The sequence below is a fragment of the Biomphalaria glabrata genome, chromosome 1 (genome assembly GCF_947242115.1).
Source record: "Biomphalaria glabrata chromosome 1, xgBioGlab47.1, whole genome shotgun sequence".
NCBI lineage: Eukaryota > Metazoa > Mollusca > Gastropoda > Planorbidae > Biomphalaria > Biomphalaria glabrata.
The window spans coordinates 32,748,280-32,981,023 of NC_074711.1; the positions used below are offsets into that span (position 1 = coordinate 32,748,280).

Genomic DNA, 232,744 nt, shown 5'->3' on the forward strand with positions numbered 1-232,744 from the left:
TTCATTTCGTATTTCTAAATTCTTAACTTAGAACACAAATATACGATATCAAACAAAAATAGTGCAAATAGAGTAAAAAGAAAGTTTAAGTTTGAGTAAAAACAACAACTTCATATGCGTTGTACATGGGCCTGCTGTTTAGGATGTAGGACAACAAAAGTATCATTTACTAGAAGAGTGGGTACATACGAAATGTTTGAGAGGCTCTATAAAGTATCCACTAAGGCTCGTGATGTCTGGCAGTATGTGCTCCACACTGAGCGAGTCTTAGTGGAGGCTAGACACGATGAAGCATAAGGAGACACTGTCTCATAGCCATCGGTGCTTTGTCTGGTTCCAACCAAATTTTGAGTCCTCTTGTGGTCACACCCACAGTAACGCATAACTTTCATATTCTCCAGCTAGAAGAGCTGGTCCTCAGCGTCACTCTACCTGTATTAAAACTTTCAAGCACTGTGTCGCGGAGGGGCCATTTTGAATAATAAATTATTATTCTTTCATTGGTTGAATATTTGCATCACAAGGTCATGGTGACATTTTAATGACGAAAATTCCATAGCATACAAGGAGTGGTTGGGAAATTCCACGCATGCGAAAGGAGATTGGATGGTTGCAAACACAAAGCGGAAAGACTGAGATCGTAATGGGTATTTAAAGGGAAGCTTTTATAGTTTGGAGATCTGGAGAGAAGTTAGTCAATGTGTTTCAATGAAATCGTATTGTACATTTATATTACACTTTGTTACAAGACAAGCGCAGTAATGTTTGCATTCTTAGTTGTTTTTTTTTTTTACATCTTTAACCAAAAATTGTAATGGAATAGAACTTTGATATGAATGTTTATTAATATAACGATATTTCATTTCTCTTCTAATTACCATTTTCAGAACATCTCTACATGTGATTTTAGAATCTGATTTAAAAAAATAGTGTATTAGTGTATAAATTGTTTTGTATTTATTTTTAAAACAGGTTTGTCGTATTTAATGTTTAAAACATAAGGGCTGGCTTCGAAAAGTAGCCAATACAGCTATTTTCTTTGCCATGCTAAGTATGTTAAAATCTGATTTTAAATAGAGTTGTTTTTTTATTTTAAAATAAAACAACACAAACTGACGGAAGAAGTGACAAACGAACGAACAGACACACTACCTTTAACCAATAGCAGATTTCCCATTTTGAAAGTTGTTTAAACTCGGAAATACAATCACTCATATGGAACTTACAAAAAAACAACTGAACAATAAATTAACAATTAAAACATTTTTACTTTCCAACTGGCGTGTTTTTAAAGAACTGATGCTCAACCTGGGCTTCCTAACGAGGAATGGGGGCAGAATGTAAGGGACACTCCCTATGTATTTGCCACCCCCCCCCCCAAAACACACACGCACCAACCACTTGTTTTGATTTCTAATGTTTTGTTTATCTTTGTTTCGTTTGATGAAGAGTATCATACAACAGACGAGCAATGAAGGTACGAGTCAAACAAATCATCATTATAATAATAATACTGAGTGTACAGCGTAACCTCATACCCTCTTATATCTGACGTAGTTTTGTTCTTTTTATCCACATAATAAGTCGATCTTCACTGGCCGCTATTTTAACGAGAATAAAAGTGTACCCAAGACGTGCCTCGACAGAACGAATGACTTGATCTAAAGAACATGTTTAGATATCAGAAACAAAAGACTGTTTCAGTCTTGAAAATAATGACGTGTTTGAACACTTCGGAGTCAAAACAATCAGTCAGAATTGAAATTACACAAAAATAAGTTTGTTTGCTCTCGAAAGTGGAAAAGCCCCAATGCTACACTACGTTATAGTATTTTAAAACTGGTGGTGAATTCAACAAGAAATAGTTTTTGTAGCTTTGAGTGCAAATTCAATGTGTGCAAATTAAATGTCACTATTAATAATAAATGCATTATTTAAACGAGCTCCACAAAGATTAAGACTTTTTTGTCTGTTTTTACGATACCTTTATTCTAGTCACATCTTCATGGATGAATCAGGACACGAATCTTAAAAATGGCTCTGACGATTTTTCTATTAATTTAACTGTGATTGTGACTTAAGGTTTCAATGTTGTTGTTGTTGTTGTTGTTGTTGTTGACACTATCCCATACACCAACGTTAAAGAAGACAGGGGGGGGAATTAGCCTTTTCTACCCTCGGGGCGAATTTTGTGTAATTTCCAGTTCGTAATAGATAGTCTTGAATAGTTTCTCTCTTCTACTTGTAGTTAAGTGTACTGCGTTCTTCGTAGTTTATTCGGTGAATCTATGAAAACACTTTTAAGTTTGTACGTCTACACCTTCCATTACTAAGAGGTTACAAATGTTATAGCAATACAAAAAAATATTTAACATGAAGCTGGCAATATTAACTTTTCGAAAATAAGTCGGTGATTGTCTCAGTTTTTTTTTAGAAGATCCCACATTTTTCTAATGTAATTTCGGGGTAGATTCAGCTGTTGGAAGTTCTGAGAGATTCTTCAATACCTAGGATGGGTGGCAAGTAACGTTGTTTCTAATTACTTGGATATCCCTCATTTCTTTATTAGGAGTTTCTATTTGTGTTTTCTAAAGGTAGTACCTTGGAAATGTCAAGTGGCTCCTTACATTGTTTATTGACTAAAAGTAACTGGCCTTAGTTTCGGTATATCCGCTGAAGAAATTAGTTCTGTCAGTAAGTAGGTAGTGGGAAGACATTAAAGATACAAAGAGTTCAAATCTTGAGCCAATTAGCTGGGAGCGCCCACACTCATTTGGAGGGAATGCACAGGGAGAGTTGAGCAGTTGAAACTTCTGTGGAGATATTTACAGCTCTAAAGCTCTTAAGCTCCTAAACATTCTTTTTACTAACATCGTTTTCATTAGTTGAGAAAGGTCGACTAGATAGCACTAGATAGCACTTAGAGAGAGAGGGACTGTGAGTACAGTTGTTTCTGATAAGTTCTTTTTTCTTTGTTATCGAACTTGTAATTTACAAAAAAGCTTCAAATTTTTTTTAACAAATTTGTTTCCTGTAAAAGTATCTATTTTTTTTCTTTAATTTTTTTTTAGTAAGAATATATTGAAGTAATTTTGTTTTCCACAGACATGGTTTTCGAGTTACGATAAAAAGAAATCTGCACTCAGAGACACGGAAAAATATAGTCAATTCATGGGAAGTAAAATAAATATATTTTGAATATGCCGAGGTTCGAACCCCTGAGCTCTCATGGAGAACGAATACATTAAGAGCAAGTCCCTAATCTAATCAACATAAAGATCAGTCGTAGATGTTAAGTAACCTTTGAAACTGGTGTGCTAACGGGTAAATGTCCAAAATTGGCGTAAAATTAGAACTATTAACAGACATGCGCTAGACCACTTCAGTGACACACACACACACACACACACACAGGTACACAATACGCAGAGAGAGAAAGAGAAAGAGTTTAAATGAAGTTATTAGAACTTGTGACATTCCAATAATATTTCATTAATTTGAACTCCACGAGACTTGTACCTTAAAACAATGGTGCTCTGTACTTAGCCCCAATCGCTAAATCAGGAAATATAGAAATCAATTGATTAACTGAACATCTGGATAGTCTTTATTTTTTTTTTAATATTTAATTATACAGACAACAGTTGTCAAATGTCACAGCGTCATGTGAAAGCGTTTCTCTCCTCATTACCTTCAAACGCTATCAGCTAAAGATACTCCTCAGACTTTGAGGCTTATCAAAGATTATCTTACAACTTTACAGATTTAGATTCTTAATCGAGACTGACTCTTGGGCATCAGCCAACAAGTGAAGTGCGCATCATCATTATTAACGAGAAGCAAACATGGAAGATCTGTAGCTCTAGAACACATGCTAGACTGCTAGAATCACCACGCCCCGACAACAAAACTTCCAGAGCAAGACAACGATATACAGCATGTTTTATCTAACTCCAACATTCTTCATTTCTTCTTCCACACTGTTTCCTTATCTTGCAATTTAATTTCAATTCCAGGAATTCATTCGTCGAATTGCATGTTTAGTGAGTCATCTTCTTTTAACAAATAAATAACTTCAAATCAATATCTTCTAGAACAGCTTTGATATAGTTTATTGAAACATTTAGCTCAAGATTTTCTTATTACAAAAACGTTCTTGCAAAACTCAACCCCCCCCCCCACCTCTCTACGTTTCAGCACAATTTAAAGTCAATCTAAAATAAAGTGAATCTCTTAGTGTGGGCTATAGTTTAGAGGCGTGTCGTTATTCTCTGTATTCTGTTAGATACGGAGCACCTGTGAATGCCAGTCTTGTATCACTGCTAATCTAGAAGCTGAAACTTTTGCTCTTTAAACATGCAGACATTCCTTCCAGACATGCACACAAACACACATGGATACACACACATACACTTTTAGTGAAAAGAATAAAAAAATCTTTGTAATTGGCCATTACGCCTAGCTGTTTGCTGTTCTGTCGTGGTATCTGTAATTACCCAAAACCCAGAGAAAAACCAGATAGCAAATAAAAACAAATAAAGGAAAATAAAGGTCTCGATCTAGAACCAAATAGAAGTTGTCGATCCTTATTCAGATTGAAGCACTCACTACATCTGTTATTACTCTTACCTCTCAATTGAGAAACTTAGATTGTAGTTTAAATTAGATAGTGTTCAAAGAAAAAAAGTCATAACAAGATCTATGTAATAATTACCATTATGTCAGCAGGTCATGTTCCAAGGAAATGTAAAGGTCTTTCGACTGATGCTTAGACATTGTGTTTTACCTTCAAGTATTTATCTCTCATTTGAATTTCGTCAATTAAATGTTACAACAAAGTTAACAGAGCCAGATTTCCACACTATAGCACACCTAGGTACTGTCAGGTTCCAGTCCTTTACGCTGGACCAGATTTACCGTAGGCAACACATGCTATAACTTAGGGCAACCAATTAATATTTTGCATTGACTTATAATATCTGGACTTATAAAGGGTCTCAAAAAGGCCCCAAATCTTAAATAGCTTAGGACTTTTTAAAGTGTAAATACGGCACTGACTTCACGTTCAAGAATCGTTGAGATATTTCCAACCCTTCACTCTCAGGAAAAGGGCGTCGAGACGTTTTGCAAATAGAAATAGTTTCAATGTGCTAATAGACTTTTGTTTTGCTTTTATTATGTACAGAATACTTGGGAGCGATAGACTGATGTGTGTATGTGTAGAGGACTGAGATAGACTGATGTGTGTGTGTAGAGGACTGAGATAGACTGATGTGTGTGTGTAGAGGACTGAGATATGCAGCCCGTGCTTTTATTGCATGACTCAACCTTCTCGTGAGGTGTGCTATGTACTTGGCCACTAGTAATGCATTTATTAGTTAGCAAATTAATTATATCAAAACTGTTTTAAAATGAGTGGCGAATATTTTGTATTTTACCAAGGCCTGTAGAATGGAAATATTGTGTCCGGTATTCAGAGTAAAACAAAGAAGTATATCTATTAATTCCTTTGAAAACCAAAAGATTCTCATATCAGTATAAGTTAAATTAAAATTTGTGTAGAGAATTCGGTTGTCGCTTAAAAGTTCGAAACTAACGATAGATAGCTATGCAAACAGTTTTTATAAGCACTTCGCTGGTACAGTAGCTAGTGTATCGACTTGAAAAGGCTTGAGCCCTTGAGTTTGAATTCAAGCCGTACAATGTTTTTAATGTATTTAAGAAGCGATCATGTTTATAACCACTTGGATACTTCCTTCTCCCCCCCCCCCCCCATCCCCCCTCCTTTCCCAACAGGTCCAGACAAGCGATAGGATCATAGCTAAAAGCATGAAATCGTGCTCAACCAAATTGATTGGTAAAAATATGTTTAATCTCACGCTTAATATAAGCTTTTTTTTTTAAGTATTCGTTTTAAAGTGTTTTTTTTACTGCTGTACCGACTAGCTTTCTCTCTAAACAGAGACTTTCGACAACTTAGCGAATAATTGTTCCCTGCTATAGTAAAATAATGAAATGAACATATTAATGAAACCAACAGTGAATAGTCTGAGGCCAGGATTCATTAACTAAATGTTAACTTAATAAATGTTGACAGATAGAACTAAAGAAGTGCTTTCTATTTATTTTTTTAAGGCAAAAATAGACCCCCAAAGTAAAATGTTTCTTCTAACATCTGCACGAGACCAAATAGTCCTAGAGCAGTGTTGAGGTGGTTGTTAGATCTAGTTGAATGTAGTGCAGAAGGTGTTGATTATTTGTACATCTAATGTTATACGCGAGTTCTTAATAAGAACCTCCAACAGAACACAAACAGCATATAATAAAGTAATCCAGCTTTTAAATAAAACAAAAAAGTTTATGACGAAATAAAGGCACAGTCTACGTCCTATCTACAAGCTGGTCTCCTTCCTCCTCGTTCGTCTGTTCATCGTTTCTAACCTATTTCCGTTCTAACTTTTAAATGTCTAGTCGCTTCACTAAGGAAATACCCAATTAAACCCAAATTTAACCCAACTTCTACGCGTCTTACTATTGCGCCATTACAATAGCTATACTTCTTTTATTAGTCTTAGATGAACTGAGGTTATCACTATTACAGCGGCCTGGAGGTGGTTGTCTCTATTTGACTCAAATTGACTTAAAAAAAACAAAGTTCCAACTCTGTCCATCGTTTCTCCCCCCCTCCTTTCTTGCCTCCAGACACACACATGGCTTGCTATTCTGGAGGAACGTCTGAACGACATGTCTTTAGCTAGTTTCACACCTGCCACCAATTTTATACATTCATTTTGTAGTTAGTAAATCCAAAAAAAACCTTGGACATTAAATAGAAAACATTCAAAAAAACAAACAAAAAAAAACTGAACCACTTAAGTTCCACATGAGGTGTCTCTGAAACATACTGAATGTTAAATAGCAAGAAAAAATTATTGATACTGAAGTCCTTCGAAGAACGGGCCTGCAAAGCATCCACACAATCCTGATGCAGTCCCAGCTGTGATAGACAGGCTTAGGACTTAAGCTTCTATATCATTACACCGTCAGAGATCTAAAAAAAAGGGAAATAAAAAAATACCACTACTAACCAAAGAGTTGTATTACAATTTTCTTTTGTATCTTCTTTTTAAAATACACAACTTTCTTGACATATTGTTCACGCACAAGGAAAGGAAAAATCGCACTCATTTTTGTACAGAATTTTTCTTTCTGGTTATTTATATCTTTCATTCACAATTTTGAGAACCGTATCAGCGCCCTGGGGCGTCATTGGAAAATTACTCAGTCCAGAAGTCGTCAGTGTTTACTAAACATCGCAGGCTGGGGGCTTGTAGGAACCGAAAGCTAGGGAAAGAATGAAGAAACGCTAAGTAGTTAAACAGAATAAATCATGATGGTATTCAAGCTGATACACCGGTGGTTCTTACATTGTTCAATAGACGGCTCAAATATAATTATATTATTTCACAAGGGCCTGTTTGTCTATGTTAAATAAATAATTTTTGTAAGCTGGTCAAAGTTTAAATAAAAGTGAAAAAAATGTTTTTTCTTGTACACAAACCTTACAGTTCAGTTGAAATTCACAGCACACAGTTATTGAACCACTGGAAGAGAGTAAATATTTAAAAACGATATCTCTAGCTACACTGCGTACTGTGTACCAAGCGTGCTCAGAAATTTGTGCCCAGTTTGCTGAAAGCTTCAAAAGAAGAAACAAATAACTCACAAGTCTACATTTAGCTCAATAAATGATCCTATTGGCTTTGGAACACCGAGGGAAATCTCTGAATGGCACAGAGAGTAAAAGATTAAAAACAATGAAATATTGACCAAGAAAACAACAATGAGACATCAGAAAGAATCAGCTCAAAGAGTTCTGCCCCATTACTTAATCAGCTGCATATAATTTTTATTAGTATCTTTTTTTTTTTTTTTGTTATGGAATAGACTTCTACGATGACTTTCTTTCCATTTTGTACAAGGCTGTAAGCTGTAGATCGTTAGCTTTACAAACGAAAATTCCACAATGAAAACAAACGGTCATTAAAAATTCTCAGGCTGTTTGACGAATGGTCGTATAGATGAACCAGGAGACGACTAAAGAACAACGTGATACAGCAGCGGTTCTCAACCTTTTTTAGTGCCGCGATCCCTAATACGATTTCCCACTCGGTAGCGACCCCATCCGTAATTTGGTTTTCGTTGATTAGCCTAGGTAAATGGACATTTGCTAATGTTATAAAAATTGTTTTCGTAACGTCTATATCTGATCTATGGCGTATGTATTTTCATCGAGGCACAATGTATTTGATCCTTGCAGTGAAAAATTTAATTATTTAAGTGACAAAGATGTTTACCAGGTCGGTTATTTTCTGTATTTTTGCTTTCTGATTACAAAACAAAAACAAAACAAGAACAAACTTCTTCACACAGATAAAAAACAAACTTTTTAGAACTTTCCCTCTTGACAACCTTGTCACATCATTGGGAACTAGAAGAACACGTTGAACACATTAAACGCATTACAAAGAAGTCACTATCAATGAAAAAAAAAAGCATGTCTATCTTTAAACTATGATGGTACACCCGCCAACTTGAAGTGCCATCCACTAACAAAACATCTGTCTTCCTAAATATGTCACCATCCTTTTATATGTTGTTTCGTAGGTTTGTAATGAATGACTATCTGAGTGATGTCCCTTTGTTTTGTTATCAGAAATGAAAATGTATACCAACTATGGTTCATATATCCTTGTGAAAATCGATCAAAACAAAATTCCGATTATAAATACACCAAAAACCCAAATTTCCGATGGTCTTAGATGACCCCCTGACAAATGGTCATTCGATCCCAAAGGAATCGCGATCTACAGGTTGAGAACCCCTGTGATACAATAAAATACCTATCATATCCAAGATTTAGAAAGGTATGTAGTCACGTCTTATCTTCAGACTTATTGGCATCAAAGGAAGTGTTAATTCTCTCTCGTAGTGAATCTCCAGCCAATAGGTTCTCATTGAGCTTGTATCTTTCCGCGACCACTTATCGTTATCTGCATAGTGTTCAGTTATGGGATGCCTTGACACACTAATCAATGCATAAGTGCAATATCCTCGCCTAGCCTCCTGGGCAAAGGGAACATGAATGACACTGTAGCAATAACGCCCTACTCAAGGCGACATCTCATTGATCAGCGCCCACGGCGATTCTCCCTCATGAGGTGACATTGTTAATTAAAATCGTTTAAATACTCATTGCATTCGGCGCCGATCACTGCACTTGTGTACTAATAATAGATTCAGTTGCTACTTATTTCAAGGGACATAATGCCTTTATTTAAATTTAAAAAAAAACGACCAAAACAACAGCAAATAAGAAACTGTTAAGTCAACTATATATATAATTAAATGAAAGCGTACATAAAAATCATACATCTAATCATATAGGAATTTCTGGAGTTTTCTACAGTACTATTGTTACTGCGATTTTTGAAAATAATAAACTTTAACTACAGCCTTACGTCAGTATTAGTATACTATTTTGTACAATAAATTTCTTCAATCTTTAAATTATCTACTGTAAGGAGAGCGTTTCGAACCTAATTAATCTAATAATTCTTATTGGTATATATAGTGTAAACTGTACTTGTTGTGGCGTACTGCTTATCTCGACTGCAAGTGACACCATGACTGTGACTCTCTCACAGAAGCGATTAGGTTAGGTACAAAATATTATTGGCCATTTTGCTTTGAAAGAGACGAGTATAATTGTTTGAGACAAAAACCTACAGAACAGAGACACAGTTTTAGAAAGCACTCATGGTAGCTCGCACACATGCATCATTTTTTTAGCGGCCCCCGTAAGGGGAAAAAGCCGCTATTAGGTTTGTGCAAAATGTCCGTCTGTCCGTCTGTCCGTCTGTCACACTCAGATCTCGAAAACTAGAAGAGATATGAAAAATATTATTTCATCATTAAATGCGGCTTGAAAAGTTTAGGTGCAACGGCTACTTTTGGTTTTCTAAAAGCAAACCGTTTAATTTATAAAATTAATTATGCAAGCGATTTTTTCATAAAAATACACCAATTCTAAAACAATTACGTAAATGTAAGGGAGGCAATGTTACAATATGCTAACAAAGATGGACAATTTTTGTGTATTTTCAGTATCACAAAGTCAAATATATTTTAAAAATGTACAGGAAATATTTACAACAAATATAAATAATAGTTAAAGATGTTTTTTCTGGTCAACTAGCTGCTAAAATTAAAAGAAAACATTTCTGTTTGTTAATAAAGGCTAATAATGCACTTTGTATGTAAATACATTTTTTTTAATGGACTTTTTATGCAGCGATTTTCGTGCAGTAGCGTAACGTCGCAACATGATCAGGAGCTAAACCAATTCCTTAAACTTTTTTAAAAAATCAGATTTTATTTATTTTTTGTTTAATGCCCCTATCCGAATAAAAGAATATTATTTTTGTGCGTTTTGTCTGTTGGTCGGTCTGCCGTCATGATTAGATTAAAAAAAATAGAACTCTAAAAGCTATTGAAAATCTGATTTACCCTTTAATGTTCCTCCCGTAACATCTCAATAGTTTTAAGTATCTAAAAATTGATTGTTCCGGATTTTTTTTTTTTTTTTTGCAAAACTAATCAACCCCAACAAATGTTTGTTTGCTCTTCTAACTGATATTACATTCAATTTCCATTCTTAAACGTTGCAAAAACACATTATCAATAATATTTTGTTCCGTTTTTTTTATGTAAATAGAATATTAATGCTAAATCAAAATCTCTATACTGACTTATATTTCATTAAGTGTAAAAATGTTCCGGATATTGTTTTATAAAACATGAATTATGCCTAATGATTGTTTGAAATCGCATAATTTACTAATATTACACTTATATTATTTGACAATGCGTCACTATAATTTGGTTATCAATATCAAATTGTTCCGTATTTTCATCTTTAAACAAATTTTTAAAATATCGACAATATGTTGTTCAGGGCTTTAAAAAAAAGTAATTTACTAGAATTGATTACTGAAAATTACTTTTTAGACATTTAATTTTCTTGCTGAAACATAACATAGAAGTTTTGTAATCGATAAAGAATGTTCCGGATTTTGTTTCTTACAAATCGTCGCCAGAAATTTCCGAATTTATTTGAAAATCTACTAACGCCATATAATTGTTTGAACTCCTCTCTTCTAATTAACAAACAAATAATCTTCTCATTTACGAAATAATGTTTTTTCGGATTTTTATGAAAAATATTTTAACTCACTACTCTCTTACAGTACATTTAACTTTCTACCTAAAACATTAAAAAATCTAATTATCGTTAATATTATGTTCCGATTTTTAAGGAAAACAGAATCCAAACACCAAAGTAAGGTATGAAAATCTCTCCACATGGCTGTAGTACATCTAATTTTTATACGAGACCATCCAAAAATTTAATTAACGGTATTACATTTATCTGAAATTCTCTTTTTCTTTTACTATTTATAAAAACATCCGGAACAATCTATTAATCTTTTCAATTGTGTTCATACCTAAAAATTATTGCGATGTTTTGAAACGTAAAATAAAGGTTAATCAATTTTTAATAACTTTTAGTTGTTGTTTTTTTTTTATATCAAGATGACGGACAGACCGACTGACAGACAAAACGCAAAAACAATGCGGCTTTGATCCTTTTTAAATAAATTCTATTAGAACTCAGTGCACCAATGTCTATGAACCCTCATTAAATATCTCGTGTAAATAAAGACATTTTTTTTTTATGGTACCGGTACTAGCCTATTGTGAGGTAATGGACTTTTTTTTCTTTGACGTCATATGAATGGACTCTTTAAATGTAATGTTAAAAGAACGCACTCGGTGCACCAATGTCTATGAACACTCGATAAATGGCTCGTAATGATGAAGGCGATTTTTATTCTAGCTAGGCCGTGTGACGTAGTGTTTTTTTTCCTTTGACGTCATATGGAATGAATTCTTTAAAAGAAATGCTAAAAGAACGCACTCGGTGCACCAATGTCTATGAACACTCGATAAATGGCTCGTAATGATAAAGGCGCTTTTTATTCTAGCTAGGCCGTGTGACGTAGTATTTTTTTTCCTCTGACGTTATATGGAATTAATTCTTCAAATTAAATGAAAAAAGAACTCGGTATAGTAATGTTTATTAAGCCTCGTTATGTAACTCGCGTTTTAAAAAGGAATATCTTGATTTAGATCTAATCTAGATTTTTTAAACTAGATCTAGATTTTTATTACAGTAGGCTATATCTAGATCTGGATTTATATTCTAATTAAAATTATTTTAGAGTCTAGATCTAGAATTTCTAGACCTAGTTTAGACTAAAATAGACTAGATTAAGATGTAGAATTTCAATTTCTAAACTTAAATTGTAAAAAAAAAGTGTAGATTTTCATTTCCAAACGTTTTGATCAATATTGCAATGTTTTAATATACTAAAACTAATCTAAAATTTTTTATTTAATTTAAATTTAAATTTACGGCAAATGAATCTTTGAAACATTATTACTTTTGACCATCAAAATTAAATTACCTCTTGAATATTATTTGCGAATATGCAGATCCGACAGGGATCCGACTTCGACGGGGGCCGCCTCTGAGTTTGTGTAACACAAACTCTCTTTGTATTCTTGTTTTCTTTGCATAGCTGCGAGCCGAAATAATTTTCAATCCATTCGACAAACAAAGCAACATAGGTACATCGGTACATATTTTTGACAAATTTATTGTTTTACCAGTACTATGCCCTTTAGTACTCTAACCTGTAGTACTATGCACTTTATTACTCTAACCTGTAGTACTATACCCTGTAGTACTCTACCTTTCAGTACTCTACCCTTCAGTACTCTACCCTGCAGTACTTTATCCTGTAGTACTATGCACTTTATTACTCTAACCTGTAGTACTATACCCTGTAGTACTCTACCCTTCAGTACTCTACCCTGCAGTACTTTATCCTCTAGTACTATGCACTTTATTACTCTAACCTGTAGTACTATACCCTGTAGTACTCTACCCTTCAGTACTCTACCCTGCAGTACTTTACCCTCTAGTACTATGCACTTTATTACTCTAACCTGTAGTACTATACCCAGTAGTACTCTACCCTTCAGTACTCTACCCTTCAGTACTCTACCCTGCAGTACTCCTTCCTACACAATAAAGATACGTCCTAGAAATGACAACCTCCTGGGAACACTTCGATTACAAATCATCTATCATAATAATTCTAACACTTCAAATGATTATGAACATCTAGTCAGTTTAGATAGTGTGCATGTTCACTTAGCTTCATGCTATTTGGCACAATTACTTCTACATCCCAAGAGCTGGTTGTGAACGAATTGACAAAGAAAGGTGTTGATTACATCAACACTTATGTATTTCGGTGCAGGATGTCTTACTCTCGGAGACATGACCTTAAAAGTGTTTATGGGGACAAAATATTCCAAACGTTATGTGTCAGAGTAAGTGCATGAAGTGAAAATATCTTATAAAGCACTGGCTACTTTATTTTTAATGGAATCCTGAAGAAAAAAAACATGTATAAATAAAAGAAATGTTCGGTAGTCACGTGACTAGTCAGACGCTCCACGGCAGACAAAAACGGCTACACGAGCAGTGCTTTATCAATGTATGGAGACATGGACAGAGCATATGGACAGGTCAACCTCTGTTTCTGTTCTTGATTCTTCTAAATTTACACCGATTTGTACTTTAGCTGGACCGCACGAGCAAGCTGTCGGTGCTTTAAGATGAGACCAAACACACAAACACACACTCCCACAGGCTCTCACACACATTTAGACAGATCAACTTTACGTGTTAAAGATGTAAAAAAAAACAAAAATAAACAGCGCTACTGCTGTGTGTGCGTGACTTAATTACCGTTTGAACGTAGTTCACATGTATTGCCAACTGAACTTAGGAGCTAAAACAAAAAAAAGCCAAATGTAACGCTTTTTAGCTTTGCAGTACTAATTTTTAAAATAACTATAAATTACTTTGTATGCTGTACTTTTAGTGCTAGACTGTAGCACTAGCGGCTCCAGAACTTTGGAGTGGGGGGGGGGCGATTATTTTCCAAACCCTAACGTCCAGTAAACCCTAACGCTACGCATAAACGGGCACACACACACACACATACGCGCGCGCACACACACACACACACACACACACATACATACATACATACATATATTTTATTATTTCATTATATTTAATTACTGCATTGTGTATTTCTCACTGTCGTAAGTAGAAAACATGAACATGGCTAATGTATATGTATTGCATTAATCTATTAATGCTACGTTGTCAATTGATCGTTGATGCAACCATGTATATATTTGTACATCTTATTTTATTTCCTTTATCTCGGCTGACCGCCTTGATAATTTTACTAGCGCACTAATACAGCGTCTAGAAAAGAGATATGAGTTATCTCCCAAGTATTGAATTATCTCCCCTGTAGTCATTTTACTTTTACGAGAGTTTCGCCCCTTGAACGGACACCCTCTCCATTCAAGCGCGCTCCATTGTTCTCGGCTGACGGTCGTATGTAAACAAACCGTCATGGTCGCTGACCATCGCCCATTCCCCCCCCCCCTTTTCTCTCTTCCAACTTGTGTTGTTTATTTGAGATTATTATTTCCCCTTATATGTACATTTTTATATTATTATTTTATGTACATTTTCTATTGCTACTATCAGCCATCTGTTTTCCAAATCCCATTTGTCATCATCTCCTCATTGTACTCAAATGCAATGTTACCAATCTTACGAATGCACATCAGTCGAGGGCATCAATAAGATGAATGTGAGACATGTCCTAACTTGTCTTTATTTATCCGCAGCCTCCCTCAGGTGTCTGCCTATTTATTTGGCATTGTCTGCCTAGTCAATTGCCTATTTGATTTTGAGAATCATCTTCTGCCTTCGTGGATCTACTCAACTCTACTACTTGGCGCTATCGGATCTACTTTGCCCGCCTATTCGGCAGCCAACCTGTCAACTTATTAGGTGCGACGTCCCTATAGACCCAGATTTGTGCGAGACGTCATAGCTACGCCAAACCCTCTGCAACTCACTGGAATATCTTGCTAACTACGCTGCCCACGGCAGATCCGCTCTGCCCGCAGTACACTTGAGCCCACGGTAGCCGGCCACCCGCCCTACTGTGCCCACTACAGATATCAGAACTTTGGATTGAGACTTCACAAGAACTATATCACCGGCGTCCCTCTACCCGCTAGAGCGCCATCTCCAGCTGCAGAACCTCAAGCCAGGATCACAGCCAGCTGCGACATCAACAGGACAACCAGCTAAGTTCAGAAGACAAAGTGACATACTCTCTAATTAAGTGCAAGAGTGATGATTAAATACAGTATCAATTAGAGATAGATGCAAACCCTCCCCCTTTTTATTCTTTTGTGTAAATATTTATCTAAATAAATATTCTTCATTTTTACCTTTGTATCTTTCTTTCATTGCTTGTCTCGTTGCGTGCCTGCTCCCGATTTATATGCTGACGGGTTGGTGTGTGATCATATAAAAAATAATCATCCCCTAGACTTTTGAACGCGCCAAACACACCTCACACTCCCTAACCTGTCATAATATATATATATATATAATATAATATAATATAATATATATAATATATATATGAGAATAAAAAAAGCAGCATTTATCAACCTTCGGCGAAAAACAAAACAACTGGGGCAGCGCTATAAGGTTCTCTTGTGGAAGCCCCGTCGCCAAAAGCGTTTTCTTGCTTTTTTCACTTCAAAAACGTATTCTCCTGACATCTACAGCTCATCAATCATCAATGGAGTTCGACGCCATAAGCGTTTTCTTGCATTCTTCTTTGCAGAAACGGATTCTCCTGACAAGTACAGCTCATTATTCATCAATGGAGTTCGGGGCGAAGCCCCGATGCCCAAAGCATTTTCTTGCATTCTTCACTGCAGAAACGCATTCTCCTGACCTAAAGCTCATTATTCATACTATTAAAAAAGGACCTTTCGAATAATGCTGTACTTGAAAAATATTCTAATATGAATTTATAGGCCCATAATCCATTGAAAATAAAACCGATTTGTTGCTTGAAAAGATAGGATACCCCGCGTATTTAGATTTTTCCTTTGAGGATCGCCGCCGAAAAAAAACTTATTCGATAAATAGTATTCAACAGGACTCTAGTATAAATTGTGAGTTATAATCCCAAATTTAATTAGCTAGAAAAATATCAGATTTAGTAAAGGCGACTATGGAGATATATTTTGAGTTTAGAACTCATCTCAATCATGAATCTTATCCTGAAATATTTCGTTTGAATTCTAACTTTTCCAATGCAAAGTCTTTCTTAAAATAATTATGATAAATTCATGTGAAATTACAAAAACTCTGGAAATGGGAGGGGCGGTAGAGTGAAAACTATTAATCCTCGCTCCTTTAATAATTTCTGCTAAAGATTGCATTTGGCATTAAAGAATAGGGGTGGGGCGACTCGATATAAGAATTTAATTTATAGTATATATAAATTATATTAGTGACAGATTTGTTAAATTTTGTAATTTCTTAACTATAATACAAAAAGAAAAATTATTGATTTGTCCGATGGGGAAAATGCTATTGCATGTATCGCCCCTCCCACCTTGTATAACCCTTTTTCATTTAAATTTACTAATGATACAATTTGAGATTAGAGTGTGGTACGGCATAATATACAATGGGTCACATATCAATACGTAGTTTATATTATATAGATATTCAACTAATTTGATTCACAAACTATGATTCTCCATAAAAATAGGACCGCCCCCCCCCCCACTCAGAGGGCAAGAGTGGGAAGGGCAGTACATGCAATCGCCCCCCCCCCCCTCACCCCACCGAATCGGCCAAAATTCCAGAAATAATATAAAATTTATATATTAATTCAACTAATTTTGTTCACAAACTATGATTTCTCCATAAAAACGGACCGCCCCCCTACTCAAAGGGTTTAGGTGGGAAGGGCAGTAGAGGTACTCTTCCCCCCCTCCCCCCCCACCAATCGGCAAACAGGGAACGACATAAGAAAAGGGTCGCTTAAAATATCAATAACAAGTTTTAATGATATAGATATTTAATTGATTTTGTTAGCAAGCTGTGATTTCTACAAGTAAATGTGACCGCCCCCCCCCCAGTCGAAAGTGTAGGTGGGGCGGGATTGATACCGTCGCCCCCTCCCGACCCCACCAAATCAGCCAACATACTAGAGGGGGGGGGGCGAAATAATCTAAAAATAGGTTGAAATATAAATAATTAGTATATATTTTTTAAAATAAGGAATAAATTCGTATACAAATTGTGTAAATCCTATACTAAAGTTCGTCCGCCCCCCCCCCCCCCCTGGATCCGCCAGTAGACTGTAGATAGAATCAGCATAACTCAATCACATGGTATATTTTATATATATATATATATATATATTTGTGTTTTGTTGCTACAATGTTGTTGTTTTCTTTTTGTTGTTCTTACTGTTGTTGATGTTAAAAACAATTAACACAGCTTTAATTAAATTATTGTAAAGAAATAGATGCCTCGTTCATCAGCTGCCCTATACATCGTTTAGTCTAAAAGGGGAATTTACTCAACTGTTTCCATCAAGTTTAATTTGTGTCTTTATGTGTGTGTGTGTGTGTGTGTGTTTGCTTTTACATGTAGCATTACGCCAGAAAAAGCTTCTTCCTTAAAGCAGTCATATGCACATCATTTATAGACAGATTCAAGAAAGTCCTGAATGAAGAAATATACGAAAAGAGAAAAAAAGAATAATAGTAGAAACAAAGAAAACAAGGTAGAGTGAGAGTATGAAAGAGTGAGAGAGATAGACAGACGGACATACAGACAGCGATTACATAAGAGTGTGACAAATCGAGATAGTGTGACACAGTGAAAGGAGATGGTGAGAGAGACAGACAGACAGACAGACCGAGATGAAGAGTAGACAGAGTGAGTTGGTGAGACTCATAGAGATAGAGAGAGTGACACAGCAAGAAATGCGAGGGGGAAAGAGTAAGAGAGAGTGAGAGAGAGAGAAAGAGTGTGACAGAGAAATAAATTGACAGAGGAAACAACAAAGAGAAATAAGCGGTAGGGAAAGAGAGAACAGAAGAGAAAGTCCATGAAGGAATTGAGAGGCAGAGTGAGAAAGAGAGAGAGAGATGTAGAGAAAGAATTGGGGGGGGGGGAGTAATGAAAATTCTGTTTTCCTTTCTGAAAGTCTAATTGTAATAAACGCATTTAAGAAACATGTTATTTTAACTTTTGCCTTGATCTAATCAACATCAATAGAGCAGACCACACATTTTTGTACTTTATAAACCAAGTTTGATATTAAATCGATAGATAGAATTGAACGTGATTATGAGTTCTTACAGCATTGTTCCCATTATGGACAATTAATTACCACACAATTGAGAGTTCCGGCTAGGTTCGGTTACTTTATGCTGTATACATCATTGAACTACTTTTTTTTCACGATATTAATGAGCCCACACGCTCTATGAACAAAGAGTACTAATTACTTCGTTGTTTGTTTGTCTTTGTTTGTGGACCTTAAAATTACCTTCCAAAACTGTTCATTGTTTCGCCTACTGACCTCCCCTGTCGTAACTGTTCTTTGAACGTGGGCAGCCTATTTCCTGAGATAATTACCAATCTTAATTGCCATCAACATGCGCCATTTGCAGCCAATTGCTGCGACCGCCATGCCTGTGCTATGCAGGTGAAAACATCGAGCTAGTGACGCTACTAAACATTGAGTAAGTTAAACAAAGTCACGTTCGGCTTGGTGTTGACCCGACAAGCGCCGCTTAGGGTTACACTGTTTATCGTCTGCGAAATGTTTTGTCACAATTTTACAAAGCTTAAGTTTTAAATCAACTCACTCTATCTGTCTTTCTTTCTGTCTGTCTGGTAAAAAGTTTGTACACGTGATTTCTCCCACACCCTATCTCAGATCAAGCTGAAATTTTGCACAATTATTTCTTTAAAAAAAAAAGCAAGAATCAATTAAAAAAAAAAAAAAACAATTAGTTAACTATTAAATATAAGCTGTATATATAACTGTGGGCTATTAGTCATAATTTGTTTTTTTGTTTTTTTCGGAATTGATTTGCATACCATATGCTGCTGAAGTCTTTTCTGTGCGCATCAGCAAGTCACGAAGTATTCTTTGGTCCCTTCCAGACTATCTATGATTCTATGTCGTCCGCAAGTCACAAAGAATATTAGTGACTCTTCGTCCTCCAATACAGTTTGTGCAGGCTTAAAATGGAGTTTGGCATTAAAGAAACCGTGGAGTGCGGCCTAGATCTTGGAGCTTAAGAAGAAGCTGTGCTAAAGACGGACTGTTATTATGTTTTTTGTGTGGTCTTGTAAATAAACACCTTTTCATTGCAGGGTTGCATCCCTTAGAGTTACTATAATCTGACGCAATAGTTGGAATGATAACGTAATTTTGTTTTATAGACTCGAATTATGTTATTGGTAACAAGCCAAGAAATACAAATAAATAAAACATTTATTTCAAACCGACTGTGGTAATATTCATTTTGAGAATACAGGATTGCCTAAATATAATGATAGATTTAGATTCTTTTTTCCCCAGAGCAAACTGTTATAATTACTGTATCGCATTGTTTATTTTATTAAATTAATTGTCTACTCTGGGATCACTTCTATGAAAAACAACTCTCTATTTAAGTCTGTCTGGCGCCAGACTTAATCCAAAGTACTCAATGCACAATATATTAAGCATAACTTTAAAACAAAAAAGAGAGAGCAGGGGTAAAACTGGCCGATTATCTCCCTTAGCATAATACTCATTCGATACATTATCATGTCTATTGCATTACCATTTTATTACGTAGTGCATTGATAAGTTAAAATGGATGAAGTTCATCATTGTTTAGGAGTTTAAAGATGGGCTCTTTAAATATATAGTCTAGTATTATTTTTAGGTAAAATTTCAAAAACAATTATTTTGTTGACAAATTGTAATTTGCTATAATGCGTCGCAACATGTTTTGTGTTAATTTTTTACAAAATTATTATGAAAATATTTGATTTCATTTAGATATTCGGTTGTCACCCTTTATTTACTTTGTACACGTTGAGAAAACAATATCTACATTTAATTTTTAAAGGGAAGGAAAGGGTAGGAGGGGAGAGAGAGATATAAGACGTCACTAAATAGTTTTTGTCTGGGTCTACTTCTTCTACTGATTGATATAGATCGCATACACTCTGAGTTAAATATTCACTTTAAACAGCGCTAGCTTCAAACTCTCTATACTTGTGATATACCAAAGTTTACTGTTCTGAAAACATATTCATCAAATGTAAGTATTCTTTTTAGCGCACATTTCTGAAAGTCTCAACAGAATTTCCAGATGGTTAGGAACTCCTTGATAAGCCAATGGGTTGCTCTCTGGATCACAGTGTTGGAATTACTTCCCATGTCTGTTGAGCCATTTTATTTTGAGTTACCTTGAGCCGAGATGACAGATGGGAAAGCATTCTTTTGGCAACGTGAATTAATCACTAATCAATTACTACACTATCCTGAGAGCCATTTATAGATTTGGTTGAAGGTTAAAAATTACCAAGATCTAATTGAATTATACCAAGTTTATTGAAGAAAACTTGCAACAAAAGGATGAAATATTTTTATTGGCGACATTTCTTTTATTACATTATTACTACCAGAACTGGCTTTGTGGTAAAACGCTTGACCCGGATTCGAATCCTGCTGAAAACGGTAAAGCGGTAGAGTGCTTGGCTACCAAACCTATGGTCCCGGGTTCGAATCCCGTTGAAGACTGAGATTTTTTATTTTTAGATCTTTGGGTGCCTCTGAGTCCACACAGCTCTAATATGGGTACCTGACATTAGTTGGGTAAAAATAAAAGCGGTTGGTCGTTGTGCTGGCCACTTGACACCCTCGTTAACCTTAGGCCACATTGATTCTTTTGGAGGTGGGCAAACCATTTAAAATATTTGTCAAAATATAACGAGGAAAATATCAAGCTTAAAAAAAAAGGCTAAAGCTCTTTAATACATTTATAAGAGAGAGAGAAAGAAAGAGAGAGAGAGAGAGACCTTGTAAATATTTCACAGAAAGAGGTTCACTAGTACTAGCTGAGAGACCACTATATTTATCCAGGTAAAAAAAAGTCCTAAAGTCAATCGCTTGAACATTAACGAATCTCCTGGAGTTCGTTCAACAACTTCCGAGCTATTACTTCAGGGAGACTCCCATGAACAAACATCTGCCGATGCCATCAAAAAAAAAAGTGTATCGTGGCAGACCGCTGGTAGCAAACAGACTAAAATAGTCCAAACAACACTTAAAGAAATGAGCCATTGATAACAAAAACGTTCTGATAAGGATCAGTTCTGCCCCCACGACTTGGAGTTTAGAACACTATTCAAAGAAGGCACTGGATTATACAAGATGCTATGAAACAAAATGCTCGGGAAACAAATATTTCATTGTGACATGGGGAAGCCAGGAGTTTTTGCTGACAATTAAAAAAAAGTGATAGTGGCTAAATATTGGAACATATTTTTCACAATTGATATACATTTTAAAAATATTTCTGCTAAACATAATTTAATTTTTAAATGAAATTCTACAAATAGTCCAAAACGTTACATCATACTTTATATCAAAAGCAGATGTGAAACCTTACTTTCAGCTGTATATTAGCTGCATGTATTTAAACACTGCTTTGATTTTTAACAATGTTTTAATCGAATCTATTCAAATAGTAGCTAGCATCGTAATATCAGGATGCCAACCCATAGTCACTGTTTAACAAATGACGACATTCTTCAGGCATAAAATATGATTGAAATCTCACATGCAGTTAATGTAAATTTTGTAGAATTGGAAAGTAAATTAGTGGTTATTTAGATTTCTGAAGATGATGATGTAATTTCAGATGTTAATGTAATAGAAACTCAAACCAAGATGAAAGAAATGTTACAATGAATCAGTTGATTGATATAGACTTCAATAGTTTAACAATATATTAAATATTTCACTAACTTTCCATGAATTGCGCAAAAAATAAATCATTCAGAGCATAAGGAAAAGTACGCTAGTTGTTAAAATAATGGTATTGGTGCTTCCTGCTGGGGATGAATTAGTCACGTAATAGCAAGACATTGTATGTCTTTTGTTGTCAACTATTTTCAAATAATTCTATAGAAGTGAAATATAAATGAGTAACTTAATTTAATTAGTGGTGGAAATAAAGTCTGAAATTTGAATATCAAAAGACGTCTCAAGAATAGTCACCAGGATTGGAAAATCGGAAAACAAGGGCATCTGGCTACAGATACAATTGACAAGGAAGTCGTTGCTATGATCGAAGGATAAATTGCACAGATTGTTTCTATGAAATCAGAATATTTGATATTTCGTGACCATAGTATCGACGAGTTTTATTGAATATAGAATTTCCATAAGATAAAGGAAATAAAACCCATAACTGAAAGTGTATCTATAATGTTGAAAAGTTTATAAATGTTTTAGAAAACCACTTAAAACATATACTTATAAGAGACAGAATTACTTTAAGCACCTTTGTATTTTGTTTGACAGCACACCTGCCATACACTGATCAGATTTTAAGGGAGAAAATCTACTTCATATCTTAAAATGTCTAGGTAGCAGTGAGTTTGAATGTTGGATATGACGAGCTCAGGAATACAAAAAAAATGTGAAGCTTTAATGTCTGGAGCCATGGAGGTGTACAGGACTATTTAATAAGCAACAGAAAAGCTATTAAATAGATGTGTTTAACAATCACTTAATGTATGCGGTTAAAATTATTTTTCAGAAAATGTTTCTTGCCTAAAATTGTTGGTACATTGGAAGTCATTTTTTTTCATTCTAAAATTATAGCCTTTAGAGATGTAGCTTAAGATCTATTTCCAGATGTCTTTTATTTTACCTATCTTTGCTTTATTTTTTTTATTTTTTTTTGTGGGGAAGGTGTACTAGAAGATCAAAGATGCATAAGATAGTCCTACCTTTAAACTATCGACAAAGTGGTGGCTAATTCAGCTTTTTCTTTACCAAAAGCATAACACGTAGGAACAGACGACACTTTCACAACGGGCAAATTTATTAAAAATGAAATCTTTAAAGACATTACATTTAAGAGCTTATTACGTTTTCTAATTTTAAAATCCAGAAAAGAAAAAAAATGTAATTGAGTTTAGGTTGTTGCAAAATTCAACTATAGATATAATGTAACAACTATAACAACTATATTTTAAAATCTAATTGACACTCATTTTATAGTTGTTCAACAATCAATTAATGTAGTTAATAATAAAGTATGTGTATACGGCTCAACAAACAAACAAAACCCACCAAATATTTTTTGAGGGGGGATCGGGAGGGGGGGGGTGACACCCTGAGTTGACCGCACCGGGTGACACCCACCCTAGTGACGCCACTGGTATGCATGTATGTGTGTGTGTACATAATTAATCTGTATTACATTCTGACCCTTCATCCTTTAGAAAAACGTTTATTGTACCCTAGAATAGGTTCATCCTAGAGTTAGTAGAAAAATTGTAGACTCCCCGCCCTTGCCGGCAAGGAAGTCAGGGGGAGCGCTACGAGCTCCCCCAGTGGGTTTCGGGGCGGAGCCGCCGCCAAGCACTATTTCCGGTATTGAAAGCTAACAAAATGCATATTCTGAGATATCTACAATGCATTAAACTGCTATTAAATAGTTTTATTTCAAAAACCTAATCTGCTATTCTTACTGACTTAGATCCTCCCGCGCCGTTCGGTGCATTGGGCTGCAAGCTGCTTCCACAAAAATCTGTCACTGGCAATGTCTGAAGCCTCTTCCCACCTGCTCTGAGGACCTCCATGAAGGTGTGACGCCAAGTTGTACAAGGATGTCGCTGTTTTCGCTTTCCTCGTAATGGCCTCCATGTCATCGGAACTCTTATTATGCGTAATTCATTTTGTTGGAGGACTTGTCCCGCAAACCCCATGCGACGCTCTGTCACAACCTTACTAAGGGGTCGTCTCCCAGATCGGCATAGGATTTCCTTGATTGTGACCCGATCTCTATAACTGACCCCTAAAATCTGTCTTAGCCATCTTTGTAGAGCACATTTAGTCTTTTTCAATTTCGGCAGATGAATATTTACTGCACTTTATTAATGGACTTCTGCCACTGGTAGAAATTTGTACCCTCTCTTGTCTACGCTCTTGAAATTAGTTGAGCTTTAGATTTTATATCGAAAAGGAAAGTTTTATCGTTAAATTCATCTGTTAGGAGGCTTAAAACGTAAAAAATCTCTGGATTTTTTTAACAAATTCAAAACCCGTTAGCTACGCTCATAGAATTTGGCGACTGTAGTTTGCTTTAGAATAATATTGAAGAGAGGGGTTTTCAAACTCAAAACTCTCTGTATGGGGATTTTAAACTTTGAACTTTAAAAAAAGTTCTCTGGAGGAAGGGGTTTTAAACTCAAAACTTAGCTACGCTCATAGAATTTTAGTGTGTAATTTGCTTTTTTTATATTGAAGAGGTATTTTTCAGCATTAAACCCCGCTGAAGGAAAAAGGTGGTGAGGGGGGGGGGGGTTAAACTCAAAACTCCCTTTGGCTATGCTCATAGCAATTTTAGTGTGTAATTTGCTTTTTTTTATTTATTGAAGGTGTACTTTTTGGCTTCAAACCCATCTGAAAGGGGTTTTAAACTCAAAACTCTTTTGCCTACTCTCATAGAATTGTGTGTGTGTCATTGGCTATTTTTTAGTGAAGAAGTATTTTTTAGCTGCAAACCCGCTGGAGAGGGATATTAAACACAAAAAAACTCTTTACTACAATCATAGAATCTGCTGACTGATGTATGTATAGTCTTATATTGAAGAGGGGGTTTTATCGTTAATTTCGGTGGGGGTTTTAAATTCAAAATCTCCCTTAGCTATGTTCTTGGAATATGGGGTTTTGTCGTTTGCATTATTATTTTTTTCAAAGAAGAGGGGGATTAAACTGGGGCAAGTGATGGTTTGGTATTAAAATCTTACATAAAATAAACAAAGTCAAAGCGAAAAATCAGTTAGTAAATTCCGATCCCCCCTGATCTAAGCTTTGGGAAATAAAACACTTCCTTGACTTGACTTTAGACACCGGAGACACCAACTATTGAGAGTGTCTCCGTCAGGGAGGAAAATATCCAATAACAAGTACTATTGCATGTTGTATTTAAAACATTTCTTGACCATGTAAAGTTGTAATTAATACATTCATAAGCCATAAAAAGTTTAAATTCATACATACATTAACAGCTTCACGTTTTAATTGAAACATCGTATGGCAGACATTCATCAGCAAAGCCAAAACTATTTGATGTTATCTTTGGAAGAATCTAGAAGGTAGCTAGACCTAGGTGACTAGCACAGACGGCTTCATGCTTTCTCTTACGAGTGAACTCTATATGAATCTAGTGATGCATCACCAACTGTTGCCTGGGGTCATGGTTGGGAGCGTTACGTGTTGACTTAATAATATTGATGCCGCTTCAGTGATGACAGAACATTTGAAATAGGTCAAACGAAATGAAATGAAAATATTTATCAATTGTTGGTGACATAAATTAATGTTATTACAGTATCAAGTATATATATATACATGGGCGTAGCCAGGATTTTTTTCGGGGGGGGGGGGTTTGGGGTTGGATTTTTTCTCCCCCCCCCCCCCCCCCGCGAAATTTTTTTTTATAGTATGTATGTGTGTGTGTGTACATGATCTTTATTACATTCTGACCCTTCATTCTTTCGGAAGACGTTTGTTATGCCCTAGAATGTTTCTTCCTGGAGTTAGTGAAAAAATTGTAGACTCCCCGCCATTACCAGCAAGGGTTTTGGGGAGCACTTGGAGCTCCCCCAGCGCGGGCGAAGCCCCGCCGCCAAGCACTATTTCTGGTATTGAAAGCCAACAAAATGAATATTCGGAGGTATCTACAGTAAATTTTCCTGCCATTAAAAAGTTTTATTTCAAAAACCTAAAATGCATTCTTACTGCCTTACTGGCGCCAAGTTGTACTAGGATGTCATCGCAACCCTTAGTATGCGTAATTCATCTTGTCAGAGAACATGTCCCGAAAACCTCATGCGACGCTCTTTCACAACCTTACTAAGGTGTCGACTCCCAAATTCGGCATAGGATTTCCTTGATTTAGACCCGATCTCTATATTTGACTCCTAAAATATGTCTTAGCCTTCTTTGTTGAGCCACATTTAAATTTCGCAGTTGACTATTCACTGCACTTTATTAACGAGCCCGCCACTGGTACAAATGTGTAACCTCTCTTGACTACTCTCTTGGAATAAGGTGACTGTAGTTAGCTTTAGAATTTATATCGAAAAGGGAAGTTTTATCGTTATAATTATCTGTTGTGGATTTTAAACTAAAAAATCTCTGGAGTTGTTTTTTTTTTTAAATTCAAAACCCCATTGAGCTACGGTCATAGAATTTGGTAACTGTAGTTGAATTGCTTGAGAATAATATTGATGGAGGTTTTCCCACCTCAAACCTTTCTGTAGGGGGATTTTAAACTCAAAACCATTTTAAGAACAGCCATCTGTTGGAGAGGGGTTTAAACTCAAAACCCCCAATTGGCTTGGCTACGCTCAAATAATTTTAGTGTGTAATTTGCTTTTTTTTTATATTAAAGAGGTATTTTTTTAGCATCAAACCCCGCTGAAAGGGGGTTTAAACTCAAAACTCCTTTTTGGCAACTCCAATAGCATTTTGAGTGCGTAATTTGCTTTTTTTTTATATTGAAGAGGTATTTTTTAGCTTCAAACCCTAATGATGAAAAGGGGGGGGGGTAAACTCAAAACCCTTTGGCTACGCTAATAGAATTTTGAGTGTAATTTGCTTTTTTTTATATTGAATAGAGGGTTATAAAATCAAAGTCTTCCTTCACTGTGCTCTTGGAATTTGGGGATTGTCGTTAGTTTTTTTAATTGTTTTTTTGTTTCGTTTTTTATAACAGAGGGATTTAACTGCAAAAACCCCTGGTAAGGGGGTTTTAAACTCAAAATTCGCTGGTAGGGGTTTTAAACTCAAAACCCCCTGATAGGGGATTTTAAATTCAATACCCCCTGGTAGGGGGTTTTAAAATCAAAACCCCCAGGTAGGGGTTTTAAACTCAAAACCCACTGATAGGGGTTTTAAACTCAAACCCCCCTGGTAGGGGGTTTTAAACTTAAAACCCCTTGGCTGCGCTGGGGGGCAAGTGATGGTATAGTATTAAAATGTCACCCAAAATAAACAAAATCAAAGCAAATAATCAATTACTGAATTCCGACCCCCCCCCCAACAGGGGATTTCATTTCCGGGAGGGGGTGCTCAACCCCCCCCCCTCTGGCTACGCCCATGTATATATATAATTATATATATATATATATATATATATATATATATATATATATATATATATATATATATATATATATATATATATATATATATATATATATATAAGGCTTGTCTTCGAGTCCAAAGATTAGTGAGTAGTGCAGTATTTCCCGTGTCTGTACAGCCCCAGCTGTGACCTACATATTTTGCCACATCCAGGGCAAGCATAACCATTGTCCTCAGGTGGTCGATTAAAATTTAATTTTCTTTTCGTCGTCTGCGTTTGTCCTTGGCAGCAGACTTTCTTTTGGTCTCAAATGTGTATCCCGCGGATTTGGTGAGTGACCTCCATCTGTTTCGTTCTGAGGCCGCATGCAACCCGGTGCACAACTTTTGTGAGTAAGATATTCATAGATAACTTCAATAAGAACAGAACAAAAATGGCTGCTGTCATCTTCTAAAGAATAATTGCTACGTCGAATTTACAAGCATCCGTTCAGTGACCAGGGCAGGATGTGCATCACAAAATAATCATCCTATGTCCTGTTGTTCCTTGAGTCTGGAATTTCATGTTGGACACGTTCTTTATTAAAACCATTGCTCTTTTAGCCGACATGCTGAAGCGATCAACAGTCCACACCGGAGAGCTGAGTTTTGAATCTAGATTCTAGACGAAGGAAGTTTTTAGGCAGTTTTGCAGTCTTGAATTCCGTAATAAAGAGCCTGAAATTGAAAGTAACAAAATTATTTATTTCGCATATTTTTGTTTGTTTTGAAAGTAGCGTTCAATGTAGAGAATAGCACTTAAAAGTTTACGTATCGTGACAATAGGTTACACGTTAGTTAGTTCCATCCCAAACAGGATTACATTTACATTTAGTTTTAGTGCAACTTTAACTCTCATTTACAAGGCATGTCATTTCCATATGTTCTTTCAGAATGGAAGTTTCTTACACCCTAGCCCAGGCATCACTCGGGACAGCTTCGGATGGCGGCGAACAGGGTTGAAACTCGGGACAGCTTCGGATGGCGGCGAACAGGGTTGAAACTCGGGACAGCTTCGGATGGCGGCGAACAGGGTTGAAACTCGGGACAGCTTCGGATGGCGGCGAACAGGGTTGAAACTCGGGACAGCTTCGGATGGCGGCGAACAGGGTTGAAACTCGGGACAGCTTCGGATGGTGGCGAACAAGGTTGAAACTCGGGACAGCTTCGGATGGCGGCGAACAAGGTTGAAACTCGGGACAGCTTCGGATGGTGGCGAACAAGGTTGAAACTCGGGACAGCTTCGGATGGCGGCGAACAGGGTTGAAACTCGGGACAGCTTCGGATGGTGGCGAACAAGGTTGAAACTCGGGACAGCTTCGGATGGTGGCGAACAGGGTTGAAACTCGGGACAGCTTCGGATGGCGGCGAACAAGGTTGAAACTCGGGACAGCTTCGGATGGCGGCGAACAGGGTTGAAACTCGGGACAGCTTCGGATGGTGGCGAACAGGGTTGAAACTCGGGACAGCTTCGGATGGTGGCGAACAAGGTTGAAACTCGGGACAGCTTCGGATGGTGGCGAACAGGGTTGAAACTCGGGACAGCTTCGGATGGCGGCGAACAGGGTTGAAACTCGGAACGATCGAGACGACAGTTCAGAGCACGTACCACATGCACGGCAGCCTTTTCAAACCTGTTCAAAAGTGTTAGACACTGAAAATGAAAAGTTTAGATTGATCGAACATAATTGTACATAAAGATTATCTTCAATAGTATCCCAAAAGCATAAATACGAAAGAACAGTGATTCTCAAACTGACCTAAGAACCGGTAACTCTTACTAAGAATACCTACATATTTTAAAAAAATGTGTTTTATTAAGAAAGCAAAATAGTACAAAAATAAAGCAATAAAAATAGAATACAATTTGATGTCGCATTATTTTTTTATTTAAAGAATAACTTTTCATATTGTGACGACACTTAAAAAAGGTTGAGATTAAATCCATGTCAAACTTTGAAATACATTAACATAAGGGATTTGATCTTTATCTTGCACGAATACATTTCTAAAAATAAACATTCCTGCTATATTTAGAAGCAATATTTTGTTTTTTAAAGATGATACTATCTTAGGTGTAAAATATGTGTATGTTTTTTTTTCCTCGGTATGAAATCTAATATCTCAATGGCCAAACAAATCAACATTTCAGTTGATGAATAGCCAGCAGGGAAAGGGAGGGGGGGGGGGTCTAATGATCGAGAATTTGGTCTACAACATCCAGCTCAGAAAATAGAAAATGAAGAAGGCGGGGGGGGGGGTATTATAAATGTGTTTTCATAATCTCACCTTTCTATTTTTAGATGAGTAGTTAAAACCCAAAGGCCGGCGGCTACTATAGCCTCGCTTTATAAAAAAGGCAGGTTGGTATTTTTAAGACGTGTAGGAGTCTAGTTTATATCTGTTGAAGCTGGCATGAGCCATGACCTTTTTGGGACAATGAATTTTTATTCAAAAGATTTGAAGTCGAAAGCAACGTAATGTTATTGCGATAGAGTTATATGGCTACTTTTTAGAAAAAAGCATCCTGATTTAAACAAACCATAAAGAATAAGATAAAGATAGTTTGCGTTTTTAAGCAACTTCGTAGTCGGCCCCCGTGTGTCCGCTGATTGGCAAGTAATACATTTCAAGTGGTAGATTTTACTATGAATATTTCACTTGTGACCTTTTGTAATAGTTATTGTAAATAAGACGAACTTAGAGTAACTTTGAGTTAACATTAAGTCATGGACATGTATAGCTCCTCCTTCGTGGTCCAAACTGAGCTCATTTCCAATGGACTCGAAGATGACTGTAAAGTCCAATCCTCGCTTTAAAAAGCCGGCCGCATACGTGGCATGGGTAGATTTGGTTAGTTGCAAATGGACCTGCTTCTCTCAGCTTTTTGTTGGTTCGGCGTTCTTTCACCCTGGTCACTCTTCTAGCGTCAAATCTCGAGACTCCGAGACTGACAGCTTCACGCCATGAGGAGCGATCAAGAGCTAGTGCTTCACAGCTTGAAAGTCGATATCGCATTCCTTGAAGGAGCTCTTGAGAGTGTCTTTATAACGCTTGTATTGACCTCCCTGGGAGCGCTTTCCTGCACACAGTCATAGACAATGTCATATGTGAATATCAGAAAATAGAAAACTACAAACTTTCAAAAACCACATTCCTAACATCATCCATACAAGTTGCTCAATTCAAGCATAATGGCCTTCCATCCTTCACTTCCTCGAGCTCCTGCTTGTCACATCGCATGTCTCCGTGTACAAAAAGAGATGAACAAACTGCTGTCAAATAAATGCTAGCACAACTATTCAATAACATGATCTATAGGGCTCCTTCTGTCTCGGAAGACCCTGGATGCGCCCAGGTGACTTACTGGTTTCGGTTTTCTTTTGACACCGGGCAGAATCTGGTGGGGCTAAACAAGCCAATTCATGAGCGACAAAGTTTTACACAGTTCGTGCATGTGAATACACCTGTTTTAGGGCAGCTTTCTTTCTCATTCTTTTGTCCATGACCCTTTATTCCTTTTGCTCTTGGCAAGCTTTGTACCAGTACTCACAGTCTGCATTCATGCTGTCCAATCTGGCGAGTTTTCCTACCACATACTTTCATTGATGCCTGCAGTCCTCTGATCGCGATTTGACACATCTACGTAAGTTAGGCTTGAGTATCCCTTGGGTCTTACTCCCTTGACCAGGTCGACATAGAGGATCTTCTTTTAAAATTCTTTCATCCGGCAAGCGGGTGACGTGACCGAGCCAACGTAATCTTTACGATTGGAGACACGACCCCTTCAGGAAATACACATTATGCGTCTCAGGCAGCGCAAGTGGAAACTGTTTATTTAGTGCTCTAGGTGCATGTATGTTGGCTAGCTCTCGCTACCATAAAGTAGAGTGCTCACTATGCAGGAGTTTTACACTAGCATTTTGGTTGCTGTAGTCCCTTAAGTATTTTCTCAGACACGATTAGAGAGTTTTTGTCATTGCTGCAGAAGCCTTTCCGTTTTTTTTAAAGACCACAATGTCTTAATTTAGTTTGCTGGCAATAGTTGATTCCCGGCTAAATCAATTCCTGAACCAGGGTGTGGTTATCGATCACATGTATTTCTGAGAAGTCTTGTGTCAGAACTTCAGTCCAGTTGAGACTCATTGTAAGGATTAACTCTTGACATAACCAATCATCTACTAGCCTTTGTAGTCTTTCTTTCGATTGGGAGGTGAGTTTGTATCGTTGGCGAACAGCAGTTCCCTAATGATGTATTCTGTTGAATATGCCTTTTTTTCGATTCAGTCGAACCAGGTGAAAAAAAAACATTCTATGATCTACTGCGTATAAAACACCTTCTTCGAGGGATTCAAAAGGCGCTGGCGATTACAACCGAAAAGAAGATGCCGAAGAATGTTGGGGTCGGTTCATAGGTTTCTTGTTGTTGTAGGTGCTAATTCTTTGATAGTGCTGAGAAATGTCAGATTTTACAAGAAGTTACTGTGACGTGCAGGAGATTCTATAGATGCATATCTCTAGATCTAAATACTATCTTAGAGATTCAATAAATGAAGATCCTTTTTAATTCAAATACAGAACTTTAATTCAATTATTAGGAATTATGTACAGAATTAAAACTGTATCAGATAATAACTTTGTCTTAAAGTTCAATAATAAAAATATTCAAATTATGAAACTGAACAGTGTCCATGTATGTTTTCATAATAAAAAACATGAACCGTTGTTGTAAACAATGTGCTTAATAATAATAATAAATTTTGCTCTGCCCATAAGCTACCAGCAGAGGAACAACAAGGTTGCATTGATGAGTCGATGGGCTGTAAATTACAGCTAACTATAGATGGTATTATATTGCACCAAGCTAATAGAAGAAAGAGAAATGTACACATGTGTTACATCGACTACAAAAAAGCTTTCGATTCAGTCCCGCATGATTGGCTATTAAAAACCCTGCATATTCATAGAATCAACCCAAGAATATAACAACTATTAAAAGTCTGTATGAAAAATTGAAAGATAAATCAGCACCTTAATCGTGATAACTAGGTTCTGAGAAGAGGTATATACCAGGGTGACTCACTATCTCCACTCTGGTTCTGCCTAGCGATTAATCCTCTATCTACATTACTCCAAGACACTACAAACGGTTTTAGGGTTGACACTAAATGTACAAAATGTGTGTCCCACTTATTATACATAGATGATCTAAAGCTATATGCAGAAACCGAGCAAAAGTTACACACCTTAATCCGATATAACTATAAGAAACCAAAATGTACATTCACATCAGACACACCCATAATTTACATGTGACAAAGTTTATATCAGATTGTTCCTATTTAATGATTTGATTGCCAGGGGAACAAAAGAGTGTTTGTGTCTGTTTGTCTTTGCTATCGGTGTCTTGTATCTCTTTTATGATGGTAAAATCACAAAATCCTGACAAAAAGGGTGATTCTTTATTTCTAGGATCTTGTTAGCTTTTTTTTAATAGATGTTTGTCTCAAACAGCTGCCCAAATGGGGCTTGTTTTTTGCCAATGATTTTACCAGCAGCATTTTGGATTCTATAAAGTTTATTTTAATTTTTAATGCTCAGATTGCCATCTGATATGTGCTTAGATATGTACATGGAATGAGCATCGCTTTTTTTGTTATTGTTATATCTATGTAGGTCTTTTATTTCCTCTAATCAATGGACAATAAACTGAATCTGATGATCGGGTAATCTATAGTTTTTATTTTCCATTCAACTTTATAGATGACGTGGCCTCGGTGAAAGAACGTCTTCTGCTTTAGTCGACTGAGAAACACTTCTATGTACGCATGACTGCTTTACAATTCTTATTCTGTTCTAATCAAACAAATGTTGAAAGATGATGTTAAATAATTAAAAAAAAATCTTTAAAAAGTCGTCTAGTAGAGTCAGTTAAATGTTGTTACCTCCCCTCTCCCTTTTATTTTAAGCATTAGTCTGATTAAAGTGACTGGAGAAATAGTGTATCCATCCATTTCTTCAAACTGAGGGGGGCGGCACATAATGTCGTCTGAACAACGATCTGACAAACAGCAACATACCAACATTGACATGGGGACATCATTTATACCTGGCTCGACCTTGCCCTTGTTGCCCAACGCTATCAATGGAAAAAAAAATACTTTTTCAAGTGTGTATGTTTTTTTTATCGCTGGTGAAGTTGTTCAGTTTATGCATGGATTGATGACCACCACGTTAAAGACGAATACATTACACGCTTTTTCTCCAGCATTCTATACTATAAAGCAGAAAGTAAAGCGTATGTATTTTACGCACAGAAATCAAAGCCGTTTGACCAATCTTTATAAAACTTGGCATAAATGTTCCTTGGGTACTAACTGGAACCGTGACGTATGTATAGTAGCCCTAAAACAAAATTAAGACCCTCAAAAAAAAAAGTGGCCCAACTCTATGAAAGTATTACTATTTCATGGATCTAGGCCATGTTTACATGAGAGAAGATCGAAAGGATCTAGATCTAGACTTAATTTTAAAGAACTGCACTTTGCACAGATAGTTTTTTTTTTTTACTTTGACACAGAAAATGTAACATATAGTCTATTGTTTTCGTTATTTAATAAAATTAACCTTCAAATAGGTGTTTCATTGCGTTTTTACATAAATTCCTTCCTTATATCTGCGCATTTAGAAGTCCTGAAGTACTTTAGAATCTCATTTATTTAACAAATCGGGTAAACCCGTTTTAATTGTACTTTATATTTCATTCATCTCGCGCTCCTTTCGTTTTTAATAGGTATGGATGTATCGGCTTAACGGGTAAACCCATTTTCGCAAAACTGCTTTTATTTCCGTGGTCATCGGTAACCATTAAAAGTATAGATTATGCTGGAAGCGCATTTTGACATTTCTATCAATAGTACTAGTAACGTTAGACACCATAAACGCTAAATAATCTTGGTTTTTTTTTGTATGATAAAAACGTAATTATCTCGACATAGAATGTCAGAGAACAGAGAGGGAAAACATTGTAAACCAAAGGCAGGCGACCCAAATACGATGGATTGATGATTTATAGGCAGATCTACAGCAGCTAGGGATTCGGCCATAGAAAAGAAAGGCTAAGGAGAGATCTGAGTGGATGGCTGTGCTGAGGCAGACCAGAGCGCACTGGGATGGATAACATACTATGGGGGGTGGGGTCTTCGCAAGAACCTAAGACGAGGACAAAAAAAAAGACAAAAAAAAAAAGAAGACGAACAATGGTGGCGCCCGGATAGAAACTGTCCTAAGTGGGAACAATTATGCCAAATGGATAACAGAACAAGACTCCCGTGGCTGTGCCTAAGGGGTGCGAGTTTATTCCCATTGCACTGTTTAGGGTTGTAAAAGAACTCCCACAACCTTGTCAACAATCTAGGCGCCGTTCCTCAAGGGTCCGTTTCATAAATGGCATGGCAGGCACGGTTAGCCCGGTATAGAATAGGAAAATTTCAGTGGTTCCTGTGACGAGATGTTAATTAGTTAATATATGGCTTGTTTGTTTAGGTCTAGGGGAAATTTGATTAATTTTATCCCGCTCACATATAAGATTTTGTACAGGCACACCGCAACTAACAGTAAGAACAGACCAATATTATAAGTTCATAAATAAAAATAATTTAATGAATGAAAGTTTACAAAGGAAAGTGATCAAATAAAATCATAATTAAGAAAATAAAGAAGGTACTAATATCTAACATAACTGTTCATCATGGATTGCTAATTATTGAGTGATTGGAGGAGAAGAATGTTCCTATGTCTGCTACTTATTTTTCTTAGCTGCTAGCTCCTGGGTCGTCTTCTGGCGGTCGTAGGACTGGCACTCAGAAGGATGAGTCATCCGGCTCTGTCTTAGGACGTCGGCTCGGGATATTCTCTATGCTGTAGGCAGGCTGGCTCTAGGGTGAGGCCGCTACCTGTTTAGCAATAGAGATGGTTGGTGCTGCAGACTAAGTTGTAGTGGGACGATCTCTCAGCTGTGATCTCTAGCTCGTAGAGAGCCGTGCTAACTCAACACCAGTTTATCTTCTGCTGCGAAGGTTGCTCTAATCTGTTGGCATTAGGCAATAACTATTGGGCAGTGGACAGTTTGGGCCGGGTACTGGGCAGATGATACTGGGCAGTATAGGGCACTGTGGACACTGGGCAATATGTTAAGGCCAAGAACAGAAGGCAATGCCTTCTTGCTAACAGGTATGTAATGGGGGGGGGGGTATCTGGTGTGGTCTGCCTCGGTTACAGCTTTCTATGGAGATCTGGTAGTTGTAGCAATCGTGTGTAGTAACCAGGGGTAGCAATCAGGGGTAGCAATCAGGGGTAGCAATCAGGCCGTTTGTCCCTAATGAAACCTCACAACTAAACTTCCCAACAGAGGAGACTGTATGAATCCTAGCGGGCCTAACTTAGAATGTTTGGGTCTCTCTCTATATATAGATGGGACTTTTCGTTTAACGGGTGGGGAAGAAAGCTAGCTGATTTTCTCACATGTATCGATGTACCGGAGATGTCAGGCGTCAGGTCAGATTTATGGTCAATATTCGTTGCCTACCGTGAGAGTAAAGTCTTAAGCGAATATGTATCTGTCCAGCCCGAGTGCAATGCTATTCTTAGAGCGATGCGTATCCTGCGGGGGGGGGGGGGATAGGTGTGAAAAGTTATTAGGCCGCGGAGCGACTTGTTGTGTGCTGGTCACCTGTCCAGCGGTCAATAACTAAAAGTTAGCCCTGGAGAGGCTAGTTAATGTTTTACGTTGAGATTCGTCCCGTGAGAAACGTGCGAGGGGGGGATAAATCCTACAAGAAATTAGTTGTGGGTGGACAAGAAAATAATTGTTTTATGTTAAAATTAAAGTTTCTCACGGTTTGCTGGGAAAAACTCAAATGAACTTTTGCATGCAAGTTTCGTATCGTCACAGTTCCCGATGTACACGGCCTTCGGCCGCGTCTCTAGCCCGCGAGTCCGGGGTGACAGTGTCACTGGAAATGACAGCGTCAACATAGACACTCGTAAGACCTCTCTGCCAGACAGAACACACGGTTCAATCAGGCCGGTGAGAGGGAGCTCTTGTTCGATTTTGCTAACCTAGAGTTTCAAGAGCCTTTGGCTCAGCTCTACCTGACAGTTTCAAATTGGTACATGGAGGATTAGGCGATTTTTTTTTGGGCCACATTTAACCTTCATCTTCACCTTCTTGAACCCGGGCCCAAAAGAACCTCTTTACGCCACTGGCTTTAAGTTGTTCTTACAAAAATCTATGAATGTACGCTGTACAACATGTAACAACATGTACAACATGTACAACATGTAACAACATGTAACAACATGTACAACATGTAACAACATGTACAACATGTAACAACATGTAACAACAATACATCTCAATAGATGATACAAAAGCCGAACATCCATAAGTCAGACCTGTTTCTTTTTGTTTTCATCTGTGTAACATAGCGACAAAATAATTGATTTGTTTTCACACCAAATCCAAAAACACATAGTGTGTGTACACACATATACACACACACACATAAACACACAAATATGTATATGAATATTTTCTCAAAAAATTTTTACCTGCCGTGGCTGCCATCAAAAGTGTGAAATTGATAAAAACGCTGACACAGTCAATCTGACAATCGTTGTTTTTTTTTTCCCCTAACAATATTTACACAAAATTCATAGGCATGAAGTCGAATTTAAATTACACATCTGCTGCTTCTAAATGAATATGCAAGAAGAAAAAACAACAACTCACTCTTTGGCTTCCTTCATCTTTTGATGGGCAGGCTACAAACTGTTTAGACAGGAAACTATTTCAATCGAGGTTTTAATGATTGAACGCTAGACAAAAATACATCTCGATGTTTACAAACACGAGACTCTGTTGTAGTTCTTGTTGTCATCACCAGACATCAGTAGGCCCAGTATGCCTAAGTCAGAAATTCTATAGAGCAAAGTCTACAACATATTCTGATGAAAAACAAAAAAAATTTAAAAAAAATGATTCATTAATTTGTAATTTTCTTTATTGATACACAAGATATAAATTTAGCATTTTTGCCCCCCTCCAGTTGTGGGAGGGGCATTTTACATACAGTACAGTCTCCGCCATGATCCAAGGAACATTTATGCCGCGTTTTATCAAGATTGGTCAAAAGGTTTTTGATTTCTATGAGGGACATACATACTTACATACACCTTACATTCTGCTTTATATATTAGATATATCGTTATAGACTATGAATAATTAATTTTTATATTCAGACTCTTTATTGTTCATTTTCAATATAATCTTCCGTCCAGAAGACAAGCCTGTATTTTAAAATAATATTTTCAAATTCTGCCGCAAGAAGTTGTTAGGTGTTTGTCATAAATACTTATAAATTTCATTTATTGTCCACTTCTTCAAGGTCTTTAGTAGCTCGCCAATATCCTCGGTTTCTGAAATAAAACTAGCTCTGGTTACCATGACTACTCGTCTTGCAATAACAGTTAGAGCACTAGAAGACAATACGTAGAACTATCAGGAGACTCAACCAGAGAGACCTTGATAAAAGGAGATAACCTCCAAGCAGGCGCCGCCTTCATTATAGTGCCCTCACCTATTCTCTCCATCCTTTGCCGTGTCCTCTCTCTCTCTCTCTCTCTTTTCCTCTTTCTTTCTCTGTCTCCTCTTTCCCTACTCCTCCATCTCTCTCTCTCTCTCTCCCTCTCTCACACACACTCTCTCTCTCTCTACGTCGAAGTGCCAATGAAGTGTTGGAAGAACAACTCCATGTGGTATAACTGAGGTGTCGAGATGAAAGACTCAGTAGCTATGTCTGCAGTACTAAATGACATTATGAAATCAGACAATTTCATTTCCAGGCTCTTTACGCGGAGAGAAAGACTTGAAAAAAAAACACTGCACGAGACTTTGAATGAGGGGAGGGGGCTATTATATAATATACAAAGATAGTACCCTAATTTAAATTAGATCACTTCATTGATTTGACTTCACACTGTTTCTGGGCTACTTGGATTAAAAAAAATACTTTTAACAAAACCAAATAAATTATATAATGGAAAGCAGAGCACAATCACTCCCAAATCTTAATAGTGCAAGGTTTTTCCCTTTTTCTGTATAAAGCTAAATTAATTACAACTTATTAATTACAACTTATTGATTAAGTGATTTATGCGTTGTCTTCAACAGTGAATAATAACTTCTTCCGAAAAATGAGAATAACAAAAAAAAAATTGAAATTTTACCCGGACAGACTATACAGGTGTGTATTGGCGTTGTAAAAAGAGTATTCTTAGATACCAAACAATACGAGGACGATTGTGGCAACATAGTGTTGTTGCATATTATATATTAGTTAAAACTGTTAACACCAATAAATTTACTTATTTTATAATGGTTAATATGCATTTGAATAATTATGTAATGATCCGCACAATGACAATACAACTAGGCTTTAAAAAATATTTATATTATAGTTTTTTTGAGTAATTGAGATTTTGAAATGTGTAACTTCTCAATAAAATGTACTGAATAATAAATTATTGCTACTGCAACCTTATGAGGCATAATTCGAGGCTAATTGGTCAACCATTTTACAGTGGCTTGTTGGGGAAAAGGTAAATGAATAATGGAATATCTCACCACTGAATTATCTTTACCCAAAATGTAGCTCTGACCGTCTGAAGATATGGCATTGTGTAGTGGATAAAAAGTTTCAAATTAATTACACGACCTCTGACTTGGATTGCAGTGCGGTCTTATACTCTAGCCCATAGGAACTAACGTGAAAACAGCTTTGAATTGCTTGATTTTGGAGGTCTCTGTGTAGAGAAAGTAATTAGAATACATATTTCCTGAAAGAAATCCATTTGATACAAATGCGACGTTAAAGTCCTTTGTAAACTCTAGATTCGGATGCCGTATCCTCTTCCTGTCTAATGCTTATATATTTTCTGATGGGAAACAAGAACATCTAAACTGTAGTCACATTTGGTATGCTAGTCTAGATAGATATTCTTCTGTCTTATATATTGTTTCTTATAGTTATAATGTTTTTTGTTTGGTGTAATGCACAAATTGTAAGACTAATTTCCATACGGACAATAAAGATTATTATTATTATTATTATTATTATTATAAATTAATTTCTTATTTCACTTTTCAAATTTCCTTTTCTTTTCCTGTAACTGATAGCCCTTAGATTATTGGAAAGTTAATTCTGTCCAGTGGAATACTACGAGCTAATACTACGAAGCGAGAGGGATGTTCTCCGAACAATGTTAGCTATGACAGGTAATGTCATCGGCTGAGCAATGGATAGCCAAGAATCATCTTCAGTAGATACAATACGAGGACGTGTGAGTGACAATGGCTTTCGCAAGTGTCTACAACATGTCGCAATGGCATGCCACTCAGACAACTGTTGGCTGTCTCAAACGGTCCTGTTCGTGACTCGCTGATGGAAAAGAAAGACAAACCATGTTGAAATGGAGGCCGTAGTGTTGCTCCCCAGAGAGGAACTCAGGGAATCTAGGCGTGCCAATGGTGTAGACTTGAGTTCACTTTGTTTACGGCAATCTTTTTTTTTTGTTTTTGTTAAAATCTTCCAATCACAATCATATAAAACAACTGGACACATTGCTCTAAGACATTCTTTCATATCTGTAAATAATAGAAACTTTAGGGATTTATATTTCCTTTTTAAATGTCGATGTCTAGATCTAAATAGAGATACGTAAACACACACACTGGCACAATTTTAAATTTTTTTTTTCTAAAGACCATGAGAGATTTCTGAACACATACAAGAACAGAACAAAAAATGTTGATTATTTTTGTTTAAAATTTGTTACCGTGTGGAGCTAAAATCATATACAGGCAAAAACCAAAAGGCAGGCGACCCAAAGGCAGACCCCGAATGCGATGGATTTATGATGTGGAGGCAGATCTGCAACAGTTTGGGGTCAGGGCGTGGAGACGAAGGGCCCAGGAGACATCTGAATGGAAGGATGTGTTGAAGCAGGCCAGAGCCCTCCATGGGCTGTAGCGCCACTGGGATGGATGGATGGATGGAATAATTAACTAATAGGCCACCAAGTGAATTAATCTCCCTGAAAAAATTAAACAAAGTGTTTCGCCAAATACTCAGAATGTGCCAAGTGTTCCGTTAAGGAAAACTGTTTGGGGAAACACTGATCTACACCACCACATTTAAAACACAAAATCACTAACACGCTAGAATACAGAGAGATATTGTCTCCATGCACTCAACCCCCCCCCCCCTTTTTTTTTTCACAGGACACACACACACACATACACACACACACACAGAGGACGCACAGTGCAAATCCTTTACCAGCTCTTAATCCGAAGACAACAGGAAAAGATAATTCAGTGTGATCCCCATCTCTCTCCTGCATGTACTTAATGCCCTGTTGACTATTTCCAAGGTAAGAATGATGGAATGTAACCTCATTTGTATTTTGTTTTCTCTCAAGAATGGGACTCATTGTAGCTGGGGTTTTTTTTTTTCGTCATTAAGGAAATGTCGCTTTCAATTTTGTTATAACTAATGGGTCAATGTATCGACTTAACCGACTTCTTGCTCAGATATAAAGGACAATTGATCCAGTTCACATAGCCTTCTTTTGTGTTCATGTCAACTGGTCTAAGGGAATCATTCTAATAGACGTTTTTGTTTCAACAGACAATGCTGAGAGGGTCTTGTTGACTTTCAAATGCTGAGGACAGAGGGTCTAGTTTACTTTAAATGTTTAAAATAAATAATCAAGCTTACTTCAAATGTTTTAAGAAAAGATTCGAGTTTACTGCAGGTGTATAGAAGAAAAAGGTTTATCTTACTTATGATGTTAAGAGCAAAGGGTCTAGCTCACTGGCGTAGCAACCATAGCACGAAGGGGGTTCGTTGCGCTCGGTCCTACTGTGACAGGTGGGGAAATGTGATGTGTGTTTGGCGCGTTTAATGTCTAGGGGATGATTATTTTTAAAGCTATCACACACCAACCTATCAGCATATGAATCGGGAGCAGACACGCAACGAGACAAGCAATGAAAGATAGATACAAAAGTTAAAAATTAAGAATATTTATTTACATAAATATACATATAAGAATAAAAAGGGGGAGGGTTTGCAGCTATCTCTAAATAATATTAGATTTAATCATCACTCTTGCACCTAATAAGAGAGTATGTCACTTTGTCCTCTGACTTAGCTGGTTTTCCTGTTGATGTCGCAGCTGGCTGTGTCCTGGCTTGAGGTTCTGCAGCTGGAGGTGGCGCTCTAGCGGATAGAGGGACGCCGGTGATTCAGTTCTTGTGGAGTTCCAATCCAAAGTTCTGCTATCTGTAGTGGGCACAGTAGGGCGGGTGGCCGGCTACCGTGGGCACAAGGTTACTGCGGGCAGAGCTGATCTGCCGTGGGCAGCGTAGTTGACAGGATATGTCCAGTGAGTTGCAGAGGGTTGGCGTAGCTATGACGTCTCACACAGATCTGGGTCTATAGGGACGTCGCACCTAACAAGTTGACAGGTGGGCTGTCGAATAGGCGGGCAAGGCCGATAGCGCCAAGTAGTAGAGTTGAGTAGATCTCAGTAGGCAAGTGCAGTGCTGAATAGCACTAAGCACATAAATAGGCAGGTAAATAGGCAGACACCTGAGGGAGGCTGCGGATAAATAAAGACAAGTTAGGACATGTCTCTCATGCATCTTATCGATGCCCTCGACTGAGGTGCATTCGTCAGATTGGTAAAATTGCTTTAAAGCACAAAAGGGGAGATGATGACAAATGGGATTTGGAAAATAGATGGCAGATAGCAGCAATATAAAAATGTACATAAAAGGGAAAGTAATAATATAAAATGTACATAGAAGGGGAAATAATAATCTCAAATAAACAACACAGGTGGATAGAGGAAGAAGGGGGGGGGTGAAATGGGCGGTGGTCAGCGACCCAGACGGTTTGTTTACATATGACCGTGGGTCGAAATCAATGGAGGGGCGCTTGAATGGAGAGGGTGTCTCATTAGAGCAGTGTTTCTCAAACTGTGTGCCGCGGCACACTGGTGTGCCGCCGAAGATTTGCAGGTGTGCCGCGGGAGTTTTCAAAACACCACACGAGCAGCGTTACACAGGTCTGCCTACTATTAAATTGTATTTTACCTTGCGATGACATCTCCTCTTACAAAGACCAGTAATAGTAGTGGTATGACGGAATGTGGTGTTAGCTTTTCAGGTCATGGAATTGTCCACTATACATATATTATTATAATGACTAAAAGTTGGCCGCCTTAGCAGACACACAGCAGTTCTTGAATTGGTAACGATAATAAAAAGCGATGAGTTTCATGTAAATTGTTTAGGTGTATGCTAATAATAACAAATTATCAATAAGCCTTATTCATTGTTAGCCATGGGGAAATAAGTTAGCAAGAATGAAACTGCGAAAGCGTTCAATGAAAAGCAAGGAACCAAACGAAGGTACAAAGAAGATTACATCGGATATTAATTTCATATCTTCGGGACCTGAAGATGCTCCATTGCCATTCTGTCTGATATGCAGTACAACTCTGTCAAATGAGGCGCTTGTTCCAAGCCAATTCAAGAGACACTTGGAAACAAAATATCCAGCTGTAAAAGCGCAACTGAAGAAATACTTTGAAAACATCAACACTCAACAAAATAAACAAGCTAAGAAACTAAAAACTACCTAAAGCTGCCAGAAAAGGGATTGGTTGCAAGTTATAAGGTTTCTCAGTTATTAGCAAAACGCAAGAAAGGACACACAGAGGCTGAATCAGTCATTGCACCAGCTTTAGCAATAGCTGTTGAAACTATCGTAGGACCCACTGCCGCCGAAAAAGTTAAAAAAGTTCCTTTGCCAAATGAGACTATCTCGCGCAGAAATCACCTCCAAAATTCTGGACACTTTGACACACTTGCAGTCAGCATTGCAGCATTACCCCCCCAACAGTTGGAAGTAATGAATATGGATGGTTCAGCTCTCCATTTGGAAACAATGAAGCTACAAATCTGACAACTGAAGAAGCAGAGCAGCTCATTGATTTAAAAAACGATGCAGTTCTTAAGTCAAATTTTGCCGAGAAAAGCCTGGATGTGTTTTGGATTTCAATCAACAAGTTATATCCTGCAATCAGTTTAAAAGCAATCAAAATAATTCTTCCATTTGCATCTTCATGGTTTTGAGAGACTTCTTACAATAGACGATGAAATGCGAGTTTGTTTGTAGACTTTGGAGCCTCGATTAGATCGCATTTGCTCTAAAAAAAAAACAGGCACACCTTTCACATTAAATGTAATACTTAAAAACGGGTAAAATCTTTTTTTTTTCTTTTTAAAACAACTGTTGCTCTTCGTGGTGTGCCGCGAAATTTTTGCAGTTTTTTTTACTGTGCCGCCAGACAAAAAAGTTTGAGAAACACTGCATTAGAGTAAAATGAGCAAAGGGGAGACAATTCATAACTCTTTTCTAGACGCAGTATTAGTGCTAGTAAAATTATCACGGTTGTCAGCCGAGATAAAGAAAATAAAATAAGGTGTACAAATATATACATGGTTGCATCAACGATCAATTGAGCAACGTAGCATTAATAGATTAATGCAATTCATAAATACATACATAGGACATGTCTATGTTCTCTACTTACGCCAGTGAGAAATACACAATGCACTAATTAAATATAAGTGAAATAATAAAATACACATGATAATATCCAATGGAAATAGCACAAAGTAATTAAGATGGAACATGTGATTAAGTTCGGCTTACCACCAGGTATTCCTCTAGGAGAAAGAATGTATGAAGTAGTCCAGACTCGATAGCTCAACGACAATGAGAAATAAGAGGGTCTGATTTGATTTGGATCTACTTTATATAGGCCTGGAAAAGGCGGGCGGAAACAGGAAATGTCCTAGGCTAAAAATTATCTTACACGTGGGTGAAGTCCGACAAGAGTCGCACCTTGGAGTATCACGCGATGTGTTGACCCGAGTAATCTCTTAGATCAAAGAGAGACTTAGGAGAAGGGGGGGGGGAGTGACTTGCATTCCACACAAGGTGGTGTCCACTGCGGCTGTCAGACATCCTGCCGATAAGATCAAAGAGTCTGTGCGTATCTTTGCCCCGGTCAAGGGAAGATAAATCGAAAGACGTGGCCTAGCTATCTCCAATGTGGTCAACTAAGTCTAGCCTGGAGAGGAAAAGGTGGTGCGGGTGGAGAATTTAGGGGTAGGAAGGGGAAATAATTAAAATAAAATAAATAAATAATGAAAAATAATAATTAATGCTGTGATAAATTTGAGTGACTCTGACAGCGAGTTTTTGACTTGTCACACCTACGACCAATAGTAATCCTAACGATAAAGGGGAAACGTGTGCTGATTGTAAAAACGTCATGTTTCAAATTCTTACACAATTACTTGAAACCATTTTTAAAACCTATATTTACTGTTCTAAATTATCTGTTTGTTATACTAACTTTCGAATGACACACTACGCACATGTAACCTACGTTAGTGTCCTGTATGCTGATGGCAATGTATTCTCTTCAGTACAAAAATAAAAGCCCGCAGGAGGGCCCCAAAAGAGGCCTAAGGCCCAAAAATTCCTATGATGACAAAGCTAAAATTGAATAGCGCAAATGCTGAGGTTTCCTTAAGAAAAAAAGAGATTGAGAGAACAAAAAGGGGTAACTAATGTGATTTTAATGTAAGTTATCTAAGCACATATCTAAACATTTGCTTTCAAATATTTATTTTAAATTTGTTTCGTAAATAGTGTATATTAGTCAAGGTGATCCTATTTTTTGAATAAATGCGATAAGGGGTCGTTCGTAAATGACGTCACGCAAAAAAAAAGACCTTTTTTGGCCCCTCTCCCTTCCTTGTCACAAAGTATCACAAATTCTCAGACCCCCCTCCCCCCTCTGCGTCAAGTCACAAAATAAAAAAAAAATATTTATTTCAAATTATTTATTTCTCATCAATTGTCACAGCTGAAGAATGACCTGAGGTCAACAATTCTCAAAGATAGATTTAAACACTTGTTAATTCTTGCTATTGAGCGTGATCTATGAACCAAACAGAATTCTTTTGATATACTGTATGACTTCACAACACGCAAGACTCGTGTAGTAATTCTGTGCGTAGTAAAGAATGAATAAAATGCAAAGACGAATATATTTTCTAATGCACTTCTAATTTTAATTTCTATTTTCACTTATTATCCGCTTCCCTACCCAAACTCGGCCCCGCGAAATCTGTTTCGAATGGTGCCCCACAATAGTTAAGTACGGCCCTGCTATTTACTGACGGGTGAATACTACTTGTTCTCCCCCCTCCTCCTTTTTTTTTTCGCCTCTAAAATTACGTGAGGTAACTCTAGTCCACCGACTTGCAGAAATAAAAGAGTGATCTTTCCATTACTTGGTGTCCAAACTCTTGAGCCACGAAGAGAATTATTTATATAGATATCCCATTGTTATATCAACCGAGGAATAATGACACTCGACCTCATAGATACCTTCAAGGCCCCTTAACATTTCTAACAAGATTCACGTTGCCTGTCGGAGGGCGGTACTGCTGTAGATCTGCCATATCACCAGAAAACTCCTCAGTGGACACTGATAAAGGGACTACATAAACGTTTTTTCTCTTTAACGAAACTCGACTCTGGCAGTCCCAGAGAATGAATACTCGTTCATTTCTAACATAGTAATAATAATAATAAATATTTAATCAATGTAAAAGTACTCTATTAGTTAAAACCATTTATGTTTTTTTTTTTTTGTTTATTTGTTATTTCTTTCCTTAATTGGCCTCCGTAAGTCGTAGAACGACTATGGTTCATCTCGAGCACTTTTTTATATGGCTGTGGAGACTTATTTTGGAGAGAAACTGGCGTCTGCCGTCCACATATATTGCAGGTCACGGTGGCTTTCGCTTTGGTGGTAGAGGAGCTGGCCATTTTCCGTGTGGCACGCTATTCTTGAAGAGCCTAGGCCCATGTTTTCTCGCTGTCCATAGTTTTCTTGGTCTCTTTCCAACTAGTGAGGTCTAGGACTACGTCCTCTCAATGGTCCGTATTAAAGTTCACTGATTTTTAATCCCGTTGTATCACATCCACGTAAAGGAGGTGGGGACGACCAGTTTTTCATGTGCCAGACGCAAGTTGCTCGTACAGAAGGATTTTCGGAATACGATTGTCCTCCATTTGTCGAACATTTTGTAATTTCTTAACTATAATACAAAAGAAAAAGTATTGGTTTGTCCGATGGGGGGAAGGCGATTGCATGTATTGCCCCTCCCACCTTGTACAACCCTTTTCATTGTATATTTACTAATCATAGAATTAGAGATTAAAGTGTGGTGCGACATAATATATAAATAGGTTCACATATCAATACGTAGTTTATATTATATAGATATTCAACTAATTTTGTTCACAAACTATTATTTCTCCATAAAAATAGAACCGCCCCTCCCACTCAGAGGGCTAGAGTGGGGAGTGCAGTACATGAAATCGCCCCCCCCCCTCCCTTACCCCACCGAATCGGCCAAGGTATCAGAAGGGGAGCGACATAATATAAAATGTATATATTATTTCAACTAATTATGTTCACAAACTATGATTTCTCCATAAAAGTAGGACCCCCCCCTACTTAAAGGGTTTAGGTGGGAAGGGCAGTAGAGGTATTCGACCCCCCCCCCCCACCCAATCGGCCAACATGGTAACGACATAGCATAACGATCGGTTAAAATATCAATTAATTTATTCTGTTAGCAAGCTGTGATTTCTACAAATAAATTGGAGCGACCCCCCTCTAGAAACTTTATTGGGGGGGGGGGGGTATTGATGCCATCGACCCCTCCCGACCCCACCAAATCAGCCAAAATATTAGAGAGGGGGGGGAATAATCTAAAAATAGATTGAAATACAAATAATTAGTATATATTATTAGCATACGTAATAAATTCGTATACAAATTGTGTGCATTCTATACTAAAATTCGTTGGTCGGCAACCCCCTCCCCCCCTGGATCCGCCACTGCAAAGAGGGTTGGGACCGGGACACATCCTTGTTTGACTCCGCTATTTATACTGAAACTTTCGGAGCAGGCGCCGTTGAACTGCACAGTACCCATCATATTTTGGTGGAAAGAGACAATACTATTTAGCATATTCATCTTCAATGTTACGTTACACGTTAACCAGTTTAGATACATGAATTAAAGTTATAAATTGATAGTAATCACAATTCCGATGTATTTGGCCAGTAATACAGGTATAGTCCTTTTGAATGTTTAAAAAAATATTATATACAACTTACCCACATATACTATTTTTATCATTTCAGTCTGTGGTGATTCTAACAGAACTCCAGGACCTCTCGGTGTCAACTGATGAGGATTAGCTTTCCCGGGACTTCATTGGGGAAAAAATTATCGCCAGACCAGACAATTTGTAAAGAATAACCAATGATAGATTATATATAGGGTTATGAGCTCATTGAAATGCTGCTTGGCCTCAGACTTGGGTTGACGACAAGTTAACATCAGCAAATCGTACCAGTCTGCCCTATTGTGGAGTTCCACAACCTTTCGTCCAGGAACATTGTTGATTATCTCAGCTTTAAATGTGGACATAAAACAGATGATTCAGGCTGATCTGTCAGCTGGTGAACGATCCGAGGAAATCATTGACTATAGAAAAAAAAAAAAAGAATGTTATGAATTTTGCTGTAGTATGCGATTAGCCTCTAAAGTTTGAGTACCCTTATGTTAATTTTTCAAGTGAGTATATCTTTATAGTTTCATTTTCAAATGTGTGTGTGTGTGTACTATTTCTTTGAAGGCGGTAGTCGCGTCCTACTTCTTTTTGTTGATTCATTTCCTGTCCCCCCCCCCTTTGTTATTGTCATTCATTGGTCCTAAAATGTCTCTTCCGACTTTCTTTATTTAAAAAAGGACTTAGAGGGTGGCCTTATCCACCCCAAGGGTACTCCTCTCTTAAAATTGGCTGGCAAAAATGCCATAAAATCCTCCGTTGGGAGTCTGTTGAGAGGAAGAAAGAACCAAAATTGCCCTACATTGAGGTTTTGTCTTAAATTATGAAAAAGGAAATCATTGACATTATTGCAACCCTTGCAGAGCAAGACTCCAAAGTGGAGGTGACAAAATAAGTGTTTCTGATAAGTGGGTGTCCTTCGACAAAAACAAAAAAAAATATACACCCATCCCAAATTACATCCAGCTAGGGTATGAAGGGAAGCCCAGAGCTTCCTAACGTTACAGTCACCATACCAGGTTGTAAACAACAATGCTTGCATTGTGGAATGGATCAGCATTGGTCAAATCAGTGCCCCACTGTAAAGGTATCCCTGGCTCTAGCCGGCCTCCTCACCCAAGGAGAGGGCCGGTCCTCCAAGTTATGCTCAGTTGGTCAACGGAGATAGTTCCAGTGAGAAATAGATTGAAAAATGGTTGCAGCATGGTTACACGATGGGAAGTAAAACAAAGGAGACTCCAAAGGTTTGACATAGACAAACACTAAAATGGTAATGGATGTCGCCGCTACATCGAATGTGGCTGATTCGGTCACTACATCGGATATTGTTGATGTGGCTAGATGCAACTGTCGATGATGAGGTTGAGACCTAGTGTGGCGAAGGATTGAAACTACATAAGAGGTTCCACTCTAGAGAACATGCGAGGTCCGCCCCTGAGTCTCCAACAAAATCTAAAAGAAAGAGATGCTTATATGTCTCCTCCTGTGAGAATCCTTTCGCGAGCCCACGTGTTACAAGAGAAATGTCAAGCCCTGCTAAACACAGTCTTCATGTTAGTTCATTGGACATCTCTGAGACTCCACCTACGCTGGTAATAGATGAAAGGGGCATTCCCACAATAACAAATCAATGATATAGTTTTAATTTACTTTTACATTCAGTCATGACAGACTTTACAATTTTATCACTTAATATAAGTCAGTCTTAGGAACAAGCAAAAATATATTGTCCAGTTAACAATAAAATATAAGGTAGACTTCACATTCATTCTGCAAATGTCAAACAAATATCGACACACAGTATAAATCTATAAATCAAGCAAATACACATTAGACATAGGACTCAAAGAAGGCATGCTTAGCTTAGGTAACGCGTGTAGAGGGTTAGCCTTTTTTTCAAGTCTCAGGCTTAAAGTGCATGCATTTAGTGACATCAGGAGAAGAATATGGATCAGTAGAAACAGAAATCAAAACCTTTACACTTGCAAACATCTACACAACAGCAAAAGCGCAGAAAATCATGATTTTTTTTTTAAAACTTGAGCAATAAACCATACAATAACTATAGAGGGGTACGCTGATCATAGGAGGGGACTTCAACTACATTGAATTTGCATTAGATAAACAAACTACTTTGGCAGTAGGCCCTCCCCCATAAGACCTTTCCGAATCATACGCTGCACGTGTACGCAATGTGTCTACAACAGAGAAACAATAGACAACAGAAGTGCTATTGTAAAATGGGAAAAGTATTTTAGTTTTTTTTTGTTAAGGGCAGAGAAAAGAGGCCGTGAGCCCAGTGATGCCTATGATGAAAAGTACAAATACTGAGGTTTGATCTAAACAAGATTTAAGGGATACATTCATTTATTTTGTTTCTAATTGTTGTCACATTGCAGGTTGTAGGTATTGAAATCACAGTTGGATTCAATGTTCTATTTATGGTTGAAAGACCAGCCTACAGTTGAAGATTAATTTTTCATTGGCGATCCCAAGTTAAAGATTATCGTTTGACAGAATGGTGCTGGACAGAATGGTGCTGGACAGCTTCTTGAGTGATCGGCAAACTGCTTGCGGAAGTCTGCAGATAACAAACTATAACAATGGACGACATTTCCTAATGGTGAATTTCACAGAACTGGGCTCGTGATGTCAACTGACCTTCTCCTTTCATTCAAGAACTTTTTGTCAGCTATTAAGTAGTTATTTTAGAGCATTCAATCAGAACTCACAGGTCATTTTATCCCATGAAACTGTGTTAATGGTAGCGACATTATACAGGGATACATACACTCTACAGAAAGTGTTTAGTCTACTTTGAAGCTGACTCCTAGTTATAATATTTGATAATGGTTTTTTACATTTCATAAACCACTTTTTGTTTTCATTACACATCATTACAGAGTATATGGCATTAGTAAGATTAACAGCTTACCATTGTATTCTATGATTAGCAAGCACTAACACAGCCACAAATAATAATTGACCCATAAAGATCGGGTCCTTGTAATCGGATTTGAGCTTGAAGCCCTTAATTCCATTTCTTTACTTTTACTCGAGAATATAACAATCTACTTATCAGTGGTTTTTTTTTTACATTTGTAATGTATGCATTTATGTGGCTTTCTCATTTAATGGTGCAAGGGCATGTTTTGACTATATAAAGGGGTCCCCAGGTCTAAAAAAAAATTGAGAACCACTTTCACTATACAAGTTACTGTGAAAAGAAGTAAGGTACCTAAATATTTGATTAATAGCTCTTCGTATAAACAATCGCACCCAAATAATGCAACATTGAAACATTCCTAGACTATTGACTTTGAATGAACTACTAGCTCTAGGCGTGTTGTAAGGTATCACGTGTATAATGTATGCATGTCATAATGTCCGCCACATAATTTACTTAGACATAATGGCGTTAGAAACCTTCGCCAAATAATTGTTTACAGCAAGATCTTTTTTTTTTCTCTCTCTTTGGCATTGGAGAGGTGGTGGGAACAGAATGAGTCATCAATAGATCACTACCTGCCATTGCCCAATGCATTTTTTTTCTCTGTTTCCTGTGATCTCCAAGAGTAGCAGACGCTTAACTAAAAGCAACATTTTAGCACTCAGCGTACTAGCACTCAGGCTTGCATAGTGAAGGACCAATTCGTCTTTAACAACTTTGTCCAATTCGCTTGACTTACGGTGAAATTAGTTCCATACTTTTGAACCTTGTTTAGGTCTCTTCTCCTTTTTTTTTAAAAGGATCGTTGATAGACAACGAAAACAAAAGTTTCAATTTGAAGAAAAAACTTATTGGCTGAAAATTGCAACTTTTTTTTTAATGGACACCAGAATAATGATTTTCCTAAAATTACATTTAATAATTTTAGGGTCCAAAGTCAGGGGAAGATAAGTTCATGAAGTTTTGGTGTTTATGGTCTAAGAAGAATATAATCGTTAGGTAGCCAGCACAATATCAACTGCCTCTGTCGTTCTAGGTTTCTGGCCGGGTTGGTACTAGAGTTGGAAGACTTAACTGATTGGATGGCCAATGCTATATTTTAGCACCTTTTTAAGTAAATAACGTGTCATAAAGTTAAGAAGGTGCTAGCCACAAGAGACTTAGCTAACAAACAATTTATTCATATTAATGTCCACCTTTACAAATTGTCCTCTCTCCTCTTACTTTCTCCCTCTCCTTTCCTCTCTTTCTCTCTCCCCCTCTCTCTCTCTCTCTCTCTTTTATCTCCACTTTTCTCTCTCATCATTGTCTCTCTTTTCTATCACTCTCTGCTTTTTTTTTTTAAATTTTGCTATAAAACTTTTAGTATTTCAAGTGCCAAAATGAATCTACATTATTCCTAGAGGATAGTTCTAATACATTAGGTAAACTACCAAGAGAATGTTTTCCAGGTTGTAGTCACAGCAATAGAAGTTAATGGTAGCGACATCAGAATGTTTTCCAGGTAGTAGTCACAGCAATAGAAGTTAATGGTAGCGACATCAGAATGTTTTCCAGGTAGTAGTCACAGCAATAGAAGTTAATGGTAGCGACATCAGAATGTTTTCCAGGTAGTAGTCACAGCAATAGAAGTTAATGGTAGCGACATCAGAATGTTTGAGAAGAATTGTTTTAAGTTGAGAAATCCATCTCTACCTTTAGCTAAAGCAGTTAACACAATCTCTTATAGGTGAACTTTTTTACAAAATGGCCTTATATCCTATCAACACTCTTCAAATATTAGTATTGCCTCACAAAGCTAATACTCCGCATTGACAAAAGTCACTAAAAAAATCAATACACCAGTATTAATGTACGTCCCCTAATGTACAAACACATATTGATAACAAGCACTTTGAATATAATCTAATTTATGTTTATCAAAACCAATCTAAAAATATCTCCGTTGGTTTCTTACTTCCGCGGTGTTTATAGAAAGTCCCAAGACGACAATCACACGACTTAATCATTTGAAGTCACTCTGATGATAAGCCTGTGTTTTTAATAAGTTGAATTTATGCACCTCCCACCTATCAAACTCAAAAGTTATTCTTAATCGCCACAGATCTTTGCTAAAGATAAGACTTGCTAACAAGTTAAAAATAGTCAAGATCTAACGTGTAAAATTGCTGCTCCTTTGCTGTCCCCTGTAAATGTTTGCAGTTGAATGGTTAGCGTAATGTTCTGGCTGCTGAGTCACGCCATATCTACAAAACACAGATTTCAATTAATATGCAACAACAAAAAAAAAATAAAACCTACATTCTTTTTATGTCAGTAAGTGTATTTACATTCACGTGATAGGCAAACAATAAATGTTCAAATATATATATACATGGTCTATTATTGATTATGTGTTTCACTGAGTGAATAAGCCTCCCATGTGGACACAGCATATACTGAGACAGAGACAAACATTAATACACAAGGATGGGGAATTATAATATTTGTGTAGTTCGATGATGATTTGTAGTATAAAGACATACATTTCAATTGTTTGATCGTAACTTATACTCCAAAGAGAGATAAAAATTTATTAAGTATTTAATCTTGACTTCAACTATGATAATAATAGTATATAATATACTTTTATATAATATAATATATCATATAAAAATCATTTTGTAGTTAAAATGACACAATTTATGACTATAGCCCTTGCTTTGTCTCCGATAAATGTGAACTATAAAACTAAGAAGCTACAAAGCAGTTGAGTTAGGTTTTGTTATCACTGCAACTAGATTGGATTGGGGGGGGGGGAAATTGAAAGGAATTTGACATTAAAACTTGAGATTAGATAATCTTCACATGTTTATAGTGTTTAGGATTGCGCTTGAGTATCTAGGTTCTAAGTCCACGTACAAATCTAATAATTGAGTAGTATGACTGACTGGGGGATCGGGGATTCGTTTTAACACTGCTTTAATGAACCACAACTCTAGTTTGCTTTCAAATACACCCAATCGCACTGTGCACTAGAGATGGAACGCAATTTAAACCAAAAAAAAAAGCAAAACACTATTTCTTAGAGAAACATTCTCAAATGTATTGGTGGTGATTAGTTCAGTTCTTACTTCTTCACCTGGTGTCTGCTGAACCAATGTGGCACCAGAAGTAACTCTGTTGGAGCACTACAAGTGATTGATCAGTAGGTCCGCATGAGGCGCGTCAACGTATCGATCTTTTTATGAACTTTTATATTAATAATTTGTTCTCTATAAATAATAAGAGAAAAAGCAACAACTCATAAATTAATTTTTTTTGCAATGGATTCTATTTTAGCCTTAACGAGTTTTTTTATTTTCCATTACTCAAAACAAAATGTGTTTTCTCTCGTTTTGTAACACTTCAAAGTGTGGTGTTTTTTTTAGACATTTTCAAGCTAATTTCTTCATCTGTAATCTTTTCTGTTATACAAGAGGGATTTTTTCCCTTTTGTACAAATAATATTAAAGTTTTAGGTCCCTGTAGATACAACTTGTAGGTCACTGTAAGTCCATATATTTGAAAAGTACCAATTTTCTCTCGGTATGGAAGTAGGCTTATTAACATAGTCGCTAATCACTAACCATATTGATACCAACTGACAGGGGTGATAACAGGCGGAGTCGAGGTGTGGAAGAGGCCCTCATCTTAGCTCCCCTAGACAAAATAAAGCTTTCATGATTGCGGTTGTGACTCAAGGAAAACAATGAGAACCGCTGATTTCTAAAGTGTAAAGTCTACAAAACAGCAAAAGGAAATGTCCCAGAACATTCTTTGAGTCATTCTGTTTGCTTAAATGTGGTCCCTATTAAAGAGTCTCGGGGATATATTCTTGGAAAGTTGCGCCAGTCCTTGTGGCTGTATGATCTAAACAATATACAAACTTGTATTGAAAGTCCAACAATAAGTAGATCTTTAGTCTTCTGTCAACTCTGAGCAGGCTTTTGTAGTCTGCGATTAACTTTCACAAATAAATACACCAAATGTTGTGTGAGAGACTTAAACCATTTCCCACACTCACACAAAAACACACATACACATTTTTTCTCTCTCACTGTTCGCTCCCAACCCACCCCTTCGAGCGTTCCCTCCTTCCATTCACTACCTTAAACATGTGGGCCAGGCCAGGAGGTCACAGGTTGTTCTGGCTAAGAGTGTTCGCTAGCTAGTCAAATAGCGGTGAGGGCGGACGGCACCCTGAACAAAACTTGAACCCCACATCTCCGCTGTCTGTTCTTCCCTACACCAATCATCTTCACCTAGTGTTTTGTTTTTTCTTTTGTTGTTGTTGTTTTTTCTCTCTCCATCAGTGTTAAAAGTTGAGATCTAATTTTAAAAAATATATATATTCTTTTTACTGTAAGTTTTATGTGTATGCTACTTTCACTTTGTTGATGTCGGCTTGGAGTGGATACCGTTGCTATGCACATTCCTACGGGTACAGAAATAATCACACATTGTGGTTGTAAAAGATATCTTTTCTCTTTCACGTAAAAGTGAATACAGAAATTAAATGCGTGTGGGCACGTCGTGGAGAGAGACATGTACACGCCTACCTCAAGCTGAGGGGAAATAACTACAACAGATCTTAGGACAAATTTATCTCCCGTGCTTCACACTCGAAGTGAGGTTAAAAATAAAAATACGCTTTTCGACATTTGAACCAAACGTAAGGACGAGTTCAGGACATCGTTTTGTCGAGCGTACAATCGTACAATAAGTAGCCAAACTTAAACACCTCCACAGTGTATAATAGCCTGCTCCCTCTCTCTGTTTCTCGACAGGGGTGAGAACAAATAAATTGCGAGAGAGCTAGAAGACTACGATTCACGGTAAAAATGTCAGGAGTTCACGACGTCATTTCTGTAGAGTCTCTTCTGTCAGGATGACTAGATCTACCATTGTTGAGTTGGTGGTTTGGACCAAAGACTGAAACATGTTCTAGTTTTGTTTTCAGGCAGGACTGGATTTATTTATTCATGGATACATAAAGGATTATCTTTCTACTTAACTATCACGGTAAGATGAAAACCTTACATTATTTAGATAACTTATACGCCGGTGTTTTAAAGCCAACACTCAATACCCTCGTCTGGAAGGTATCCTTTTGAATATAGATATATATTTATTACTTCAATTAGCAGGGCCAGCCAGGGGCCGATTTGACCGATTGCTCCAAATTGGGCCATGCGCCTGGCAGGGTCCATGCAATTTACATTTAGCACATTACTATCAGGCTTTGAAAGATTTAGGACTTAAAAGGTTAACATATTTGATTGACGTAACTTTAATGAACCCACTGGTGACTATGGCATTTGAAATTGCTTCCTAGGCATGTTGTATAAAAAATGTTACTAAAATGATCTAAAATCTAAATAATAGTAACATTTGTTTGTTTGTTTTTTTAATTTAAGAGGGGCCTCGCAAACATCTATTAAATTGAGCCCCGCAATTAGTAATGCCGGCCCTGTATATTAGATCTAGTTTAGTGTCTTGAACAGCTTACAATGAGCGTTTTACAGAAGACTATTGTAGATTAAGAATCTATTCAAGCTTTATAAATTTCTGAACTCTACTTTCTAAGACTTCTCTGCTCCATTTCAACAGTTCTATCTCCTCTAGCAATTCTAGCTTCATCGTCTATAAGTACTCTACTAACTAAATGTACTTTACTAGCTTCATCGCCTATAAGTACTCTACTAACTAGATGTACTTTACTAGCTTCATCGCCTATAAGTACTCTACTAACTAAATGTACTCTTACTTCCTAATACTAGCTTTTCACCTAATCTAATACTTTTAAGCCTAAAACTGCTCTAGTGCTATATATCTATATATGAAACGCAAAACTGATCGTCATAGATCTAATGATAAAAGTATAATTTCTTACATCAAGTTTCACAGGTAAATTCATGCATATACTAAAAAAAAGCTGACAATAATCACCAGATCAAGATCTAATTCAAATCATTAAATGAGCCACCTTGACTTGTCATCAGCACTTACCAGTGAGTCATGGCTGGCGAAAATTGGTTCAAACTTAAGCCAATCGGACGTAATTCCCTTGCGTTAGCCACAACCGTTTAGTTCATTAGGATAGGCTCATGTGCGTTTAAGGGCCATCTAGTTCTACATGTATTCTCGAGATAGGTAAATGTTTTGAAATTGCGTAACAGTAAAATAATATCTAGGTTACGAAACTTTATAGAGAGAAAAAAATACTCAGAAAAGTTCAATGTATTTTGACATTTTCAAGGAAACATTAACCGTGCGTTGTATGAGAATAAATGTGGTATACTTTTTCAACGGTCACTCGTTTCCATTCGCGCGAGTATCCGAGGGGAAGAGGAGTAAGAAATGGTTCATCATCATCAAACTCCATTTGAGTGAGGGCCTGAGAGGCTTAAATCATCTCTTGCAAAAGCCCTGGACAGAAACCCTGCTGTCTTGCATAGTGCGTACGCGTCACCATACAGGTCGAGAATTTTTGGTTTCCCAGACCTGTCGAGGCGGAGATCAGCAAGTCTGGGACAGTCAAACAGAATATGAGGCACGGTTTCCTCTTCTTCCCCGCAGCTGGGGCACCGTGAATCGAAATTTGGCCATAGCCATGAGAAATATGTGCTATAATAGCATTAGATAAGGAAGCTTTAGAAAAAAATGACAGCCCTACTTATCTTGGAGTCACCTATGACCCGAGACTAACCTGGAAAAACCAAATAGATAAAACACAGAGTAAAGGCATCCAGAGACTATCCCTCTTGAAAAAATTAGCTGGCACAGATTGGGGAGCAAATCACAACATCCTGAAAAAGACCTATACCAGTTATGTAAGACCTGTACTAGAATATGGTGCCACAGCATGGGGCTCAGCAGCCCAAACCAACCTTAGAAAAATAGACAAGGTTCAAAATATTGGTCTAAGGATAATGACAGGAGCAATCAAAACAACACCCATAAGAGCTATGGAGGAAACCGCTGCCCTGATCTCTCTGGATGAAAGAAGAGAAATAAAAATCCTTTCCCAATTCACAAAATTGGAAACCTTGGAGAGGCACCCACTCAGAACAAAAATCCACAAAACTGGCACAAAAAACCGTCTCAAAAGGACCAATTTCATACAGGAATCTCTAAACCTAAAAAAGAAACACCAACTTGAAAAAATTACTCTGGAATCCTCGATACACTATAATGAATCTCCACCCTGGGACGAAAGCCCTCTTCCTACTATAAGGGACCATATTGAAAACATAAAAAGAAAATCTGATTACAGACCAACAGAGCTCAAGGAAATAGTGAACTGTTTTCTACATACCAATTACCCTAGCAATCAGTGGATCAGAGTTTACACGGATGGCTCATCCCATAAAGCCACCACAAATGGAGGAGCTGGAATACTTATCGAATGGCCAGATGGAGGAAAACTAGAAAAAATCCTTTGCAACTGGAGAGCTCTCTGACAGTCACAGAGCAGAAAGGGAAGCACTAGCACTAGCTGCTACCATGCTAGCAAATCATCCAAGTTCCCCTCACAGTCAGATTGTCTTTCTAACAGACGCAAAAACAACCCTCCAAAGCCTGCAAAACTCTGATTCCCCTTATATTAAAAACCTCAGAACAGCACTCACAAAGCTCAACCACAACAGCAAAAAAACTGTCATTCAATGGATACCAGCTCACATACAACTAGCAGGAAATGAGAAGGCTGACACACTCGCCAAGAGTGGGAGAACAAACTCACAAGTAAACTCTGCTCTCTATCCAGAAGAAATGAAGAAATTAATTGTAGATAAAATAAATGAGAAATGGACGAGCTCCCATCCAAATCACAAGAAAGATGATGCTTACTATAAGCTATCCCGACAAGACCAACGTCTAATCTTTCGACTCAGGACCGGACACAACAGAATGCGACAACACATGTTCCGGAAGCTCAAAATTGGAACCAGTGAAATCTGCCCATGTGGAGTATCACCAGAAAATGCCGACCACGTCCTCCAAAACTGCTCTCTCTACCAAGAGGCCCGTATAAGACATTGGCCCCAAATCACCCCAATAGAAAGAAAACTATATGGAGAGCTCCCTGATTTGGAAACCACTGCGCAGTTCATCTCATGTATTGGTCTAGTCATATGAACACTCCAACATAACAATGAGAACGATGAAGAAGAAGAAGAAGAAGCTTGCTCAGTCTTGGACAGCCTCCACCACGGGGAAGTGCGATCAGGGCGCCTCATGCGTTCCCAGACTCCACGGGCTTTTTGGGACTTGTCCCAGCACTCAAACCACTTTTCCATTTCTGTTTTAAGAAATGGTTAGGTTTTTCTACAAATATGTAAACAATTTACTCATAAAGTCTGCTCAATTCACCAACAGAAACAATAAGATCACAGAAGTCCGCCGGCATCTAAATGAGTAACGTCACAATTTATTTATATCTTTTACTAATCTATAAAAACAATCTAATCAAAGACAATAAACTCACTTTGGGATTGTCCTATCTAGTAAACGTTTCCTTACGGATAATAAAGATTATTATTATTATTATTATTATTATTAACAGAATTATAACAAGTGTTACTCTAAACTTTATTGCGCATTTAAATTTTAGGCAAAGCCTACATCTTTCATAATAAGGCTGATTGATCTTTTGACTTCCACTCGAATAGTACATGTAAATCTTTAAAGATTCGATCAAAGACCATTTTTTTTAAAGAATCTCCGATATCTTTGGGAAACGATATTCGCTGTTCATATTAGTACATGATACAAGCTCTCAATCGGTGAGGATACGTATCAGTGTTATGACATGATTAGGATTTAGTTATTTGTTTCGGGAATAAGGGGAAAGTTTTAATTAGCGACAAGTGACGTGACAGATCTTTAAAAAATAAGAACGCTCTAAGTGACGCAAAAGGAGGACGCTTCTTGTAGAGTAGAAGACTTGAGTACGACATAACCGACATCGGACGATTCCCTTCTTGAGTATTAAATATCTTTATAGAACAACATATCAGCGTCGACTACATATTTGATTGTTTCGGCCTTTCGCCGGTGTTATTGAAGTAGTTGAGTTCAGCGTTACTTCCAGTCAGATCTACACTAGACAGATTGCCAAGAATCAACACCGCGCGGAGGCCTTAACAATCAGATAAAGTCAACAAGACTTGTTGTAAACACTAGCTGTAACTTACACTTAAACACTTGTTGAAACTTACACTTAAACACTTGCTGTAACTTACACTTAAACACTTGTTGTAACTTTCACTTAAACACTGGTTGTAACTTACACTTAAACACTTGTTGTAGGTTACACTTAAACACTTGTAACTTTCACTTATACACGTGTTGTAGCTTACACTTAAACACTTGTTGTAACTTACACTTAAACACGTGTTGTAACTTACACTTAAACAGGTGTTGTAACTTACACTTAAACACTTGTTGTAACTTAAACTTAAACACTTGTAACTTTCACTTATACACATGTTGTAACTTACACTTAAACACTTGTTGTAACTTACACTTAAACACTTGTTGTAACTTACACTTAAACACTTGTTGTAGCTTACACTTAAACACTTGTTGTAATTTACACTTAAACACTTGTTGTAACTTACACTTAAACACTTGTTGTAAATTACACTTAAACACTTGTTGTAGCTTACACTTAAACACTTGTTGTAACTTACACTTAAACACTTGTTGTAGCTTACACTTAAACACTTGTTGTAACTTACACTTAAACACGTGTTGTAACTTACACTTAAACGCTTGTTGTAACTTACACTTAAACACGTGTTGTAACTTACACTTAAACTCGTGTTGTAACTTACACTTACTTTAAACCCATCCCTGTTCAGAACTACGTGGCATTACATAAAATATTCATTGTCAATGAACCTTGACGAAAGTTGGGGGTCAGGACTTCAAGTACTTACATGTTACTGAAATGATTTGTGTCAGACGGTAATAAGTTCTAAATCTATATTTATGACATTGGATTTCTGTGAGTAGTGGAGTTAAGTTAAATAGTATGTATCTATGTTATAAAGAAAAGATGGCTGATTGGTAAGGTGATTGGCTTCTTTAATTAGGGGGTGAATCTCTGGGTTGTTGAATTTTTGGGATGTTAGGACGCCCCTAAGTCTAGATGAATCGTTATGGAAAGCCAGAGAATTTGACCTGCGACGTCGCCACCTGTGTTTAGACCAATAGTTCGTTGTCACGTCACAGTCCGTGACGTGGGACCTGTGACGTGGCGACAAGCTATTCGTCTTTACTGCCCACAGATTGCTATGTCACAGGTCAGTGTTGAGGCCTTCTTTAAAAATTGGTCTCACCTTAGTCTATTTAACTTTAATGGGTACCTGACGTTAGTTGGAAGTATAGACGGGTAGTGGTTATGCTAGCCACATGACACCCTCGTTCACCGTCAACCAAAGATACCGGTTACATTATTATAAAGCGAAAGATTTCAAAAGGGTATTTTACGTTGTTTGTTTGTTTTTTTACTTTTTTTTTTAAAGTTACCAAATTAGAAAATTGCCATTGTTTATGGACAATAGATTAAATGATTTATAAACGTTTAATAAACATACATACACCGCTCGCAAAAAACACCTAACACACACCTAACACACATGGCAAGGATACACACACCGCACTTGCACGTAGCACATACGCGCACACACATCAAACGTACACACCTTCGTAACGACATACTCACAATTAGACACATCTAGACAGACGGGGAATGTATTAAAAACATAATGACACCCATTGAATCTGAAGTAACATACAGCCTGCAGTGATTCATACGTTTTGCTTTCGTGTTGATGTTGGGGGGGGGGGGAGTGGCTACAGAAGACAGTACAGAGGTAACTGCAATGCAGTGATAAAAGTTGGTTTACCCCATGGAGAAACGGATTGGCTGTAAGACGAATGGGGGTAATTGCGGTTAAATGGATGACAGGGTAATGCATTTAATAAGACTTAGTTATAATAGTGTAGTTTCTATTGGTATGTTTCTGGACCGGGGGGGGGGGGGGTACACACGATATAGAATTAATTATAATGTTATTGCTTAGTGTTTGAATAAATATATACAGTGTAATAAATGCATGCCCAGTGTTACAGTAGTAACAGAACATTGGATAATTTGGGTTGATGTAATGTAGGTGTTTATAGTAAGGTCATTTCTTCTATATTTTCATAGTACATATCATCTATCTAAATATATGATTCAATTATATAGATAGACAGAGATAAAGCGTTTTGCTTCCGAACCAAGGTCCCAGGTTCGAATCCTGGTGAAGACTGCTGAAGATTTTTAATCTCGGGATCTTTGGGCGCCTCAGCTCTAATGGGTACCTAGCATTAGTTGGGGAAAGTAAAAGCGGTTGGTCGTTGTGCTGGTCACATGACATCCTCGTTAACCGTTGACCACAGTAACTGATGACCTTTTCATGGTATGCCCTATAGACCGCAAGGTCTGAATAGGGAACTTTACTTGCTTTTGTTATCTTCTCTTATTTGAAATAAAATCGAAACAAAGTTGTCCTCCTTGATTTTAAATCGAACTATAGTTCTATATTTTTAAAAAAGGTTTGTCATGTTTTTAAAGTAACAGTCACTTATGTAGTTATTTTATTATAAACATAGGTGCCATCTAATTTACGGGGAGGGCGTATGCGACACTACATAGCCCCCCTACGCCAACCCATCCCTTAATTATTTGGAGGGAGTGAAAATAAAGACGCGAATGTTTGTGCTATGAAGTATCAAGTCTTCAGAAGTTTGACTAGTTCTCATTTTAGTATCTGTTTGAAGGCCAAAGAATTTCAGAGTCAAGAACTTGACCAGGCTTGTTAAAAAAGTATGGAAAATAGAATAGCATCCTTAAATGCCTCTCAAGGCTCACTGATTCTATGTGTATCTGGTTGAGATTGTCTGTCTCCGCAACATATTTAACCTGATCCTGCTGTGTGTGTGTTTTGTGTTCAAACATCTGCCAGTTTGTTGGCTTTTCATATCTCGGTGTTGTGCTGCGTTTCCATCGTAGACCAGTGTCTTGCCCAGTGGTTTTGTTATTGATGTTTCATAGTGCTGAAATATAAGACTATGTAGAAGTTTAAAGGCACTTTTGTTTCTCACTTAGTCGAAAAAGCTGAAAAAAAAAAAGAATTAAGATAAAGGATTTTGTTTTTAGATATACATCATATTTTTGAATAACCAAAAGATATTGTTTGCAACAATAAGCCTTATTTTTCTCGGCATATTTTAGTTGCATGATACGGTAGTATTAATATCTATGTTACTTCTAATTCATGACGGTCCCCGATACTGATACAGCTTTCATGTTTGTGACGTTTAGATCTTTTTAAAAAATTATCAAAATAAAAAAAAATCATTTTATTTTTTTTTTTTAATTTAAGCATCTTCTTGTTCCTAGCGTTAATTTTTAAGGTATCAAACTTGAACTTCATTGCTGTCATCGATATTATCGTCATTATCGTCATTATCAAAGTCCATGTAAAATGTGTGTACATGTTGCGGATGTTCCTTCAGAGATATTTTCTTCTAGTCCAAAACCCCAGCAGGACGACGGGGGATGGCAGCTGGCAGGGTATGAACCTTGGACCATCGAGAAGTCACAATGACAGACCAGCTCGCAGCTCCTGTGAATGAGAAGAGGCTGACATCCTCTCTACCAAAAGCCCTGTTTCAAAACAAGTTAAGAGCATGTGGCTTCCTGTATAATTCTAAACAGAATTTGGCAAATCTGGGATAGTCCTACAGAAAATGACACAATTTTCTCTTACTCCTGTATAGGTGGCGCAGGTGTTTTAGGGAAGCACTTAGCTCTGGCTGACATGAACTTGGCATGCTCGACACGTGTAATGACTGTGTCAGCCGGAGTTTAGAGCCAATGCTAAAATTTTTACTCTCACGTAGTACCTAATAAGATCAAGCCGACTCCAACTCGGAGGAGGCAAAAAAATGATGTTATCAAAAAGCTCCCACTTCTAACGAGAAGTCAGTTATGTCGTTACACGACTTCTAACAATAAAACACACCATTATTGAACAGTTTTATCAAATACACACCATTATTGAACAGTTTTATCAAATACACACCATTATTGAACAGTTTTATCAAATACACACCATTATTGAACAGTTTTATCAAATACACACCATTATTGAACAGTTTTATCAAATACACACCATTATTGAACAGTTTTATCAAATACACACCATTATTGAACAGTTTTATCAAATACACACCATTATTGAACAGTTTTATCAAATACACACCATTATTGAACAGTTTTATAAACAGAAAGTTATTGAAAACTTGACGTAGGGCAAAATATTTCATTAATAGTAGCTAATACAGCTTCATATTTGAAGCATTTCTTTCTGAAGTTTAAAAATCCGATGTCAACGCATTTTCTATTATTAATTTAATTTATATTATTTTCTTATCTCCTAGTTATACAATTTCGTTTTACTGATTTCAATATATCAATAAATGTTCCTACATAGTCCTAAATATTTCAATATATTTCCACTTATTTCTATATATTCCTTAATACTCCAATATATATCTATATATTATTACATAATTTGTATATATTCCTAAATATCTATATATATTCCTATCCTAACTAGCCCTAGATATATCAATATAGTTGTTTATATTTACCTATATTTTCCTACAAATCATTATGACATACAGAAGACTACATTTCATCTGTATCAAATGCTGTTAAATATGTAGGTCACAAGATGGGTCTTCAAGTCGCAAACCAATTGTAATTGTTCATAATTGTGTGACCCAAAGATTTGTCTCTAGTTTAAAAATAATTGTGTGACCCAAAGATTTGTCTCTAGTTTAAAAATAATTGTGTGACCCAAAGATTTGTCTCTAGTTTAAAAATAATTGTGTGACCCAAAGATTTGTCTCTAGTTTAAAAATAATTGTGTGACCCAAAGATTTGTCTCTAGTTTAAAAATAATTGTGTGACCCAAAGATTTGTCTCTAGTTTAAAAATAATTGTGTGACCCAAAGATTTGTCTCCAGTTTAAAAATAATTGTGTGACCCAAAGATTTGTCTCTAGTTTAAAAATAATTGTGTGACCCAAAGATTTGTCTCTAGTTTAAAAATAATTGTGTGACCCAAAGATTTGTCTCTAGTTTAAAAATAATTGTGTTTTGTAGAATACATTGAGTTTGTATTAGCACTAAGCGTCCACCACGAGAATCCCTTAGACACACATACAACTATAGGCCAACCATCATCCGACATCAATTGTATTAAATAGAAGCTAAAAATATCTCACATAATTCCAGCTAAAGCCGGAGCCAAAATTAGCCAATCGCAAGAGACGTTTTAACCCGTTGATAATATCTGAGCACTTTGGGTAGTACAAGTGAAATGATTGCACACTCTCACGAGAACAAGCAACCAAACACACAAATAAACATCAATCCTTTGAGTTCGAGTTGGCCAACTTCACGTTGCCTAGCAACACACCGACACCTACGTCTATATAAACAGTCTAGACATATGGTATACATTGTTCTTTAAGGCTATAAAACTCTTAAATATATTCTTTTCACCAAATGATTTATAGTTTGATTTTGTTTGGCATCCATATATTATCAACAAGATTTCGTTATTCAATATTCAGAATCATGTTAATTTTTCAAAATTACTTTAGATGGTCGCTTAAATTATACTTAATAGCGTAATACATTTGGCCAGGGCACTGCACTATCAATGAGTTAAGTTATTGGTGGGGGGGGGGGGGAGGGAGAGAGCGAGAGTGACGGAAGGAAAAAAAAAGATTTGTTGACATATTGCTATTACATTGTTCACCTTGACATTTAAACTGGTCATGCATGGAATGGGTTTAAACTTCAAAAGCAAAATTTAATGTAGTAGTTTCAAACGGCACACACACACACACACACAAGTTTGTTGAAAATTGTATGTTTGCTAAAAGGGACAAAAGTTTGAACCATAAAAAAAATCGTGTCAATAATTAGTGCTATAGAATCACTCAGCTAGACTTTGAAGTATTAGCTAAGAGTGCTCTCTTTTTCCCCCCCACAAATTATATATGTTTATGTCTGTGTGTGTGTGTGTGTGTGTGCATTACAATGGAATTTGATGGTGAATACATTGTAATATTTTTACAAAGCTTAGATCAACTCACTTATTACAATCTCGTTCGTGTCTGTCTGGTACAAAGTGTGTACACGTAATTTATCCCACTTCCCAGTCTCGGATCAAGTTGAAACTTTGCACACAGTTGTTCATAACAACACATGAAACAATTTAAAAACTTGACACAATTATATGATCAAGTAGTCGTCATTCATTAATTTTGTTTTGATATAAAATATATAGAAACAAAAATCGGAAAGCTAAAAGGAGATACGCCCTCTGTTAGAGAATTAAATAAAATATTTGGATTCTGCAAGTAGAGGTCATGAAAAGATTGAACACACACACACACTCTCAACACACTCTCGACACACTCTCAACACACTCTCGACACACTCTATAACCTAATTTCAATGATAGATTTACAAAAGTAGACATCACTTTAAAGTTTTCAACTTGTTGATCGACTCTCTTATTGTCATACCTTGAAGTATTTCCCTCTCTGAAGTAAACTTCTTCCACAGGCAAGAAAAGAACCAGAGAGTTCCTTACTTTTTAAAATTCCTTTGGCTATTTTTAGAACTATTGGAAAGTTACTGTTGTTTTTCGACATATAAACACGTTGTTTATTGTTTATAAAACTAAAGCAACATTGACGCGTACACCACGTGACAATATATCTAATTCTGATAATTAAAGGACAGGCCAAAATGTAAAAATACATTTCTAATCTCTAGACTGCCTATGGAGTACGTGGATCTTAGTATCTTAAGCATTCGTTCATGCCTTGAAACTGTTGCGGCTCATTGTCTGCACCAAGGAAGATACAAAGTCTTTTTACCTATTATTCAACGCTGGATGGCTACCAAGCAGTACGGTGTTAGCATTCAGGGGTTGTCATCATGATTATCCTTAGATCAAATCCTGCCCGCCGCCAACTCCTGCAAGTAGTTTGATGTAAGCGAATGAAGGAGATGATATATTGGAGAAACAGGAATGCTGATGGCTTGTCGGCTTTTTATCAAAAGTTTTTCTTATATTTTTACGAGCTTGTTGATTACTTAATACTATGCAGAATGTCGCGATTAAATGACTAAATTCTATAGTGTACGCTGATCTTTATGATTACATTATGAAATTCTGGTCAAAGTCCTTTGTTAACTGTCATTGCATTACACATGTTCTAAGTAAAGTTACGTTCGTCTCAGAAAAAAAAATCATAATTAATCTTATTGATATTTAGTTTCCTGGAGTGGGGCCTAGTGATGGAGGTGATACCAGTGACTTGGCAGAATTCATTGGTTAGCATGCATGACTAGATGCATGACGCGTAGGACGTAATCATCTTCTTTTTTGAAGTAACCTCTGTATTATAGAAGTTAAGATAAGAGCTTACTGCATGTCTGCACCTGGGGACACTTACACTTGTTACGCTGCTGCGTCCCTAGATTAAATGTGTCTGAAAGGAAATCTTTTAGTCTGGTGGTTTTATAAAATTGAATACCTGACTAAACAGCACATCAACATTCTTATTGATGGATCTACACTTGACCCCCGGGGCAGGACAGGCAAGAAGTGGCAAGGCTTTCACACACAGTAGAACTGTTTGATTATTTCTTGTTGTGTATTCTTACACTTGAGCCATGAAGTAGTTCGCGCTTATTGTGTGCTATTGTACTGACATCAAATGTAAAATGGATGTCCTCGTTCATTATGTGAATGTTAGTCCAACTGTTAGATTTAATGGTGCAGCTTATGTCTGTGGTGCTGCTGATGTTACCATTACGTCCAGTGGGGACCCCCAAATGATTGTTCGAAATTTTTTTCAATTTAATTATTAAATATTACGCCATTATCTCTTGTCATCATGTCGAATGTCAAAATGCAGAGGTCAAGCCCCAGGGCCTCCAAATGAAGACAAATTGCTAGCTACGCCGCTGATTACGTCTTACTTTTCTAAACTGATTTCATAATCTCTTGTACAACTCTCTTCCACTGGCTAAAATGTTTGTCATTGTCAAACTGAAAGAAGGTAAAAGTTGAAAAAATAGCCTACATTTTGTTTAGTTAACAACTTGATATTTCAAACATTGGTAATAATGACCTTTTTACTTGATCAGTTTTCTATTATAGATTAGACTTAATACAAAGTCATCAGACTGACAGGAAAAGATAAATGGAGGTGATGAGTTGTGGTGGGGAAACAATTGAAAGAGCGAGAAAGAGAGAGAGAGATAAGGAATAATAGATGGAGGGAAACTAATTACTGAGTCACGGGGTAAAAGCGAAAAAGAAAGAGAGTGAGAAAGAGAAAGAGAGAGAGAGAGAGAGAGAAAGAGAGCGAAAGAAAGAGAGAGAGGTAGAAAGAGAGATAAAGAGAGTGAGAAGAGAGAAAGAGAGAGAGATAAAGAGAGTGAAAAAGAGAAAGAGAGAGAAAGAGAGTGAGAAGAGAGAGAGATAAAGAGAGTGAGAGATAAAGAGAGTGAGAGATAAAGAGAGTGAGAAAGAGAGAGTGAGAAAGAGAGAGAGACAGAGAAAGAGAGTGAGAAAAAGAAAGAGAGAGATAAAGAGAGTGAGAAAGAGAGAGTGAGAAAGAGAGAGAGAGTGAGAGAGAAAGAGAGTAATAAAGAGATAAAGAGAGTGAGAAAAAGAGAGAGAGGGATAAAGAGAGTGAGAAAAAGAAAGAGAGAGATAAAGAGAGTGAGAAAGAGGGAGAAACATATATAAAGAGAGTGAGAAAGAGGAAGAGAGAGATAAAGAGATTGAGAAAGAGAGAAAGAAAGAGAGAGAGAGAGAGAAATAGAAATAGAATGCCTGTTAAAGAAACGAGGGGAAAGACAATTGAAGCTGTGTATTGAAATTGACAGAGAGTAATGGAGAAAGGCGGTCAACAGATCTTGTGTGTTGCCCCAACGATTCAACAGACTAACCAAACGATAGGTGAAGGTGGGTGAAGGTGATTGAAATGTTCACATTTTATCTAACACTAGACATATATTTCCCGCGGCCCGCTGTTTTTTTTTTTTGCGTGTAACTGTCACAGAGTCACTGAGAGTGGTTTGTAAACAATTCAACGAAAAAATAATGTTATAAGTAAAGCGAATGCGTAAATGTAAAAATAGTATGAATTGTGCTGTCAAAATAGCTAATCGACTTAAATCCATTTTTTCAAATAAAAACATTTGCTTGTAGGCCTACATATACATAAATTGTAAATGAATAGACCTAATTTTGTATGTTCACGTGTGAAAGAATAAAGTAGATCTTGATTTAGACATAGATCTAGATCTAGAGTAATCTAGAGTTAAATATTGGCTTGGATAGAGTTCATTTGGCACGTGCGCATGCGTGACCTTTTTAATTAGATGTACGCAAATGAATGAAACTATTAGAATATATCTTAACACGGCTTCGCAGCTTTAGCGAACGAATGCATGAAAAGGGCTTTAGAAAAACAAATTTGAATGTTAATTTGATTAAAATATGAAATGAATGAACCATAATTAGTATGTTCATGTGTTAAAGTATAAAACTATTTTTGCGAAGAGAAGTTCTTATCATCTTAAAGTTGAATTAGAGTTTTAGACCTAGGAATAGAAAGATGTATTACGGTATTGTCTAATGAAAGAATGCTCATCAGGAATTCTACATTCGCAGATATAAGGAACGAATTTATGTAAAAAAAATGCTTTTGAAACACAAATTTGAAGGTTTAATTTATGAAATAATGAAATCAATGGACTATATTTTGTATTTTCATGTGTAAAAGTAAAAAACTATCTGCGCAAAGTGCAGTTCTTAAAATTAGATCTAGATCTAGATCCTTTTGATCTTTCCTCATGTAAACATGGCTAGATCGATGAAGCTATAATGCTTTCAAAGAGTTGGTTAACTTTTTTTTTTGAGGGTCTTAAGTTTGTTCTAGGGCTACAATGCATACACTACGGTCTAAGTTAGTACCCAAGGAACATTTCTGCCAAGTTTTATCAAGATTGGTCAAATGGTTTTGATTTCTATGCGGTGACATACATACATACATACGCCTTACTTTTTGCTTTATATATTAGATTACGCATCTATAAATTGACTTTCGAAGAATCAAGAGCTTATTGGAAATTGTTTATGATTACTAGAACTCTTTATTTCTTAAACACCAACACTCGACCAAAGAGAGCAGACACAAGACAAAGAGAAGGTCATTGAGTGACCAGACACAGAGACGTTTGGATCCTTGTCACGTTCACTGGTCGAACAAACAAAATAGAGCAGCATCTCTTTTCATGCAGCTTTTTAATCTTAGACCTCTGAATTAATTACATTTCCTATTCCCATTCGTGCATTAGTACAGGAGACAAGCTATTCAAGAAACTGATTGGATCTCAAGTTTTAACTATTACCTTTTTTTTTCTTTACCTGACCTTTACCTGCTTGTATTCTTATAGAATGACCAAAAAAAAAGGAACTAAATGCATGGGCTTCACTATGTTTATAGCCGGCCCTGAAGAGGATGACACCGAACAGAGGTTTTCCATGTGATGACTTATATGTTTTCTTACTTGATGGATTGACGCATCACCTCTATATTTTTATGATCAGTGTCACAGTATTGATTGAACTCGTGCACCTAGTGTTATTCTTGCAGTTCTTCATTATCACATTAGAACTTAGTAATCAATACTGTGATGTTTTAATAGTTTGGTCAGATTAGACTTTGGGTGGGTGGGGGGGGGGGAAGGATTCGGCTTGGACTGTTTAATAGTTAGATAGCCAGGGATTCAAGTATATGAGGGTACAATTTTGATATTTTGTTTTTAAGAGATGCTGAGTAGAAGACACAAACCTTATTATGAAGCTTAGATCAAAACACTCTGGTCTGTCGGGTAAAAAAATGTCTAGACGTTATTTCTCCTAAACCCATTCTAGGAATAAAAACCAACTAATGAATTAATGGGTGGTCATTAATTACTTTATTTGAAACCAAGAAGAGAAATTGATCCTTAAGTATTCACAGATATGGCTAAATTTGTAGGGTTTTGTCTCCTTAGGTAATTGTTCACGCTATTTCGTCTCCACCGGATCAAGTGGATGTTTTATAGAATTCTTGACTGTACCATCAAAACATGGATTGATAAAAAAAAATTAACCATTGAGTCAATCAATTATTGGTATTTCATTATTTTGTCTGATGTTGAATAAGGGAAATAACTTACACATAATCGAGAGATATACTTGTAAGGGAGAGCTCTTCCCCTTAGATATACTTTGTTTTTTAAAAAAGGATTTTTTATTTTTATTTCGCTTTTGAACAAGCAATTAGAATGAATCTTGTGAACACACATTGTCATACAAGCCAGATTGTGACTGTATTCGTTGATCTTCTGTTTCAGCCTTCTAAAAATAGACATAATGTTATTCTAAGGGTTAGCGTGCCCTTACTTCTTTTTACAAATGTTATATCAACTCAGTCCGTCTGTCTGTCTGGGTGGATTCTTTTAACTTTTTGTTTTCTCCAATTTCCCATTCTCTCATCAAATTGAACGTGTGCACCAAATAGCCATTGTCAACGACAAGAAACGAATCAATAACAAAATTAACTAATTGGTTGAATCAGTTAGTCGTCTTCTCTTAAATTTGTTTTATATAGAAAAAGGTTATATAAAACTTGCAGTATTTGGCAGCGACTGAATGGTGGTCTCTCTTCACTCCATATAAGCTATGTTTGCTTGTTTACCTCATGCTATGCACACTTGATTTCGGAACTCCACTCAAGTTGTGGTGACACGGGGAAATGCTACATACACCAGATGCTGTCATTAATTTGATTTCACATCAAACAAGATTTAATTGGTATTGATTCGTGTTATTTAAAAGTAGTTCACTCTGACCAGGACTCTAATATGTTGCTATCGCTTGGTCTACAGTAGAGAATCTCGCAGTGTTCACACTGGCTGTATTCAGACAGGAGGCAAGCAGGGCCTCACGCCTTGGATGCAAGTGATCGTATGCAAGCTTGCTTTAAATGAATAATGTATAAGGAGGGAGGAGTCATTGTGGTTGGTGATAGTTCGTAATTCAAAGCATTTAATATTCCTGATTAAAATATCGAAAACAGAGGAGCCTAGGATTGACTTATCGAGGGCCACCTCTGCGTTTGACAGTTACCCGGGAAATAAATGATTGAACTTTTTATTGCTCTGACACACGAAGTCATTTAAGTAATTGTCTGTTTTGTTTTATACATTTCGGACATTCCTTCAGAAATGAACATTCGTATCTTGCAGCCGACAGACTTGGACAGGGCTCCATCATCACTTCAGAGCGTAACAGACGACAAGGCAGCCATCTCGACCACCCAGGCATCTTGACCAGGCAGCCATCTTGAGCAGGCAGCCATCATGACCAGACAGCTATCTCGACCATGTAGCAATCTTGACCAGGCAGCCATCTCGACCATGCAGCTATAAATGTACAGTTCTTCCCCTACTATAAGCTGTTTTTTTTTTAAATTATTATGTTGTTTTTTTTGTTGTTTTTTTTTGCGAATAGATTTTCTAAACAAGTTACATCCCAACGTTCGCTACCAATGTATTGAAACAGACTAGTCCGTTGTTCTATATTTAGCAACAAGTAGTCTAGTCTGATGTCTCCTGATCCAACTGTTTGCTTTGATCCAGAACCTTGGCTTCTAAAAGATTTTCAATAAAACTTTTAAAATAATGTTGTCTCTAACGCCACGCCTTCTCCTTCTCACATTCTGCAATCATATTTATTCATTTATAAAATTGATTTATATTTTAATTAGCTTTCAAACTGCTCAAAGTCAACATAACGGACTTGGAGTGAATCTCTAGTGTTGTAAAGCTGAAATGAATCATTATAATGTAAAATGGAAAAATATAGTGTTGTTGTTTTTTAAAAATACTTGGATCGATTGATATTGGTCTTGCGGCATCATCGATTAAAAATATAATCCCTATTTTTAATTATTAAAAAAACCCATATGTTGACGTATATCAAAGATGGCTGGTCCCGTGTGACGTATTATCTAACCTGATCGCCTGTCTACCTCTCGGCATTTTTCAATTATCTTTTGAAAGTCTCATCTCGAGGAGCAGCACGTGATACTTTGTTCCAACCATTGGTGATGAACGCTACGGAGTCTGAGGTGGAGAGTCGGGGGGGGGGGGGGGCACAGTATTATTCAATCTCACAAAACAAACAACTAAAATTTAATTACACACGTGCAGCGCATACCTTACACCAAAAAGGGGCGCTTCGCCCCCAGGCCAGGTGTATATTGCTTACCAAGACGCCAAACATTATTCGCATAAGGAAGACCTTCAGATACCAGAGCTTGATATAGGTAGTCAGGTAAAGGGCCCTACACTCTACAAACAAATAAATGACAAGTAAAATATATTGACAATTACTATTTAAAAGAAAGAGCAAAGCCTATATAGAGTGAAATTGCATCAATTATTTTGAATCAATCATGTCATTGATTTTCAATAGATCCAGATAAATAATAATAAATTTGTGCGCTTGGAAATATATTCTCTTATTATTTTTGTTTAACACAACTTTGATGCTTCTAGAGCAGGCTCGGTGCGCTTTGGCACCATCACCTATGTGGACAAGAGGGGTGGGGTTGGAGGGCTATCTGGTTGAAGGTTTCCCTGCTGCCTTTTAAAATTAATTCCAACATATACTTCCTGCTATGGCTAAATGCAAACTCGAGCCTAAACGATGTATAAGTGTTATATTTTTATAGTCTATTATTGGTTTTAAAAATTAGCTTATCTCCCATAACCTTAGTAGGCCCTATTATATTTGTATAGAAAAAAAAAATTACGACTGATTGATTAACTAATTTACTAAAATTTTTGATTGATCATGTGTTGTCATCGACAATGAATAATTGCACAAAGTTTCAACTTGATCCGAGAATGAGAAGTGGGAGAATGAGCGTGTCCAAACTTCCACCCAGACAGACAGACAGACAGAGTGAGCTGATATAAGCTTTGTAAAAAACAAGCGACTCTGCTTTCATCACTTTGCCATCAATAATGTGCGACTTCTCTTTGAAACATGCGGATACCGAATTGTCGGGTAATTTATAACCTGTTCACCCACATATATGCCGATAAGAAGCTAACTGCTGTAATTGATAAGAAAAATAATCGAAATATTTTGATTTATATGTAGAGTGAAACAAAGGTGAGCCTACGCCCTAGTAGCCCTAAACAGTTGCCTAACTTGCCGTTCGATATATGGCTTTAACTTAGAGCCGCGAGAAATCCTAACCCATTCGTTGAACATTTATAGGCAATACTTATAACCAGGGAGCATAGGCAGTGACAGAAGAACGCGGTGTGAATGGACACACACACAACAAGCACAATATTAAAAATTCTTTAAAAAAAAAAAAAGCTATAAGGGGTGGAACTCCGCACTTACTTTATCTCTCAATAATATCAACATTTTTCCCTCATTCAGCATCAAACAAAATAATTAATTGTCTTATTGGTTAATTTTTAATTGAATCATGTTTCGTTAGGTTGCTAATAATTGTTTAAAGTTTCAGCTTGATCCGATAATGGGTTTGGTAGAAATAGCATATACAATTATCTAAGAGGACCAAACCCTACACATTTAGCCATATCTGTGAACACTAAAGAATTGATTTCCCTTTGTATCCAATAAAACAATTTAGGACTGCAGTTTGTACGAGAATATAATTAAAGTGTGCCATTCCAAAAAATAGTCAAAATAGTCATAGTCGGAACCAAAGTAGTAAACAAACGTCCAGTAGGGCATCTTTTATAAACATTAGGAATTAGTTCTAAAATATATTTTATTCTTGCTTGATAATATATTTTTTTTTAAAAATCCACACTATAAAATACATGCAGTGATCATAATTTCCTTTATATGTCTCTATCGCTATCATTTTTTGTGCTCTCTCTCTCTCTCTCTCTCTCTCTCTTATATGTTTGTAGTAGTTTTTTCTCCCTGTCAAAACACGCCCCTGTAATCAAGTCAAGACTGATACAAAGTAATAGACACGGAGAGGCAGAAGAATTGTACAAATTATTTGAGTCCAACATAGTGAAGACCGAAGAAACAGGAACATTAATGCAAGCTTTTTCAAATATTTTGAGGAAAAAAATGCATTTATTCTAAAGATATATATTCGATTTTTTTTTTGGCTAGATGTTCAGTAATTAAATGTAATTAAACATAAACGTATACAATTCGTTTTTTAGTATTGTTCTGAAATCGAGTAGAAATCTTCATCACAAATTTTAACACATTTCTTGAAATATTTTTTTTTAAACATTTTTTTATGCAATAATACTTTTTATTGTTTTCATATAAATCCATCATTCAGAAAGTCGAATAGCAAAAACATAACATACTAGTAATAGATTTATCCAGATAAAGTTTAAGTTGAATACTTTCACATATATCAGCAAAGGAAATCTGCTGATTGATGCTGATAGAAACATAGCCAGTTCATACTAAACAAAAGAGACAAGGTAATGGTATGCTATAAAGAGTACGCTACAACAATCGTGGTCACTTCATGCTATGCTCTTACAGGAAGACAAATGTTTCATTACCTAGTCATTGTCTCTGGGTTTCAGCATTTAAGAAAGAGTACTGTGTTTTATGTGACCACGGAGACCCAGTTGTGGCCTGCACATTTTGTCACACGTAACTTAGACAAAGTCGTCGTCCACCTGGGGTCTAAGACAGGAGCAAGTGTGTAAGAAATTCTGTCTAAAAATGGGGGTGGGGGTACAGCTGTAATTCATTGATGTCAATTAACAACTTGGGTTTAAATCCTGGTCTGCACACATTTCTCCTCCCAAACTTACACTAACACACACACACTCACAAAAGAACGAAAGACCTTGACATTGCGCGGTTGTATAAGGATGACCTTGACACCCCGGTCAAATTGAGTGATGATATAAGGTCACATGCATGCCCTTGAATCACTAAGCATATTGTGCAAGGTTTACGGTCATACTCGTGTCCTTGAGAGACGTTGTATTGTGCAAAGCAGGGGGGACATGTGAGCTCCCCTCTCTGGCTGGGGATCTGCAGAAGTTGTCGATGTGTCCAAGTCAGGTGTGAGCGTGCAGGTCACTAGGTCAGGGTGACATGCCGGTAAGGTGACATTTATGTGCTTTACAGGCACGCCTTACTCCACCCCCGCTCTTTACTCGCAGTGATCTCTTTATCTTGTCATCTCCCTCTCTCTCTCTCTCTCTCGCTCGCTCTCTCTCTCTCTCTCTTAATAGATTGCATAGGAGTTAAGATACATTGTCAATACGTCACCAGGTTGGAGTAAAGATTACAAATGTCCCCGTTTCTTAGAATTGAATAGATTCTTACTGTCTTGCCCAATTCTTTAGGTTTCTATAGATATTTCTTTGTCTATAAAAACACTTAATTTAAACCACTCAAGTCTTTGCCCTAAGATTGTTTCTATACTCATGCATAAAATATTTTTTTCTGTGATGATGGGAAACAATTGAAAGTACGCAATTTTAGTGTATTGAAATGTAAATTATTCTTTAAGCCATTTAGCATTTTTAACATTAAAACAAATCTATCTATCTTTCTATCTATATATACTATACATACATGCAGAGGCCCTGGCTGATTGACTAACCGATTCATTCACCAACTAATGCTCTCGCTTGGGCTGGACGAATTTTGATATAAGCTAATATAGTACACGAATATTGTCCTTTGTAGTACGAACTCTATCACCATTGATCGAATGCTTCCAATCATGATACTAAACCGAATCCAACGCCTTCAAGTCTATAGATAATTGAACTATATTCTCCTATTTCCTATATCTGTCTGAGATACAAACTTGATATTACTGCTCCAGATCCTTGTTAGGGTAGTAGATCTATAGTGTTTTATATTAGATCTATAGTGTTTTATATTAGATCTATATTGTTTTACATTTGATCTATATTGTTTTATATTAGATCTATATTGTTTTATATTAGATCTATATTGTTTTACATTTGATCTATATTGTTTTATATTAGATCTATATTGTTTTATATTAGATCTATATTGTTTTTTATTAGATCTATATTGTTTTACATTAGATCTATATTGTTTTACATTAGATCTATATTGTTTTACATTAGATCTATATTGTTTTACATTAGATCTATATTGTTTTACATTAGATCTGTATTGTTTTATATTAGATCTATATTGTTTTATATTAGATCTATATTGTTTTACATTAGATCTATATTGTTTTACATTAGATCTATATTGTTTTACATTAGATCTATATTGTTTTACATTAGATCTATATTGTTTTACATTAGATCTATATTGTTTTATATTAGATCTATATTGTTTTACATTTGATCTATAGGCCTATTGTTTTATATTAGATCTATATTGTTTTATATTAGATCTATATTGTTTTACATTAGATCTATATTGTTTTATATTAGATCTATATTGTTTTACATTAGATCTATATTGTTTTACATTAGATCTATATTGTTTTACATTAGATCTATATTGTTTTACATTAGATCTATATTGTTTTATATTAGATCTATATTGTTTTACATTAGATCTATATTGTTTTACATTAGATCTATATTGTTTTACATTAGATCTATATTGTTTTATAAACACGCAGCGTTGTAAAAGGCAGACACACGTTTGTAGTCGTTGTTTCGTTATGAATATTATCAGTGAAATGCTCAATGTAAACGATTGATGCCAACCACCTTAACAATACGCCAGTGACACCACTGCTAAGATTTTTGTGTAGCCTCTTCCTATTTCACCTATTTTTGATATGCTTATGCTTAGTGCAAGTGACGTACTTTTGCTGCTATGTAGGCCATGACAGGTGTGCTCGCAATCATGGAGAGGTCATGGTTGGCTAATAAGAGAGCGCTTGACATTGGGAGATGACCTTTCTGGTGCATAGAGAGAGAGAGAGCGTCAAAACAGAGTCGCATATCTTGTACGAGTGTCCCCAGCTCTGAGAGTTAAGGGGGGACGTGTTTGAGCAGTCATTCGACATGTATGGTAGCTACGAGGCATTACGCCGAACGGACCAGTCTCTTTCCAGAGCACTATGGGAGGATTAGTCCTTCCTGCTTTGTTTTTTTCAATAGGAGTTCATCTCAGGTGCATACTTTTGAGTGGTCGACACACTTATCCAGGATTGGACTCCCGCTGTCGCCAGCAACGTGCACAAGATTTGGACATAGATCACGTGATACTACCACGAGTCTTGCTGATTGGATACGTTGATTTTAAAACGGTAACATACAATTTTTCATAGGAGAAAGCGACACAACTGAACAAATCTAATACAAGAACTGAACGAATCTAATACAAGAACTGAACGAATCTAATACAAGAACTGAACGAATCTAATACAAGAACTGAACGAATCTAATACAAAAATCTAGGCAGGGACTTCTTTTTAGTGATTCCCCTTTTCGAAAGTAAATTCAGAGATGTCATATTTGCATTTAATATTTTCGTTTCTAAATTCTAAATACCCCCCTCCCCTCCCACCCACCGAAACAAAAAGTCCGTAAGAGATTAAATTTTTACTTGGCAGAGGATAATATACTCACCTAATTTTGTCTGCTACAGTGTTCACTATGGCGTTGTCTGGTCAGCTTTTCAATCAATCTTTGGAACAGGAGGATTCAATACTTTAGTCATTACTTTAAATCACAAGTAAACATTCGTGCCTTCCATGTACAATCGGTCAAAGTTGGTCAAAGTTGGTCAAGTCTTGTTTATGGAAAGCGCTGGAAACACAATTTCTTGTCATTTCGAAAGTGTCTACCTGAAACTACCTGGTCCAAAGTGAGGATTTGCTCTTGGTAAATGTGCTACACATTTGTACACCATTTCTGTAAACTTTGTATAATGTCAGTGAGCCAAGCAACAGCCAAAAAAAAATTAAAAAAGAATCAAACTGTTATACTTTTCAAATCATATTTTAATATATAAGGAAAGAATATGTACCCGTGTTGTAGTGGTTACAGTGTCTACCAATGTACAAACCAATGTTGCTTTGTGTTGTTGACAATGCACCTATTTTTTATACCTCCATATCCAACTTCCGTTGTGTTAGAAAAGTGTATTACTTTGACATTCAGTATACCTAGAAAAGTGTATTACTTTGACATTCAGTATACCTAGAAAAGTGTATTACTTTGACATTCAGTATACCTAGAAAAGTGTATTACTTTGACATTCAGTATAACTAGAAAAGTGTATTACTTTGACATTCAGTATACCTAGAAAAGTGTATTACTTTGACATTCAGTATACCTAGAAAAGTGTATTACTTTGACATTCAGTATACCTAGAAAAGTGTATTACTTTGACATTCAGTATACCTAGAAAAAGTGTATTACTTTGACATTCAGTAAACCTAGAAAAGTGTATTACTTTGACATTCAGTATACCTAGGTACGTACACAGTGTAGGGACAGCGGCACGATTGGTAGACACAATCAAAAGTGATTCATGGTACCAACTTAGGTCTCGAGACATTCTCTGTTGTATTATTACCTTCCAGGCTAACTCCACATACTTCTTTCTCTCTGTCTTTCTGTCTTTCTCTTTTCCTCTAACCTCCTTCCTATCCCAAATGTTCAAGGTTTTCAGCAGGGTTCTATTTACACCACAAGATAAAAAGAAAAATAGAAAAGGGGGGGGGGGGGATGAGAAGGGGTTCTTTTTGAAATCTTGAAACCTGAAACTCTTGAAATTCCAACTTCTACCCCCACAATACCCAGCCCTCTCAGCCCCCTAGAAATACATTTTTTTTGTGTTCAGATTAACTTTGCAGATCTCACTACCATTGCCGGCAAATAAAACTAAAGCGCACGCTCAGAGCGACCTCCCCCCCCCCCCCCCCCCCGCCCAGCTCAGATCCACCTATAGAAAGATGTAAGTACAAGAAACAATTCCACTCTGAACCTTTTTCTCTTTATCACCCCGCCCCCCCCCCCCACACACACACTTGATCTCTTTTTTTTTTGGCCTAGTTACACATTTTTTGTTTTCTTTTTCTCTGCTCAATCAAATTGAGGAAATAATGTCTCTTGAATAAGTCTCTTGAATAAGTCTCTTGAATAAGTCTCTTGAATAAGTCTCTTGAATAAGTCTCTTATTGCTTTGTCAAAGTCAGGAATCAGGAGTGGGATATGTTTCATACATACATTGTTTTGTTGTTTACTAAAGAAGTTTGAATACATTTATACATAGGCCTGCATACATTAACTAGAAACATAATACATAGTGTAGAATGATTATTGACAGTATACACTCAATAATCATTCTAATTATTTTGAATTTTTCATCGCATATCTTTATTTCAGGCTACTGTAAACACTGACTATTTGTGTTTTGTTTACCATAGTTACAGACTGTCGAACCAAATTAATACTTTCATAAAAGCCAAGACAGCTTCCAGCATGGTGGATTGATTCTGTGCATTGACACACACTAACAAGAAATTATATAAATAAATAAATAAATATAGAAAGGGTAAGAGAGAGAGAGAGCGCGAAAGTGAAAAAAAAAGATAGATAGATAGATAGATAGATAGATAGATAGATAGATAGATAGATAGATAGACAGACAGACAGACAGACAGATAGATAGATAGATATATAGATAGATAGATAGATAGATAGATAGATAGATAGATAGATTACAATAACTACTTCGCAAATTTTCATCTAAAACAAAGTGTGCTTACGATGTGATCCCTGCTCTTAGTGACGGGAGCTCTGTTTATACATGTGTAGGAATCGGTTTTGGAGGGAGGGGGAGATCTGCGTTATACTTTCCTTTGTTAATGTCTCCCTTTACAAAGACACAATAAGCAGCTCTGTTGTTACTTTGTGTCTGTATTAGCTCCACCTAACAAACGTGTGTGTTGTGTTCTTGGCGTCTAAAACAAAACGCGAGTAGCAATGTCTTCCTACAAATGACCTTATTCTTTACCACGCATGCCCTCGAGAATAGCTTGAACATCCGCACATTATACCACATGAAAATGTTTGAATATTTCCTTGTTCCGGATATATATCATAGCTTGGTCTGGGCTGACTGGACAGTACACCTTTTTTTTTAACCTATGTCTTACACTTGTTATTTTAGCGTCATGAAGTTAAAGTGGCTCTCCACTCTCCAGATGAGAGAAGAAAAAGTTATTTTATATTTTTAGGTGAAAGAAAGGTTTGTGTTTTTATTGGAGGTGGGGCGCTTCATATTTGAAGTGAGAGAAATGGAATATTTGAAATAAGAGTTCAATAAAGGTTCTCTCTATATTTGATGCGAGAGAAATGGACTCGTCATATCTAAATAAGAATAGAATAAAGGGGCGCTTCATTTTTAAGTTGATCGAATAGGGCTGATTATATTTAAGTTGACAGTGAGCTCCTTATATTTTAGCTAAGAGAAAGGGTCTCTCTATATATGAAATAAGAGAAAGGGTCTCTATACTTGAGCTAAGAGAAAGGGTCTCTCTATATCTGAGATAAGAGAAAGGGGCTCTCTATATTAGAGATAAGAAAAAGGGGCTCTCTATATTAGAGATAATAAAAAGGGGCTCTCTATATCTGAGATAAGAGAAGAAGGCTCTCTATATATTTGAGATAAGAGAAAGGGGTTCTCTATAATAGAGATAAGAGAAAGGGGCTCTCTATATTTGAGCTAAGAGAAAGGGGCTCTCTATATTTAAGAGAGGAATGTTTCTCCCGTGTGAAGTGAGAGAAAAGGGCTTTCCTTAATTAAGCTGAAAGGGGCTCTCCATGTAACAGATGAGAGAAACTGCTCGTGTTGATCTATCTGCTGTCTGTAAATAGTTTCAGAGTATTTAGCAATGATAGATATATTGTCAGGGTACTATATATATTAGGGGTGCACCGGATAGTACTTTTTGATATCCGGCCGGAGCCGGATATGACCGGATAGTAAAATTTGATATTCGGCCGGGGCCGGAGCCGGAGCCGAATACCTAAGTGTCTTGTAAATAGCTTGTATTGTTGAGCATTTTACGAAACTGTTAAATAACATACCTATATTTGTTGGTATTATTTTTTTTCCTTTTATATACTTTATTGTTTTAAACTCTGTTACTGATTGATTTATTCAAGCTTAACAGTATTTATAAACAAAAATTAATCTGTGTAGCATGTACGAGGCCACCTACCATAAAGGCTGTGTGTTGGAGGGTCAATGTAAAATATGTTAGTATATATTTAACTAGTTACTAATGTAAATCTCTCATCTGGCTTGTATGGTGGTTGGATGTATGTGTTCAAGAATTTCTGACCAACAACTGGTCATCAGACTTGTAATTTTAAGTCCAAAGACTGCTTCTGGTTCTGGTTTCAAGGGCTTAATACTGATAGCTGTTAGTTAATAGTTGGAATCTGAAGCGTAGTAGGTCATATATTTATTAATCCATTTGCGGCAAACGATATTTTATTAACAGCAGGAACATCTATTATACGTACTTATAGCCTGAGCCTTGATGTTGCGAAGCATAGATTTAATTGTAGTCTGTAGGCCTATTATATAGGCCTATATATTATATATATATATATATATATATATATATATATATATATATATATATATATATATATATATGGTTTCAAAGGTTGTCATGGCCAGGGGTGTCAATGGGGTTAAGCTCCCATTGTCTATAAAATACTCCTAATGGCATGCGTCTCAAATAGCCTCTGACAACTAAGTCCAGCACCTGGCCTGCTCGTGTGGCTTAGATATTAAGCCCGGCGAAACTGCTCTTACTAACAGGTGAAGGGGTGAAGGCGGATACCTGGCGCCACAAAACCGGGAGCTTCGGGCAGATGGAGCTCGTCAGCCTAGTAAGGCAGTTCATCTAGGAGAGGGGTACTCTGACTTCAAACCCCCGCTGCCTTGCGGTACTGAGGCTTCAGGAGACAACCTCGAGGAGAAATCAGGAGTGAAGCCCCTTAGGCGTTGGGAGTATCAGCTGCGAAATTCCCTCCGGCAGCTTCTGCAACTGAGTTGGTGCCAAATGTAATGCGATGCGTTCCTTTGGATCACATCAGCAAGGTCGAGAGAGGGATCATGACGCATGGGCCACCCATGACCCCTTTATCCAAGGCCCAGGAATGCGCCCCGGAGAGGAAACTCTGGTGCTGCTGCAAAGCGGCTAAAACAACACGGGAGACAACAGTTACGGGTTATAAGTCCAACTTGATTGGCGTAATGTATGGACGCCACGGGTTGTCTCTGACGGTGGGAGAGGTCTTCGCGCCTCACTGATCAGCTACCGCCCGCCTCAACCTGGGCAGCCCCCAGTCAGTTAGGTGCTGATCCGCCACAGCCTGCCTGCTCTAATGGGTGCTTAGAGCTTAGTTTAAAACGACAAGTAGGCTGGAAACTTGCACCAAGCAACAAAAGAAGAAAAATTAAACTGAAAAAGAAAATCCCTGTCATGCGACTGGCCACTTGGAATGTCAGGACAATGTGTCCTGGTCTCACTGATGATCTAAGGCAGATCGACGATGCAAGGAAGACAGCAGTTATAAACAACGAGCTAAAAAGGCTACATATCGACATTGCAGCCCTGCAAGAAACCCGACTGGCCGAAAACGGCATGCTCCGCGAGACTGACTACACTTTCTTTTGGAAAGGGAAAGCACAGGATGAGACTCGAATACATGGTGTGGGCTTTGCTGTCAAGAACAGTCTTCTTCCCATGATAGTCCCTCCAGTTGGTGGCTCGGAACGGCTACTAAGCATAAGTATGATGACAGCATCTGGAAAAGTCACTCTAATTAGTGCCTATGCCCCCACACTAAGCTCGCTTCAGGAGGACAAAGACAAGTTCTATGAAGACCTCAAAGAAGCCATTGCAAACATTCCTCAAAAAGAACATTTGATCCTTCTAGGTGACTTCAATGCCAGAGTAGGATCAGATCACACTACCTGGCCAGACTGTCTTGGGCTTTTTGGAATCGGAAAGATGAATGAGAACGGACAAAGACTGCTTGAATTCTGCACATACCATAAGCTCTGCATTACCAACACATACTTCAGAACAAAACCACAGCACTGTGTCTCATGGAGGCACCCTAGGTCTGGGCACTGGCACCAGCTGGATATGATACTGACACGAAAAAAGGACATTGGAAATATACTGCTGACACGTAGCTACCAAAGCGCGGATTGTGATACTGATCATACTTTAGTGTCCTGCCGGACAAGACTGCTGCCAACTAAGATCCACACATCACAGGGAAAAAGAAAATCACGCCTGAATACTACTAGCACAAAAAATCCTGATCTTTGCACCGAATTTGAGAACAAATTAGAGGAAGCTTTTAAAAACTTCTCTGTGACTGAGGTAGAAAAAAGCTGGACGTTTATGCGTGATACAATCTACCAAACATCATCACTGGTCTTTGGAAACAAAACCAAGAAAAGCGAAGACTGGTTTGAAGCTAGTCTACCAGAAATGGAAACTGCCACTACGAACAAGAGAGCAGCCATGCTAATCTACAAGAAGGATCCCACCCCAAGCAACTTAAAAAGGCTCAGAGCTGCACGTAACAATGCCCAAAGAGTAGCGAGACAATGTGCTAACAAATACTGGCAGGAGCTATGCGAAGATATTCAATCTTGTGCTGACTGTGGTAACATAAGAGGACTATATGAGGGCATGAGAAAAGCCTTTGGACCTCACACCAGCAAGTGTGCTCCGCTCAAGTCAAAAGATGGCTCAATCATCAGCGATCGTGCGCTGCAAATGGAACGATGGGTTGAACACTATGCAGAACTCTACCAGATTGAAAACGCCATCTCACCAAATGCTGTTTCCAACTTCCCATCACTTCCAGTTTTGACGGAATTAGACGAAACGCCCTCAGTAAAGGAGCTGAGCATTGCCATTGACATGCTTGCACATGGGAAAACACCCGGAGGAGATGGCATTCCTGCTGAAGTAATTCAGGCTGGAAAACATGCCCTAATCAAACCACTCCATGAACTGCTAAGCTTGTGCTGGGAACAAGGAATGGTCCCCCAGGAATTGAAAGACTCCAACATTGTTACAATTTATAAAAATAAAGGCGACCGCTCTGATTGTAACAATTACAGAGGCATCTCACTGCTTAGCATAGTCGGAAAGGCTTTTGCTAGAGTATTACTAAAGCGATTACAGATCCTGGCAGATCGTGTTTATCCAGAGTCGCAGTGTGGCTTTAGGGCAGGTAGATCTACAACAGATATGATTTTCTCTCTTCGGCAGCTACAGGAGAAGAGCAGAGAACAAAAGCAGCCCCTCTTCATAGCATTTATTGATTTGACCAAGGCCTTTGACCTTGTTAGCAGAAGCGGTCTGTTTGCTGTACTAGAGAGAATCGGCTGCCCAAATAAGTTAAGAAAACTAGTGTCAGCTTTTCACGAAAATATGCAGGGCACCGTTCAGTTTGAAAGTTCTTCCTCCAGGCCATTCTCCATTAAGAGCGGTGTCAAACAAGGATGTGTACTGGCCCCTACACTATTTGGCATCTTCTTCTCAGTCGTACTATCCAGTGCTTTCAAATCCCTGGAAGACGGAATATACATCCATAGCAGATCCGATGGAAGGCTCTTTAACCTGGCACGTCTTAAAGCCAAAACGAAAAGGCGTCGTATCTTGATAAGGGAGCTGCTGTTTGCCGATGACGCGGCACTCGTATCTCACTCACAAGGAGGTCTACAGAAGCTAGTGAACGCCTTAGCAGCTGCTTGTCAAGAGTTTAGCCTTACTATAAGTCTCTCCAAGACCGAAATCCTGGCACAAGACGTCGCAGAAATACCTATAATACAAATTGGGAACCACACCCTTTCAGTGGTGCAGGAATTTACCTACTTGGGTTCAACAATTGTCAGTAACCTAGACTTAGACATCGAGCTGACAAAAAGGATAGGAAAAGCTACCACAGCATTGGCAAAACTCTCCAAGCGCGTCTGGGAAAATGGTAAATTGACCACAGCGACCAAAATCCTAGTCTACAACGCCTGTGTTGTGAGCACTCTCCTTTATGGCAATGAGAGCTGGTCAACATACATGTACCAAGAGCACAGATTGAATAGTTTCCACTTGCGCTGCCTGAGACGCATAATGGGCATCTCTTGGAGGGACCATGTCTCCAATCAGGAAGTTTTAAGATTGGCCAATATGAACAGCATGTATGCTCTCCTGACACAAAGAAGATTACGCTGGCTCGGACATGTCACCCGCATGCCAGATGGCAGAATCCCGAAAGATATCTTATATGCTGAGCTTGCGGAAGGAGTCAGACCCAAGGGCCGCCCAAGACTAACATATAGAGATGTCTGCAAGCGAGACATGAGAGCCTCAGGCATCAGCGAAAGTATGTGGGAAAACATAGCCAAAGACCGGAGTGCATGGAGACAGACTGTGCGTGCTGGGACAACCCTTGCTGAGAACAAAAGAATTGAAGCGGCTTTAATCAAGAGGGATAAAAAGAAAGCTGCCCTGTCTGCTAGCCCTAAATCAGAGGCATACACATGTACGAATTGTGGCAAAGTCTGCCGTTCTAGAATTGGCTTGATTAGCCACACCAGATTCTGCCCCGTCTCAAGATTAAGCCAAAACCAGTGACTCATTTGGGCGCATCCATTGCCTTTCGAGACAAAAGGAGCCATATATATATATATATATATGCAAAAGGGAGTGGGAATACAGTTACTAAAACTAACTTTTTAAAATGTTATTATACAATCGAACATTTTATTTTATTTTAAATGAAAATGAATTAGCTACAAAAGTGTATTCTAATGTTGGTCAAACCAAAGTTAACAAGGATTTTCATTTTATGTTCTTGTTTGATTTATAATAATATTATAATATTATATATATAAGTATTTTTTCTAGTTTTTGAGATCTAAATGGAACAGATGGACCTACAGACAGACTACGTAAAAACATTTACTCCTTGCGAGATCCGCAAAAAATTGGATGATGCATTTCCATACTATTTCATCCCTGAGTGTGTGACTTTGTTTCTTTCAGTCAGAGTGGAGTTGTCCACCTTGTCTTCCCTTGTCTAGGGCAGCCATTACCAAGAGATCATGCTCTAACTTAATAAGAAGTTTGTTATGTAATTTGTTTAAAATCTATACTATAAAGTAGAATGTGAGGTGTATGTATGTTACTTATAGACATTAAAACCGCTTGACCAATCTTGATAAAACTTGGCAGGAATGTTTCTTGGGTACCAACTTAGACCTTAGTGTATGTATTGTAGCCCTAAAACAAACTTAAGACCCTAAAAAAAAAATTTGTCCGACTCTATTAAAGCTATAGTATTTTATGGATCTAGGTCATGTCTACAATGTTGACATGAGAAAAGATCGAAAGGATTTAGACCTAGATCTAATTTTAAGAAATACACTTTGCGCAGATAGTTTTTTACTTTGACACATGAAAATACAAAAGAAGATCCATTGATTTCATTATATAATAAAATTAACCTTCAATTTTGTGTTTCAAAAGCATTTTTTACATTAATTAGCTCCTTATATATGTAACTACAGATTTCCTGACGAACATTCTTTCATTAGACAATACCGTAATGAATCGCGTACTAAAAATTAATTCGTTTAATTGTTTACTTTATAATCCCATCCCTAGATCTAAAGCTCTAATTCAACTCTAAGATGATAAAACTTCTCTTCGCACAGATAGTTTTATACTTTAACACATGAACATACTAATTATAGTCCATTCATTTCATATTTTGATCAAATAAACATTCAAATTTGGTTTTCTAAAGCATTTTTAAGAGACCACATTCGTTTACGAAAGCTGCGAAGCCGAGTTGAGATAGGCCTAGATCTATATTCATTCATGAATCGCGTACTAAAAATTATTTCGTTTAATTGTTCACTTTATAATCCCATTCATTTAACAAAGCTATCGCTCTTTTCGTTTTTAATAGATATGAATGTATCGGCTTCGGGTAAACCCATTTTCGCAAACCTAATTTTATTTTCGTAGCGAAAGAGAAAAAACTTGAAAGGATCATTAGCTAAGTTTAACATACATCTAAATCCAATCCACTAGATTAGTAAACACAGACTTAGACCCACAGGCCGCGGGTAATGTCAGGCTAGTAATCTATAAAATTCATCTGAGTGTAAGGAAGGTCGTGAATATATGTTTGTGTTTTGCACCAGTTTCTTGTAGAAATATAGATCTGCGCAGAAGTATGTTATCTGCTTGCTGAACTGTTTTGTTGATTTTGGCTACAATGAAGTAAAGCTAAAATGCAACCTAACGTTGGCAGACGGTCTGTTTATATATATATATATATATATATATATATATATATATATATATATATATATATTTATATATGCATTTAGAAAATATATTCAAAAAACAAATTTACTTTTGAAGCCAAGATGAAAACATTCCATCACAAGTTGGTAATGCATGACTATTCTCTTTTAGAGTGGTAGCAGAGTGGTAAAGCGCATGGCTTCCGAACCGAAGGTTTCCGGGTTCGAATCCTGGCGAATATTGGTATTTTTAATTTCGGGATCTTAAGGGCGCCTTTGAATCCACTCAGCTCTAATGGATACCTGTACAAATACTCCTTCTTCCCTAGTGCTATTAGAGCATGGAATGGGTTGCCTGAGCTAGCCAGGAAAACCAGTGACTTGGCAGAATTTAAGTCATTGGTTAATATGCATGACTAAATGCATGACGCGTAGGACGTAATCATCTTCTTTTTTGAAGTAACGTCTGTATTATATAAGATAAGATAAGATACCTGACATTAGTTTAGGAAAGTGGAGGCGGATGGTCGTTTTGCTGGCCACATCACGTCTCGTTAACGGTGGGCCACAGAAGACCTTTACACCATCTGTTCTATAGATCGCTATTAGATATATACACCAAGAAGGAATTATTTTAAAAGTCGAAGTAAGATAATCACTTTTAAAGTGAAAAACAGTAATGGAGTTTCAAAATGATTTATGGGCCTTTTGAAAGATTTCTTTCTAGGTAGTCTGGACTATCATTTATCCTTATCATTTATCTAATGTCAATTCACTTTCCCCCTCTACCTGTCAAAATGTTATGTAGACTAGTGAAGTAGGGTCTAAGTCTTAGCAAGTCAGATCCCTTTCACCCACCCACCCCCATACGATGTATTGTATTTTAGAAAGCTAACACCGGAAGCTTGTGGTTGGTGTTTTTGCAATTATGATGGTGCTGGAACGGGGTGGTAGTGCTGCAGCTTATGTTTAAGTGAATAATCAATCCTCTCTAGAAGATTTGACGATATTGTTTGGGTTAGGTGTCCCTCCCACAAAGTGTTAACCCTAAGTTAGGTGTCCCTCCCACAAAGTGTTAACCCTAAGTTTTGACTTCTCACATTTCCATATAGAAACGTAAAATGATTTCTCGCTAATCCTTTAAACTAAATGTTTGATTGTTGAAATAGGAACCAAACTCACAGAGACAAAAAGATAAGACAACGTGTAGGCCTAGCTAAAATTTAGTTTTCATTTCTATAGACACAAAAGAGTACACAATCACAGTAGTCATTCTTATAAATTTACTTTCAATGGAAAATCAATAGACGCACTCGATTACTTCATATGCATTGTACTGTAACTCAGATTTTTATACTTAAAAAAAAAGGCTATTCTAAGGAGAAGAACTCCATTTTACAGCGCCATATCTCAATATTGTAATATTTATTTCCCTTTTCGATTTTAAACAAAAGGAGTCAATCACCACTATTTAATTAACTAACTAGTTCTGTCTTTCGCGATTTAAACTCGGCCTCTTAGTAGTGTCTTGCCACACCACATTTAAAACGGATTCATGATGTATATTGGAGCTTGGTGATCATATGAATGCTGCAATTGCATGGACAATGATAACCGTGCTGAGATTAAGATTCTAAAAACTTCTCATTTAGGGTCCGTTTTTAGAAGTTAAGAATGAATAGAGACAAATGGGCGCTAAAGTTAACAAAGACTCTCCATAAAGATAGGGAATATCTTAATTCTGTTGGCTCCTGGAACGAACCTTTGCAAAAAAAAAAACAAGGTTACAAAGACAGTTTGTGTGGAAACACAAACTTAAAATCGGCCCCCGAAGTGGTCCACCCAGGCAGGCTTCAATATTTTCAGAAAGAACATCCAAATGAAATTATATCAAAGACAAATGATAGATAAGAATGGAGAAAGAAGGTTGACAGATCTTGTGTAGTGCCCCAACGGTGCAGCAGATCGAAGTATAGGTGCAAGTGAATGCAAAGTTAGATGTGAACCTGGCCTAACTAGTTCCCCTTTCAGACCTTGTGGTTTATAGGGCAGATGATGTAAAGTTCATCTGTTTTTGTGGCCTACGGTTAACGAGCGTGTCATGTAGCCAGCACAACGACCAACCGCCTTTACTTTTCCCCAACTAATGTCAGGTACCCATTAGAGCTGGGTAGACTCAGAGGCGCCCAAGGATTCCGAAGTTGAATATCCCAGTCTTCACCAGGATTCGAACCCGGGACCCTCGGTTCTGAAGACAAGTGCTTTACCACTCAGCTACCGCGCCTCTCCAGGCCTAACTGAAGTCTTATAAATAATTTAATTGTTTTGAAAAGGCTCAATCTCTTATTCGAATCCTAAAAAAAAAAAAAAAAAAAAAAATCCGCAAAAAAAAAAAATATGTTAAAGAAAATAAAGTTTATAAGATTACTATTCATTTAAGTAAGGTCTAACTTATAATGCATACTAATTAGCTTTTTCTCTTTGAAAAACTGCTTGCATAACTGATTTTAAAAATTAGATTTTTCGCTTTCAGGAAAAAAAATATTATGATGTCGGATTTTCAATATCTTTTCTAGTTTACGAGATCTAAACGGGACGGACGGTCAGACGGACAGACGGACAGACATTTCACACAAAACTAATAGCGTCTTTTCCCCTTTCGGGGGCCGCTAAAATCATCTTTAAACTTTTTCATATTATTTTATTACCTCTAAATATATAATACATAAAATACATAAGTCATCATTATTAAAAGTCAATGTTGTTTGTGCTATATATCAAGAGGACGAACTGGTCCAGTCGTAGGCTAACGACCTAAAACATAACAGTTCCAATTTGGACATAGAAGAAACAGCTTTAAATCGATGGACTTAGAAAGAGCCATTATTCACGCTACACATACACACATCTCTCTTTTTTCTTCTTTTCTCTCTCTCTCTCTCTCTCACACACACACACACACATCAACACACACACACACACTCACTCTGCTACGGTCGTGGTATTGGTTATAGAGACATTTTTATCGCAGCCCTTCTCCGCAAATTGATACTCACTGACAGCATCTGATAAAAACGCAATCTCCAGCAATCCACTGCACTCCAGGAAATCTGTTTCACAATATCTCCATGCTCCTGGTGACAGTCGATTATCAAGTGGCCTGCCTGTCATCGCCTGAGAAGAATTGCTCAGGACTGCTGTAGGGACAGAGCTATTTCCACCCCAAGGCTTGAACAATGGGTTACTTAACAATATCTTTTATGACAGTACCTCTCACATCGTCACACGCAGTCACACACATGGCCGGATTTTAGAACACGGAGGCCCTGGACAGGTTTTTTTTTTTTTGGAGACCCCTAGTCTCTAATAGTATATATATATATATATATATATATATATATATATATATATATATATATATATATATATATATATATATATATATTATACACGTTTATCTACAACCTATCATGTGTGTTATAAAGCAACAAATAGATAGACTTGTACGTTTAATCTATATTTCTTTTTGTCTTCTCTTTCTCTTCCCTCTCACTTTTGTTCTTCTCTCTCTATTCTCTCTCATCTCTCTCTCTTTTTGTCCTCTCTATTCTCTCTCTCTCTATCTATCTATCTATCTATATGTCTGTCTGTCTGTCTGTCTGTCTGTCTGTCTATCTAAGTACTCTATTTTTTCTATCAGTCTCTCTCTCTCTCTCTCCCCCTCTCTCTCTTTCTGTCACTATACATGTATATGTACTAATAAATCTGTTTTCCAGCCTTGGAAATTGACTAATAAAATAGAGTTACATGGAGTCTAACGTTCTTTTCCTGTACATATGTGTTTGGGTGTAAAGTGTTGGTGCGATTAGAGTTGGCAGCTCCACGATCAAAGTTCCAGTCTTGCTTGTTCAGTTGTCGTTGCCAGTAATTGTGCTCTGCACTTTTCGTTCAGTGTTCAAGCTCAAACATTGGACAACTTGGTCATTAAGTGCACTAATGTGTGTCTGAAAATAAAACGACATTCCAGGTTAATCAAACTCTTTGACCTTTATGAGCTCAGGTGTGTATGTGTAGTTTTGTAGTTCATTTTTTTTTATTAGCGCGTATTTATCACAGCAAAATGATACACACAATACAGATTGCGGGGCTCTATGCGAAACGGATTGCGCGGGGCCTAGTCTGGGTAGGGATAAGGATAATAAGTGAAAATTAAGTTTTTTTGTTAGAAAATAAATTTGTCTTTGCATTTAATTCATACTTTACTAAGTGCAAAATCACGATCAAATTAACTTTACGAGCAATTTACAATAGACGGTAGATTTCCAACATAAAGCCGATAAACTTTCAGATCTGCCTGTTCAATTTACTATCGACTAGCAAAATATCGCTTTTCATTTTTTTTAAGAGATCGAGATAGATTTAGATCTATAGTTAAAACCCATTGACTATTACAGTCAATTAAGTATTGGAACTTACTGTTTTGGTTAAAATTCGACCCATTATTTTTATTAAATGAAAGCTGACAATAACGATGTTTTTAATCGCGAGTAGGATTGAACGTTTTCCATATTGAATGACACCCCAAGATTACAATTTTGTCTATGTTTCAGAAAATGTTTTGAGTTTTCAGGATATTTTAATAATTTCAGGAGATTTTCATGACTTTTTTCGGATAGTTTGCAATATCAGGAGATTTCCAGGAGGTCTTGGAAAATCAGGAGACCGCGGAAACCCTGTTATTAGTAAAAATGATTTAATTTAATAATTTACAACTAGAGTTAGCGCGGGGCCTATGAAAGTGCGGGACCCACTGCGGCTGTATAGGTTGCAGTGCCCTAAGGTCAGCCCTGCAAGACACACACATATACTCAAGACACATATCGACAGATCTACCTAACACTCACACATTAAGCAGACACACTTAAGATTCACGCAGACAAGACACATAAAGACAAGACACATATAAACACGCTCGCGCACACGCAAAACACTCACACAAGACGCATACAAGACACACATGACACACACAATATGCCCATACTTCATGCAGAGGGCCGGAAGATGGTATCAAATTGCATTTCTTTTGCCCCTGTGCTTGTCAGGACTTGGTCTCTGCTTTCATGGGACTGGCTTATCTTAGGGAAACCAAAAAAAAACCAACAAATCAACTACAGGATCTAGCCACCCACCCCTTCTCATACCCTTTCCCTATCGGTGTTTGTAGTTAGGTCTAGACATCGTGTGGAATCTAGAGGGCTTGAGATTGAAACTCTATCGGCACTTTATACTTTGTTATTAGAAGAGTTCACTGACCATCTGTCCTGAGTGGAACTGAGCCCACTGTTGTTATCAAGTGTTTTGAATAGGAAAAGGGGCAGGGGAAAGAACTTTCACGTCCTCTCACTCAAGAACTACAACTCTCTTAACAAAGTCCCAGTCTTATTGACATAGCTCTGTCAGTATTAACTAGCTATGCAAGTCTGTAGCGTATCGCTCATAATATATGAATTTCCATAATAATGTAAAGGCCTATGTGATAAAAACAAATCTCACAGTGTTATACACTAAGTTATACAAGATGATACCAATGTATGGAGTCAATCATTTCATTGTCAGTGTCCAGAGATTGAATGGAACGAAAATAGAAAGAAACATTTTGCTGTCGCGGCTTTCAGTTTTCATAATGAACATATAAACATATACAGCATATAAACAATAAACATATACAGCATATAAACATATACAGCATATAAACATATACAGCATATAAACATATACAGCATATAAACAATAAACATATACAGCATGTAAACATATACAGCATATAAACATATACACAAATTTGATAGCAAAGTGAAGAAAAAAAAATCAAAGGAGGAAGACATTTAAACGTTGATAAAACATCGTCAGGATTGTTGATGTTGATTTTTGTACCTTTTGATATTGTCCTCCCATCTGTATTTATATAGCTCCCACTCCTGATACACTGCGTGTATGTAGTGTCTAATGAAATGAATGATAAAAGAAATACATCTAGCTAAAGTTTGGCAAATATTTTTTAATTTCTATTAAATTAATTTCCGAGAAAACACAAAACTAAACATGCATTTCTAGAGGTTCTGTTCTAATCTAATTAGAAATTATATTTTTAAAGTAAAAGAATTAATTCAGATAGTTTCAACATATCAAAATCACTACATTATCAACAGATTTAAATTACCCCCCCCCCCCTTAGAGTCACTTTTAAACATGTCATCATTACTTACAGTTGAACACCACTTGCGTTTTAACATCTTCAGAACATAGTTCTCTTACAACTTCACAGATAAATTCGCTGGATATGTTTTATGTTGATATTTGAAATGTGAAAATAGGTTGTGCTATTCTTTCTACATGATTTGTTTAATGATCATTGTGTGGTGTTTAGCTGGTAGTCTATACGTTGTATTTGACCTGCAGGTTAAAAGATATCTGAAGGGTTCTTCTTTAGACATTACACACATTTAGGGCTACCATAAAAAAAGACCAACCACCAAATGTTTTTTTTTACGTGAAATGTGTCAAAAATAATCATGTCGCAGATGAAATTTGTTAGTCACACTAAATACTGTACTAATCATTTATATGGTATAAGTGACGGGTACATTTTAGAAGCTTATATGCGTGCGTCTTTTTTAAAATGACATTCTATTGTGGCAGCTGAACAAACGACAGAGGATTTAGGTTTTGTAGTTGTTGGTTTTTTTCTACTAGCCCTGAACCTAACTTAATTTTTTTTATAAAGGTTTTTAAGTTGTAAAGATAAAAATTTCTATTTTAGGAAGTAATTAGCCATGTTTCATCCTCGTCAAACTCCAAGTGAGGGCTTGATAGGTTCAAATCCTTTTACCAAAAGCACTGAACAAAAACCCTGTGGCTGTGTGCAATGCAACAATGACAGACTACAGGTACATTATAGTCATTGCGTCATCCTGTAACACCGTAGGAACAACATACCTAATATTCGTAGGAACAACATACCTAATATTCGTAGGAACAACATACCTAATATTCGTAGGAACAACATACCTAATATTCGTAGGAACAACATTACCTAATATTCGTAGGAACAACATTACCTAATATTCGTAGGAACAACATACCTAATTCAAACAAGTTATGAGTCATGTATCTAGACAAATGCTAGTATTACATTAATGCACTCCCGGTGACTTTGCTATCAACTAATGTCTGTTATAATTCATACAGTAATTAATCAAGATAACAGTAAACTAATCACTCGTGAGCCCCACTAATGGCGATGGAAAGTTGATCGATAATAGCTACCCTATCTAAAGTTTGTTAAAAAACAACAACTAAAGAACGCGCACCCACGCAGCCAAACGCAGACATGTGCCTACACGATTACAAAGAATTATTTTATTTTTTGAAAGAATAAAGGTATTCTCCCAGACAGTACAATGATAATGGAGTTCCTGGTTGATAACATTCCCAATCAATTGATTGATACGCTACGTCCACGGAGATAACTTGACTAGATGGCATGACAGTGTCACATTTTAACCAAACACTGGCCTGATTGACATACTGTCACTTTGTCCACAGATAAACGGTGCAGGACAAGTAGGCGATCTATGGCAGTACGAACCCAAATATTATTAGCAGAGCGAGTTGTTGAAAGGCTGGCTGAACACCAACCTACTTTCAAAGCTTTTGTCCAAAATGAAAAAAAAAAACTTATAGAGAAAATATGGTCAAAGTTTTTTTCTATTGCAAATAAATTAATTGCTATAAGAGAACTCTTATACTGGATACATTATTTGTAGGACCATACACTATCATTGATACTGTCACATAAAACCTTTGTGTTTATATATGTGACCACATAACACACTCCATTAGTAGTCTTTGGATTATACAATAACTTGATGGCCATTGATGCTATGTACTACGTCAAAATGGTCGAAGCGTGAGATTTTTGGTGCCATCTGGGTAGTATTTCATTCCTCTGGTGCACGGCCTTCAGACCCTGTGAACCTTGTGAACCCTGTGGACCCTGTGAACCCTGTGGTCCAATTTCCTACTCTGTTGAAGATCAATAGAATAGTTCCGCTTCTACAAAACTTTGCGACGCTGACTTATTGAATACATATGCTGAAGACTCATTCATATGTGATGGAGTGCGATAATTGGACAAGGTGTTCACTCTTCTGTCTCTTCATTTCTGCATTTTGATAATTTCGTTTAAAAAGAATTTCTTACTTAACAGTTCGATAACTCTGTTTGTAACAAGCACCCCTCTCCTACAAGTGTTTCACTTCTATAAAACGTAATCATTTTTTTTTACAACCCCCTCAACAATATTTGAACAAGAAAAAACGTTCGCTAGTACTATGCCTAACTTTTAGGGTCTTACTTAATATAACTTTTCTGGGCTGACACCTTTGTGACCTCCACAGTCACCAATAACCCCTTTGATCTGACAAAGTAACAAATTTATTGCCGCTGATCTATATCCCCAATCAAGCGCCCACCCCCACCCCCAGCCAGGTCCCTTCACCTGCATTGTGTAGGTAAGAACCTTTGCCTGGCTGCTGGCGGGACACAGTAAGATTAAAAAATAATGACTCAGTGACCCTACCTCCCTTGTTCACTGTACACATGGGCCTGAATCTAGACTAGACCTAGATCTATACCTAATGTGCTTATTGTAGAGAGAAACAAAAAAAAAAAGAAAGAAGACATTATACCGTTCTGTACGAAAACAAAAGGGCGAGAAGCGGTTTCTGTTTTTATTAGCTTCTGGAGCTCAGAGTTAAGGATCATGTTTCCCTAGCCGAATGTTTACTGTTTGGGGTCTTTCAATGTTGCCATTTGCTGTAATAAATGTGAGGGGAAAGTTGCAGACGGCAAGTATACGAAATACTAGACGAGAGTTTGTCAAATCACAGCGGGGTTTTATGGCCTTAAGATAGACTCCTCGAACAGAAGTGTTTCTTCAGAGAACAATGCCTCCTTTATGCCCTTGGAACAGTTTGAGTTCTGACTTCGAGCGATATAAATGTATATTGAAAGGAACATTGTAGGTAAGTGGCAGAGAACTGGGTTCTTTGAGAAAAGTCTTGCTAAGAATATAAGGAATGACATTTGGAGGATTGGGAGTGGGGTGGAGTTGATGACATACTGAACTGCATCGAGCTGGGTGACCTAGACATGACATCTGCAGTGTACATGTCTTTAATGCCCTAGACAGCCGTAAGTCACAGAGAAGATAATTCTAACCTGCTTGGGATCAGACTCAGATCTAGAAGAAATATTGATTCCACACTTACTATTATGTGTACTAACTTCGAGATAAGCTGTTTAGTCAACTTTAAATTAGAACGTGACATTAACTTGTTAGCTATCTATTTCCTATTACCTAGCCACTTGTTATCTATTCCCTATTACCTAGCCACTTGTTAGCTATCTATTTCCTATTACCTAGCCACTTGTTATCTATTCCCTATTACCTAGCCACTTGTTAACTATCTATTCCCTATTACCTAGCCACTTGTTAGCTATCTATTTCCTATTACCTAGCCACTTGTTAGCTATCTATTCCCTATTACCTAGCCACTTGTTAGCTATCTATTCCCTATTACCTAGCCACTTGTAAACTATCTATTCCCTATTACCTAGCCACTTGTAAACTATCTATTTCCTATTACCTAGCCACTTGTTAGCTATCTATTCCCTATTACCTAGCCACTTGTTAGTTATCTATTCCCTATTACCTAGCCACTTGTAAACTATCTATTTCCTATTACCTAGCCACTTGTTAGCTATCTATTTCCTATTACCTAGCCACTTGTTAGCTATCTATTTCCTATTACCTAGCCACTTGTTAGCTATCTATTTCCTATTACCTAGCCACTTGTTAGCTATCTATTTCCTATTACCTAGCCACTTGTTAGTTATCTATTCCCTATTACCTAGCCACTTGTTAGCTATCTATTTCCTATTACCTAGCCACTTGTTATCTATTCCCTATTACCTAGCCACTTGTTAGCTATCTATTTCCTATTACCTAGCCACTTGTTATCTATTCCCTATTACCTAGCCACTTGTTAACTATCTATTCCCTATTACCTAGCCACTTGTTAGCTATCTATTTCCTATTACCTAGCCACTTGTTAGCTATCTATTCCCTATTACCTAGCCACTTGTTAGCTATCTATTCCCTATTACCTAGCCACTTGTTAGCTATCTATTCCCTATTACCTAGCCACTTGTAAGCTATCTATTTCCTATTACCTAGCCACTTGTTAGCTATCTATTTCCTATTACCTAGCCACTTGTAAACTATCTATTTCCTATTACCTAGCCACTTGTTAGCTATCTATTCCCTATTACCTAGCCACTTGTTAGCTATCTATTCCCTATTACCTAGCCACTTGTTAGCTATCTATTCCCTATTACCTAGCCACTTGTAAGCTATCTATTTCCTATTACCTAGCCACTTGTTAGCTATCTATTTCCTATTACCTAGCCACTTGTAAACTATCTATTTCCTATTACCTAGCCACTTGTTAGCTATCTATTCCCTATTACCTAGCCACTTGTTAGTTATCTATTCCCTATTACCTAGCCACTTGTTAGCTATCTATTCCCTATTACCTAGCCACTTGTAAACTATCTATTCCCTATTACCTAGCCACTTGTAAACTATCTATTTCCTATTACCTAGCCACTTGTTAGCTATCTATTCCCTATTACCTAGCCACTTGTTAGTTATCTATTCCCTATTACCTAGCCACTTGTAAACTATCTATTTCCTATTACCTAGCCACTTGTTAGCTATCTATTTCCTATTACCTAGCCACTTGTTAGCTATCTATTTCCTATTACCTAGCCACTTGTTAGCTATCTATTTCCTATTACCTAGCCACTTGTTAGCTATCTATTTCCTATTACCTAGCCACTTGTTAGTTATCTATTCCCTATTACCTAGCCACTTGTTAGCTATCTATTTCCTATTACCTAGCCACTTGTTAGCTATCTATTCCCTATTACCTAGCCACTTGTTAGCTATCTATTCCCTATTACCTAGCCACTTGTAAACTATCTATTCCCTATTACCTAGCCACTTGTTAGCTATCTATTCCCTATTACCTAGCCACTTGTTAGCTATCTATTTCCTATTACCTAGCCACTTGTTAGCTATCTATTCCCTATTACCTAGCCACTTGTAAGCTATCTATTCCCTATTACCTAGCCACTTGTAAGCTATCTATTCCCTATTACCTAGCCACTTGTAAGCTATCTATTCCCTATTACCTAGCCACTTGTTAGCTATCTATTCCCTATTACCTAGCCACTTGTTAGCTATCTATTTCCTATTACCTAGCCACTTGTAAACTATCTATTCCCTATTACCTAGCCACTTGTTAGCTATCTATTTCCTATTACCTAGCCACTTGTAAACTATCTATTCCCTATTACCTAGCCACTTGTTAGCTATCTATTCCGTATTACCTAGCCACTTGTTAACTATCTATTCCCTATTACCTAGCCACTTGTTAGCTATCTATTCCCTATTACCTAGCCACTTGTAAACTATCTATTCCCTATTACCTAGCCACTTGTTAGCTATCTATTCCCTATTACCTAGCCACTTGTTAGCTATCTATTCCCTATTACCTAGCCACTTGTTAACTATCTATTTCCTATTACCTAGCCACTTGTTAGTTATCTATTCCCTATTACCTAGCCACTTGTTAGCTATCTATTCCCTATTACCTAGCCACTTGTTAGCTATCTATTCCCTATTACCTAGCCACTTGTTAGCTATCTATTCCCTATTACCTAGCCACTTGTTAGCTATCTATTTCCTATTACCTAGCCACTTGTAAACTATCTATTTCCTATTACCTAGCCACTTGTTAGCTATCTATTTCCTATTACCTAGCCACTTGTAAACTATCTATTCCCTATTACCTAGCCACTTGTTAGCTATCTATTCCCTATTACCTAGCCACTTGTTAGCTATCTATTCCCTATTACCTAGCCACTTGTAAACTATCTATTCCCTATTACCTAGCCACTTGTTAGCTATCTATTCCCTATTACCTAGCCACTTGTAAACTATCTATTTCCTATTACCTAGCCACTTGTAAACTATCTATTCCCTATTACCTAGCCACTTGTTAGCTATCTATTCCCTATTACCTAGCCACTTGTAAACTATCTATTTCCTATTACCTAGCCACTTGTTAGCTATCTATTCCCTATTACCTAGCCACTTGTTAGCTATCTATTCCCTATTACCTAGCCACTTGTAAACTATCTATTTCCTATTACCTAGCCACTTGTTAGCTATCTATTTCCTATTACCTAGCCACTTGTTAGCTATCTATTCCCTATTACCTAGCCACTTGTTAACTATCTATTTCCTATTACCTAGCCACTTGTTAGCTATCTATTCCCTATTACCTAGCCACTTGTTAGCTATCTATTCCCTATTACCTAGCCACTTGTAAACTATCTATTTCCTATTACCTAGCCACTTGTTAGCTATCTATTCCCTATTACCTAGCCACTTGTTAACTATCTATTTCCTATTACCTAGCCACTTGTTAGCTATCTATTCCCTATTACCTAGCCACTTGTTAGCTATCTATTCCCTATTACCTAGCCACTTGTAAACTATCTATTCCCTATTACCTAGCCACTTGTTAGCTATCTATTCCCTATTACCTAGCCACTTGTTAGTTATCTATTTCCTATTACCTAGCCACTTGTTAGCTATCTATTCCCTATTACCTAGCCACTTGTTAGCTATCTATTCCCTATTACCTAGCCACTTGTTAGCTATCTATTCCCTATTACCTAGCCACTTGTTAGCTATCTATTCCCTATTACCTAGCCACTTGTTAGCTATCTATTCCCTATTACCTAGCCACTTGTTAGCTATCTATTCCCTATTACCTAGCCACTTGTTAGCTATCTATTCCCTATTACCTAGCCACTTGTTAGCTATCTATTTCCTATTACCTAGCCACTTGTTAGCTATCTATTCCCTATTACCTAGCCACTTGTTAGCTATCTATTCCCTATTACCTAGCCACTTGTTAGCTATCTATTCCCTATTACCTAGCCACTTGTTAGCTATTCACTATTACCTAGCCAATTGTTAGCTATTCCCTATTACCTAGCCAATTGTTAGCTATCTGCCATGTATTACCTAGATTGTCTTCAACATATATTGGGAACATTTGTTGTTGATTTTATTTTTGTGTGCTTAATTAAATATGATCGGGTGATCTAAATGACAACGATTTTGCTCGTACAAACAAACGCTCAGGTCTTAAATCGCCTTGACGTCAAATAAACGCTTGATGTGTCGAGAATTGGATGCGCTACGAAAAATACTATTAAATCCTTCATTCTACACTTTCCACAGAAAGAGCATTCTTCTAAAATGTCATCTTTCTGCGAAGCTTCCTTTGGTTGGATTGAAGCATCCCGACCGCCTCATCCTCTCCACTGACCAAGATTTATCCAGTTTGAGTTTTCTTGGATTCCCATGTTGTTGTTTTTTATGTGCTGGTTGACACATTAAGAGTTTTGAGTTCACGTGGATCCTCATGTTATTTTTTTGCTAAGTAAAGTTCCCCTTTCAGACCTTGCGATCTATAGAGTGGATGATGTTAAGATCATCTGTTTCTCGGCCAACGGTAAACGAGAAGAGTGTCGTTTGACCAGCACATAGACCAGTTGCCTTTACTTTCCCAACTAAAGTCACCCATTAGAGTTGAATGGACTATCGAAATTCAAAATCCCAGTCTTCACCGAGATTTAGACCCAGAATCCCAGGTTCTGAAGCCAAGTGCTTAACTCAGCCACCGCGATAGTTGCTACATTAAGACTGATCCTGCTCTTTGGCTGGTGCTTCTTGCATTACTTTAAGTTTGGAGGTGTCGGAGTATTAATCTCTAGCTATTGTCTCGCATTGATGCTTCTTTATTTCATTCAATAGGACTGCCAACTTACATTACTAAATTATTAGTATTTCAACACTATCACAGTAAAAGTACATCAGAATATCTAATTACTGTAGTTAGACAAATAAATGTTTCAAGCTTAAAACTAACTATTAGAATTGCAATATAAACATTAATGAGGGCACTAATTAAACCGCCTACATTGTTTATTATTATTAAGAGAGAAAAGTAAAGTTTATTATAATACATTTTTTACGAAGTACCGACTTTCAAATAATACAGATGATGCTAAAATAATAAAGATAATGTGAAAATAATAAAGATAATGTCTAAATTTCAAAAGTCAATGAAGATTTAATATTTAGTTGAAGCATAACATAATGAAAAAAAAAATTAAACAGCAACTTATTCTTTCAAAACAGCATCTCCATTCATTGAGTTTATCGAATTGTGGACAATAGATCTCATCACTTCTGTCTACAGTTACACTGACCCGCTCTTGTCGCCCTGAACACCTGCTGCTTGTCACTGACTACTCACAGTGGTCGTCACTCTTGTGTACTCACGAAACGCACACGTATAAAGGCCATGTTTTAATCCATTATTGTCGCCTACAGCCCACAAACTAATACGGAGTCCCCGTGTTGTGATTTATTTAAAGTCCCAAACATCTGCAACCTGGCGACATGTTGTGACAATTGAAATGTCTGTACCTATAGTGGCCCATGCTGTCGAACGCCTGGGTCTTCTCGTATTAGCGCGTGTGAGCTAACAAAATGAGATGTCTAACTCTTTAAGTGTAGCTAGTGAAAAAGACATCTGGAGAGCTCTCACGGGACATACATTTGAGACCCAAAGAAAGCCTTTGCCGAAAAGAAGCGCAGGCGGACGAAAAGAGAACTTAAAGAACAGACTCCTGGCAGACAACGGTTTTGTCTGCATCAGCTGTGGCAATATAAGCATAGAGAATAGGGTCTCGTGAAGCTCTTCACTCATCTTTAATCCTTGTACAAAATGCCGCAATATTGACTCGTGTCATCTTCTCGCATCTGTCCAGTCCTTGATTTTCTCATTAGGGCTGTATAGTCTGGAATAATAGTGAGCTTACTGAATTTTTTTCTTTACATTCTTAAACCAATTAACTTCTCTCTCTCTCTCTCTCTCTCTCTCTCTCTCTCTCTCTCTCTGGTAGCCTTACATAAATATGCTGACGTCTTGAGCTCCTTTCAATGTAAATGCTCGAAAACAAATGTTGCTTAGATATATTTGAGTAGATCGGTACTAAACCCTAGACCCACCTCTTTCTGGATCATGAGATTATCTTCTAGCCACATATATCACAGACCCTGTGGGATAAGAGACACAAAAACAAAAGGTGAAACAAAGCTCTCTGCAAATAAACAAAGAGAAGGCGAGGCTGACAGGGGTTAACGCGATCTGCTAAACAATGTTTGGGTTACACTGCCAAGTATCTATGTTCGATTGGAGAGAAGGGATGGGGGCTTTAAACACCAGGTGAATGTTTATCTTGTTAGAAGCAAGGTGTTTGTTCTAAACAATAAATTTAGTAACAAAAGATCATTTTTACTTTTTTAAAAAATTTTAGAAAATCCTTTTTTTTTTTATATAAATTTTAATGGCGAAAAGCAATTTATAATAATAAAATAAATATTTAACATTTTCGGTATATATTTTGCTTTCGAAGAAAAATTTATTTTAATAATGAATCCAACAAAATAAATTGTCTAGACTAGTTTAGAAGTCCTAAATATTGGACTTTTTTTTACTCAGTCTGGATTATAACAGTTCAATGTAACATTTCCCTTCTTTTTGTGTGTGTGTGTTATAAACCTTATATTAAGTATCAACTCACGCTGTTTGTCTAGCCAAAAGTTATTTCTCCTGAACCCAATCTCGGATCAAGCTGAAATTCTGCACAATTATTTCTTTAACCTGACAACACAAGAAGCAATAAACAAATTTACCAATTTGTTAATTACCTATTAGTTATAAATTACTTTGTCTGGTATCTCAAACAAGGAAAAGAAATAGTACTTGATGAAAAGGCGGTATACGCTGAAATTAGTAACCTTTATATTAGGCTACCGTCTCGGGCTTAGTGAACACAAACATGAAATAGAAACAAGAGATAAATGTACAATACAATATACAATAGACTCTTCGCTGGCAGAGTGGTTACCGCGTTGGCTTGAGAAGCCTGAGAAGGCTTTAGCCCATAAAGTGAATTCAGGTCGTGTCCCCTCTTTTTATTTTTATAAATGCTTTATTATTGTAAGTTGAGATCTTTTACAAATGTCATTACACGACTGACTAATTGATACAGGTACGCTTAAAAATTTTTTTTTTATTTTCTGTTTTCTTGTTCAGAACAACAAAAGTTAACTGTCCAAAACAAAACAAAAAACAAAACAAAACAAAACAATGCATAAATCAACTAGAGATTATGAACTAGATGGAAGCTACTTTGTCCGTATCAGTTCATTAATATCAAACCAATTTTACAAGACCAAATAGAGGCTACATCAAGTTAATTCTTATCGATTCACTTTAAAACACAGAATATAAACAAACTTGAGAGTATTACATAAATCAGTTTAAATTAATTAATCGTGGTTTAGATTATTTTAATTTCTGTTCTAAAATCCTGACTTCATGACAAAGAAACCAGAGATTTTGTTTCGTGTAATCTTCGGTTCTCAATAACTTATCAACAGGACATTAAACGTGATTGCGTCGTCCCAATCTGATTTTAATCACATTCCAACCGCATGTATTAGTAGGGATTAAATCTGAGATCCCCATTGGCTTACACAAAATGGGTTTTCCCGATTGAAACGATGTCCTCCTAAACGTAAAGTGGGACATCAACGAAGACTGAAAGAAACACCAAATTTACCGTTTTAGTTCTGTGTGTGTGTGTGTGTGTGGTGCGTGTACGTGTGAAGTATTACAAATACTACCAAGAAGCATATCCTGCGGACTTTGTAAGTTGTGTCAATAACTGAGCACCCGATTTAGAGCTCTTCCTGAAACGTTCTGTACACAATCACTAATGCAGTCTCCTTGTAATTAAAAAGTCAATTCACAAAAAGTCCTAAGCCAAAATGTATTTATATGTGTGTGTGTGTGGGGGGGTTGGGGGGGGGGGAACGTTCCCATTTCTTGCCTGTGCAAGTCGTGGACAAAGCGACAGACTTTGAAGTATGACTCGCCTGTCTGTCGCTGGAATAAAGATGTGGAATTTCAACTTCAGTTTTACCTGGCTAATGAGGCGGGGAACAGCAGGCTCTGCTAACTGAAGCTATTAAATGTCAATATTTGAGAGGCAGTTTAAAGAAAACACTTACAGACACACACATACTCAAATAAAGTTCCATTTTGTGATCAACTTAACAATGTTACATTTTTAAAGCCAGAGAATAGCATTGTGTAACCTTACCGTTTAAAAAGAAAAGAAAAAGCTTTTGAGAACTCATTCAAACTGTATATAATTTTAACTTCTCATTAAGGTGTAAAAAAATTTTATTTAAGCTTATTGTTTGAACAGACTTTTATTTGAACCTAGAAACATTTTAGCAGCATATATTTGGAACATTTAGATTTTGTTTTTCATTATTTAAGTTTTCCTTGAGCAGAACCCAGGTGTACCCAGGTGTACCTTATGTTCTCCACCTCTCTAAGTGTTCACTACCTGACGGTGGGTTTATGTGGATCACTCAAACACTATTTTAGTTTGTTCTTATGTAAATAAATCGTATGAAATAATTGTAAGTCCTCATTTAGCACGTCATGATTTTGTAGAGATGACATGTATAAATTCAAAGCAACATGACGTAAACTCAACTAGTTTGGCAGCACACCAGACGTCACTCAGAATGATCAAACAAATTAGAATGCTGGAAAACATTTGGACATCAACCATTTTTTTTTAAGATCTACTTAATTTTTATTCTCTTTTTTTTCTCTACATTTTTCTAGTGCATGCTGTCTTTTTTATTCAGAACTCAGTTCACTAAGTTTATCATGATTTAGTTCATTAGTTCTTGAGTTTATTATACTGTTATTCACGTACTGCATCGGGTTGTGTTAACAATGCTATATCTGTAATTAAACGTATTTAATAATTTACTCATGTTATCTATTTTTGATTATGTATGTGAAAGGGTGTGCCTCTGCTTAGGTAATATAGTAAATCACTGGTGCTTATTAAAGAGTTCAAGATCAACTGTGGATGGTCCTCGAGGTCTGTGCACAGTTGTACTTAGTTCTGGCATAAATTATACAGTTTATTTATTTTTTTTTGGTATTTACCTTGTTCTTTAAATTAAATTTAATTCATGTATACACAGAAATCTCTCTCTCTTTCTTTCTCTCTCTCTCTCTCTCTCTGTCATTGGGCCTCTCAGTCTCTTAATCTCCTTATGTCCAATTCAATCACTAATACTGTCTGTTCGAGGTGCAATCCAAATGTCAACAGTACAGGGTAATATAAAGCACCAGTCGTCGTCTGCATCCGATCTAGACACTCTTTGAAATGCACTCCCCGCAGTCTCCACAACTCTTCACGTCCTCTCATCTCCCCCCGCCCCCGCCCACACACGCACCTCCAATGTCTTCCACTTCTACTCCCTAGAGCATGTCATTAAACCTATAAATAGATCGCCTGGCTAAAAAATAGGTCGCTATTAAATTGAACAGTCAATAAGGAAAGTCAGTCTACCTTGGGTTACCGCCCATAGCCAACATTTTTTTTCCCTTTAGGGCTCATTGGAAACAGCTGGTGACTACCAAACTCTTCTCTCCCCTTGTTGTGACCGCCAACCTTAAACACCTGGGAAACACCTGAACGCTCGTGCAGCATCTTCCTGTGACAGGAACATTCATTCCTTGATGGTGGCGAAGGTGTACATAAATAAATAATCCTGTAGTGAATGGGGCTCTTTCTGGCAAAGGGTCATTCAACCCTAAGCCTCCATCCATCAACATAACATCATCATCATCCTCAGTGTTTAGTGTTTCTAGAAGATGTTAAGCAATGTGGTCACGTCAAAGGTAAATAAATAGCCCTGTGGTGTTCTAGTTTGTCAGTGGCGGAGCACGAGGCCAGGTCTCTAGAGGCAGAAGACTAAGATGACTCCGGCATTGATAGAACGATTTTAAATTAGAGTTTTGTTTTGGTACAGAAGTTGATGTATTCATTATGCTTCTTTTAACTCTTCTTAGATTTTGTTCTCTATATTAAGATAATTGTTTTTAATGAATGCGTGATAAATAATGCCGCTTCGTCTTGGCATACTGACTAAGCAGGGATTCCCACATCTAGGTATTACTCAAGATGATGGGGAAAAACAATGTCGCCCAATTTTTTAAGGTATTAAAGAGAACATCATATATATAGATCTAGAACTTTTTACGAGACTTTGACATCTTAAAAAGGAGTACCTACTATTCATGTATTAGAGTAATTAGACCCTGGTGTTAGTTCATACGATACTTTAAAATCTGGACAATGTTGGATAAATCGTTTAGTATTCCAATAGTCGTGAGCGACTCGAACAACTTGAGCAACTCTGGCAGAGGCAGTGCTATTTAAATGACAGTAGGTACAAATAGTGGACAACCAGGTGTATAAAATTATACTAAAGTTAAATAGATTATTAAATAAACAGACAGACAGACAGACAGACAGACAGATAGATAGATAGATAGATAGATAGATAGATAGATAGATAGATAGATAGATAGATAGATAGATAGATAGATAGATAGATAGATAGATAGATATTTTGTTTAGTTTTTCAAATTGAAGATATTTAGGTTTAAAAAACTTCTGAATCTCAACTATTTTAAGAATATTGATTACAATAATTTCTTCACTGGCCTGTGCACGCTACCCATTCCACGCTTAACTGGCGTTTTGGAAAAAGAGAATTATGAATGATTGTGTGAATAATGCATGCTTGTTTTCCTTGTCATTTGGACTAACAAACACGCGTGAATCTGTTTCCCTGGTCTTTCAAGGTGTTTACATTGATAATATTAAACCATCCAATAAGAAAACAAACATCAAAGTGAACAGGTAAACGTGAATGCTGAGTGTACTCTGCTTGCGGATTAGATTTGAGAACTTAACGCGCAATTCATCACTAGATAGCAATGACTAAGTCCACACTGCTTTACTACAGAACATAGACTTGAATACAGAATGGGCCACAGGTCACTAAACACTGTTGTCATCTCAAGAGTCAAATGCCAACCGTCAAATAATAACAAACACAAAAACTCCTACAGCTGTGTATCATTAAATCTCGTGTTCAAAGTTCGTCAACTATGATAGAAACCAAGTCTATTGAAAGTAACAATGTAGTTCCAGATTTAAAAAAAATGATAGATATTATAAAAAAAAAAATTTGCGATATTTCATGATGTCCGCTATATTTCATTTTGACTTCGACATGATTTCTCATTATCATATAAATATGGGTATTCGCTCGGCGCTGCAATATTTGCCAAAATGAAATGTACTCAAAGATGGTCATATTAAGGATGAAAGATAATGATTGTGTGTCTATTACTTTGTATAAATCCTAATGGCGTGTACATCACTGAACATAATTCGGCTATGATTGTTTTTATGGTTTTGTATTTTATTCATATTATTTGAACTTGTCTCATGCTCTGGGTCATATCTCAATTTGGAAGTTATATTAGTTATATTAGTTCTTGTTAACTAGGTTCCAACAATCAGTCTTATTCTTTCCCTCATGCACTGAAGAGTGGATGACTATCAAATAGACTTATAATTCTGCAATGAACTGTTTGTATTTTAGTGATTTTTGTTTCATCAGATGAATGCAATCTTTAAGCTCATTGTATCGCTGTGCATGTGTGTTCGGGGCATTGCTAAGTGGCGCATCCTTTGAAATGAGCGAGTCAGGAAGTAATGAACTCCATGACTGTGTAACTCCTGGGTGTACACCTGTCTGGAAGCGTCGACTCTCGGAACAGATTGTCTTACCTGTATTTTTTCTACTTCCTTATCTACAAGAAGTCGATTAATTGACATCAACATATCGGCCATCTTGATTGTAGCTTTTTTTTTCAGGCCAAACTTTTCACATTCCGCCTTTCAATTAATTTCTCTCTACTCCCACGTTTCTCTCTCTCTCTCTCTCTCTCTTCTCTCACCTTTCTATCTTTGACTCATCTTCCTTATCTCTTTCTTTCTCATCTGCCTGTTCTCTCATTTCTCTCTCTCTCATTTTTGTTTTCTACGAATCTCCCTTTCATCACTTTTTTCTGAATTTCTTCACACTTGTGTCTCTTGACTTTCTCTGTCTCTCTGACTCTCTGTCTCTCTGACTCTCTCTGTCTCTCTTGACTTTCTCTGTCTCTCTGACTCTCTCTGTCTCTCTGACTCTCTCTGTCTCTCTTGACTTTCTCTGACTCTCTCTGTCTCTCTGACTCTCTCTGTCTCTCTTGACTTTCTCTGTCTCTCTGACTCTCTCTGTCTCTCTTGACTTTCTCTGTCTCTCTTGACTTTCTCTGTCTCTCTGACTCTCTCTGACTCTCTCTGTCTCTCTTGACTGTCTCTGTCTCTCTTGACTTTCTCTGTCTCTCTGACTCTCTCTGTCTCTCTGACTCTCTCTGTCTCTCTTGACTTTCTCTGTCTCTCTGACTCTCTCTGTCTCTCTTGACTTTCTCTGTCTCTCTGACTCTTTCTGTCTCTCTTGACTTTCTCTGTCTCACTTGACTTTCTCTGTCTCTCTGACTCTCTCTCTGACTCTCTCTCTGACTCTCTCTGTCTCTCTTGACTTTCTCTGTCTCTCTTGACTTTCTCTGTCTCTCTGACTCTCTCTGTCTCTCTGACTCTCCCTGCCTGTCTCTCTCTGTCTCTCTCTCTGTCTCTCTCTGTCTCTCTCTATGTCTCTCTCTGTCTCTCTCTTTTTCTATCTCTCTCTCTGTCACTCTCTCTCTCTCTCTTTACATTTTTCTCTCGCTCTTTTCTTTCTTACTCTCGCACATTTCTCCAATCACTTTCATTTTTTCTCCCTCTATCTCTTTCATCTCTCTATCTCATCATTTCTCTTTCTCTCTTCCAATTAGAATGTTTGTAATTTAAAACATAAGACCAGATAAAAAAAGTAAAACATAAAGAATGCTATAAACAACAACAACAACAACAACAACAACAACAACAACAACAACAACAACAACAACAACAACAACAAAGCTTTTATTGAGTGAAATTGCATCAATCGTTTTGAGTCAATCATGTCATGTTGAATAGATCAAAACTAACAATACAATTTGTGGAGTACAACTTTCATGCTTTCTCAACTCAATGCGATAGGGTCTAAATGACTTTTGTAGACCACTATTGGGGGGGGGGGGAGGTAAAGGGGTCTGGGAGAAGGTTTCGGTGCTGCATTGTTAAAAGTCATTTTTTAAAGTTGCTCAAGTCTGAATTAGTTCTCGAGCCTCTGTGAGGGAAGGCCAAGCTATTTAAGTAACTAAACAAAAATAGAAGGTTTTATAGACTATTGCTAGTTTAAATTTTTAGAGAACAAAACCTAAACTCTACACACGACTTATCTCTCCTAAGCTTAGTACATTTTTTATATTGAGAAATCAATTAATTACGGCTGATTGATGAACTAATTTGTTAATTTTCTTATTGATTCCTGTGTTGTCATAGACAATGAATAGTTCTGAGAAGTTTCAACTTGAAACGAGACTGGGAAATGGCAGAAATAATTTGTAAAAAATTCCACCCACCCAGACAGACAGACAGACTGATGGAGTGAGTTAATGTAAGCTTTGAAACAAGAAACTTTTCAATACTAAAACTGACACAGGATTGGCTTCTAAGAACATTCTACATGCTCTGCTTCATGTTTACCGTTTCTTATGGCATAGTTAATGAAACAGGTTCCAATCACTAAACACTTAGACATACAATTTAGATTAATTGATACTAGTTAAATAATTTAATTACCTTTACTTTAATGTTATAAGACGTTTCCTGTGCAGCTTTGGCAATTAACATATCTATTACCTGTATGAAGAACTTAACAATATCCAGGCTTCTTTTGACCTTGGCTTTATCGTCAGACTTTTGGAAAGTCAAACGCTGACCTTTGCGAAAGGCGCAATTTTTTTTTTCAATTTTTTAAATATGCACAATTACATAATCTAACATTGCAAACAGGGACTTTAGAGGACAAGAAAATATAAAATAAAAAAAAAATATTTTAAAAAAGCTTATGTTAAGTATGGTTGTCTCAATTCCTTTGGATCAGCCATGTCATTACAGTTGCAATAGCTGTAGACTAGCAATAAAAAAGCATTTATAAAAAGAAAAAGAGAGAACATCCTATTATTCATGTTTTGTTGACTAAGACTCAGACGACGACCCATTAAGGGGACTAATTCAGCTTATACCACCGCATCAGTCAAGTACAAATTCTTTCCCTTGTTTGAGATATCAAACAAAAATTATTATTTACCAATAGTTAGTAAACTAATTGGCTAATTTTTTTTATATTGATTCTTGTGTCGACAGGTTGAAAAACAATTGTGCAAAATTTCAGCTTGATCCGAGATTGGGTTCTGTAGAAATAACGTGTACAAACATTTTACCAGACAGACAGACAAAGTGAGTTGATATTAGCTTTGTACAAAATGTTTATAGTTTGTCCTTATTTAATGCTGACATGGTAATTTTATGTTCTAACTTAGTCTATGGGAGTATGTCTACTTGTCTATCATGTCCCCCGCCCCCAGCCCATCATGCAGTAACACATGTGCTTGACTCATGGGCGTAGCCAGGATTTTTTTTCGGGGGGGGTTTTGGGGGGGGGTGGATTTTTTTTTACACCCCCCCCCCGAATTTTTTTTTATATGTATTTATGTGTGTGTGTGTGTACATAATCTTTATTGCATTCTGACCCTTCATTCTTTCGGAAGACGTTTATTGTGCCCTAGAATAGGTTCTTCCATGAGTTAGTGGAAAAATTGTAGATTCCCTGTCAATACTAGCAAGGGGGTCTGGGCGAGCGCTAGGAGCTCACCCAGCGCGGGGCGAAGCCCCGCCGCCAAGCACTATTTCTTGTCTTGAAAGCCCACAAAATGCTTGTTCTGAGGTATCTACAGTGCATTTTCCTGCTATTAAAAAGTTTTATTTCAAAAACCTAATGTACTATTCTTACTGACTTAGACCCTCCTGCGCCTTTCGGAGCATTTGCCGTCAAGCCGTTTCCATAAAAATCTGTCCCTGGTAATGTCTGAAGCCTCTTCCCACCTGCCATGAGGACATCAATGAATAAGTGGCGTCAAGTTGTACTAGGATATCATTACAACTCTTCTTATGCGTAATTCATTTTGTCGGAGAACATGTCACGCAAAACCTCATGCGTCGCTCTCTCACAATCTTACTAAAGGGTCGACTCCCAGTTCGGCATAGGATTTCCTTGATTTAAACCCGATCTCAATAACTGACTCCTAAAATCTGTCTTAGCCATCTTTGTTGAGCCACATTTAGTGTTTTTCAATTTCGGCAGATGACTATTCACTGCAGTTTATTAAGGGAGCCCTGCCACTGGTAAAAATGTGTAACCTCTCTTGAATACGCTCTTAGAATTATGTGACTGTAGTTTGCTTTAGATTTTATATCGAAAAGAGAAGTTTTATCGTCAAAATCATCTGTTGGGGGTTTTCCAACTCAAAATGCTCTGTAGGGGGATCTTAAACTCAAAACCATCTGGAGGGGTTTTAAACGAACTCAATCTGTAGAAGAGGGGTTTAAACTCAAAACCCCCGATTGGATTGGCTACGCTCAAATAATTTTAGTGTGTAATTTGCTTTTATTTTTTATATTGAAGAGCTATTTTTTAGCATTAAACCCCTCTGAAGGGGGTTTAAACTCAAATTCTTTTGGCAACGCTCATAGCATTTTGAGTTCGTAATTTGCTTTTTTCTTACACTGAAGATGTATTTTTTAGCCTCAAACCCCCCTAGCGGGGGGTTTAAACTCAAAACCCCTTTGTTTGCGCTCATAGATTTTAGAGTTAGTAATTTGCTTTTATTTATATTGAATAGGTACTTTTTAGCTTCAAACTCCACTGGAGGGGAGTTTAAACTTAAAACCCCTTTGACTGCACTCATAACATTTTGAGTGTATAATTTGCTTTGTTTTTATTATTAAAGAGTTATTTTTTACCTACAAACCCCGCTGAAGTGGGGTTTAAACTCAAAACTATGTCAAAACCCATTTAGCTACGCTCATAACATTTTGAGTGCCTAATTAGTTTTTTTTTATATTGAAGAGGGGGTTTATCGTAAATTTTGGAGGGGGTTTTAAAATCAAAATCTCCCTTAACTGTGCTCTTGGAATTAGGGGATTTTCGTTTGCATTTTTTTTTTTGTTTTATAGAAGAGGGGGAGTTAGCTGCAAAAAAACCAAGTAAGCGGTTTAAAACTCAAAACCCCTAGTAGGGGGTTTTAAACTCAAAACTTCTGTTAGGGGTTTTTAAACTCGAACCCCCCTGGTAGGGGGTTTTAAAATCAAAACCCCATTGGTTGTGCTGGGGCAAGTGATGGTTTAGTATTAAAATCTCACCTTAAATAAGCAAAATCAAAGCAAAAAATCATTCACTAAATTCCGATACCCCCCCAAGGGGGGGATTTCATTTCGGGGGGGGGTTTGAACCCCAAAACCCCCCCCCCCTGGCTACGCCCATGGCTTGACTGGTTGATCTAGTCCTTTCATTCGTGACACGGCTCTGATCCCCATATTAGATCTGAATTGACAGAGAGATTGACACACAGGTGTGTTAAGACACAGGCTAGGCCTTCCAGTATTTGACAATCCATTTTTAGCCCGAGGGTATCGTTTTGAATACCAGTTGAAACACATTCGGGTAATAAGCATCGAACTCAGTGGTTCTCAAATTGTGAGCCAAGATGTTGTCAGGTGTATAAAAGTAAAGCAAAGTTCCCCTTTCAGAACCTTTCTCTAGGGCAGATGATGTTTAGGTCATTTGTTTCTTTGCCCACGTTTAACAAGCAGGGTGTCATGTGGCAAACACAACGACCAACCGCCTTTACTTTTCCCTCACATAAGTCAGGTACCCAATAAGTACCCCGACCTTTAGTGCCATTTAAAAGAAAAGTTACAAACCAAAGAGCTTGAAACATTTAATTATTCAGAGTTTTTAAAAAAAGGAAAAAAACAACAACTTTATACTCTCTACTCTGTACACTGGTTACAAAAACAACTTTATACTCTCTACTCTGTACACTGGTTACAAAAACAACAACTTTATACTCTCTACTCTGTACACTGGTTACAAAAACAACAACTTTATACTCTCTACTCTGTACACTGGTTACAAAAACAACAACTTTATACTCTCTACTCTGTACACTGGTTACAAAAACAACAACTTTATACTCTCTACTCTGTACACTGGTTACAAAAACAACAACTTTATACTCTCTACTCTGTACACTGGTTACAAAAACAACTTTATACTCTCTACTCTGTACACTGGTTACAAAAACAACTTTATACTCTCTACTCTGTACACTGGTTACAAAAACAACAACTTTATACTCTCTACTCTGTACACTGGTTACAAAAACAACAACTTTATACTCTCTACTCTGTACACTGGTTACAAAAACAACAACTTTATACTCTCTACTCTGTACACTGGTTACAAAAACAACAACTTTATACTCTCTACTCTGTACACTGGTTACAAAAACAACTTTATACTCTCTACTCTGTACACTGGTTACAAAAACAACTTTATACTCTCTACTCTGTACACTGGTTACACCAGATTGCTATACGAATTTCTAGCCTTTCCGCCATATCTGAAAATCTTTGATGAAATACTTTTTGCACTTCTACGAAAAGTTTCCATAGTGTTCCCTACATTTCTTTCTTTTTATGATTTGGATTTTTGAAAGTGGTCACAAAACTTATTTATTTCTGATTTCAAAAAGAATTAAGTATGTAGTTTACACCTCAACTCTGACAGAGTTTTATAGTCGTTGTTCTTGTAAGTATTCAAATGTTAGCGAATACTCTAATAGTTTTTTGTTTTTTTTTTTGCTCATGAAGTGCTATTAGATTAATGCTCCTGATACTTAAGTAAAACAAAAACTAATTGCTACACACACTTACACTAATAAGTTATCAACATTCACTTCATTTAGGTGACCTTGCTTTCTTGAATACATTAATTGAAACGAGATTCCAAGGTCATTAGATACGTACCCGTTACTTGGTCGTTTTTGTTAGTAAACTCTATTTCTTTCTATGAAAGCTGAAGTACTTCAATCAGCGTCTCTCAAACTGTGGGGCGCCCCCTCCCGTGTAAAAGGGAGGGGGGGGGCGAAGAATGTAATTTAATTTGTTTTAAAAAGTGGGGGTGGGGTATTATTTATATTTTTGTTGTAATTGTCACGGTCTGTTTTGTTTTGAGAGTTAAAATGTTGGTTGACTTGAGCTTACTATGGTGTTGTGTTGATCAGACAATGCTATTTAATACTTCTTTTATTGAAGATTCAGCTCTCTATTTATTCAAACACTCAAAGAATAACCCGTAAGCCGGAGATTCAAGTAATGAAGATCCTTTAATTCAAAATTTAAAAACCTTAATTCAGGAACTAGGAATCATTCAAAAAATATATATGTTCGCTTTACGAACGCTTTTTCAGAACTAGGGATAAGTAGGCCTACATAACCTACCCGGACAGGGTTCAAACCTAAGTCAACCGAGACGACAATCCAAAGCGCAAACCACACGACTAGGCAGCCGATCCCAAAGTCAATAGAACTGTAAGAAGAGCATAAATACTTTTATGGTTTAGATACAGAGAAAGTTATTGAGCTAGAGATTCGTTGAGTGGTATGTATATAAGCGAATATTAGGATAGAAGAGGTCAGTAGATGATTTCTGAGGTCTCTACATGAATGAAATGGTCACTACATAATTAATGAAATCACTACATGACTGATGTCACTATATGATGACGATTGGCTTGTGCACCGATAGTCCTGGGTTCGAATCTCAGCTGGTTTTTTTTTTAAATTCGGGAGTTGTTGTTTTTTAACATGCACATTATATTCTGATCCTTTTCAAATATTTAATACTTTGTATTAAGTCCCTCATCTATGCGTTCTTACTCTTATTTGTTAATGAACCATATCTGTCTTCTTAATTAGTTTTACCTCACTATCAAGTGAACCGTATCTGTCTTCTTAATTAATTTACCTCACTATCAAGTGAACCATATCTGTCTTCTTAATTAATTTACCTCACTATCAAGTGAACCATATCTGTGTAACTAATAAATTAAAGTCTTAATTAATCAGATGTCACAAACTGTTAACTGTACTTAGTTAACTTCCCACCCAGTTAGTCACCTGTCTACCAAGTCAGCTACTTTTCCACCAAGTTAGCCATCCGTGTACCAAGTTAGTCACCTGCCCACCAATTAGTCACCAATCCACCAATCAGTCACATAGCCACCAAGTTATTCACCTCTCTCTTAAGTTAGTTACCTGTCTATCAAGTTAGTTACCTGTTCACTGAGCTAATCAGCCATGAACCACGTTAGAAAGCTATCAACTAATCAGTAACCTGTCCACCAATTAGTGACTTGTTCACCATGTTTGTCACCCGTCTATCAAACTATTCACCTGTCATCGATAGAATAAGTCTACCAACTTAGTCACCTGTCCACAAAGTTAATCCCCTGTCTACCAAGTTAGTCAACTGTCATGAAAAGAAACAATCTACCAAGTTAATCCCCTGTCTACCAAGTTAGTCACCTGTATACCAAGTTAGTCCCCTATCTACCAAGCTAGTCACCTGTCATGGATAGATAGTCTTGTACAAGCAAAGACTCAGTCCAATCAACATCATCTGATTTCAACCCAAACAGTTTTTTTCGAAGTAATCCACTTTTAAATACATTGTCTCCCTTTGACTAACCTAAGAGGCATACAAACACACTTGTTGAAATAGAAACTAGTGTTCATTATTGCTTTTTGAAACCCACTGACAATGTGCGCTTGCATTGTGGGTTCTACTCAATACACGCCATGCCAGTATTGAAAAACATTGGATCTTATATTTGCTATAAATAATATTTACTAATTTGAATGGCAAATAATTTGTCAGGCTTTTTTCTTCTACCTCTCTGTCCCTCTGTTGCACTGGGAAAAGAAGCACAAGGAAGAAACCAAAGCGTGCTTACTCAGAAGAAAATGGCGAAGAGACTACCCCCCCCCCCTTTTTTTTCCCCAACCGAAGCACACACTTACACAAGAATGAGAATTTTTACCTAAATGGTTGAGTTCATGAACTATTCGATATAAAAGTGTCTGGGTTTCTGGGTATCATCAAACACCGTTATCATAATCAGGGCCGATAATATAGGCACTATTAGATAGAGTGATCGTTTTAAGAAGTGCGTAATTTGTTCAGATTGAATTGATTCTTGTATTAAAGGGGGATAAGAAGGAGACGGTAAGGGAGGCAATTGTGTCTCAGAACTCGTGTGCATTGAGTGGCCAGAGTAAAGTGTTTTAAAAGACATGCCAGACAAGATAGGAAGGTGGGGGATAGGCAGGGGCTTAGAGATTTGAAACTAATATGGATTATGCTAGAAACAATGAGAGCTCAGAGGCAGGAGTGTGTGTTTGGGATTCCTGCACGTGTGAGAGAATACGGGAATGGGACCTTCACAAATTCTTGTTGCAAACTTATCGACAATATCGACACATGGCCTCACACAACATAAAGCAGCGCTATGGCACCCCTGTAATAATGCAGTGGGTACTGAGTCACATAGATATGACTGGCAACACTATTGCACTTGGCCCACCAGGAAGGGCAAATTCCACCAACTGAACAGGCTGTACGTTTTCACCATGCCCTAGCTATAATTTAAAAAAAAACAGAAATGGTAAGTGGTTTGAGTGCTGGGACAAGTCCCAAAAAGCCCATGGAGTCTGGGAGCGCATGAGGCGTCCTGACCGCACTTCCCCGTGGTGGAGGCTGTCCTGAGCAAGCTATTATAGCACAGTGCAGGACAGGCCACTGTCGTGTTGGCTCATATTTCTCACGGCTATGGCCAAATTTCGATTCACGGTGCCCCCGCTGCGGGAAAGAAGAGGAAACCGTGTCTCATATTCTGTTTGACTGCCCCAGACTTGCTGGTCTCTGCCTCGACAGGTCTGGGAAACTAAAAACTCTCGACCTGTATTGTGACATGTATGCACTACGTAAGGCAGCAGGGTTTCTGTCCAGGGCTTTTGGAAGAGAAGATTTAAGCTTCTCGAGTCCTCACTCCAATGGAGTTTGATGATGATGATGATGGTTGCAAACTTGTCTTAAAACGATTGATGCGTTTAAAACAATTAAAATATATAAATACTTATGCTACATGTGTAATATATGCGAACTTGATAGTTAAGTTTTTAAGATTTGGTCATTTTATGACAATACCAAGTCTTGTATTGAGATATAGACGTTTATTTAGAAGACTAAGACTAAGACTGCTTTTTTTATCCTTACGGAAATTGTTGTGACTACAAGGACTCTTTTCTCATAGAAATACTACACTCGCCAGCAATTAACTTTTTAATTGAAAACAAAACTTTAATTACTTTCTTTTTACGACATTCTCTTCATTTCCTCAATGTCCCACCTTCTCTTTGTTCTGTTCAATTTCAAGTAACAATTTCAAATTCTGTTCTTTTTGTTTAAATTTCTAACTCCTAGTCCTGATAATTATGTTTAGTTTCAATTATTTATCCTATTTGTTATGTTTTCTTTTAGTAAATATTCATCTTTACCACTATATCCTATTCGTGGACTAACCTGTCCTCTTTCTTATGTTCAATTCAAACTAGGCTACTTTCATTGGTGGGGAAAGAAACACAGATAAACCTTAAACTTATATTTCACTAACCATCAAACAGTGATACGTCAATCTTTTTACAGTCTTTATTTCAACAAATAACCCTGTCAGTGTAAGTCTTGTTATAATCACATGACACAAGTTTTTGCTTGAACAGAAATACTGTCATTGCTGTACTTTGACAAAGCTTATATTAAATCACTCGGTCTGTTTTTTTTTCTGGTGGAATCGTTTACACATTATTATTTCCACTTCCCATTCTCAGATCAAGTTGAAACTTTGCACAATTAGTCTATGACAAAATATGATGCAATAAAATAGCAACCTATTAGTTAATAAATTAGTAATAGTTAATTATTTTTAATTTTATTGAAATATACTAAGCTCAGTGGAGATAAACCATGTGTAGAGAGAATCAGGTCGTTTGCTAAAAATTTTAAGCATTAGACTTTTTAAGACTATAAAACCCCCTTTTTAAATAAGTATTTCAATAGCTCAGTGGTTAACGCGTCGGCCTTCCACCATGGAGGCTCGAGACCTCGAATTCAAATTCAAAATCGAGCAAAAGAAAAAGCTTTTAATAGCTTTTGAAAAGCACCACGAAAACCTTTTCTCAGAAACCCATCCCCACCCCCAACTGGTCCACACAATTGATTGGAAGATAGCACTTTGAACATTGTAGAAGTAGGAAAGTGGCGCTCAACAAAAGCGATTAATAAAATATTTCCGATCGCACAAATTTATTATTGTTCGTCTAGGTCTATTAAAAATTAATTAAGATGATTGGTTCAAAATGATTAATTCTATTTTTCGCTATAATTGCTTTGTTGTTATTGTTTGTTTTGTTTTTGTTATGTTTTTTTAGTATTTTTTTATGATTTACTTTTTTAAAACATTTTGTCTTATTTTTTAAATTAGAAAGATTTCTTTTAAAAAATGTTAATGTCATATAGTGAGGAGAACAGTTCATGCAGGTATAACGTGGTTCTCATTGTCTTGTACTACCATCTTGGTCACGTGTTCTGTATAGTACGTCATTTGGGGCACGTATGGACAAACATGGGATAGGAGCTTGAAGGTGCACAAGTCATTTGTCAAGTTCAGTGATCCAGAAAGAAAAAAGATCTAAGGCTCCGTGCCTTTAGGTGGTTAGTCTGCCCAGAGTTCACGTGTGCTTAACAAACGAAATGAGAAAGAGAGGCAGATATGAGTCTTGTGTGAATCAGATTAGAAGTCTTGAAAGGTGTCAGTGATGTCCTAGAAACAAACAAAAATGAAACGTAGCGAAAAAGTTTCATTAGTTGTGGAGAGAAAGAGACATGTTGAGACATTAAGAAACATTCAGAGAAAGAGACATGTTGAGACATTAAGAAACATTCAGAGAAAGAGACATGTTGAGACATTAAGAAACATTCAGAGGAAGAGAGAGGGTGAGAAACAGAGCTAGAGAGAAGAGAGATACATAGATTTAATATTTTCTTAAAAGTTGAACGACCTGGATTTGAACTTGATGGCGCTAGCCTACTCAAGCCAACGCACAAACCGCTGAACCAGAGAAGTGCTTATGAAAATAGAAGGTTTCATAGTTTGTTTCAAACTTGAAAGCAAAGTATAATGGGGACTAATTCTACTTGTACCACTACATCAGTTAAGTAAAATTTCTTTCCCTTGTTCGATACCAAACAAATTAATTAATTACCGATAGTTAATTTAGTTAATAGTTAATTGTTTTTTTATTTTTAATTGATTCTTGTCTGTGAGGTAAAAGAAAGAATTGTACAAAATTTCAGCTTGATCCGAGATTGGGTGTGGGAGAAATAACGTGTACAGACTTTTTACCAGACAGAGTGAGTTGATATAAGCTTTGTAAAAATACTTTTTAAAAAAGGAAAAAAAAAAGCATAAGGGGAATAGCTCCACATTTACAACAATATGTCTCATTATGTAAGAATTATTTCCTTTTATCCATATCAAACAAAATTAATTAATTACCATTATTTAATTAAATCTTTGGTTCATTTTTTGCTTGATTCATGTGTAGTCTTCGACAATAAATATTTGTGCAAAGTTTCCACTTGACCCGAGAATCGGAAGTGGGAGAACTAACGTGTTCAAACTATTTATTAGACGAGACAGAGTGAGTTCATATAAACTTTGAAATATTTTCACCCTGCAGGAGTTTATGTGCGAAATTTCAGCTCAACGGAAAAATGAAAAGTTATCCACATAAATGTTTAAATATTTTCCATTTTATGAGAAGGAAAGTTTGTGTTAATAAACGGAAAGAAAAAAAAAGAGTGTACGGAGTCAGTTCATTGTTAAATGTTGTCTCCTACTCCCGGGTTGATCACAGAATGAACAAAAAGATTCAGAAAATTCTTATTACAGTATAAACAAATTTAACATTATTCTCCAACAGGTCGGAACTGGCCCCTGGGCCGTAGCGTAGGCTTCACTGGCTTAACTAAATAAATGTCTCCATTTTTTAACAAGTCTCTACGTTTGATCAATGTTAGATCAGTGTCTACATAAGATCTGCTTTAAGAAGCAAGTTTTCTTTATGTTGAGACATAGATTGCCGATGGAAGGGTCGCATAATTTATGTACATTTCATATGGTACTTAGAACCTCTGAGAAAACTGACTTCGTCAATGATTTGTTCACACTAAAGTACAATTAGATAACTCAAGATAAGCATAAGAGCTAGAATTCATAATTATTGAAGATGTTCATGAAATGGTGGCAAATCTAATATTAACTCGCTTTTTTTTTTTGGCGTATACGGTGTTCAGAATATCAAAGCATTATTTTGCTATTTTTAAAACCAGACAATAATTTAGTAAATTATTTTTTCATCTTTACAGTACTAGAATGTATTAAAGTCCAACAGTAAACATCAGATGACATTGAATTACTTTTAGTACGACCATCTCCACTAGATGTTAAAATGGTAAAACAATGTAGACAACAGAAGTTCCCTTTAGGAGTGGTAAATAATGTAGACAACAGAAGTTCCCTATAGGAGTGGTAAAATAATGTAGACAACAGAAGTTCCCTTTAGGAGTGGTAAAATAATGTAGACAACAGAAGTTCCCTATAGGAGTGGTAAAATAATGTAGACAACAGAAGTTCCCTTTAGGAGTGGTAAAATAATGTAGACAACAGAAGTTCCCTATAGGAGTGGTAAACAATGTAGACAACAGATGTTCCCTATAGGAGTGGTAAAATAATGTAGACAACAGATGTTCCCTATAGGAGTGGTAAAATAATGTAGACAACAGAAGTTCCCTATAGGAGTGGTAAAATAATGTAGACAACAGAAGTTTCCTATAGGAGTGGTAAAATAATGTAGACAACAGAAGTTCCCTATAGGAGTGGTAAACAATGTAGACAACAGAAGTTCTCTATAGGAGTGGTAAAATAATGTAGACAACAGAAGTTCCCTATAGGAGTGGTAAAATAATGTAGACAACAGAAGTTCCCTATAGGAGTGGTAAACAATGTAGACAACAGAAGTTCCCTATAGGAGTGGTAAACAATGTAGACAACAGAAGTTCTCTATAGGAGTGGTAAAATAATGTCGACAACAGAAGTTCCCTATAGGAGTGGTAAAATAATGTAGACAACAGAAGTTCCCTATAGGAGTGGTAAAATAATGTAGACAACAGAAGTTCCCTATAGGAGTGGTAAAATAATGTAGACAACAGAAGTTCCCTATAGGAGTGGTAAAATAATGTAGACAACAGAAGTTCCCTATAGGAGTGGTAAACAATGTAGACAACAGAAGTTCCCTATAGGAGTGGTAAAATAATGTAGACAACAGAAGTTCCCTATAGGAGTGGTAAACAATGTAGACAACAGAAGTTCCCTATAGGAGTGGTACACAATGTAGACAACAAAAGTTCCCTATAGGAGTGGTACACAATGTAGACAACAAAAGTTCCCTATAGGAGTGGTAAAAAAATGTAGACAACAGAAGTTCCATATAGGAGTGGTAAACAATGTAGACAACAGAAGTTCCCTATAGGAGTGGTAAACAATGTAGACAACAGAAGTTCCCTATAGGAGTGGTAAACAATGTAGACAACAGAAGTTCCCTATAGGAGTGGTAAACAATGTAGACAACAGAAGTTCCCTATAGGAGTGGTAAAAAATGTAGACAACAGAAGTTCCCTATAGGAGTGGTAAACAATGTAGACAACAGAAGTTCCCTTTAGGAGTGGTAAAATAATGTAGACAACAGAAGTTCCCTATAGGAGTGGTAAAATAATGTAGACAACAGAAGTTCCCTTTAGGAGTGGTAAAATAATGTAGACAACAGAAGTTCCCTATAGGAGTGGTAAACAATGTAGACAACAGAAGTTCCCTATAGATTTCTCCAAATATTCTGGAAACCAAAATGAAAGAACGATGATATGCGATAAGTAATCGATGGGAAAGAACAATAGTGAGTGTTGGTGTAATAGCTTTGTGTGAGGGAGTGTTGATCTAATAGCTTTGTGTGAGGGAGTGTTGGTGTAACAATAGTGAGTGTTGGTGTAATAGCTTTGTGTGAGTGCGTGCGTGAGTGTGTGTGTAAGTCAACTTTTGAAAATCCAGCCTCACCAACTACAGGAAATGAGAATGGTAAATTGTTGTTTAGAAAACCTTTAACTCCACACAAAACAGGCAAAAATGTTGCATTGTAACATAAAAAGATTGATATTCTATAACATTTTGTTATAATTGTTTGCGAACTACACGATAGGCTGTATTTGTCTCCTGCAGTGGAATAAGATTTTTTTTTACCCCAAATCTGAGCGTCTAGTTTCCTTTAGTTTTTGTTATGTAGATTTTGAAATAAAAAATTGTTATGCGTTTTTGTGTGTGCGGCCTGTACATTTCAAATGCAGATGAAGCGGAGAACGGAAGAGACCTAGAAAATTAAAATGTTTAAAGTCAACAGTTTGTTTTTTTGTTGTTGTTAAAATAAACTGTAGTTTTTGTGTGTTTTTTTTTTTGGCGTTAACAATGAAAAGATTTTTATTTTATTAATTTCTACAGATTTGTTTTTTTTTAAATATATTTATAGGCAAATATTTTTATCTCAGACATAACTTTGGAGTTTAGATGGTCAGTGAATTGTTCTTATGTATTGAAATAATTTTATTTCTTCTGCGTATTAATTTTTTGTTTGTTTGTATATTTTTCTTGCTAAAAAAACATTTTTTATAAATTAATATATAAAATATATTTTTCATTAAAAGTTGTATCCAAACATTTTGTATTCCAATATGCTTCCTGTACGCCTTCTCATTACAATAGTATTCAAATGAAGAAAACAAAAATAGAGAGAGTAGATCCAACGAGAAATGGACCAGCTCTCAGGCCAATAACAAGAAACATCCAAAATACAAAAAAAAAATACTTAAAAAGAAAAGACAAACTCGTATTAAGTGTAAGTTTTAATCAGTCATGTAATTAAATTTGTAATAGATCTAGACCAACAATAATAAATATGTGCTATTAGAAATATTTTTTTTACCAATTTGTTTTTTTGTTAAGCGCAATTTCATGCTTTTAGCTTTCTAGATACACTGTGATTATAATTATCATTATTATTATTATCTCTTGTCTGGACCAGTTGGAAAAGGGTAGGAGGGAGACAGAAGGAAGTATCTGGGTGATTGCTTTTTAAAATGTATTTATGTAAAAAAAAAAAAAAAGTGAGAGACCTGAATTTGAACTCGTGGGCCAAATCCTTCTCTATGTTCTCAAGCCAACACGGTAACCACTCTACTAGCGAAGAGCGTATGGACGAGAAAGATTGTAAAGTTATCTATTGTTTCTATTTCATGTGTGTGTTCACTATGCCTGAGGCGATGACCTATGATGGGTACTAATTCAGCTGATACAACCTCTTCAGTTATGTACAATTTCTCGATATAGTAGCAAGCCCTGCAGGACATGGTCAGCATTCTCTGGTGATGCTCCACAAGGGCAGGTTTCGCTTGTCCTGACTTTTAGTTTGCGGAACATATGTTTTCTCATTCTGGTGTGTCCAGTTCTGAATAAAAAAAAAATTATGCGTTGGTCATATTAGATAGCTTATAGTAGGCGTCCTTTTCTTGTAATATAGGTTCATTCCCAGAATAAAGCTGTTGTTTTTTCTTTTCTTTTTTTGCTTTCTCTGGCACTAAAATGTCCATGGGTGGATTGGCTAATTCAACGTACGGCTCTCCTCCTTTGTTCAGCATTAGGACAGTCACGTGGTCTTTATGAATTCTGTGGTCAACTTTCTTACACATAGTTAGCTCAGTCTGAAACATAGTTTTCCAGGTATCTGGATTGACGTCTACATTCACCCATCCCTACCCTTCTCAGATGTAGCAAATCAGATTCTACTCGTTTCATTTTATTCTTGTGCGTCTTTGTCTCTTGGACAATTCTGATCTTTGGTGAAATTTGCTTTATGATTTCCTGATTGAAACAAACCTCCAATGTACTATATTGATTGAAACAATGGTACAAAATACTTAAGGATGTTGTTATTGAAACAAAGGGTGGGGCAAGGGGTGTAAAGAATTAGAAAATCCCCCCGGACCCCCACTTGAGGGGAGGGGGTCCCAATTGAGTGTTCGAAATTGTTTTTTACATTAAATATTAAATATAACGCAAAATTCAGGGGCCCCCCCAAAGAGTTCAAGCCCCCCTCCCGGGCCCCAAAATGACGGCAAATTACTATCTGCGCCACTCATATAACATCTTAATGTTGGAAGGTAATTGAGAAAGACCAAACTAATAAACAGATGCCTGTAACATTTTTTTTTTAAACTATAAAATTAAAAAATATTTCAAAAACATATTTCCTGATGAAATGTAACATAACACAACAGTTTGTTTTATTGTATATAAGAGCTATACTATATACCTCGGTATTACGAAACAAAATATACAGCATTTGAAGTTTAAAGATAAATATTGAAAGGTAAAAAAAAACATCAAAAAGAATGTTTCCTGTCCTATCAACCTGTAGAAATGACTTATTGGCCTTTCAAATTGGCGTAAAGGTTTGCGTTGAAGAGTTTTTGCTAGCAGTTTTGGAGATGTTATCTATTCAACTTAGTTTGTGAGCAATAATACAACACTGTGTTCTAAAATACACCCAAACCACGCCTAAGACATCTCCTACTGTAATAAATACTTTCGCCTATTTATGGAACTTCAATTGGGTAATGTTATGTTAAAAGAAAACAACGAGACAATTAAGCTCACTATGGTGTCGCAAACCAAATGTTGACCTCTTGGGCGGCCCGCAACTTCCAAGTGACGCCATTTTGTGTTGCTTTTTGTAGTACTAATAATTAGAGTTTCGCATCGGGGTATATTTTGTTGTAGTGGGAGTTTTAAAAAAATATGCTTGTGACTTGTAGCATTGATCTGATGAAGTAAACCTTTCTAGTTTAATAGGTTTATTTGTTATAAATTAGAAAAGAACTAATTGGCGTAGGAAAAACTTAAAGAACAGATTTAACAAAGAAAAAGAAATTTAATGCAAAAAAAAAAAAAATGCTCCGTCATGTTATGTATTATATTGTCGTATGCTACGCGCTCTGGTCTGTCGTCTCGATGGTCCTGGGTTCGGGCCCTTACCGCCGCCATCCCTCGTCAGCCTGCGGGAGGTTTTAGCTGGAATGTAATAATCTTCAACTCCTTGTTTTCCTTTAAACATTTTGTTGTTGTTTTTTTTCTGATTATCTATGTTATAAATATATATATTGTTACGAATCTCACTATCCAGGCTCTCTGCAAACTGCACCTTACACCACCAACTTAAAGAACTTGACAACTCAGGGCTCCAAAGTAACGTAACACTTTAATAGTTGAATAAATAACAGCCAATACTGTACAATTGGCAACACGTACACTGTACAAATATCTCTCTGATAACACCGTTCCGCCGTATCAACTCTTGCACTGGCCTCCCCGTCTCGTTCCGGGCTTGCACTGGGTTCAACAGTTCAGGACTGACTTCACACACTAGGCTCGTTGTGTCGGACTCGATCGCAGACCAAGATCAAGACGCCAGTCGTCTCAACTGTACTTGACAGTACTCCGCACTGAACCGTCGTAATGCTCCGTACAGAACCACACCTTTGAACTGTGCTGTAGTGAACCTTCTGTCGTGAACCCCTTTTCTGAACCTTGCTGTATTGAGCCCCTTTTCTCCACCGTCTTGACTGCGACACCTCCGCTCTTATATAGGGTCCCTACTGGCCTTCTCGAACCGGACAGAACGCCGCTCGACTACACTCACACCACTACCCCTCTCTGTGCCACCACCAGGTTTATAACAATATATATATATATATATATATATATATATATATATATATATATATATATATATACATATATATATATATATAATGTGACATACTAAATATAAAGTGTCCAAGTGATGTCAAAATAATAACACATTACACATCAACTGTACCATTTTGTAGTTTTTAATCAAAACTGTTATATTTCGCCCTAGTGAGTGGTTGGTATGATGACACCTTTGTAACACATGGCGTAAAGGGGGAGCGAACCTGAGGTTCTCGAAATTTAGCTGAGGGAAATAGAGACGTCTTTCCGTTTTCCAGAGAGTAAAAGAGACGCCTCCCTGTCTCCAGAGATAAAAGAGAGACGTCTCACTGTCTCCAGAGAGAGAGAGACGCCTCCCTGTCTCCAGAGAGAAAGAGAAAAGCCTCCCTGTCTCTTGAGATAAAAGAGAGACGTCTCACTGTCTCCAGAGAGAGACGCCTCCCTGTGTCCAGAGAGAAAGAGAGACGCCTTCCTGTTTCCAGAGAGAAAGAGAGACGCCTTCCTGTTTCCAGGGAGAAAGAGAGACGTCTCTCCCATTCTGCTGAAAGGAAAAGAAACACCTTTTCACTCTACAAAGAACAGTCTAAGAGGGAGAAGCTCGACAGTAAAGATGTCCACGAAGCAATTGGCAAGATATTGAAAGAAGTCGTTCCATGGTAGAGCAAGACTTTGTGTGACTGCAGTGTTTGTCACCTGTTCTTAAGTTAATAAGCTGTGAGGTGACGACGAAGTTGGCTGAGGTGCGAATGCATGACAATGGAGGAACGTGTGGTGGATGTGGACTTCTCTTTGTGTGCTTGTTGCCTGATCATCTCATCCTTCTCCAACGTAAATAACCATCCTCATCCATCTTACATCCTTACATCCGTTAATTAGGTTTTGTCCTAGAGTCACAACAGTTACATTTTCAAGTCATAGAAGTAAACGTGTGATCCACCGAGATCAATCGTCATAGAGGACACCTTGTGGTCCACCAAGATCAATCGTCATAGAGAACACCTTGTGATCCACCAAGATCAATCAACATAGAGGACACCTTGTGATCCACCGAGATCAATCGTCATAGAGGACACCTTGTGATCCACCGAGATCAATCGTCATAGAGGACACCTTGTGATCCATCGAGATCAATCGTCATAGAGGACACCTTGTGATCCACAGAGATCAATCAACATAGAGGACACCTTGTGATCCACCGAGATCAATCAACATAGAGGACACCTTGTGACCCACCGAGATCAATCAACATAGAGGACACCTTGTGATCCATCGAGATCAATCGTCATAGAGGACACCTTGTGATCCACAGAGATCAATCGTCATAGAGGACACCTTGTGATCCACCGAGATCAATCGTCATAGAGGACACCTTGTGATCCATCGAGATCAATCGTCATAGAGGACACCTTGTGATCCACCAAGATCAATCAACATAGAGGACACCTTGTGATCAACCGAGATCAATCGTCATAGAGGACACCTTGTGATCCACCGAGATCAATCGTCATAGAGGACACCTTGTGATCCATCGAGATCAATCGTCATAGAGGACACCTTGTGATCCACAGAGATCAATCAACATAGGGGACACCTTGTGATCCACCGAGATCAATCAACATAGAGGACACCTTGTGATCCACCGAGATCAATCGTCATAGAGGACACCTTGTGATCCATTGAGATCAATCGTCATAGAGGACACCTTGTGATCCACCGAGATCAATCGTCATAGAGGACACCTTGTGATCCACCGAGATCAATCAACATAGAGGACACCTTGTGATCCACCGAGATCAATCGTCATAGAGGACACCTTGTGATCCACCGAGATCAATCGTCATAGAGGACACCTTGTGATCCATCGAGATCAATCGTCATAGAGGACACCTTGTGATCCACAGAGATCAATTAACATAGATGACACCTTGTGATCCACCGAGATCAATCAACATAGAGGACACCTTGTGACCCACCGAGATCAATCAACATAGAGGACACCTTGTGATCCATCGAGATCAATCGTCATAGAGGACACCTTGTGATCCACAGAGATCAATCAACATAGAGGACACCTTGTGATCCACCGAGATCAATCAACATAGAGGACACCTTGTGATCCACCAAGATCAATCGACATAGAAGACACCTTGTGACCCACCGAGATCAATCGACATAGAGGACACCTTGTGATCCACCGAGATCAATCGACATAGAGGACACCTTGTGATCCACCGAGATCAATCGACATAGTGGACACCTTGTGATCCACCAAGATCAATCGACATAGAGGACACCTTGTGATCCACCAAGATCAATCGACATAGAGGACACCTTGTGATCCACCAAGATCAATCGACATAGAGGACACCTTGTGATCCACCGAGATCAATCAACATAGAAGGCCTGAACACTGATCTGAAACGTCACAACCTGTTGTCGGTGAAGACCAATAGCTCGTTGCCACGTCAGTACGTCACAACCTGTTGTCGGTGAAGACCAATAGCTCGTTGCCACGTCAGTACGTCACAACCTGTTGTCGGTGAAGACCAATAGCTCGTTGCCACGTCAGTACGTCACAACCTGTTGTCGGTGAAGACCAATAGCTCGTTGCCACGTCAGTACGTCACGACCTGTTGTCGGTGAAGACCAATAGCTCGTTGCCACGTCAGTACGTCACAGATCAGCATTGATGCTTTATATAACAAATGGTCTCAGATCAACCTTATTTCATACATGCTTTTCCAAATTCCAACTTTCGTATGTTAAAGTCGGCACCATGTTTGTTCTTTAAATATTTTTTTTAGTGTTCGAAAACGAACTTAAATGTATTTTTGAGATCCGATTTATTCTCCAACTTGTTTAGCTAGCATATAGAACGAAGAAATGTATTTCTATTTTCTTTCTATCTTCCTGAAGTTTGCGATATTTATACATAAAAATTGTCGTGCGATGGATGGATGGATGGATGGATAGATAGATAGATAGATAGATAGATAGATAGATAGATAGATAGATAGATAGATAGATAGAGATAGATAGAGATAGATAGATAGATAGAGATTAGATAGATAGATAGATAGATAGATAGATAGATAGATAGATAGATAGATAGAGATAGATAGATAGAGATAGATAGATAGAGATTAGATAGATAGATAGATAGATAGATAGATAGATAGATAGATAGATAGATAGATATTCCGTGTTTCTTGGCACTACAGAATGTAGAAACATGAAAGCAATATATCTTCATCATATCAACACAATTCGGAAAAAAAAAAACGAAAAGATTTTATTTTGAAGAGTCAAGAAGAAAAAGAAATGAAGACATTTAAATTTGGCTAATTAGAGTTGGCACGAACTGGGTTCAGGTGAAGTTTGGAGTTCTTCTCCCAATTGAAAAGTTATATTTTCTTCCTCAAATTAGAATCAGCGTTGATATTGAACTTCTTCGCTCGTTCTCTAACTTACACACACACATACACAAAGGGGGGGGGGGAATGAGGGTACAAAATACTGGTTACCAAATGTTTTCAATCGGGCAATACTTAGTCTGCATCTTTTTAGAAAGGCGCTAACACGGCTCTAGATAAACTGCTGGGACTTGTTGACATAGGCTTTGTTTACCCAGTTGGATTGTTTCCTGGGTCGGACTTCGGATTGTCGTCACGAGTTCGAACCCTGCCCTCTGCTATCTCCTACTGTCCTGCAAGAGGTTTAGGTTTGGACGTAGCAATCTTTAAGGTTTAGGCTTGGACGTAGTAATCTTCAAGTTTTGGGTTTGGACGTAGTAATCTTCAAAGTTTGAGCCGGGACGTAGTATTCTTTAAGGTTTGAGCTTGGACGTAGTAATCTTCTAGTTTTGGGCTTGGACGTAGTAATCTTCAAAGTTTGAACTTGGACGTAGTAATCTTCAAGGTTTGGGTTTGGACGTAGTAATCTTCAAGGTTTGGGTTTGGACGTAGTAATCTTTTAGGTTTGAACTTGGACGTAGTAATCTTCAAGGTTTGGGTTTGGACGTAGTAATCTTCAAGGTTTGGGTTTGGACGTAGTAATCTTTTAGGTTTACTGGGACGTAGTAATCTTCAAGGTTTGAGCCGGGGCGTAGTAATCTTTAAGGTTTAAGCTGGGACGTAGTAATCTTCAAGTTTTGAGCTGGGACGTAGTAATCTTCAAGGTTTGAGCTGGGACGTAGTAATCTTCAAGGTTTGAACTTGGACGTAGTAATCTTTAAGGTTTGAGCTTGGACGTAGTAATCTTCAAAGCTTGAGCTTGGACGTAAAAATCTTCAAGGTTTGAGCTTGGACGTAGTAATCTTCAAAGTTTGAGCTTGGACGTAGTAATCTTCAAGATTTGAGTTTGGACGTAGTAATCTTCAAAGTTTGAGCTTGGACGTAGTAATCTTTAAGGTTTAGGCTTGGACGTAGTACAAGGTTTGAACTTGGACGTAGTAATCTTTAAGTTTTGAGCTTGGACGTAGTAATCTTTAAGGTTAAGGCTTGGACGTAGTAATCTTTAAGGGTTAAGCTTGGACGTAGTAATCTTTAAGATTTAGGCTTGGACGTAGTAATCTTTAAGATTTAGGCTTGGACGTAGTAATCTTTAAGGTTTAGGCTTGGACGTAGTAATCTTTAAGGTTTGAGCTTGGACTTAGTAATCTTGAAGGTTTGAGCGTGGACGTAGTAATCTTTAAGGTTTTAGCTTGTACGTAGTAATCTTTAATGTTTGAGCTTGGACGTAGTAATCTTCAAAGTTTTGAGCTTTGACGTAGTAATCTTTAAGTTTTGAGCTTGGACGTAGTAATCTTCAAGGTTTAAGCTTGGACGTAGTTATCTTCAAGGTTTGAACTTGGACGTAGTAATCTTCAAGGTTTGAGCTTGGACGTAGTAATCTTCAAGGTTTGAGCTTGGACGTAGTAATCTTTAAGGTTTGAGCTTGGACGTAGTAATCTTTAATGTTTGAGCTTGGACGTAGTAATCTTTAAGGTTTAAGCTTGGACGTAGTAATCTTCAAGGTTTAGGTTTGGACGTAGTAATCTTCAGAACTGAAAGAACGTCTGTAAGTTGCAGTGTAAAGACCTACTATCAAAGTTACATTTCATTGGATATTTTCACGTTAAACTAAATCTTAAGGATTCTAAATTGAACTTTATTATAACTATAATTTTAATACTATTTCAATACGTAGCAATTGATCTTCGTATCAAATCTCATTTAGTAGTTTTTCTAAAATAGGTTTTAATTCATAGACTTCCTCGGTATTGAAATTATTTTGCGCAGCAAACAGTAGTGCTTGGGAAAATTAGAATAACAAGCATATCATAAAAAATACTTTTAAAAAAAAGCTTATACGATATCCACCATCAACACTAAATCTGTGCGATATGAAATATTTGTACCAATTGTTTATATTTAGCTCGTATTTTCTGCTTTTAGTTTTCTCAATCTGTATGATCCAGTCACTTATCTGGACCAGTTGGGGAAATAGGAAGTGTAAAGGGAGGGGAGGGGGGAGAGAAAAAGCAAGAGGAATATCTGGGTCACTTTTACATTATCATTTTTAAAGCCATTTAAAAAAAAAAAAAAAAAAACACCTGAATTCGAACTCATTGTTCACGTCTTCTCAAGCCGACATACTAGCCATTCTGCTAGTGTGGTGCTTATGAATGTAAAAGATTGTATGGATATGTATAGTTTCTTTAAAACTTTAAAGCGGCGACCAACAAAGGGGACTAATTCAGCTTATACTATCACTGCAGTGATGTACAATTACTTTCCTTTTTCAGAGATACCAAACAAAATAATTATTTACCAATAGTTTAATTAATTGTTGTTGTTTTGTTGTTGTTGTTGTTTCTTGTGTTGTCTAGTAAAAGAAATAATTGTGCAAAATTTAAGCTTGATTAGGTGTCGGAGAAATAACGTGTACCAGCTTTTAAATATACAGACAGACAGACAGACAGACTGAGTGGATTGATACAGGCTACATAAAAGTGTAAAAAAAGTTATCATAACATTTGAACAAACATGTTTGTTACCAACACTTCCTTTATTCTCTACACCGGAGACACTATACAGCTTCCTATTTAGAGCTTGTTTGTCTGCCATGTAGGAATATCTCCGATACTTGTTCCCCTTGCGTAACAGATGAAGTTTTCAGGGGAAATAATTAGGAGAACATAACTATCATAATTACTGCTTTGATTTCAAAACTATGAACTACCACAAACAAAACAATAATTGCCTTAAATAGTAGCAATGTGTGACTGTTGGACAAACCTATGCACACATAGATGTATCCCAGCGTGAGAATCTGAGACTCGCTGCTGCATGTCTTTAACCAACTTCGCTTTAAAAGCCTGTTTTGTTATTGCACTACCAATATATCAGTTATCACCTATTGTAGGATGTAGATAATAGTAACGGAATTGGAGTTTGATAGTATTAGATTTCTGATTATAATTCATTGAAGCCGTGTAAGTCTATGGCGTAATACCTGAAGAGTTTGAATGTAGGAAGGTTTTGAGAAATTGATCAGGGCAGAAAAAAAAAGGAATAATGGCAAAAAAAAATGTTATAAATTAATTGAGTTGGTGTAAACATTGTAGAACTGGTAGATACTATTGGGGGAGGGGAGGAAGGGCAGCGCGTTCTGGATCAGAGAATATCACTTAGAGTGGTGGGGGGGGGGGTGGAGGAGCAGGAACACGGGAAATAGCTGTCATGTCGATGTGAGGACATCTTGAGCCAAACAGAAGGAAACACACACACACACACAATGAAATGTGGGGGGGGGGGGGTGAATAAGAGGATTGAAACGTATAAAGAAAATGGGTGTGTGTGTGGGGGGGGGGGGGGAGCTGAAGATTAGCACAATACTTACATCCTGGCTGAGATGGGTCTGGACACCACCCATTATGTCAGGTCACGTCACATAATCGCCTGTTCGCCGTCACTGTGTTTAAGTCGCCGGTTCCATTACTAGATAATCATGACCTTTGCCTCGAAGTGTATGGAAGTGAGTGTAATAGATGTGTGTGTGTGTGTGTAGTGTGTTCTCAATGAAATAGACATTGGATAGCATTAGTATCCTCGAAGATAATAGTGACATAGATAACACCACATAATAGTGAGATAGATAACACCACATAATAGTGAGATAGATAACACCACATAATAGTGAGATAGATAACACCACATAATAGTGAGATAGATAACACCACATAATAGTGAGATAGATAACACCACATAATAGTGAGATAGATAACACCAAACATAATAGTGAGATAGATAACACCACGTAATAGTGAGATAGATAACACCACGTAATAGTGAGATAGATAACACCACATAATAGTGAGATAGATAACACCACATAATAGTGAGATAGATAACACCACATAATAGTGAGATAGATAACACCAAACATAATAGTGAGATAGATAACACCACATAATAGTGAGATAGATAACACCACGTAATAGTGAGATAGATAACACCACATAATAGTGAGATAGATAACACCACATAATAGTGAGATAGATAACACCACATAATAGTGAGATAGATAACACCACGTAATAGTGAGATAGATAACACCAAACATAATAGTGAGATAGATAACACCAAACATAATAGTGAGATAGATAACACCAAACATAATAGTGAGATAGATAACACCAAACATAATAGTGAGATAGATAACACCAAACATAATAGTGAGATAGATAACACCAAACATAAAAGTGAGATAGATAACACCACGTAATAGTGAGATAGATAACACCAAACATAATAGTGAGATAGATAACACCACATAATAGTGAGATAGATAACACCACATAATAGTGAGATAGATAACACCAAACATAATAGTGAGATAGATAACACAACGTAATAGTGAGATAGATAACACCACATAATAGTGAGATAGATAACACCACGTAATAGTGAGATAGATAACACCACATAATAGTGAGATAGATAACACCACATAATAGTGAGATAGATAACACCACATAATAGTGAGATAGATAACACCACATAATAGTGAGATAGATAACACCACGTAATAGTGAGATAGATAACACCAAACATAATAGTGAGATAGATAACACCAAACATAATAGTGAGATAGATAACACCAAACATAATAGTGAGATAGATAACACCAAACATAATAGTGAGATAGATAACACCAAACATAATAGTGAGATAGATAACACCAAACATAATAGTGAGATAGATAACACCAAACATAATAGTGAGATAGATAACACCAAACATAATAGTGAGATAGATAACACCAAACATAATAGTGAGATAGATAACACCACATAATAGTGAGATAGATAACACCAAACATAATAGTGAGATAGATAACACCAAACATAATAGTGAGATGGATAACACCAAACATAATAGTGAGATAGATAACACCACATAATAGTGAGATAGATAACACCAAACATAATAGTGAGATAGATAACACCACGTAATAGTGAGATAGATAACTCCACGTAATAGTGAGATAGATAACCACAAACATAATAGTGAGATAGATAACACCACATAATAGTGAGATAGATAACACCAAACATAATAGTGAGATAGATAACACCACGTAATAGTGAGATAGATAACACCAAACATAATAGTGAGATAGATAACACCAAACATAATAGTGAGATAGATAACACCACATAATAGTTAATAATGCAACAGCCTGAAGAACGTAGGCTCTAGAGTGACATATGAAGCAAAAGACCGACTCTTTTTACACCTAACTCTCCACAGACTCTACACTACATTTGCAATGTATGTTCACATGAAATCACATCCTACTTTGTTGGGTTCTTCTGTGAAATGTATTGATAAACTCAACAACACTATAAATATATATCTGTCTGAATTCAGATAGGATACATTATTTTAAAAGAAAAGGGCGTTTTTTTAAAAAATATTTAGCATATTGTGTGGTCCATCCCGCTTAGAAAGATGCCTGATGTAAGTCTACCGGGCACATACCATCCTCATTAATAGTTGTCCATAAAAATAGTGGAGAAATATGCAACTATCCAGACAGAAAACAAACGTAATAAATTCGTGGTTTAAAAATACCAGTTTATTAACATTGTCTTTTGTAATGGATAATTCCTCGTCTAACGCAGGGGTCGGCAACCTGCGGCTCGCGAGCCACATGCGGCTCTTTGGATATTAAGCTGCGGCTCTTAAGTTCCATACTCAAATCTTAATTATTTTATCGAAAAAAAATTGAATCGCTTAACTAAGATTAGGTAGCGATTCTATATCTCAGCCAATTGTACTTGCTTTTTACCGCACCCCTCCCCTTGTCTTCAAATGTAACATATTTGCAGTATGAAGAACTCAACTTTCTTCTGCCTTATCACTTGATATAGATGAGTCTTGCGACATAAAAGACACGGTACAAGTTGCTCATTTTGTCAGGTGTATGTCTTCCCAAGGATTGCTACCATTCTCGTGACAAACTAGAGGGAACGATAGAGCGAATGCCGTGCAAAAATATGTTGAAGACAATAAGATCGATTTAATAAAGTCGTTTCAATAACAACTGATGGAGCCAGAATTATGACAGCAAAAAATAAAAAAGAGAATCACAAATTGTATACGTTTCACATCCTACTCCACCAAGAAGTGCTTGTCAATAGCACTCTACCATCGTCAGTTGAAAGAATTCTGAAACGAAATGGAGACTCTGACCTCTTTATTCATAATAAAGTGCAATGGCGTTGTATGGGTATGGTGTTAAAACTTCCAGATTTGTCCTTGAATGAAATAAATACATTCCTAAATGTTAAAGGTATTAATAACCCTGCATTAGAGAACGACAAATGGTTGCAATTATGTTAAAATTATAGACCAATATATCATCAAAAATAAATGAGATTAATCGAACACTACAAGAAAATGGAAACCCAGCCTATGCTTGGTAGTAAAGCGTTTGGATTCCGAACTGGGGTCCCAAATAAAAATCCTGGTGAAGAATTGGATTTTTTTTATCTCTGAATATTTTTGGGCGCTTCTAAATCCACCCAGCTCTAATAGGTACCTGACGTTAGTTGGGGAAAGTAAAGACGGTTGGTCGTTGTGCTGGCCACATGACACCCTTGTTAACCGTGGGCCACAGAAAGAGATGACCTTTACATTATCTGCCCTCAGATAGCAAGGTCTGAAAGAGGAACTTTACTTATTCAGAGCGGTAAATGACTTCTAAAGCAATATCGCGATAAAACCAGTGCAACTGTTGACAGGAGTTTCTTCAGCACAGTTTTAAAGAAAAAATTACAGATGACTTTGCTGAGAGATTTGAGCATTTCAAAACCAACAAAACCATTCTATCATTCATAGTAAATCCCCCAACACAAATAGTAACGAAATCCACATTGAGCCATTTGGATTTGATACTGGACTTTAAAAAGTAAAGCTTTGTGGAAGAGTTGGCGATCCAGAAATGCATGTACGTAGCGCAACAAAAAGTGGACAGCTTTCAAAGGAATGTCACGAGATGAGGCACTTGTACTCGACGCATGAAATTGTTTTCCAGACTGCTAGAGTGAATTGAAATGGTTGGCTATTGGAGTGATAGCTATTTTGGGATCGACTTACTCATGCGATCAAGCGTTCTCTTGTATAAATATAATTAAAAGTAAAGTAAGAAGCCAACTAATAAATGAAAATTTAGAGCCGTGTTTGAAACTAAAAACAAAAAGTTATGACCCAAATGTATCCAAACTTTCCAAAACCATAGCCATCGCTCCCATTGAATTTGTTTGCTCAATTATGTTGTTATTGAAGTTAAAGTTAGTGTTGTATGTAAATGTTTAATTCTTTTAGTTTAGCCTATTTACTTACAAAAAAAGCAATTATCTAATAATGCCATTCATTTATTATGTAATTTGTTGTGAAAAACACTAGTCATATATAAATAAATAGATATTTTTCCTTATGAATAAATAAATTTGTTTTTATTTATCAAAGACCTTTATTTATGCGAGTACTATTTATAGTTGGCAAGAAAAAACCTTGTGGCTCTTTAAAAACTTTGAAATTGTGTAAATTCGAATTTTTTGGCTCTTCCGCCTCAAAAGGTTGCCGACCCCTGGTCTAACGGAAAGACAGAACTGAGCTACTAGCTTACACTCTGTCGCCATGCATGACTTCATGCAGCTCACGTTTCTTCTTGTAGTTTATTTCTGACTTGATCATTCCATTTTGTTTTATTTCTGACTTGATCATTCCATTTTGTTTTATTTCTGACTTGATCATTCCATTTTGTTTTATTTCTGACTTGATCATTCCATTTTGTTTTATTTCTGACTTGATCATTCCATTTTGTTTTATTTCTGACTTGATCATTCCATTTTGTTTTATTTCTGACTTGATCATTCCATTTTGTTTTATTTCTGACTTGATCATTCCATTTTGTTTTATTTCTGACTTGATCATTCCATTTTGTTTTATTTCTGGCTTGATCATTCCATTTTGTTTTATTTCTGGAAGAACAAAAAATGGTTTACTTTGACTTAGATCCCAATCGATTCGTCGCATTGAATGGCAATAAAGTGTAAGTACAAAATAAAAGTTAACAAAAGTAGGGGTAGAAATGACAATGGCCCTCGGTTACTACTTACAGTTATTTAAATTACTGGTACAAGTTTGTTATTGGCACTGTGATAAGGCTTTGTTTTTAACTAGACATAAGTCCCATTCCCTAAAAGCTAGGGCATTGCGAAATCGTATGCATTTAATCAAAAAGCATATTCCTCATACACAAGAAGATCACTGCCAGGTATTAATCTTTGTCAGGTATTAATTCACGTTGAGTATGCGTCAGTTATTAGTTTTATCACGATAGGGCTCAATTTACCTAGGCCTCCTCCCCCCTCCGCCCCCCCCCCCCCAACCAAAGCAGATGACCTTTCACTCACCCACACCACTAATATACTGAACAACCTTGGTGAGGCTAACAGATGAAGACTTGATCATGTAATATGAATATTTAGAATGAGGTCTATACAATACAACAGTAGGCTACACAGATGTAGTTAATGAATGCTTCTACATGTTGCAATGTAAACCTAAGTGGCAATAATATTCAATGATACATCTTAGCTCATATATACTACAGGTGCTCAGCATTCTTCGGTTACTGGACCTCTGAAAAGGTCCAAACTGTTGTTTATCACGCTAGACAGGCACATCTGTAGATCACTTCCATTGCAATACTATAGCCCACACCGGATTGCTGGTATAACACCAGAGTGGCTCAGTAATGAACTAGTGTGACCTGGCCTCTTAAAAGTCCTTGTATTCGCTATTCTGAGAACCGATATCGACGTGGCGACTACTAAAACTTAAGATACGTAGATATACTGTCAACGCACCCTAAAAGGGGTTGCTGCCTGGTCGTGCTCACAGGACTGCCATTCAACGTCTGGATTGTCCAGGATTCATAAACTACTCGCTGCCAACACCCGACGTCTTGCAGTTAGAGGGTTTTGGACTAAGAGGTAGATTATCTTCAACTCTGATGGAGCATCCGAGACATGCAAAGCATTGTACAAAAAACAATTGAAAATCCCCAGCCATCGCAAGCCCAAGTGATCGCGTAGTCTTATGTTGATATACCTGTGTACTCTTGATTGTGTGTGTGTTCGTTCTTGATTGTGTGTGTGCGTACACATGCAGGTGTACGATTCCAATGGACTCAGTAAGATTGATTATGTTTCAAGCGCGTGATTGAGCGAAGGAATTAGAGTAGGATCATGTTTTAGATTGTTTTACTTCCGTCTAACCATTGACTGACTAGTTGAATGTGTGTGTAAGTGGCAGGAAGGTGACAGGATATCATTAAGTCTGATTGTAATAATATCAAAGCCATTTTTAGGCGTTATTTAACTACAGCAACAATATCGAACTCATGAATTCACCAATAAGTAAAGTCAATCTCAGAATAACGTTGCTGTTTTTAGCGGCCCCCGAAAGGGGAAAAAAGATATTAGTTTTGTGTGAAATGTCTGTCCGTCTGTCCCGTTTAGATCTCGTAAACTAGAAAAGATAGTGAAAATCCGACATCACAATATTTTAGACCATTCAAAGTTCTGATGTAACGGCTACTTTTTTCTTTTCTGAAAGCGAAAATTCTAATTTTTTAAATCACTTATGCAAGCAGTTTTTTCATAGAAATACACCACTTTTAAAACTACTAACTATTAAACACTCATACACTTATGACTCTTTATTAGGGGAGACTTCTTACTACCATATGTTTGACATTTATGAAAACAGTTGTAGTTTTTTTGTCAAAATTTTTTTAAAAATATTTTTATTCTTAAGTTTTGTAAGTTGTGTTATACAAAGTACTATATTTACACACAAACAAATGTTTATTTTTATTTTTTAAGAGAAATAATCTATTTAGTATGCATTATAGTGAGACATAATTTAAAACAATTAATAATGTTATAAATTGCATTTTTCTTCCCCGTTGTCGTATGTCCGGAAGCAAAGGTAAATACTATATTCTTCAGTACTCGTATAAGAGATTGAGCCTTTACAAAACAATTAGATCAATCTAAGACATCAGTTGGGCCAGATTCACATCTAACTTTACACTTTCACACATTCTTTGATCTGCTTGACCTCTGGGGCACTACATAAGATCTGTCAACCTTCCTTCTACATTCTTATCTGTCATTTGTCTTTGATATAATTTCATTCGGATTTTCCTTCTGAAAATAGTGAAGCCTGCCTGGGTGAACCACTTCGGGGGGCCGATTTTGAGTTTGTGTTTCCACACAAACTGTCTTTGTAAATTTTTTTTCTTCAAATTGTGTACATTTTTTTCTTTAAATATTCAATAAAGACTTCTTGTTTGGGTTATGTATTAGTGGAGGGTCTTATTGGTAAGCCAGGTTGTTTTTGACATACCTTCTTGAATTATCTTTAACAGGGGAAAGCTTTATCATCACAGAGTGTAAACTGAAAACAATTTCATTACAAGATTTATACAAAGATCAGGCTCCATTTCAATTTGAAATAAATGATTCAAAGCTCAGAAATACAATATTAGATCTAAATTAACATCAATGTTATTATTCTACTTGAAAGGGAATCAACCCGGCGTCACAGTCTTCGAAAATAGTCTCTAGTAAAATAGTACTATAGTAAATAGTCAAACCGAAAAGACAATGATATATCAGCAAAAAGCTTTTCTCAAGCAAACCACGCATTCTTTCTTGTCCTCAGGAAAGACTTTTAGAGACCTCTGTAGATTACATCGTGAGTTATTGTTCCTGATATCACGTGATTAAATATGGTGAGAAAGTAGAGCAACAAAACAGTTCATAGCTTCCGGCTGCCATCTTTCTTCTATTTTTTCTTTTATTACAAGGGAAGTAACCTAGACTTTTCACAGGGAAAAATATTGTTTCCTCACTTTTCTACCACCCTGCAAATTGACGTATTAAGTCGAATTATTTATGGTTAATATTGCTTTTTTTTGTTGGGGTGTGGGGAGGAAAAGGAGTGCTTAATGGTATGACATTTTTATTGTTCTCGTTGATTTTTTTAAACATTTAACTTTTTAAAAGAGATAGCTCAGTTCTGCTCACTACTAGAAGTTCTGGGAATCAATACCGACATTGATGCAAGGCAGTAATTTTTCCTCTCCGCAATTTACACTATAATTCATTTCTTTGGTTGTTATCAGGTTTGGGTGCGTTTATCCCAAGCTGCTTTATTCTTTCTGCCCTTGTTTCACCTTTGGTAAATACTGAACTATCTCACCATAATTTTCTTTTACAAGACATCACCTCAGTAAATATAATAGTCACTAAATTGCAGTCTTATCCAAACCTATCCCAGACTACCCCTGGTTCAGCCAGTAGCTGATACCCACAGCCAAGGGTAAGATAATCCTGGGAGATCTGTTCAAAATAGATCGACAAGATCAGCGCGTGAAGACAGATACGGCGCGTCTCTCAGGGGAGATTATTAGTCCCACACAAAAGCATTCTCCCCCCTAGTTGATGACACTAGCTAGTGATCTTCAACTAATGGTAACATTCCGCACGCCTCGGCCGGGCGCTAACTGTATTTTCAACTGGTCAGTCATAGACCCACTCTGGACTTGGTCATCTGTGGAATGGAGCCACTTGGACCACATTTGAGCAATATATTAATATATTATGACAGTCAGGCGCTTAAGCAAGCATAGTCTCTGCCGGATGAAAGGGAGATAGTGACTTCTCTTTTAATACCCATTTCATTTCTAGTCTATTACCTCCCCTGGGTGTCTCAACTTTCACAATCACATTTGATGGGGCTGGGTGGGAACAAAGATTTGAGTTCGCTGTACGCTAAACTGTGTCGAATAGTTTTAAATGGGTTTTTAATGGACACAGAATTACCACATATGATAATATGATCTTGCTTGTGAGGCTGTTGGTTATGCTAGTGTGATTGTTACATAGGCGGAGCAAAAGGGTGTATCATAATGATCATATCACGGGCACCACACCAGAGGGAAGTCACACGCAAAAGGTCGCCAAAAGGTTTTGACGATAAACACGATTTTTTTTCCGTGTTTTGTAAATTAAATATATTTTCGATTAATAAACATTTTCACATAATTACATATCTTTTCTTGATTTGTCCTATAAAATTACCCACAGAAATTACCGGTGTGCAATTTTAAATGCTACAAGAGACCTTCACTCTGAATAATAAAATGCGTTATGATTATCACACAGAGTTCATGTGCATTAAAACATTTCCAATTTAAAATATCCACATTCTCAATGGATTAGTTTCTAAATTATTATTCAGTAAAACTGTATGAGTTACAACAGTTATTACGGCTTCATGAAAATAACTAAATAAACTAAATAAAAACGACAATATTTAATATTACTGCTAGATCTAGATTTACACATTTATATTGTATGCATATTAGAATAATGTAAGTACTTTTTAGAGCTCCCCGAAAGGGGAATAGCCGATATTATCTTTTGGGTGATCTTTCTGTCCGTCAGTCCGCCCGTCCGTCCGTCCGTTCGGTTTAGATCTCGTAAACTATAAAATATATTGAAAATCCGACATCATGATATTTTAAACCTTACACAGTTCTGATGCATCGGCAGGGTTTTTTTTTTTTTTTTTGTTTGTTTTTTTTTCTGAAAGCGAAAAAAATTAATTTTAAAATCAAGTATGCAAGAAGTTTATTCATAAATTTACAACACATTTCAATGGAAAAAAACAAGGGAGGTAATATTTTTTTAAAAGGTCAAATACTTGTTCATTACTAACTCAATCTTCATTCATAGATTCGCACATTGGTACAGAAAACAGGCATATAAGGTGACAATGAGAAGCGTGGTCGAGAGGTCAGGTACGCTTGAACTTGGCTTGGCTTGGCTACCTATTAAGCGGGCTCGAGGTTGTACACCCGACTCGAGCAGAGTTGTGTTTACTGAGCGCCTAAAGGCAGCATAGGCAACCTACTCCCAGATGTTCCCAATTCCCACTGGTCCACAAATGAGATTGGACCATAGCGCTCTGAGCATGCTATAAGCATGAAAGTAGCGCTATATAAAAGCCATAATTTAATTTATATGATTATTTCTGTGCTTTTGGCGTATTGTTTTTAGAAACCTACCACAACACTTTGTATGTTACGTAAAAGTTCAATGATGGGGATTTGCTTCGTTACTGCAATTATTTTAATCTCTGACCTACCGGTTCCCTTGGCGTTCGTGACTTTTAAAATTGTTAAGCTACTCAAGTACTTTCCCAATAGGCTGATACATGATTTATTACGAGGTACTTATGTGGTCTGCTAAAGTGTGACAGATACATTTGACATGTCACATTTTAAAGCAGACTTAGAGTGTAAATGTTTATGGGAAGAACAGTGTGAGAATTGCAGGTCCTTTTGTCTGACTTGTAGGTGGGGGCTTTTTAATGTACATGTCAGATGTTAGCGATGTTTCCAAGTCGGAGGTCCATTGTTCGAGTCCTTGTTTTAGCGTATGTTTCACTGTATTTTCTTCATCTCTTTTCACTAACCACTCTGACTCCGTGCTGCTGTTAAATTTTGCATGTTCATCTTCAGTCATTACTTGCTTCAAGCTCAATGTCTGTTTGATTAGTTAAATTTATTTATAGTGTTATACATTATTTGAGATCGCTATATCTGCTAATTTGTTGCGTCTTATTTTAAATTGATATGTTGTAAAATTATGTAAATACCTTTTTTTTCCATTACAGATGAACAACACAACCTTAACAGACTACCCTGCTACTCAAATCATAGACCAGTACGTCACGCCGGTCATTGTGATTATTGGTCTCCCTGGAAACATCTTATCCCTGATTATCTGGATGCAAAAGCGCATGAGACACTCTTCTGGATACTACCTTGCTGCCTTGGCCCTGGACGATCTGATCTTCCTGCTTCTGTCCATTGTATTTGAAATCCACAACACATGGCATATCAAAATACTGGACGTCCCGGTTTTATGTGAGGCCTTCCCCGTCGTATTTCTTCCGACTCAATATCTGTCTCCGTTCTTTGTGCTGGCGTTCACCACGGAGCGTTACATATCCATCTGTCACCCTTTCAAAAGGGAAAAGTACTGCACAATAAAGCGCGCGAAGATCGTCATCATCAGCCTTATCGTTTTCGTGCTGTGCCTCTGCTCGCCCATGGGCTACTTCTTCACGATGGCAGAGGATTGTACTCTAAGGGAAACTGTGCTCGACGGCTACCCAAAGTCTGTTTACAACATTTACACCCTCACGATGGATTTATTCTGTTTCTTCTTGGTTCCAATGACTGTCTTGGTCATGAACATCCTCGTGATTGTCGAACTTCGGCGCCTGACGCGGATGGAGTCTGCACAGCTGCACGGCTCGCCGCAGAGAACCGCTGCAACAACTGTGACACTGCTGGCTGTTTCTTTCTACCAGATTTTTACGACTCTTCCCGTTTCCATTGTCTACACTCTGTACATGGAGTTCGTTGTAGAAGAGGGTGAAACTGACCCAATTATCTTGAAGAGACACTATACGTACAATTTGGTCATGGCTATCATAAAAGAGTACGGCATCACGCATTACGCCTTCAACTTCCTCATCTACATCATCACGGGGAAGATGTTTAGACAGGAGTTGAGGCGGCTCCTCCTCAGGCCGTTTAGCAAACTCGGCCTGACCTTGACACGAGACTATACCAGCCTGACAGGGAGCACCAGGGTCGCGAACGAATCCAGTAGAAAGTGGGTCTCCACCAATGGCAACCACAAGGAGCCGAAGAGTGTTGCTGATGAGACTTTGCTTTAGCGTGACCTCCTTAGGGTTCTGAACTCAATTTACAACATAGTATTTGAACATGAAATGTGCCAAATAGTCCTCCAACGTCAGCCATTGGTCTAATTCTTATTCTTTCTTTCTTGTTGCTTGTACTTTTTGTTTTTGTTCAGTGATACGACAGAAAGTTCTAATATGCAAAACCCGGAACCGCCTACAAGTTTGAACACTGATGCTTTCCAGAGAGGAACAATAATCTTTTTGTTTTTGTCGCCTTATGTATTACATTCATTCATTGTGATGGGTGACACAATCGTAGGAACTGTTTTATCGTTGTAAACAGACTATGTGTAATAACTTATCCAGACAGCGATAACTACTGTTTTAATTCTCAAAAAAAATATTGATTACTAGTTAATGGTAATTTAAGAATTCTCGGTTAAAAATTCAAATCCAATAGATCCCTTCCCTAAATCATCACGTCTTTTTTTTTTGTTCTAAAACACCTGCTCTCATTCCATTTTGGTTTATCTGGTGGCATTACATGTTACTAAATAGTGTCATGCACTATGTCAAATTGACTTGTATATCAAAAAGTATAACTTAACCATCGACCAATTCCTCACTGAGACAGTGGTGATTTGAAGTCACACTTTTTTTTGTTTTACTTGCTCGCCCTCCCCCCCCCCCCCCCCCGAAATAAAACTTCGCACAGTTCAAATTAACCATTTGATGTGCCAGCACCCACTCCACACAATTAGACATCTTACAGCAACGTAAAACAAAATATTATTAACATATAAAAACTTCATCCAGTTTTTGATACTGTCCTAAGCCCAGGGGCGTAGCTAGGAATTGTCCATCGTTTGGGGTCCCTCTAGTTGCTTAATATTAGATTTTCAATGTAAAAAACACTCATTTGGGGGCCCCACTCAAGTGGGGGCCCGGGGGGATTTTCAAATTATCCCCCCTTCTCTCCCCACCCTAGCTACGCCACTGCCTAAGCCTTTTTAATCGTTTGTTTTTTTGTGTAATCTTTTCTAATTTTTTCCAATTTGGTCAATCAAAATTTATAGTTTCAAGTCAAATACTCAAGCCAATAGTTCAAATCAATAACCAATCAAGGCGCATTATTTCTAAAGTGCGATGACATCAATAAAAACTAGTTACTATTATTTGAGTTGTTAGATCGTACTGCAATATTTTAATGGGCACTTGAACTCTAGAACTTTATTGGTTCAAAGTTATTTGAACTCACGTTGATACTATAATTACTGGATTAGTTTGTCAGTTAAACGACTCATCATAGAGTTAAGCTTCTTCCTAACTTTAATATGGGACTTAGTACATAATTTGAGTAATTTGAGTGTCTACGGTATATATTAGTGCACAAAAATGTTGAACAAAACTATTCCAATAGAAAGGTTGTCATTCGTATATAACTTAAGGGTCATACCACTTCCTGCTCTCTTGAATGTCCATGAATGTTATGTGGACCAAAGTGCCCTGAGCTTGCTAAAAATAAGATGATAGTATTTCCATTTGAACTATCGTTTTCATCTTGATCATGATTGCAGTGTATACGGGGGATCTATATTGGGGGTCTATATTGGGGATCTTCGTTTGTTGGTGTAACCTAGTTTGAGTTGAATCAATGGACCCCACAAATGAGTTGAATCAATGGACCCCATAGATGAGTTGAATCAATGGACCCCACAGATGAGTTGAATCAATGGACCCCACAGATGAGTTGAATTAATGGACCCCACAGTTGAATTGAATCAATGGACCCCAAAGTTGAGTTAATCAATGGACCCACAATGATTTCATGCCTACAGACTGTAGCTATTGAAAGTTAAACTCTGCAGTGGGTTTGACCAGTGAGAAGTCGCCCTGGGCAAGTACCCATTAATTGTAGCCAACATTGTTATATGTATGTTTTTCTTTCTTTGTAAACACATGTACGTTTAAATAGTAATTTGGTTCCTACATTGGCTTTACATAGAAGAGCTTTTATATCATATTTTATAGCTTTATTTTTAATCTAAGTTGGGGGGGGGGCTTGCAAAAGAAGACGTTTCAGTTCATCTTCCGGTGAAAAGTAGGAGTTTGCGTTTTGGGAATTTAGGACACACTGACACACCCCTGAGTCCACTCAATCTGCTCTAAAGTCGGTTGGTGTTGTGCTAGTAACAGGATGCCCTCGTTAACCCTTGGTAACAGAAACAGATGAGCTTTACATTATCTGCCCCTATAGATCGCAAGATTTGAAAAGGGTACCTTGAAATTTTTAAAATTATTTTTTGGTTACTAGAGACATCTAACAAAGGATACCTAAATAATATATATATATATATAAGTTGTTATAGTGTATACAAACAGAAGACATTGGCTTTGTCTGCGTGGTACAGTTTACTTTGTCCTAGTTAAAGTGTTCCCACAAACAATGCTCTGATGGGGGGGGGGGGGGGGGGGGGGGGAATGTGTATTTTGGTATGTATTTGACTCAGGGTAGGGGTGAATTCAATCCCTCAACCTTCTCACACGCAAACACACAGTCTCTTGCCATACACTCACCCCAATACAAAGTAACTTGCATCTATAATATGAAGTGCATGCTGGTGTGTACACGATAGACATTTGGATGAGTTTGTGTAATATATAGTTATGTCAGTGTAGTTGAATAGCTCACTAAAAGTTGTATAATTAACTGAACATAACAAGAAGATTGATTTGTAAGTCTAAGCAATACGTTTTTTTTTGTGCGCGTGTGTGCCGTCCATTATCATTAATTGACTTAAGATGTTTTGCTTCAAACTGATTGATAATAAAATTGCATTTTCTTTTTAAATTGTGTATTATAAGGATTATAATTTAATATATTACGTAAAAGCTAGACTTATTTCTCTTTTTCTATATTTATCTCCCTATTAAGAACCGCTATTGCCAACTATCAAATACATTTGTGTGATATTATTTTGAAACATTTCACTGAGTATCTATGTTTCTCAAATATAAATGTGTGTAAAATTTTAAATATTTTTCCCCTCTAACTTTAATATTAGCTTTACAGAATATGCAGAGAGAAGTCAACCAAAAATCCCAATAAGAAAGTTGTTTGTTCATTAAAATGTTAACCCTCGTCTAAGTTTCAGTACATAGGAAATATCCATCCAATGTAGTCTTCCTCTTCCTCTACTCACATGTCTCCATCCAAAGAAAAAGAATTTTGGCATTTAGGTTTTTTTTAACGTTCTATCTGGACTAGTTCATCGCTTTGCAGCTGCCTTCTTGCCTTCTCCAATGCATCATGAAATGGAAGCGAAGTTGCTTGAAATTCTGTCTCAGTGCCCCGTTGGCGTGCTCATTTTGTACAGTTTTGATTCAATGATTCTCTTCATTTGTCTACACTTGACTCGTGTCAGTCAATTCTACAGCTGTGTCTATCTTCTGTAGAAGTGTCTTTCTAATATGTCAATCGTCAGTCTAATCAACCTCGCCTACGTTACAGTAGTGTCTGTCTTCTGTGGAAGTCTATGTCTAAAATATAAAGTGTCTGTCTAATCAACAACGTCGCCTACGTTACAGTAGTGTCTGTCTTATGTAGAAGTCTATGTCTAAAATATAAAGTGTCTGTCTAATATGTAAAGTGCCGGTCTAATCAACAACCATGCCTAGTTACAGTAGTGTCTGTCCTCTGTACATGACCACCAGGACAGTGATGACAATGTCTGTGATGTACCGTAATGCATTTTACTTTCAATGTTTCACTCATAACAATCGCCACTCATATTTCGGATTATCATCTACTCAATGTAAATATACTAAATAAAAAACAATATTTGTACTATACGTGTACATATGTGTACATACGAAACTAAATAACTATTTATGCTGTACACTTCAATGTCTAGTTAACTAACACTGCAGATGTGCGCAAAAGTTACACTAACCCAAGGACGAGAGTAGGCTCATGGTTTTTTAAACTCAAGGCTTCTGTTCTTGCTTACATGAGCATCACATATCTAGTCTATGTGACAGTAGTGCAGGTAAAACACTAACTAAATGACATGTGCAAACATAGATGGATCTGTATGCATGATGTAAACTAAATGACATGTGCAAACATAGATGGATCTATATGCATGATGTAAACAACCAATCAGCTGATAACACGTTGACCTATTCATATCTTATTTAACATTATTGTCTGATGATGCTACATTGTTGTTGAAAACAAATTAGTAATAATTAAAAAAATATTTGTAAAATAAAATCTATTTTGGTTGTTTGTTTTTTTTAACATTTGTCTTAGTAGTGTTGTTATTTATTGAAATTATTGAAGCGTGACCAAGCTTACAAAAGTTGTTTTCTTAAATAAAAGAAAGCATATTTATTTCTTGTAAACTTCAAGTAGCAGGTTGAGTCAAAGTGTAACAAGGTGACAAGGACTTTGGAAACGTGAAGAGAGAAATATGGGAAGAGAGAAACGTCAACGAAATGGTGTCATGGTCAAACTACGGACACGTTCGACTGGAGATCCTGAGGACTACATTGACCAGGAATGGATGAAGATCTTGAGGACTACATTGACCAGGAATGGGTGAAGATCCTGAGGACTACATTGACCAGGAATGGGTGAAGATCCTGAGGACTACATTGACCAGAAATGGGTGAAGATCCTGAGGACTACATCGACCAGAAATGGGTGAAGATCCTGAGGACTACATCGACCAGGAATGGGTGAAGATCCTGAGGACTACATCGACCAGAAATGGGTGAAGATCCTGAGGACTACATTGACCAGAAATGGGTGAAGATCCTGAGGACTACATCGACCAGGAATGGGTGAAGATCCTGAGGACTACATTGACCAGAAATGGGTGAAGATCCTGAGGACTACATCGACCAGGAATGGGTGAAGATCCTGAGGACCACATCGACCAGAAATGGGTGAAGATCCTGAGGACTACATCGACCAGGAATGGGTGAAGATCCTGGGGACGAGATAGAATAGAAAGGGTCGCAGGGATTCGGAATGAAGTTTGTAGTCAGAATCAAGAGCCTAGGCACGTGAAGTGTGGCATACCTTAAGTGCACATATAATGTTATTAGTTTTGGGAAAAAAAAACAGGTCAATTAAGTTTCTTGACTAACAGATTCCTTGTTTCTTCAGAACAGTTTCCATTTGGATCAACTTTCTAACAAGTTTGAATGGACGAGTGGGGATTACTGAAGGTCTAAGACATAGAAATTTTTATTATAAATCTTACAAGAACATAAAATGAAAATCCTTGTTAACTTTGGTTTGACCAACATTAGAATACACTTTTGTAGCCAATTCATTTTCATTTAAAATAAAATAAAATGTTAGATTGTATAATAACATTTAAAAAAGTTAGTTTTAGTAACTGTATTCCCCACTCCCTTTTGCAGATTTTTGTTCTTCCCGGAAAATTCCTTTTTATATTTACCAAAATAATTCGCATTGAAAGTGAATATTTTTTTTTAATCAATCAGGAACATACTGCTATTGAACTCTGGTTAGATTAATATTAAAATATGCGTTCTGAGTTTGGGACCCACAACTCAAGAAAACATAATGAAACTAAAACAGACGCAAAATAGTTCCTTGTGATATGTAACAAACGAATATTCATATTTCACTAAAAGAGACACTTCAGAACAGAAAACTATAAAGTGAAGTAGCAATTAATACATAAAACACTAAACGTTAATTTACAAATGCAAACACTACCTAATAAAATAATTCAGAAAGACTCAGATATAAAGGCACTTTTCTTATTCCATATTTATTTTTATTTATTTTTATTTCATAAAAGTGCTCTTCCTTTCTTAGTGCTGTTAGAGCATGGAACGGATATCCTGTAATGTATAAGATAAGAAGACAAGATACGGTAAGTTAAAAAGTCACTATTTTACTTTTAAACAGGAGATTTTTGGCAGTCAAAAAGTGTGCCAAAGACTTAAGTCTAGCAAGAATAGACTGAGACAAACTAATAGTAATTGTAATGAGTTGATAACACAGCGGCCATGTTTTGTGGTCTTAAACTTGCTACACACACACACACACACACACATTGACTCATTTAGTACGAATGTCCACAATATTGTGGCTTATAAGACAAACACCTTCTAATTTCAAAATGATTTCTTAGTGTTTTTTTATCAACCAACACGGCAACACGAACATGTCCAAAAGACACACAGACACACAGGTGAACCAGTGATCTTATTTTGCTCAAGAAACCTCCAGGCTAGTTAGCCACCTCCATTTACTGCACAGACCCAATAATGCATAATATAGTAGCTGAATTAAGCTGAAACCAGTGCTATCTCAAAACATGAGAACTGTATACTGTCACAAGAGCAGGTAGTAATTAAAATGTCCAACTGGCCCAGATGGGAAAGTGTTTAATGAATTCCTTGCCTCTTCCTTCCTCAGGCACTCATAATGGACTGTATGGAAATGTAATCTTTCATTTTGTAACGGGTAAATTGATAACAGACTGTTTACACAGAGCAGACGAGAAAGCAGACGATCATGGAGTTCCTTACAAGATAGTGAGTGAGTGTATCATCATTACAATATGTCATGGGAAACTCCATACTGCAGATACAGCCAGGTTCCGGTAATTTCTTATGGCAAACTTTGGCCATGACCTAAATATACTGAACTTGTGTTGGGACAGAACGTACAGATAAAACAAAATGACACACATATGAATAATTTTCCTCTTCTATTGTAAAATAGTGTTTCTATTTGTAGGAGACTTTATGGGTTACCAGGCAAAACTAAAACAAACGGACCTCTATCCCGACAGGCTACTATGGAGATAGTCTCTCCCCAATTCATGAAATTACAGACTTTCCATTGACCAAGCACTTTCATTAAATGAGATTTGTTAACACTATGTCAGGGGTGGGCAGCCTTTTTCTTTTGAGGGCCGCATTAAAAAGAAATTAGAAATAGGGGCCGCAATTATATAATACGTATTTCCAACTTAGAAAATATATAAGGATAGTGTATTAAACATGTAGGCCTACATCTTTTTTTTTACACTACCAATTGAGGAATTACAACAAGATTTAGCGATTTCTAAAATTAATTTTACAAATATTTTCAAAATTTTGTAATTGCCTTTTTACATGACAACAATACATCACAATCTGATAGTATTGTTGTACTTAATGTAACTAGCTAACTAGTTGTTATCCTTATGACTGCTGTCAAATTACAGTCTGTCAGCATCGAGTTGTTCTTACATTTGTTTGTTTTCAAACAAAAAAAAAAGTTCACGATTTATGTAGACCCAAAGAATGTGAAATTTAGCCTTAAGTGTTTTTTCTGGCACCCATAAAGCTCCCTTGGAAGATCGTAATTTGCTTGGAGGTATTTCATCTGGAGCTGAATCAGCTTCTGTACTAAATGGTGAAGTGAGGATATTGAAAACTGGTATCAGGATCTTGATGTCTTAAAATTCTTGTACTTTTCAACCATTTTACTTGAAACCTTTCAGCAAAGGAAAATGATTAACCCTGTTTTCACTTGCCTGGAGAAATGGAAAAGTTTTGTTTGGAAAAATACATATGTGCAAGCAACTCACTGCAACATTTGCCACTAAAAACACGAAGTCTGTCTTGACTCTTCTTTAGAAATAGTTGTAACAAATTCAAAGTCTATGTGCCTCAAGGAGCATACCAATGTCTTCCTTGAGATCCCATATTCTTCTTAATACCTTGCAAATGCCAAGCCAGTGGACACTGCTGTGGTACCGAACATCGTAATGTTTTGTTTCCACATCTTCAAGTACTTCTCGGAACTGCCTGTGGTTAAGACCCCTAGCTCTGATAAGTTTGATCGCTGAGATAATTGGGTCAATAAAGTGTTTCATATTCAATGCAGTTTTGTGCAAACTTTCCCGTGCCGAGTTTATAGTTGGGATATTGTTGTTTAATTTATATTTAAAAAAACTGTTTTACCCAGCCAAAGCACGGGCTCCACCAGTTCTTACACTTGCCCTCCTGTTTCAAGCCAACCCAACACCTTTAACACAGTTCTTCATTTGCATTGAATAAATACTGGCCTGAGTTTATGTCTTTGACTAAATATTTGAATACATTGCAAACAAGCATATCTTCATTTGCTTTAAACTTTTTAGAATGACATGCAGAGACAATGTTTCTTTAGTCTCTTCATCATAAGAGATAAGAAAAATTTAAAATGATTTATTTTTCCCCTGTATTATCTGTTTATTCTGTGGGCACACCTGAATTCTGTAGGTGTTCGCGGGCCGCTTAAAACACTCTGGTGGGCCGCATGTGGCCCGCGAACCGTAATTTGCCCACCCCTGCACTATCTACTTTGTGTTTTCTAAAATAAACGCATATGAAAATTAGAAACATTCTGGACAAAAATATTCATGACATGTAGGCCCAACTTTTAACACTAATATGCTAAACACCATTTGAAAATATTCTTGTAATTGTAAATTCTTGTAAATCCCTAACCCTAACCCAAACCCTAACCTTTCCAATAAACTCCACTTTGATTTAACGACTTTTACGCTTAAGATAAGGGACATAACCATCGTTATTTCTATGTGTAGCTAGATTTATTTATTATGTCCCTTGTCATAGCTATTATTTTCTGCAATGGATTTTGTATAATAATGGTATAATTGTAAAATGTACGAATGTACTTAGGGGATTTTCATAATTATGTAAATCACAGTAATCTTTTAAGACAGTATTTCTCAAACTTTTATTCATGACGCCACCCTAGACACAAAAAAATGTGTTTACCCCAATTTTTCCAGTCAGTAAGGAGGTTAAGCGTTTAGCTACATCTAATTGGCAGTAATACGTTTTGCAGTGGTTTAGAGTAGTGTTTCTCAAACTCTGGTCAGAGAACTCCTAGGGGTCCATGAGACAACCGTAGGGGATCCGCAGAAAGATGAAAATTGTATACAATTTTTAAAAAACTTCTTCGCTAACATTCGGATAATTTGAGGACTAATCAACTCGCCCCCTCGCTACTGTTGAATGTGTCTAGTGCGAGTCTTCTATGACCACGTTATGGTTGGAGCAGAATGTCAATACAACAAATGATTGTTAACAGTCTTGTGATAGAATTGGTTTTGTCCATGAGTATTAAATTTACTTGTTTTACAAACCAATCATCATCGGCCTTTAAATTTCTCTGTTTTCTCACGACATTCAAGGAATAAGGCCAATCTTTGTTTTTAAGTTTCCAACCGAGTCCACGATATATTGACTCTAGTGCACATTTAATGATTAGCTATGAAGTTATACAGTGGTGATTCGTGTTAGTTTGATATTGTTTTGCTCTCTCAGCTAACCTTTAGATCAAGGATAAATATTTGAAGCCTAAGCAGACGTCTGAAGAAGGGCAAGAAATGTAAAGATTGTAAAGGAAATGGTGGCGAGGAACTGAGACCTGATGTCGTACACATTCTGCTCCAGAATATGCTCCAGAATATGCTCCAGAATATGCTCCAGAATATGCTCCAGAATATGCTCCAGAATATGCTCCAGAATATGCTCCAGAATATGCTCCAGAATATGCTCCAGAATATGCTCCAGAATATGCTCCAGAATATGCTCCAGAATATGCTCCAGAATATGCTCCAGAATATGCTCCAGAATATGCTCCAGAATATGCTCCAGAATATGCTCCAGAATATGCTCCAGAATATGCTCCAGAATATGCTCCAGAATATGCTCCAGAATATGCTCCAGAATATGCTCCAGAATATGCTCCAGAATATGCTCCAGAATATGCTCCAGAATATGCTCCAGAATATGCTCCAGAATATGCTCCAGAATATGCTCCAGAATATGCTCCAGAATATGCTCCAGAATATGCTCCAGAATATGCTCCAGAATATGCTCCAGAATATGCTCCAGAATATGCTCCAGAATATGCTCCAGAATATGCTCCAGAATATGCTCCAGAATATGCTCCAGAATATGCTCCAGAATATGCTCCAGAATATGCTCCAGAATATGCTCCAGAATATGCTCCAGAATATGCTCCAGAATATGCTCCAGAATATGCTCCAGAATATGCTCCAGAATATGCTCCAGAATATGCTCCAGAATATGCTCCAGAATATGCTCCAGAATATGCTCCAGAATATGCTCCAGAATATGCTCCAGAATATGCTCCAGAATATGCTCCAGAATATGCTCCAGAATATGCTCCAGAATATGCTCCAGAATATGCTCCAGAATATGCTCCAGAATATGCTCCAGAATATGCTCCAGAATATGCTCCAGAATATGCTCCAGAATATGCTCCAGAATATGCTCCAGAATATGCTCCAGAATATGCTCCAGAATATGCTCCAGAATATGCTCCAGAATATGCTCCAGAATATGCTCCAGAATATGCTCCAGAATATGCTCCAGAATATGCTCCAGAATATGCTCCAGAATATGCTCCAGAATATGCTCCAGAATATGCTCCAGAATATGCTCCAGAATATGCTCCAGAATATGCTCCAGAATATGCTCCAGAATATGCTCCAGAATATGCTCCAGAATATGCTCCAGAATATGCTCCAGAATATGCTCCAGAATATGCTCCAGAATATGCTCCAGAATATGCTCCAGAATATGCTCCAGAATATGCTCCAGAATATGCTCCAGAATATGCTCCAGAATATGCTCCAGAATATGCTCCAGAATATGCTCCAGAATATGCTCCAGAATATGCTCCAGAATATGCTCCAGAATATGCTCCAGAATATGCTCCAGAATATGCTCCAGAATATTAGCCATTCTGGTTGCTACCGTACAAAAGCAAGAGTGATCAGCCACAATGTGTCTCATTGGTTGGAATGTGTTATCGAACGAAACGTTAAAACCTGCTAAACTAAAACTACATCTAGTAACTAATTATATGGGCATCAGTTACATGCAAATCAGCAGAAAATTATTAGCCATGCGACAACAGTGAATGAAAAAGCCCCTAGGCCTCACATATTAAGACATTGCAAATAGAAGTCGTGAGAAATTGTAAGGTTCCCACATGCGAATAGTATCACTAGGGCTGGGACCTAATAAAATGTCGTCTAGTCAATACAAATTGTTTTAATTTTAGCAACATTGGTACTAGTGTACTACCTATTTCATTAATATTGAATCATAGATTTATAGCTACAATACATATGTAACAATTATGGTTGTACTTTTGTTGTTTTTTTGTCCCTAAAGAAATACATAATACTACTGCGCCGCTCTTATGAGTATGGTAGGACACAATAACACAGCGCGCCTCACAATTTGAGAAACTGATTTAAGCTATAAAATAAGGTTGCGAAGAAAAAGAAGGGAAGGCGATCTGGAGACTTAGGTATACAATAAAGTCTAAACAGAAAATGTAAGAGAATAGTGTTCTTTCTAAAATAGAAACCTTATACATTCGTACGTATTCAGCGCAACGGATAAACCGAAAATATGGACATTTAAAGGTTTGAATCCAATAATGAAATCTCTTAGGGCACAAAGGGGATAATTATACTGAAAATCAAATAGCCAATGTGACCCTGGCTTTGATAGCGCAAATGTAACTGGACTTCCACTGCTCTAAAGTGACCAATGGTTTACTTACCGTATACTCTTCTCTCCATCTGCTAGATCTAGCTATTTATTTGGAAAGTTGATTTTCTCGTTATCGCTTTCACATTAGAAAATATACAAGTGTACATCCTGACTAGAGTCCCATGAGACGGGCTACTCCCTATAAAGATAAGGCCACAATGTTTCTATTACTGTGTCTCCTTGACATCTTTAGACGCGGTACAAAGTTTATACACAAATGTTATTCCTTACATATAAAACTAGATGAGTCAGTGATGTTAGCACGTGCAGATGTAGTACTTTTATGAATTATACTTCAAGGGATCGTATAACAGAATGCTTGCATCGTACAACCAAAAGCTTAAACTGTGACAAGTAACAAATAAGTTTGTTTTTTTAAATGGCTACTCTCCCTTTATGAAGCTGATGACTCTCTGTATGGGCGACTACTTTACTCTTAGTAACTAAAAAAACAAATGTTGGTTAAGCGCATGTCTAAATCTACTCAGAGTCAATACAATCCTACTGCTAAGCCTGTAGATCCAGACTTACAAGACGGTGCGCACAATGTTTCTAAACGTCTCTTTCATGATTGAATTCTTCAATGAACACATGCAGAGATAGCGCGGTCACGTGTGTTCAAGATACGATTGTTTACACATCCAGAACAAAATCTATTTTAAGCATTATTATATTTTAAAAAATCATATTGATCAAATCAGAGTTTTCCCTGTGTGACCAATTAGTAATAGTTGTCCCAAAGACATACATAAACTATAAAATTCCTAGAAAAATCGTTATATACATTTTTGAAAACAGTGTCCGCCCAGGTTTATTTTTATTTTTGTTTCTAGCGACGTAGAATTTGCAAGCTGAATAGAGGCATTGTAAAAAGAATATATTAATCTTGTAAATTTTTCTTCATGTGTTTAACTGGAACAGCTTATAGAGACTTAGTCGTAGCTAGAGGTCAATATTTGAAAGGTTTACTAATATAGTTATGTAACAAGGTTACAAATACAGTTTGTGTGGAAAGGAAACGCAAACTCAAAATCGGCCCTTGAAGTGGTCCATGCCGCTGAGTATTGTTGATTCGACAACCTATGGCATGAGAAGACTAGTTAGTATTTGTTGTATTAAATTATGTTCCACTCATATGCTTTCTAAATAGATTTTTTTCTCTTTAACAATTAAAATAGAATTTTTTTTTTTTTTTTTTTTTGTAAATGTAGTAGTTAGTATGACAGAACTTAAATAAATTAGCAATACAGTTATAATTTAAAATATTTTTTAATAAAAAATCTAAATATAAATGTGTTAAAATATGTTAAAATATGGTAACTAGTTACTAAATAGCCTCCCTTGTTTGTTACTATTAATAGTGAATCGTTGTAAAAATGGTGTATTTTTATGAAAAAAATTCCTTGCATAGCTCATTTTAAAAATTAAATTTTTCGTTTTCATAAAAGAAAAAAGTAGCCGTTGCATCAGAACTTTAAATGGTCCAAAATATCACGAATTTGGATTATCAATTTTTTTTTCTAGTTTGTGAGACGGGACGGACGGACGGACAGACCACACAAAATTAATAGCGTCTATTCCCCTTTCAGGGGCCGCTAAAAATAGCAATATTCATAAATATCACAAGGTAATCCGGAACAAGCCAGCTCAGCTTTCTAATTTTCTTGAAACATGAATTTTTTTTCCTGTCATCTAAGAAGCGCAGACTTGTTACTTCCCTTCAAGACTTAGCGATGCTGCAAACGCACCGAAATTCACCCAGTGTGTATTAATTTCCTATTTCCGTGAGCTTTTCAGTAAAAACGACTAATTGTATGGACACGAACAAACTTAAACTACTGTATTTTAAACATAAACTAACGATTTATAAACTAGTCATGTCGCTATTTTGTTTCATCTCCTTGACTATTTGTTCCATACAATGTAAGCTATAGAACAGTTTGACTCTAATTTACTAGATTTATTTCGGACACACGGTACAAGTTGTTACTACACTGATCAATGCTCTGTAATGTAAAGAAGAAGAAGAAGATAGGCAAACCTTTTTTACTTCATTGTTTAGTCCATTGGTTTAATCTATATATTGAGTTTACAAATATATTTCTAAACTCTAGCTCTAAATAATTGTCTTAGTTTATTCATTTCTTTATGATTCTTTATAGTTTAATTTTGGAAATAATTCTATTGTAATGTCAATATTTTTAAATAAGCTAACCATTATTTTCTACAAGTTTTTTTTAACTAACTAATTAATTGTAATACTGTAACGTAAACAAAATGATGAACAATTCTCAAGACTGACTAGTCTGGCTGGCGCCTTAAAACCCTTTTAAGCTCAGACGGAGAAATCGGCATCTCTGGTTCTGTCCGGTCTGGGTAGACTATAAGGGCGCCATACCCAGATCTATCGGGGTCCCTTATTACCGACCCATAGGTATAACAGAAAATGGCATCTGATGGATAGGACTTTGGTGTAGCTGATGCAAAGTTTTGGAGTATGGCAGGTGTTAATCGCCTCTTGGTGTCTCCCTCTTGCCCTATAAGGGACATGTTTATTTGTGGGGCCGACTTCTCCTCCACGGAGGGTAAGTACTAATTATTCTAACTGGGATTCTGTCAGTGGAGCCCAGCTGATTTTGACAAATTGGCCGCAATGTGGAGGAACGATCGCATTTTTATGCGGTTCCTCTCTCTCCACTGTCGCACTAATATTGAGGTGGGTAGCCTAGAGTCGCCCCTTTTATAGCGCTCATAGGCTGTAAGTACCACCCTCTCCCTCCTTAAATGTAAAGGTGCAATGTTTGTTAAGATTTTAGCAGCGTTTGTTGGGCTTGTCCAAAAGGTGCCACAAATGAACCTTAGTGCCTGTGCTTGTACTCGGTCAGTTTTACTAGCATATACTTGAGCTGTACTCAATGTGTGATCTGACTGCCCCTAAGTACAATGTGCGTAGCATGTAAGCTTTGGCACCCCACTTTGTGCTGGCCAGCTTTCTTAGTAACGCTAACTTCTCCGAGGCTTTTCTTTCAACTTCCTGGACGTGCTGGAGCATTGACAACTTTCTATCCAGGGTCACCCCTAGATATTTTGGCGTGTTTTCACGTTGGAGTCGCAGCCCACCGAGTTGAAGCTCGAATAGAGCCTTAAGAATGTCGATCCATAGGCTGAACAGGGACCAGATCGTTTTGGCAACGTTTATCTGAATCTGTCATTTGTCGCAATACAGGAGATGGTTTGGAGGTCTGCTTGTAATGCCGCCTGTATTTGGTCGGCTTTCTTGCCGGTTGACCAGAGGACAATGTCATCCGCATAAAGCAGTTTCTTTGACCGCAGTAAGGTGCGTTTCTTAAATTTCTTAAGTTTAAAGAAGCATCGAGACAATTTCAAGTCACATCATTGCCAGAGTCCACCGACTATAGGCGAGCTGTTAATGGGTATGAATTAACTGAACAATTAAAAGCAACAAAGCAAGATGAGACGGTAATCATTGAATTCAGAAAAAAAGGATGAGGCCGACATCGTGAAAAGAAGAAAATACTTTAATACCGCAGGTTCTAGAGACTAAAGGACAGCACACAAGCATGTCCTCAAAAATTCATACTGAAGAAGCTGAACCACCAGACAGTGTAAACAATACAGAAAGCAGGATAATAAACTCTAGACTGAACGACATTGGAGATTGGCCTGATGTCATCACAGATAATATTCGCATACACCTTCTCACTCAAGGATCTGAAACAGTTCAGCGTATGGACAGTCAATTCAGAGAGGAGCATAGACATCAAGAATCAGCAAAAGGAAAGCCTAGAAAGCTTTCAAAGGCTTGGTTTTTTCCGGCAAATGTCAAACGGTGAGAAAGTTCTTAGAAAGTGGATGTGTTATTCGCCAAAAAAAAAAAGAATTATTTTGCTTCCCCTGCATGCTCTTCTCAACAAGATCAAGTACCAAATCTTCATTTAAATCCAAAGATGGATTCAATGAGTGATGGAGGTTATCCCCGAAAATAGAAAAACATGAGACCAGCAGAGCTCACATTCAGTCATCGCTTGCTTGGAGGGAACTTGAAGTTTGCCTGAGAGTAGGGAACAATATTGACAACAAGGCCCTAGATTTGATTATACAAGAGACGAAAACCTGGAGAGTTAGTAAAATTACTATCAAAGTACGATCCACTCTTGAGGGAGCATGTGCTTCGAACTAAGCTTTGTTCCAGACTGAATATATACATGTCTCCACAAATACAAAATGAATTTATTACAATATTGGGGGATCACGCTAAATAACAAATCATACAGCAAGTAAAACAAGCCAAATATTTCTCTATTATTTTTGACAGTACACCTGACATCTCAAAGCTGGATAAAATTTCCCAAATTTTACGGTATGTTGTCATGGAGAATGACGGGGTGCAGGTTCGTGAGTCTTTTGTTGACTTCATCAACACAAAGGACACGCATGCTACTGGAATCGCTGAGATGATTCTAGAGAAATTGCGTTTGGGTGGCTTAGACATAATGGACTGCAGGGGTCAAGGCTATGATAATGCTGAGGTCATGAAAGGTCATTAAGGTCATGAAAGAATTAACAATATTTGATTAATGAATAGGCCTACATATTATTTTGAAAAAAAGTAAGGTTTTGCAATGGTATTAATTAGTTAGTTTGTTTTTTTTTTTTTGTTTTTTTTTTGAGGGGGGGCATCAAGATGAGGTACCGCACCAGGCATCATATACTCTAGCTACGCCACTGATGTAGACAATACAAGAATCAATTTAAAAAAAAACAAAAAAAACAAGTCAATTAATTCTTTGTTATTAATTGTTTTGTTTGATATCAAATAAGAGAAATAATTTCCTCATTCTTAAATGATATAGCATTATAGTTGTACGTGCAGATTTCTTCCTACTAGATAAATAATGGTTGTTGTTTTTTTTAAAAGGATTTTTTAAAATATTTTTGTTTGTCTGGTAGAGTTAGCCAACATGAGCTAACTGGGGACATTGAAGCAATCCTTCTAGTCACGTGTCGTATAGTCAAAGAGTCTCAGAATCTCAGAGAGGTCCGTATTACAAATAGGTGTCGGCAAATCGATAAAATCGAAAGTTAAACAAATATTTTTACAAATAAGTCGACTAATGGGCTTGACACTGTTTTATTTCTTTGAACTTTGACCTGTAGGTCTCAAACGTTTCTCCGGAAATAAAAAAATTATAACGTTCAGACCTATAACTCCATCAGTTTAGGAAGAGATGTCCATCAGTTTAGGAAGAGATGTCCATCAGTTCAGGAAGAGATGTCCATCAGTTCAGGAAGAGATGTCCATCAGTTCAGGAAGAGATGTCCATCAGTTCAGGAAGAGATGTCCATCAGTTCAGGAAGAGATGTCCATCAGTTCAGGAAGAGATATCCATCAGTTCAGGAAGAGATATCCATCAGTTCAGGAAGAGATGGCTGTAGATCAAAATGATAGAATTGAATGTATTATATATTTGTAAAATACTATTGACTGACGCATTCATCGATCATGAGATCTCTTAAACTGCCGTACGTATCCGAATCACATTTCGAACACATGTTCCTTTTACTTCCTACTCAATACGAACGTTTTTTTACATATTCGCAACCTGACGACCGCTATTCGCAAAAAAACGCCCAGCTGTATCAAACCTTTGTATGTATTTCTTTATTTATTTGGTATTTCCCTAAAAGGCGCAGTCGATATAGAAAGTAGAAATAGAAATATCTCACAAATGTCGTATTTCAAAGTCATTCTTTACTTTCTCTCAAAGTCGACTTATTTTGTAATCTGCCTTACGTCATTTCCGCTTCCTTTGAGACGCAGACTCAATAAAACAAAACCCAATCCTAATAGCATGAATAAGATAGAACTAGAGTCTTTTTCTTAAATAAATAAAACCAAAGCTATTTCTTTTTAATTTAGAGAACAAGATACCCCAAAAAAATGTAGGAAATGGAACTGGAATGTGGCTTTCAATTGAGTCTTTCGAAAGATGCATTTTTTCACAATACCAGAAACTGCTTGCATTAAGAATAAGTAAAACTAACCAGAAAAAAATAAGGAGAAGGGGGGAGCACGGTCGAAATATAGATTGAATTGAGAAGCCAAAGACAAAAGTCATAGACTAATTTGTTTGGTTTTGTCCGGGAGGATGGGGAGCGGATAAGTGAAAGTGCTATTCTAACTAAAGGGCCAAAACTAGGAGTGTGTGTATGTGTCGGTGGAGAGTATAGGAATCGCGTGTTTCCAAATCAAGTCCAAAGTCGATGTCGAAAACAATTACGAAGCGCAGGTTTAAAAAAAAACAACAAAATGCGGTTCTAGAGTACGAGAGAGAGGGAGAGAGAGAGAGGAGAGGGGAATAGAGAGAGAGAGAGAAAGAGAGAAACGTAAACTTGTGACAGATACACTAATTCACGGACTAAAAAGTATGTAAGGTTGATCGTTAGAAAGTGGTCCTTTTATTATAAATCAAAAAAAAAAAAAGAAGAAAAAAGGGCGTATTACTGCCATAATTATCAATATATAGCCTGGGAGCAAATCAACGGGTGTAGCCGGTGTGTACTGCTAGTGATATAGAAGTCTATATATAGTTTGTAAAAAAAAAATTTCTTCTGCCTGGACATGTACAGATCTAAGTAAAAGCACTATGATAAATTGTAAGTACGTCAAGCATAATATTCGAACGTAAGAGTCCAAAGATCGCTATAGATCGGATGTCTTTTCTCTTTAGAACATTTCAAAACACTATTCACTTAATAATATGTCAGGTTTTTTTTCAAATGTTTCAGTTTCAATGTGGTTTTAAAAAAATGCTATCAATGTAAGGGCTTTAGTCTGTACGGTGTAAGGATTGGAGACTTTTAACCTTTCAAAGACTTTTTTGCTGATCAATGTAATTAAAAGCCTCAGACATCTCTTGCTGGAAATAAAAACACCAGATCAATCAGACTAAAGAACAGCTCAAAGGCTTACATTTCTGACTCGTGGGCAGTGGGTCTCAAAATGTGTGGAACAGAACGTAGACTAAAAGCAACATGAAAACCACTTAGAGGTTCCGGAGAAAGTTGCTTATGTATTTTTCACGTCACCGTTTGTTTTACTTTTTCTTCATCTTCATCTATTCCTTGTCTGTTGAACCGTTGGGGCACCACGCAGGATCTGTTGACCACCTTTCTCCATTGATCTCTGTCTTTGTCTATCCAATTCTATTCAAGACAAAAGACAGTGAGGAATATTTAGTGTTACTATTATTATTATTATTATTATTATTATATCATTATTCATTCATTCATCTTCCCTGCAGTTCTAAAATTGTTTGTTTACTTGCAGCGAATTCATTTATTCTTTGAAAGGATCTCCATGAAAAAGATGTTTGGAATCCCTGTTTCATAAGATGCAGACACCGCCACCAGGTAGCCTCTTGCTCGCCACAGGCGTGACGTAACACACAGTCAGATAACTTTTTTTTTTTTCAGTGTTACCTTACTCCTTCCTCTCCCTCTCCCTAACACACATACACCCAACACCCCGCCTGTGAGCGCCCTGCCGCGCCTACATGATCTACCCATACTTCTAAACATACAGGGAGTCACACATTGAGATTACGATGAGGGGGAAAAAGGTAACGCGTCGTTAGAATGTCTGTGATAGTACACATATTGACCCCTAAATACACAACTGCTGAGATCTGTGTTCATTTGCACAAGGTAAGTGCTTTCATCGTCCAGCTCATTTCCTGCATGCACCTCGAGGAAACATCAACCAATTACCATGTGTAGGTTAAAGATACATTTATAATCCAAGTAAACAATTGTACTCGTTCGTTATTCAATAAATCATATCGTATTTTTTAGTCCGAGGCGTATCAATGATTGGGGTTGCCCTTCATTGACAAAAGTTTACAAATGTAATTTTGTCTTAAGCTGATTTTTTTTTGTGTCAAATCTATATTTAACTCAAGGGAGATAAGGGCTTCCTTAAAGTTTATACAACTAGTCTAAAACGAATCGGTTTGTATTGAAAATTTTGTTCTTACGCTTGAAATAAGAGGAAGATGGTGGACTTCCTTAATGTATGTTATTTACGTGTGAGTGTCAGTGAGAGTGTATCTGTGGAGGAGAGAGAAAGAGAGAGAGTGAGAATTTGAATGCTTTCCACTTTGCCTACTCTATATATAATGAACACCTTGATAAAAGTCCATTGTATCATTATAGCGTCCATACTACACTCATGATTGGCTTTTTCAACAAGGAACTATTTCTCGTAACAGACACAAGTGGACTGGTATATCTTCAGCTCAAAAATTAAGAACATCATATTCTAAAACTTCTCCACAACCAATCTCCCAAATAAGTTAAAACATGAGCCTGCACCCGAACAGGGGATAGACATTTCTAATACAAATGGTACTTTTGTACTATTTATGTTTGCATTTGTCAAGAGATTTTGGTAGATCTTTGATCAGTTAGATTTGGGAAAAAAAGAGGAGGGGGAGCCCTTGCATACACTATAAAGGCAAAAGGGACCGAACCATTGACTGGTTTCACAGAGATGGTTTATATCTTATTCTAGCAGTCACTGGCCATGTCTACACGCGACATATTTCAATTTTAAAACAGTAAAGCGAGAGGACAAGCGAATCTCTGTATCAGCTTTTTAAATTTACAATTGAATATGTCCTGTTATATGTACCTGTAACGTTCATTCCCCAATTATCACATTTTTATTTGTGTAACGTACACTTAGGCTCAACGCTGTTCTTCCTAAATAATGATTTGTACATTTCTGCCGCTAAAAATGCAGGAAATCGTATGGTTTACGTGGCTCACACTTGGCCTCCACTGTGGAAGTTGACAGTGCTCTCCTATATCTCCTTCTACAAAGTGGCATCTTGCTAGTCCCATTCAGTTCATATGAATAGATGTAATATTGTTGATTCCATTCCAAAGTTAGGGGTTGATAACTCAATGTTTGAGTATAACTGACCCACAGGAGCTTTCCACGAGTTTGTGTGCAACACAATCATTTTGTTGCTTTATCAAATTGTTTATTTTGGTGTTATTGTTTTATAATACTTTTTTATAAGAATCGACTTGATAATTGTTGCAATGAAAATAGATAGTGCGTCTTGGTATCTCAAGAATTTAAATCCAATTACCCAAAATTCGACGTTATTCTTCATTCGCAATAAAAGATTTAAATTGTCTAAGTGGAAATCATGAAAGGATTAAACACACTATTAATACACAATGTAACTAAATTTCAATAATAAATTTACAAAAGTACACTTGAAAAGAAGCAACTTTTTTACTAAAGACCTAGACACAAGATCGTCTGCTCTCTCTCTCTCTCTCTCTCTCTCTTTCTCTCTGTTTTCAAACCGAAAGTTCTCGTTGCTGAAATTATATTTTTTACAGGCTTACTGTTCTATGTAGAAACTTGAATATTCGAGAAGAAAATGTTCAAATAAACTTCCTGTTTACACTTCTCTTCAAACCTTGATGCGCACACCACGTGACTGTGAAGTGACAATAAGATTTCATCTTTTTATTATGCTTGAAAATATATGATCATTTATATGCATTGCATACAGTACGGCACAGAGAAACCTACGTGTATTTCTTCAACTCTCATTATGTCTAGGAAAGCTTACATGACTTTAATTCAAATTATGAAGTGAGTGTCTAATTGAAGTGTTTCATTGACCCTATTTATGGACAATCTTTACCCATCTGACCATTTCCATAAATCGGAAAAAAAAACAGCAATCACCTGGAGCCATCTTTGGCGCCTTCTTCTCCCCCAGCACACACATACAGATCAAGTGTTTCAAATTCCACTGTTTCCTTCACGTGAGAAGTCTGGGCATGTGTTCTCTGGCATCCGGTCCGTTTCCAAGATGATTGGTTCATTGTAAGTGTGACCTATTTCTTCAAGCATCCGGGACATTACTTCAAAAGATTACCTGAAAGCGTTTGATTGTAGCAAAATTAAAAATAGAAGAAGAAATGTCTTTCACATTTACTCATTCACTATGTTTCATTTGGACGTCCTAGATAGAGATACGCCTAGACGTATGTGAAACTGAAATGATGGTCGATTTTCATTGGGTCGTTAAGAGAAGATGATAGGATTTGATCGACAGACGTTCAAAAATGTAGACAGGCAGAGTCGTCACTTACCAAGTGAAACAAAAATACAATTCTAGCAATCCACTAACGTGACCTTTCCAATCTCTGAGAGTCAGACGAACTACTAGACAATAATATTTTTAAATGAAAATACTCAGATAGCAACCACTTAACGATGGCCTCATTATTCTATCTATTTTTTTTTTTGTTTTTGTTTGTTTGTTTTTGTGTAGTTCCTACTGTTAGTTCACACTTAATACATAGTCAAAGCCAAAGTCAAAAAGTCACATTTTCAAATCAAAAAGTCAAAACCACAAGTCAAGTAATTTGAATCGTGTTGTACAAAGCTTCTATCAACTCACTCTGTCTGTCTGTCTGTCTGGTAACAAGTTTGTACACATTATTTCTCCCACACCCAATCTCGGATCAGGCTGAAATTTTGCACAATTATTTCTTTACCTGACAACACAAGAATCAATAACCGATTTGTTAATTAGCTATTGGTAATTAACTATTTCATTGTTATCTCGAACAAGGGAAAGAAATTGTACTTGACTGAAATGGTCGTATAAGCTGAATTAGTTCACTTTATAGGTCGCCGTTCTAAATTGAAACAAACAATGTATAACAATATAATCTGTTCTAGTCAAAAGTACCTCACTAGCAGAGTGGTTAGCATGTCTTCCCACGTTTGCACGTGTTTAAATTCAGAAATGCTTTTAAAAATTAATTACGGTAAAATCCACCCACATATTCCTTTCTTTCTTAACCCCCGCCCCCCCCCCCACACACACACCATTTTCCCAACTGGAGCAGATAAGTGATAGGATCATAGTGTATTGAGAAAGCTCATAGCATGAAATAGCAACAAAAAAAAAGCAATTAATACAAAATATTATTAATCGCACAGAGGTATTGTTGTTGGTCTAGATCTATTACTATATAACTTGAACATAAATTAGAAATTAATATTTTTTTAAAAATCATATTACTGAACATGGCCCATGCATTACAAAGTTGAATGGTTTGCTAATTTTTAAAAAAATGAATCCATGTCACTTCGAACTGATTTTGTTCCTAAATGTAAACCCGATGGACCGGGTGAGCTGCTCTTTGATTGCGTTTTGTTGCTGTACCACTACGTGCACGAGAGTCCAAGTTTTCGAAAACTCCCAGCAATCAACGCGATTTGTTTCCAGTGCTCGTGCTCCTCACGTTTTGTAATCACGTTGCTAGGCAACCCAAAATAAAACAGCACTCTTCTGCAGTTCCAGGAGGGTTATTTTTTATCTGTACCATTATCTGAAAACACATAAATTTACGCTGAATGTCGGAGACGAAGAGCAAAATGAAAAAAAAAATACGTTGAACTTATTCCATTGATGAAATCTTCAGTCAGGAGAAATACTTGTTGGAGACGTCAGTGTGGATAAATGTAAAAGTAAATTTCCCCTTTCAGACCGTGCCATCTAGAGGGCAGATGTTGTTAAGGTCATCCTTTTCTTTGGCCAACCGTTAATGAGCAGGGTGTCATGTGGATGACACAACGACCAACCGCCTTTACTTTCTCCAAATTAGATCCATTGTACCCATTACAGTTATCGTATAAAATACAGACGTTGCTTCAAAAAAGATTTTTTTGAAAGCCCCCAGCAATCAATGCCTAAAAATGTCAAAATTCAAAATCCCAATTTAATTATATGTTTTATTTGGTTAGACAAGACACACCAACCCTAAATAGCTTTATGCGCAACGTAAAAAGCCTAAAAACACGCTAACAGTTTAGGATTTTGCAATCTCCCATAGAAACAAGGGGCGTAGATAAGAATTTACCATCATTTGGGGACCCGGGAGACTTGACCTCTATGTGTGGCCCTGCATTTTGCGTAATATTTAATAATTAATGTAAACAACACTTGTTTGGGCCCCCCCCCCTCAAGTGAGGTCTGGGGGAATTTTCAAATTCTTCCCCCACCTCCCTCCTACCCTAGCTACGCCACTGATAGAAACGTTTGTTCTAATGTCAAAAAGTAGGTTATACCATGAACTTCAATAAGGAGGAAATAAAAATAAAGAAATATACCAAAGTGACCCCCCACACTGTAATACCTCAATTACTGCAGAAACGGCAATGTTTGTGAACACGTAGCTATGTTTACATGTGAAGATGGAGGCCAAACCTCAAAGAGATTGTTTGACCCAATCCGACAGGACGTCCAATGTCCTATGAATGGTAACTGGCAAGCCCTTCAGTGCAAAGTGACCAATAGGAACATGGAACTAGTGGCCTAAATTCCGTGGACACCAGTTGGGAAGAGGCTGCAAAAGGCGCCTATGATCGATCAGTGTGGAGAGAGCTTGTCGACCCTGAGCCGAACGACTCGGGAGAACCTAAGTCTCACTATGCACTTTCAGAATATAAACTAGTTAAGAAAATTGGAAACATGTTTTAACATGACTTCAGATAGAGTTTGTGTTATCATACAAAGTCCGAGATAATATGTCAGAAGAACGATTTTAATCATCTTTTGACATTCCGTTTTTATTGAAAAAAAATTGTAGATCCTAAAACCTATTACTGATTATGAAAATCCTGCTTAAAATAAATTATGTATTTATTAAAAGGAAAATTCAACTTTTGAATGCGTTGTAATTTTTTTTAAATCTTAAAGTGAGAGGTGACTTATAGAGAGACAAATAAATGTTTTTTATCATACGAGGACCGCTAAATAAATAAGATAATTCGAGACTTTCTTTTTTCCTATGTCCGTGATGGAGCGCACACCATTTTGTTGTTACATACAATTAAATTGTGGTTCATAAATATTCGTCGCTTTCAATTTTTTCGTTTAACAATGTCTATAAATCATTATTTCAATTGCTCTTCCAAATTCTACTCTTACATTTTTTGTCGACCTTTATTCTACTTTCGGTCTTTCAAGTACGAGCATTATAGGTTTGGTTCTACTAGACCAACACCACTGTTACCAACAGATTTATTTATTATTGTACTTTTACTTTCGGTGAAAAGGCTTGTAGAGTTTACTTCATTTTGGTTTGCAAACGGCCTGTTGGTTCATTAAAAACATTTACAAAGAAATGGTTAGTCTAGAGCTGTAAGCCTGTGACATCACCGAAAAGACAGCAGTGTCAACTTGTTTCCCTCTGACGTCATTCGAAACACTTCCATTCATAAAAAGATGTGCAGCCAAAAGTAACGTAACGATGAGGAAGCATTTTTAAACGAATCGTTTTATGTTAAAGAGAAAAAAAGCCGTTGCATTAGTACGTTGTAATATATTAAATTCGCCAATATATTAAATTCATGCTCTAGTGAATCATTTACATGTAAATCATTTTGTTCTATTTCTGTGATCTAAAAAGGACGGGCGAACAAACGGAATACGTACGGACAGACAGATGACATAAAAATTAATACAGACCTTTCTTCTTTCGGGGCATCTAAAAATCAGTAGGAAACGCCAGAAAGACTCAGTTGTTTTGTTTTTCACTGACAATAATAATATATAATATATAAGTATGTTTGTGGTCTACTTTATAGCACCCCCCTATGACGAAAGGGACAAGTGATGTTGATGATGATGATAATGAGTAGCTCCACTTTTTCTCGAGTTTATAGTAGTCAGTAAAATGCTTGGATATATTGATCTAGATACGTTTCAAAATAAAAATGTCTTCTGACCTTCTTTCGGACTAGTTACCCAACTGTAGTACTTTTAACCCTGCAGGGTGCTCTAGTAACTTTCAAATGCTATGTTATTGTTACCGAATAGTCTCCCCTTAACCGAGATTTTCCTCGCCTTTTCCATTCTATAGTTATACATGTACTTGTCACTTTTTTTGTTTCTAACTTTTCTCTGACATTTGATTGTAGGTCAAACCGATAGCGCAACCTGGGCCAACATTTTGTGTCTGTTCTATGGAGTAGCAGATTGTTGGCAGAAGGAAGTCTCATTCGGACCCAGAAAGCGGTAAGAGGCATTCCTGGAAACATCTTGCTTTTTATTGTGTCGTCTGCTTACGATGAGCTCACCACATGCGCGCACAAACATCTACCATCACACGCGGGCACTGTGGCAATCATTCATGACAAATCATAAGCGCATTCATAAACAAGGGCAGAGATAATCCTTCACTTGGACAGAGTTTGTGTGTAGAAAAGAGACAGAGAGAAAGAGAGGGATCGAGAGAGTCTAGGTCAATAGCATAGATTTGTGCGATTAGAAATAGTTTTACCAATTGTCTTTGCTTAACTTTTAGCTTTCTCAATGCGCTATGATTGTATCACTTCTCTAGGACCAGTTGTGAAAGGGGGAGAGAAGAAGATATAACTTCTTAATGAAAGTTTACAATAGTTACATGATCATTTGTTAATGCATAAAAAAAAATGTTCATAGAAACATAACACTATAAATAGATTCAACCTACACCACCACATCTGTCAAATACGATTTATTTCCGTTGTTTAAGATTCCATATAAAAATAAATTACCAACAGTTAACCGTTAAAACGCGTGTGGTAGTTTAGCCTCTAAACATCATAATTGTAATTCCATCTTGTATGCACTCATTGTAAAACTGCTCAGCACTTTAAGGGTTAATTATCTAATTGTTATTTTTTTTTTTAATTTATACTTGTGTTGTCAGGTAAAATTTATAATTGTGAAAATTTTCAGCTTAATCCGAGATTGGGCGTTGGAGAAATAAAGTGGACACACAAACCGGTATGTAAGATGGTTTCGCTTTAAGGTGCTTGGATCATCACCTGGTCAAAATAAAATGGTAATTAAGTAAGACACAACCGACGTGGTGACATTGTTCCCGTGGTTCGGTATTGTAGCGAGGCCAACTCTAGAGGAGCGTTGGCCGAGTGGTTAAGCGCTTGGCTTCCAAACCTGGGGTCTCATGATCTGTAGATGTCCATTTTTATAGCTTTTACCAAGCTTGATAGAATATTTTAAAAAATACGGCATTGTTTTTGGTCTGAAGATAAAGCAAGAGTGCAGTATACACGAGGCTACGCAGAGCCAGAGCTGACTTAGGTGTAAAGTGAAGGCATAGGTTTGAGTCAATTAGTAGACTAGATAATACCTGTACCTTTTATTTTAGGACGCAACTCCTGTTTACTACAAATTCTAGGTATATTTAGTATATTTGTTTTGGGGGGAGATACAAAACTTTCATGAGTAAATTTTAGTTAATCACTATTGCTAGGACAATGACAAAGCAGTGCAAATCTCTGTGAGCAGTTAGATCAGTAGGTCAACTCACGTGTATTTTGCCCCCCCCCCCCAAGTCAGGTGTAAGAACCTGTAGCAGCAGTTTGCGGTTTGATTATGTAGGTCAGAAGACCGGTGATGTCATTCAAATAACCCGCGCTGCTATCTGTAAATCCCAATGATGCTGCAGGGAAATGTTCGAGTGTTGCAGGAAGTCTAGATACAAGTATGACAATGATGTGGTGTAAATAACTCATCTTAAACAGGAATCAAACCATGGGATGATTTTAAACAATGGCTTTGTTCAGTTTCAGCTCACATTCAAAGAACAGTGTGTGTCCGTTACTATAAAGTCAATAACATACTTTATTCGTGTAGATACTTCTGTATCATGTTATGTTTTTGTTCTCAATGGTCTACGTTCTGTGCTATTGTTTCTGGTTTACGTTTTGAAGCTGTACTATTGTTCCTGGTCTGCGTTTTGTAGCTGTGCTATTGTTCCTGGTCTACGTTTTAAAGCTGTGCTATTGTTTCTGGTTTACGTTTTGTAGTTGTGCTATTGTTCCTGATCTACGTTTTGTAGTTGTGCTATTGTTCCTGGTCTACGTTTTGAAGCTGTGCTATTGTTCCTGGTCTGCGTTTTGTAGCTGTGCTATTGTTCCTGGTCTACGTTTTGAAGCTGTGCTATTGTTCCTGGTCTACGTTTTGAAGCTGTGCTATTGTTTCTGGTTTACGTTTTGTAGTTGTGCTATTGTTCCTGATCTACGTTTTGTAGTTGTGCTATTGTTTCTGGTTTACGTTTTGAAGCTGTGCTATTGTTCCTGGTCTGCGTTTTGTAGCTGTGCTATTGTTCCTGGTCTACGTTTTGAAGCTGTGCTATTGTTTCTGGTTTACGTTTTGTAGTTGTGCTATTGTTCCTGATCTACGTTTTGTAGTTGTGCTATTGTTCCTGGTCTACGTTTTGAAGCTGTGCTATTGTTCCTGGTCTGCGTTTTGTAGCTGTGCTATTGTTCCTGGTCTACGTTTTGAAGCTGTGCTATTGTTCCTGGTCTACGTTTTGAAGCTGTGCTATTGTTTCTGGTTTACGTTTTGTAGTTGTGCTATTGTTCCTGATCTACGTTTTGTAGTTGTGCTATTGTTTCTGGTTTACGTTTTGAAGCTGTGCTATTGTTCCTGGTCTGCGTTTTGTAGCTGTGCTATTGTTCCTGGTCTACGTTTTGAAGCTGTGCTATTGTTTCTGGTTTACGTTTTGTAGTTGTGCTATTGTTCCTGATCTACGTTTTTGTATTTGTAGTTGTGCTATTGTTTCTGGTTTACGTTTTGAAGCTGTGCTATTGTTTCTGGTTTACGTTTTGTAGTTGTGCTATTGTTTCTGGTTTACGTTTTGAAGCTGTGCTATTGTTCCTGGTCTACGTTTTGTAGTTGTGCTATTGTTTCTGGTTTACGTTTTGAAGCTGTGCTATTGTTCCTGGTCTACGTTTTGTAGCTGTGCTATTGTTCCTGGTCTACGTTTTGTAGCTGTGCTATTATTCCTGGTCTACGTTTTGTAGTTGTGCTATTGTTCCTGATCTACGTTTTGTAGTTGTGCTATTGTTCCTGGTCTACGTTTTGTAGTTGTGCTATTGTTTCTGGTTTACGTTTTGAAGCTGTGCTATTGTTCCTGGTCTACGGTTTGTAGCTGTGCTATTGTTCCTGGTTTACGTTTTGTAGCTGTGCTATTGTTCCTGGTCTACGTTTTGTAGCTGTGCTAGTGTTCCTGGTCTACGTTTTGTAGCTGTGCTATTGTTCCTGGTCTACGTTTTGTAGCTGTGCTATTGTTCCTGCTTTACTTAACAATCTTTTCTTATTGCTTCTTTTATTTATTTTTTAGTAGGTTAAAATTGTTGGTTTTTTTTTTTTTCAATAAAGGATTCAGCTTCACAGGACCGCCGCGAGGGTAGTGGCTGCCTGCGGGCGAAATTAAAAAATGCCACACCCTCCCCTACTTTTTTTCTGTTTAGAATCGAAATTAACGTAATGTAATTTTTTTTTCGGATACAGTGTTGCCTACATATTTTTAAGCCATGTAAAAAGTTGTTCCTGGAGATAGAACTGAAGATGCGGCAGGTTTCAGCTCAAGTCACCAAGGGGCATGATTCCGGGGCGGGTCCTGGCGCTGAGCTTATTGTGGTGCTTTCAGCTTCAAAAACTCTATTGGCGGCTACAACGCCTTTTTTCTCGTAATAAGATGAGAGAATATTTTTAAAAGACCAATATTAATGTGTTTTCTTTTAGAGCGGACTTTTCATCCTAGTAAAAATAACAGTTGAGGGTCATATTAAGTCTAATAATAATGAGTCAGTCCTGGTCAACAGTATTATGCGAGGACATTCTAAGTAAATATAACACACGGATGTCTGTAATGGGCGTGATCTTTTTATGATCATCTTCGTGTAAAGTAAGACGTCTTTGTCGCGGACCTTTATTTCACACAAAAATCGTCACTATAATGAAGTGCAATAGTCGGAAGAAATTTGAGCATTCTGAGATAAGAAAACCCAGACGAATCACACTAGCGGAGACGTTTAGACATGTTTTCTTTAAAAAGTTTTTACCCACATTGTTGCATACGCCTCTAGAAAAAAAACGGTTTACATTTGACAAGGTCTTATTAGAAGATGAAACGACGTCTCTTACTGTCACAGATTACATTATAGAATTGTTTGTACATTTCACTTTTGAAAGTAATATAAGCCCTCGACATGAGTCTCGGGATTTAATCCTCAAATTTAGACACTTGACATTCAAGTCAGGATTTACCCAAGGGACGTAATTAGTATGTTTAAAATCTATTGGTTGATTTGAATTTAAACAAAGACATTTTTGAAAAGAGTTAGCGCCAGAGAATTGGCGGTAGTAAGAAGGTAAAGGGGGTCGAATAAATAATGTCCTTGTAGACAGTCACGTTTCTAAGAGCTCTGTTTGAAAAGCCTTTGTAATATGTTTCATGCTCATTGATTTGTAATTTGTACATAAACTGTACTTACGTTATATTTAAATAAAGTTCCAGAGTTTTGTTTTATCAAAGAATCGTTAATTTGTGAGTCTAGATCGTCAGTTTTGTTAACTATTGAATTCAAGTAAAATCCCCGGCATGACAACACATCATACCACCAAAATGTTGTCACATCTGGCACTCTCCGACTAATAAAAGTTCACGGACAACTTTTAACGAAATTTATTCAAGATCTAGGACCAATTTCTAAACTCTTCAAAGGAACTTCATTCTTATTTAACGGAGGACAGAATTTCTGTGTTTAACAGGTCAGTTGGTTATCGATAATTCTTTTATAAAGATTTTCGTTAGAGTTACGTCTAACTCACGAAATCTATTATTAAAAGACCAGTAAATCAAATAACTGGCAGTATAAAAAAGACCAGTAAATCAAATAACTGGCATTATAAAAAAGACCAGTAAAGCAAATAACTGGCGTTATAAAGAAGACCAGATTTAACTAACTGTTAAACCAGTAAAAAGTACATCGGCTCAATAGATCTATATATCAATCATACGACTCCAGTAACTACAAGTCTACTGTCAAGAATTTATTAGCAAATTGAGGCTTCAAGAACTTTGTCACTAGATCTATATTATTATTATATCTGAGATAAAGCCAAAATCCAGATATCGAACATTTTGCTCCAATACAAGAAACTAACAAAAAAATTAAATATGGCTTCCAGTGCTAGAACACAACGATTCTTCGAATTAATAGAATTTGCCAAAGAAAAGCAAATTTCAAAGCCAGACCAGTGGGCAGAGAAACAAGAAGAAAAAGAATATCAAGAGCAAGAATCTGAAAAACAAAGGCAAGAATCTGAAAAACGCATGCAATTAGAAGAAAAAAAATTGCAAGACGCCGAAAAACAAAGGCAAGAATCTGAAAAACAAAGGCAAGAATCTGAAAAACAAAGGCAAGAATCTGAAAAACAAAGGCAAGACGCCGAAAAGCAAAGGCAAGACGCCGAAAAGCAAAGACAACACGAAAAAGAAAAAATGGAATTCGAAAGGCAAAATAAAGAAAATAAAGAAAGCATTCCAATTCAAGGTCACTCAAGTATGTTTGACAAATACAGATTAATGAACAAAATATCGGCTTTCAACGAAAACATTGACAATATGGACTCGTATCTCATAAGATTTGAAGAAATAGCTACAACATCCGGTCTACCTGAAGCACATTGGTCGAGCTCACTCCTCACCCTTTTGACTGGCAAAGCTGTCAACATTTGCTCACAACTGTCCATCAATGAACGCAGCACTTACTCTGATATCAAGGAAGCTCTACTGCGCCAATACGGAGCAACTTCAGCCAACTATAGAAAGAAATTCTATAATGAAAGGCCACAGCAAAATGATGATCCTCAAATTTTTGTAGCTAATATGTCAATGTGGTTTGATAGATGGGTATCAATGGCAAAAATAGAAGAAAGTTACCAAGCTCTTCGTCAACATATTATTATCGACAACATCACCCATGCTCACTCAGAAGATATTCAATCCTACATTATAGAGAGAAATCCTACTGATATCCAGACATTAACCAAGATCATCAGACAATATAGAGCAGCCTATCCAAACAAGTCAGTCAAACCATCTGTTGAAGAAAATTTTGTCTGCTTTGCTCAAGACAAAAATGCAAGATATAAGTCAGATGACAAAGTCAAATGCAACAAATGTCATAAACTAGGGCATTTCACATCTCAATGCCGCAACAGAACCACAGAATGTTCATTTTGCCATAAAAAGGGTCACCAAACTCATGAATGTTGGAAAAAACAGGCAGTCTCCAAAAATCAAAATTTTGATAGACCCACATCACCAACTCAAAGATACAGCAATAGAGAGCAATACAATCTCAACAAAGCACCTGGAAACAATAAACCAGATAACAACAAACCTCGCTACAGAAGTCATTCACAGGACTCCAGACCACAATATATGCCAAACAGAAGCTCATATAACAGAAGCTATTACAATGAGCACTCAACTATGACAGTCATTGCAAAGTCCAATGGTCTCAAATTTTATCCAGGCTTTGTAGGAGACAAGAAGGTGGAAGTTCTTCGTGACACCGGAAGCACGTCCACATTAGTACATGAACGCTTCGTACACGCAAACCGTTTCACAGGCAACCACGTCCAAGCCACTGCATTCAACGGAACTGTCAGCAAGTTACCTGAAGCCATCATTTATGTTACTACACCATTCTTCAGTGGTCAAACAAAAGCATTAGTAACACCCAATCTACCAGTGGACCTAATCATTGGAAACATAGAAGGAGTTAAAGAATGCACTCCTCAAGAACTTACTGAATGGACAAATGCCATACAGCAAGGTCAAAAATGTTTGGCAGTAATGACAAGATCCATGTCCAGACAACAAGAACATTTGGCACCTGAACAAGTTAGCCAAAATAATCACATGGCTACCTCAGTTACTCAAGTTATGCAGAATGCAACAGAACCAGTTACTAGTCCAGTAGCCAGCAACAATCAAGAACATTCAACATGGACACCCCCAGTTACATCAAGCCCATCCCTACCGGTCATAAGTCCACCTCCAATTCCCGAATGTCCATTGTTGAACTTTGAAGAACAAGACGACATGCCCAGAGTCTCTAACAATGATACAAGAACTCTAACTGGTCAAACTGAAGTCCATCAAGACAAGTCATATTTCACACATGATGACTTCAAAGAAGAACAGAAACGAGATACAACATTGCGAATACTTTATCAGAAAGCTCAAGCAAACAAACAGCTGAATTTACCAAATAAACCATATTTTCAAGATGGCCTCCTGGTGAAGAATGCCATGAACAAAGACAATACCATTCAGCAAATAATAGTGCCACAGAAATACAGGAAAGAAATACTGGCAACAGGACATAACATTCCACACGCCAGCCATATGGGTGTAGTCAAAACTAAAGCCAGAATCCTCAAAGAATTTTATTGGCCAAGTATCATTAAAGACGTCAAGAAATACGTGAAGTCATGTCATATTTGCCAAGTCAAAGGACCTAAGAACAACAAATCACAGGCACCTATTCAAGATATGGAATTGACAGACAAGCCATTCCAAAAAGTCTCAGTTGATTTGATTGGTCCTATGCCAGTAGCTTCAACAAGAAACCATCGATATGTCCTGACATTGATTGACACATGTACAAGATGGACAGAAGCAGTACCTCTAGTCAACATTACAGCGCTTGACATCACCAGAGCTTTGTCAGAGATATTTTCCAGAATTGGTTTCCCAGAAGTTATCCTCTCTGACAGAGGCACACAGTTCACAGCTGACATTACCAAAGACTTCATGAACATGTACCACATCAAGATGAAGTTCACAACGCCCTATCATCCCCAAAGCAACGGGCTTTGCGAACGATTCAACGGTACTTTGAAGAGGTGCATTTCGAAAATAGCACACGACAATCCGCAGAATTGGGACTTATTGCTACCAGCAGCTCTGTTTGCATACAGAGAAAGTCCTCAAGAAACCACAGGATTCTCACCTTTCGAGATGGTTTATGGCGCCAACCCTCGAGGACCGATGGCAATCCTCAAAGAAGCTATTATTCGCCAAAACTCAATCTCATCAGAAACCAAGACAGCGTTTCAACATGTGCAAGATACCAGAAACATAATCATATCTGCATGTGAAAAAGCAAATGAAGCCACAGCCATAGCAAACTCCAATACCAGAATGAGAGTCAATAGAAACAGAACACTGAAACAATTTGAACCAGGAGATCAAGTATGTTTGCTACTACCAGACAAAAGCAACAGACTATTCATCAAATGGCAAGGTCCATTCTCCATACTCAGAAAGATAACAGATGTTGACTATGAGGTAGACATACGCAACAAAAAGAAAATCTATCACGTCAACATGTTACAAAAATATAACACAATAACAGAAGGTACCACAAGCCCAGAACAAAATGAAAGAGCCATATCATGTCTTGCAGTCATACCAGAAGAAGATGAAAACGACACGTCCGAATTTGACGACATCAATATGCCACAAACAACTACCAAACAAACTGAATTTTGGCAAGACATCAAACTCAATTCAATGACACCGCAAAAGCAGAAAGAACTGACTACCATTCTCAAAGAAAATTCAGACATATTTACAGATGTTCCAGGCAAAACGTCAATTGCGGAACACAATATAATACTTACTGATTCCAAGCCTACAAAAGCAAGACCTTACCCATTACCAGTACACTACAGAGACTTTCTTAAACAAGAAATTAACCAACTATTAGAGCAAGGAATCATTGAACATTCCAACTCTCCATATGCTGCACCAATAGTTCTTGTCAAACGGAAGCAAACGACAACTCCAAGAATGTGTGTCGACTTCAGACAGTTAAATAAAATAACCCAACTTGACTCATATCCTATGCCAAATCCTGAAGATCTTATGACCAAATTTTCAGAGGCAAAGTTCTTCACCAAAATAGACCTATCCAGAGGTTATTACCAAATACCAGTCAGACAAGAATGCAAACAGTTTACGGCATTCCCCACAGCTTATGGACTATTCCATTTCAACTTCATGCCATTTGGTCTAGTCAACGCCAGCAGCACCTTCAATAGAGCCATTCACAGCATACTAGGCAATCGCTCTGACACAGTGTCATATATAGATGACATTTGCATATTCCATAAGACATGGAACGAACATATCAAAGGACTACAAGAAGTTTTCAACATACTGAAACAACATGGTTTTACCATAAAGCCTAGTAAGGTAGAACTAGCCATGTCAGAAATATCCTTCCTGGGTTATAAAGTCAGCTACAATTCGCTGAAACCTCAAGAGGACATTATTCAACGCATACTAGACATCAAAGTCCCCACCAGTAAAAAGCAAGTGAGAAGTATTTTGGGTCTGTGTAATTTCTACAGACATTTCATACCAGGTTACACAGCACTCATAGCTCCATTGATTGAACTCACTAAGAAAGGACAACCAACGAAGATTCCATGGTCTACAAAGCTACATACCACTATCGAGAACATTAAAGCTGAATTCTCAAGAGACACTATTCTCAAACTCCCGAATCCAGAGAAGCAATTTTACCTAGCCACAGATGCTTCATCTTCAGCTATAGGTGCATGCCTAATGCAGAAATACCAAGACACTTCACAGAAATGCCAAGAGACTTTACACCCAGTATTTTTCATCAGCAGGAAGTTGTCACCAGCTGAAACCAGATACTCAACCATCGAACGGGAATGTCTAGCCATTGTATGGGCCATAGCCAAGTTCTCCAAATATCTACTAGGTGCTCATTTCACACTCCTAACTGACCATGCACCACTAGCATTTCTGAACTCAAAGAAGTTAGCGAACAGTCGGTTAACTCGTTGGAGTCTACAACTCACAGACTACCAATTTGAGGTCAAGACGATTCCTGGACGTGAGAATGTCTTCGCTGACACACTTTCCAGATGTATTTAATTCTTAACATAATTGTAGATATTTTTTCTTCCACAGGTGTAGTATATCACTTTTGTATTGTCATATTTCAATTTCATCATGAAGCTTCATAACCTATTCAATTCAAGATTTAATTTATCCAAGTATTATGCTTTGTACAACTTTTGATATTGTTCATGACAAGCATTGTCTCATTTTCATAACCACTTGAATAGTGAAACAGGTGTCCAAAGTCATCAATAATTTTATTCACTGCATTTACATTTTTTTTTATCTCCAAGTTGACTTTATTTTGTCATATGTTACCTCAACCATTTTCTATAATTTCATGTATGGTATTTTGTGTATATTTAAATATTTTAATACATATGAGCATTTCTATTACCATACAAATGCTAAATGGAGGGGGGGGTAATATGTCACAGATTACATTATAGAATTGTTTGTACATTTCACTTTTGAAAGTAATATAAGCCCTCGACATGAGTCTCCGGATTTAATCCTCAAATTTAGACACTTGACATTCAAGTCAGGATTTACCCAAGGGACGTAATTAGTATGTTTAAAATCTATTGGTTGATTTGAATTTAAACAAAGACATTTTTGAAAAGAGTTAGCGCCAGAGAATTGGCGGTAGTAAGAAGGTAAAGGGGGTCGAATAAATAATGTCCTTGTAGACAGTCACGTTTCTAAGAGCTCTGTTTGAAAAGCCTTTGTAATATGTTTCATGCTCATTGATTTGTAATTTGTACATAAACTGTACTTACGTTATATTTAAATAAAGTTCCAGAGTTTTGTTTTATCAAAGAATCGTTAATTTGTGAGTCTAGATCGTCAGTTTTGTTAACTATTGAATTCAAGTAAAATCCCCGGCATGACAACACATCATACCACCAAAATGTTGTCACACTTACTTAAGATATTTTAATTTTTAAACATGGGTAATAATGTAATTTTACTAATATATTAATAACTACAATGAAAATAAAACATTTTTTTCGCCGCCCCCACCCCATGTTTTTGGCCAGTCGTTGGATTGTAGCGCCAAACAACTAGTAGCTTAATGGAGATGCACATCTATAATCACACAAAACGTTTCTACGTTGAACTAACGGCCATTTTATTTACATAAAAGTGAAAATGATTTTAACATTGACTTTTTAATGACTAGATCTACTTACAGGGCGGTGTATTCGACTAAACAACAATATTTATATGTAGTAAGTAGACACTAAGAAGAAAAAGAAACAAATGTGTTAATTGATCTGCTTCTGTCAGCGTCATTCAAAATAAATATTAAAAACAATCCGCGAAAATTCAAGGCCAGAAAGGAGTAGGCGCCTATAGAAAAACCCGTTGGGAATCTTTCGAGAGCCGCTCTATTTTGTTATTTTCATAAACTTTCCAAAATTAACTTCTATGTACGAATATCTTTTTTTTTAGTTTTTAAAGGATAATGGAATAATTAGAATTTATATAAAATCTTTAAATATTTAAGTAATTGTTTTTATTAAACTAAAATTTAAAAAAAATAAAGGTAACCTTGGAATAATGATTTGGCCGCCCTCTTAAGTCGGCCTCTTGCGTGTAATGCACACATTGCACAATAGGTAGCGGCGGCCCTGCACCTTCACCTTTCCTTTAGTCTGTTGGGGCACCACGCAAGATTTGTCGACCGTCTTTCACCATTGCTCTTTATCTTTTGCCTTGGATAGAACCTATTTCAATGGCAGGCCCGTCTATTTTTTTGTATGTTGTCTTCTTACCGCTTTTTCTGTCTACCTCTTCTTCTTTTTCCTGGTACTGTTCCATGAAGGAAGGTCTTTGCGAGCTCCTTAAAGTTTAAGTTCGCTTTTTTTTTTTACAATAGTTTGGATTGAAATTAACAAAAAAACATACATGACACGAGCTACTTCAAGCTATATCTCTGTATAAAATCAGAGCCAATCACTAAACACAACTCTTAAGTCAACTTTATACAGTGCTGATGCAATCATTTAAAACAGCGTTTCTCAACCGATGGAGCTCGCCCTTAGGCGTAGACCGACGAGCTGACTTTAGGAGGTAGCGAGAAGACGTTCTTTTTTTTCTTTTTTTTGTATTGTGAAAAAATATGTTGTACTCGCTTTGTAGTCAAGATTCCATATTTGATTATTCCTTCAGAAAATGACTTTTTTTTTTTTACCGATATTACCGACGTTTAAAAATTGTATATGAAATGACGAGATGTCTTATAACATTACAGTTATATCTTTTGTTCCGTTTTTTTAGAGAGACTTCTGCAACAAGATGATTCAAGACGTTCTCCTGCAGAAGACAATGCGATTCTAACCGACTTTCTAGCCTCAAAATAGTCGACTCCCTCGAGAGCTGCGTATCATTCTATTGGAGACATCCTTTTTGTGATAAATAAAAGGCCCGCATCAAGTCCGTTACAGACGTAGTGTGCCTCGAATGTCTCTCTCACGTTATCTCTCCCCCCTTCCCCACCCCAACAACCTTCGAGCTGATAAAATTCTTGACAAGCAAGCAAAACAAAAAATAATTGTAAAAAATACTTTTAAAAAAAAACAAAGTTTATATTATCTGTAGTTGTATCAATGAGTTTGGATCAGTCATTAATTAAATTTATAATAGATCCAGACTAACGCTAATAAATCTGTGCGATTACAAATAATTTTACCAATTGTTTTTTTTAGTTTAGTGTAATTTCATGCTTTTAGCTTTCTCAATACGCTATGATCCTATCACTTGTCTCAATACGCTAAGATCCTATCACTTGTTTCAATACGCTATGATCCTCAATACGCTATGATCCTATCACTTGTCTCAATACGCTATGATCTTATCACTTGTCTCAATACGCTATGATCCTATTACTTGTCTCAATACTCTATGATCCTATCACTTGTCTCAATGCACTATGATCCTATCACTTGTCTCAATACGCTATGATCCTATCACTTGTCTCAATACGCTATGATCCTATCACTTGTCTCACTACGCTATGATCCTATCACTTGTCTGGACGAGTTGGAATAAGGTGTGGGGGGGGGGGGGGGAGAAAGTAGGGGGTATCTGGGTGATCGCTTTTTAAATGTATTTATGAAAAAAAGTGAGCGACCTGAATTCGAGAGCCAAGGCCTCCTCAAGCCAATACGGTAAAATGTCTTTCCCTTGTTGGAGATACAAGACAAAATAATTAATTAACAATAGTTAACTAATATTTTTTAAATCATTATTGCTTCTTGTGTTGTCAGGTAAAAGAAATAACTGCAAATTTCAATTTGATTCGAGATTAGGTGTGGGAGAAATAATGTGCACATACTTTGTACCAGACAGACAAAGTGAGTTGATTTAAGCTTTGTACTACAAGGTTGAGAAGCACAGCTTTTAAGATGTCATGCAGATTCTAGCTCTAGATACAAGACAGGAACACGGGCAATTTGGATCACTTCAGTGATGCATCAAGGTCTAGTCTAAAAATAGATTTTTGATAACGTATAGTGGGACAACTCAAGTGGCTTATACAGCATATAAGGTCACTCACTATTTATTGAAGTAGTCGCTTACGCAAGGGCGGTAAACCGTTGAGCACTAGGCGGAGTAACTCGTTTTTATTTTAATTACCTCTTGAACTCTCTCTGGTTAAATTTTCAAACATCTTTCTCTGTCTCTCGGTCTATGTCTCTCTTCTGTCTCTACGTCTTTGTCTCTCGGTCTCAGTCTCTCGGTCTCTGTCTCTCGGTCTATGTCTAGCACTTACAAAGCTCAACAACAATAGCAAAAAAACTGTTATTCAATGGATACCAGCTCACATACAACTAACAGGAAATGAGAAGGCTGACACACTCGCCAAGAGTGGGAGAACAAACTCACAAGTAAACTCTGCACTCTATCCAGAAGAAATGAAGAAATTAATTGTAGATAAAATAAATGAGAAATGGACGAGCTCCCATCCAAATCACAAGAAAGATGACGCTTACTATAAGCTATCCCGACAAGACCAACGTCTAATCTTTCGACTCAGGACCGGACACAACAGAATGCGACAACACATGTTCCGGAAGCTCAAAATTGGAACCAGTGAAATCTGCCCATGTGGAGTATCACCAGAAAATGCCGACCACGTCCTCCAAAACTGCTCTCTCTACCAAGAGGCCCGTATAAGACATTGGCCCCAAATCACCCCAATAGAAAGAAAACTATATGGAGAGCTCCCTGATTTGGAAACCACTGCGCAGTTCATCTCATGTATTGGTCTAGTCATATGAACACTCCAACATAACAATGAGAACGATGAAGAAGAAGAAAAAAGAAGGTCTATGTCTCTCGGTCTATTTCTCTGTCTTTGTCTCTCGGTCTCAGTCTCTTGGTCTCTGTCTCTCCCACTATGTCTGTCTATGTCTCTGCCTATGTCTCTCGGTCTATGTCTGTCTATGTCTCTCGGTCTATGTCTCTGCCTATGTCTCTCGGTCTCTATCTCTCTGTCTATGTCTCTCGGTCTCTATTTCTCTAATTTTCTTTCCATCTGTCAATATCTTTTCTCTCTCTCTCTATTTCTCTCTCTCATTCTCTATCTCTCTATGAGAAGACCATAGTTTTTTACTAAACCTATGTTTAAAGTGCTCATTGCTCATTTAAAGTGCCCATACCACCTCAAAATAGTATAAAATAAATAAAAATACAAAATTTCACATATGTATCGCCCTTAACAAAGTTCTAGCAGACACAGCATACTAAACAAATACAAATGAAAACGTATTTTTAAAGTTTGCTGGAGCGCCAGTTCCAAACCATTGGACCGTGTATCGTCTGTTTTTAAGTTTGCTGGAGCGCCAGTTCCAAACCATTGGACCGTGTATCGTCTGTTTTTAAGTTTGCTGGAGCGCCAGTTCCAAACCATTGGACCGTGTATCGTCTGTTTTTAAGTTTGCTGGAGCGCCAGTTCCAAACCATTGGACCGTGTATCGTCAGTTTTTAAGTTTGCTGGAGCGCCAGTTCTAAACCAGTAGACCGTTTTTTGAGGAGTAGATGCACAACCACAAACGTCTCTGATTATAAATCAACTAATAACCAACCTGACCAGTACAGTGTACGTAAGAATTCTTGCAGATTTCATTAAGTTCCTTACATCTACGGTTATCTGTTTCTAATCATTTATCTTTATTTGTCCCACACCCATTTAAATTGGGTGGAGTCTGGGGGGGGGGGTCCTAAAAATCCCAAATATCATGGAATAGTTGCATTAATGCATATGTCTGTGCTGGTTAGTTGCACAAGTCTCTTGGTTAAGTGTCTTGATTACAAATTTTGATTAAATCTCTTAAGTCTCTTGATTAAATCTATTTATTAAGTCTCTTGATTAAATCTCTTGATTGTTTCATGATTAAATATTTTGTTTAATTCTATTGTTTAAGTCTCTTGTTTGTCTCTTGATTAAGTCTCCTTATAACGTCTCTTCATTACGTGTGCTCATTAAGTCACTTGATAAAATTCGCTCGTGTATAACCTGTCAAATAAATCATTCAGACCTAAATACATGACTTTGAGAAGGTGTTTTTCAATCTAATTAGAGCATTACCTGACTCTAGAATGCATTCGTTTACAAAGAAGGTGAGTCAGGAATCACTTAGAAAAATTATGCAAGCACACAAAGCACTTTGCCCTATTTGTTTCTACACACACATAAACACACACTCACACACACACTATACAATGCATTTTAGTTTTAAAGGTCACATTAACTCCAGACACATGTCTCTCGTGTGAATACATTTTGGTTGTAAACAGACTGCTCACCAACATGCCAATAGAGACCTACATGCTCAAGTTCATCCGTTGATATACACATGTACACACACAGAGACTCTCTCTCTTGTCTCTCTCTCTCTTGTATCTCTCTCTTTCTGACTCTCACACACACGTGAAGCACGAACACAGCAGTACTCACGTTGACACACATCCCTGTGTCGTGTTGGACAACTTGACACGCCATGTGTCACTTGTTATTGACCAGTTCAGCTCGAGGAGTTTATATAAATATATTTCAATTAGACTGGTCGAATGTTTCAATAATGTGACTATTGGCTTGATTCTATCAATTGCTTTATTAACAAAGAGTACAAATGGATTATAACCAAACAGGTCAGTTATTGAAACTTTGGTAGAGAACACCTTTGCTTTTTGTAGCTTTGAAAGAGGACACTTTTACTTTTTGTAGCTCTGGTAGAGGAAACTTTTACTTTTTGTAGCTTTGAAAGAGGACACTTTTACTTTTTGTATCTTTGGTAGAGAACACTTTTACTTTTTGTAGCTCTGGTAGAGGAAACTTTTACTTTTTGTAGCTTTGAAAGAGGACACTTTTACTTTTTGTAGCTTTGGTAGAGAATACTTTTACTTTTTGTAGCTCTGGTAGAGGAAACTTTTACTTTTTGTAGCTTTGAAGGAAGACAATTTTACTTTTTGTAGCTTTGGTAGAGGACATTACTAAAGTAGAATTTGTTCTTCTTTCCTGATGTTTAAACATTCAATTCTAATCGCAAAAGACGCTGGCCTAGCGCATATACATTTTTTTCCGATATAGATACTTTTTATTCCCCAGTAATGTTATAATGACTTTAATTAAACAATTTCTTTAGAACTTACTAGGAAAAACTGGAAACACAAATACGCCAACTAGTTTATTAAGCAAATGAAATTAAGAGATCACCAAACTTTGTCCCCTTAGGAATTGTACACGTTACTCCCACACCTGATTCTCGGTTCAAGTTGAAAATGTACACAATTATTTCGTGTACTTAAGTTCCTAACAAAACATGTATCAATAAAAAAAATAACCAAATAGTCCATTAATTATTAGTAATTATTGTTTCTACACTTTTGTTATATATTGTTTTAAATGTAAAGCTTGCTATGTTGTTGTTTTTTTAAACATCTTCATATGTTGCTTGCTTTATTGTACATTTATTGTTTTTAGTATATATTTGAACGACAAAATGTGGTAATACAGTCATATTCTAAATAAAATATTACAATCTATTAACACTGTGAATAAATTCATAGAATCAAGGGTGATTATCTTTTGAGAATGTCATTTAGTTTTCAGTGTGATTTTCTTATATAAAAATTTAATTAATAATTAATAGTTATGAAGAGAAATCATCGATATTTATTCAATTCTTTATAAAGTTTTCATTTTCTGTAGTTCTCGTGTGTACGTAATGTATGTACTCGACATAAAAGTGTCTAGATGGAATATCTCCCTAACACTAGAGGCTAGACAATTCAGCCAACTACCATATGTTTTCGTAGCATGTGCAGACCAACCACGATACAGACATTGGCTTCAATCTCGTGACATCGGGAAAACAATGCTGAGCAGAAGTAGGTTAGATTCCAGGCCAGGTTCACAGATGCCATGCAACATGCAACATTCCAACGCTTCGACGAAAGCTTGGGGTGGGGGTGGGGGGACACTTCAGATCACATACACACACAAATAGACACTTACGAACACACATACACAAAATTGATTACTAATTTTTAAAAAAAAATTTATCCAGTCGATCAAGCTGTCAAATCAAGCAAAGATTGGTTTATTCGCGAGTTCGAATACAAAATGATCGCCTCACCAATCCGTCACACCCGCGAACTCCACCAGTACCACAGAAATTAGATAATACAAACAAAAGTGAAATCCGATTTAGGCTACTACAGGGGTGGCCACCTATGACACTTGCACAAATGCATGCATGTTGCAAAAAATTATATTAACCGATTTCTACAAACAAAATTTTCCACAGGAATTTAATTTACTAGCTATTATGATGCCCAAATTGACCGAAATGTTTATAAAACTAATCAGACCAAAACAAAAACACAAAAAACAACAACACAGAACACGTTGGTTTCATTAAATTGTTAACATAGCAATGTTACTTCTGGGTAAGTACATATGCTCTTTCTATTAATTAGCCTTGGTATTTATTTGTTACCTAATTAAGCTTTTTCTATTAGAAAAAAATAGAATTTCACCATTTTTAAAGAATTTATTAATAAAAAAAATCAAATGGTCAGACATACTTAAGGAAGCAAAGTCATGTCAAGGAAATCATCAATTAAATAAAGTTAGCAAGCACAAAATAATTTAGATATAACGTAGTTTTTGTTTCATCTTACTAATTCAGGATATCGGGTTCTTATATGTCAGACATTTGTGTTCCAAATGGGACGTGTACATATATTTAATGTATACATTTTAAATATTAAATCAGTAAATAAACAGAGTAAAAAGTTTTTAAAGTGACAGTTTGGACTTGAACGGAGGCAGAAAAGTGTTTAATTAAATGGTATTGTACATTTATAAAGTGTGCATATTATTATACTGATTTCTTGTACCAGAATAAAAGCTTTGTACCTGTGGATTGAGTATCTCAGTATTGAATTGTATCTCCGGCATCACGATATTGTTTCAGTGGTCACTGAATTATTTAAAAGGGATACAAAACTGAACATCACAAAGATATCGTGACAATCAGCCTCAAAAGACGTCATTGCCATCTGGCACCTATCGTCACATTAACAAATGAAGTTTTTAACTTCAATACACATCAATAACTAGGCAGCTAAATAATACATGTATATCGATGGTCTAACTTACTCTTTCCAGTATAATTCAATTATCGAACTATTACTTTTATTATGGCCTTTGTGACTTCACATGTGCCACTAAAATACCCTAATAAAAATACTTGTAAAATTTTTTTTCTTTTGAACGGGCAAAAGTAGCGAAGAGTTGTAGTTCTTAGCGTTCGTAAACGTATAACAGCAGGGTTTCTGTCAGGGGCTTTTGCAAGAGAGAATCTGAGCCTCTCAAGCCCTCACACCCAAATGGAGTTTGATGATCATGATGAACGTTCGTAAAATGAAAAAAAAATCTACATTAAAACAAGAAAAAAAGAAATAATTCTTTTGAAAAAAAAAACAAAGGTTAAATTTTGTATAATTGTATCAATAAATATTTTTTAAGTGTGATTGTATCAATGAGTTTTTTGTTGTTTTTTGAAAAGTCAGCAAGGAAATCTTCTCCCATATATATATATATATATATATATATATGTCATGAGGGGAAATATTTTATTACAATCTTTTAGTGTGAGGGCAGTAAACAAGGAGGTTGCCGTGTACACAAATTCTTATCTTATTTTATATGATACAGACGTTACTTCAAAAAAGAAGATGATTACGTGATTACGTCCTACGCGTCATGCAATTAGTCATGCATATTAAACAATGACCTAAACTCTGCCAAGTCACTGGTTTTCCTGGCTAGCTCAGGCAACCCATTCCATGCTCGTATAGCGCTAGTGAAGAAAGAGCATTTGTACAAATGTGTCCTAGCATATGGAACGAGGAATGTGCCTTTATCATTGTGTCTTCTCACATAAAGACCCCTAACTAGAATATTAGAAGAGAGCATACATTGGTATAATTGGTATAAACAGGTATAATTGGAAACAAATATCTCGATTCTCTTCCAATCTACTTCTCTCACCTTACAATGAACACACTGTTCACGTCTCTCCATTGCCTCTTCCGTTCCACTTTTTTATAAATTCGTTTGATTCAATTCTACTGAACATTTCACCAGGCACTAGATACACACGCTCTAAGACAAAATATTATTAGAATATAATGTTTCATTAAGAAGCTTTAATTTTGTCTCTTTCAGAAATGGATGTGACCACACTGACCGACGGCCCCGACTACGATGACCAGGATATCATCAAAAGATTTGGAGTGGCTAAAAACCTTCTAGGCATGAGTCGGTTGACCGCTCTGTACATTATCTTCATTCTGGCCATCTTTCTCCTCAACATCTTCTTCATCGTCGTCATTCTGGAGTCCAGGATGTTAAGGTCATCCTCCAGGCATATACTTATTGTGAACATATGTTTAGGCGACCTTCTAATGGCCATCTTCGTTTTACCTGTAAGTGTTGTAGTCCAACCTCTATTCAATATATCTCTGTTACTAACAGGTTTCTTTCTTCGCTGTTATGTACGCTATGCTAAGTAAAAATGGGAAGTAAAGTTCCACTTTCAAACGTTGTGGTCTATAGGGCAGATGATGTAAAGCCTTAGGTCATCTGGTTCTGTGGCCTACTGTGTCATGTGGCCGGCACAACGACCAACCGCCTTTACTTTTCCCCAACTAATGGAAGGTACCCATTAGAGTTGGGTGTACTCAGAAGCGCCCGAAGATCCCGAAATTAAAAATTCCAGGATTCGAACCCCGGTGTCTGGATCAGAAGCCAAACGCTTTACCGCTCAGCCACCGCGCCTCTGTTCTCTATGCCAAGGCACATAAATATAGGTCTCGCAATATCATGGCTGTCATGTGACGCTGGTGTTTTTTAATTAAATCTCATTAACTAGTTATATAATTAGTAATATCTCTATTAGGTATATGGAATTCTAATGGCGACTATAGACCAGAGCACATTAAAGGTTGAGAAACAGATAGTAGCAGTAGTTGGCATCTATAACAAGAAGAATAACTTTAGTTCTAAAAGATAAAATATTCAATGAATAAAATATAAATAATGGGGAGAAGAAATAAAATCTAATGTAATCTAAGGATGTGAATAGATGAGAGAATATATCATACCGTGAACTGCTTGATTCATCAGACGAGGTGCCCTATTGTTTGGTTAACTTAGCTCAGTGTTAACGTGTACAGTTGTCATCCACTCAGCAGTGGATCCCTCTGCCCTGGGTGCTGGTTAAGCCTGTCAGCGTGAGTCTCAGCGTCGTGAGGTGTCAGATCCGACTGAAGACTCTGGTTGAGATGACGATAACCATCCCGTTGTAATGCTTCTTTGGGCTGTAGGGGGAAGCAGCAGTGTCGGGATAAAGTCAATGAAAAATAGGCAAGAATTGGATGCTCTGATGAGAAGCAGCTATGGGTGATGTGAGTCGATTCCAGGTGTAGTACTGGGAACTCAATGTACAACTGGTATTAGCCGATTCTTTCTTCCAGTCACGAGTTCTTCTATAATCTAGTGATGGGATTTCAAATACCGTTCCATTTCGGTTGAGTCATCGTTTAACAGTTCACCTTGGCATCAATAAAAACAAGTAGCCGGAAGCGAAATTAATTATCGTTTATTTTATAAATTCATAAATTCAATCGGATTTGAATAGGAAAACGCGTTTTAGCCAGTTACAATGCTATAGTTATTTTTTTACATGAAAGAGTCATCGAGTCATAGAGTTGTAAAATAAATGCTACTTTGGAAAAAATTAATCAAGAAATAGGCCACTGTGATGGAAAACACGTGTCAAAAAAAAAAAAAAAAAAAAAAACAACAACACGGGAGTATTTTTTTTTCATTATTTATTTTGAAAACTCGTGGTATAACCCTAGCGCGAAATTCGGACAACTGTAGCTCCTATCGCACAACTTCTTCTTAAAGAACATCAATTGGCTTCGGCATTCGGACCGCGCATCGGGAGAGAAGATACAAACTATTATTACTAGTGCAAAGTCCTAGTAGGACTCTAAGAGCCTAAGAATTGGCTAGATTCTAGTTTGCGTTTCTAATTACAGACCAGTTGTCAATCACATAGATGACAATAAGCCAGGAACAGATTTATGTTAATATTAGACAGACCAAAAATAAAATTTATAGACTATGTCATTTCTTTTATGAAAGGTACTGCTCAATCTGGCCATGAGAGATGGACAAGACATAAGGGACTGCACCACCTACTTTGTCCTTCATTTCTTTGCAGATTTCCTAATCCCTTCCTTGACCACGCTGGCCATATTGGTTCTAAACCTGGACTATATATTAAGACTTTGGTGAGTAAAGTATTCTAGAGTAATACATTTGAGGTCATATAATTTCATATACTTAAATCATATAAGGTAATTTACTTAGGTCATATAAGGTATATTACCTACAGATTGCTCTTTCTAAGCCGTCTTGCATGTCATTACATAGCAAGTCAAAGCAGCGCTTGTCGGAAAGAAGTCGTGCTCTTTTATTTTGGTTCTGTTAGTATCTGTTAGTATCTGTTAGTATCTGTTAGTATCTGTTAGTATCTGTTCTCTTTCTTACAATCAAGCCATTCTAAAATACTGATCGAGCCTGCGGAGTTTTGTATACTCTGGCAACCATTTTGATGCTAATGAACAGAAATGATTAGGTCTACCGTGAGACCGAAATTATCTGTAATGAAGTGATTTAAACTTCTGATTGTTATGCTAACGTTTCATTAGTAGAGTAAATCCTATGAGCAGTTGATATTGCCAATTCATAAACACTGTCGAACTTCACATGGGACTTTTCAAGAGTGGAATTAAGTTAAAAATATTTTTAGATCCTTTTTTTTAATTGCCATTGTGCTTAATAATGGAAGGTAGCCATTTATTTTGCAGAGCTGCACGTGCTGTGTTCATTATGTCTCAAAGTGAACTAGTAATTAACAGAGGCGGGAGATTAAAACGAGTCTAATCTAAAATATGAGTCATCAGAACTATGCATCGAGACTCTAGAGAATGCGTAGAATGTACTCACATGCAAAGGTTGTTCTAGACAAACTGTTCGGTTAAACATTAATGTTGATTCGTACACAATACACGATCTAATGTGCTCATTGACTTAGGTATTACCTTTCATTTACGTGACACACTATTATAATGAGAATAGAGTAGTTTATGTAAGTAAAAAAAAAAGTTTCCCCCTTTCAGACCTCTATGGGGTAGCTGATGTTAAGGTCATCTTTTTCAATGGACAACTGTTAACGAGCAGGCTGTCATGTGGCCAGTATCCATCAGAGTCGGGTGGACTAAGAGTACCCTAAAAATCCTGAAATTAAAAATTCCGGTCTTCACAGAGATTTAAGCCCAGGATCACAGGTTTGGAAGCCAAGCGCTTAAACACTCAGCCAATGTTTAACAAGAAGGGTGTCATGTGGCCAGTACCCATTAGAGTTGGGTGGACTCAGGGGCGCCTTAAAAATCCCGAAATTCAAAAATCTCAGTCTTCACCGAGATTGGAACCCAAGGACCCCAGGTTTGGAAGCCAAGCGTTTAACCACTTAGCCGCCGCTCCCTCCCCAAGAATAGTGCATGTACCACTATGACTAGGATTCTGACCAAGCACTGGGAAGGCTGTCCACAAGGGCAACTGCCAAGCCCCTGCACTCCTTCACACTTCTCTGACTCTTGTTAGCTATAATTCATTGAATAGATTCCCTTTGAAATTAATATTATTTTTGTTACTAGTGAAAAGTCTAGAGAGAGGTTACAAGTAGAGTAACAACACTAGTATTCATGTTCCCTGTCTCTAATCGTGGTGCCATAACACTGTGAATAGACTTGCATTGCTGTTTCTCTACCAACAGCTCCAATCCAACATGTTAATGACATTCCAATCACTCTCCACAGCTGTCAGTCTTACTCTGACGGAGCCAGTCGGAGCACTCTAATGATCTTTCTGTTCTTTCTGCCCTGGGTGATCAGTGCATCAGTTCTGATACCTCTTTATGTTGATGGAATCATCAAGGTGCCCAGGGCAGTGCCACAGACGTGTGTTATTGACATAGGAGGTTATCTGACACGAATACTCTTAATTGTCAGCTATTTTCCACAGGTACGAAAACTATATAGAATGTAGAGTTTTAGATATTTTAGGGTCATTATCTAAATACAAACATATAAATGATTTTATTTTAATCTATTATAATATTTTACTTATCTTTTGATGGTTAAATTAGACGTAAATTAATTTATTGTACAATTCGTTCTATACTTAGAAAGTATGGTCAGGAACATGCTAGAGCTAAATTGTACGAATGCTATTAGAGCATGGAATGGGTTGCCTGAGTCAGTCAGGAAAACCAATGACTTGGCAGAATTTCAGTCATTGATTAACATGTATTACTAGATTGGCCTAGGGACACGCGTAAGACGTACAAATACAGGCGTTACTGTATTTTATAAGATAAGATAAGATATTCGAGCAGTTATTTTACGTATTTACTGTATTGTATACTGGCAGGACTTTAATGTATTGATGATATCATTTCCAGGCTGGACTTCTTCTTCTATTTAACATTATTGTCTCTGTCATGTACTTAACGAGGCGAGACTCCTACGGACTTGACGTCTGCGGTGAGCGCATCCGGGCCCCAGTGGATATCTGCCTGGCCTCCTTCGCCACAATGTTGCTGTACACACCTGCCCTGATCATCACACTCCTGACGAGCGAGGGTTACCTGGGCTGTCAGAACACGGAGGAGTGCAGGGCCCTGAACAAAGTCAACACGGCGGCTTCTTGGCTCATGCTAACCAAGTTCTGGGTGACGCCTCTGTGTTGGCTGGCCTGTAGGGACACCCGGGCAGCTATAAGACATTTATTAGGCTGTTGCTAGTATGCAAAGATTTATCTTGGACAATTATTAAGGTTTTCATTTTTTTTTAGTCAACGTATAAATATGTGTGTACGTACTTTTGGGGAGCAGATAACCTGATGTGTTTATAAGGAATGATTGAACGTTGTACACCATATTGGATATTAATTATGGTCATTCTAAAGAATCTTATTGGGCCGGGTAGGTGAGATTTTCAGCATTTTAGTGCAAACCCGAATATCTTGAGTTCCATTCCTGATATTTTTACCTCCATTGTATGTCTGGCCGAAGCCAACATGGTGACGCAGCACACAGGAGGGTAACTGAGTACAGGACAGGATATTAAAAGCTGTTGGCCGTTGTGCTCTCCACACAGCACTCTCTTAAACTGTTGGCCGAAGAAAAAACAAAGTGTAAATTCATTGACCATTATATTAAAGCAGCAATGCGCAAATCTTTCAACTAGTTTATTGTCGCATACTTTGCGTGTCTTTGTGCAACAATAACAATCATTGGTCACGACTTTTATCTCAATTCTAATTTTTTTGTTGAATTTCTGTAACCACACTTTCCTTATTTTCAATTAGTATTTAATGTTTTTGGACTCCATAGTGCATCAATGATCAGTATAACTGTGAATTCGAACCAGCACTATTGGCTGTGTTATCGTCTTCCTTATCACACGACCACTGTATCTTTTACATGCATATATGATATAGGTCTGTTATGATTATAAATATGTTGTTTATTGTTTGTACATATATATAAATTCAACAAAAGTATACGTAGGTCAGTGTACTTGCATTGTTGTTGTCGACAGTCACTTTGTGGACATGCTAACCAAGTTCTGGGTGACGCCCCTGTGTTGGCTGGCCTCTAGGGACACCCGGGCAGCTATAAGACATTTATTAGGCTGTTGCTAGAATGCAAAGTTTTATCTTTGACAATTATTAAGTTTTTCATTTATTTTTTTAGTCAACGTATAAATATACATGTGGAGGTACTATTGTGGGGTAGATTACCTGATGTGTTTATAAGGACGTTATTCTATGCAGATAGTTGTTTATTTTTCTGGGGTGAGATAAAGTTAGAGCAGAATAAAACATTCTAGATGGAGATAAAGTTATAGATGGAGAAGACAATCTAGATGGAGATAAAGTTATAGATGGAGAAGACAGTCTAGATGGAGATAAAGTTATAGATGGAGAATACAGTCTAGATGGAGATAAAGTTATAGATGGAGAATACAGTCTAGATGGAGATAAAGTTATAGATGGAGAATACAGTCTAGATGTAGATAAAGTTATAGATGGAGAAGACAGTCTAGATGGAGATAAAGTTATAGATGGAGAAGACAGTCTGGATGGAGATAAAGTTATAGATGGAGAAGACAGTCTAGATGGAGATAAAGTTATAGATGGAGAAGACAGTCTGGATGGAGATAAAGTTATAGATGGAGAAGACAGTCTGGATGGAGATAAAGTTATAGATGGAGAAGACAGTCTAGATGGAGATAAAGTTATAGATGGAGAAGACAGTCTAGATGGAGATAAAGTTATAGATGGAGAAGACAGTCTAGATGGAGATAAAGTTATAGATGGAGAAGACAGTCTAGATGGAGATAAAGTTATAGATGGAGAAGACAGTCTGGATGGAGATAAAGTTATAGATGGAGATAAAGTTATAGATGGAGAAGACAGTCTAGATGGAGATAAAGTTATAGATGGAGAAGACAGTCTGGATTGAGATAAAGTTATAGATGGAGAAGACAGTCTAGATGGAGATACAACCAATATGGAAGTAAATGCTCTTTGTATACTTACGATCGCTCCAAACATTTGAGATGTACATCTAGTAACTTTGTTTTACAGTTTGTGACATATGAAAGTAGGCCCTACACTTTATTTGTACTGTGCAGGAATATTGAAATTAGAATGACGGATCTGAATCGGATTTGGTCCCAGTAAATTTACCACTTTATAGAACATATAAAGAATAACTCTTGAGATCTAGAAATATAGATGCATAGACTGTTAAGTATTTTTAAAACAATGTGACAATGTAAGGCATTCGTTCCCTTGAATGTTGTAAGCATCAGAGTAGATTACTTCCCTTGAATCGATGAAATGTCTGTTCATTCAGGTTATTTTTTTTCTGACTAATGTTGTTATATAGGTCCTATAAATTAAACTACTGTTACTAAACACCATTCTCAACATAGAAAACGCAGTGTCATTGGCAAGCTAATGATACTGATATTAATCAGGATCTTAAGCAGTAGTGATGGCGTATAGTGTCATTGTCCCTTTCTTTGTTTATCACAAAGTGAAGACATCCCTTCTCCCGACTGCTGTGTTTAGGCACTTACAACACATACAATACTAGATCACCATGTCTTGAATGCTTTCAACACAAGCTGTGCTTGTTAATGTCCTTTTATTTATTCGTTCTATTTATCCAACAGTTTCTCGCTATTTCGGTTTATCGCTATTTCGGTTTCTCGCTATTTCGGTTTCTTCAGACCTGGTTATAAATGCTTGATACAGGACGCACCTTTGTAGAAACAAGTTTTTTTTTTTTTTTAGTTTTTTTCTAGTCATTCTGGGTTGGGGTTTAATTGAATCTGATACGCTCTCTCAACCTTCTATCCACTGTTTTGAGTTTAGAAAAAAAAACTAGCTCAAATCGCTGTTAATGTGGTCAGGGCCGGATTGAGGTATGTGGAGGACCCAGGCTAAATTTTTGTGGAAGGCCCTACACTCTTTCAAAAGCTTTAATAAAGGTACAATAATGAATAAAAATACTCACATCTAAAAGCATGCTATATTATAGAAGAAAAAAGTAAAGTACTAGTAAATTCAATCTCTCTTTCCTATTTTAAAAAAATATTTAATATGCATATTTTAGTTTTAAAGAAAAGTGTATGAGTTTTTGGAGGGTAAGGCCCTTTGTAAACGCATCCGGAGCTGTTCCAGTATTTACATATTCCGCGCATGCTACAACTATAAGCGGATACTACAAGCTGTAGCACCTTCTTCCCTCCTGTAAATCCGGCCCTGGATGTGGTTATACGTCTTTTGTTTTAACGTCTTGTGACTGTTCTTCCACTTACTGTACAGCAGATTGTTGGTGCTAGTTTAATCTTCTGTCTAGTAATGGAAATCTTGCCAATACGTGTTTCTTTATTGGCTAGCTTGTCTGCCTTTTGATTCCCAAGAGCTCCACTGAAGGGGAAGCCACAGAACACCAAATAGTAACAGTATTACAGTAATCAGTAGCTTCATCATTTCTTGTTCTCACTGATACAATAGTAACAGTATTACAGTAATCACTAGCTTCATCATTTCTTGTTCTCACTGATACAATAGTAACAGTATTACAGTAATCAGTAGCTTCATCATTTCTTGTTCTCACTGATACTATAGAAACATTATTCTCTTTAAGCTACATTTGTCGAAGTAAATCTAATAGATCGAATTTCGTAATTTATAGAATAGTGACAAGTCTTTAATTAACTAATGAGCCATTACACAAACCTTTGCTTACCGTCTGTTACCCAATGATAGTAACCTTGCTTACCGTCTGTTACCTAATGATAGTAACCTTGCTTACCGTCTGTAACCAAATGATAGTAACCTTGCTTACCGTCTGTTACCCAATGATAGTAACCTTACTTACCGTCTGTAACCAAATGATAGTAACCTTGCTTACCGTCTGTTACCCAATGATAGTAACCTTGCTTACCGTCTGTTACCCAATGATAGTAACCTTGCTTACCGTCTGTTACCCAATGATAGTAACCTTGCTTACCGTCTGTTACCCAATGATAGTAACCTTGCTTACCGTCTGTTACCCAATGATAGTAACCTTGCTTACCGTCTGTTACCTAATGATAGTAACATTGCTTAACGTCTGTTACCTAATGATAGTAACCTTGCTTAACGTCTGTTACCTAATGACAGTAACCTTGCTTAACGTCTGTTACCTAATGATAGTAACCTTGCTTACCGTCTGTTACCCAATGATAGTAACCTTGCTTACGGTCTGTTACCTAATGACAGTAACCTTGCTTACCGTCTGTTACCTAATGATAGTAACCTTGCTTACCGTCTGTTACCTAATGACAGTAACCTTGCTTAACGTCTGTTACCTAATGATAGTAACCTTGCTTACCGTCTGTTACCCAATGATAGTAACCTTGCTTACCGTCTGTTACCCAATGATAGTAACCTTGCTTACCGTCTGTTACCCAATGATAGTAACCTTGCTTACCGTCTGTTACCCAATGATAGTAACCTTGCTTACCGTCTGTTACCCAATGATAGTAACCTTGCTTACCGTCTGTTACTTAATGATAGTAACCTTGCTTACCGTCTGTTACCCAATGATAGTAACATTGCTTACCGTCTGTTACCTAATGAAAGTAACCTTACTTTCTTTCTATTCTTCAAACACTTCATTGACGAAACATTTGGAGAATATTTGATTTATTTGTGTCTTTAAGTGGATGATTGACACACATACACACACACCAACTGCTTTGGTATGTAATGTGTTCTACATTTGTTGTATTTTATATGTAATGTATTCTACATTTATTATGTTTGATATGTAACATGTGCTACGTATATTGTGTTTGATTTGTAGAAATATTTCCAAAGTTGTACATACTTGTTTTCAAGAAAAGTGTGTATATATTGTAACTTCGTGACAATAAGAATTAGTGCAATCTAACACTTTTGTTGTATTTGTTGTCCAGAAACAGATGATTGATGGAGAGTATTTTCAAATGTTTTACCAAGCAGAGGCGTTGCTAGGGTGGGAGGGGGAAGGAGAGGAGAATTTGAGAGGGTATAAAATGAGTGTTTTTAATATTAAATATTAGGCAAAATGCAGAGGCCCACAAAGAGGTCAAGGCCCCCTTCGGGCCCCCAAAATCATAGAAAATTTCTGGCTACGCCACCTTTACCGAGCACTTAGAATGTAGACTCCGCAGTCACTTGACCCACCATTAAGACCAAAAGCGTCTCAACAGATGGAGCCAGTGTTCTCACTTACCTATATATTGATTGGTACTGAATGTTGTGATAGCTCATACTTTGTGATACTATAAGTTGTTTATCATTTGTGAATACAAGATAGTACCATTAACTATCTTATCTATTTATCGTTTGGATCTGTTTTTTTTTTTTCAATATAACTTTATTGTACAAGTATCTTTATTACCATTGTATCTGCATCGCAATCTAATGCCACTGCACATGTACACAGTGGTATTAAGAGCTTCATATTATTCGACACTTTGTTTTATTTTTGCAGCACCAAGACTTTAAATCTATTTACCAATTATTTTTTTTAGACTATACATTTGAATTGACAATTATTCCTCTTGTTGGTTGTATTTATAGCTGGCTTGTGTAATGCCTAGCAGCATGAACTTGTGTATGATATTTGCCTAATCCAGCATTTAGTTTTCATGTCGATACTAAATGAATTGAGTCACTTCACTCCGTTTGAATTTTGAAGACTATAATGTATGTCTTATTGTTTTCAGTTTGATTACTAGTTCTAAAATAGGAACTCTTGAATTTAGCGGCCTACAACGGGCCTCGGGTTCTAGAAACTAGAAGGTTGAGTGTATGAACTTTTCTACACAATCGTGTTTAGTATCTCATGTGTCTGTATCTGTATGTTTTTGTATTTGTATCTTTATGTGTCTGTATCTGTGTCTGTATATGTCTGTATGTGTTTGTGTTTGTATCTTATGTGTCAGTATCTATATGTGTCTGAACGATTAGAATTAAACTAAGTTTTTTTTTATAAATGTTTTCTCTTTTGCAAAACCTAATGCACAATCAACCAATTTAAATCACATATTATGGAGATATATTGATACTTTTTATTGTTTTGTTGTACAACAGTGCTCTGTAAGTAACAAAGGGATAGCGATAGTCAGCACATCACGGATTGTATTTGTCTAGTTTCCATTTGTAGATTTCTACAGCTTTATAGCCTCAAAGTTCTAAATAATTCGTCATGTTGATCGTATAAACTATTTTACACGTCCGTCGGACGTAATCGGTGGTGAAACTTGACTGTAAGAAATAAAACGTATCAAACAGTCGTATTAAAACATATTAAGTTATTAAGTAAAGAATGTCTTGTACAAGGAAATGTTTATATTTTCACTTTGCAAAGCTTACAACCTAACTTAAACCTCCTGCTAAATGGCCTCAGCAGTGCTCGGAATGCAAGGCAGTCAGGAAAAGACTTAGGGCATTTAACTACACTACTAATACACTACAAATGAAAGACGATTAAGTGTTTAATTTTATTTTAAGCGTCTCTTTTTTATATACTGTTTAATCACACTTGATGTTTTGTTTAATGCATGCTTAATCATAATTACCAAGATATCCGCTGTTTCGACATGGAAATATCAGGGGAGAGTAAAACCGAACAATTTTCATAACTTCCATTTGTACCCCTCTTGATGCCCTTGACACACTTTAGGAAGTTGTTTATTTTCATTATTAAGCACTAATTGCGTGCTACATCTGTATTAAAACCATGGGTGCAGCAGGTGGGGGAATTAGCAAAGTGTCAAACATTGCTGCTTAAACATACTATCAAATTTACAATGAAACAATTTTTGGCAGGTAAAAGATGGTGGCTACAATTCAAGGTTAACAGTAGTCTACAGCATCAGACCATATACGAAAGATGCTTTAGAAATTGATTTTATTCCGTATGAGGCTAGTTTAATTATTCATCACACTACATTGAACAATTTTCTTTTTTTTTTTTTGTAAAATTAAACAAAACCTCAAGAAAAAAATGTTGAAAGACCAAAATATTTTTAATAAGATTTTTTCACAAAACAATTCACAAAAAAGTGGTCCACAAAAATAACTGCATGGATTGGAGATAAGGGATATACGTACTAGAACATCACGTGAAATCAAATCAATAAACATAAATTGTAAAATCACAACAATAGTTCATTTTAAAAATGACATAACAAAATGACTCTTTGGTCTGGTCCGTTCGCACTTAGATACAGAGGAGACAAGATGTTTGCTAAGAGTGTCGTAGAGATTATCTATGTCGCCTTTTTTTATAATAAAATATGGTTTTCAGAAGCTTGGTAAGAGCGGACAGTACTGACAGAATAGCATGAATTAATATAGGCTCTAGAAGACCTCTATACTTAGCACACAAGTGACACACTTATTTTAGGTCACAAGTTTTTTTATTCTAATAAAAGTAAAAGAGAGAAGACTGTGAATTCTCTACCATCAGGATCGTAAGAGTAGAGATCAATAACTATCTAGTGACACACTAGAGACATACTATACATCACTCTGGCTGGATCTGACTCCGATACATAACTGTCTGCATTGACTCTGCATCTCTTAATATGGTTTTATTTTCTTTTAGAATTGGGGTCATTGATATCAATATTTTTTAATAAAAGAATTAGCTACAACTTCCGCTAACATGTATGTCTTCAATTTAATTATGTACAGTATATGTCTTCAATGAATCCAATATTTTATTACACCTTTTGTCACAATGACAAAAAATAGACGCATGCCAGTGACCAGATATTAACAAAATAGTTAAAGTATTTGATGTTTAACTATTCTGATATCATGAATTTAATATGCCTATGTTCTTTCTTGTATCTGTGGCATTTTACGTCTCAATTACAATATTTTTTAAGAAATGTAACATTATTTTTAAAAATAGTAAAACAAAAAAAAGAGCTACGATACCGAGACGTTGTCTTAACGTGAGATTTAGACTGAAATACGGAAACCATTTTGGTGCTCGCTTCATTAGTGAACTGATCATTGCAGGATTGGGCAAAATGTTTAAAGCATATAGTAATGTATGGTAACATCTGTTATGGTTTGGTTTATCTTATAAAGCACTTGAATTATGATACACTATTTCGAGATAACAGTTTGGGATAATATAATCTAGTTTGAAGTTTCTAGATCTCATTAACTTTCTACGTTCATTACATTGTGGAAGCTAACATTAAAAAGCTCATTTTTTAAACGCAGAATTGACTAAGTCTTACAAGAAAGAAGTATCAGGGTTAACGTCAATCATCTTTTTTTAGTATTGTTTACATACTTTAGGCCTAAGTAGTATTTTTATCTAGCATGAACTTTTTCTTTTAAATAATTTTTATTTATTTCAATGTTTTTAAATATTACCCTTTTCAAACCATATTTTGTATTTTAATTTAGATTTAATATAACAAATATGCTCCCTCGATTCCATTAAGTAATCATCACAACAACTCATATAAAATCCTAAACATTAAGGTAGTATAACACAATTAGCAGACAGTCCCAAAAGCTGGTCACCATTGAAAGTCGTGAACATAATTAGCTATCAATAACGTTTGAAGTCCAAGAGTCAACATGTTTAACTTTCTGGATCTAGGGGAGGGGGGGGGGGGTTAGCGTCCAAAACTGTTATGATTAACAACAATATAATAATGCTTCCACAAAACAAAGACTAGATAGTACAATTAAAAATTTTTTTTACAAAATCATTCACTTTTGCTTTGAAGGAAGCTTTATTTTTTAAACCAAACAGCTGCCATCGTTTTATGTTTAATATCTTAATGATCATTTTAAACTATACATTTTATTTTGGATAAATTATAACTTGTATCTTGAAGCTCGAAAGGACCCTAAGTTATTTTGATAAATAACACTTTATTTATTTTTAATCGGTTTGCTTTCGATTCTGCACATTGCTGAGTGATGATGAAGTATGTGTGGACTTAGACCTCGTTTAAATATTCTGGAGCCAGTTCTTCTCTTCGCCAAGTGTTCAGCAGCTCTGGCTGGTCCTCTTCTTCAAGTTGTCGAACTAATGACAGAAGCTCATCTGGCTGGATGTCTCGCACTGACTGGGGTTATAAAAGGGAAATATAAACAACAATGTTGAGCAAGTAATTTGGGGGAGTGGAAATACTGATAGAAAGATTTACTATTGATGAGTTAATCCGCCGTATAGGGTCTTGTGTGTTTTAGATGTTACAAAGTATGCACCTCAAAACTGGGTCAGCGTTGTCACGTGAAATACCTGTATTCATACTTAATTTTCGGATCCCAAAATAATATCTTAATCAGAGGGTCATATCCTGCCCGTGTTTTACTCTTAGAAACCTCTGTCCACATTGAATAATGAGGCCGCGGAGATTTTATTCAGCAATGAGATTAACAACAGGAATAATAGGGCGATTAGACCCCACGATGACCTGCTAACCACCGTCTAAAACCACAGCACAAGGTTCTCAGGGTCGCAAAGACCTTCCTTCAGGGAACAGTACCAGGAAAACGATGAAGAGACAGGGAAAGCGAGGGTAATACAACATCAAAGAATGGACAGGCCTGTCACTAAATGAAAGGCAAAGGACAGAAAGAAATGTAGAAAGATGGTTAACAGATCCTTTGTGGTGCCCCAACGGTTCAACAGACTAAGGGATAGGTAAAGGTGATGTTAAACGCGTTTCTATGTCGCTGCTAGAGAAGTTGGATATGTTTAACTGACACGACATGTAAATATTTGACTGGCATGACATGGCAATGTTTAACTGACAAGACACTATAATGTAAATACGTACCGGGTCCAAGTCATTGATGTCTTCAAATCGGCCATTTGTTTCCCTGGCTACGTTTGGGTATGTGGCGTTCCTAAGCAAAGGTTTCTCTGTACCCGGTATTACACTGTCGTCAAAACAATCAATCAATCATTGTTTATAATTGTACAGTTGTTGTTTTTATGTTTAACATGCAATATAAGTAGCCTCATTTTGGACCACTATTAATTTGAGAAAAAAAATAAAATGAGCAATGTCAAGGGTTATGGAGTTTGTGAGTGGGTGTATGTGTGTGTGTGTGTGTTTCCAAAGTGATGATGAAGAAAGGGAGCATTAAGTTTTGGTCTTGGAGAATGACGAAATCGCGACAGGCTCTAACAGAAATGATGTCAAGAACGGCAGACGATCTAGAAACATGAAAAAGTAAAGGTAGGTTTTTGTTGTGAGTGAGATTTCGTTGAAATATCAGTGTTTATTTCATTACTATTCAATCTCATCTCAAGTTAAATCTCTGGATATTGTCATAAAACGTTATAATGAGGTTTTGTTCAAGTTATTACATTTTTTTCTTAAAAATATAATACGCCTACATCAGTTTAGTGGTACCAGCTGCCTACATCAGTTTAGTGGTACCAGCTGCCTACATCAGTTTAGTGGTACCAGCTGCCTGCATCAGTTTAGTGGTACCAGCTGCCTGCATCAGTTTAGTGGTACCAGCTGCCTGCATCAGTTTAGTGGTAACAGCTGCCTGCATCAGTTTAGTGGTACCAGCTGCCTACATCAGTTTAGTGGTAACAGCTGCCTACATCAGTTTAGTGGTACCAGCTGCCTACATCAGTTTAGTGGTACCAGCTGCCTACATCAGTTTAGTGGTACCAACTGCCTACATCAGTTTAGTGGTACCAGCTGCCTACATCAGTTTAGTGGTACCAGCTACCTACATCAGTTTAGTGGTACCAGCTGCCTACATCAGTTTAGTGGTACCAGCTGCCTGCATCAGTTTAGTGGTACCAGCTGCCTGCATCAGTTTAGTGGTACCAGCTGCCTACATCAGTTTAGTGGTACCAGCTGCCTACATCAGTTTAGTGGTACCAGCTGCCTACATCAGTTTAGTGGTACCAGCTGCCTACATCAGTTTAGTGGTACCAGCTGCCTACATCAGTTTAGTGGTACCAACTGCCTACAGCTACAAACCAACGACCGAGCAACAATATCATGGACACTAAATGGAAAGAAGACTGTTGCCAATTATCTTAAGAGTAGCTTTGCTCATTATATGAGGCCCCCTTAACCCTGCATTATTACCTTTGTGACCATATTCAATTCCTAGATCTGTAACTGGGAGTTGAGTTTCATGTTGCTTTTTAAATTCTATTTGGTTATTACCTTACTGTTTTGGGTAGGTTTTCCAAATTGAGACCTTCGAAATCCTTCCAATACCAGGTTGGTGGCCCCTGGGAGAAACAAGTGTTGACTTCCAGCAGTTTCGACCTCTCCACGTAATACATCATATAGAAGTTACACATCTCATCGTTCTGGGTAGACCTGTACATAGAAAACAACACACGATTGTTCCTAGGGTGTTGATGTGTATGTAATACTAGAAGCTAGTCAAAGCAAGAGTTCTTTTAATTCTGTGCCAGACACTCACCCAATAGACACAGATCTCTCCAAAGTGTTCTCCATTGTGCAGCGAGCAGCCTGAAGATGAGGACAAATCAACATTGAAAGATCTAGTCTAAAAATTGTTTGGCTCATTTTCTCATATAATTTAATTATCTAAAAAAAAGCAAAGAAAATCATTTTCAATTCTTTCACAATCATTTTTTTGCTAGGTTGACTATTTTGCCCTAGCCTATTTCTAAACAGTTACAACTAGAGTGAATGTAACATAACATGCATTTAAAACTCACCAAAATATCTCCTTTGACAATGTTCAAGCCAGGAGTTGTTGCATTGTAAAACATCTACAAGATAATTAAAAAAGAAAGTACTTATAACACAAGCCAATTACGTTATCTTTTTTAAAAAATTAATGCAAATTATTCTAAGAGCAATCTTCAAAGATGACTTTTGTTATGTACAGTGGTACATTTCCTAGACAATAAATGTTTTAGATTTTAATATTTTAATCTCCTACTAATACTAGTCGAATAATATGTTTGATGATATATTCTTATACTACAAATGTCTTGTTTGTTTGTTTAACCCTACCTCTGGTAATCTGGGATCTTGTCGACCTACCTCTGGTAATCTGGGATCTTGTCGACCTACCTCTGGTAATCTGGGATCTTGTCGACCTACCTCTGGTAATCTGGGATCTTGTCGACCTACCTCTGGTAATCTGGGATCTTGTCGACCTACCTCTGGTAATCTGGGATCTTGTCGACCTACCTCTGGTAATCTGGGATCTTGTCGACCTACCTCTGGTAATCTGGGATCTTGTCGACCTACCTCTGGTAATCTGGGATCTTGTCGACCTACCTCTGGTAATCTGCGATCTTGTCGACCTACCTCTGGTAATCTGGGATCTTGTCGACCTACCTCTGGTAATCTGGGATCTTGTCGACCTACCTCTGGTAATCTGGGATCTTTTCAACCTACCTCTGGTAATCTGGGATCTTGTCGACCTACCTCTGGTAATCTGGGATCTTTTAAACCTACCTCTGGTAATCTGGGATCTTGTCAACCTACCTCTGGTAATCTGGGATCTTGTCGACCTACCTCTGGTAATCTGGGATCTTGTCGACCTACCTCTGGTAATCTGGGATCTTGTCGACCTACCTCTGGTAATCTGGGATCTTTTAAACCTACCTCTGGTAATCTGGGATCTTGTCAACCTACCTCTGGTAATCTGGGATCTTGTCGACCTACCTCTGGTAATCTGGGATCTTGTCGACCTACCTCTGGTAATCTGGGATCTTGTCGACCTACCTCTGGTAATCTGGGATCTTGTCGACCTACCTCTGGTAATCTGGGATCTTTTAAACCTACCTCTGGTAATCTGGGATCTTGTCAACCTACCTCTGGTAATCTGGGATCTTGTCGACCTACCTCTGGTAATCTGGGATCTTGTCGACCTACCTCTGGTAATCTGGGATCTTTTAAACCTACCTCTGGTAATCTGGGATCTTGTCGACCTACCTCTGGTAATCTGGGATCTTGTCGACCTACCTCTGGTAATCTGGGATCTTGTCGACCTACCTCTGGTAATCTGGGATCTTGTCGACCTACCTCTGGTAATCTGGGATCTTGTCGACCTACCTCTGGTAATCTGGGATCTTGTCGACCTACCTCTGGTAATCTGGGATCTTGTCGACCTACCTCTGGTAATCTGGGATCTTTTCAACCTACCTCTGGTAATCTGGGATCTTGTCAACCTACCTCTGGTAATCTGGGATCTTGTCGACCTATCTCTGTCCAAATAGTGTCCCTGATTCTATAGCCAGAAATGACACGGCCTTAGAAGTTCAAATAAATACAGCTTGTCATCAAAGTTATAAGATATGAGAATATTAAAAGAAGAAGTAATATCAATTCCTAAATACATCTTAAAAGTAGGCACTAACTAGGGGCTATACTATCTAGGCCAGTGTTTTCCATTTCTTACATACCGAGAGTATGAGCGTGAGTCCTAAAGGCGAATGGAAAAATTTCCAAGTTTGGATTTTCTGGCATTCTGCAGGCCACTTCAAAGTATTCTGAAAGACACAAGCCCGTTAGGATTCAATTGTAAATTAATTTCTTTTTCTTTTCATTAAAGTATTTCTTTAAACTACAATCATACATCTAGATATTTTTTTTAAATGCCATATTTAAAACTAGCATTGAAACTAAAGTATTAATAAATGTACACAAAATGTGGAAAATTCATTTGTCTCTTGATATTTTAGACTAATAGTACATTATATATTTATCAAACTGACTTACCAATAGAATGACTGGGGATTTCACCATCTGTCACCATCAAGTAAACGCCTGCCTTTCTGGAGGTTCTACGAGAGTAATGAAATAATCCAATGATCGGGTACTTTTATTGAAGGATATATTCATCAGGTGTATATTATATAAGGTTACAGTTAAAAGGAGTTTCTAGTTTTAGTGTACAAGGATTTTTAACAATGTAGATTTGTTCAATTATTTGAATTGGTACATTTAGAATGAAAGTAGTTCAAAAATTGAACATTAAAAAAAATATAAACAAGAAAAACAAACAAAAAAGAGTACTTTAAAAAAACGTTTATATTAAGTAAATTTGTTTTGTTTGGGTCAGTCATGGGATTTTACAATAAAAAAAAATCAGAAAACACTGCTTGAGACTTGAGAACTATTACTTACGGTACTGATGATGACAACAACGTCAGACCAGAACTGTCTTGCTGGTTACCTATAAAATGTTTATTTCAACAATAGCATTGTTATGACATGATTAGGAATTAGTTATTTGTTTCGGGAATAAGGGGAAAGTTTTTAATTAGCGACAAGTGACGTGACAGATCTTTAAAAAAAAAGAACGCTCTAAGTGACGCAAAAGGAAGACGCTTATTGTAGAGTAGAAGACTTGAGTACGACATAACCGACATCGGACGATTCCCTTCTTGAGTATTAAATATCTTTATAGAACAACATATCAGCGTCGACTACATATTTGATTGTTTCGGCCTTTCGCCGGTGTTATTGAAGTAGTTGAGTTCAGCGTTACTTCCAGTCAGATCTACACTAGACAGATTGCCAAGAATCAACACCGCGCGGAGGCTTTAACAGCATATATAGCTGGTCTACTTTGTGACAGACATATTTTGTGTTTAATAAACTAATGCACTTTTGTATACCACCTGAAACTCAAATAAATATTCGAATTTTACTTGATGTTTTTAATGCGAAATTTTTATTTTTTATAAGGTTTAATTTTTTAAAATGCATTTGAATTGACTAAAGCTGATGTTTATTAAAGTATCCATGTGCCGGGTATGTAAATAACTTACTAGGAGGCAGGAATGGATCAACATTCTTATAATGAACTTGTACAACCAAGTATTTGATGGGGGTATCTTGTCCAACATCGAAACTCACATCTGATGACATAATGGAAAAGAATGATTTTTTTTGAAAAGGTAAAATGTGTATAACATTTGTTATGAAACATCGTATTCCTTCACGTCTCTATGGAAACCAAATCATTGACAGTCTGCATAAAATGTCTAAGAGTCTATCTTAACACATCTATCTATCTATCTATCTATCTATCTATCTATCTATCTATCTATTTATCTGTCTGTCTGTCTGTCTGTTTGTAAGCAACTAAATTCTGATTTCAAAAATATCTACTGACATTAACTAGAAATCATATTTTAGTAGTCGAATCTCATGGTCTGTTCACTACGTAGACATATTGAATGTTAAATAAGCAATTTCATGGATGAAAGAACGGAAGTGAATTCGAGAAATCGAAAGTAGGATAGATTTAGGCGAACAGAGGCATTTTTAACTTTACAGCATTTAACTTTGTTTACCGAGTGAAAAGAGGCATTAGAATTAGAAATTCACATTTACAGGTGAGAAAAGCGTTTTCTAATGTGTACAATGTGATTGCACTGTACATAGTGTAGATTGTATATGTGTATAACATAAGTCATACGTCTAACTTTCAAGAGTCATGTATAAGCGCAAAAATGTGACCAAAAAAATGACGATAGTTAATGATGTGTGCCTTTTTTTTTAATTGATCGATAGTATTTTTTTTTTAAATTAGAAATTGAATGTGTCTTTTATTTTTAGTTCATTTGTAAATAGTGAGCTAGTTAAGCCTACAACCAGTCTATCTTCCAGTCATGAGCTAGAGACAGTCATAACATTTGCCTGCTATGAGCTACATAGAGCCAGTCTATTATCTGGACCTGCCAAGAACGGGAGAGAAATGTCGTGGGTGGACGCTATTGATTTTCTGTGTTTGCTGCTCTTCCATCCAAAAATAGCATCTAGTATCGATTATAGAGAGTTGTAGAGAGTTATAGAGAGTTGTAATAATATCGAAAAACAGGAAATTTGTTTTTAGAACCTGACTTGAGGCGTGATGATAATAGGACGATTTCTAGACATTTTTGGTTACTATTATCAAGGAACAATAAGAAAATATGTCTTGAATATTTCTTAACACTAGTAGTGACCGAAAGAGTTGAGCCGATGGTGTATCTTTGAGAATTGTTAATAAGGACAATCTATAGACCTATCTATAGGTCCATCTGTAGGCCTATCTATAGGTCCATCTGTAGGCCTATCTATAGGTCCATCTGTAGGCCTATCTGTAGGGTAAAGAAGGATAATCTGTCAAGTACAAACTTTTTTTTTTCATTCTTCGAAGTTTTTTTTTATTTTGATGTATTTAGTCTTTATGACACATTCATAACTTTCTAGAATGATTTGAATAATTTATTTTAATTATTTATGAAATTTTATTTTATTTTAATCGACTAAATGTATTTATTAGCAAATAAAAGCTGTTCCGATTAGATAATAACAATATATCGTTAAAAATGAATACAAATGGTTTTCATTCTATAGTATTTAAACTACCAGTAAATTTAGTGTCGTAAATGTGTGTCTTATAACTTAACAATTAATTGGTGTAATTCTAACTTAATAATTAATTGGTGTCCTTTTAACTTAACTGTAAATAGGTTTCGTACTAACTTAACAATAAATCAGTGTCACACTGATCTAATGGTATAATGGTCTCACTCTGATCTAACAGTAAACGATTCTCACTGTCATTTGTTTACAAAATAGATTTCATTATACTATAATGCAAATTAAACTTTCTTAATTCATTTCGTTTTGAAAATGTATTTCTGCTAGAAACAAAGTGAATAAGAAATGTAATAGGAGGATGCAAATAAGAAAAAAAAGGATTTCTATAATGTTTTTTTTTAATCACTTAATGGTTGTATGGTATCCAGACTGACGTCTTAGTCTCGATAGTCCCAGTTTTCAACCCTGCTCTCCACCACCCCCTGCCTTCCTAAACAAGGTTTGGGCTGGTAAGTAATAACCTACATTTCTGAAGGAACGCATGGCAAACTTTTTAAATCGAGTTAAGCAAATGGAAGTATCAAAATCTATTTCAAGTAATAGAATGGGCACTGACCTTCGGGCAAATTCAGCTTTGGGGCGTCCATTGCCCAAGCATAGATGATATTACTTCCTTCAGCACACACACTGCCCGATCTGTACTTGGTGCTGTGTGAGTTCATCTCTCCACAGTTCCTGGAGATAGACCAAATCGATGATCACTTTACATCAAACAGCTTTCAAATTCTACTAAAAGTTGATGTCTATTATTTATGTGTACATGTGTAATTTGTTTTTTTAAGTGTAAAAGCAGGGACGTCATTTTAAGTTGGAAAGGTTAATTTTTAAAAAAACGGAGCAAGTAAAAAAAAAAAAATTTTAAGAAAATAAATTCCTCCTTAAATAAGCTAGTGATCTTTAATTTCTTATTCTATTTTTAGCGCCCCCCGAAAGGGGAAAAGACGCTATTAGTTTTGTGTGGCCTGTTTGTCCGTCTGTCCGTCCGTCCGTAACGTTTAGATCCCAGAAACTAGAAGAGAAAATGAAAATCGGACATAATGATATTTTAGATCATTCAAAGTTCTGATACAACGGCTACTTTTTTTCTTTTCTGAAAGCGAAAAGTCTAATTTTTTAAATCATACTTTGCAAGCAGTTTTTTCAGAAAAATTTTTTTTTACAACTATTCACTATTAATAGGTAACTCTTTCTCAGGGAGAAAAAATCTATTTACCATGTAATTAAGTAGAAAATAGTTTAAAACAACAATTGATAAGTAGGTTTTCATATTATCAGGTGAACTGTAGAGCGCTCATGTATTAATGGAACACAAAACTAAAGGATTTTTTTTTTTTTTTTACGAATATTTTTTTTTGCTGAGGCTTTGAATAAGAGATGGATCCTTTACAAAACAATTAGATCAATTAGATACTCATTATAAGACATCAGTTAGGCCAGGTTCACATCTAACTTCACATTCACTTTCACCTATCCCTAGGTCTGCTGGACCTTTGGGGCACGACACAGGATATGTCAACCTTCTTTCTCCATTCTTCTCTGCCATTTGCCTTTGATAGAATTTCATTGTGATATTCTTTCTGAAAATATTGAAACCTGCCTATTTACCTGCCTGGGTGGACCACTTCTGATAGAATTTAATACCGATATTCTTCTGAAAATATTGAAACCAGCCTTTTTTCCTGCCTGGGTGGACCACTTCGGGGGCCGATTTTGAGCTTGTGTTTCCACATAAACTGTCTTTGTAACCTTGTTTTTTTTTCTGTACTGCTTTATCATTGCTGTACTTCACTATGATAGGCTCTGCACAATCAAGTTTTTCTATTAACATTCCAGGTAATGATTTCTACACTAGACCGTGTGCAAAATATTCATGTACATCTATTTATATATTCAACTCTTTTCTGAACACAGAAAAATTTCAGTCGAGTGCAATAATTCCCGCTGAAGGAGTATTTAAAGTAAAAAGACCTCAGCTAAATTTAATTTTAACATTATATTTTAAAAATTATAGCGATCAAACCAGACTTTGTCACTTTGTGACCAATAAAGTAGTATTGTTTTTTTTCTCCCAAAGATATACACTTACTGTCAAATTTCTAGGAAAATCGTTAGACTCGTACTTTATGAAACAACGAAGAGTTTGCAAGATTATAGGAGGAATCGTAATAAAAGGGGGCCGGTCTTAGTGAGTGGTGTGAATCGAGACCATTACTTATAGAAGGCCTCACCACTGACCAGCGACGTCACAACGTGTGGGCTATGGAGACCAATAAACTTCCCACATGGTGCGACGTTGCTGGTGAGTTTTTCAGACCTTCTATGACGATTGGTCTTGTGTGACTAGAGGCCTCTGGGGGAACTCATTATTAGCAGTAAAGTTTCCACTTTCAGAACTATCATTAGTAGAAACCCAGAAAATAAAATCTCTCACTGGTTTGTATCCACTCTCTGTTCAATTGTTGGAATGAAAGCACACACACATTTTGTTTTGTTCCATGTAAAGGGATGCTACAATGTCAGAGGTGTCACTACTTTCCATCTCTCCAAAGTGACGCCCCTGCCTGAGAGTGTTATACAGAAAGAAGCAAAGACACCACCAAGAAACAACCAGATTTGAACTTACCAAACTTCATCCACATCGCCTCCTGGAACTGAACATCCGTACAGCAAGATGTGATGGGCAATCATGGCGTCAGCGTGGGGTACAAAACCCGCTGGGGAAACAAAACGTCAATAGTCACATTCATGCGCACTCCAATAGAAGTGTATCGATACTTCCGAGTACACCAGATACACCAGAAAAGTCGGCACTTTATAGATTAGCCGCCACCTCCATTGATACACAAATCTTTATCGATTAGCCGCCACCTCCATTGATACACAAATCTTTATCGATTAGCCGCCACCTCCATTGATACACAAATCTTTATAGATTAGCCGCCTCCTCCATTGATACACAAATCTTTATCGATTAGCCGCCACCTCCATTGATACACAAATCCTTCTTAGTGATGAAAGAAAAGAAAAGAAAAGTAACTCGTTTCTGAAAATACTTACTTAGATATGTATGTGCATCTTTAACCTCCATCGCTTTACATAGGTAAGTGTCTGGCTGGGGAGAGAACAGAGGGAATAATTTAATTATAAGATAACACCCAGTATAATAATAATAATAATAATACCATTAGTACAGACGTACAGTCGGTATGCAGCCAATGTTAATTAGAAATGACCACAAAGGGCACACAACTGCAAAGAATGTTGACATGAATTTTAGGATTACTTCTGTCTAATTGGAATTTTTAGAATGTGGAATATTCATCCAGCCATTGATGCCAAATAGAGTACACCAACTAATGACTGAGATAAAGTAGTCTTGACAATACGTGCCTTAGTATGTTCTATTCGTTCATGGCCTAAGTAAGTTATTCAGAAAATAAAAGAGATAACTGATGATATTTCATGATCTTGCTTGGTCAAACAAATCAACCTTGGCAATACAACAATATTATTCTCAATGTCCTCTGTTTTATCTCCTGTTCATTTAAATACCATCTTGATAGACTGTTTCTCAGTGTTTCGAAAATGTTTGTTTCTCTATTTACTAGTTGAACACCAAACGTAGAAATAAAATGTAGCCAAATGTTTGGAAGTTACCTCTTGAGGTTGCACTTGCGGCATGCGCAGTTCTACTTCTTGGACTTGTTTCGGATTTGGTGCACCGAACACGGCAGTTAAACACAGGAACAAGAAGTACACAGCCATCTTGAATCTGTAAGAGTAATTATCAATGAGGCAACACAGAAGAGAGTCGTTACTATGGAGTATTTTTCATAGTTTTATTTTGATTACTTGTCAGTAATTATGATAATCAAAGCCCTAAATAATGTCCATAGAACGATACAAAATTTGATGTCTAATTTTACCATTTTAAAAGATAAGTACCTTATAACATGTAAATTAAAACTAAGATGATTTGTGTAGTTTCATCAAAATAATTATGGCCGATTGTTTTTATAGTAAGTCTGATGACTAAAGGGCCTTCCATTTAAAGCTCTTAAAACTAATGTAGCTTATACTTTATAATTATACAAAGACTAAAAAAAAAATTAACCTGACAATTTGTTCTTTTTTTCTTTACATCTTGTAACGATTAAATGCGCAAAAGACAATGTTTCATAATTACACCTGACCCTTATTAATTTGATTGTAATCTCTTCTTATTTTGATTGTAATTTATATCATGTAAAACTGAAAGTAGGTCATCTTTTTGTTTAATTATATCATTGTTGTAATAGAATAAAGGAATAAGCGAAATATAAAAAAATCCTTTAAAACAAAAGCTAATCTAAGAAGAACTCTGCACTTACAACTATATCTCTCAATAATGTAGAACGTATTTTCCTTATTTAATATTAAACAAAATAATTAATCATCAATGATCAATTGACTATTTGGTTAATTTTCTAATTGAATCATGTTTTGTTAGATACAACAAACAACTGTCAACTGGATACGAGAATGGGTGTGGGAGAAATAACGTGTACAATTATTTAAGGGGACATGGTTAACATATATGTGAATACAGAAGGATTAATGTCCCTTGTTGGTACCAAACAAAATAATTATTAAACTGTAATTAATTGAATAATTGTTTTTTTTTAATTGATGCATGTCTATGCCAATAAATAATTGTGTAAGGTTTTAAATTGACCCGAGAATGGCTGGTAGAGATAATGTGTTCAAATTTTTATCAGACAGAGATTGAAAGACAGACAAACAGAGTGAGTTTCTAAAAGTTTTGTAAAAATAATTTAAAATATTGAGACCGGTTTTTACAATCGAAGACAAGTTTAATCAATCCCATTGCCTACGGTTTACAAACAAAAATGTATGACCAAATCAAGGAACAATCAGAATTGAAACCAAACTAAGCTAATGTAGACTGAATTGAAACCCAACTAAGCTAATGTAGACTGAATTGAAACCAAACTAAGCTAATGTAGACTCAGAATTGAAACCGAACTAAGCTAATATGGGCTCAGAATTGAAACCAAACTAAGCTAATATGGGCTCAGAATTGTCACGCTAGTACGTTAGTAATTAAAAATCACGGTCTCCACCTGGATCGGAACTGTCAATTATTAATCAATCTTATCAAAAATAAAATCACTTAAACAGTTTAGTTTAGCCATTGTAATAGTTCATATTTATCAACATTGTTACAAATATTATAAACAAATAGGTTTCTCTCACTAATGCATTATTGATTGTTTGAAGGACAATTAGGATTCATTTTCATATATCCTAAACCACGTGAAGTGCCTAGAGTGTCAAGTACACAGTGTTGCGCATACATAGATATTCGGTATTCGGTGTGGCGTACACACAGATATTCTCTACACACTGTGACAAGTATACAACCAGATATGTGCACTGTTTTGTGACTTGGAATTCAAAATCAAAAAGGAATTAAATCAGCCTGAAAGATGTCTGTAGGTATCATGGTTGACTAATGAAAAAGAGACTTTAACTTGAGTTCGCTGATGATGCCTGGTTAAAGACTCTCCCTCCTCTTATGATTTTCAATAATACAAGAGCTAATACTATCATTAAATAACATGTAATTATTGTTGTTATGCAGTGTAAGTACTTGTTTCTATTGGTTGAATAGATTCTGATGTAAACAAGTTCGTCGAAGTAGAGGTTATGAAAAGGTTAATGAAAAAGTTGAAGTTTGTTCAGGTAGTTGCATTTTGTTTAAATTGTTGTAAATATTATTTCCCTTGAGTTTCTACATACATCTATACTGAAGTCGAACGCTGTATATATTAATGATAAAAGTTAAGTTCATTGTGTGTAAAAAGAAGTTTGATTGGTGGTCTGCATTAAGAATGTAATAACGTCCGTTTAGTTGGCCTAGCTATTTAAAGCTACAACCCAAAGACTGTTATGGTAAAAGATAGTTTATAGGTAACATAACAATGTCATCATCATCACCAAACTTCGTGTGTTAAGGCTTGAGAAACTCAAATCTTCTCTTATTTTCAAAAGCCCTGGACAAAACAAAACTTCGCAAGACAAGTATTCAAGTGCCTGTGGTTTCCCAGACAGGTCGAATCAAAATCTGGCATTTCTGCAACAGTCTAAAATAGTATGAGATGAGAGCATAATCGATCCTGCTGAATCATCAAATGAATTCGGAACGTAAACTTTTCTCATTTATGTTTTTTTAACTAGGATTGTTTAAACAGATGTTTCACAAACTGAAGAGCTGATGACCCGGTATTGTTGTGCAACTAATCTCCACCCAGAACTGTGATACGAACTGCTGTCCAGCTGTCAATGCAATCATTCAGCAGATCATAAAGATAATGAACTGACTGCACAGACTGCGTCTCTCCATTTAAAGCCCTTTTGTTTTAAGTCATTTAGAAATCCAGTGGAAAGAACAAGTTAAACGTTGTCAGCAACTTGCCTATATATATTTTGTAGGCCTAGCATTTCTTATCTATTATTTTAAATGAGTTTGATTCAATGTACACTCAGATGTATTAGCTGATATAAATTATTTCTGACACCATTGATGTCAATAACCTCTTCTGACACCATTATAGAGATGATGCTTTATGCTATCTCTTGACTTCACGGACATGAGACTTTATTCACATTAAAGTATACACGATAAAAGAGTAACAATGTATCAATAAGTTTGAGTCACATATAAAGATCTAATAGACTTATGGCATAAGAATCACCTATCCATTTAGCCTAGTTGCTTCCCATGGACGTGGAAGTATCTAATTAACAAACTACAACAATCTGTTCAAAATTCAATGTTCATGAGCTTTGAATGACTCCCCGTGTGCATCTCTGCCGTAGATATAACATGTGGATATTACTTTTTCCTTGCATTGTGTTCACTGTCTCAAGAAACCTAATGCACAAGTACACTTATGTAAAGTATTGCTATATATTGTTATAAAAAGGTTTGCCATTACGCCTCATCTATACACGACAAAATGTCGGTCAGCGGAAAAATACATTTTGATTAACTTTCTACAAGCAAAATGAGGGGAGGAGGGGGGGCTATCCATGTACTTGTAGTATCCCATTTACCTCTTAAGTGACTGTCCTGGAGGGAGAATAGCACGACTTGTAGATACAATTATTGTTAGTTGAAAAAAATGTCACTTATATAGCCTTTGTAATTGTGCAGGTTTAAAAATACTTTATCCTGAGCTGAACCTCAACATTAAAAACACACTACATATTACTCAATTGTTTCGCTTAAAAACAAGTCTAATGTTGTATGTACATGTTGTATACATATTTATAGGAAAATCTAAGATGGCTTTAAATGCACACTACACTTTCTAACTGGATGACAATGATGCTTAATTATTAAAGGAAGTGGTGACTACATAATTGAGACAACGTTTTTAGGGGTGGGGGGGGTGGGAGGGGGCTATTGTAGTATTCTGTTCCAACGCATTAGTGACACATCGCAAATATCTACTGACTGTTTAACAAATATTTAGATGTACATATCTATTGTAAAACTAAAAATATTAGATTTGCAAAATTATTAAAAGACTGCAAACCATGTCATTTCTTCAGATGTCTAGCAGGCAGTAGTTAGTCGCTTAATGTGAATATCATAGCACACGCAGAGCAGGAGACTCCAGCTTCTTAACTCGTCAATGTTCTTTTTTTAGATTGAAATGTACAATTTGTAATGATATAACAATATCATTCTCTATTCTTTTATCGTTACCTACGTCAAGGAGCGGACTATGATAAATTTGATTTCATTCAGACTCTCTTGTTTTCATTCCATATCTAAAAACTTAGATTATATAATAGGCCTACAATAAGTCAAATTTTAGACATCTTTACATAGCCTAAATAGATATAAAGAGATCATAAATAGATCTAGGCCTATGTTTTTAGTACAGTTCCATACTTACATATTTAGCGATCAAAAGATCGCGTTCTGGCAGAAATAAACAGTACCTTATAATCTATGAATGAGTTCCTAGCCTCGATTTGGCGTTTTTGAATGGGGAAATAAAGCTATAATCAGCTCTTCCAGCGCTGTGACGTCAACAGGCTCATCGTAACCTGCAGTGTAAAAATCTGTCGTGCGATGTTCACTGTATCGATTAAGTATGGTGTTTCATTTTATCATATGTTGTCCTATATTTTTGCTTTACTGCAGTGGTACCCGACCTTCGAGTCGCCTTCGACTCGAGGGCCACATCCTACCTGCGACGCAGTGCTATCTGCCCACAGTACATAATGAAGCCATCCATGCTCGGTTCCATTGTTGCTGCCTGTGACTCACGAATTGGAAGTGTATAAACCAATGTCTTATGGTATCTTTTGTTAAAATTATATTTTGTCTTTTTGACAATTTCATCCATTTGCTGCAGTTGTAGGTGGGGGTGTCATTTTTTAAAAAAGTAATATTATTACAGAAAGGAATGATAAAATGCGAGGAGGGTGTAAGCTGTTAGGTCTAAGACTTAGAAAAGTAAAGATTGTACTCTTGATGTATATACTTAATGTACAAACTTGACGTAGAAGCTTTAACGTTGTTTTTTTTTTATTTTTAAAAGTTATTGTAGGCCTGTTATAAATAAATAAGTATTGCTTAAATGTAAATCTTTCATTTATTGCTGATTATAAGAAAGAACAAATTGGATTACAATATGTCATATCAATATACAATATGTCATATCAATATACAATATGTCATATCACAGAGTTTCGTATAGTTTCAGGTACGTAGTGTGTCAAGTACACAGTATGTCAATTACATAGTGTCAAGTACACAGTGTGTCAAGTACACAGTGTGTCAGGTACAAAGAGTCTCAAGTACAAAAGTGTCATATAGACAGTGTGTCAAATATATATAGGGAGTGTCAAGTACAAAGAGTGTCAAGTAGACAGTAAGTCAAGATTATACGGAGTGTCAAGTACACAGTGTGTTGAGCGCATCGAGTGTCAAGTGCACAGTGGGACAAGTACACAATAAATTATATACAGGGTGCCTGTGACTTTGAATCCTTAGGCAAACAGGCACAAAATTAGCTTGAGAGACATCTATGAGAATGGTTGTTGCCCAACTGAAAGGGACTTTCCCTAGAGTTCACTGATCATGGTTCGTTGATTTCAGTTAGACTACAAGATCTAATACTTTGACACGGATCTAATACTTTTATGGCTTACAGTGTTATTAATGTCTTATTATAAGACTTTTAAAAGGAGACAGCACAATTTCGAGAAAATAAAATACTACACTTTAAAAAAAACTTTAGTTTATGCTCGACAAGGAATCCGTAAAGTGTTAACACGTCCGGTAACCATGACAACGTGTAGTGATAATGTATGAGGACGTGACTTCCAGTGCCAACTAGGTCGATCGATCAGCAGTGACGTCATCAGAGAAGCCTAGCCGGTGATGTTATGATGTTTGTGGACATCATATGACTTGTTGTAGGCGTCACAGTGAGCCTGTTGCAGAGAGTTCATAAGGTCAAGACTAGAAAAACCACCAGCCCGCTCATTACGTGATTGGTTAACATTCCTTGGCTAATTCACCACTGGAACCAGGGGCGGACTGGGTATCAAAATCGGCCCGGGCATTACCATATAAACCGGCCCATAAATGGCATGTCATATATTTTCGGTGTGGCGGGGGGGGGGATTTTAAACCCCCTCCGCAATTTATATATATATATATTAGTGTGTGTGTGTATGTAACTAATCTTCATTAAATTCTTATCTTTCATTCTTTTAAACGTTTTTTCTACCCTAGAATACTCTCTTCCTATAAAAAGTGAAAGGCAGTACACATCGCCAATGGACAGCTAGGGAGTCTGGGGGAGCGCTCTAAGCCCCGGATCCAAGCATTATTTCCGTTATTTTAAGCTTTAAAAATGCATATTCTGAGGTATCTACAGTGCAATTAGCCAGCTACTCTTCCGCTAAAAAAAATCAAAAACTAAATCTTCTATTAACTGGAGTCCATCGACTGGTAGAAAATGGTAAAATGCTTTAGTTTTGTATTAAAAGGGGGGGAGGACCACAAACCCCTTTTGGCTACGCTCATGAAATTTGGTGACTGTAGTTTGCTTAAGTTGGCTGCACTGAGGAAGGAAGTAAAGTTTCCCTTTCAGACAATGAGGTCTGAGGCCAGTGATGGTTTGAACTCCTCCCCTCTCGTCTACGCCCATGTGTTTTATCATAGGTGTAAGCCTAATTCTATTCAAAATATATAAAGTTTGATAACGCATCGAAAACTGGATGTATGCTTTCGTAGGCTTATATAATGTATTCTATTTATACATGTATGTAGTCTCAAAACTATAAACACTACAATAGCAGCCTTAATGAGTTTCAAACTTTTTGGTATTACTTATAGATTACAGACGTTTCTTCAAAAAAAATAATAATTAGGTCCTACGTATTTCACTGTGCCGATCTAGTCCTGTATGTTGATCTGTGACTTAAAATATGCTAAATCATTGGTTTTCCTGGCTGATTCAGGCAACCCATTCCTTTAAAGGGATATCACCACAAATACAAAACTAGGGGTCTATCGAGCCGTCATCCTCCCTACATTGCTCTATGCCTCAGAAACATGGATAGTGTACAGTTAACATGCAAAGAAACTGAATCACTTCCACATGACGTTTGTGAAAAATACTGAATGTCAAATGGCAAGACAAAATACCAGATACTCAAGTCCTTCAAAGAGCGGGTCTGCAAAGCATCCACACAATGCTGATGCAGTCACAGCTGCGATGGGCAGGACACGTATGCAGAATGAAAGATCACCGCATCCCTAAACGACTCTTGTATGGCCAACTAAGCGAAGAAAAGCGCTCGCAAGGTGGTCAAAGAAAGCGCTTCAGGGATACCCTCAAAGCTACTCTGAAGGCGTTCAGCATTGACCCAGCCACCTGGGAGACAGAGGCACATGACAGAGAATCATGACGTCGCGCTGTGAAAACCGGCGCACAGGTTGCTGAGGAAAAGAGAACAATGCTGGCAGAAGAAAAACGCCAGAGAAGAAAAGCAAGGCCAATGACAATAGCTCCAGCTGGAATAACCTGCCTAGTGTGCGGCCGAACATTCCGGGCTCACATAGGTCTCACCAGCCACACGAGGAGACATAAAACCCAATGCAAAGCCCTCAGCCCCCTGGATGACAAAGTGGTCATAATCGAACTACTATGGACGAACTAAATATATAAATATATCTTATCTTATATAATACAGACGTTACTTCAAAAAAGAAGATGATTACGTCCTACGCGTCATGCATTTAGTCATGCATATTAACCAATGACTTAAATTCTGCCAAGTCACTGGTTTTCCTGGCTAGCTCAGGCAACCCATTCCATGCTCTAATAGCACTAGGGAAGAAGGAGTATTTGTACAAATTTGTCCTAGCATATGGGACGAGGAATGTGCCTTTATCTTTGTGTCTTTCAGAGTATTTTATTAAATTTTGTTTTTGTATTTGAAGATTATGGTTCAGTGTTTTATGTATGATTGCTACTTTACTTTTGAGCATTCTGTCCTGAAGGCTTTCTAAATTTAGTGATTTTACTAAAGGTGTTACTCTAGTCAAATGTGAATATTCGTTTGTTATGAATCTCACTGCTCTATTTTGTGTCTGTTCCAGTTTCTTAATGTTTTCTTGAGTTGAGGGGTCCCAAACGGAGGATGCATATTCTATTATTGGCCTAACCAAGGTTAAGTAACATTTTAGTTTTATGTTCTTATTTGATTTATAGAAATTTCTTTTAATAAATCCTAATGCTTTGTTTGATTTTTTTGTAGTTTCATCAATATGTGGATTCCATGATAGTTTTTCATTTATTATAACACCTAGGTATTTTGCGTTTTTAGTCTGTGATACTGGTTTGCCATGAATAAGATAAGTGGAATTAATTTGTTTTAGTTTTTTTGTTACTCTTAACAACTGACATTTTTCTGGGTGAAAAGACATGCTCCAATTTGATTCCCATTTCTGTAATTCATCTAATTCTCTTTGTAAAATATCTGTGTCTTGTGTTGTTTTTATTGTTCTATATATTATGCAATCGTCTGCAAATAATCTGACTTTTGTTCCTGAACTAATGCAATTTGGTAAATCATTTATGTAAATTAAAAATAGTAGTGGACCCAAGACTGTACCTTGAGGTACACCTGAGTTTACTGTTATCGGTGTTGATTTAGAGCCATTTATTATTACAGTTTGTTCTCTCCCTATCAGAAAGTCTTTAATCCACTGATGCAGTGGACCATTAATGCCGAAATATTTTAATTTTTTAAGCAAACTATGGTGGTGAACTTTGTCAAAAGCCTTAGAAAAATCTAGTAAGATAGCATCTATTTGTTCACTATTATCTAAACCTTTTGAAAAATCATCAATTAGTCCTATTAGTTGTGTTTCACATGATCTATATTTCCTAAAGCCATGTTGGTATGGTGTGAGGACATTATGTTTGTCTAAGTGGTTTATGATGTTGCTACATATTATGTGTTCTAGGATTTTACATGTGATGCTGGTAAGTGATACTGGTCTGTAGTTCCCTGGGTCAGATTTTTCTCCTTTTTTAAATAGGGGGGTGACATTAGCTTCTTTCCAGTCCTTTGGTACTCTGCCCTGGTTAAATGAAGCCTGAAAGAGTATTTTGAACACTGGGGCTAGCTCATTACTTAGTTCTTTGAGTAATCTAGCTGGAATACCATCAGGTCCAGAAGCTTTATTTGGTTTGGTGTTGGCTAATAGTTTTTGAATTCCATTTTCTTGTACTACTATATCTTCTATGTTGTCTACTTGGTTCAAATTCAGTAATATGTCTTTGTCTCCTGGGGCTGAGAATGCTGATGCAAAGTATTTGTTTAGAATGTTTGCTTTTGTTTCATTATCATTATGTATTATGTTATGTTCATCTTTTAATGGCGCTACGCCTGTTGTTTCCATTTTCTTAGACTTAATGTATGACCATAGGTTTTTGTTGTTATCTTTAGATATTACATTGTTTATGTATTCACTCTGCAGCTGTCTGCTTACTTTTTGGGTTAAGTGTTTAATTTTTATATACTTTTTGTAAACTCTTTCTGCATTAGTTTCTTTAAATTTTCTATAGAGGTTTTCCTTCTGTTTACAAAGCTTCTTTAGTCTATTATTAAACCAGCATTTATTTATTTTGTTACGTGTGTATATAGTTGGTATATGATTTTCTATAATGCTTTTAAGATGGTTTTTAATGAAATTCCAGAGGTCATCGACTGGTTGGTTAATGTCTTTTTCTAATAAGAATGTTTGTTGAAAGTTTAGTGCAGCTTGGTGTAGTTGTGTCAGGTTACATTTATTCCAGAGTAAGATTTTTCTTTTGGGTTTTGTATTGGCTACTGCTTTTATCTGACTGTGTATTTTTATGATCTCATGGTCTGATAGACCAGGGATAATTTCATAATCAACTACTAATCCAGGTCTGTTGGTTAAGAAGAGATCTAATGTGTTGTTTAATCTAGTTGGCTTTTTAATAATTTGATCTAAACTTAGGTTGTGTAAAGTTTCTATGAAAAGCTCATTTATGTCCTTAAGGTTTTGGTGTTTATCTATGGTTAGTGTTTTCCAATTTATATCAGGTAGGTTGAAATCACCCATAATCCAAAAAACTGCATTTTTATTTGTCTCTTTAAGTGTAGTAATCTGATTACATAGTTCCTGCATGTATTCTAAACTAGAATTTGGTGGTCTGTAAATGCTGCCTATTATTAGGGATGTTGAGGTGGTATTAATTTTACAAAATGTTGATTCTACATTTTTTGAGTTAGGTAAGGTAATTTCTTCTACTATAAGAGTGTTTTTTATTGCTAAAAGAACTCCTCCATGATTATCAGCCCTATCTTTTCTAAAAATTTCATAATTACTATTGAAAATTTCTGCATTATAAATTTCAGGATGCAGCCAAGTTTCTGTTCCTGCAATTATGTCTGGTTTCTCACATTCTAATAAAATTTCTAAGTCTGCTGTTTTGTTCCTAATGCTTTGAAAATTTATAACTAAGGTTTTAAGGTATTTTGGTATTACTTCTTTAATAGGTTTGTTTAGTGAGGCTGTTGTATTAATTTTAGTAGATTTAGGTTTAACAGGAGTGGATCTGGCTAGTGGTTGGTGAGTTTGGTTCGGGATGATGTTTAGGATGTTGTATGGGTTAGAAGTGTCCGCATCAAAGGAATCAAACAGTCCTGATGTAAACTGAGGTAACCCACACGGTACACAGTGCCATGATGCGTCTTTGTTGCCTAAGGCATAATACACAGGTGTATTCATATGGAGACATGATGCATGGTACCATTCATCGCAGGTGTCACATTGAATGGCTTTCTGTTTCAGGGTACATATTTTTTTGCAGATGTTGCATCTATCTTTAGATCTAGGCCCTGGATTTGACTCTACATCTCCTGCTATTAATATTAACAGGTATTTATTTCTGCTGTGTCTGATTGAGAACTTCCATTTGTGATGGGTAATCTTCTTTAATGTTATAGATGTGTATGTTAGGTTATTTTTGAAGTTGCATTGTTCTAAAGTGTGATGATTGATTATGACTGTTGTTTCCTTTTTAAGTTTAGTGTTGACAAAGGTAGATCTAGTTCTGTGTTCAGCTAGTGTGCATTTAGTGATTATTAGGATAAATAGCCAGAGCAATTTCATGATGACTGTTCTTGATTTTAGTTTTTAAAGGAGTCTAGTCTAAATCTAGTTTAAGGTTTACAATGCCTAAGTTAAGTCTAAATCTAAAGTGAAAGCTAGTTTACAATTAAATCAAATCAAATGGTTTATTAAATTCAAAATGTGGACCTATAGACTAGATCTAGATTCTAGATCTAATTCTAGATCAATATATTTACGTGTATAACTAACTACATAGAATATTACTATTAGTTATTATTAGTAGTATTAGTAGATGATTAGTAGATCTATATGGCTCCTTTTGTCTCGAAAGGCAATGGATGCGCCCAAATGAGTCACTGGTTTTGGCTTAATCTTGAGACAGGGCAGAATCTGGTGTGGCTAATCAAGCCAATTCTAGAACGGCAGACTTTGCCACAATTCGTACATGTGTATGCCTCTGATTTAGGGCTAGCAGTCAGGGCAGCTTTCTTTTTATCCCTCTTGATTAAAGCCGCTTCAATTCTTTTGTTCTCAGCAAGGGTTGTCCCAGCACGCACAGTCTGTCTCCATGCACTTCGGTCTTTGGCTATGTTTTCCCACATACTTTCGCTGATGCCTGAGGCTCTCATATCTCGCTTGCAGACATCTCTATATGTTAGTCTTGGGCGGCCCTTGGGTCTGACTCCTTCCACAAGCTCAGCATATAAGATATCTTTCGGGATTCTGCCATCTGGCATGCGGGTGACATGTCCGAGCCAGCGTAACCTTCTTTGTGTCAGGAGAGCATACATGCTGTTCATATTGGCCAATCTTAAAACTTCCTGATTGGAGACATGGTCCCTCCAAGAGATGCCCATTATGCGTCTCAGGCAGCGCAAGTGGAAACTATTCAATCTGTGCTCTTGGTACATGTATGTTGACCAGCTCTCACTGCCATAAAGGAGAGTGCTCACAACACAGGCGTTGTAGACTAGGATTTTGGTCGCTGTGGTCAATTTACCATTTTCCCAGACGCGCTTGGAGAGTTTTGCCAATGCTGTGGTAGCTTTTCCTATCCTTTTTGTCAGCTCGATGTCTAAGTCTAGGTTACTGACAATTGTTGAACCCAAGTAGGTAAATTCCTGCACCACTGAAAGGGTGTGGTTCCCAATTTGTATTATAGGTATTTCTGCGACGTCTTGTGCCAGGATTTCGGTCTTGGAGAGACTTATAGTAAGGCTAAACTCTTGACAAGCAGCTGCTAAGGCGTTCACTAGCTTCTGTAGACCTCCTTGTGAGTGAGATACGAGTGCCGCGTCATCGGCAAACAGCAGCTCTCTTATCAAGATACGACGCCTTTTCGTTTTGGCTTTAAGACGTGCCATGTTAAAGAGCCTTCCATCGGATCTGCTATGGATGTATATTCCGTCTTCCAGGAATTTAAAAGCACTGGATAGTACGACTGAGAAGAAGATGCCAAATAGTGTAGGGGCCAGTACACATCCTTGTTTGACACCGCTCTTAATGGAGAATGGCCTGGAGGAAGAACTTTCAAACTGAACGGTGCCCTGCATATTTTCGTGAAAAGCTGACACTAGTTTTCTTAACTTATTTGGGCAGCCGATTCTCTCTAGTACAGCAAACAGACCGCTTCTGCTAACAAGGTCAAAGGCCTTGGTCAAATCAATAAATGCTATGAAGAGGGGCTGCTTTTGTTCTCTGCTCTTCTCCTGTAGCTGCCGAAGAGAGAAAATCATATCTGTTGTAGATCTACCTGCCCTAAAGCCACACTGCGACTCTGGATAAACACGATCTGCCAGGATCTGTAATCGCTTTAGTAATACTCTAGCAAAAGCCTTTCCGACTATGCTAAGCAGTGAGATGCCTCTGTAATTGTTACAATCAGAGCGGTCGCCTTTATTTTTATAAATTGTAACAATGTTGGAGTCTTTCAATTCCTGGGGGACCATTCCTTGTTCCCAGCACAAGCTTAGCAGTTCATGGAGTGGTTTGATTAGGGCAAGTTTTCCAGCCTGAATTACTTCAGCAGGAATGCCATCTCCTCCGGGTGTTTTCCCATGTGCAAGCATGTCAATGGCAATGCTCAGCTCCTTTACTGAGGGCGTTTCGTCTAATTCCGTCAAAACTGGAAGTGATGGAAAGTTGGAAACAGCATTTGGTGAGATGGCGTTTTCAATCTGGTAGAGTTCTGCATAGTGTTCAACCCAACGTTCCATTTGCAGCGCACGATCGCTGATGATTGAGCCATCTTTTGACTTGAGCGGAGCACACTTGCTGGTGTGAGGTCCAAAGGCTTTTCTCATGCCTTCATATAGTCCTCTTATGTTACCACAGTCGGCACAAGATTGAATATCTTCGCATAGCTCCTGCCAGTATTTGTTAGCACATTGTCTCGCTACTCTTTGGGCATTGTTACGTGCAGGTCTGAGCCTTTTTAAGTTGCTTGGGGTGGGATCCTTCTTGTAGATTAGCATGGCTGCTCTCTTGTTCGTAGTGGCAGTTTCCATTTCTGGTAGACTAGCTTCAAACCAGTCTTCGCTTTTCTTGATTTTGTTTCCAAAGACCAGTGATGATGTTTGGTAGATTGTATCACGCATAAACGTCCAGCTTTTTTCTACCTCAGTCACAGAGAAGTTTTTAAAAGCTTCCTTTAATTTGTTCTCAAATTCGGTGCAAAGATCAGGATTTTTTGTGCTAGTAGTATTCAGGCGTGATTTTCTTTTTCCCTGTGATATGTGGATCTTAGTTGGCAGCAGTCTTGTCCGGCAGGACACTAAAGTATGATCAGTATCACAATCCGCGCTTTGGTAGCTACGTGTCAGCAGTATATTTCCAATGTCCTTTTTTCGTGTCAGTATCATATCCAGCTGGTGCCAGTGCCCAGACCTAGGGTGCCTCCATGAGACACAGTGCTGTGGTTTTGTTCTGAAGTATGTGTTGGTAATGCAGAGCTTATGGTATGTGCAGAATTCAAGCAGTCTTTGTCCGTTCTCATTCATCTTTCCGATTCCAAAAAGCCCAAGACAGTCTGGCCAGGTAGTGTTATCTGATCCTACTCTGGCATTGAAGTCACCTAGAAGGATCATATGTTCTTTTTGAGGAATGTTTGCAATGGCTTCTTTGAGGTCTTCATAGAACTTGTCTTTGTCCTCCTGAAGCGAGCTTAGTGTGGGGGCATAGGCACTAATTAGAGTGACTTTTCCAGATGCTGTCATCATACTTATGCTTAGTAGCCGTTCCGAGCCACCAACTGGAGGGACTATCATGGGAAGAAGACTGTTCTTGACAGCAAAGCCCACACCATGTATTCGAGTCTCATCCTGTGCTTTCCCTTTCCAAAAGAAAGTGTAGTCAGTCTCGCGGAGCATGCCGTTTTCGGCCAGTCGGGTTTCTTGCAGGGCTGCAATGTCGATATGTAGCCTTTTTAGCTCGTTGTTTATAACTGCCGTCTTCCTTGCATCGTCGATCTGCCTTAGATCATCAGTGAGACCAGGACACATTGGCGGATACCTGGTTAGTAGATCTAAAGCCTTAATTAAAGTCTAAGTCTAACACTAGACAGACTAGATCTAAAATCTAAGGATATAATAATAAATATAGACTAGATCTAGATCTAATAAATTATAAGCGAGACAAAATAGTCATAGTCCTAAGCTAAGAATTGTTAATTTGAATTAATTAGTGGAAAAAATGCTGAATTAAGTTAAATATATAATTTAAAGATATTAGTTTATTAGTTAAATAGCTTTTTTAATGAATTTGGTTTGATTTAATACAACAAAACGAAAAATTTAACTATATATAGGCCTATATATATTCCTTTAAAAGGTAAGAGAAAGCAGAACGGTTAGAGAGGTACTTCTAAATGTGAAAAGCTCTTGCTTCGTCCTAGTACATTCTCAAAAACGCGATTTGTATATGAATATATTATTTAAAATATAAATGATTCTAAATCTCCTTTCATTAAATATTGGATGTGACAGCGCTACATAAATTATTTTAATTACTGTAATAATTTTCATTATTAATGACTTCATACTAAGCATAAGTTAGCCATTAATCATAACGGTATTGGATTGATTTGGATGTAGATTTATATTTTAATTATATCTAAATAATAATAATTTTTTTTTGTAAGCTTTAATTGTAGTATTTTTAGATCTATGTTATTAAAAATAAACAAATAGAAACTTACCTTTTCTTTTCAAATCGCAGAAAGTAGAGCTTTATACCCATATTGAGCTATGAATAAGTTGGGTGGTTTGCAATTTCGCGGCTGTGTGTCTATTAAGTTTTGTTAAAGAGCTAATTGTCTCCCCTTTTGACGCGTTATATCAATGTTTTCTAACTTAACCTCTCCCATCCCTCTTTTTCGTTAACTTTCATGGAACCATTAAAAAACGGGGGAGGGAAGGAGCAAAACAAAAATAGGAGAGCCATCAAAGGCCCATGCCGACCAGCAAAATGACCAGGCCAAACACAGTATCGAAGACATCAAAGTAGTGTTGAAGGCCATGCCGCTCGTGCATAGCAGAAAGTACGGTCTAACGTTTTACAAATGATAATAGTTAAATACGTACACTGTATTGTGTAATTCTTAAAATTATATTCTTGTTGAATTTCAAACAAAATTAATTTTAATAATAATTTACAAAAAAAGAAAACATATTCAGGCCTTTGTGTCTTGCTGCTGTCACTTTTGTTTTTAAGTTGTCTGCATTGAATTTTTTTTTCTTTGGTCGCGACCAGACCGGCCCATCTGGTACCGGCCCACCGGGCATTTGCCCGTTTGCCCATATAGCCAGTCCGCCCCTGACTGGAACCAATGTGATGTTGTATTTGCGTTTGGTGTTAAATTTGTTATTGTTTCTCTCTCTCTCTCTCTCTTTGTGTAGTCTCTTTTTCTGTCTACTTCTGTATGTAAAATCTCAGATTAGGCGTACATTCTGGAACTCCATGCAAAAGCAATAGACCCTTAAAAGTAGGAATTTGTAAAAAGTAAAGTTCCCCTTTCAGACCTTGCGTTCCATGGGGCAGATGAAGTCAGCACTAGAGGATCCATAACTTTGGAGTGGGATATGCGATTTTTTCCATACCCTAACCATAACGCCCAGGAAACCCTAATTCTAAGCATAAGAGCACGAACTGCAGATATATATATATATATATATATATATATATATATATATATATATATATATATATATATATATATATATATATATATATATATATATATTAGAATTTTTTAAAAAGCAGTGTTTCTCAACCTTCAGCGGAAAACAAAAAAAAAGCAACCATGTTGAAACTTTTCTCTTGGCAGCTAGGGGGGATGGGGGGGGGGGGCTTCAAGCTTCCCCAGTGGGGTCCGGAGCGAAGCCCCGACGCCAAAAGCGTTTTCTTGCATTCTTCACTGCAGAAACGCATTCTATTGACATCTATAGCTCATTATTTATCCTACTAAAATGGACCTTTTGAATAATGTTTTACTTGAAAAATATTCTAACATGAATTTACAAGCCCTTACTACAATACAAATACAACCGATTTGTTCCTTGAAAAGATAAGATACCCCACATATTTAGATTAATACTTTTAGGATCATGGCCGAAAAAAAAATTATTCGAAAAATAATATTTTTAATAAAATGTCATTTGTAAGTGATACATTTTGTTCAATGTTTGTAACTTTGTTTTGTTACAGAACTATAATTCAAAGCTTTAAACAAAAAAA

The 232,744-nt window shown here is 36.8% G+C and overlaps 5 protein-coding genes across 8 annotated transcripts; 4 read left to right on the forward strand and 1 right to left on the reverse strand.

The window, feature by feature from the left end:
• Positions 1–54,996: 54,996 nt before the first annotated feature.
• On the forward strand, positions 54,997–147,858 carry LOC106079361 (neuromedin-U receptor 2-like). The gene is made up of 2 exons (XM_056032880.1): positions 54,997–55,915; positions 145,081–147,858. The coding sequence occupies exon 2, from the start codon at positions 145,081–145,083 to the stop codon at positions 146,152–146,154; it is 1,074 nt and encodes a 357-aa protein (XP_055888855.1). The 5' UTR covers positions 54,997–55,915; the 3' UTR covers positions 146,155–147,858.
• A 4,879-nt stretch (positions 147,859–152,737) lies between these two features.
• On the forward strand, positions 152,738–156,944 carry LOC129924008 (adhesive plaque matrix protein-like). Its single transcript, XM_056017933.1, has 2 exons — positions 152,738–152,774; positions 155,629–156,944. The coding sequence occupies exons 1-2, from the start codon at positions 152,738–152,740 to the stop codon at positions 156,942–156,944; spliced, it is 1,353 nt and encodes a 450-aa protein (XP_055873908.1).
• Positions 156,945–165,344: 8,400 nt separating this feature from the next.
• On the forward strand, positions 165,345–201,592 carry LOC106070211 (uncharacterized). 3 transcript variants are annotated; one of them, XM_056032909.1, is made up of 6 exons: positions 165,345–165,498; positions 171,818–171,914; positions 191,396–191,655; positions 193,382–193,530; positions 195,121–195,325; positions 195,765–201,592. In XM_056032909.1, exons 3-6 carry the CDS (start codon positions 191,398–191,400, stop codon positions 196,104–196,106), a joined length of 954 nt encoding a protein of 317 aa, XP_055888884.1. In that variant the 5' UTR covers positions 165,345–165,498; positions 171,818–171,914; positions 191,396–191,397; the 3' UTR covers positions 196,107–201,592. The 3 variants fall into 3 exon arrangements, with proteins under 3 accessions (XP_055888884.1, XP_055888895.1, XP_055888874.1); XM_056032920.1 differs by lacking the exon at positions 171,818–171,914; XM_056032899.1 differs by lacking the exons at positions 165,345–165,498; positions 171,818–171,914 and adding an exon at positions 187,563–187,809.
• Positions 196,220–197,831, forward strand: LOC129924229 (seminal vesicle major clotting proteins-like). Its single transcript, XM_056018096.1, has 2 exons — positions 196,220–196,286; positions 197,197–197,831. The coding sequence occupies exons 1-2, from the start codon at positions 196,220–196,222 to the stop codon at positions 197,829–197,831; spliced, it is 702 nt and encodes a 233-aa protein (XP_055874071.1).
• Positions 201,593–202,925: 1,333 nt separating the features above from the next.
• Positions 202,926–220,471, reverse strand: LOC106070207 (peptidylglycine alpha-hydroxylating monooxygenase-like). Of its 2 annotated transcripts, none has more exons than XM_056032889.1 (15): positions 220,318–220,471; positions 215,959–216,073; positions 215,359–215,413; positions 214,925–215,015; positions 212,858–212,976; positions 210,699–210,788; positions 210,052–210,100; positions 209,644–209,708; positions 209,328–209,414; positions 209,098–209,174; positions 207,627–207,680; positions 207,365–207,414; positions 207,100–207,258; positions 205,738–205,840; positions 202,926–205,020 (listed from the first exon to the last, which is right to left on the reverse strand). In XM_056032889.1, exons 2-15 carry the CDS (start codon positions 216,064–216,066, stop codon positions 204,892–204,894), a joined length of 1,236 nt encoding a protein of 411 aa, XP_055888864.1. In that variant the 5' UTR covers positions 216,067–216,073; positions 220,318–220,471; the 3' UTR covers positions 202,926–204,891. The 2 variants fall into 2 exon arrangements, with proteins under 2 accessions (XP_055888864.1, XP_013085503.2); XM_013230049.2 differs by having other exon boundaries at positions 220,272–220,425.
• Positions 220,472–232,744: the final 12,273 nt, after the last annotated feature.

What these genes read in the sequence shown, in the direction of transcription:
- LOC106079361 (XM_056032880.1), top strand. Translation starts at nt 145,081, where the DNA reads ATGAACAACACAACCTTAACAGACTACCCTGCTACTCAAATCATAGAC.
- LOC129924008 (XM_056017933.1), top strand. Translation starts at nt 152,738, where the DNA reads ATGGGAAACTCCATACTGCAGATACAGCCAGGTTCCG. An exon ending in GCAGATACAGCCAGGTTCCG is followed by an intron (nt 152,775 to 155,628) that starts GTAATTTCTTAT and finishes ATTCTGCTCCAG; the next exon opens with AATATGCTCCAGAATATGCT.
- LOC106070211 (XM_056032899.1), top strand. An exon ending in TGGCCATCTTCGTTTTACCT is followed by an intron (nt 191,656 to 193,381) that starts GTAAGTGTTGTA and finishes CTTTTATGAAAG; the next exon opens with GTACTGCTCAATCTGGCCAT. An exon ending in GACTATATATTAAGACTTTG is followed by an intron (nt 193,531 to 195,120) that starts GTGAGTAAAGTA and finishes CACTCTCCACAG; the next exon opens with CTGTCAGTCTTACTCTGACG.
- LOC129924229 (XM_056018096.1), top strand. Translation starts at nt 196,220, where the DNA reads ATGATTGAACGTTGTACACCATATTGGATATTAATTATGGTCATTCTA. An exon ending in AAAGAATCTTATTGGGCCGG is followed by an intron (nt 196,287 to 197,196) that starts GTAGGTGAGATT and finishes AAAACATTCTAG; the next exon opens with ATGGAGATAAAGTTATAGAT.
- LOC106070207 (XM_056032889.1), bottom strand. Translation starts at nt 216,066, where the DNA reads ATGGCTGTGTACTTCTTGTTCCTGTGTTTAACTGCCGTGTTCGGTGCA. An exon ending in GGCGATGTGGATGAAGTTTG is followed by an intron (nt 212,977 to 214,924) that starts GTAAGTTCAAAT and finishes GTCTATCTCCAG; the next exon opens with GAACTGTGGAGAGATGAACT. An exon ending in AACCTACCCAAAACAGTAAG is followed by an intron (nt 205,841 to 207,099) that starts GTAATAACCAAA and finishes TTTTGACGACAG; the next exon opens with TGTAATACCGGGTACAGAGA.